Source organism: Zootoca vivipara, chromosome 8 (assembly GCF_965207765.1).
Source record: "Zootoca vivipara chromosome 8, rZooViv2.hap1.1, whole genome shotgun sequence".
Taxonomy (NCBI): domain Eukaryota; kingdom Metazoa; phylum Chordata; class Lepidosauria; order Squamata; family Lacertidae; genus Zootoca; species Zootoca vivipara.
In genome coordinates, this window is record NC_142591.1 from 77,772,791 (window position 1) to 77,994,429 (window position 221,639).

The 221,639-nt window shown below is 44.5% G+C and overlaps 3 protein-coding genes across 6 annotated transcripts; 1 reads left to right on the forward strand and 2 right to left on the reverse strand.

Annotated features, from left to right (window-relative positions):
• Positions 1-35,059: 35,059 nt before the first annotated feature.
• EFR3A (EFR3 homolog A) lies at positions 35,060-128,878 on the forward strand. Of its 3 annotated transcripts, none has more exons than XM_060277610.2 (25): positions 35,060-35,210; positions 55,073-55,162; positions 59,747-59,823; positions 62,728-62,855; positions 63,949-64,099; positions 66,041-66,162; positions 76,268-76,417; positions 79,325-79,462; positions 81,294-81,372; positions 83,845-83,980; positions 90,593-90,757; positions 91,658-91,772; positions 103,030-103,081; positions 104,472-104,644; positions 107,387-107,462; positions 109,668-109,829; positions 112,100-112,231; positions 112,581-112,648; positions 114,292-114,419; positions 116,545-116,636; positions 116,999-117,047; positions 117,302-117,405; positions 119,563-119,612; positions 123,927-124,060; positions 124,162-128,878. In XM_060277610.2, the coding sequence occupies exons 2-24, from the start codon at positions 55,150-55,152 to the stop codon at positions 124,030-124,032; spliced, it is 2,466 nt and encodes an 821-aa protein (XP_060133593.1). In that variant the 5' UTR covers positions 35,060-35,210; positions 55,073-55,149; the 3' UTR covers positions 124,033-124,060; positions 124,162-128,878. The 3 variants fall into 3 exon arrangements, with proteins under 3 accessions (XP_060133593.1, XP_060133591.1, XP_088532026.1); XM_060277608.2 differs by having other exon boundaries at positions 123,927-124,021; positions 124,162-124,328; XM_088675900.1 differs by lacking the exon at positions 35,060-35,210 and adding an exon at positions 49,235-49,322 and having other exon boundaries at positions 123,927-124,021; positions 124,162-124,328.
• A 1,879-nt stretch (positions 128,879-130,757) lies between these two features.
• Positions 130,758-158,844, reverse strand: OC90 (otoconin 90). The gene is made up of 18 exons (XM_088674995.1): positions 158,796-158,844; positions 156,695-156,760; positions 154,867-154,926; positions 153,138-153,312; positions 152,090-152,202; positions 148,484-148,612; positions 147,679-147,720; positions 147,452-147,508; positions 144,865-144,915; positions 144,677-144,727; positions 143,695-143,745; positions 142,704-142,754; positions 141,894-141,938; positions 141,316-141,435; positions 139,267-139,359; positions 134,260-134,434; positions 133,146-133,252; positions 130,758-131,237 (listed from the first exon to the last, which is right to left on the reverse strand). The coding sequence occupies exons 1-18, from the start codon at positions 158,842-158,844 to the stop codon at positions 130,918-130,920; spliced, it is 1,755 nt and encodes a 584-aa protein (XP_088531121.1). The 3' UTR covers positions 130,758-130,917.
• Positions 158,845-165,402: 6,558 nt separating this feature from the next.
• On the reverse strand, positions 165,403-199,894 carry HHLA1 (HHLA1 neighbor of OC90). Of its 2 annotated transcripts, XM_088674996.1 has the most exons (17): positions 199,819-199,894; positions 198,914-198,964; positions 197,150-197,230; positions 196,856-196,939; positions 196,385-196,468; positions 195,867-195,950; positions 193,359-193,415; positions 192,659-192,745; positions 191,892-191,984; positions 190,771-191,076; positions 188,731-188,970; positions 186,099-186,176; positions 184,243-184,314; positions 178,859-178,933; positions 168,691-168,841; positions 168,145-168,227; positions 165,403-165,796 (listed from the first exon to the last, which is right to left on the reverse strand). In XM_088674996.1, the coding sequence occupies exons 1-17, from the start codon at positions 199,892-199,894 to the stop codon at positions 165,753-165,755; spliced, it is 1,746 nt and encodes a 581-aa protein (XP_088531122.1). In that variant the 3' UTR covers positions 165,403-165,752. The 2 variants fall into 2 exon arrangements, with proteins under 2 accessions (XP_088531122.1, XP_088531123.1); XM_088674997.1 differs by lacking the exon at positions 188,731-188,970 and having other exon boundaries at positions 168,145-168,233; positions 178,859-178,927.
• Between the last annotated feature and the right edge of the window lie 21,745 nt (positions 199,895-221,639).

The window sequence follows — 221,639 nt, forward strand, 5'->3', positions numbered from 1 at the left end:
GTGGCTGAGTCTGGTACTAGGTTTGAAAGAAAAGGTTAAGAGAAGGGGCCAATGCTGGCTGCTGTCTCCTGCATTGATTGGTCTGTGGCTAAGCTATTTTCAGTATCTTAATCACTGTCTCTCAGCTGGTCTACTCAGTGTGTAGAGCATCTTCTTTGGATGCAAACTGTCCCAGGCTCAATCCCCAGTATCTCCAAGTAAGGATAGCTGCGTCCGTGTCTGATGTCAGTCACTGTGGACAACACAGAGGTAGCCTAACTTTGTATATGGCAGCACCTTATGTTCTTACACTTCAAAATCAACTGATTTTTTACAAAGATATATTTAGTTCCGAATAGTCCCTGCTCCAAAGGAAAGGGCATCTTCAAAAGATGGCCTCCTGACCTGTCTATCACTCAGGCAATTGAGTAAAACAAACAAACAAAAAATGCTCATTCCAATATCTCAATCAATCCATGCTTTGGTTCTTGAAAGAAAAGTACCCCCATATTTATTATTTGGCTATAGATACAGGTATAACTACCATTTTCATCCCTAAGAAATTAATCCAAGGTAGATAGTAGCATAGTTTACTTTGGTGAAGACTGTCACAGAAGACTTTGGTGAAGACTGATAGTTAAATACGATGCACAGACCTGCAAAATTTATGTTATGTTGTCAAGCTTCTTTCTACTTTCCCTCAAAGTCCTACAGATGTTTACGTGAAGAAAGATCTCCCAATTTGCTTTGAGTGAAATCCAGTAACAACTTATTATTATCTTCCAGTGAAACATCTCATTTAAATGTTCTGGGTTTGCCTTGAAGTTCCTTAGATCTTTTGCCTGAGGTGGGCAATGTTTAGCTTCGGGCAATTTTTTTTTTAATGGCAACTCAGTAGACGGTGCTTCAAAACCAAGAGAGCCAGATCCCCTTCTAAAGCCTTTACAGCCTACTCAAAGAAATGCATGCAGGTTAATGTGAAAGGAAGAAGCAAAAAGAAGCCCAGAAGGAAAGAGAAGAAAGAAGCAAGTGAAAGTAGAAAGAGATGCATCAGTCTCAAGTGTATCTGTTTGATCATATCCTGTGTGACAGAAACTCAAACTTAGTCCCAGCAAATCAAAGAACCTGATCGCTGAAAGATGTGCCTGTCTTCCATTATGAGATGCAGCCACAGAGAAGTATTTTGCAAAGGTGGTGCCAGGAAGAAAGGATGGCTGGATGACCTTTGAATTCCCCTCCATCGTCTATGATTCTGTGCCCCTATGGTCTTCTGCATCACACCAATTTCCCACAGCAGATGTCTAGGGCAGGAGTAGAGGACCACAGGTCTGGGTACCAAATATGGCCCTCCAAGCTTCTCTGTCAGGCCCTCAGGGATACCCCAAGCCATGCCCCTCACCAGACCTGCTTCACTCTCCTTGAGTGTCTTTGTCTTTGCTCGAATACATTCTTGAACTCTGATAATGCCTCTCGCTCACCTGGATGGAGGACGGAGAGGTATGTCTGAGTATGTGTAGAAACTGAAGAGCAAAATTGACAATAGTTGTTCCACCACTTTTGCTTGAGGCCCTCCCCACCACTGGAATGTGACCATTCTCCAGAAGGGAATGCATCTCTCAGGCTGAAAAACGGTTCTGCACTCCTTGTTTAGGGGCTCTTTGGCAGAAGAATCCATATGGAACATGTTCTCTTAAGATAGATTCTTCAAAGGAAGAAACAGCGGATTATGCAGTTTGTGCCCACAAGAAGATTTGCATTTAGCAACAACAGGACAGAAGCAATTATGTAGCCTGGAAGGTTTCCTGGTCCTTTAAGAAACTGGGAATTTAAATCAGTCTCATTTGCTACTGATTCTGGAAAGTAGGTTAGAGTCCTCACTGAAGTAAATTTCCTGGGTTTTGCTACAAAACAATGCACAGCTGGGCTTTCTGACAAATATGGAAGATCAGGAAAGAGAAGGGCTTCTTTGTGTTGATGAGGAAATGAGAGATTGTTTGTATCAGATTGGACCTAATATAAATGAGATTACCTGGCAAAAGCAAGCTCACGCATTTAGTTTTTATACATACTTATGGTACATATGTAAGATGCTCATTTATAATTATATTTATAATTATATTTGGGGGGTGATTCCTGCTCCTGTGTAGCAGCATTTGTTATGTTTTCTGGATATCCCATGATCATATTATAAAGCAGTTGTGTTCCATGTTATAAACCAGGCATCCCCAAACTGCGGCCCTCCAGATGTTTTGGCCTACAACTCCCATGATCCCTAGCTAACAGGACCAGTGGTCGGGGAAGATAGGAATTGTAGTCCAAAACATCTGGAGGGCCGAAGTTTGGGGATGCCTGTTATAAACCAAGCAGTGCTAGGAGTTGTTTCTTTTTGTTTTCCAATGTATTTCTTATCAATACAAAATTCAGTGTGGTGCAAGCATATTTTTATTCTGAAAGTGTGGCCCAGAGAAAAAAGTTTGAGAACCACTGCACTAGAGGCAAACTGTTTAGGACTGAGCATACTGTTATGTAGGATCATATGGTTTTTATTTATGGGAGGGAGCTCCCTTCTGTCTTCCAAAATATCCAGTTCAACACACACACATTGGTTCCTAACTTTCAATGTTAAACAAAATGCTAAGCAATGTGCACCATGTGTACAATTAGGGAAAGGGGAATAATATTTGCATGATTTTGTCTTAACTTGCATAATAGGCCACATTAGCATCGCATATGATTTGAAGTTCCTTGGCAGAGAATTAGGGCTTTCATTTTAACAAAGCTACCCAAAGCATCGGATCCAGCTTTGAAAAAACCGATGTGGTTGTTTTTACATATACTGGGCAGGAGGCCCAGACTTGTGTGCAATTTCCCATTGAAATTAGATACTTCCCTTTTTTTAAAAAAAGAACAAGAATGTTTTTTTAATACAAAAAATTGCTGATCGCTTGACTTCAACAGGAGACAACAGGTAAGTAGGTTGCCATAACATTTTTACCAAAGATGACTTCAGGGAACAACCAGAGTGGACAATTTTATTTGCCAAGGCATACAGAGAGTATGTTTAACAGGTTAAAAAAAAGATTAGGCACAAAATAACTATCGACAGTCAGTAATTTGAAACTGGCATTGGCACTAGACCATAGAGTTGTTCTGCCAGCACTCCTGTTCCATAAATGGAAGTTTCTGCCATAGCAACTCACATATCAATTGTATTTGTTCACACCAGGCTTAGGCCCTGAGCTCTAAGTTTCTAGCTTTGTGAAATCTCAGGCAACTTCCATAACACATAAAGGCTCTCTCTCTCTCTCTCTCTCTCTCTCTCTCTCTCTCTCTCTCTCTCTCTCTCTCTCATAGAAAGGGGCTGTGTTACCAGAAGGGGGGATCCAGTTCAGCTCCAGATTTGGGGTGATGCAGGCATTTCTCACACACAGAGCACCAAATCGAGGGGACACAACATGGAGAAGACCCATAACTAAGAAGATCCCTTGGGGGGGGGGGTGTGCCAAACTTGGGGCTCGCACAGAGCGCCATATTATAAAAGGTTACCCAAGTGAGGAGAGGAAAGGTTTTCATGCTACATTTCTTCCTTTGGGGGTTAATGTGCCAGGCACTGCATGCTGGGTGTGGGTGGCTCCTGAGACAGTGATTGGCAGGGTCAGCATCAAATCATCCATTCGTTCTGTGTGTGAGAGGGGGGGGAGACTGCCCTCCTCCCAATTCAGAAATTGCATTGGACACTACAGACTACTTTCCGAAGCAAACCAAGCAGACATTTGCCATGTTGGCTGGGACTGATGGGAGATGGAGTCTGTATAATTTCCGAATCTATTACAAAATAAAAGAGACAAAACAGCGGCTTATTGCACAAGATGCTTCACAGTTAAGTCAGTTTTAACAGAATGGAGTCCAATAGCTTGTTAATTTGAGCAATAGCATAGCACCTCAAAATCTGGGGGACTTTTGGTGAAGAAAAATGTAACTGAGCACCAGTTGTGCAATAGCACATTGAAAGAGGAGAGGTGTGCATTCAACTTAGGACGCTCCTTGTATGTAATCATTTAGAAAACCTTTTCATGTAAAACAAAACATATCCATCCTGCAAATGAAACCCATGTACATGCAGAATTGCTTTTCAGTGGAAGCAAATGTATCCACTGAAGTAATATGGAAGGCTTTGCTCATCCCTAATGTCCTTTTTGTCCATAGAATCAAAGAAGTTGGAAGGGACCCAAAGGTCACCCAACCTCTAGCCACCCAAAGGAAGAAGAGCCTGCCGCATCTCATGAGAGCCTGTTCCACTGTTGAACTGCTCTTACTGTCAGAAAGTTCTTCCTGGGACAACATTTGCCTGAGTCCAGTCAGCAAGGACCTCACCTGTTCTCCAAGAATTATCCAAGATTATACACAGAGGCTCCTTTCGTACCCTTGGGTGCAGCTCATCAAGCCCTGGAGATTTGAATTCATTTAAAGTAGCTAGGTGTTCCCTTACTACCTCTTTTCCTATATTGAGCTGCAGCTCCCTCCTTGGGCACTGATTTCTTTTTGGGTGAAAAGAGAGGCAAAGCAGGGGTTGAGCAGTTCTGCCTTCTCTCTGTCTCCCAATAGCATTTCTTCATCCTTTCCACAAAGAGGACTTACTATGTGCTTGTTCCTCCTCTTGCTTTGAACACAGCCAAAGAAATCTTTATTACTATTTTTAATGTTTCTTGCCACCCTGAGATCATCCTGAACTTTGGCCGGCCTTATCTTCTCCCCTGCAACTCAAATATACCCTTCCTTCATGATTTCTCCTTTCTCCATTTCTTATGCATTCCCTTCCTACATCTCAGCTCATCTGTGAGCTCCTTAGAGACGGACTCCTGTTTTGCATCTCAGAAGCAACATTTTCTTCCGTTCACTTTGCCGAGGAATCAGAGCAAAGGAATAATGAATCACCCAATGTGTCCTGTTCTGGGTGGGGTGTCTGGGTGTGATAGCAACACTGTCACCATCATTCACATGTGTCAAGGCGCTAAGCAACATTTCTTGCACATCCCACTATTTATAGTCCTTCGTTCACACCCTCCAAGAGCCCAAGGTGGTGGCAGCTGCATTTTTTAAAAGCTGCTAATAAATGAACTTCATCTCCTTGTGATTTTTATTTATTAAGTGCATAGGCAAATGCCTTTATTACCCTACAGAAGGGCTATTTGAAATGCCAGAGATGGTCACCATCCTGTATAACTTGAGTTGGGCCAGCCTGATTATTGTGAGTGGTGCTAGACAAAAGAATGTTTTTAATAAGGTAAAAGGTAGGATAAAGGACCCCTGGATGGTTAAGTCCAGTCAAAGGCGACTATAGGGTTGCAGCACTCGTCTCGCTTCCAGGCCGAGGGAGCTGGCTTTTGTCCAGAGACATTTTTCCAGCTCATGTGGCCAGCATGACTAAACCGCTTCTGGTGCAATGGAACACTGTGATGGAAACCAGAGTGCATGGAAATGTCGTTTACCTTCCCGCCGCAGCAGTACCTATTTATCTGCCTGCACTGGTGTGCTTTTGAACTGCTAGATTGGCAGGAGCTGGGACAGAGCAATGGAAGCTCACCCCGTCATGGGGATTCGAACCACTGACCTTCTGATCAGCAAGCCCAAGAGGCTCAGTGGTTTAGGCCACAGTGCCACCCGCATCCCCCTCCCCCATTTTTAATAATGTCTCTTGATGGTTTCCTGATTCAGGTAGGTAGCCGTGTTAGTCTGACGCTGTAGAAATATATTTAAATTTATTTTTTTTAAAAAAATGTCTAGTAGCAACTTAGAAACCAACTAAGTTTGTTCTTGGTATGAGTTTTCGTGTGCATGCACACATCTTCAGGTGGTTTCCTGAATGTGCAATTCATCTGCAGAATTTGGGAATCTGACAAAGGATCTGCAGAATGCATGGGAAAGGGAAATAGGGCACTCTGGTGTTTGAACTTAGACAAGTAGAATCTGTGGCATAATGTAAAACTGACATTCAATATTCCCTAGCTACTCAGCATGTTCATTCTTTATTGGGATGCAGGCATGGCCACACACAGCTGGGCTAGTAAGCCTGGCCTGGACGAAAGCTAGAATCGCATTTGCGATGAGGGAGGAGCCAACAGCAGGAAGTGATGGAGGGTTGGGATGAACATGAGAACATAACACAAGCCCTTACTGGATCCAGACAATGGCTCATCTAGTCCAGCATCCAGCCAGGTACTTATGGGAAAGTCACATGCTGGACCTGAGCACAAGAGCACTCTCTCTTCCTGTGGTTTCCAGAAGCTGATATTCAGAAGCATTACTGCCTCCAGCTGTGGAGGCAGCGCATGACCATTATGGAAACACGGGAGGTGCATGGGTTTATGGCAATGGGGTTTATTGGCACAGGCATCATCTCAGGCTGAGGACCTTCCAACCTTATATCAGCCAAGACTTGCCAGCGCTTCCAAGGGAAGACTTCAGCACCACAAACAGCTCCTCTGCTAAGTTTTGCATTCTCTAGATGTTTTTGCAAAAAGGTAATTAGTAGTTAAGATGAACAACCGGCAGATGTTTTAATAAAAGTCTAATTACCTTTTATGAATGATTACAGAGTCTGGCATTCAAATGAGTTTTGCTAATCTCTTTTTATTATCACCGCCATGGATTTTCATCTATAACACCTGTGAGTAATTTACAGGGAACTATCTCTAACCCCAAGGTTTCATTTCATTGGTATCTATGTATTATTAACAAATCCTTTAGGAGGTACATGTAAAACAAAAACAGTAGCAACAACTCTAAAGTGTGGCTCACATTTGTTTGAAATCAAATCAAGCTAGCAGAATAACTGGGGTGTAGATTATGAGTATGGGATAATCTACGCCCCAGTTATAAAGGCCACCCCAGGTTTTGCTCCCTGGTGGCTCTCCAGAACTAACTATTGGGGCTCCTAGTTCATATGTAGATGTAATCAGAGACCCTTCTCCATGAGCTTCATCCAAAGGAGGACAAAGGGTGGCAACATGAGAGCAGCTTTTTTCAGTGATGGCTCCCCATTTGTAAAATACTTTACCTGATGCCATCAGTGCCAACTTTTAGGCACCAGGTTAGGAAAACTCCTGCTTTCTCAAGCTTCTGGTTCTTAGTTTGGAACATAGCCTGGTATGATTCTGGCATCTTCAAGGTGCTCTTCCTTTCATGTGGGGTAGGAATTGTCCTTCTTATTGTATTGTTGAATGGGCATTTTAGGAATTCTATTTATTGCATTCTGTTTTCTCTTTGCATTTGGTGGCTAACTGGTTCTTTTTTTACACTCTCTTGCATTTTACAGATTTGTAGGCTGTTTTGAGACATACTTCTGTAGAAAGTGGTGGAGAAATATTACACTTAAATATATAATATGCCTACAGTATGTAACATCTCTGAGCCCTCCAGCCCCATCATAGAATAGAATCATAGAATCACAGAACCATAGAGTTGGAAGAGACCACAAGGGCCATCCAGTCCAACCCCCTGCCAAGCACTCTCAGGCAGCCTGAAGGATTCAAACTGGGGCCACTGGGAATCAGTCACTGTGCTCTTACTTGATTGCACCAGCAAACCAAGGGATCAGGGCAAGAGAACTTCAAGCCAGCAGGCAGGTCCTCTGAGTAGAACATCCCCAGCCAAGGAACCAAATAATAATCTCCCACCAATTTATTTAGGTGTTTAATATTGACTTGTTCATCTTTATTGTACCTGCAAAGAGAGGATTGCATAGCCCAGGGCTGGCACTGCCACTTGACACCCTTGGTTCACCTGCAGATGGACCTGGCACAGTCTCTACTGCCAGTAAGGGATAATCCTGCAAATTCTCAAATAACAATACAATAATCCTCCCATTCAAAGTGCAGCTTCACACTTCAGCCCATTCCATTATTTGAACCTTCAGAAGACTTTATGTCTAGCCAGAACACGACTGCTACACTGGTAAGTGGGCAGCCCAACGGGAACGTTCGCCATCTGTCCTAAAAGCACTGCACTGACTGACAGTAAGTTACCAGGACCAATTCAAGTTGCTAGTACTACCATATAAAACCCTGAGCGGCTTGGGATTCAAGTACCTAGAAGAGCACCTTCCCCAATAGCAACCAGCATGGTGTACTGGTTAAGAGCAGTGGACTCGTAATCTGGTGAACCGGGTTCAATTCCCCGCTCCTCCACATGCAGCTGCTGGGTGACCTTGGGCTAGTCACACTTCTCTGAAGTCTCTCAGCCCCACTCACCTCACAGAGTGTTTGTTGTGGGGGAGGAAGGGAAAGGAGAATGTTAGCCGCTTTGAGACTGCTTAAGGGGAGTGAAAGGCGGGATATCAAGTCCAAACACAAACTCTTCTTCTTCCTTCCCTCCTCCTCCTTCCCTCCTCCTCCTTCCCTCCTCCTCCTCTTCCTCCTCTTCCTCCTCTTCCTCCTCTTCAACCACCTTGGACTCGACAATCAGCAGGTGGGGGTCCGTTGGTGGTGTCACCATTGGGGGGGTTGCTCAATTGCTGTTGGCCCCAACAGGGCCTTTTCTTGGGCCCAGTCTTATTCAACATCTTTATCAATGACTTGGATGATGGGCTTGAGGGCATCCTGAGCAAGTTTGCAGATGATACCAAATTGGGAGGGGTGGCTAATACCCCCAGAGGACAGGATCACACTTCAAAATGACCTTAACAGATTACACAGCTGAGCCAAAGCAAACAATATGAATTTTAACAGGGAGAAATGTAAAGTACTACACTTGGGCCCAAAAACAAAATGAAAGGCACAAATACAGGATGGGAGACATCTGGCTTGAGAGCAGTACATGTGAAAAGGATCTAGGAGTCTTGGTAGACCACAAACTTGACATGAGTCAACAGTGTGATGCAGCAGCTAAAAAAGCCAATGCAATAGGAGTATAGCATCTAGATCAAGGGAAGTAATAGTACCACTGTATTCCGCTCTGGTCAGACCTCACCTGGAATACTGTGTCCAGTTCTGGGCACCACAGTTCAAGAAGGATACCGACAAGCTGGAATGTGTCCAGAGGAGGGCAACCAAGATGGTCAAAGGCCTGGAAAGAATGCCTTATGGGGAACGGCTTAGGGAGCTGGGTATGTTTAGCCTGGAGACGAGAAGGTTAAGGGGTGATATGATAGCCATGTTCAAATATATAAAAGGATGTCATATAGAAGAGGGTGAAAGGTTGTTTTCTGCTGCTCCAGAGAAGCGGACACAGAGCAATGGATTCAAACTATAAGAAAGAAGATTTCACCTAAACATTAGGAAGAACTTCCTGACAGTAAGAGCTGTTTGACAGTGGAATTTGCTGCCAAGGAGTGTGGTGGAGTCTCCTTCTTTGGAGGTCTTTAAGCAGAGGCTTGACAGCCATATGTCAAGAATGCTTTGATGGTGTTTCCTGCTTGGCAGGGGGTTGGACTGGATGGCCCTTGTGGTCCCTTCCAACTCTATGATTCTAGTTCTTTATTTGAAGAATGCTCACCTTGGTGAGGTGTGTTTGCCTCCCTCAGTGTTGCCTTCCAGGAGAAATTTTTAAGAACAACCCCATTTACCCAGGTATGAAAGACCCTGTTCCTCAGAATCCCGAGATTACTGGTGTAGACAACGTTTTTAAACTGTTGTATCACTGCCATGTTTGCCACCCTGGGCTCCTTTGGGAGCAAGAGTGGGATATAAAAAAACCCAAATAATAAGGCCAGGAATTTTTTGGTTCCATGCTGACTAGCAAAAGCACACCAGCATGGTGCCTCCTTCTCTGTTGAATATGAATCCGCACAGATGCACCCCGAGTAATGGAAATATTTGTAGATGCAATCATTAAAATTACTTTCAGCAGTGAAAATATAGATTTCTACACAGCGAAGATGAAAATGAGCTTCAGATTATCCTATTCAGTTAATTGTACTCAGATCAAAGCACTGGGGCTTATTCCATTATGAAAACGCATGAAGAAGCAACACTTAAAGAAATCGGCTAATTGCAGAAAGCAAATGTCAGGTACAGCAAGTGCCATGAAACAGGGCATTGATGGATGGAAAAAGAGGTCTGTTTTCTCTGCAGTATCTGTGTAAAATTAGTAAGCTTTCCCCAAGGAACTGGGGGAGGGGTGCCAACCAGAAGGAACATGGACCCGTAGGTACGTTAAAATGGCTTTGGCTTGCAGCATTCCAACCACGCGCCACAGAATTCAGTGGGAGATTGGTCCACCGAAGCGTTTCAAGCTGGATTGCTCCTTCTGGAGGAAACTAGACACCCACCCATATGGAACCATATAAGCACTGTAAATCCTCTTGTATTTCTCTCCTGGTGGCTGTACTGCTGCTGATTTTGTCAGCAGGAGGGCCCTCTCGTGGATCCAAAGTCCACAGTGGGAACTCTCATTTCTAGGCATCCCCAAACTTCGGCCCTCCAGATGTTTTGGAACTACAATCCCCATCATCCCTGACCACTGGTCCTGCTAGCTAGGGATCATGGGAGTTGTAGGACAACAACATCTGGAGGGCCGAGTTTGCCTATGCCAGGCACCCCCAAACTGCGGCCCTCCAGATGTTTTGGCCTACAACTCCCATGATCCCTAGCTAACAGGACCAGTGGTCAGGGATGATGGGAGTTGTAGTCCAAAACATCTGGAGGGCTGAAGTTTGGGGGTGCCTGGCCTATGCCTGCTCTATCCCCCCCCCCCCGAAAAAGCATGCTTTAAAGGCACACAAATCTCTCTCTGGGGTTTCAGGCAGGAGTCTCTTTCAGGGTGACCTGGAGATGCTGGGGGTTGAAATTGGGACTTTCTACATGCAAGATTGATGCTCTATCACTGAGCTAAAGACCCTCCCCTAAAGCCTAGAGGGTACAGGACTTCTGCTCTGTCCTCCAGCACCTTCTCAATACCTTGTGGTGGTGTTGAATCTGCTTCTTTCTTTGTTTCCAAGTTGTTTAAATGAGCTTCTCTCTCTCTCTCTCCAGCTACTATCTTGCCACGACCTTGTAGATCCAAGGATGGGGTGCTGAAACAAGAACCATTGCACCAAGAAAACAGTGCCGTGGTAGAAGGTTAAAGGCTCCCTCCCCCCACCATTCTGGAAACTGCAACTTGATGTCTCTGTTTGGATTTCAGCTCATTTCTTTCTCTCTCTCTTTCCCAATGTATAAGCTTCTCAGCAAATATTTGATTTGGCTGTAATTTAGAAAGGAGGCTGAGCCGTTGGCTCCATTGGGAGAAGGAAAAGAAAGATCAGCTGGAGAAGAGAGAACAAAACCACTGAGTGCAAAACCAGAGCAACCCAGTTCTGAAAATCAGGTGCCCTTCAGGGCTTGCGGTACCTAGATCCAGAACAGCATAGGAAGCCGAGCAGCGATTCGAATTCCCGTGACAGAGTGAGCTCCCATTGCCCTGTCCCAGCTCCTGCCAACCTAGCAGTTTGAAAGCACACCAGTGCAAGCAGATAAATAGGTACTGCCATGGCAGGAAGGTAAACGGCATTTCTGTGCACTCTGGTTTCTGTCACAGTATTCCATTGCACCAGAAGCAGTTTAGTCATGCTGGCCACATGAGCTGGAAAACTGTCTGCAGACAAACGCTGGCTCCCTCAGCCTGAAAGCGAGATGAGCACCGCAACCCCATAGTCGCCTTTGACTGGACTTAACCATCCAGGTGTCCTTTATCTTTTTTACCGTTTACCTAGATCCAGAACAGCACAGGAAGCCAAGCAGGAAAATATGACACTGAGTTCACAACTGATGGCAGGCAGCTCCATAAATATTCATCTGAGCATCCAGGGTGTTCTTTGGGGGGGTGGATATTGGCCATTGATGATGATGATCCCATTATTTATCCAATTTACTGTATATCCCACACTCTTCATTACAAAGGAGCCCAGAACAGCTGGGATTCAGAGCCTAGCCTAATAGCCATTGATAGCCTTACCTTACAGGAATTTGTCCAATCCTCAGGGGATGCAGGGCTACCAGGGTGCCAAGCACCACTCTGCCCTCCAACACCTCAAGTGTTACAAATTACTTGGATGAAGAAACTTCATCAAATTTTCAGGTGACTCGAAACTGGAAGGGATAGCTAATGCTTCAGAAGACAGGCTCAGGATTCAATATGACTTTGCAATTCTGGGCTGCATCAATAGGAGTATAGCATCTAGATCAAGGGAAGTAATAGTACCACTGTATTCTGCTCTGGTCAGACCTCACCTGGAGTACTGTGTCCAGTTCTGGGCACCACAGTTCAAGAAGGATACTGACTAGCTGGAACGTGTCCAGAAGAGGGCAACCAAAATGGTCAAAGGCCTGGAAACGATGCCTTATGAGGAACGGCTTAGGGAGCTGGGTATATTTAGCCTGGAGAAGAGAAGGTTAAGGGGTGATATGATAGCCATGTTCAAATATATAAAAGGATGTCATATAGAGGGGGGAGAAAGGTTGTTTTCTGCTGCTCCAGAGAAGCGGACATGGAGCAATGGATTCAAGCTACAAGAAAGAAGATTCCACCTAAACATTAGGAAGAACTTCCTGACAGTAAGAGCTGTTCGGCAGTGGAATTTGCTACCAAGGAGTGTGGTGGAGTCTCCTTCTTTGGAGGTCTTTAAGCAGAGGCTTGATGGCCATATGTCAGGAATGCTTTGATGGTGTTTCCTGCTTGGCAGGGGGTTGGACTGGATGGCCCTTGTGGTCTCTTCCAACTCTATGATTCTATGACTTTAACAGATTGGAGAACTGTGCCCAAACTAACAAAATAAATTTCAATGGGAATAAAATGTCAAGTTCTGCACTTAGACTGGATTAACCAACTGCAGAAATATAAGGTGTTGGACACCTGGCTTGCCAGTAGTACATATGATGAAAAGGTTCTAGGGGGCTTTGAAGACTCAAGTGTAACATGAGTCAACAGTGTGATGAAGCAGCAGCAGCAAAAAAAGGTGAATGCTATTCTGTGCTGCATCAGTAAAAGTATAGTGTCCAGATCAAGGAAAGTAATAGTCCCATTCTATTCTTCCTTGCTCAGACCACACCTGGAGTACTGTGTCCGGTTCTGGGTGCCACAATTTAAGAAGGAGATTGACAAGCTGGAACGTGTTCAGAGGAGGGTGACCAAGATGATCAAGGGACTGGGAACCAAGCCTTATGAGGAACAGTTGAGGGAGCTGGGTATGTTCAGCCTGGAAAATAGGAAACTAAGAGGAGATATGACAGCCATCTTCAAATATCTAAAGGGCTGTCACATTGAAGATGGAGCAAGCTTGTTTGCTCCTGCTTCAGAGGCTGGGAACCAAGCCATTGGATTCAATATACATACAAGAAAGGAGATTCTGACTAAACATCAGGAAGACGTCCTAAGTGCTGCTCTTCCCCTCCCAGAATCTGCTGCCTGAGGCAACTACCTCCCTCTGTCTAATGGTAGGTCCAGTTTTGCTTGCATTTGTTTCATAATCCACCAAATTCAGCTGAGTTTTCCATTTCCTCCAAAATTCATGCACACTCCTGAACCCAAGGAACCTTCTCTCCCAACCCCAGCCACCCACTCAAGACTGGTCCTGATAAGAGACAGAGACTGGCAGCAGTTATCTCTTGGCACTGAAGCCGAGGGGCAGAGAATAATAATACTAATAATCCTAACATTGCCCAGATCTCTTGCCCCTGACTTCCTGCTTCCCTTCATTATGCATGGAACACTAGTTCTGTCCTGGCTGCATCATAATGACCATGAAAGAGCAGTGCGTGGGAAGGTCTTAACTTCGCAATAGCCAGTAAAGTAGTAAACCGTCGGAAGAGAGAACACCATTAGCCTGATAAAATATTTAGCCTCCAATAAAAGTGTTCCATTAGCAGATCCCAACTTCCTTTGTGAGGGCATGTGTGTGATTTATTTTGTGGGTCTGAGAGACAGGGAGAGACAGAGGGGGGGGGTGTGGCTCTTTCTAGCATGCTGTCTAGAAAGGCCAGGTATGTGTCAAATTAGGAACATCTGAGAATCACCAACTTGTTTGTGGGCAGAGGAGAGTCTGGGAAGCCAACACAGTCACTCAATGATGTGCTGCTCCACAGAGGGAAGCTTTGGCAGAAGCACCATGCAGGGCTCCCAGCCAAAGACCACTGAGACTTATAGAACAGAAGAGTTGGAAGGGACCAGAAGGGTCATCTAGTCCAACCCACTGCAATGCAGGAATCTTTTCTCCAAGGTGGGTCTTGAAGCCATGACCTAGAGATTAAGAATCTCATGCTGTAGTGACAGAGCTATCCCAGCTCTGTAGCGCCACTGATCTCTGTGGGACCAGCTGTGGGACCAGCTGTAAAGTGATGGTCAACTGATTCGTACTAACAGCAAGCCCACTCTGGGAAGGGACTGGCTCCACTGTTGTTGCTGTTTAGTCGTTTAGTCGTGTCCGACTCTTCGTGACCCCATGGACCATAGCACGCCAGGCACTCCTGTCTTGCACTGCCTCCCGCAGTTTGGTCAGACTCATGTTCATAGCTTCAAGAACACTGTCCAACCATCTCGTCCTCTGTCGTCCCCTTCTCCTAGTGCCCTCCATCTTTCCCAACATCAGGGTCTTTTCCAGGGAGTCTTCTCTTCTCATGAGGTGGCCAAAGTATTGAAGCCTCAGCTTCACGATCTGTCCTTCCAGTGAGCACTCAGGGCTGATTTCCTTCAGAATGGATAGGTTTGATCTTCTTGCAGTCCATGGGACTCTCAAGAGTCTCCTCCAGCACCATAATTGAAAAGCATCAATTCTTCGGCGATCAGCCTTCTTTATGGTCCAGCTCTCACTTCCATACATCCCTACTGGGAAAACCATAGCTTTAACTATAAGGACCATTGTCGGCAAGGTGATGTCTCTGCTTTTTAAGATGCTGTCTAGGTTTGTCATTGCTTTTCTCCCAAGAAGCAGGCGTCTTTTAATTTCGTGACTGCTGTCACCATCTGCAGTGATCAAGGAGCCCAAGAAAGTAAAATCTCTCACTGCCTCCATTTCTTCCCCTTTTATTTGCCAGGAGGTGATGGGACCAGTGGCCATGAGCTTGGTTTTTTTTAATGTTGAGCTTCAGACCATATTTTGCGCTCTCCTCTTTCACCCTCGTTAAAAGGTTCTTGAGAACTCAATAGTGCAGTTGATCCCAGCAGGGCTTGCTGTCAGCTGCTCAATGCTGACAGCAAGCCTTGCTTACCAAGGAACAACTGAGAGTTCACTCTAGGGCTCCTGATTGTTCCTTTGCACATGCATCTTTATCTGCCTCAGACCTGTCATCACAAATAATGAGCCACTACTGTTCAAGTACTCATGAGCTCTTGGTACGTATATTTCAAATATTTCCCTTAAAATCCAGTAAAAGAATTGCTGGCCAAGATGAAATGAAAGTTAGCAGGGAAACCAGTTCCATCTTTCTTGGCTGCAGCAACACATCAGCACACTTAAGGTCCCCAATGCAGCTAACAAGAAAGTTTAAAACCATGGCACACACGACAAATGAAATCAGTACAACTACTAATAAAGCACAGTTTTGGTTTTTGGATTTTTTTTTTTTAAAAAAAAACATGCTACAGAATCAATAAACACATTGGCAGTGGAAATTTGTTGAAGTCAACAAGCAGCGTATCCCCAAAGCTGGCAAGGACTGGCAGGATGCTGATGAGAGAGCACTGGGGGAAGCTGGGCTAGAATATGACTCGGGAGAGAGGGGCAGTGATTTGCGAGAACTGTTCTGGCCAGGAGGCAAGAATCAGAGGCAAGGGAAACTTTAGACCTAGAGGAAGAGGAGGAAGAGCCAGGGCAGGGAAAAGAAAGGCCAGGTGCTTCCCCACCTTCTCCTGCACCACTGCCTAGATCAGAACCAGGAGGGGATTGAAAAGTGATGAGCACAGGAAGTTTTCATGCAGGCATAGTCTCTAGCTGCATGCACGTAGCCTGTTGGTGGAAGGTACATATAGTGGAGGGAGAGGAAGGCCCTGTTGCTGCAACTGCTCCATAGGGCGCAGACCGTAGGGAATAGCTGCCTGGACATTTGATTGGTGTGCCTAGATATTCAGAGCTGTGGAAGCGACTGTAAGCGTTATGTTTGACAATAATGAGTTAACTATCTGCTGTCTGCATTCCTTTGGCCTGGAAGTGCCCTTGACAAAAGTTGCCCAAAAGACAGTCGCCACTGCCAGTTGCCCCAAGGCCAATCACGATGGAAGAAGGTGAGCTCCCTGACAACATTTGTGGGATGGAATACTGGGGCAGACAAGTAACAACAGTTCCTAGAGTGTCCACTAAGAGGAACTCACCTGGAGGAACACCTGACTAAGTTCAGTTCCTGTTCCTCCAGACATGCAGATGAAATGGATTAGCTGGCAGATAAAAGCCCCTAGCCAGCAGCCATTCTCTCTCTTAGTCATCTCTTCTTCAATGGGAACACATCTCCAGAGAATCTCCAGTTAGGATGGTTCTCCCTCTCGGCCTGTTGCCAAGAGAGAGACCAGATGGAGCCTTACTCTACTAAGTAGACTCCAGATGTACATATTTGTAACTTTTCTACGTAAGCCTGCCTTTCTGAGATTACGCTGTTAACTCAGGATGCCATGTGAGTAAACTCTATCTTATTTTAGTACTATTGTGTCGTGTATTTCTTTTAAGAGGGAAAAAGGGGATTTGCCAGGAAGTATAATGTTGTAGAGGTTTTAACAAACCTGAACGCACACTTTTGCTGCGCACAAAAGGGGAATGTCACTCTGCTGATATTTGAAGCTTGATAACACAAGCTTGGATAGGATCTATCTAATAATATATCCTAATCCACATCCCTAACATTCCCACAACATTGGCCCCGCTTTTGAAAAGGCTTTCCTCTACGTGACGTCCGCCATTCGTCAGGAGCTGGGAGCACATGGTTTGGGGCCATCGAGGACGCTTCCTTCTGACCCATTAGCTTAGATTCTTCAGCAGAACAGCGTCCAGCTGACAGATTCATTCATAAAAGGGTTCCTCCGCAGTGTGAAGATTTAATAAGGCTAAAGTGAAAAGTGTCCAGCAGTGCTAACAGCTTCTATGAACGTCAAAGAACAGATGTATTGATGAATAAAAGGGAGTAGAGGAGAAAGGGAATGATCCAGTTTGAAATGGAAACCTACAGAGCTCCCTCTGCTTACAAGGCAAGCAATCTCTGAGATTATATAATGGCTGTAAATTTAGCATGAACCCTATTCATGGCTGAGAGTCTATTGACGGGGGCAGTGCCTTTCACAAGCCATCAGCTCTCGAGGCCAGAGTGGTGTTGTTTATCTTCCGACTGCAGACGCCAGGCCCCAGGCACGATCGCCGCTGTTAGCATTGTGTTACAAACCACGGCAAAACGGAACTTGGCATTGCGCTAAGTTAAAGGTGCAACTTTAACCTTTATTCACTGTCGCTTTGCACGCTCCATTTAGTTTTCCAGGGGCTTCAGTCAGCACAAACATGCCATGGCAGTAATGCACGCAGAGCTTTCCGTTTGGATTTTGAGCGGGTTTCTGGGAATCTCAGGTGTCAGGACTGGCTTTTACATTTTCCGTAGCCCTCTATCCTTGCCTTGGGTTTTGCTACAGGGGATCACCCTGAATTATCAGGCACTGGGGGGCTTGAACTGCAACCCTGAGGTTCTCCGTTGCTCCCTGTGAGCAATGCTAAGGGGAAGGCACTCTGGTTCGAACGACGATGGAAACTACAGCAGAAGCAAGAAGCAGATCCTACTCTAGGCAGAGATCCAAGGGCCAGCAAAGAGGCATGGGGGAGGGGGCCCCTATTCAGGTCTCCTGCCGGTATAAACAAATACCTCCAAAAACCCAGATGCCAACTTTGCTGCCACATACACCTGGACAACACCATTACTGGCCCCAACAACATCCAACATACCATCTCAGGACTATTTAATTGCTCATCTTCTAACATCGTGTATGCCATCAAAAGCCAACAGTGCCCTTCAGCTCTCTATATTGGACAAACAGGCCAAACCCTACGCCAAAGGATAAATAGACATAAATCTGACATCAGGAACCACAAGACAGAGAAACCAGTAGGAGAATCTCCCAGGACATTCTATACAAGATCTCAAAGCAGCTGTTTTATTACAGAAAAATTTCAGAAACAGACAGGAAAGAAAAATTGCTGAATTGGGACTCATTACCAAGCTTAAAACCACGGAGCCACCTGGGATGAATAAAGACATTGGATTCTTATCTCATTATGCATGATCAAGCTTTCTTTAGCCTCAGCCCTTGCTTCCCCCCCCAGGACCTATTGCCGTCATCAACAGTCGTTAACAGCCATCAACAGGTTTACCACTCCTATCAGCCCATCACCCATTCCCCCCACCCCCTGAATATATATAAGGGTCTGGTTGCTTCTGTTTCAAGTGTATCTGACGAAGTGTGCATGCACACGAAAGCTCATACCTATGACAAACTTAGTTGGTCTTTAAGGTGCTACTGAAGGATTTTTTTTTATTTTGTTCCAAAATAAGAACCACACATGTGTGTGGCGTATGGGGAGAATGAACCCTGTGGTGTGGTAAGGATTTTGTCTTCATGGCAGCTAAAGAGGCACCTCTTATCCCAGGTCTTTGGGGAACAGAGATGAGTGTTGGGCAGTTGCATCTTTCAACCACTGCTGATGTGTTTTCCTTTTCCTTTGAATCTTGTATTTTGATTGTTTCGTGCTGTTTTCTTTACCTTCAAGGTTAAGCTTGATTGCGAAGTTCCCCCCGGGACTTTCAGATGAAGGGCAGAGTACAAATAAAGTTATTGCCATTATTTGCCATTGTTCAAAAGACAGTATTTACCCCACAGTTGCTTACAGCACTGAAAACAATGCAAAAGTGTATGCACAACAAAATCACAGCCATGGCAACAGCGGTTCTGTTATGTACTGAGCTGAATCCTAGAACAATAGGATTCAGAATCAGCGGGAGCTACCCAATCCAACTCCAGGTGGAAGTGAATCCGCAACCTGATTGGCCTGCTGGAGCAGCCAATCAGGCGGCTGGCAGAAGTGAATCTGCTACCTGATTGGCCTGTAGGAGCAGCCAATCAGGCTGCAGGCAGAAGTCAATCCACAATATAATTGGCCCACAGGTGTAGCCCTGAAGTAGCCAATCACGCAAGGCCCATTGTGTAAATAATGTATATAAGCAGATGGTTTGGGGAAAAGAGCCATTCGTCTTCTCTTCTCCTCCTTGATGACTATGAGCTGAATAAAGAGCATGAAATTCACTCTTGACTCCGAGTATATTTCAGGTTCCATACATTTCAAGCCAATGTATCGCAGCAAGCTTTACCACTATAAGGGCATACCACACCTCCTTTTTGAAATAAATTTAAAAAATTGTCCAGTAGCACCTGCATGCACACAAAAGCTTATACCCAGAACAAACTTAGTTGATCTCTAAGGTGCTACTGGACATTTAAAATTTTTATTTATTTATTTCGACTGGATCAGACCAACACGGCTACCTACCTGAATCTAGAATCACACCTTCTATTGTTCTTCTGCTTTCCCCTGGGGAAAACTGCTCTTTAGCACTCAATTGGAGCAAACAGCAACCAGTGTTTTCTGCGGATTGTCTTTTGTTCCGATTTAGAGCTAAAGAGCAGGTTTTCCCACGAAAGGAGTGGGGGGGGGGAGGACAACCACTCAAACTCATGCCTAGAAAGTCAAGCGGAAAAGCTCTCTGCTCCATGCTTTCTGGCCGTGGGAAAAACCGATATGTGGGCAAACTCTCTGAATAAAAACAGATGGTTCTGCCTACTAAACCCCACCCCCAACACAGACATACATTAAAAGCAATCCTTAAGACTTAGAATCATAGAATTGTAGAGTTGGAAGGGACCCCAAGGGTCCTCTAGTCCAACCCCCTGCAATGCAGGAATCTCAACTAAAGCATACTGGACAGATGACCATCCAACCTCTGCTTAAAAACATCCAAGGAAGGAGAGCCCACAACCTTCAGAGGGAGTCCGTTCCACTGATGAACAGCTCTTATTGTCAGAAAGTTCTTCCTGATGTTTAGTCGGAATCTCCTTTGTTGTAACTTGAATCCATTGTTTCGAGTCCTACACTCCAGAGCAAGGAGAAAACAAGCTTGTTCCCACTTCCATGTGACAGCCCTTACGATATTTGAAAATGGCTATCATATCTCCTCTCAGTCTCCTCTTTTCCAGGAAAAACATATCCAGCTCCTTCAACTGTTCCTCATAAGGCTTAGTTTCCAGACCCTTGATCATCTTGGCTGCCCTCCTCTGCACACATTCAAGCTTGTCAACATCCTTCTTAAATTGTGATGCCCAGAATTGGACACATTATTCCAGGTGTGGTTTGACCAAGGCAGAACTTTTACTTCTCATGATCTGGACAGTAGACTTCTGTGGATGCAACCTAGAAAAGCATTAGGTTTTCCACCTGCTGCAGCACACTGTGGACTCATGCTAAGCTCATGGTTCACGAAACACTACTAAGGAGAGGACTGATCATTCATCTTAGGGGAGGGAGATTCAAATCTGTGGAGCCAATGCAAAGAAGGCCTTGTACCCGCCAGCCTGACCACCCTTCTCGACAGGTCCAGGACATTAATTTGTTTGTTTGCTTGCTTGCTTATTGTTCAAAGTATACCGTGACCTTCCTCCCAAAGGAGCACAGGATATTGTTTCTGAAGACAAGTAGAGCTATTAGAGGATGAGTGAAAGGCCACATTCATGCCCTACCTTCAGAGCACTATGATAACGCTTTAAACCGCTTACTCCCCAAAGAATGCTGGGAACTGTAGTTTGTTAAGGATGCTGTGAGTTGTTAGGAGGCTGCTGTTCCCCTCACAGAACTACAGTTCCCAGAGTTCACTGGGAAGAAGGGTCAGCTGTTAAACCATGCAGAAATGTAGCACTACGAGGGGAATGGAGGGTATCTGAAGGACTCTCAGCACCTTTAGCAAACTACAGCTCCCAAGATTCTTTGGGGGTCACCATGAGTATTTAAAGTGGCACCATAGTGGTTTAAACGTATGGTATGGCTTACGTGTGTGCAATGAGCACAAAGAGGTGAACATGTTCACAAGGAGCCCCAAGCACAGGTGTTCTTTTGGACACTGGTAAAAAAAAATGACACCTCCCAAAAATTGTCCATGGTTTTGGCTCATACGTAGCTGATCTTCTGTCAACATGTCACTGCCAGATCCTATTAGACACAGCTGGTTGTGTGCTTTGTGCACAGAGGGGTGGGTACAGATCAGACAATTGCCAATTGGCACCTCTATTCCTGATTCTTATGGGCATCCAATCCAATTATGCATATTGAGGCTTCTTTTCAGCATCTTTTGACTGAGTCTATTTTTAGATTGTGGTGTGATCTCAGATCAGATGTTTCATGCTTAATTCATCATCGGTTATCCGTGGAAAGATCATACTCTGGAACATTTGGAAACTATAACAGAGTGACTTGGGACCAAGAAATGCCCTGTTTTCCCCCCTCATAGTTTACTGAGACAAACATAATGCTTTTTTTTTCTTCCCTGCAATGATTTCTGATCTCTGCTCACTGTTTGATGATCAGTTACCAATCCATAAGAAGAACCATCTTCTTCTCATCTCATGGTGGCTTAAATTTATATTCAGGGGCAAACAAGGCTCTCACATCCATATCCATGTGCCCATTTTACTCTGAAAATTCCCCCCAAAAGAGGTTAGATTGGCTCCTATTCAGACAAGCGTTTGAAAACTAAGGTGCAGATGATGCTGTCACAGCAAACTGCATCTTAATTGCTGGTTCTAAATTTGTTTTAATGTCTTTCAGCTATTGTTTTTTTACTTAAAAATAAAAATAGTCCAGCAGCATCTTAGAGACCAACTAAGTTTGTTCTAGGTATAAGCTTTTGTGTGCATGTATACTTCTTCTTGGGATGAATCCCAAGCCAGATTGCCGGAAGAAATATCAACAACCTCAGATATGCAGATGACACAACCTTGATGGCAGAAAGTGAGGAGGAATTAAAGAACCTTTTAATGAGGGTGAAAGAGGAAAGCGCAAAATATGGTCTCACGCTCGACATAAAAAAAACTAAGATCATGGCCACTGGTCCCATCACCTCCTGGCAAATAGAAGGGGAAGAAATGGAGGCAGTGAGAGATTTTACTTTCTTGGGTTCCATGATCACTGCAGATGGTGACAGCAGTCACAAAATTAAAAGACGCCTGCTTCTTGGGAGAAAAGCAATGATAAACCTAGACAGCATCTTAAAAAGCAGAGACATTACCTTGCCGACAAAGGTCCGTATAGTTAAAGCTATGGTTTTCCCAGTAGTGATGTATGGAAGTGAGAGCTGGACCATCAAGAAGGCTGATCGCCAAAGAATTGATGCTTTTGAATTATGGTGAGCTGGAGGAGACTCTTGAGAGTCCCATGGACTGCGAGAAGATCAAACCTATCCATTCTGAAGGAAATCAGCCCTGAGTGCTCACTGGAAGAACCAGATGCTTGCAGGTGCATAGAGAAGGTCACAAGATCGTTCTCCAGCACCTTCAAGGAATGTCTCCTCTCTGAAATCCTGGAAAGCTGCTGCCAATAAGTGTGGACAATAGGTGAAGGGAATGTTTGGGCCTTCATATGTTGTTGGACTCTCAGCACCCATCATCCCAGGCTATCGGCCATGCTTGCTGGGGCTGATGGGAGTTGTAGTTGCAGCTGGAGGCCCAAGACTTTCCCACACCTGGTGTAGACCACTCTGAACTAGAGGAACCAAGAGGCTGAGTCAGTATAAGGCAGCTTCCTTTGCAAATACTGTTCTACATCCTGCAAAGCATGTAGTTCATCCCCCTAGGCTTTGCTCTTCCCTGTCATCCTTGGGTTTATTTCAAGCCTTTTATTTTTGCTTTTAAATCTACACCTGAAGAAGGTGTTCCTAGTATTCCCCCTCCCCCTTAAACACGTCAATAACTGTGCCTTATTATTTCCAGTTTGAAATTGTTCGCTGGGATCATTCTGTGGGGATTATTTTTGTTCTCTTTTTCTTCAGAGCTGAAGATCACACCTTGGAGAGCATTTTGAAAGGTACTCTGTAAAAACTGGTGCTGTTAAGCTGACTTTTAAAAGTCACGTTAATATCAATGTTGCCAACCTATTAGTAGTGGCATGCCCACGTGGCATTTTATCTCTCGCTTTAGGGAATTTCAGAAATGATATAGGATAATGAGTCACCATCATGACTCAAAATCCAGTCAAGGGAGGCTGTGTATCCTCTGCAGGGCTAGGCTTAATTGGGGAAATATCAAGCAGGCATTGTTTATTTCCTCATTTTTGTAAAAGTCTCATTAATGAGAATTTTAAAAGAGCCCCTTCAAAGTCGCACAGATTCTCATACCACCTTATTTCCATGCATACTATGTGCTGCAAAATTATATTTCACTTCGGCTTTTCCTTGGGACCAAAAGAGATAGATGCTGAATTTGTGGATGTATTTAACATGTCTGTTTGTCCCTATCCCCCTTGCACTGTGGTTCTGCCAGAAATTCACCCCCTTTCCCAAACTGCCATTTTCCCATTTATTGATTGCATCGGTCCTCTACAGCAGGGTTGGGGAGTATTTTTTTTTAGTCCAGGGGCCACATTCACTTCTTGGTAACCTTTTGAGGGCCAGAGACAAAAATGGGTGGGGTGACAAATGTAAAATTTACCCTTGTGTGCACATCTCTGTGTGTCTTCCATTTAGATGAAGGCGTCCAACCAAATTGCGGGAGGCAGTGCAGGACAGGAGTGCCTGGCGTGCTGTGGTCCATGGGGTCGCGAAGAGTCGGACACGACTAAACGACTAAACAACAACAACAATGTACTATTAGAGGACCTCCTAACAACTCTCGGCACCCTTAACAAACTACAGCTCCCAGATTTCTCTGCGGGAAGCCATGATGTATGGTGTGAATGTGGCTGCCCAGAAAGCAACGCAGACTGAAAAAGTTTCCCCACCCTCCTCCAAGTGTTAGTCACCTCGAGCATCCTTTGGACTCTATCCTTCTTTCATTCTTCCATGCCTGATTTCAATTGCCTTGTCTGTTTCAAGCCTCTAATACGGAATGTAATGAAGAAGCCATTTCCGCCCCTGTCCTATGTCCCTTGCAATGCTTCTGTTCCACTGCAGTCTGGCTTCCCCTAGAGTCTACCTTGCTTGTCTTTCTATCTGCTGAAACAAATGTAGCCAGTTATGTAACCAGTTACATAATCAATGTCAATGAAGCAAAGCCTTAAAAACAATTCGGGAAACAAGGCAATTGCTTACATGAAGCTCGTGGACTAAAACATGAAAATAATAGTAAATACCACCTGTGTTCAATTTCCCTTCTTGACCCTCGATGAACTTGTGAATTGCTGCAATTTCTACTCTCCTTTCTGATGGAAATCCCCAACCTCCTCAGTTTCTAATGCCTCTAACCCGGACCTCCATTGCTTGCAGGCAGGCCCCCAATGCTAATTTCCTTTCTCCTCATATTTTTTTTTATGTTGGATTCTCTCCCCCCCCCCGCACCTGTGCTGCTCAGCCTTCGTTCCGCCCCTTCCCCCACCAAATGTCGTCTTTGTTATTTTCTACTCACGTTGGAAAGAGCGAGATGAAATCTGCACCTTCCAACATTACCAACTGTGTCAGACCATCTGTTTCGAAAATTAGAAGAGGAATGTTCTGTCTCACTTAATGGGCTGAAATGGCTCTATTTTGCTTTGGGAGTTTTCTTCGCAGGCTCTGTTTTCCTCTCTGCCCCGCTGATGACTCTCACAATTCCCCCCCCCCCCCGGCACAGCAATTTAAATGTCGTTACGATCAGCGCATTGCTGAGCAGTGGTGGATTCGTTTTGTTTATTGCTCTTCAGATCTGTTTGATATTTACTGCGCTTTTCCGCTTTTGACAACTTTCCCAATTTCGGCAGTATCCCGAGCTTGACAATTTTGGTGTTCAAGCTATCCATAAATTACTAAGAAATAAGATAAAGTGAGTATATTTTCAAAGTTATTGTAAACAAATCAAGACGTTCGCAGGGTTAATGTAAACAATGTGCAGTAAGGAACAACAACAACAACAACAACAACAACAACAACAACAACAACAACAACATTTTCCCCATTAGCTAAAGTGGTACCTCAGGTTAAGAACGGTTTCAGATTAAGAAAAAGACCCTGGAAAAAGACTCCCTGGAAAAGAGCCTGATGTTGGGAAAGATTGAGGGCACAAGGAGAAGGGGACGACAGAGGATGAGATGGTTGGACAGTGTTCTCAAAGCTACGAACATGAGTTGGACCAAACTGCGGGAGGCAGTGGAAGACAGGAGTGCCTGGCGTGCTCTGGTCCATGGGGTCATGAAGAGTCAGACACGACTAAACGACTAAACAACAACAACAGGTTAAGAACAGACCTCTGGAACTCCTAAATTCCCAGTTTATTTTGAAAGGTTCCTTTAGGTAGCAGGAGGCGCTGTGGGTTAAACCACAGAGCCTAGAGCTTGCCAATCAGAAGGTCGGCGGTTCGAATCCCTGTGACAGGGTGAGCTCTCGTTGCTCGGTCCCAGCTCCTGCCAACCTAGCAGTTTGAAAGCACGTCAAAGTGCAAGTAGATAAATAGGTACCGCTATAGCGGGAAGGTAAACGGCGTTTCCGTGTGCTGCTCTGGTTCGCCAGAAGCGGCTTTGTCATGCTGGCCACATGACCTGGAAGCTGTACGCTGGCTCCCTCGGCCAATAATGCGAGATGAGCACCGCAACTCCAGAGTCGATCACAACTGGACCTAATGGTCAGGGGTCCCTTTACCTTTACCTTTAGGTGATCTATTTATTAAGCATTCATTCTTATTTGCATGAATGGAAGTTATATCCGATCTTTATTGAGCATTTGTTCCCATTTCTTTGCAAGAATTTTACAGGACAACAAGCACCTGTCCTGATATTATTTCAGCATGTCCGTATGTTTTCCTGTTCATTCCACCCCTCCCAATGCATTTCCCTGTTACTTTCTTAACTGCAAAAGTGTTGGCGTTTCATTCCTCCCATTGCAAGAATCGCCTGGTCTTTGTTTTACCCTCATGTTATGAGAAAGGAGGGGGTGGAAGCTACTCTTTGGTTCTTCCGTCTCTTGCCTGAAAGGTTTTCACTCTTATCTATGTACAGATAAGATGGCAGCATGGGGAACTGCTCTTCTCATGTATGTCTGTAGTGTTTTGTAGTAACTGTTAGAAATAAAATTAGGTATGCTTCAAAACCTCCACAGCTTTGCTTCCGTTACTCTGCTGAGTTTGAGGTGCTCACAATGAGCAGATGTGAGTCCATTGCACCAGGACCTGTTCTCTGGGAATGCTGTGTCTCCGTTCCTGTGATCGGAAGGTCGGTGAAGGTGCTCCAGTCGCCCAGCCCATGCACGCACTTAAGACGTGGGCTGAACAGGGCGTACTGACATTCCTTTTTAAAAAGTGGATTTGCTGTCGTACTGGAAAAGAGCACTTTAATTCCATGAACCTCAATTTCCCCAGAATGCACTTGAATTTCAGCCATAGCTGCCAAGTTTTCACTTTTCTCGCGAGGAAGCCTATTCAGCATAAGGGAAAATCCCTGTAAAAAAGGGATAACTTGGCAGCTATGATTTCACCCATAAACTGCAAAAGATCTGGAGGGGTCCTTAAGATTTTCTGTTCCATTAAATGAGGTTTTGTATTTCCAATTACAGTCATACCTCGGTTTAAGTACGCTTCAGTTTGAGTACTTTCAGTTTAAGTACTCTGCGGACCCATGTGGAACAGATTAATCCACTTTCCATTACTTTCTATGGGAAAGTTCGCTTCAGGTTAAGTACGCTTCAGGTTAAGTACGGACTTCCAGAACCAATTACACTCATACTTCGGGTTAAGTACGCTTCCGGTTCAGTTTAAGTACTCCACGGACCGCCTGGAATGGATTAATCCACATTCCATTACTTTCAATGGGAAAGTTCGCTTCAGGTTAAGTACACTTGAGTTTACGTACTCCACGGACCGCCTGGAAGGGAATAATCCACTTTCCATTACTTTCAATGGGAAAGTTCGCTTCAGGTTAAGTAAGCTTCAGGTTAAGTACAGACTTCTGGAACCAATTGTGTACTTAAACCAAGGTACCACTGTACTTCTTCATGTTGTGCATAGTTTAAACTGTGGAACTCACACTGACAGGAGGTAGGGATGACCACCAATGTGGGTGGCTTTAAAAGAGGATTGGACAAATTCCTGGAGGAGAAGGAGAGGCTTGTCAACGGCTACAAGCCGGGATGGCTAAGCGCTGCTTCCACAATCAGAGGAAGTAATGCTTCTGAATTCCAGTTGCTGCCAACCACAGGTCGGGAGGTTGTTGTTGTGTTCAGATCCTGTTTGTGGGCCTCCGCTGGCATCTGGCTGGCCATTGTGAGAACAGAATTCTGGACAAGATGGGCCATTGGCATGATTTAGCAGGCTCTTCCCATGTTCTTATACTCAGATACAAGAGTACACAGAGATAGAAAATGTCTAGAACATTATGATGTGCCCCTGCCTGGATTCCAGGCCATTCTGCAAGAAGAGGCAGGCTTGAGTGGGGCTATACCAAGTCAATACTCACGGGTGGGCAAGCTTCCTTCTCAAATAACACTCTGCCTAAGGATGCTGCAACATTAAGGGGCTCGTTATTGCCAGCGATAGACGTGACAAGTAATGGTAGGCTAGGCTACATAAAGGGTAAAGGTAAAGGTAAAGGGACCCCTGACCATTAGGTCCAGTCATGACTGACTCTGGGGTTGCGGCACTCATCTCGCATTATTGGCCGAGGGAGCCGGCATACAGCTTCCAGGTCATATGGCCAGCGTGACAAAGACGCTTCTGGCGAACCAGAGCAGCACACGGAAACGCCGTTTACCTTCCCGCCGGAGTGGTACCTATTTATCTACTTGCACTTTGACGTGCTTTCGAACTGCTAGGTAGGCAAGAGCTGGGACTGAGCAACTGGAGTTCACCCCGTTGCGGGGATTCAACGGCCGACCTTCTGATCGGCAAGGCCTAGGCCAGGCATGTCAAACATGCGGCCCTCCAGATGTTTTGGCCTACAACTCCCATGATCCCTAGCTAGCAGGACCAGTGGTTGGGGAAGATGGGAATTGTAGTCCAAAACATCTGGAGGGCCGCAGGTTTGACATGCCTGGCCTAGGCTCTGTGGTTTAACCCACAGCACCACCCGTGCTCATGTTTAGGGAAGTTTTTAATGTGTGACATTTTAATGTATTTCAATCTTTGTTGGAAGCCGCCCAGAGTGGCTGGGGAAACCCAGCTGGATGGGTGGGGTACAAATAAATTATTATTATTATTATTATTATTATTATTATTATTATTATTATTTATCATCATGGTCCCCTTCATGGATCAATGCCTTGTCGTGGCGAAGGGGCTTGAATAACTCAGAGAAGCTATGAGCTATGCCATGCAGGGCCACCCAAGATGGACAGGTCATAGTGGAGAGTTTTGACTAAACGTGATCCACCTGGAGAAGGAACTGGCAAGCCACTCCAGTAACCCTGCCAAGAAAACTCCATGGACAAAGACAACAGGCATATAAAAGTTATGACGCTGGAAGATGAGCCCCTCAGGTCGGAAGGCGTCCAACATGCTACTGAGGAAGAGCGGAGGACAAGTACAAGTAGATTCAGAGCTGATGAAGCGGCTGGGCCAAAGCCGAAAGGACGCTCAGTTGCGGATATGCCTGGAAGCGAAAGGAAAGTCCGATGCTGTAAAGAAAAATATTGCATAGGAACCTGGAATGTAAGAACCATGAATGGAGGTAAGCTGGATGTGGTCAAAAATGAGATGACAAGAATAAATATCGACATCCTGGGCATCAGTGAACTAAAATGGAAGGGAATGGGCGAATTCAGTTCGGATGACTATCATATCTACTACTGTGGGCAAGAATCCCGTAGTAGAAATGGAGTGGCCCTCATAGTCAACAAAAGAGTGGCAAAAGCTGTAATGGGATGCAATCTCAAAAATGACAGAATGATCTCGATACGAATCCAAGGCAGACCTTTTAACATCACAGTAATCCAAGTTTATGCACCAACTACCGGTGCTGAAGAAAGTGAAATTGACCAATTCTATGAAGACCTACAACACCTTCTAGAAATGACACCAAAGAAGGATGTTCTTCTCATTACAGGGGATTGGAATGCTAAAGTAGGGAATCAAGAGATAAAAGGAACAACTGGCAAGTTTGGCCTTGGAGTTCAAAATGAAGCAGGGCAAAGGCTAATAGAGTTCTGTCAAGAGAACAAGCTGGTCATCACAAACACTCTCTTCCAACAACACAAGAGACGACTCTACACATGGATATCACCAAATGGGCAGCATCGAAATCAGATTGATTATATTCTCTGCAGCCAAAGATGGAGAAGCTCTATACAGTCAGCAAAAACAAGACCTGGAGCTGACTGTAACTCAGATCATCAGCTTCTTATAGCAAAATTCCAGCTTAAACTGAAGAAAGTAGGAAAAACCACTGGGCCAGTAAGATACAATCTGAATCAAATCCCTTATGAATACACAGTGGAAGTGAGGAACAGGTTTAAGGATTTAGATTTGGTGGACAGAGTGCCTGAAGAACTATGGATGGAGGCTTGTAACATTATACAGGAGGCAGCAACGAAAACCATCCCAAGGAAAAGGAAATGCAAGAAAGCAAAATGGCTGTCCAACGAGGCCTTACAAATAGCGGAGGAGAGGAGGCAAGCAAAATGCAAGGGAGATAGGGAATGATACAGGAAACTGAATGCAGATTTCCAAAAAACAGCAAGGAGAGACAAGAGGGTCTTCTTAAATGAGCAATGCAAAGAAATAGAGGAAAACAATAGAATGGGGAAAACCAGAGATCTGTTCAATAAAATTGGAGATATGAAAGGAACATTTCGTACAAAGATTACCATAATCAAGGACAAAAGTGGTAAGGACCTAACAGAAGCAGAAGACATCAAGAAGAGGTGGCAAGAATACACAGAGGAATTATACCAGAAAGATATGGAGGTCCCGTACACCCCAGGTAGTGTGGTTGCTGACCTTGAGCCAGACATCTTGGAGAGTGAAGTCAAATGGGCCTTAGAAAGCACTGCTAATAACAAGGCCAGTGGAAGTGATGATATTCCAGCTGAACTATTTAAAATTTTAAAAGATGATGCTGTTAAGGTGCTACACCCAATATGCCAGCAAGTTTGGAAAACTCAGCAATGGCCAGAGGATTGGAGAAGATCAGTCTATATCCCAATTCCAAAGAAGGGCAGTGCCAAAGAATGCTCCAACTACCGCACAATTGCGCTCATTTCACACGCTAGCAAGGTTATGCTTAAAATTCTACAAGGCAGGCTTAGGCAGTATGTGGACCGAGAACTCCCAGAAGTGCAAGCTGGATTTCGAAAGGGCAGAGGAACCAGAGACCAAATAGCAAACATGCGCTGGATTATGGAGAAAGCTAGAGAGTTCCAGAAAAACGTCTACTTCTGCTTCATTGACTATGCAAAAGCCTTTGACTGTGTCGACCACAGCAAACTATGGCAAGTTCTTAAAGAAATGGGAGTGCCTGATCACCTCATCTGTCTCCTGAGAAATCTCTATGTGGGACAAGAAGCTACAGTTAGAACTGGATATGGAACAACTGAGTGGTTCAAAATTGGGAAAGGAGTACGACAAGGTTGTATATTGTCTCCCTGCTTATTTAACTTATATGCAGAATTCATCATGCGAAAGGCTGGACTAGGTGAATCCCAAGCCGGAATTAAGATTGCCGGAAGAAATATCAACAACCTCAGATATGCAGATGACACAACCTTGATGGCAGAAAGCGAGGAGGAATTAAAGAACCTTTTAATGAGGGTGAAAGAGGAGAGCGCAAAATATGGTCTGAAGCTCAACATCAAAAAAACCAAGATCATGGCCACTGGTCCCATCACCTCCTGGCAAATAGAAGGGGAAGAAATGGAGGCAGTGAGAGATTTGACTTTCTTGGGCTCCTTGATCACTGCAGATGGTGACAGCAGTCACGAAATTAAAAGACGCCTGCTTCTTGGGAGAAAAGCAATGACAAACCTAGACAGCATCTTAAAAAGCAGAGACATCACCTTGCCGACAAAGGTCCGTATAGTTAAAGCTATGGTTTTCCCAGTAGTGATGTATGGAAGTGAGAGCTGGACCATAAAGAAGGCTGATCGCCGAAGAATTGATGCTTTTGAATTATGGTGCTGGAGGAGACTCTTGAGAGTCCCATGGACTGCTAGAAGATCAAACCTATCCATTCTTAAGGAAATCAGCCCTGAGTGCTCCCTGGAAGGACAGATCGTGAAGCTGAGGCTCCAATACTTTGGCCACCTCATGAGAAGAGAAGACTCCCTGGAAAAGACCCTGATGTTGGGAAAGATTGAGGGCACTAGGAGAAGGGGACGACAGAGGACAAGATGGTTGGACAGTGTTCTCGAAGCTACGAACATGAGTTTGACCAAACTGCGGGAGGCAGTGCAAGACAGGAGTGCCTGGCGTGCTCTGGTCCATGGGGTCACGAAGAGTCGGACACGACTGAACGACTAAACAACAACAACAACAACAATCATCATGGTGCTCTTCAGATAATTTGACTCCTATCAGCTCCACTCAGAATGGCTAATGGTCTAGGGATGTTGAGAATTGCAGTCTGGAGGGCACCATGTTGGCTATCCCAGGAATAGGGCATAAAGCAGAGATTTGTGGGAAAGCTGGTCAGGTGAGGCTTACGAGAAGACAATAGGTCCATACAAAAACTATAGCCAAGAAATAGAAATCTGTGAATGATTACTCAGGAAAAAGCAAATACTTCTAAGTTCCCTCCAAGATCTGGGTAGATTCAGTGAGGGGCATAGACCCAAAAGAATCCATGCTACCTTGTTTGTGGGCAGAGAAACTGTGTCTGTTAACCATTTAAGTAAATTTCTCTGGTAATGAGAAATCAACCAGAAGGTTTTGAGGGGTTGGACTCAGAATTGGCAGTAGCGCAGCTTCCTTCTCTTCCCATCAGAAGTCTAGTGGCCTCCTGCCCACTATGTTCCACCTTCCACAAAGCTCCAAGCCATTCCAGGTCTTGATATTGCAGGGGGTTGGACTAGATGACCCTTTGGGTCCTTTCCACCTCTACAATTCTATGATTCTGTGGTATGGTATGTGGACATCTGGATCCTGACCACTAAAGCAAGGGTGCGTATTGGGCAACACTTGGCCTAATTTTATGTGGATTGCAAGGAAGGGGAGAACAGAGTGAAAAGGAGGGAGAGAGAGAGAGAGAGAAGGAATGATTTTATTTTTATTTTTTATTTTTTATTCATTAAAGGTTTTCTTGGTTTACAAAGATATGTGCAATGTCTCTCATAACATTTTTACTGTCTCGGGAGCTGCCAACACCCAGCAAGCAGTGCCTGACACATTAACCCCTGAAGGAAGAAATGCAGAATGAAAAACTTTCCTCTCCTCATTTGGGTAACCTTTTATAATACAGTGGTGCCTCGCTTAACGAATGCCCTGCTTAACGAAATTTCCGCTTAACGAAAGGATTTTTCGAGCGGAGGTTGCCTCGCTAGACGAATTCGTTTTATGAAAAATTCGTCTAGCGAATCGCAGTTTCCCATAGGAATGCATTGAAATTCAATTAATGCGTTCCTATGGGCAAAAAAAATTCAAAAAAAATTCAATGCATTCCTATGGCATTCGCTGGATGAATTTTTCGTTATAAGAAAAGACCCGTGGAACGAATTAAATTTGTCTAGCGAGGCACCACTATGGTGGTCTGTGTGAGCCCTAAATTTTGCACCCCCAAGGGATCTTCTTAGTTATGGATTTTCTCAATGTTGTCCCCCCTCGACTTGGTGCCCTGTGTATGAGAAATGCCTGCATCACCCCAAATCTGGAGCTGATCTGGATCCTCTCTTCTGCTAACACAGCACCTTTCTGTTCTCGCCACCCACCTCATTGGGTCAACAGCCTCCACAACAGACAGCAGTGGGTGAAGTTTTAAATATTTTCTCCCTCCAGGATGAATTATTCATGGCTGATATGAGCAAGTCACGCACAAACAGGAGGTTATGCAAACCCCAATTTTTCACACCCGTCCTAGACCATGTTCCTAGAACTGCTTTCTGCATATTAATCTACTGTCGTAACAGACCCCAAAATCTTAAAATCAAATTAAGCTCCATGATCCTTAATAGCCTGCAGGCTCTTTTCTTAATAGAAAATGGTCCCCATTTAAACAAGGCATTCTTCTGAGTTGACAATTAGCGCTGTGTGCTCGCTCCAGACTACTGAAGTAATTTGGATTATAAATCAAGCTAAACTTCCACTTACTGTGGAGCCGAGCTGTGAGAGGGAAAATAAGTTGCTGTTTTGTGTTGTGTTTTATGAAAACAGAATGTTTCTGCTATTGCATACGCATAAAGGAAATATTCCAGTGTGGTGGTGCATGAGCAAAAAAATGTGTGGAATTAAGCATTCACAGGGCTACTTATGGGTAGTAGTGCCAGGGTCACCATCTATGTGGTACCCATGGCGCCATCTGAGCATTTGCATCTTATAGGGATCTCAAACTGCAGGTAAGTCTGGGAAAAACATTACGTCATTGCCAGAGTCTGGGGAAAAACATTACGACGTCACTGTCAGTCTGGGTAGACAGTGCTGAGCTGCATGGATGGACTGGCCCAATAGAAGACAACACCACATGCTCATGGATGGATGGATGCTAGCATGTTACATGCGAGAGAAGTGGCTGCATTTTTAAGGTGGAACACGTAAGCTGAGAGCATTATCTTTTCAGTTAGAATAATAGAATCATAGAGTTGGAAGAGACCACAAGGGCCATCCAGTCCAACCCCCTGCCAAGCAGGAAACACCATCAAAGCATTCTTGACATATGCCTGTCAAGCCTCTGCTTAAAGACCTCCAAAGAAGGAGACTCCATCACACTCCTTGGTAGCAAATTCCACTGCCGAACAGCTCTTACTGTCAGGAAGTTCTTCCTAATGTTTAGGTGGAATCTTCTTTCTTGAAGTTTGAATCCATTGCTCCGTGTCTGCTTCTCTGTAGCAGCAGAAAACAATCTTTCTCCCTCCTCTATATGACATCCTTCCATATATTTGAACATGGCTGTCATATCACCCCTTAACCTTCTCTTCTCCAGGCTAAACATACCCAGCTCCCTAAGCCGTTCCTCATAAGGCATCATTTCCAGGCCTTTGACCATTTTGGTTGCCCTCTTCTGGACACGTTCCAGCTTGTTCCAGTTGAGACGTCTCAGAAAGGAAGGCCCCCACAGAATATGTTCAAAAGCTCTCCGTTACCAGGACTTTCCCTGCAACCAAACACGAACTCTCTTCTCTAGGACAGACACTCTGAATGTGCTCAGAGGCTCCTTTCCTTCACTTAAAGCACTCTGTGTTATTTGGAAATTGGCCACACTGTGTGCTGTGTAAGTTGGCAAGACAGTTTGGAAGACAGGAGTGCCTGGGGTGCTCTGGTCCATGGGGTCACGAAGAGTCGAACACGACTAAACAACTAAACAACAAGAAGAAAATAATAACCTTGTTCTGTTTTGATCACAACTTTTCTCTTTAATTTTTTTTTAAAAAAAATGCATTGAAACAATAGAATAAATGACAGCATACAATCACATAAAAAGATCATACTTTTCTCTCCCACTCTCTAAACAAACGTTTTCATCCTTGGGGAAGGTGCTCTCTGCACATGCTCCGAGGCACCTCAAAGTAGCCGACAACATTTTTTTATTGAACCGAAATATAAATATATTATGCAAAGCTGGTTAAGGCTGCCTAAACGTTCAAGGATGTAAGTGCTGAGCCGGCCCTGGCTTACAAATATGTGCTGTTCTTCGCCCCGCCTTGCCTCTGCTTTCGCTCCTCTGCGGGCGCAGAGGATGCAGTTGCGGCGACGCTCCGTTGCGCTGCAGCAGCCCCTGCGCATCTTTGTCTGCCGCGCAACAGGGGCGGGAGGAGGAGGAGGAGGAGGAGGAGGAGGAGGAGGAGGAGGAGGAGGAGGAGGAGGAGGAGGAGGAGAGAGAAGGACGGAAACTACAGCCCCCATCATGCAGAGCGCCTCGGCGAAGCCTTTAATAGGGTAGGGCTGGGAGCAAGATGGCAGCGGCGGCGGCTCCGGCTGCAAAGGGAAAGGGAGCGGCGCAGGTGAGTGCGTGCGCTGCCCGCCGCGGATGTGCGGGCATCTATCTCAGGCGCGGGTATCGCTTTTTAGAGGAGGATGCGTATAGGCTCCCATTTGCAAGGCCAGGGAGACAGCAGCAGCAGCGACAGAGTCCTTCCTCCCTGCCTCATTTTTCCTCTCTCCTCCCTTGGCTTGAGCACAGTCGACTGAGGTGCATTGCATTGCATTGCATTTTTTTTTTGCATGTTGCATTCTTAACATTTTATATGCCGCCTTTCCTCCCAAGAGCTCAAGGCGGCGTACATGGTCCTCTTCCTCCCCGTTTTTATCCACCCAACAGCCCTGCGAGGTAGGTTAGGCTGAGAGCTGGTGGCTGGACCCAAGGTCACCCAGTGAGCGTCATGGTTTTTATCTGGGCGGTTTCCCTTCCCCTTTTACCCCATTTTCCTTCCATGCTTCCTCTCCCTCTCCTGTTTCACCCCAACAACAACCTTGCAAGGTAGGCTAGCCTGGAAACAGGTGGTCACCCAAATCAGCTCCTTTGCCTGAGAGGAGATTTGAACCATGGTCACAGCCTTATGCTCTAGTCTAGCCTAGTATTTCCCAAACTTGGGACTCCAGCTGTTTTTGGACTACAACTCCCATCACCCCAAGCTAGCAAGACCAGAGGTCAGGGGTGATGGGAAATGTAGTCTGGAGAAACAATTGGAGACCCAAGTTTGGGAGACAGTGCTCTAGCCACTTCAACACACTACCTAATTCACAAAAGGGTAGAGCTTCATTTGCTTATTGAACCCTGCATTGTTGGCTGCATCATTATAATTATATCTGGGGTTTTCTGTCACCCTCCCCCCTTTTCTTTATGCAGTCTGGAGAGGAAAGTATCTTTCAAATTTAGCGGGACCAGATGAAAAAATGAGTTAGGAGAGGTCTCTTGCTTGCCCCTTTAACAGCTGTGTAGACTTTCAGTTAAGCTACACCTGCTGAAATCTAGTCTGCACAGCTATTAAAGGTGTAGGAACCTTTTCCTCCTTTGCATCTGCCCCCCCCCCCACATATGCAAAGCATGCCGTCTTCAAATGCCCCCTCCCCAAACCCTCTTGCAGTGTGTTAAGCGTGTGCTCATAGCTGTCAGAAAGATTTGACAACCCCTGTTGCTCCTCCATTTGCAGTCAGAGCCTGTGGCTGGGAAGGTGGGAAATCCTTGCTGATCAGCTTATAGCTGCTAATCTGTTTGTCATCCCCGCACACACCTGCTTTCCTAAGTCCCCTGCCCCTACAGATAAGGCAACTATATCATGTCAGTTCTGATGCCAAGGAGGAAGAGATTCTTCTCTGTGATGAAAAGAAGCGCTCATCAAATCCCCGAGTCTGGATTTGGAGTGGGGGTGGGGTGGGGTGAGAATGCAGCTGAAATGCCAAGGTAACCCTTGTTTGTGTCCCTGTTTCCTCTCCTCCCAGGTGAGGAACCTGGGAAGCAGCCTTTTACAAAGCTTTGACCCATTTAGCTTAGTATTGTCTACACTGGCTGGCAGCAGCTCCCAGGGTTTCAGGCAAGGGACATTTACAGCCCTACCTGCAGATTGAACCTGGAACATTCTGCATGCTAAGTAGGTGCTCTAACATTGAGCCCTTGATTTGTCGGTCTGCTCAAAGCAATCTCTTTTCCCCGTCCCCAAGGTGTTGGTGTATTGGGGTAGGAGACATCCAGGCATGTCAAACCTGCGGCCCTCCAGATGTTTTGGACTACAATTCCCATCTTCCCCAACCACTGGTCCTGCTAGCTAGGGATCATGGGAGTTGTAGGCCAAAACATCTGGAGGGCCGCAGGTTTGACATGCCTGGCGATGGGCTGTAGCTCAGCAGGAGGGCATCTCTGTTCTGCATGCAGAAGGTTCCTGATTTAGGTAGTGCAATTGTAGTTGTTTGGGAGGTTTGGTGCAACAAACCCACTTCCCCCAAAGCTCTGACTTGTTGCTGTAAATAAAGTGATGAGGAAACTTAGCCAGAAATGGTTTAAGACAACATCATCTCCCTTCAACCATGTAAACAAATCAGGATGAATGTTCAATGAACAGGTCATCTGGAAGCTCCCTAAGGGAGATGAAAGGAGGCATCTGTAGGGCACTGATAAGTGCAGTTTATCTGACCCACATTTCCCTCCAATTCCCTATTGTGGCCAACCAGGTGGTCCTCTTTAGTTGTTTGCTCCACAGCAAACTTATAGTACTGCTCCTGAATATGGAAGCTCCATTTGGATATCATGCTTCTGCTGTTGTTAATTTGTTTTATCAACCTTCTGAAAAACCGTCTAAAGCAGGCTTCCTCAAACTTCGGCCCTCCAGATGTTTTGAGACTACAATTCCCATCATCCCTGACCACTGGTCCTGCTAGCTCGGGATCATGGGAGTTGTAGGCTAAAAACATCTGGAGAGCTGAGTTTGGGGATGCCTGGTCTAAAGTAAGGATGGGGAAGCTGTGGCCTTCCAAATATTGCTGGACTACAACTCCCATCATTCCTGGCCATTGCCTGCGCTGGCTGGGACGGATGGAAACTGTATCCCACAGCATCTGGCTGCCTCTGATCTGTAGTCACAGATCAGGGTCACTGCTCTAAAGCCAATATCAATCATTACATTGTGTGGCTGCACACTCTGCAATTGCCCTTCATGTGATGATGGCTTGGTTTTATTGTCCTGAATCTGCCGTCAATCAATTTTATTGGATTTCTGGTTCTAGGAAACAGGAAGACAGGAAGTTAATAACCTCTGTCTCTGCTCCTCGCTTTCCCTACAACAGGCATAGGCAAACCCGGCCCTCCAGGTGTTTTGGGACTACAACTCCCATCATCCCTGACCACTGGTCCTATTAGCTAGGGATGATGGGAGTTGTAGTCCCAAAACATCTGGAGGGCCGAGTTTGCCTATGCCTGCCCTACAACATTTAAGACTTCTACCCAATCACCCTGGTTATCTTTTTATTTCTCAAAAGTCCTGCTTCTGAATCTTTTGCATTTTCCCCCCATTAAGAAGTCCACCCCCCAACCCATTCATCATTAGGGCTGTCCTATACTGCTTATTTTCTAATTCTGTGCTCTTCACTTGAGAAAATGTTCACTGGCTTTATTTGATTTGGAAACATAGATAAAACACTTAAACAGATGTTGCCATTTTGGAGAATTAAGGGATGGTATTCAGCTAAGTTTTACTCAGAGCAAACCAACATAAATTAATGAACATGGCAAATTAATTTCAAGGGGTTTACTCTGAGTAAAACGTAAGTTGGCTACTACTCATGGTTGTTTAATGTTTAACTCTACATACCCAGCAGTTGCAGAGTTGGTTTGACAGCAGAAGATGGCAATGAATAATAATACAAATGTTGGATTTATTGACTCATAGACGTGTACATGACCCCCCTCCCCCGGCAGATCATCTAGTTCTAGTCCAATCTCCTGCAATGCGGAAATCACAACTGAAGTACAAGACTCATTAGAGATGTTTAGAACATTCATTGTTCTGTTGTGCTGAATGAATCAAATTCCCTGCTACTGGCAGTGGATTCTGGCTTGTTATAGTAGACTGTTGTTATTGTTATTGTTGTTGTTGTTTAGTCGTGTCCGACTCTTTGTGACCCCATGGACCAGAGCACGCCAGGCACTCCTGTCTTCCACTGCCTCCCACAGTTTGGTCAAACTCATGTCTGTAGGTTCAAGAACACTGTCCAACCATCTCATCCTCTGTCGTCCCCTTCTCCTTATGCCCTCAATCTTTCCCAACATCAGGGTTTTTTCCAGGGAGTCTTCTCTTCTCATAAGGTGGCCAAAGTATTGGAGCCTCAGCTTCAGGATCTGTCCTTCCAATGAGCACTCAGGGCTGATTTCCTTCAGAATGGATAGGTTTGATCTTCTTGCAGTCCATGGGACTCTCAAGAGTCTCCTCCAGCACCATAATTCAAAAGCATCAGTTCTTCGGGTGTCAAATGGAATTGTGTCCCGGTTATTATTTTTGTTTGTGTGGTCGCAGTTTTTCCAATAGCAGATTCCAGACTGCTGCTATTTTGGGGGGTGGGGTGGGGTGGGGGGTGGGAGTCAACCTGGGCTATTCAGGTTGCATAATTATAGTTGATGGGGAGATCTTTGATCCGATCGCGCTGGGAGCTGGGGCGAAAGAGGCTGGGTTCCCGCCTCCAGCTAGTTTAAAAGAGGGGTAGCCCCGCCTCCCGGCTGACCCGATTGCCCAGCCCAGGTATGACGGAGGCAGGAACCCCCCCCCTCGTGAGGGGGCTGAGCTCTCAGCCCCCATCGCGAGAGTTCAGACGGGCCAAGCCCACAACACCACCTCCGTGGGATGCGGAAGTGGTTTTGTGCAACAAACCTGTTTCCCTGGAAGATCAGACTTTTTTGCAGTAAGGAAAGTGACAGGAAAATGCAAGACAAAAAGTGTAAGCTAACACTTGCTTTGATGCAGCTTCACCTAACCTCCCCACAAAGGCTCATTAAATAGCCGGCACCATCTAATCTCATTGCAAACAGATCAGGATCTATACTGAACAAAACAGGTCAGCTGGAACTGCCCTCATTTCAGAGGAGGTGGACAGTTTTCAGAAAGATGCAACAACAAAATGGGATGCATGGTAACTGTAAGCTATGTGTAAATAAAACCCAGTACTGTATACTTTTACAAAATATAATAGAGCCTGGCATTTACATGGATCTACAGGGGATGCAATCTGCTTCTGAGTGCACCAGTTTTTGCTGTGAAAATGGCAAACCAGGAATAAGGCTGCTGATTGCAAGGCAGCTCATGCTGTGATTATAGTAGAATCCCCACCCTGAGCATATACCGAGATTTTATTTGTCTCTTTAGCTTCTTATTGGCTGTGGTTCTCTAAGGAAATCAGGCAGAGATCTTTCTCAGTCAGGCACCCCGTGGTCCCTTTAACTGACATTCCAAGGGGATGGAATTGGGAGCACTTTCAGAAGGATGCACACCAGGAATGGGAAACCGGGTGACACCAGGAAGGCTGCAGGTCTCTTGCTTCTGTCAGCCCCAGGCAGCTCAGCCAGTGGTCAGAGGTGATGGGTAATTGCTGTCTTAAAATGTATAGAATCATAGAATTGCAGAGTTGGAAAAGACCACGAGGGTCATCTAGTCCAACCCCCTGCAATGCAGGAATCTTTCGCCCAGGGTGGGGCCTGAACCCATGAAATTAAGAGTCTCATGCTCTACTGACTGAAGGAGGACCACAGATTCCCCATTCAACATCTAGTCAACTATGAGTGGTTTCAGAGGAGGGTATAAAAGATAGTTGGTAGAGCACAAGATTCTTAATCTCAGGGGTGTGGGGTTTGAGCCCCACTTTGGGCAAAAGATTCCTACATTTCAGATGGTTGACCCAGAGATGACCCTCTTGGTCTCATCCAGCTCTACAATTCTATGAGTCTTAAGTTCTATGCGGGGAGGATGAAGAAATTATATACCCAGGAATATCCCTTACATACATAATAGATCTCTGTGGTCTGTGAGAAAGTTCCATGGATCTCAGAAGCCCATTCCATAGTAAGGCGCCATCTCTACTATACATTTAAAGGACATGTTAGCTATTCTGCCACTGGTCCATTTAGCTGCATATTGTCTACACTGGCTGGCAGCAGCTCTCCAGAGTTTTAAGCAGGGCTCCCTCCCAGCCCTTCCTGGAGATGCTTGGGGATTCAACCTGAGCTACAGCCTTTCCCTTCATCATTGCCATCGGTGGATTATATAGACGCAATGAATGTGGGTGAAAGCACATGTTTAAGTCTGAGCCATGGCGCCTCTCTTGTGTTCTCCATTAAATGAGGCAACTCTGGAAAGCGATGCTGCTGTCCGAACACTTGTGATACCCGCAGCATTGGTGCAAAGAAATTATTGCGATGAAGATGAGCACCGAGGCTCTTGAAATGTTAATGTTGTGCCCGTGTGTCGACACTCCTCTAACGACGCTTCCCAAATGAGGCAAAGTAGTTGAGTGTTGTGGGCGGCTTTGCACTTGACATTTTCAGTGTGGGTATAAATACCCAGAGTGCGAAATAGGCAGGCTCCCCGTCAGTTGTCATAGGCACGTGCGGGGAATGGTGACCGCTCCCCGTAAAACGCGCAGGAGCAAGCACCAGATTCCTGGCTGCCCCTTCTGCGATAAAGCGTCTATTTATACATGCACCCTCTGTTCACACTGGGTGAGGGATGTGTGCGTATACGTGTATATATAAAACACCAGATTTTGTTTGAATCTTTAAAAATAGTGGGTTTGAGGTACATGTGGGGAGCTGTATTAGGTTGACACAAATCAACCTAATGGTTGTCAGTTGGGGGGTGGGGGGGCAATTCTATGGCAAGATCTGTCAGGACAAGCAGTTTACGATGCGCCAGATCTCTGGCTCAGCCAGCTGATTCCCCTTGTCAGGAGTATGGGCAGGAGTCAGGCTCTGGGGCCTGTAGTGCTTTGCAGGACTGGGGCCTGCCTCAACTTGTGCTGGTGAAGCAAGGAGTGGCCACTCAGGTGAGGCCTCAGCTTGTGCTGGAGAGGCAAGGGGTGGCCAATCAGGTGAGGCCACTTGATACCTCACTGCACCTGGTGGCAGGAGCTGGGAGGGATAAAAAGCTCAGCATTTCCCTTCAGCTCTTTGCCACAGCAACGCTATCCCTGCCTGGTTGCTTCTGGCCTCTTGCTCCTTGGACCCTTGCCTTGCCAACGCCTTGCTCCTTCGACCCTCGCCTTGCTGACGCCTTGCTCCTTGACCCTTTGCCTTGCTTGACCCTTTGCCTTGCTGACGCCTTGCTTCTTGACTCCCAGACCTTCACCTGTGCCTTGCTCCTTGACCCTTGACCCTGTGACGGCCTGCTGCTGGACCCTCAGCCCTGCACCTGTTCCTGCTTCTACATCACCATCTTGCCTGCCGACCGGACCGTGACACCCCTCTCGGCTGGAGTCAAATTCACAACCCTGGCTCAGCCCATGATATGCTGGTGTAACTTGCCCACCCTGGCTTAGCCGCTGAGCCAAAGCTGCTGTACGTCTGCCGCGGGGGGGGGGGGGGTCCTAAACCTGTACACCTGGCAGGGCCCCCCAACTCCTAGGGGCCCAGCTCTTTTGCTCATGTTCTGAATAGGGTTGCCAGACTCAATAGTCACAGTGGACAGGACTTCTGTGCCTTTAATTGCCCTGCTCTCTTTTGAGTCTGGAAACCTTAAAGAGAAACCAGCAGGCACTTTGTTTAATTTCCAAGGAAAGGGTCTGCTGGTTTCTCTTTAAGGTTTCCAGACTCAAAAAGAGAGCAGGGCAATTAAAGGCACAGAAGTCCTGTCCACTACTGAGTCTGGCAACCCTAGTTCTGAATGATAAGGGGGAGGGGGAGGCCGAGTGTGGAACTGAGTGTGTCATGGCTTCAATGACTGGCTCCTCCTCCTGCCACAGAGGCAAAAGAGGAGGAAGCAGCCCCTGACTGGTGGTGGCAGGGGGAGAGGGAGGGGGAGGCTGATTGTTGAGCCTGCGGCTCCTCCCTCCGCCACTTAAGGAAAAGATGGGGGAAGCAGTTCCCGGCTGGTGGTGGCTGCGGCACGAGGTGGTGGAGGCCGAGCAGGAGAGAGGAGGAGCCACTGGCCATTGAAGTCGCACTGCCACCATGTTCAGCTCCACCCCCTGGCTCCTCCCGATGTCCTGACATCACGATATCGCACACGCGACATCCTGATGTCGTGCGCACATCATCACCCCTCCAATCCTTGACGCAAGTTGGCGCCTTTGTCACCTGGTAATGCACGGGTGGCGCTGTGGGTTAAACCACAGAGCCTAGGGCTTGCCGATCAGAAGGTCGGCGGTTTGAATCCCCCTGACGGGTGAGCTCCTGTTACTCGGTTGCGGCTCCTGTCCCCCTAGCAGTTCAAAAGAACGTCAAAGTGCAAGTAGATAAATAGGAACCGGTACAGCGGGAAGGTAAACGGCGTTTCCATGTGCTGCTCTGGTTCGCCAGAAGCGGCTTTGTCATGCTGGCCACATGACCTGGAAGCTGTACACTGGCTCCCTCGGCCAATAAAGCGAGATGAGCGCCGCAACCCCAGAGTTGTCCATGACTGGACCTAATGGTCAGGGGTCCCTTTACCTTTTAATGTGGCTACTCAGCATAGAACACAGTTTTAAAGGCATGTTTTCCCTCTGCCAGGCTTAGGCAGAGCGCCAGAACCAGTCCCACTTCTGAATAGGGCTTGGGTCTGGTGCAACTGTACTCCAGCTTAATTTTTTTTTTTTTTTAAAGATTTTTATTGAAGTACGAGAATTTTTACATACATTATATTCTCTCCTTCCAATGTTTAATTTCCCGTACCATTTTTTCTTTCCCTTCCCACCCCCTCCCTCACCCATAATCCATTGGAAGGGTTCAAACAGTTGTCCTCAGCCACGGGCACAATGTCTTTAATTTCCACTGAATGTCTTCTGGTCCAGTAGTTGTTATCCATTGAAGATAGGGGTTCCATCTGGTCCTTATCGCAGTAGACTTGGCCTTCCATGTCATATCCTGTGACGTTACTGCCACGATGTCTGACTGAATAAATTCAAACAGATAATTAGTCCAGACCTCTACTGTCCATTTTTCTCTATCTTTCCAACCTAGAGCTATTGTTGCCTTTCCTGCTAGTATCATTGCTTTGAAGGTATGCTGGTCACCTTTCTCTATGGCCGTGTTTCCTAGTATACCCATTGTCATAAGATTGAAGTCTATAGGTAGCTTCACTTTAAAAACTTCATTAATAACCTTAAGGATTTTATTCCAAAATCCCCCTACCTCTGGGCATTCCCAATACATATGGGAGAACCATCCCTTGGCTTGTTCACAGTGCCAGCAGTTAGGGTTCAATCCTGGTATCATATTAGCTAGCTGGGCTGGAGTTCTATACCATTTTAGAAAGAATTTTAGTTCGAGCTCCCTAAATTTGCTTACTTTAATCTCATCTATTCCTTTCATTATCCTTTCGACCTTTGATTCGCTAATTTGTTCTTCTTTACTCCACATCTTTTGAATAAGTTGGGTTGTCAGTTCTTTATTTGTAATCATCCTCTTATAGATTTTACCTGTCATTCCTTGTTTAGCTTTTTCCATTTGTTTATATAGTTCCTCTATTGGCTCTTCTAATCTCATATTTCCTATCTCTTGAGCTTTAAGAATTTTATTATATAGCCCTCCAATTTTTAGCCAGTATTGGTTACCTATGTTCTCTGTTACTTCCTGCAATGACTTTAAGGACTCTCCTCTATACATATCTTGGACTATGTGATATCCCTTAGCACTAAGAATTTTCCACCATTTGGGGTCGTCTATTGCCTCGTATATGCTTTCTAAGGGTGCCCACAGGGAGATCCTTTTTAACCATATAGGTTGCCATCTCTTCCATATGCCTAATGCCAATTTCCTGGGTCCTATTGCAGATTTCAGATCTTCCTTAACATTATTTGTGAAGATTCCAAATCTTCCTGCACCATTGTTGGCCTCGTCCTCAAATCTGATCCACTTTTGTTTATTTTTTGCTCCAATTTCTAGTAAAGTTTTTAATTGGACGGCTTCATAGTAATTATAAATGTTGGGGAGGCCCCACCCTAATTCTGATTTGTGGTTATACACAAACCTCTTTTGTGTCCTTGATTTTTTACTTCCGAATATCCATTGTCTTATCTCACCATTCCATTGTTCCAATTGCTGTTTTTTTATCTCTAGTGGGATGGCTTGGAAAAGATAACTTAGCTTGGGGACCCAGAACATTTTGGTAGCCTTGACTCTAGCTGTAATGCTTAAAGTTTTGTTTCTCCATCTTTTCATATCCTTTAGTATTTTATTCCATGTCTTCTTATAGTTGAATTCTGCGGTCTTGTTAATATTCCTATAGAGTTCAATACCCAGGTATTTTATTCTTTTAGAACCCAGGCCCATACCTGTTATGCTATTTATTTCTTTTTTTTCAGGTAGGTTTACATTAAAGTACATTATTTCTGATTTTGTTATATTTGCCCCTAATCCGGAGTATTCCTCGAAATCTTCTAATATTATCTTTATTTCTTTTATCCCTTCCTTGGGATTTGTTATGATTACAATAATATCATCTGCAAACAAGTTAATTTTCATCTCCTCTTTCCCGATCTTATAACCCTCTATCCTTCCACAGTTTCTTATTCTTTCCGCTAGTTGTTCTATAGCCATTATAAATAGGAATGGCGAGAGAGGGCACCCCTGCCGAACACCTCTGCGTATTGGAAAGGGTTGGGAATGTTCTCCATTGACTCTTACCACTGCTGTTCCATCTTTATATAGTTCTTGTATTGCAAACCGATAAGCCTCTCCTATTCCATATTTAGTCATTATTTCCCATAAGAATTCCTGTGAGAGTGTATCGAATGCTTTAAAGACGTCTAATTTCAATAACCCAAGCTTTTTTGATTGTCCATGATGTAATACATTAATAATATTTCTAATCGGGTGGGCAATATTTCTACCCTTAACAAATCCATATTGGTCTTCTTTTATAATTTTGGGGATGGCATTTTTTAACCTGTTTGCCATGATTTTGGCGAAGATTTTATAATCTTGGTTTAATAGACTAATGGGTCTATATGAACCTACTTCTTTGGGGTCTCTGTTTGGTTTTAGGATTACCGTTATTTCTGCCTTTCTCCATGTTTCTGGGGCTTTTTTTCCTTCTAGTATACCATTAAAAAGTTGTTGTAATTCAGGGGCCAGAATTTCTACCATTTCCTTGTAGAATTCAGCCGTAAAGCCATCTAGTCCTGGTGATTTGCCATTTTTTAATTCCTTGATTACGTCCTTTATTTCTTTTATTGTAATTTTGCTATCTAGTTTACTTTTCTCAGTCTGATCCAGTGTTAAATTTATATTCTCCTGAAAATTAGCTACCTCCCTTTTTTTATATAGATTTTTATAAAAGCTTGCAAAGGCCTCTTTAATCTCCTTTGGGTCTTGCATTTTGATACCGTTTATTTTTATACTTTTAACTTTTTGTTTCTCTTTCCTTATTTTAAGATAATTTGCAAGTCTTTTTACTGATTTTATATTGTTCCTCTGAAAATCATTTCTGACCATTACTTCCTTCTTCCACAGCAAAGTCAGATCTAATTCCTCTAATTGTTTTTTAATCTCCTTGATTTGGTTTTGGGTTTTGGAACAGTGTCTAATAATTTGTTTGTTCTGTAATATTTCTAGTTCCTGAATTTTTAATTGTCTTTTAGAGTACCATTCTTTTTTTATTAATTTTTCTTTCATTATACAGTGCCCCCTCAAAACACATTTTGCTGCATCCCAGAGAATATCTGGAGTTACTGATCCTTTATTATCTTGGAAAAATAACCTGATCTGATCTTCCATATAATCTCTGTCCTGAACTTTGGCCATTATTAAATTATTATATCTCCAGGGTCTCTTGTCCTTACTCATTCTTAGTTCTAACTCAATACTTAAAGGGGCATGATCTGATATTATTATTGGGTGTGTTGTAATTCCTTTCACTATCCAATTACTAGCCTTTCCCAGGATAAAAAAGTCTATGCAGGATACTGTTTTGTGTCTGCTAGAGATATGGGTGAATTTGGGTTTTAAACCTAGAGTTTCATGTGCTTCTTGCAATCCCCATTTACTCAATAGAATTGTTTTATTTTTTGTGATATCCATATTCAAATCACCTGCTATAATAATTTCGCCCTCTGAGAACTGGTGGATTTTTTTTAGTATTTTAGTTAGGAATTTATTCTGCCTTTTGTTTGGAGCATATATGTTTACAATTGTTAGCACTTTGTTTTCCATTTTAGCTTTAACCAGCATAAATCTACCTTCCCTGTCTAGCACCATCTCTGTTATCTTAATGTCTATTCTTCTATTTACCAGGACTGCCACCCCTCTTGCTCTCGCTTTACTCCTTGCTTCTGCTAATACCTCCCAGGCTGGGTCATTAAGTAGTGGCTTTTTGTCTTTTTTTGGTTTGTGGGTTTCTTGAAGACACATTATATCGGCTCTTTGTTCTCTGGCAAACCTAGATAACCTATAGCGTTTTAGGTTGGATGAAAGACCATTGACATTCAGTGAGATAATTTTAATTGAGTTAACCATATTCTTTGTTGTTTTGATTTTTGTGACCGTTTAGCTGAGGAATTTTTTGCTTACTACTCTTTAACCCCCTCCCTCTCCCTCCCCCCCCTGTGGAAGAGAAAATATATTGGGGAAGAAAATTCATCCCCTCTCTCCACTTCCGAGAATGCACACATCCCCTCCCTCCCCTTAACCATAACGTTTCAATGATACACTTAGTTAAATGGCCTTTTTACTTTCCTTTAGGGTGTATCATCCTGCGGGTGTGTTCTTGGTCTTTTCTCTGGTCGTGTTGGAGCTTCTCCTGAGGGTCCTTCTCCTGGGTCGACATCTTCCATCTCCTCCTCCATTTCCTGGATCAGCAACTCATCCACTTCGATTCCCAGCTGAGTCAGCAAAGCCCCAGCCTCTGTTGGGTTCTTAGCGATAAGCCTCTTTCCATCTTTAAAAATAAGTATAGAGGCAGGGTATACCCAGGAAAACTTTATATTGTTATTATGCAGTTTTTGTGCATAAGGTTTCATTTGGCTTTTTTGCCTTAAAGTAGCCTGGCAGAAGTCTCGCTTCACCCATACTCTTTTTCCTTGGAAACTCAACTCTTTAATTTTCTTCAAGGTCTGGAAGGCCTGTTGTTGCAACTTCTCTCTTGAAAATTTGATTATTACATCCCTGGGGGATTTTCTCCCCTTGGGCCCTCGCAAACGATGAGCTCGTTCCACATCTTCTGGCTTCAAACTAACTCCTTGGGTGCCTAACCAGGTTCTCAATGTTTCTTCTAATTCTTTAGCCAGTATTTCCTCTGGGATTCCACAAAGAATCATATTAGCTCTTCTCTGGCGATCTGACAATTCTGCCACCTGTCTGGTTAGAGTAGTTACTTTTTTTTCATTTTCCTGGGCTAGCTCTTTAGCTTGAATTGCTAATTGCTTCACTCCCTTGATTTCGACTGCTATCTGTAGGACATCCTCCTTCACCGACTTAATATCGTCTCTAATGTTGTTTTGGGAGGTAAGCATTAAGTCCTGGAAAGTTGCTAGCTGAGCAGACAAATCTTTCATTGATTTAGCCATCTTTGGACTGTTGAGTAAGGCCGTAGGTAGGAGGAAGCTGCTGGGCGTCCGTTAAGCTTAAAGCTAATTTAGTGACTTGCTTACCAGGTTTGCAGCGTTGAATTTGGCACCCCCGGATTCTCTAAGGCTTCACACGCTTTCTTTTATCTTTGTTTTCTTTTTTCGGTTTATCTTACATTCCTTTAGGCCATAAATTGTTTAGCGTGGCAGGGGAGTTCCGAGGCAGACGACCGGCTCGAGCTAGAGCATGCGCACAACCTCGTGTTAAAAGCTAATTGTACTCCAGCTTAATTTACACCTTCCTGCTATACGCCAGCTTCTTGTGCATGGAATTGCTCTCCTGATGGAACTACCAGCCTTCTTTTATTTAACTGATAAGACTATCATCGCCATGCCCCTTGTTGGCCAGAGTTATGGCTCTGATTTCTCCCACGGCTGTTTGTGTGTTCTGTGATTCTGCAAAACCAAAGGCAGAATTCTTCCTGACAACCTCGGTTTTCATTTAGGGGAAAAAAAATACAAAACCCTCAAGTTTCTTGTCCCCGTGGCTGCAATGCTATTGTAGAATCATAGAATTGTAGAGTCGGAAGGGACCCCAATGGTCATCGGAAGGGACCCCAATGGTCATCGGAAGGGACCCCAATGGTCATCTGGTCCAACCCCCTGCAATCCATGAATCTCAGCTGTTATGCAGAGACAAATGGAAACCCTGAAATTTGTTCAACACATTTAATTTATGCAACTCAGGGTTTTTCAGCACATTGTTTGGATTTCCTTGGTACAGGCTTTCATGCGTTTACTTAATCCCACTTGCCCCTCACTTCAACAGTTTTTGACTCTGTTTTAAAACTCCAGGTTCTAAAAGACCCGTCGGCCAGTATTTCCATATCTTGTCCTCAGCTGCCGTGTGCCTCGGCCCTGTGAAAATCCATATTTTTGAGGTAATTAAAATGTTTGGGCAGCTCTTTGATTCTCCTCCCACCCTTTAAACCACGAAACCTCAGTAACAGAATTTCTTATTTAGTGTGGGGTGGGATGCAAAGGCTGGTGGGCGACATCTGTTCGACACACTCCTTAGTGAGTCCAATGGTACATTTTAGGAGAGAAAAGGGGGGGGAGGGAGAAACTTTGGTTTCTTTTCCCCCCTTCCCAAAAACCTTAGGACATTTTTTTATGTAACTGGGGAAAGTCGCACACAGCATATTGACAATCTGTCAGTGCTGCTGACAATTGATTTTTGTTTGGGCGTTGCTCCTCACTGCTGTTTCTTCATTATAAAATCCTGCTGATGGATGGCAATCTGCAAGGGGTGGGAGGATGAAAATGCGTCAAGGTGGGGATGGCCCATTCAAGTTGTCTGTTGGAAGTAGCAAACTGGTGGGAAGAAATCAGAAAGGGGAAGGGTGCTGGTTGAGAACACCAAACGCCAATTTGGGCTGTAGCCAAAGGTTCGTAGAATCATAGAGTTGGAAGAGACCACAAGGGCCATCCAGTCCAACCCCCTGCCAAGCAGGAAACACCATGAAAGCATTCCTGACATATGGCTGTCAAGCCTCCGCTTAAAGACCTCCAAAGAAGGAGACTCCACCACACTCCTTGCCAGCAAATTCCACTGCCGAACAGCTCTTACTTTCAGGAAGTTCTTCCTAATGTTGAGGTGGAATCTTCTTTCTTGTGGTTTGAATCCATTGCTCCGTGTCCGCTTCTCTGGAGCAGCAGAAAACAGTCTTTCTCCCTCCTCTATATGACATCCTTTTATATATTTGAACATGACTAGCATATCACCCCTTAACCTTCTCTTCTCCAGGCTAAACATACCCAGCTCCCTAAGCCGTTCCTCATAAGGCATCGTTTCCAGGCCTTTGACCATTTTGGTTGCCCTCTTCTGGACACGTTCCAGCTTGTCAATATCCTTCTTGAACTATGGTGCCCAGAACTGGACACAGTACTCCAGGTGAGGTCTGACCAGAGCAGAATACAGTGGTACTATTACTTCCCTTGATCTAGATGCTATACTCCTATTGATCTAGATGCTATACTCCTATTCACTAGAGACAGAGGCCCTGGAGTTGACTGGAGATGGTATGAGCAACTACCGGTAATTCCGCCCTCTTCCAGCCTTGCTGGCTCTCAATCCTAGGTTGGCCCCTTCCCATTGCATGCTGTTGCGTCCTACATTTTGGGTACCCATTTATGCACAGTGCTCAATTCATCCGCCTATAAAATGTTCATTTTGCATGGAACCTCTATGCACACCACAAAGCACTTCGATGCCACTTTAAACAGCCATGGATACCCCCCCCCCAAAAAAACCCCCAATAATTCTGGGAACTGTGGTTTATTAAGTGTGTTGAGAGTTGTTAGGAGTCCCCTTTTCCTTTCGCAGAGCTGCAGTTCCCAGAATTCCCTATGAAGAGGGTTTGATTGTTGAGCCATGCTGTAGCAAATCCCATGCCCCACCCCTGTGTGCGCGCGCACACACACACACACACACAGAGAGAGAGAGAGAGACTGGAGATTTTCAGACCTGCCAAACCTCTGAACCTTTGAAGGAGAAGGTGCTGGGCAGATATTTAAAAGGGAAGCGGGTCTCTGTTGCTGGTAAACAATTATTTCCCCCCAGCTTCTACCAGTTTTACTTGTCCGCATCCACTACTGTACATTGTGCTACTGGAACATCACTTTATAAAAAAAGTATCAAGCAAAGAGCCTGTTTTTCGGGTTTGATTCCACGGTGATATCCAGAAACTAAACTTGTGGTGGCTGTCATGGCAACAGTGTCATAATACTTGCTATTAATATTACACACTGAGAGCATGTTTTGAGGCTTGCCAATTATATCTATATCTATATATATGATGCTCACACACACACACACACACACACGTCATATGCCTAAATATTTTCGAGCGGAATGTTACGGAGAAAATGCAGTGGACCTTCCCGCCTCTACAAATTTTTCACAGGCTCTATCAGTGGTATTTCTCATGACCTATTTGATGCATATTACTGGTTTTCCAGCTAAAGGATGTGTGGGTTTCAGGGTGCCTTGCTGCACCCTTCATCTCTGGTCAAATCTGGTCAAACCCAAACTGTGGCCCTCCAGATGTTTTGGCCTACAACTCCCATGATCCCTAGCTAACAGGACCAGTGGCCGGGGAAGATGGGAATTGTAGTCCAAAACATCTGGAGGGCCGAAGTTTGGGGATGCCTGATCTAATGTCTCCATCCACTGCTGTTTTCACTGACTCACCCTCTTCTATATATGGTCCCTTTAAGCACATCTACATTTCACTGGATGCCAGGATTGGACTCCTCATACTGAACTTAAAGGCACAGTTATGTAGCTAACATAATGCGTGGCTGGGCAGCAGGGAATGGTTATCTGGTTAGATAGATAATTTATTATGGCCGGAGACCAGCATATAAAACACACTTGGGGGTACAATCCCAAAAGGAACACAAACATTCAAAACATTGAACAACAGTAAATTTAAAATTTATAAATGCGATAAGCGTATTGACCAGCCCACTGAGCAGTTTTTAAGCAGTGCCTGGAGACAGCCCTAACCCACTCTTTGCTATTATGGGCTGGCAGAAGTCCTGGATTTGTTCTGTAGCTTTCATGTGTATGTTCTGTCTTCTAAACCCAGAGTTGAGTGCTTTTTAGATGGTCCTATATTGAAATGGCCTGGACCTACATTGGCTCCCAGTATGTTTCCAAGCACAATTCAAAGTATTGGTGCTGACCTTTAAAGCCCTAAACGGCCTTGACGCTGTATACCTGAAGGAGCGTCTCCACCCCCATTGTTCAGCCCGGACACTGAGATCCAGCTCCGAGGGCCTTCTGGTGGTTCCCTCCCTGCGAGAAGTGAAGTTACAGGAAACCAGGGCCTTCTCGTTAGTGGCACCCGCCCTGTGGAACGCCCTCCCATCAGATGTCAAGGAGATAAACAACAGCCCTGTCTAAGGAAGTTTTTAATGTTTGATATTTTATTGTATTTTTTAATATTTTGTTGGAAGCCTCCCAGAGTGGCTGGGGAAATCCAGCCAGATGGGTGGGGTAATAATAATAATAATAATAATGATAATAATATTGCCACTTAAAAATATGGCGTCTTGGCTTTGAGGATGGTCGTTTGAAAGACTTGAAGTGGACAGTTCCATTACACGCCCATTACACAAATGTGCATACAGTCTGCATGCAATTACTCTGAGCTACAGGATGGGCCTTGTACAAATTAGCATGGTGAGTGACTGACCTCTAAGCAAAGGGAATCAATGTCTTTTTTGTTTGTTTAGAAGGAAATGGATAGGAGATCTAAGGATCAGTGCAAAAGGATTTCCCCCACCTTAACACCACCTAGTTTTTCAGGACGTACCCTCGGTTTTCTCTCGCTGTTATTGGACATTGGGCAGGGAATAAAAATTCTCTAAGGCAACCCCCACCATAGGTGCGTCTGCAGAAGCCTATGCAACAGAAACACTCTTTCAACTTGACAGAGAACTGGTCTGTACAAATAGGAAATGTCATTGCCTGATCAGTGTTGTTTTAGTTCTGTGTGTGTGTGTGTGTTTTAACATGCTGAAAAGGTTGCTCTTTTCAACTGTCTGGCCTTCTAATTTAGCTTTAGTTCTAAAAGTCAAACTGATACCTTCTTAACCTGTGCATAATTGGTATTAAGAGCTAAGAATACTTCTCTTGGCCTCTTTCTTTTGCACCTCTTCCATGCTCACTAACGCTAGCTGCTGATTGTTAATGATAATGGTTGGGAGAAGAGCGAGCCTACTTTTCAGCTCTGATTTGGAAGAACTTGCAGTGAGCAAAACATTAATTCTGTGTATAATTAAGCAAACTTGTGACCTGAGTGGCTCTCCTGCTATACCGAGAGCTGTGCCAGGTGTAGCAATCAGTGCTGTGGGGATTTCAGGGTTTATTTCCTGGAGGTTTTCCCTATGCATAGTGGGGTTGTTTGCATTGTGAACTTTTGTGTTTGCATCAGAAAAAAATCTGGTGCCCTAGAAAAGAGTGGTCTCATTTAGCATGCTCGCTTCCCTTGTGTTTAGTATGCAAAGCTAAAACCTTTGAAACTCACAAGCGCGCCTAATGTTGTTTTTGCAGTTGGCGTCTATTCTTTGCGACTAACGGGCTTATAAAAACGGGGGAGGGGAAATCCATGGAAAAATAAAGCACTGGAAATTTGATCGTGGGGAATTTTCTGCCCCACATATCTGGTGACAATAGGAGGGGAAGGGTAGACAGTGAGTTGAATTGACCTGTGCTCACCTATCATGTCTAAATGCAAACTTTTGCACCTCCACTGGGGAGATGTGTACGTGCTTTGAGGAGCCAGAGTGCTATTCTTTCCCTGTGACATCTGGCTCGGACCAAAGGATACTACTATTTATATACAGTGTGAAATTGGTGATCAATTCAGATTGATCCACATGACGAAGCATGTTGATCTTTCATTGTGGCATTCCAGCTCATAATATTAAGTTCTTGAGATGGCGACAGGAACTATGAATGCTCTCTCTAGCATTTATACTGTGGTGAGGCAGAGGTGTGCTTTTCACTGCTAGCACTGGTGTTGTGGGATGTAAGGACCCCTGACCATTAGGTCCAGTCGTGACCGACTCTGGGGTTGCGGCGCTCATCTCGCGTTATTGGCCGAGGGAGTCGGCGTACAGCTTCCAGGTCATGTGGCCAGCATGACAAAGCCGCTTCTGGCAAACCAGAGCAGCACACGGAAACGCTGTTTACCTTCCCACTTGGAGTGGTACCTATTTATCTACTTGCACTTTGATGTGCTTTCGAACTGCTAGGTGGGCAGGAGCTGGGACCGAGCAACGGGAGCTCACCCCATCGCAGGGATTCGAACCGCCGACCTTCTGATCAGCAAGCCCTAGGCTCTGTGGTTTAACCCACAGCGTCACCTGGGTCCCAATCACCCATTCCCACCACCCTTCTGAGTAATACAGCCCCTACCCCTCCCCACCCTCTGACTATACATAAGGGTCTGCTGACTTCTGTTTCAGTGTATCTGAAGAAGTGTGCATGCACATGAAAGTTCATACCTATGACAAACTTAGTCGGTTTCTAAGGTGCTACTGGAAGGATTTTTATTTTTATTTTTTTACCTGGGTCCCTGTTATGGAATGTACTCCCTCCTGAAATAAGGGGGACCCCATCAGTCCTGGCATCCTGACGGCTTTTGAAAATTCACTTCTTTATATGAGGCATTTCCTGGATCTCTTGACTTGAGCCTCCTGTTTTAATAGCTGTGCAGTTTTAATAGAATAAAAAAAAATCCTTCAGTAGCACCTTAAAGACCAACTAAGTTTTTATTTTGGTATGAGCTTTCGTGTGCATGCACACTTCATCAGATAAAAGCTCATACCAAATAAAAACTTAGTTGGTCTTTAGGGTGCTACTGAAGGAATTTTTTTATTTTGTTTCGACTCAGACCAACACGGCTACCTACCTGTAACTGTTTTAATAGGATTGCTTTATTGCATATTTTGATTCTGGATGTTTAAATTTTGATGCTTGTGTCCTGCTTCTGGAGTGACACTCCCAATTATGAAAAACAAATGCTGTAGTTTTGGATTCCAGGGTACAAAATAGACTTTATGTAACTTATCTTTCTCTTGAAACCCTTCTCCTTTCTTTTATTCATTTTTTCCCCAGGTAAGGCTTTCCATCCAGGTTTCACGCTGGTTTTCAATTAAGTTTCATGTGTAGCATTTGCAGCTGGTCTACACGTCATGGTTCGGAAAGGTGAGTGGGTAATTCATGCAGTGCATGTCTGGCTTATAGAACTGATATAGATAAGTTTCATGCGTATGGATATTTGCATTTTTGTCAGGTTGTCAGTGTATGAGAGACTTTTTCGTTGAGTAAGCACCAGCTTCTTACCAATTAACTGATTAATTGACAGCCTGTGTATAATTTTGCATAGTATCTTAATCTCAGTACAGGCACCATTTTTTAGGCCTTGAAGGAAGCAGAAATGTAACAAGGAGCCAAGAAAAGCCATGTCGTCTCCTTTTCCTTTTTCATATTGGGAAAAGGGCATCATTATTTCTTGTTACACTTTTCCAGTGCATTGGAATGCCCTCAAGTTATAAATGTGCTGTTTATTTGCAGCCCAGTCGATGAAAAATCAGGCTTGATTAAATCACTTAAACCAGGGGTAGTCAACATGGTGCCCTCCAGATGGTTTTTTTGGAGTCCAACTTCCATGATCTCAGAATAAAGGCTATACAAGCTGAGGGTGAACCAGAATTGTAGTCCAACAGCAACATTTGAAGGTCACTACACGGGCAAGCCCTGAATCAAAACACATAAGCCTGCCATTTTGTATATTCATTCTGTTGTGCAGAGGTGTCTATGTGGAGTTCAAGGGTTACACTGTTTATTACAGGGTTAACAGCAACCTCGCACAACAGCAAGCAGGGTTAGAAGGTGTCCTGTAAAGATGCAAAAGTTCTTTGGGGACCATGGTAATCATTATTCAGTATACAAAGCAGCCACAGGCAGCCATGTAGGAGAAGTCTATCAATAGTCATGATGGCTGTTAAGTCTCACAACATTGCATAGGACAGGGATGGGGACGCTGTGGCTCTCCAAGTGTTAGATGCTGACTCTAATCCGCCTCAGCCAATGTGAGCAGTAGCCAGGGATGATTCCTGCATTGCAGGGGGTTGGACTAGATGACCCTCAGTGTCCCTTCTAACTCTATGATTCTGTGATGGGTCTTGTTATTCAACAGCATCTGGAGGGCCACATGGGGTCCTTATCCCTAGTGTAGGGTTAGGTATGATGGTAGGTGTTCAAACCTTTTAAGCAGGGGTTTCACTGTCAAAATAACAACAACAACAACAACAACAACAACAACAACAACAACAACAAAACAACAACAACAACAACAACAACAACAACAACAACAACATTTTTATCCTGGCCATCCGGCTGGGTTTCCGCAGTCACTTTGGCCGTCTCCCAACAGAATATTAAAAACATGATAAAACATCAAACATTAAAAACTTCCCTAAACAGGGCTGCCTTCAGATGTCTCCTAAAAGTCAGGTAGCTGTTTCTTTCCTTGACATCTGGTGGGAGGGCATTCCACAGGGCAGGCGCCACCACCAAAAAGGCCCCCTGTAACCTCCCTTCTCGCAGAGAGGGAACCCCCAGAAGGCCCTCAGAGCTGGACCTCAGTGTCTGGGCTGAACGATGGGGGGTGGAGACGCTCCTTCAGGGATACTGGGCTGAAGCCGTTTAGGGCTTTCAAGGTCAGCACCAACACTTTGAATTGTGCTCGGAAACATACTGGGAGCCAATGTAGGTCTTTCAGGACCGGTGTTATGTGGTCTCAGCGGCCGCTCCCAGTCACCAGTCTAGCTGCTGCATTCTGGATTAGTTGTAGTTGCCAGATCACCTTCAAAGGTAGCCCCACGTAGAGCTCATTGCAGTAGTCCATCTCATTCCCTCTACCCCTGTGCCTCAATGCCTTCCAAATATCGACCAGAAGTGGTTCACTGGGTGGGGCAGAGGGGTTGTTGTTGCATACCAGGAGGGGGAGGAGCTATGCAGTGGGGCGGTCAGCGCTGTGCAAGCGCTTCTATCAAAGTCTTCTTCTGCAGTGGTTTCACCCCTTTTGGTGGTACATTCTACTGGCGGTTTATTAGGTTTATGGAATACTGTTCAAAGCTGTGAGACAGATAGAAGTGGGCATAAGCATGGGCCTTTTGGAGCATTCTTCCTTTAGCCCCTGGCAAAGTTCAGCGCAGAGATACACAGCTTGCTTCTGTGGATGTTGCCTTCATTTGTACAAGTGGGAGAGAACATTCAAAGAAAAGAGAAGCAGAACGACTAGAGAGATAATGGACGTATTACACCAAACATGACATTTGTAGATGTGACCTGCACTCTCGTTCCATTAACCTACAGAGGTGAGCTCGGAAGCCTGTTAAATACATCTTTCTCGAGCAGAACTGCTATTTGCTTGGGTGAAACTCCCAACAATGTTTGACACATTATAAGCAATGCCGCTGGAGTATAATTAATAATAATTATATAATGACTGAAATGCTAGGCCTGTGTTCCTTTTGTGTCATCTCCATTTTTCTTTCAGGAGAACAGAATTGAAATGTCTGTCAAAATATTCTTAGTCAAAATGTCTTGCTTGCTTGAAGGCAGTAAGATGGCAGAGATTTTGTTTCAGTGTCCTTTATTTCACCCCGTCCCATGTGTGTGCTGTGACTTTGGCCGGGGGGGGGGCAAGATTCCACTGCAGCATTATTTAAATGCTGCTTGAAACCTCTCCTACACTGAGATTGGTGACCTGTGCCAACTATGGGTGAAAGGGTAAAATTTTGCAACTTAGGAAATTAGACTTCAGCCTCTCAGATCGCTAACTACGATCTCACTTAAAACTGTTGTGTCACCTTCCTTGCTTTACATTCTCTCTCTCTCTCTCTTTCAAAAAAACAAAAACAGGAGTCTTCACACTCCAAAGCAAGAGCTTGAATTTTCTTTCTAAATATACAAAACACTTCCAGTTCAGTGAGTCATTTGGTCATAGGGAAATGAGGTGCTAATTACCAAAATGATAAAAATAGATGGTTTTTTTAATAACAAAAACCCAAAACACTACAGTAGTTAAGAAGAAAACATTCCATCTTCTAAATCTATGCATTTTTACAAGTTAATGCAGCAGAACGAGTTTTTGCATGGAAAGTTTCAGACATATATGGTAGTGATTGCTATGCTTCAGCTCTGGGGCATGATGAGATATTTCTGGTGGATGGACATTGCAACGGCCCTGTAATATTCTACTGCTTGAGCCAGTAAACTTGATATAACCTTGCTCAGAGCCCTGGCACTCTTTAATATCTCCCTCGTGTATAGCTTATGAAATCTCGTTGTTTCATTAACTGCCAGAGAGGATCATTTCGTCTCTTGGTGTGAATTCTTTTCATTATTGGCATAATCTAAGGCTGGTTTCTACTTTAAAATGAAAAGCACAGATTGCAGGTTGGGGGAGGAATCAGCCAGATGTCCAGGATCAGGTGCTCTTCAGACATGTCAGTGGGATGCTTATCAGTGATTAGGGGAGCATTTGAATGATCCAATCATGTGAGATTGAGATGAAGATGAGATTGAGATGAGGTGAGATTGAGATGGAGATGAAGAATAAGGATGTGAGTGATATATACAGTGGTACCTTGGTTTATGAACACAATTGGTTCCGGAAGTCAGTTCATAAACTGAAGCATTCATAAACTGAAGCCAACTTTCCCATTGAAAGTAATGGAAAGTGGATTAATCCGTTCTAGACGGGTCCGCGGAGTATTCAACCTGAAGCGTACTTAACCCGAAGCATGGGTGTAATTGGTTCTGGAAGTCTGTTCATAAACTGAAGTGTTCATAAACTGAAGTAAACTTTCCCATTGAAAGCAATGGAAAGTGGATTAATCTGTTCCAGACAGTCCGTGGAGTACTTAAACTGAAGCGAACTTTCCCATTGAAAGTAATGGAAAGTGGATTAATCCGTTCCAGACGGGTCCGCGGAGTGCTCAACCTGAAGCGTACTTAACCCGAAGCATGGGTGTAATTGGTTCTGGAAGTCTGTTCATAAACTGAAGCGTTCATAAACTGAAGCGAACTTTCCCATTAAAAGTAATGGAAAGTGAATTAATCCGTTCCAGATGGGTCCGCGGCATTCATGAACCGAAAATTAATAAACCGAGGTGTTCATAAACCGAGGTTCCACTGTATTGAGTTCAGTTTGCACTTAAAGCCACACCTAACTAATCTGCATTTTCTGAAACAATGCACCAACTGAAACAGAGCCGTTGTTAATAATATGCACTTCTCTGAATTTTTCAACACGGTTCTCCAATCAAGTAATTTGTACAAAAAATGCACACAGTATATCGAGGTAAAGTGGTGCATTAAAAATGCACACGTTAGTGAAAATGACATAGAAAGTGTGCATTATGCTAGGGAAAATTGCTTTGCAAAAGTCCATGCAAACATGTATAAATGCTATTGAATTTTCACAACGGCTTCCTCTTAAAAGTAAATGCATTGCAAACTGATGTGGAAATGGGAAGAATTGAATAATGGAAAAATGAGGGGGGGGGATGAGAGTCACCCGTTCCTACTCAAGAGTAGCTCCAAGAAAAAAAAAAGGCAGCAGCCCTAAATAAATCTTCATTTATTCTTTCACTGAGCAATTTTGCAAATTATTATTTTGGAGGAGGCAGCATTATTATTGAAGTAGCAAAATCCTTATTGCTACATTCTACATTTCTCCTCATTGCTCATCTGTCTGCCTGGGCCATGTTTTTCCAGGTGTTTGCTGCTGCTGTACTGCTTTGCGCCCTCGCTACAAACGCCTGGTGGATAACATCTTCCCTGAAGACCCAAAAGTAAGTAAAGAAAACATCAAGCCATGAGGCTCGATTTGTTCCTGTGCTCAGGACCTGCCTGTCAGTTTCCCGCAGGCGTCTGGTTGGCTACCGTGAGAACAGGATGCTTGGCCTGATCCAGCAGACTCTTCTTCATGCTCTTATGTGATCATGCCTTGCATGTGAAAGGTTCCAAGTTCAGTTCTGGGAAACTTCAGGCTGTTGGCATCCATCTGTCTCGAGAGACCATGGAGCGCACCTCCAGGGAAGAATTCAAACCACTGGAGAGTCACAGCACTTGCTGTGGCAGCAGAGACTGGTAACTCGTAACTGCTGCCTCCCACATTATTTTTTGCTATGTTAGCAGTACCAAAGTGACTTCTCCAGGGCTGTATGGAGGTCCTGTGTTGATCAGATGACAAGACCCCCCCTCTTGGCCTCGTTGACATGGTGCAAAGGAAAGCAGAGCAACACCTTTGGCACCTGCTTGGCTGCAGGAGTTACCAGAAGGAGGCATACCAGACTCCACCCAACCCTCTCAGATCTGTGCAGGGTTAGTCTTTTCCTCTCCCAAAGATGACCCACCAAACAGCAGAGGATCAGAGTTTTTCTTCTCCTAGATGGGCCACCTTCCCAGGTTGACCAGCCCCATCTGCCCTTCACTTTCCTCTACAGCTCGTGTAGAAAGCACCTCCTTGACCATATGACCCACCTTGGGTCTTCTCAGTCCACTGGAGCCTGTCTTCGCATGCAGGGGAAATCACTAACTCGCTGAGGGTTTGAAACCCATTGACTACCCTCACCAGGGCACTCTCCAGGATTTCCAAACATGTCTCCTCTCCGAATCCTACCTGGAGATATTGGGGAGTGAACCAGGGACCTTCTGTATGCAAAAGTTGGGTGCTCTACCACTGAGCTGTGGGAACCAGTTCCAAATAAGATGCAGCCATTCGAGTGTCCAACACTACAAGCTATTATCTCTCTGAATTTAAATATTGCCTCCAGCTAATGGATCAGCAACATTCCAGTACATTTAGGTTCAGTCCTGTGGGATATTGTAATTCTAATTATTTTTTCCTTGTCTTGCTAATAACTCATTCATTTTTTTTAAATCAAGTGAAGTGTGCTGATAATTTGCATACCTTGCCTTTCCACAATTTAATTTTGCCCTGTGGGAATCATTTCAAGATTATTATTATTTTTTAAAAAATAAAATAAATGAGTACTTCGTTTGACTCAAATTCTTAATTCTCCGTGAAAGAATTTGAAATGCTCTGCCAAACATAATTTGCAAAAAGAAAAGAAGCACTATCCTTTCTGAAGTATTTATTTATATCCAAGTAGCTCAAGATGGAAGGGACGCGGGTGGCGCTGTGGGTTAAACCACAGAGCCTAGGGCTTGCCGATCAGAAGGTCGGCAGTTCGAATCCCTGTGACGGGGTGAGCTCCTGTTGCTTGGTCCCAGCTCCTGCCAACCTAGCAGTTTGAAAGCACGGCAAAGTGCAAGTAGATAAATAGGTACCGCTCCAGCGGGAAGGTAAACGGCATTTCCATGTGCTGCTCTGGTTCACCAGAAGCGGCTTTGTCATGCTGGCCACATGACCTGGAAGCTGTACGCCGGCTCCCTCGGCCAATTGAGAAAGATGAGCGCTGCAACCCCAAAGTCGGTCACAACTGGACCTAATGATCAGGGGTCCCTTTACCTTTAGCTCAAGATGGTGCACTTTTGTCCTTCCCATCCCCAGCTTTTCCTCACAACAACCCTGTGAGGTAGCATAAGTGGAAAGGTGGTAACTGGCCCAAGCTCAGCCAGTGGGGGTGAGGTGTGCAGCCTGAAACTGGCTCTACTCAGTCCTGACACTCTAGCCATGATGCCACAACTGGTCCACTAGTAGATGTTTGGTGGAGGGTTGAGAGCCAGAATTTACCAGTCCCCTTCCTAGAATATTCTAGAAGGCAGGCATTCAGTGGCCAGTGTCTATACCAGTGCTTCCCAAACTTGGGTCGCCAGCATTTTGTGGACTACAACTCCCATCATTCCTAGCTAGCAGAACCAGTGGTCAGGGATGATGGGAATTATGGTCCAAAAACAGCCAGAGACCCAAGTTTTGGGAAACACTGGTTCATACTATTTATTTAACTCTTTTATTTTCTGAAATTCATATCCTTCCTTTCTTCCATCATGAAACCTAAGATGGCATGTACAGCCATACCTTGGATCTCGAACGCCTTGCCACTCAAACATTTTGGCTCCCGAACACCGCAAACCTGAAAGTGAGTGTTCCGGTTTGCGAACGTTCTTTGGAACCCGAACGTCCTGCAGCCAATCGGAAGCCGCGCCTTGGTTTCTGAACGTTTTAGAAGTCGAACGGACTTCTGGAATGGACCCTGTTTGACTTTTGAGGTACCACTGTATATAGTTCCCAGATGGTCACCCATCCAAACACTCACCAGATCTGGACCTGCTTAGCTTCAACAATATATTTAATAATATATTGGTTTCACCTTTTAACAAACTTAAAAGGTGAAACCAATATATTAGATAGATGCATGGCATGCAAAGCAATATATGTCAAGCCTTTATTTATTGTAATTGTAATTATTTGTCTTTAGGCGGGTCAATTAAAACTGGAATGTAATTAATGAAATGTCATAGCGGTGTTTTTGCATTATTGTAGCTATTTGTTTTATTACTGTGGAATTTCCAAAAGAAGGCATTTGTAAAAATTAAAAGAAAAAGAAAAAATAATAAGTTGCATTACTGAAATAAATGCACTTTTCGACGATATTCTAATTTCCCGAGTTTCACCTGTATTTTCATCACGTCAGTATCTGGCCATAGTATCCAAAGTGCAAATCATAAGTGATTTCTGCTACTGAGGAAAAAAAGAAAAAACATTGACTGGTGATTCTTCTTGTGATTAGGATGGACTTGTCAAAGCTGATATGGAGAAGCTGACTTTTTACGCTGTTTCTGCACCTGAGAAGCTCGATCGAATTGGTGCTTACTTAGCAGAGCGACTGAGCCGGGATGTTGTCAGACACCGTTACGGGTAAGCATCTTACTCGTTGATGCTGATGTTATCTTCCCACCAGTGATTCTTTCAATTCCCCCCCCCCCCCGCAATCTGGGCTAGAACCATGGATGTTAGATGGTGGAGAGGGCAGGGCCGGCTCTTCGTAGACCCCTGGTGGCGCAGTGCACCATGGCGCGGGGCTGGTAAGCTGGGCGCCGGCCTGGCAAGGAGGGCGCTGCGCGGAAACCAATTGCGCCCTGCGAGGGCGGGGTGGGCGGCGGAGCGATCTCCGCCCCTCAGCACCAGGGCGCGCGATCTGCTCAAGATGGCCCTGGGAGAAGGTGCCTGTGACTCAGGTTGAGCAGCAGTTAAAACCAGTGGGAACTTTTTGCAGGAACTAAGCTGATGTCAGAAGCATGTCCTCAGAGGAACAGAAGCTTTGTAGGGCTAGAAGTTTTCATTTTCCTTTGTCTTGGGCCAAACCTATACACATTGGGTGCCCAGCTGTCATTTCAGCATGGCAAAACTCACTATGTTCCACTTGACACGGCGATCACGCATCTAAGAATCTGAACTGGGCAGCGTTCAAAACTTGGATGTGGTCAGGGAGAAAATGAGATGGTTTCATTTCGCATTAGGCCAGGCTTGAAATTAGCTTGTGGTCCATTCACCCTCTTTATAACTGTTCAGCAATGTGCTCCCGATCTTGAATGATTGCATTCGCACTTAGATGTAATTGTGAGCCGTTATCAGTTGTTACTGTGAAAAGGACAGTGTTTTCTGTAAGTGACCTCAAGAACATATTACTCCTGAAGTGAGGTGGAGTTGAGTTGGTGCCATCCCACCTCTTTTGCCACAAGGTGCACTTCTTATGGGCCTGATTCCTAGCCTTGTCCAGGATAGAGCTATTTGTGGAGCTATTCCAAACCAGGTTTCCTTCTCCCTCCTCCCCTGGAGCTTAAAACACAGCTAGAACGGGGGTGCTAGGAATGCAACTAAGCCTAGCGTGGGAGGAGGCCCCATGGAACGCTTCCTTTCAAATAAATATGCATAGGAACAGACAAATATAGCTTATTTGTTTTCCTGAGTGCATGCGCTGCCCGACATCTGTGGATCTCTGTTCTCTCAGGTACGTTTTAATCGCCATGGAAGCCCTGGACCAGCTTCTGATGGCCTGCCGCTCTCAGAGCATCAAACCATTTGTCGAGAGCTTCCTTCATATGGTAGCTAAGCTGCTGGAGTCTGGAGAGCCAAAGCTGCAAGTTCTGGGGACCAATTCGGTGAGTAAACCGGAAGTTCAGCTGAGTAGGGACCGCAGGAGCAGCGTAAACACTTTCAGTTCCTCTTTTGATGGCTGTAACAAAAAGGGGAAGCATCCTTGCAGTTGTGATATCCCCTAGGAGGCAGGCGGAGATGACTAAGGACGATGGAGAATTCCAATGGAGTTCACATTTAAAGGTGAACTTGCCTCATTTCAAAACAGTACATGAACTGAAACCCAGCCCTCCTCTGAAATTTCCACTTCTCTGAATTTTGCGGCGCTTAAGTAATGTGTGCAAAAATGCATATGCACGGGTGTGCATATAAATGAATATATTGCTGAAGATAACATATGTATTACATTAAGGGAAATTGCTTTGTATATCAGGTGAAATTTCACACAAATAAGCGTCTATTAGGAGAATATAAGATGAGCCAGTGGCCCATCTATTCCAGCATCCTGCTCCATGAATTTGCCCAATCATCTTTTAAAGCCATCCAAGTTGGTGGCTTTCCTTACCTCTTGTGGGAGGGAGTTCCACAGTTTAACTATGCATTGCACAAATAAGTAATTTCTTTTATCTGTCTTTAATCCTCCCAACATTCACCTTTATTGGATGGCCACAAGATCTAGTGTTTTGAGAGAGGGAGAATAACTTTTCTCTCTCCAATTATGCCATACATAATTTTATACATCTCTTGTCATGTCACCTCTTACTCTTGTTTCCTCTAAACTTTAAATAGTCCTTAGTAACTGCAGCCTTATCTTACAGGGGAATTGCTCCATCTCCTTAATAATTTTGGTTGCCTTTTTTTCTGAGAAATTAGCACTGAAAACCTGGTGAATTTCCATGAGAACTGAACTTAAGAATTAAAAAAAATGAGTACCTGAGAGAAGCCAAATTTGCCCGTCCCTATTTTCAGGTGAACTTTTGTACAATGAATGAGCAAGAGGGAAGAAATGTCTGTACCTCAAATATGTTGGATTTAATACGTGCATTTAACACATCATAGTACCTCCCTAACTCTAGCAAATGTTGAAAATGGATGTATTTTGAGTTTCATTCTCCTCAGGTGATGTGATGTAGTTCTAAAATCTGTGCAAGCCTTTTCCATAGCAACACAAAAGCTTCTACAGCCATAAGGAGGATAGAGCTATTCTGAGCAATCATAAACTATTTTCAAATCCTACCTTTTCAGGTGAATCAGGTTTCAAATTGGCCTTGTGCCTTCTGTAAATGTAGTTTTTTGCTATAGCAGAAGGTACATTCACTGGAAATAAAGTAAACTTTATTTCATCTAAGAATGTGCGCAGAGATAATTTGCTCCCTGAAAGTAGAACCTTGCCTGGATATTTATGGAAAGGCTGAATTTAACGTGGTGACTTTCAAAGCGAAGTTTTCACGTCTTAACTTCAAGATTTTAGGGAGCTGATAAAACAAAGTTCTTTCACACAAATCTGGCTGTGTTAGGCCTGTAACAAAGTTAAGAAAAAGAAGTTCCTTAGCTGCCTCTGATTAAGCGCATATCGAAGTTGATCTTGGTCAGGCATAGGCAAATTCGGCCTTCCAGATGTTTTGAGACTACAACTCCCATCATCCCTGACCACTGGTCCTGTTAGCTAGGGATGATGGGAGTTGTAGTCCCAAAACATCTGGAGGGCCGAGTTTGGGGATGCCTGATCTTGGTCTTTCAGTGTAACACCACAAGGGACGTACACTTTATGCCAGGAAAGTAGGCAATATACCAGGCATCCCCAAACTTCAGCCCTCCAGATGTTTTAGACTACAATTCCCATCTTTCCCGACCACTGGTCCTGTTAGCTAGGGATTGTGGGAGTTGTAGGCAAAAACATCTGGAGGGCTGCAGTTTGAGGATGCATGCGATATACTGTTACCCCTTTCAAGTATTATCTCTGACCATAAACCAATCTTGTATTCTCTTCCTTCCCATTTCCCTAGTTTGTTAAATTTGCAAACATTGAGGAAGATACTCCTTCATACCATAGGCGCTATGACTTCTTTGTTTCCCAGTTCAGTGCCATGTGTCATTCTTACCACGAGGATCCAGAAGTACAAAATGAGTAAGTAACCAGATGTGCATATAGGGTCGGATTTAGGTTTGATGAGGCCTTAAGCTACTGAAGGCTATGGGTCCCTTTATATGTCCAGCTGTCCTTTCTCAACAACAAATTGTCACTGTTTTTTGTGTTGAATATATGTTATATGGTAATTTATGGACCTTGTTGTTGTTGTGTTGTTGTTTAGTTGTTTAGTCGTGTCCGACTCTTCGTGACCCCATGGACCAGAGCACGCCAGGCACTCCTGTCTTGCACTGCCTCCCGCAGTTTGGTCAAACTCATGTTCGTAGCTTCAAGAACACTGTCCAACCATCTCGTCCTCTGTCGTCCCCTTCTCCTAGTGCCCTCAATCTTTCCCAACATCAGGGTCTTTTCCAAGGATTCTTCTCTTCTCATGAGGTGGCCAAAGTATTGGAGCCTCAGCTTCATGATCTGTCCTTCCAGTGAGCACTCAGGACCTAATATGGACCTAATAGATATCTAAAGCCATTTTCACATGCAGAATGTAGGCACCCTGTATATAGAAATGAGCAAACCAGGGATATTTTACGGAGCAGGCTAGCAGCATAGCTGCCAAGTTATCCCTTTTTTACAGGGATTTTCCCTTATGCTGAATAGGCTTCCTCACGAGAAAAGGGAAAACTTGGCAGCTATGGCTAGCAGGCGGGGCCCATTACTTACAACATAGGAGCCTACACAACACAAAACACTGTTGCTGTATGTAGGTTTTATTTTATTTTATTTTTATCTTATATTTTGGAAATGTACATCCAGGCTTTTTTCCTTTAATTTTTTGGGGGGTCCACAAGAGAGTGGGCCCCTAAGCTATAGCTTGTTTAGCTTATACGTAAATCCGGCACTGTGTGTGTATTTGCTTCAAGTCCTCTTCCCTGGGCCAATTCTGGCATCCTGGCTTGTTCACTTCAGCCCACTCATAGGGAGGTCTAAAATGAACGTCTATTTGCAGGATTGTAAACAGCTTTGCAGCCGAAAGCTAATAAAATGGTGTGCAACGAGATACAACAGATTACTGACTCGGTAAACTAAAAGCAATAAATTCGCTGCTGCAATGGTACAATTACTCCATAAGATGATTGGGCTACATACCCCCCCCCAAAAAAGCCCTTCTCAAAGAAGCTGCCTAAATATCAGGATGCTAAATTCCTGCCTAATTTCAGCTGTCAACTAATTCAAGAGGGCTGGAACTGCAAGACAAAAAGGCCAATTCACTGGTAATACTCAGCCATCGTCTGGGATACGCAATGACTCTTGTCAATGCCCCATCTGAGGAGCGAAGTTTTCTGGCAGGGAAATATGGGGCAAGGCAGTGCCTTAAAATTCTCAGATATTTTTCTTGGAAGCTCTAGACTTGCCAGAAGTATGTTTCTTAATTAAGATTGTATCCTTGTCAAAATGGCTGGTCTACTGTTGTATTTGCTTCTCCTTAGAGGAGAGGAGTCAGAAGCTAAATTGCCTTGAAAATTTCCATGAACTGCTGTCATTTGAAGCCTCTACTTGAAATCAACTGAGGGCTTGTCAGAGGAGAAGGGGGAGCCCAGGTTTCTGTGCTCCTGCCCCACAGGAAATGAGTCACCAGCCTGCCCCGCAATGTCCCTTGTTGTCAGTCTGATTCACATGACCTCAGTTCATCCCTAAATGTTTTTCATGTTGCAGTCAAAGTTGGCATTGCCCTGACAGAGCAGATGCTCTCAAAAATGGCCACCTGATAGCCTGGTTCCCCCCACTTTTGCCTCTCTAGTATGTTATGATTATTACTTTTTTGTGACACCAGAAAATGTATATATGTGTATATATATATAGTGAAGTTGTAGTTGTCTGTCCCTGTTCAAAATGGTTACCCCATAGTTTGAAACGATACTATCCACTCTCTGTAGTCACCTCAGCATTCTCACCATTTAATTCTGCAGTGTCAGGCTGGCAAGATTATAATAGGAGGAGGGGGAAATTTCAAACCTATGTTTCGCTACCATTGCACCAGCCTTAAATGGGTCTATCACCAAGCCGATAAACCCCACTTTTGCCTCTCTAGTATGTTATGATTATTACTTTTTTGTGACACCAGAAAATGTATATATGTGTATATATATATAGTGAAGTTGTAGTTGTCTGTCCCTGTTCAAAATGGTTACCCCATAGTTTGAAACGATACTATCCACTCTCCGTAGTCACCTCAGCATTCTCACCATTTAATTCTGCAGTGTCAGGCTGGCAAGATTATAATAGGAGGAGGGGGAAATTTCAAACCTATGTTTCGCTACCATTGCACCAGCCTTAAATGGGTCTATCACCAAGCCGATAAACCTTTTTACAGACCCTCACAAGTGTCCCTATTTTCCAGGGACAGTCCTGGATTTACAAAAGCTGTCCCGGTTTCTGATTTGATCCCAGAATATCCCACTTTTCCTTGGGACATCCCTGTTTTCATCAGAGAAATGTTGGAGGGTGTGGAGTTATGCGACCCCCAAGCCAAGAAGATAACCTTTAGAAGACATGTGAAGGCTTTTTAATCAAGGCTTTTAAATCAAGGGTAGGCAAACTAAGGCCCAGGGGCCGGATCCAACCCAATCGCCTTCTAAATCCGGCCCACGGACAGTCTGGGAATCAGCATGTTTTTATATGAGTAGAATGTGTCCTTTTATTTAAAATGCATCTCTGGGTTATTTGTGGGGCATGCCTGGTGTTTTTACAAGAGTAGAATGTGTGCTTCTATTTAAAATGCATCTCTGGGTTATTTGTGGGGCATAGGAATTCATTCATCTCCCCCCCCCCCAATAGTCTCCCCCCCACAAGGTCTGAGGGACAGTGGACCGGCCCCCTGCTGAATTTTTTACTGCTGACCCCTGCTTTTAATGTTTAATGTTTTGTTATGTTTTTGTATGATGGAATTTGCCCTGAGTGGCTGGGGCAACCCAATCAGATGGGCAGGGTGTAAATATTATTATTTTTATTATCATTATTATTATGGAATAGGATGTACCTCTTTTCACCGGAGAAATGTTGGAGGATATGTTTTTATCACAAATAATTTGTTTCTTGAAGGAAGCAATCCATGTAAGCATATTGCATTCTGCCTCAGTCCTGTTTTTCCGATCTCACGTCCGAGATGGCTAGAGCTGCAGCACAGATTATTCCAGAAAGTTCTGGCAGATTTTCAGGTGCTCCCCACCCTCCTGCCAGCTGCAGGGGCCTAGGCGTCCTCACTCAATTCATTTCTGATTCGAATTGTCTCCAGTGTCAGCCTTCCATCTGAAACACTGTTTCTATTCATAAACATTCATCTTATGGCAATCTCTTTTCCTAAAATAAACTGCTGTAGGTCATGTGTCGGCGTTTTTAATCTCCGGAGCTAGAATTCTGAATGTAGCTTTAAGGGTACATGCAGTTACAAAATACTTCAAACAGCAGTGTACTGACTTACCGCTGAGGAAATTCACAAATGAATAAAATAAGATTGATATGTTTCACCCCGCAGTTTGCTCGCATGCTTTTAACGTCTTGCATAAAAATAATTATTGCACCTCGATTTTAAGATAATGTATCATGTGAAAACCTCAAACAGCAAAGAGTCTTATGGCACCTTTAAAGATCAAGGCTTGCAGCCAACTAAGTCCTACACAGAGTAGAACAATTGATATTAAAGGAATTCTTCCTGTTTGTTAATTTCAGTCTATCTACCCTGAGGCTACCGTGTTAACAAACGAATGGGACCTGGTCTTTAAAATGCCACAATGCTTCTGCTGCAGTGGGAAATGAGCTCAGCTAGAAGGACTATTTTGGATTTATTTGAATGGATTATTTACCGTCCTATTTATTTTATACCTTAAATGTGTATCTGTGAAATGGATCCTGTGCAAATGAACTAATGCAAAATTATGTAGCTATGGACAATTGTTAGAAGACAAAACTGAAATATTGTTTGTGTGCCTGTACAATGAAGTTGTTACTCTGATCGTTAGCTCCCTCTAGTGAAAATATGGGTGGTTTTTTTTGTTTGGTTCCACAAAAGAAAGGTAAAAAAGATCTTGCTGAGGCCTTGTTTATCTAAGTTCAGTAGCTCACATGAATTGCACTGAGGCAGGCCTACTTGCCAATTTTTGCTTCTTATTAAATTTATGTCTCACCACCCTTAGCGCAAATTCTGTCACACCGAAAAATGGCTTGGAATAACATGACTCAAACAATCGCTTTCCCTTCATACGCATACCCAAACCTTACGATTCTCTTCAGAGGCCATAATTCAAATGTCCCTGACTAATGAACTGAACTCAGTCAGGACAGAGAACCTTTTCAGTGGTAGCTCCCTGGCTGTGGGGCTAATCTCATCAAGCAGTTTTCTTCTCACCTTTCTGGGGGGACCTTTTTAAGCTTTTTAAATAAATTGTGCTCTTTTAACCTCATCTCTAAATCTTAACCATTGCCACACTGCCCCTAATAACCGCCCGTACCCATCAGAACCACAACGCAGAGAATCAAAACCCTCCATCGGTCAGAACATGCCAGCAGAGACTCAAATAGTGAACACCAGTACAGTCATACCTGGGTTTAAGTACGCCTTGGTTTGAGTATTTTCAGTTTAAGTACTCCGCGGACCTGTCTGGAACGGATTAATCCACTTTCCATTACTTTCAATGGGAAAGTTCGCTTCAGGTTAAGTACGCTTCAGGTTAAGTACAGACTTCCGGAACCAATTGTGTTTGTAAACCGAAGTACCACTGTAGAATGTGTAAATTACGTTAAAACGGTGTTAAAATGGCATTTTAAAGCCTGGGAGAATAAAGGCCTCACACAAATGTGGGCACCTTATTGAGGCAAGGATTCCACAGCTGGATGCTGGAGGCCATTTTCCTGTTGCCACTTTCCAAATTTTATCATAGAGCAGGGCCTCCGTAAGTGATTGTAGGGCTCAGGTATGTATTTATGGGAAGAGACAGTCCTTTAGCTGTTGGGCTGCCAATCTGTACAGCACTTCTTAGTTCAAAACCAATACAGTGGTATACCTTGGTTTCCGAACTTAATCCGTTCCAGAAGTCTGTTCTTAAACCAAAGCGTTCCTAAACCAAGGCGTGCTTTCCCATAGCAGTAGGGGACTCCATTTACAAATGGAACACACTCAACAGGAAGCGAAACAATGTTCTGCTTCCAAGGCAAAGTTCACAAACCAAAACACCTACTTCCGGGTTTGCAGCGTTCTTAATGCAAGTTGTTCATAAACTAAGCTGTTCTTAAAGCAAGGTACCACTGTAATTTGGATTGGGCCCAGAAATGTATCAGGAGTCAGTGAAGGCTCCAAAGAGGCAGTGGGATATGTTCGTACCACATAATGTTCATACCACATAAGCCAAATGCTACCATAAAAAGAGGAGAGGTGAGGGCTCTATAACTAGCCTGGCAGATCTTCCAGAGAGACAGAACCTAACACACTTCTCAGCCTATATAAGGTTTCATTGGGCTCAAAAATCCTTCCTGAAGAAACATCTCAGGTAGCTTCCTCAGCAGGGCCAAGTGGAGTTGTCCATAGTCCTGAATGCTTTCTGCTTGACATAGACTTTTGATTTCTTTTTGCTTCCTCAGCAAGGTTTATATTCCCACAGAACTTCCCCCAATGACTATGACAACATTGTCTCATACGGAATGTGAACAAACTGTGAAAAAAGACTCTTAAGATAAGATAAGATAAGATATAAGATAAGATATCTTTATTGTCATTGTCCCCTTGCGGGAACAACAAAATTACTTGGTTGCTACATCCACTCAGATAAAGCATTCCGCATAATCCAAAATTACAAAACCTAATTAAAAACAGTAAATATAATACAAATAACAAGTAAAGTAAGATGACTTCAAAGTCCAGGCTTTCCATTTAAGGCCAAAATCGCTCTAGAGAAGGAACTATTCCTGAGACGGCTTGTTCTTGCCTGCATAGTTCTATATCTCCGTCCCGATGGCAGGAGCTGAAACAAATGGTGACCAGGGTGCGTTGGATCTCTTGATATGTTTAATGCTTTTCTATGGCATCTGGTGGTATAGATTTGTTCTAAGGTGGAGAGTGGGCAGCCAATAATTCTCTCTGCTGTTTTAATAATTCTACACAGCCCTGCTCTGTCCTGAGAAGTACAGCTTCCGTACCACACACATAAACCATACGTGAGCACGCTCTGTATGGCACAGTGATAGAAGGCAAGCAGCAGCTTTTGTGGAAGATGGTTTTTCCTTAAAATTCTCAAAAAATACAGTCTCTGCTGCGCCTTCTTCACAAGCCCCCTTGTATTAACACTCCAGGACAGATCCTCCTGTAACTCAATGCCTAGAAATCTAAAAGACTCTTATGAATTGAAAGGGGAGACGCTGTATGTACTTTCCCTCGTTTATTTGTATACTTAATAAAAAATTAATTTAAAAAAGAAATAAAGAACAGGACCTGGTATAAGGTCACTCCCTGCGTTCCTACTGTACTAGCGTGAGGGAACTTGCAGAAGTTTATATTCAGGTTGCAGATAAAGTGAAAATGAATCCTAAGGTAATGAATCCAGTAGACTGAAAAGCCACTAATAAAACACTTTTTTTAAAAAGTGTGGGGAGTGTGCTCGTGGACTTAGCTGAAGTGGAAGTAGCTGTGGAAGAGCAAATCCTTATAATTATTTGCAGCCGACCATAAAATTGTCAATGTGTAGCTTTCGTTGCTAACTCAGAATGATAGCTCTTGTTTGGATCACACAGCATCTATAAAACAAGGCTTGAACAAAGTCTTTATAAATCCTCCTTTTCTTCACCGAGCGGAATTGCAACTGACAAGAAAGTTTCTCCTGGAGAATTTCAAGTAGGCAGCTGAGTCCAACAAGCACCGTATGTTCTCTTGCCTTTTAAATTACAATTTAAACTGACATTAAAGGTCTTCACTGGCTGATAATTCCACCCTGCTCTCCACCCCACCCCACCCCACCTGCAGAGTCCAATTACACCGAACTTTCTCACCTGTCAGTATGTGGTAGATTTATCTCCTTTTCTAGAATCACTTGACTCTGAATTACCAAAGAACGGGCTTGTCATTTGCAACATGAGTTCTCATATTTCTTCAGGTGAAAATATGATTTTTTGCACACATGACCCTTCCAGATCAGGTGGTATTTTGCGAAGTTTGTTCTCAGCAAGGGGCATGGGACTGTTACCCCTGCAGAGGTTGTTGGGACTCCCATCACCTGTGACCATTGGGCCACGCTGCCTGGGGCAGATGGTAGTTTGAGTCCATCAGCACCCAGAGGGTTCTCCATCCCTGTCCCTAATAGCACCTTACTTTAGTGCTACTTCTGATACCCAAGCCTTCCTTGTAGATATGAGCAGGTATTTAGCTCCCTGTTCCTTTATCCTTTTGTGGTTTCTTTTCTGAATTCCAGTTTAACAAATGGAATTCCTAAAATTAATTCTGCGTCATTCGCCATGGCCTTCTTGCTCCTTCTGGTCAGTTACATCTTTGCCTTCCCTGTAAATTGCTAATGTGCATCTAAACCAGGCATCCCCAAACTTCGGCCCTCCAGATGTTTTGGACTACAATTCCCATCTTCCCTGACCACTGGTCCTGTTAGCTGGGGATCATGGGAGTTGTAGGCCAAAACATCTGGAGGGCCACAGTTTGGGGATGCCTGATCTAAACCAAAGCAACAAAGCAGTCTGGATGTGCATTGTTTAACTAGTATACCTGCAGTCTTAGTCATTGCTGAAGTTACACACTAAAATAGGTTTCATAGAACTGTTCGTATGATCCCATCAGTGTTACTCCTCTCCCCCTGCTTTATCAATGCACTTGTTTGTTTGTTTGTTTGTTTGTTTGTTTGTTTCTATAGTTTATTTTTGGCCTCCTATCCTGCCCATCATCTCAATATTGTCCCCACTCCAGGGCAGGTAGCAGGGGATAGAATACAAATATTTAAAAAACCCAATTCCAATAACAATGTAACTGTCAGGGAATGAGGCTGTACTAAAAGACATGTCTTCTTCTGGTTCCTAAAACAGCATCATCTTGGCATCAGCTAACATGTTATGCAATAAATGTGCACAATGTGTTACTGTACTCTCTTGGCCACATTGTGCTGCAAGCTGGATGCATTCAGAGGATTACATAGAATCACAGAATTGTCGATTCGGAAGGAACCTCAAGGGTCATCTAGTCCAGCCCCCTAACAATGCAAGAATCACAGCTTTAAAACCCCTCACAGATGGCCATCCAACCTCTGTTTAAAAACCTCCAGTGAAGGAGAGTTCACCGCCTTCTGCGGGAGTCCATTCCACTGTGAAACAGCTCTTAACTATCAAGAAGGTCTTCCTAATCTTTAGTTGGAATCTCTTTTCCTGTACTTTGAATCCACTGGTTCAGGTCCTGCCTTCCGGAGCAGCAGAAAACAAGCTTGCTCCCTTGTACGAAACAGTCCTTCAGATATTTGAAGATGGCTATCATATCACCTCTTGGTGTTTTCCAGGCTAAACATACCCAACTGTCTCAACCATTCATCATCAGGCTTGGTTTCCAGACCCTTGGATCATCTTGCTTGCCCTCCTCTGCACACGTTCCAGCTTGTCAATATCCTTCTTAAACTGTTGTTGTTGTTTAGTCGTGTCTGACTCTTCGTGAGCCCATGGACCAGAGCACGCCAGTCTTCCACTGCCTCCCGCAGTTTGGTCAGACTCATGTAGCTTTGAGAACACTGTCCAACCATCTCGTCCTCTGTCGTCCCCTTCTCCTTGTGCCCTCCATCTTTCCCAACATCAGGGTCTTTCCCAGGGAGTCTTCTCTTCTCATGATGTGGCCAAAATATTGGAGCCTCAGCTTCAGGATATGTCCTTCCATTGAGCACTCAGGGCTGATTTCCTTCAGACTTGATAGGTTTGATCTTCTTGCAGTCCATGGGACTCTCAAGAGTCTCCTCCAGCACCATAATTCAAAAGCATCAATTCTTATTCAAAACCATAAATTCTTTCTTAAACTGTAGCACCTGGAAATGGACACAGTATTCTGATGAAGGCAGAATAGAGTGGGACTGTTCCTTTGGTTTAGACCAGGCATCCCCAAACTGCGGCCCTGCAGATGTTTTGGCCTACAACTCCCATGATCCCTAGCTAACAGGACCAGTGGTCGGGGAAGATGGGAATTATAGTCCAAAACATCTGGAGGGCTGAAGTTTGGGGATGCCTGGATTAGACACTATACTTCTGTTGATGTGAGGGGAGAGACTTCATCAGGCAAGGCCTCTTTCTACCTACCTTGCCCCACCCTCTTGTCTCTGCTTCTCAATTTGTATTGTATTATTTCATGTACTGTGGCTTGCCATTGTTTTATTGATTATAGTTTAGAAATTAATTATTGTAACTGTTGAGTGGATTTCTTTTTAACTTTTATATGTTATTATTATTTAATACTATTCTAATGATTGTTGAATGTTACTTTTTTGATGTAGGTTGCCTATTTTAAAGTTAAGTTTTATTATCACATTTTTGTATTGCATTAGATTGTTATAAGGTGTGCATTATTTGTTTCTTCAGCTTGTAAACCTCCTTGAGCATTGTAAGATAGAAAGTCTGTATACAAATTAAAAATGATGATGATGATGAAGATGATGAAGAAGATGCAGCCCACAGTTGCATTAGTTCCCCCCCCCTTTCACCATCACACTGTTTACTTACATTAAGCTTTGTGTATATTATCAGGAGGTCCATTCTGCAAACTGTAGGGACGGGGCCTTCCATGTGGTGGCGCCTACTCTTTTGATTTCCCAGTACCTGGATGCAAGACAGGCAGTATCTCTGCTGACTTTTTGTGCTTACTTGTGACCTTCCTCTTCCAAGAAACCTTTTAAGTTATTATCTTTCCCAGTGTGCATTTGTATTGTAATTTTAGAAAAGGCGTTTCTATTGTTTTATTACTTATTTGCTGCCCTGGGGTCTTTCTAAAAAAAAGAGAGGGGGGAAAGCTGAACACCTTTATGGGTGCCAGGAATTTTACTTTTTGGAAGTACGGCAACCCTAGTAATAAATTCAATGCATAAGTGAATGAATGAGCGGATCTTATCTTCAGCCTTGCATTGCTGTCTTCCTCTAGGATCCGAATTGCTGGAATCAGGGGCATCCAGGGTGTGGTTCGCAAGACTGTTACTGACGAGCTTCAGGCAACCATATGGGAGCCTCAGAACATGGACAAGATAGTGCCCTCCCTGCTGTTTAATATGCACAAGATTGAAGATGTCGACAGGTGTGTACATGCATGCTCGTTAAATCCTACTTAATTTATTTGCAAAAATAAAATAAAATTGTATATACCACCAAATATAATGGTGGCAGGGCCACATTTAGGACCTAAGCTACTGAATTAATGGGGCCCTTTATATGTCCAGCTGTCCTTCGTCAACAACAAATTTCTCTGTGTTGAATATATACTATATGGACCTAATAGGTATCTAAAGCCATTTGCACATGTTGCCATGCAGCCAGTCCATGCAGAATGTAGGCACCCTATATATAAAAGGTAAAGGTACCCCTGACCGTTAGGTCCAGTCGCGAACGACTCTGGGGTTGCGTGCTCATCTCGCTCTATAGGCCAAGGGAGCCGGCGTTTGTCCGCAGACAGCTCCCGGGTCATGTGGCCAACATGACTAAGCCGCTTCTGGTGAACCAGAGCAGAAAACCAGTGATATTTGAGAGAGCAGACTAGCAGGCGAGGCCCATTACTTACATCATAGGAGCCTACAGAACACAAAACACCGTTGCTGTATGTAGGTTTTGTTTTATTTATTTTTTATCATATATTTTGGAAATGTACATCCAGGTTTTTTCCCTTTAAAATTTTTTGGGGGCCCCCAGGAGAGTGGGGCCCTAAGCTATAGCTTGTTTAGCTTATACGTAAATCCGACACTGCGTGGTGGTGAACAACATAGGAGAAACAATAAAAAAATTCATTAATAATACAAGTGTGAAATTCTGCTCTGTGCTAGGCTTTTTATGGTAAGGACCTTTTGTAAAATGCTTTGCGAGCCCCCCCCCCCCCCAGCAGGGAAGCACCATAATGCAGTTCATTCCAGCCATTCTTCTGTAAGCGCTGATATCATGTGTGAGAGCAGGTAGGCGTGGTTTGGGGGAAAGGGCCTTGCAGGCAAAAATTGCACCTGTGCCAGAGGTTTTTCCCTCTATTGCTGATGGTGGGTTGTCCCAAACGTGAAACTGCAGCTGTTGTTGGACTACAATGTCCATCATCCCTTGGACTGGTAGTCAGGGATGATGGGAACTGTAGTCGAAAAACAGCTGGAGACTCAAGTTTGGGAAAGCCTGATCTAAGATATAGCAGGTGGCAAACAGTGAAATGGCTTCTTTGGTGATGGTGCCAGGCATGTAAATGGGACCCACATTTTTATCTTTACCTGGCCATGTAAAGTTGATTTTTCTTCTTCTTATTATTATTATTCTCCTGTACTCTTAAGTTATTAATTGCTTTTAGCTCTGCAAGCGTTGTCTAAATTTTTCTGGGTTTGCATTTTTATTGGTGAGTGCCTCTAAGGTAATCTGCCCTAGAAGCATGGACGAACTGCTGCTCATACACTTCTAAAATAAAATAATTAAAGTTAAATGGTTCTCGGTCTCAGCTTTTCAGTTCCAAGGACAATCGTGGGTCTAGCTAGAGTTGGAGCCAGGGGATTTTTTTGCACCTCGCTGCCCAAAGTGTGGTTGTCATTGCTCGGTACTGAAAATCAAGAGAGGAACTCTATTTAGTACAGAAGATTTAATGGTGGGGATGAGTTGTGGCAGAGTGTTGGTTAATGTTGAATTGGATGTTGGGTTGCTTTTACCCACAGGGTGGCGAAAGATAAATTCAGCCTGTTTAAAAGCCCATTTCAGGTGATGGTTAATTGCATGTATGGAAGGGTTGTGGCTGTGTTGACCTGGGTAAGTGCATTCAGACAAATATAGTTACAACCCTTCCTGTAATTGGGAAGCCCATTCACATGCATGCATCCTCTAAAAACTACAAATATTCCTATGCAAATGTGTGGATATTTAATTAGCTAATTGATTGAAATCCAGGCAGTGGATCAACTAAAGCTTTCAAAATTGGTAATAAAAAGAAAAATACGTGAGTTAAATTTTAACACAACCGCTTTGAAATCTTTGTTTGGACATTGAGAATACTCCACCCAAAAAGGCTAATTTCACACAATCGACCCTCTGGATGCACATATATTAAAGAGCTTGAAAACAGTGTTTATGGATTGTTGAACTGTTGGCCTCATACAGTGCAAGCAATAAGTTTCTTGTCTCATTTTCCTTTTGGATATTATGACTCTTTGCCTACGGAGGCATTGCAGAGAGAAGCATCTTGAAGAGTGGGAGGAATAAGCAGATGGTGGAGGCAGATGGCCATGTGTAGGAGAAAATAGTATCTGCAGCCCCGTAGCGGAGGGATGGAAACACTTTCTCCACTTAAGGAAGAAGAAAACTTTAGGGTTGCTGTTTTCTTTCTTTCTTTTGGCAGCAATGCGATGCTGTGTGTCTTCTTAAAAAACAGCCACTCACAACAGTGGATACCCTGGTTTGATGAATTGCATTAATCATAAGCATATCGTGGAATCACAGAATCATAGACATAGCTGCCAAGTCTCCCGTTTTCCCCGGGAAATTCCCGTTTTTCCAGCTGTTCCTAGCTGAAAAAATGGATTTTTTTTGTTTTTTCCCGGTTTATTCTGGCGTGGCGGCCATTTTGGAACTGGGCGGAGCATGCTCAGAAGCGGCTTTTGATGCTGCTCTTCCCAGTTCCAAAATGGCTGCAGTGCGACTTCTGGAGCAGCGGCCATTTTGGAACTGGGCAAAGCAGCATCAAAAGTCACTTCTGAGCATGCTCCGCCCAGTTCCAAAATGGCGGCAGCGCTACTTCCGGTCTGCTATTTCCGGCCCGGTCCCTTATTTCTCTGACAGCAACTTGGCAGGTATGATCATAGAATTGCAGGGTTGGAAGGGACTCCTTCTGCTAGGCCATGCTGGTCTGGCCTGCACAGCAGTGTTGGAAGCTGTGTGTGACACGCACCACTCAGGTGTGTGTATGTGTGTCCACAACCATGCATGCATACGTGTGAATTTAAACTAACTTACAGGACATATGGTTTTGTTTCAGTCGGATCTGCCCCTCTTCGTCAGCCTCGGGAGGGGAGAAAGAGGAAAACCCCTCTGCGCTGTCTGAGAATTGTTTCAGAGAACTGCTCGGCCGAGCAACATACGGCAACATGAACCATGCTGTCAGGCCAGTTTTTTCGTGAGTAGGAGATCTGGTGTGTGTGTGGGGGGGTGGGTGGGTGGGTGTGGGTGTGCAAAAAAGAAAAAAAAATGGCACCTGCAGTCTCACATTTGGAACTGCACAAAAAGAAGCTGATGTGCAGAATCCGAAGGGTCACAGCTGTTCTCTTGGGGGACACTGAGGGTAGACCACTCCTCCCCCAAAAGAAACCACAATATAGAAGTTCAGTTGTCCTCTTGAATCAGAGCCAGAAGCTTACACCCAGTTATGTGAGTAGCTGCCCCAGTTTGGAATGGGGGAGAAATTCCAACCAGTTTGCATTTCAATGTGTATCTATTCAAATTGCGCTTCTTGAAATACAGTGATGCCTCGCTTAACGAATGCCCTGCTTAACGAAATTTCTGCTTAACGAAAGGTTTTCTCTAGCGGAGGTTGCCTCGCTAGACGAATTCGTTTTATGAAAAATTCTTCTAGCGAATCGCGGTTTCCCATAGGAATGCATTGAAATTCAATTAATGCGTTCCTATGGGCAAAAAAAAATTCAAAAAAATTTCAATGCATTCCTATGGGATTCGCTAGACGAATTTTTCGTTATAAGAAAAGACCCGTGGAACGAATTACATTCGTCTAGCGAGGCACTACTGTAATACCTGTGTGAACCGAACCACATCTACCTTTCTAAACGTGCTCTTCTCCAATTTCTGCAATGCTGTTCCAACCAAATTATGTGACTGTAAAAATACATAATGACAGAGAATGACTTGCCAAAAAGTGCAATATATTAACTTAATGATTTCAAAAATGGGTACGTTAGGCAGAATTGCAAACAAAACCTGCGTTTTAGGAGAAATGTGCTCTTGATTTTTTTTTTATGAGGCCTTAAAAAGAAGAAGTAAAATTGCAAACTGATGCAAAAATGTAGAGGAGTGAATTTAAGATTAGAAAAACAAGAAAGGGATAGACTGAAATTGGCATACGCATTCCACCCACAGTCACAGCACAGTGGTTTGTAGGACTGGGTCATAAGCTGTGTTCACTGCTCACATTTAGGAAAAACTTGACAATGATTAGGTCCTGTTTGCTCTGAGCACAATGCAAAACAACGTTTGGGTTAGGGGGTGGTTTGGTTTTATTAATTTTATTATACCGTATTATACTTCATCTATGCGGCTGGGACCCTCGTACCTACGGGACCGCCTCTCCTGATATGCCCCGCGGAGGACCTTAAGGTCCACAAACAACAATATTCTGGAGATCCCGAGCCATAAGGTGGCTAGATTGGCCTCAACTAGGGTCAGGGCCTTTTCAGTATTGGCCCCAACTTGGTGGAACGCTCTTTCACAGGAGACCAGGGCCCTGCGGGGATTTGTCATCTTTCTGCAGGGCCTGCAAGACAGAGCTGTTCCGCCTGGCCTTTGGGTTGGATTCAGTCTGACCCCTGTGTTTTCCTCCCTGGATCTATGGACTACTTAAAATGAGGCTGCATTTTAAATTTTAATACAGTAATACCTCGGGTTACGAACGCGATCCGTTCCGGATCGCAGTTCGTAACCCGAATAGTTCGCAAACCGAACGCGATGGGCGCCGCCATTTTGCGCATGCGCAAATTGCGCGATCGCGCGCGCGGCGAAAACTCTTCCGGGTTTGCGCAGTTCGTAACCCGAACTGTTCGCAAACCGAGGTGGTCGTAACCCGAGGTACGACTGTATTGTATTTTAATCTGTATTTTAATTAATTGTTTTCTTTTTTTATGTCTTATTGTAATTTTATTGGTGTTAGCCACCCTGAGCCCGGTTTTGACTGGGGAGGGCGGGGTATAAATAAAAATTTATTATTATTATCTCATTAGACATTTAGACCACCACAGACTGTGGGATCCCAACGAATTTGCTGTCGCCATTTTCAAAATCATCATGTACTCAATACAGGTAAGGTTTAGTTCTCTAACTCTGTGACTTAAAGCAAAATCCAAGGAGGCAGATGTTCTTTGATAACAATCACTCATTGTTTAAATAACAGAAGGCCCCAAAAGGATACCAAATCCCTTCTCCTTCTGAGAAAATATCAGGCACTTACACATTAACTTGGTACTCCAGAGATAGTTGCTACGTTCCCCCCGCCGCCGCCCCCAACTGAAACATTTGTCTCCCAAGAAAGGCAGCTATGTTCGTCATCCTAAGTGGGAAATTTAAGCAGATACTTGACATCTGTGTCGAAATCTCTTTCAGACACTTGACTTTCTTCTCCAACCCGAATCCCAAGTAGGTTAAGTAAAAAAAATTTGCACAGCTGTACAATGCACGAGCAACTGGAATAATAGAATAATAGGATCCCCAAGGGTCGTCTAGTCCAGGCCCCTGCAATGCAAGAATCTCAACATACAACCAGTGCTTAAGAACTCTGTGTCGCAGTGAGTCAGTGCATCTGGCTGTTAACCAGAAGGTTGGAGCTTTGAGCCCACCCAGGGATGGCTGTGGGCAGATTGCGGCATTGGATTGGACTAGATTCCCCGCCCCCCAAGGGTCCTTTCCAGCTCTATAATCCCATGATTCTAAGTGTATGGATCTTCAAAATGTAAAGAGATTATCTCCTAACTGGGATGGAATGCTGCAAGCAGATAGAACTGCTCCTGAAGGATTTGTACTCAAAGGCCTACCTATGGGTTGGCGAAACCAGCTGCTGTAGGCCCCGGGGACACCCACACCCACACACCCAACCCACGGTGGTGCACCACTCCTGTCACAGTGAGATCTAATGTGGGTGAAGCTTCTGCTCCTTCATGCACCGCAACACAAAGGTGTGTGGTAAAGTTTTTTTTCCTGTCCCCCCCCCCCCGGGAGGTGGGATGCTGATACAGTTATTTGACAAGGGCACAAGGGACCCTGTGCACGATGGATACCATTCAGTTTCGTGGCACAAATAAATGGTTTTTGTTTCAATATTTAAAGCCCTAACCGTCCAGCTCTGAAGGCCTTCTGGCGGTTCCCTCACTGCGAGAAGTGAGGTTGCAGGGAACCAGGCAGAGGGCCTTCTCGGTAGTGGCGCCCACCCTCTGGAATGTCCTCCCATCTATCTGAATTTTAGAAGACATCTGAAGGAAGCCCTGTTTAGGGAAGTTTTTAATGTTTAATGTTTTATCGTGTTTTTAATATTCTGTTGGGAGCCAGAGGAAACCCAGCCAGATGAGTGGAGTTGTTGTTGTTGTTGTTGTTGTTGTTGTTGTTACTACTACTGTTGTTGTTTAGTCATTTAGTCGTGTCCGACTCTTCGTGACCCCATGGACCATAGCACGCCAGGCACTCCTGTCTTGCACTGCCTCCCGCAGTTTGGTCAAACTCATGTTCGTAGCTTTGAGAACACTGTCCAACCATCTCGTCCTCTGTCGTCCTCTTCTCCTAGTGCCCTCAATCTTTCCCAACATCAGGGTCTTTTCCAAGGATTCTTCTCTTCTCATGAGGTGGCCAGAGTATTGGAGCCTCAGCTTCAGGATCTGTCCTTCCAGTGAGCACTCAGGGCTGATTTCCTTCAGAATGGATAGGTTTGATCTTCTTGCAGTCCATGGGACTCTCAAGAGTCTCCTACTACTACTACTACAGTATTATTATTAGACCAGAGTCCATAATTCTTTATTGGCTGCATCTTTCCACATGATCCCATCCCCTTTGGTGGGTTAACATCACATTTTGAGGAATATCAGGGACTGCCTTTTACAGAGTGAGACCACTGGACCATTAGCTCAATATTGTCTACACTGGCTCTGCAGGGTTTTTCCTCAGCCCTACCTGGAGATGCTAAGAATTGAACCTGGGACCTTCTGCATGCAAAGCAGATGCTCCACCGCTGAGCTATGGTCCTCCCCCAAGATCTTGCTCTGGTATCAACTCCTCTTCAACCCAGTTTTGCTGAAGCCCATCATATAATTATGTTGCACAAATGACTGACTTCGGTGATCCGGGTAATATGGTTCCTTGTGTGAGGATAAAATTTGGCGCTCTCAAGTGGCTCTCCTCAATTATGGATCTTCTGAATTTTGCACCTCTGGAGATCCATGCCTTTTGTGGGGGAACAGCCTGCACCATCCTAAATCTGGCACTGGTTGCACATTTTCATCTGCTTGCTGCACCCTTTATATTTAATTAATAGGGGGGGGGGAATGATACTCATCTTAGAGAATGCTACATAAGCCCTAACGAGAGCATTTTTTTTAAAAAAAAGAAATTTTGGGAGTGGGGCAAGGGAGTAGAGATCTTTGTGCACAGCAGGTAAAAACGTTGTCAACACCAGTTTAGTGTTTCCTCAGGCAGTTTGCATGAGAAAGAGCAATTGGAATTAAAGATCGCAGGAAGCAGCTTTTAATTTGCAATTGAAACCGACAAGTATTTTTTTATTATTATTTCTAGGCGCAGTACTCTCATCACGTGATACAAGAAATTCTGGCACACCTGGATTCTCGCAGGAGAGATTTCCCCCGAGTCCGAGCGGGTATCATCCAGGCCCTTTTGCAAGCTGTGGCCATTGCTGCAAAAGGTTCCATAGGTAAGTGCCATGCTATAAGCATATCTGGCCGGGATTGGACACTAATTCTCCATCATGTTGAGAGGGGCAAGTCTGCACCTGCTCAATGGCACCTCTCCTATCCATGTGGAAATATGATGTGTGCTGTGATTGTGGTGAAGTAGAGATTCTCTCCCCTACACTGGAGAAATCAGCTACCCGATTTTGGTCTGTGTCTACTGACTTTTATGTACGTAGGTTTTACTTGTACGTTCCTTCGCCAAATGGACATGTAAGGACATTGGAGGTGGGTTAGGATACCAGGCTAATTGTAAGGGGGAGGGCTTATAGAGAACAGCCCCCCCCATCAGAAGCAGCCCATCTCTAAGCAGTCATGAAAGCGAAGGGGCGGATGAGGAAAGTCAGGAGACGGAAAGGGAGTGCCAGACCTCTGGCAACATCCAGGAGCCCCTGCTCCACAGGCAGGAAGAGAGGGAGAGGGAAAGAGAGGAGAGGACACAGGCAGAACGCAGACCCTTCCCCCTGACACCAGAATTGAGAAGGAGGAGAAAGGGGAGGAGATTCACTGTCCCGAGGCTCTTATGTTGGTCCAAATCACGGAAGGGGGCAGTGCCGGATTCTGACAAGACATGCAACCAGCAGCTCACTTCACTGTAAATAATGTGCACTAATAAAAACTTCTGAAAGACAAGCATGAGGAGGGTCGTTACTCAAGAGTAGTCGCAACAACCCTGACACTAATGAAAAGAGCAATTACATATTTCTTCCCTGCCATGTCATGAGCCGGATCAGGAAAGAAATATTGTCTTCCTTCCTCACTGAAATGTCTGGTTTTATATGTTTGTTAGATTTCTGTCCTGGCTTTGCTCCCAAAGAAGTCCAGGGCTCCTTGAAACAGATGCAAATGGTTGCAAATGATTTAATAATCTAATAAGTAAAAACAGTCCCATGACTTTTAGTCTAGACTTGAATTACTTTATTTTATTATAATTGTTTTGATACTATTCATATTTTTTCTCTGCCTGTGCACTAATGACAAAATCCCCTTAAATTCTTGATTTACGTTATGAAGTGTTTGTTTTATTATTTTTTAATATTTAAAAGGATGCCATCTTTTTTTTTAGTCCCAAAGAAAACATTTTTATATTTGCTGTTGCAGATCAAACAACAGGTTGTGGAAGCATTGTCAGATGTGTGGAAGGGGAAAAAAAATAAAAGACTGAACCAGTGACTCATTTCAAAGTCACACTAATTATGGTGCAATCGAGCCAATTGCCTCATCTGTGTATTTTCATTTGGGAACATGCACAAATTGCTCCCAGTTGGAAGCCCTGACCGGCTAACAATGAACAGTAGTCTGGCACAATGTGTGTGTACTAGCTCATCAGCACTTTGGGGAACAGCAAACAATAGTATAAATTGCAAATCCCAAAAATGATGGTGAGCGCGTGTTGGCAGCTTTCAGAAAGGCGTAAATAGCCGCGGCTGGAGGGGAGGAGTATGTAAATTAGGGGAACACCCCCTAATTTAAAGTTGCAGCAGAATGATGATTTGGGCAACATTTCCAGAGCGCTTAAGACTGATTTGGTTTAACTCCAGGAATTCTGGAGGTGGCAGTGGGAGGGGCGGGTGATAAATGTGTCTGGTTATAAAGCCAGGAGAGAGTTGGCAGTGAAAAGCCAATCCTTGGGGTGGGAGTGGCACACTGAACTTTGGTTTCGGACTTAATTTGATTTATTGTATTTCAATGCATCTTTCCATTTAAACAAATCCCAAAGTGTTTTACAAACAGTAAATAACAGTAACATTATTGAGCACCACAAGTACAGCATAAATCATGTAATATAATTAACAGATCGCCAGTAAAAACAATTGCAATCTATAAAACGCCATTGACAAACCGGTAACTAACAAATAAGCGTCACAACTGCAGCATAAGTCATATTATATGGTAGGATTAGAAGAGGATTAGGCAAATTCTTGGAGGGGAGGGCTATCGACAGCCACTAGCCATGATGGCTACCTTCCACCCCCACAGTTGGAGGCAGCAATGCTGTTCCAAATACCAGTTGCTGGAAACAACAGATAAGGAGGGGGCTGTTGTGCTGGAATCCTGCTTGCTGCTTTCCCATAGGCATCTTCCTGGCCACTGTGAGACCAGGATGCTGGACTAGATGGGCCATTGTCATGATCCAGCAGCTTCGTCTTATGTTCTCAATAAGGCATGAATAATCTATAAAGCAAGATTAACAAAATAGCAATTAAAAAATAAGCTAAACGCTGTTCGCACACACACACTTTCCCCTCACCAATGACTCAGAATCCTGCAGTCTGTTCAATTCATTAAAATACACACACACACACACACACACACACACACACACACACCCCAATTATGCAGGTGTTGGAGAAATTTAAAAGGGGTTCCTAGAATGGAGCTCTCCCTTCCAGAAACCCAAAAGGAGAGGATGCAGGCTCCAAATGAAAAGTTGGGCCTTTATTGAAACACAAATGCACACAGGGACAGTGTCAAAAGTAAGGAGGAGGCACACACACATACCCCACTCACACACAAAAACAAGTATCACTACAGCCACCCAACAGGGCCCTCTTAAGCATGTTGGGCGCCCTACCGCCGTGGTGCGGAGATCACTCTGGCGCCCCCCGCCCCGTTTCTCGCCATGTCTGGTGGGTGGGCGCGGCGCGGCGCCCCCCTGGCACCCCTGCGCCCTGGTGCCCTGCACCACCCAGCCTTCCCTTAGAGCCGGCCCTGCCAATCAAGGGCAACCAACCACGCCTTAGGCCACCCCATCCTCTCGCACCACCAAGGAAATACAACAAGCAAATAGTAAGAGAACCCACACAAGTGACACTGGCACAAAACCCCACACATACACTAAGTAGAAGAATAGAAGCATTGCCACCCCACCCCACCCCACTCGCCATTCCCCCCCCTGCCCCTATTTTCTTCCTAACTTAACACTGTATGTAGCACTAATGTCTCACAACAAATGAAACTGATCTGTAGAAAACGCAACCTGAAAAAAGAGACAATGCATGTATTTTTATAAACTAATACATTTCAAATAAAAATATATTTTTAAAAAGTAAGGAGGAGGCTGCAAAGAACCACATCCAAAACAATGTTTCTGAAACACTTCCAGACTGCACACGTGATTTCAGTTCTCTAATCAAAGGGTCACAGCAGTCTTAACAATTGCAGCCCAATGCCATCAGCCTGAACCAATCGAAACCATTTGGCTCTTCAAATCAGCCCTGATCATAATATCCTGTGATTACATATAATCATTTTTCAATGTCTTTCTTTATTAAGACTAATTTTCCTATTCATTAAATGTCTCCCAATATCCTCTTTCATCTGTCTACAAAACAATTCAAGATTAATCACAATTGCCATGCCTAGCTGATTCTCTGTTCATGCATACAATGGCCACCAAAGATTCTATCAGGTTATTCTTTCCAGTGTTCTGGAATGGGGGATTTACTACACACACAACCTAAAAGCAGCTAGTTCTGTACTGTAAAAGGCACGCACAACCCTCTTCAGTTTAGCTAGGCCATAGGCTCAAAAGAAAACGGAATCATCAAAATGATACAGTTTTATGAAATTGTCATTTTCTCCATCACAGGAGGACCCTGTTCTGATAGACATACCTATAACAGAGCTATTTTTAAACTTATAAGTTATTAAGTTAAACCTGTGAACCGTCAATTACAAAAAAATGCAACCATCTCAATGTCCTTGGGTTTATTCAGCTGCTTCCCTTTGGGCCTCTGCTGCTATAGCCAATGCTGCTTCATATTGTGTGTGTGTGTGTGTGTGTGTGTGTGTGAGTGACGGTTTTACGCTGTTTGTTATAGCTTTATCAACCTGACCCATCAAGGGTTCAAATCAAAATCAAAGCTTTATTACGGTCATATGCCAGCTATTAAAACTAAAAATGCTTTACAAAGCTATGGGAGTTGTCACTCGGGGTGGATATAAGAGTCTATGAGTTTGAAGGGGCTATGTTTCCAGAGGGCGGGTCCAGCTGGCCTTTCCCCACCAAGGGTTAACTCAGACTCCGTGTCGACTGACTGGACATTCCATGAGGGGAGGGGAATGGTTGAATGTTGAAAGAGAAGGAACAGCCATTTGGTCAGTTGAGAGGGTGCTGGGGGAGCGGGAGTGTGAGGGTGGTTGTACAGTGGTACCTCGGTTTATGAACACAATTGGTTCTGGAAGTCTGTTCATAAACCGAAGCGTTCATAAACCGAAGCAAACTTTCCCATTGAAAGTAATGGAAAGTGGATTAATCTGTTCTAGAGGATGAAAAAAAACCCTAAAGCAGCAATTTAACGGAGCGCTTCCGTGGCTGCAGCCCAGTCACGGAAGCGCTCGCCAGCCTCTGGGAGGCATCGGAACGAAGGCCCAGCCTCCCCGAAGGTATCGGACGCTCCGGTGTCTTCAGGGAGGTTTGGCCTTCGCTCCAATGTCTTCGGGGAGGCCGGGCCTTCGCTCCGGGCCTCCAGGAGCCATCAGAGCGAAGGCCCGGCCTCCCCAAAGGCATCGGACGCTCAGTAGGCCTCGGGCACCTTGGTTTACGAACTTCCGGGTTAGGAGTGTTTGTAAACCGAAAATTCGTAAACCGAGGTGTTCGTAAACCACTGTAAAGAAGATCTAGGAGAGTAGGTTTAGGTTAGGTAGTTGTTAGGTTATCTAGTACATGAGTAACAAGGATATTACCATTAAAACTAAGCTTGTACAACAGGAATATCTTAAAGCAACCATTACGTTCTTGAGAAATAAAATTTCCAGTGTTAAAGTGCCAATCAGAAAATCGTCTGTGTTATTTCCCAGCCAAGGTACATGAAACTCATTCATGAGGACACCCATTAAAAGGACAACATTTCCTTCAAGAGTGGAACTGTTAGTTTGTATCTTTGGGGGTGCACCAAGAGGGCGAGCCAGGCAGACAGACCCAGGGTGTCATAAAGTGACCTCAGGGAAGGGGCAAGCTTTTACAGAAAGGGATTCTTAGAGGCAGAACTCCCTATACTGTGGACACAAGGGATAGTCTCAGATACAGCCCTGAACTTTAATAGGTACCTGGCCACGGTTGTGCTGGAAGAGGACTCTCTTTTGTATAAAAGAAGAGGAAATAGAATAAAACCCTCGAGTGCATGAGGGAATACAGAAAGGCTAAGGGGAGCAATGGGGGGGGGGGAGGCTCGATTTACCCCAGACCATCCCTGTTAGTTCTTTTAATAAGTGAGAGGTAGAATAAATAAGGTGGCAACAAGGGTCTTTCATCGCAGTGGGCATGACAGCTTGGACTTGATGTTCTGGGTCTGCACTGAGCGACTTGCTGCTGGCAGAACAAGCAAGGAGACTCCAGGACTCTGAGCCAACTCCAAGTTGCAGATGCCCCATAGGGAATGGGCCCAAACCTGAGCCCCAGTTACCACCATGATCAACAAGAAGATGGTAACTTTGGCTTTGTTGAGACTTTAGCCATTGTTGCAGACCCCCATGCCCTTTGTCCAGGCAATACAGATCCACACACAGAGTCACAATAACAACAAGGCCTTCTGCCTGTCCTGGGACTTTATTGGGACCCCCTCTTGAGGCAGCAATAGATGCCCATAGCTCAGCCTGGTCCCAGTGTGCTTGGTGGATTCAGGCTAAGGGGTCACTTGCTTCTGAGCCCTTTGACTCCCCAGTTGCTGTAGACTGTGGGGTTTGGGGAGGGACAGTTCTAGTGGTCCTCTGGGTAGCAATTTTAGGACCTTCAAAGGTCACAGCCAATGAGCTAATTCCCCAGTTATACCTTTGGAGGTAGAAAGCAAATAAAAAGTGGAGAATGGGTTCTCCATTAATGGTCCATGACTCTCAGCACATTTAGCTGAAGACTACACCTGTGGAGAATTTTTTCACTTTTTTGTGTTTAAGAAAGCTGAAGTAAGATCAGGCCCGGTGCATCCATTTAGGCCTAGTCCATTGCCTAGGGCGCGAAAATGGAGGGGGCGCTGCCGAGCCTGCCCCGCAAAAACCCCGCGCCACCGCCGCCCTCCCAAGGCGCACACTCGCGCTCCTTCCGCCTATGGAGGGGACGCCGAGAGCTCCCCAGCGGCGGCGGTAGTGGCTTTCAGCAATGGGCGCTGCTGCTGCCGCTCGCACGCTGCAGCCGCCGCCGCTGAAGAGCTCAAAGCGTCCCCTCCACAGGCAGGAGGGCGCCAATGGAGGGGATGCAGGGGCATCAGTGGCGTGCGTGCGTGCGTCATGACGCATGCACCCGGGGGGCGCCAGAAGCTGTTTTGCTTAGGGCGCAAAAAGCCCTAGCACCGCGCCTGAGTAAGATGCTTCCATTCCATTCTTGACACTGTCCACTTGAAATAGAGAATCCAACATGAGAAGAGCCAAAGGCCCACCTCGTCTAGCATCTGTTGCTCACAGTGGCCAACCAGATGCCCAAGGGGAGCCCCCATGTAGCACCTGAGTGCAACATCACACTCGCTGCCGGTGATTCAAAGCCACTGGTATTCAAAGACATACTTCTCCAAAATTTGGGTCCCAGTGATCCACCCTTTCCTTCCCAAAGGTTGAAGCCGTTGGTTTTCGTCTCTCCACAGGCCCAACTGTCTTAGAAGTGTTTAACACCTTACTGAAGCATCTGCGTTTCAGCGTCGATTTCGAATTAAGTGACAGGCGTAGCTCAGTGAGCAGTGCCAGCTTCAATGCAAGTGCCAAGGAAAATGACGAGAGAATTGTCCAGAATGCTATCATTCAAACAATTGGTGAGTAATTTTAAATAGTTTTAAGGTTTTACCCGTGGGGTGGAGACAAAAGCAGTCCTCCGAACCACCCTGAGATCTGCGGGTACAGGGCGGTATACAGCTGTAAAATAAATAAAAGGAGCTGTGATAATGATAAAAAAATATCATCATCATTATTAAGGTAGGACATGGGAGTGAAGAGCATGTAATATTATTATTAGTAGTAGTTTTACCATTATTTTGTTGTCTCCAATGCTAGTCCTACTGGGAGACACATTTGGCTAACTTAGGTCCATTAATTTATATGAGTCTACTCCTGAGAAAAACTTAGCTGGATGTTTTTATTTATTGCATTTGCTAGCAACTTTATGCAAAAAATAAAAGGTCTCAAAGCAACTTAAGCTGAAAGACAACGTACTAAAAACTAGGAAAACCAGAAAACGCCAAAAGTGCTCATCCAGTGACATAACAATGGCAAATAATAAAATAAGGACTTTTCAAAATTGCACAGTCTCTAGTCCTGATTTAGGAGTAATCCACATACAGTAACCCCTTCGGATGCTGTTTGACTAAAACTCCCATCAGCCTCAGTCAGTAAGGCTGATGGTTGGGAATGATGGGAATTGTAGTCCATTTGGAGAGCACCACATTGGCCACCAAATGCATGTTAACTGGAATATTTTGGGTTTCTTTTTCTTCTTAAAATCTAAAAAAGTCATAACAGGAGAGGGAATTTTTTACATGTAAACCAAGGAAAACAGCAAAAAAAGAAGAACTAAAATCATATGCATGATAAAATCCAGCATGGGGAGACAAAACAATTACCAATTGCTGGTTTTCATTCGGGGCAGAAGAAAATCCATTGTTGTCTGTTAATATTTCTTTCTGGATTTTTTTTTAAAAAAATCTTTTTGCACCTAGGTTTCTTTGGAAGCAACCTGCCAGACTACCACCGGTCTGAGATTATGTTGTTCATTATGGGAAAAGTTCCTGTTCTGGGAGCAACTTCGCACACACTGGACACAAGCCAGTTTGGGTTTGTTCAGATTGCTACATTTTTGGGGCTTCCAGTGGTAAATTTGTTTATCCTAAAAGAGGCAGAAATAAAGGATGACAGGCTTTGCATACAGGCTTGGATCCTGAATACTATGTGCAGATGGAAGCATATAGAGAAGGGGTTTTTCCTCTTTGTCCTTCCTCCTTGCGACTTCTTGCTTCTCCCTGCCAAAAAAAATTCTCTGGAGAATCAGGAACACACACACACACACACACACACACACACACACACACACACACACACACACACCAGGTTGGGATGGGTCAAGGAGGAATCACTCAAAATGGTGTGGAGGGACTTTGCGTGAGGACAACCCAACTCTTAAACTTGCCCTATTCTTTTTAATCTAATTTCCGTAGAGAAAAGTAGCCATAGGCGGTTTCCAATTTTGTCTGTAAAGCGAATAACAACTGGAGAGAAATAGAATTGCATTGCATATGCTGGAATATGCTGCACCAAAGCATAAGTATGTAAGAACATAAGCTCTGCTGAATTGATGCAGCAGCTAAAAAAGCCAATGCAATTCTGGGCTGCATCAATAGGAGTATAGCATCTAGATCAAGGGAAGTAATAGTACCACTGTATTCTGCTCTGGTCAGACCTCACCTGGAGTACTGTGTCCAGTTCTGGGCACCACAGTTCGAGAAGGATACTGACAAGCTGGAACATATCCAGAGGAGGGCAACCAAAATGGCCAAAGGCCTGGAAACGATGCCTTATGCGGAACGGCTTAGGGAGCTGGGTATGTTTAGCCTGGAGAAGAGAAGGTTAAGGATAAAAGCCATGTTCAAATATATAAAAGGATGTCATATAGAGGAGGGAGAAAGGTTGTTTTCTGCTGCTCCAGAGAAGCGTACACGGAGCAATGGATTCAAACTACAAGAAAGAAGATTCCACCTAAACATTAGGAAGAACTTCCTGACTGTAAGAGCTGTTCGGCAGTGGAATTTGCTACCAAGGATTGTGGTGGAGTCTCCTTCTTTGGAGGTCTTTAAGCAGAGGCTTGACAGGCATATGTCAAGAATGCTTTGATGGTGTTTCCTGCTTGGCAGGGGGTTGGACTGGATGGCCCTTGTGGTCTCTTCCAACTTTATGATTCTATGAATCAGAACAAGGGCCCATGTAGCCCAGCATCCTGTTCTCACAGTGCCCAACCAGATCCCCGTGGGAAGCCCGCAAACAGAACCAGAGCGCAAGAGCCCCTTCCCCACCTGCAGTTCCCAGGAACTGGTATTGTGAGGCATACTGCCTCCATCTGTACAGGTAGAACCTAGCCAACATGGTTAGTGTAGCCTTATCTTCCAAGAATTTGTCTAATCCTCTTTTGAAGCCATCCAAGTCGGTGGTCATCACTACCTCCTGTGAGAGTGAATTCCACAGTTCAACTGTGTGCCATGTAAAGAAGTACTTCCTTTTATCTGTCCTGAATCTTCCAACATTCAACTTCATTGGATGTTTCTGAGTTCTGGTATAATGAAAGAAGGAACAAAACATTTCTCTATCTAGTTTCTCCTCTTGCAGGCTCTTACAGGTTGTAAACCTTATCTAGTCACTTACGGCTGATGAGAATCTCTTTCTTGGTTGTTTTATTTTTTTCCCTTTTATGCCACAACTAGCTGACATAGATAGGTACATACGGATTTGCAGGCTTCTAAGACTATTCAAGACCTAATAGCGTCTGTAGATTTCTTTGCAAGATTCTAATAAAACAACCATTATTTCCAGCATCCACCTTTTGCATCTCGCCAGTCTCATTGGTGTTTGCCATCAGCTGTTTAAAATAAGTGTCACAGTGGCCAGAGCAGGCTACTTCAGAGTAACGACGCTACGCAGCTCTGCATTTTATTCTTTTATTGGTGCTGCGTATTTACAGTGCTGAAATCATTGCTATTTACACGGATCGATGTGGTCATTCGGTTTCAGAACCTCCGAATGGCTTTTGGCGCGTCTTTCTCCAACACAAAAGCTTTGGCAGACCCATCCTCTTTCCCCTCCTCTTTCTGCGTAATTCCGGAGTTGGGGGGATGGGTCTCCCCCCCTTATTCGCCCCTTCCTGTCCCACCTGGGACCCTGGCTCCGCTACCTTGCCTGAGCCTCGGACACGACTTCCTGCTTCCCCACTGGAATCGGAGCTCCCTCTGCTTTCCCCTGTGCTCGGGGATGGGCTTGAACTCAGGAGGGGAGGGACTTCGCGATATCCCTTGTCCCTCACATCCACCCCCCTCCCAAGCTCTCCTTCACCCCTCCCCAGGTCCCCCCCAGGTGTCGGTGACGACTGGAAGCCTAAGAACTCAGTACTTTCCGAGCCCGTTGGTGTGAACACCTCCCCCCAGTCCTGCGAGCCCCCCCTTCCGCCTGTGAGGACGGGAATCCCAAAAAGTCCGTGGCGTCAGAGCTGGTGGGGGTAAAAATGTTCTGCCAATCTGCTCCTTCCTCTGACTGGGTGGATCTCGGTGACACCCATACCTCGTCCTCTGGTTCCTCAAACTCCGCTTCCCAGCGCCATGGTGAACTGCTCTCCCGTGCTTCCTCCCCCTCCCCCTCCCTTTCCATGTGCCAGGGCTTGGGTCTATGGGGAAAGAGGGCGTGAAATTCTTCCACCAAGAATTCCTCCTGTATCTGAGTGGCTGGGACCCATTCATTATGGGACGGTGGAGCATCCTCCCATGCCATGAGGTACTCTAGGCCCCCCACCCCCCTCCTTGAATCCAGGATGGCCGTGGCCTCATTGAGTTGCTCCCTGCCTTCCCTCTCCCCCCCTCCCTCGGGGGTTTGTTCGCTGCCTCTGAGCCTGCTGCTTTCCCTGTACGGCGACAGCAGCGATCTATGAAACACTGGGTGCACCCTCATGTCCTCTGGCAGTGCCAGTCTGAAGGCCACCGGGTTGACCTGTTGCGTGACCGTGAAGGGGCCCAACCTTCTGGGCGCCAGCTTTTTGCACCTCCCTCTGATGGGAAGGCCCTCCGAGGACAACCAAACCTTGTCCCCCACCCTGATGACCTCCCCTTGTCGCCTGTGGCGATCTGCCCCCTTCTTGTACGCTTCCTTGGCTCTCTCCAAGTGTTCTCTGAGCTGCTGGTGCACCGTCTCCAGTTCCTCTGCCCAATCCTCAGCCTGCGGGCCCTCCTCCTCCTCCTCCCCCTCCCTCTCTGGGAAAGATCTGAGGTCGCGCCCATAATTGGCCTTAAAGGGCGACACCCCTGTGGAGACGTGCACTGCATTATTGTAGGCAAATTCTGCCAGGGGCAGGCGATCCACCCAGTCTGTTTGCCTCTGGCTGACGTAGCATCTGAGGTACTGCTGCAGGATGGCGTTGACCCTCTCCGCCTGTCCATTAGTCTGCAGGTGTCTAGCCGTCGACAAGCTGACTTCCACCTGCAGGAGGTTCATGAGTCGCCGCCAGAACCTGGAAACAAATTGGCGGCCACGATCCGAAATAACTCTTAAAGGCAATCCATGCAGTCTGAAGACGTGGTCAACAAACAGTTTGGCTGTTTCTTCTGCGGAGACCGCCCTGGCACACGGTATAAAATGGCACATCTTGGACATAAGGTCCACCATCACCAACACTGCTGTCTTGCCTCTGGAAGAAGGCAGATCTGTGATGAAGTCCATGGACACCACTTCCCACGGCCTGTGTGGTGTGGCTAAGGGCTCCAGCAATCCTGCTGGCGGTGCTCTGACCACCTTTGCCCGCTGGCAGGTGTCACAGCCCCGTACATAGTCTCGAACATCTTCCCGCACCCCTGGCCACCAGAAGTGTCTCATGACCAGGTGAGCGGTTTTGTCCCTTCCAAAATGACCCGCCATTGGGTTGTCGTGCATCTGCTTGAGGACCTTACGTCTAAGCTGGGTGGTGGGCAGGTACAGTGCACCCTTGTAGAAAAGCAGCCCACTGCGTTCTGCAAAGTCTATCGCCTGCTCCCTCCCCCCTCTCAGTTCTCTGAAGATGCGGTTGGCAAATTCATCCGCTGCTGTCAGTGCTGTGAGTTCTGTCTCACTCACCACTGCTGCTCCGCAGGACCATGCTGACGGGGGGAAAATGTGCCTGGGTGCCGGTGGCGCCTCCTCCTCCATGTACTCCGGTTTGCGGGAGAGGGCATCCGCCCTGACATTCTGCTCCCCCGGGATGTAGTGGATGGAGAAGTTGAAGTTCGAGAAGAACTCTGCCCACCGTATCTGCCGCTGGTTGAGCACCCTGGCAGTTCTCCAGAACTCCAGGTTCTTGTGGTCTGTGCACACCTGGATGGGGTGCTTGGCGCCCACCAGGAAGTGTCTCCAATGCTGGAACGCAGCGTGGATCGCAAGAAGTTCCCTATCAAACACCGTGTAGTTGCGCTCTGGCTGGGTCAGCTTCCTGGAGAAGAAGGCACAAGGTCTCCACTCTCTGTTGGCGTCCAGTTGCAACAAAATGGCGCCCAGAGCTCTATCAGAAGCATCGGTCTCCACGCGAAGGGGCGCGTCCTGAACCACGTGGAACAGGTTCTGGTCTGAGGCGAACACCCTCTTGAGACTTTCGAACGCTGCTTGCGCCTCTGGTGTCCATCTGAACTTCTGCTTGCCTCTCAGGCAGTCAGTGATGGGAGCCGTAACGCGAGAAAAGTTCTTGATGAACTTCCTGTAGAAGTTGGCGAAGCCTAGTAGTCGTTGGGCATCCTTGCGCGTCCTGGGGCTGTGCCAGTCCAGGATGGCCTGCACCTTGTCCTTGTCCATCGCTAACCCCTTGTCTGACAGCTTGTAGCCCAGGAAGTCCACCTCTTTGGTGTGAAACTTGCACTTCTCCAGCTTCACATACAGGTGGTTCTCCTTCAGGCGCTGCAACACCTCCCTGACGTCATTCACATGCTGCACTGGGTCATTGGAATAGATAAGGATGTCATCTAGGAAGACCAAGCAGGTCTTGAACAGGAGGGACCCCAGGACGTGGTGCATGAAGGCCTGGAAGCATGCTGAGCCCCCTTGCAACCCGAAGGGCATCACCAGATATTCAAAAGAGCCCAGAGGCGTGAACATCGTGGTTTTCCATTCATCGCCTTCCCGGATCCTGATCAAGTTGTACGCCCCCCTCAGGTCTAGCTTGGTGAAAATCTTGCCCCTGCGTGCCGCTGTCAGGAGATCATCCACTCTGGGCATGGGGAAAGCCACTGGCTCTGTCACAGAATTCAGCCGTCTAAAATCCACCACAAGACGGCGCTGTTGCGTGTCTTTCTTGTCCACCCAGAAGACCGGGCTGCCCCCTGCTGCCTTGCTTTCTCTGATGAACCCCCGCTTGAGGTTCTTGTCGATGAAAGCGCGCAGATCCTCCAGTTCTTGGTCTGACATGGCGTACAGCTTGGCTGGGGGTATAGTTGCCCCTGGCACCAGGTTGATCTGGCAGTCAAAAGGCCTGTGTGGGGGTAGGTGGTCGGACTCCGCTTCGCTGAAGACCTCCTGCAGGTCCCAGTACGGCTTGGGTATCGCCTCACCCCCTTTGACGTGCATGGTGGCCACCGTGGCTATTGGAGGCCCCTCCCCTGGTTGGTGCTGCATGCAATGTTCCAGACAAAAGTCCGACCCAAACGTGATGCATCTCTGGTGCCAACTGATGGAGGGGTCGTGGCGCGCCAGCCAGCTCATGCCCAAGACGATGGGGGGGGTCTGAGATGGTGGTGACGTTGAATGCCAGTGTCTCTGAGTGCCTTCCCACCGTCATTCTCATGGGGGGGGGTTTGATGAGTGATGGCCCCTCCCAGCAACTCTCTGCCGTCAATGGTTGCCACGTGCAGAGGAAAATCCAGCTGCAGAAGCTGGATCTGGTGCTGTTCTGCAAAGTTCCTCGAGAAGAAGTTCGCTGACGCCCCACTGTCAATTAGGGCGAGGACCGTCAGGGGATAGCCATTTGGGAGCGTTAGCGTCACTTCTAGAACCACTCCTGCTCTGGGAGGGGTGGGCTGGCTCTGCTCCTCTCTGTGCGGGTGGGCGGGCTGGGGCTGTTGTCTGCTGACTGTGCCTGGCTGCTGCCCCTTGTCTCCTGCAGCCAGGCTTTCCCGTTTCCCTGCTGTGGTGCTGCATCAGTGGGGGAGGGCATAACCGTTCCCGCCTTTCCTTGCCACTCCCTGCGATGTGGGCAGTCTCTGACGAGATGCTGGGGGGAGTTGCAGAGAAAGCAATTCCCGCCTCTTCCCTCCCTGCGTCTTGTCGCCGCTGGGGTTTGAAAAGCCCGCGCGCGCGCGCTATCAATTTGCATGGGTTCCTGGTCCTGGCTGGCCCCAGGCGTGGCTTGAAAGGGTTGTTGGGGGAGTGGCTTCTCCTGCGACCGTGGGAACCAAGCCCGCTTTGCGCGCGTTGCTTGCTTGTCGCTCCACCGGGATTCCTGTCTCACCCCCACCGCCAGAGCCGCTTTGCTCAGCTGATCCATAGTACTGGGCTTTGGACCTCTCGAGAGCTCATCCTTCACCTCCTCATGCAAACCCAAGTAGAACGCCGCTTGCATTGGGGCTGACTCTAGTTCCCACCCCAGTCTGTGCACCAGCATGGTGAATTTCGCCCAATATGCGCGAACTGTCATATTTCCTTGGCGTAAATTATGAAGTTCCTCCTTAGTCTGGTCCATATGACTATCGGACGAATACATCGTTTTCAGACCTTCTAGAAATAGTTTGACATTCTTCATGCAAGGATTCTTTGTTGCGATTAACGGTCTTAGCCACTCCCTGGCTGCCCCGGTAAGGTGCTCCACAATAAACGCTACCCTGTGCTCATCATCAGGGAACTCATCATGGTGCAGCTCAAGAGCATACACAATCTCAGTCTCAAAGCCATGATATTCCCTCGGGTCTCCATTGAACTTGCTTACTAGGGTCCCGGCTCTCCTTCCTGGCAGCACTTGGACTTGGGGTGCCCCTCCCGCCTTGTCTTTCTCTGCATCCAGCTTGTTTTGGAGGTCTACCGCCACCGCCCTTAATTGCTGCTCTCTTTCCTGGAGCGCTCTCACCTGTTCCGCAAGTTGTAGCCGGTCGTCCTGGACCTTCTTGGTTTCTTCTTTAGCTGCCTTTAATTCCCCCTGCGCCTGCTGCGCCAGCTGCTGCAGGTCTTGCTGGGCTTTCTCCGCGATCTGCCGCCATTTCTCCGCCTCTGACACACTCATCCCGGCAACTCCAAAGTAGCCCAAAAAAAGATTCGGAGGTTGCTGTCACAGTGGCCAGAGCAGGCTACTTCAGAGTAACGACGCTACGCAGCTCTGCATTTTATTCTTTTATTGGTGCTGCGTATTTACAGTGCTGAAATCATTGCTATTTACACGGATCGATGTGGTCATTCGGTTTCAGAACCTCCGAATGGCTTTTGGCGCGTCTTTCTCCAACACAAAAGCTTTGGCAGACCCATCCTCTTTCCCCTCCTCTTTCTGCGTAATTCCGGAGTTGGGGGGATGGGTCTCCCCCCCTTATTCGCCCCTTCCTGTCCCACCTGGGACCCTGGCTCCGCTACCTTGCCTGAGCCTCGGACACGACTTCCTGCTTCCCCACTGGAATCGGAGCTCCCTCTGCTTTCCCCTGTGCTCGGGGATGGGCTTGAACTCAGGAGGGGAGGGACTTCGCGATATCCCTTGTCCCTCACAATAAGTTTGCAAGTGTATTTTGAGAGATGTTTTTATTATTGAACAATAATACTTTGTTTTGTTTTACAGCATGATTGGGGGGACGACGACATTTTTTTTCCTTGTTTTACACTTGAATTTATTTGCTCACTGGGCCCTTTCCAGTCCTGTGTTGCTATATTGAGCCTTCTGATCACCTAACAAATTAATTTCCCTCTCCAATAATTCATGAGGGACCCGTCCAGCCTTATAGAATGTGGTTAACTGGAAACACCTTCGGCTTTCTATAAAGCTAAAAGTTCTGACCAATGTGGCAGAAGGCTGCCTATTTTGGTCTCGATTGATTCTTTAGGCTTCTGAGAAATGCTTTCCAGAGGAGAATTGTGCTGATAAATGGGCTTCTGTTGGAAATGAATAATTCAGAATCATTCGACTTCATTCTCTGCTCATCGATTTTTAGACGGGGAGTCACGAAGCAGCGAACTTAAGCCACTCGGGATGATTCCTGTTGTGATGGGGATTTTATTCCTCCGTAAATTCAAATCATCAATACATAGTTATATTTTATTCATTGCTTTTCTAAGGAAACCACAAGACTCCCATGGCTTTTTATTTTTCAGTTTAAATTAGGCATATCAACCTCTAGAACTCTTTATCGGTCTGGTTATTTTCTGTGCTGCATACAAAGGAGCAGACCTCTCAGCCCTCTTGGTAATATTTTTCTTGGAATGAGGCTAGCAAATGATGCATAATATTTTATGCATAATATACTAGTGTGCATAATATTTTATGCATAATATACTAGTGTGCAACTGAGGACTGTCCAGACAGCAGTTGCTCTCCCCAACCCTCTACCACATAGTTTCATGCTGCAGAGAGAAGCAATTAAGTGTTCCGAAGCAAATTGTGCTCCGCTGTCCACTACTTCTGATTCTGCAGTCCCATTCTAATTTTGCTAATCCATCTCAGGTCTGAGAGTTCATCATCGGAATCATTAGTGTTCTCCTTTTGCTTCAGGGTGTCACCCACTTTGAACTAACGTGATGCCCCCCACCCCCCCCACCCCCCAAAATAATACCGTTCTTTTGGATGTGCCCTAAATAGACCATCAAACATTTCAAAGGACATGTGGGTATTTTGAGCATTCAAAGGGTCCAAGTCCCTCTGTTGTCTTCTACTTCAACTTTTAAGGAAGGAGGTCTCAGCAGCAGAAGGTCTCTTCAAAGCCAGAAAAGTCTGACGGGTTTCTCTTCCTTACTGGTGGCCAAAATTAATTGTCAACATACTGACACCACTGGTCTCTTTTTCCACTTGGAAACATGAGGCATATCTAAGATGAATCCCAACTTGGGAGATAGGTGGGATATAAAGACATCAAATGAATGAATTGTTGGATCAATCCATCAACATCCGATGGATGATTACGAAGGATTGGGTTAGCATCCATACTCTGCAGAGTTACACCTCAACGCAGCTCCTTCCTTGGAAGCATCTTGTTGAAGGTACACACAGTAGGAAATAAACGCTCATGGACACCGTAAAGATTCAGTCAAGTGTAGAGGTTTACTTGACAGGCATGAAAGCATATTGGTAGCAAATGTATTCAGTGGTACCTCGGGTTCCAAACACCTCGGGTTACAAACACCTCGGGTTACAGACTCTGCTAACCTGGAAGTAGTACCTCGGCTTAAGAACTTTACCTCAGGATGAGAACAGAAATCACGCGCCAGCGGCGCAGCAGCAGTGGGAGGCCCCATTAGCTAAAGCGGTGCTTCAGGTTAAGAACAGACCTCCGGAATGAATTAAGTTTGCAACCAGAGGTACAGACATTCACCACTGCCATGGTCGAGGCATGCTTAAGAGTCCAGCAAGAGTCCAAGACTCTCTGCTTCTCTCACCTCAACATTTCCACAGCTATTCCAGACTGTTACTTTAGAATTGCTAGATTCCCTGCCATACCGCCACTTTCTGGCGAGGCATACGTGGAAACACAGAACACTGTCTTTCCATCTCTGTTCCACTGGTTGGTGCGTTGGCTGGGAAACGAACCCAGGTCAACTGCTTGGAAGGCAGTTATGCTCAGCACTTCGGCCTCCAGAGTTCTCGTTTGAATATGAACAAGCTAGGTATCACTTCTGCTAGCCAGTGAAGGCGGTGAAGGTCCTGTGTGAGTGCCTGGAGGCGGTTGGAGGATGGATGGCGGTTAATGGATGGAGGTTGAATCCTGACAAGACAGAAGTACTGTTTGTGGGGGACAGGAGGCGAGCAGGTGTGGAGGACTCCCTGGTCCTGAATGGGGTAAATGTCCCCCTGAAAGACCAGGTGCATAGCCTGGGAGTCATTTTGGACTCACAACTGTCCATGGAGGTGCGGGTTAATTCTGTATCCAGGGCAGCTGTCTACCAGCTCCATCTGGTACGCAGGCTGAGACCCTACCTGCCTGCGGACTGTCTCGCCAGAGTGGTGCATGCTCTGGTTATCTCCCGCTTGGATTACTGCAATGCACTCTACGTGGGGCTACCTTTGAAGGTGACCCGGAAACTGCAAATAATCCAGAATGCGGCAGCTAGACTGGTGACTGGGAGCGGCCGGCGAGATCACATAACACTGGTCCTGAGAGATCTACAACTGGCTCCCAGTACGTTTCCGACCACAATTCAAAGAGTCGGTCTTGACCTTTAAAGCCCTAAACGGCCTCGGTCCTGTATACCTGAAGGAGCATCTCCACCCCCCACCTTTCAGCCCGGCCCTCTGGTGGTAATAATAATAATAATAATAATAATAATAATGGAGCATTATTATTTATACCCCGCCGATCTGGGGTATTACACTCTGGGCGGCTTCCAACTGAATATTAAAAACAGTAGAGTATCAAACATTAAAAACTTCCCTAAACAGGGCCACCTTCAATTGTCTTTTAAATATAAAATAGTTGTTTATTGCCTTGACATCTGATGGGAAGGCGTTCCACAGGGCGGGTGCCACTACCAAGAAGGCCCTCTGTCTGGTTCCCTGTAACCTCACTTCTCACAATGAGGGAACTGCCAGAAGGCCCTCGGTGCTGGATCTCAGTGTCCAGGCTGAACACTCATTCCCTCATTGCGAGAAGTGAGGTTACAGGGAACCAGACAGAGGGCCTTCTTGGTAGTGGCACCCGCCCTGTGGAATGCCCTCCCATCAGATGTCAAGGAAATAAGCAGCTATCCTAATTTTAAAAGACATCTGAAGGCAGCCCTGTTTAGGGAAGCTTTTAATATTTAATGCTGTATTGTTTTAATATTTGATTGGGAGCTGCCCAGAGTGGATGGGGAGACTCAGCCAGATCGGCGGGGTATAAATAATAAATTATTATTATATTATTATTAGTGGGGATTTTAACTAAAATCCAACAATTTACAGCATTTTGTTGCTTGGGCCACATGGATCCTTCCAGCTTTTGCTTCTGTTCTGAGGCTTACTATTCCAGTTTGCCATTTTATCTTGACATTTTATCGTTTTCTGCATCCCAGCGCCATCAACTATGGAAGTTGTTATTGTTTATCTTTTTAAGAGAGAGAGAGAGAGAGAGAGAGAGAGAGAGAGAGAGAGAGAGAGAGAGAGAGAGAGAGAGAGAAGTGTTGATTCAAATTAACTTGGGTTTTTTCCCTCCATTTCCTTTAGGGATTTGGGAACCAGGCGAATTCAAATTATGCTGCTGAGATCGTTATTGATGGTAAGTAATGGAGGAAATTGACATGATGGCTTTTATATCCTTGTTTTAAAAGATCCATTTTACAGTGTGGCTAAGCAGGCAGTATGGCCACTTCTTTAAACTCGAAGCAAAAGTAAAGGAGAGTGGTGTTTTCCATAGGACTAGTCTATATTTGCAAATAATTACTTGTCTGGTTGTCTGTGAGACTGAGAAATGCTGAAAGTTGAGTAGGCAGGGCGGTTGTTGTGAATTGGTTCTTTCTTTCTCTTTTCGTTTCCACTGATGTTCTACTAGAGCAGGCACCCCCAAACTTCGGCCCTCCAGATGTTTTGGCCTATAACTCCCATGATCCCTAGCTAACAGGACCAGTGGTCGGGGAAGATGGGAATTGTAGTCCAAAACATCTGGAGGGCCGAAGTTTGGGGATGCCTGTACTAGAGATTACATCAATGTTTACTCCTTGTAAACCTTTCTGCCAACCATTGGTTTATGCTCTTACAAGGAGTCATTGCAAGGGCACCCAAAATGGCCGCTTCGACAGGAAGCTCACTTTGGGTGACTTTGGGTCAGTCGCCATCGCTCAGCCTAATCTACCTCACAAAAAAACCCTGTGAGAATAAAAATGAACCGAGAGAGAACCATGTACCCTGGAGTACTGTGTCCAGTTCTGGGCACCACAGTTCAAGAAGGATACTGACAAGCTTGAACGTGTCCAGAAGAGGGCAACCAAAATGGTCAAAGGCCTGGAAACGATGCCTTATGAGGAACGACTTAGGGAGCTGGGTATGTTTAGCCTGGAGAAGAGAAGGTTAAGGGGTGATATGATAGCCATGTTCAAATATATGAAAGGATGTCATATGGAGGAGGGAGAAAGATTGTTTGCTGCTGCTCCAGAGAAGCGGACATGGAGCAATGGATTCAAACTTCAAGAAAGAAGATTCCACCTAAACATTAGGAAGAACTTCCTGACAGTAAGAGCTGTTTAGCAGTGGAATTTGCCGCCAAGGAGTGTGGTGGAGTCTCCTTCTTTGGAAGTCTTTAAGCAGAGGCTTGACAGGCATATGTCAAGAATGCTTTGATGGTGTTTCCTGCTTGGCAGGGGGTTGGACTGGATGGCCCTTGTGGTCTCTTCCAACTCTATGATTCTATGATTCTATGTATACAACCCTGAGCCCCTTGGAGGAAAAGCATGAAAAAAATCTACTTAAAACAAAGGAACTACATCGATTTTTGGTGGGTTTCTTTTTGTGCAGTTGAATGGGCTCTGCTTTCCCTTGTGCAGTCTGTGCAGCTGAATGAACACAGCTCTTTCCTGCACAGTTTGTTCAGTTAAATGGGCACAGCTTTTGTACCCAGCTTTTGGCTCATTCCTTTGGTGACTTGTGCTTACCTTCTCTTTGATGCCAACCAGGTCACAACAGGATACAGTGCCAAGACCATTTCTGCTGCCCTGCCTGCTCCCTTTCTGGATCCTTTGCTCTCTCCTTCACTCATGGATGACTCTGAACTCAGACAGCTGGTCCTGGAAATACTGCACAACGTTATTGATCGGCACGACAACCGAGTGAAGCTCAGAGGGATAAGGTTAATGCTCTGACAGGGTCTCAGTTGAGTCCCTATGCAACAGAAGCTCATGCCAGTGTACCATGGGAATCTCGGATGTAGATGCTTAAATTGATGGCATGCACAACGGGATTAATCCGTCTCTGCCAATACTCCCATTAACTATGTTCCTTCTGCAGTTTGTGCACATAAAGCCCCACTCTTATAAAGCAGTGGGGAAGACGTTTGTTTGGTCTACCTTTTGATGCAAACCTAATTTGCAGTTCTCATATCAGGAAGTGAACCAAAACACAACTGTCACTCGAAATTTCCACTTCTCCAAACAGTTATGGTGCAACTCCTCCAACCAAGATGTGTGCACGCGCTAGTGTAAATTACATACAAAACTCCTATATTATTTTGGGCAAAATTCCTGGGTATCTGTACCTGAATTTTTGTGTGGGATATTTAAAGGAAGGGGAATCACAAATGAATGCAGAAATGGGGCAAAGTGACTTAAGATTGGGGAAAATAAGAAACAGAGATTGGCAGGTGCATCCATCCCTACCCTAACATAGGTAGGGCTTTAGAGCATGGTACTGTGGGTCAAAGTCCACCCATCCTGCTATAAATCTGCTGCCCATCCTGCCTCACTTTTGCTCCTCTTGTCGTCTTCTTCCAAAGAAAGGAGTAAAAGTTGGAGAGGGACCAAACATTTTCCTTGTCAGATTGTGAGGTGGGTGGTCTGGCCCAAAACAGATAAACATTAATGTTTATCAGGTCCTTGGAGGCCTCTAGGCCTGGTGCATGGCATTTATGACATTTCTGTGGTCTTGGGACCCAGTCCAGTCCAGATTAATTATCTGGGTGTCCAGAAGACAATTACTATGGATTGTTTCCAAAGTATGTTGAGAGAGTGGTGGCTGATTTCCAGGAATGCCAGCAGAGCTGCACCTAGCTGAGCCCCAGGAATACAACCCATCACACTTGCCACCATTTGCCTTGTCCTGAAAGACCTACATTGGCTCCCAGTACTTTTCCGAGCACAATTCGAAGTGTTGGTGCTCACCTTTGAAGCCCTAAACGGCTTCGGCCCAGTATACCTGAAGGAGCGTCTTCACCACCATCATTCAGCCCAGACACTGAGGTCCAGCTCTGAGGGTCTTCTGGCAGTTCCTTCACTGCGAGAAGCCAAGTTAGAGGGAACCAGGCAGAGGGCCTTCTCGGTAGTGGCACCCGCCCCGTGGAATGCCCTCCCATCAGGTCATCAGGTGTCAAGGAAATAAACAACTTTCTGACTTTTAGAAGACATCTGAAGGCAGCCCTGTTTAGGAAGTTTTTTAATGTTTGATATTGTATTGCTTTATTATTACCAATATTATTATTATTATTATTATTATTATTATTATTATTATTATTATTCTGTTGGGAGCCGCCCAGAGTGGCTGGGGTAACCCAGCCAGATGGGCAGGGTATAAATTATTATTATTATTATCATCACCATCATCTCGTGGGGAGATGCTCAGCTGTATCTAAGGGTGCACTTCCGTATGTGGAGCGCCAAAGCTAAAAGTGATTGCAGCCCTCACCCTCTTCTCTTTCTCCTTGGAGACAGACCCATTCAGACGAATGGACATAAATATGTCATGCCCATTGATGTTGATGGGACCTCTCTGTATATGACTTATTTGAATCCAGCCCCCTTTCTGCTCTCTCCTTTGCCCTTGTTTTTTCCTTGTGGTCATCCACATGTAATCGAGCCCAGGGCCCCAGTTTGGCCTGTCCATGCATTAAAGACTGTACAGATTAAATGAGACCAAGTCCATAGATATTCTCCCACTTGTGTCACCTCTTATGCAAGCAGAAGCCCAAGAACTGCTCTAGAACCCTGCAGGTATTCTAGTGCAAATTCGTGTTACAGTTCGTGTTGCAGTTTTGTTTCTGTTCATGATGGTTCTTTGGATTCATTCTTCTAGCAATGGATGTGGCTATTTAGTAGAGCTCTGGTTTCCACATCTAACCTCCTGAAGGCAGGCAATTACTAATGCACTACCAGCCTTGAACTTAGAATTGTTTGGGTACTTTAAGAAACCAAGGAAATCAGTTCAGTTTTGAAGGGTTCGGTCCGCCATCTTGATTGAAAATGGTGTCTGGTTGTATCCTGTCTTCGATGAAAACCTGCTCCTTGATCTCAGGAACCATCATGCAAAATTTGGTCACAATATCTTAAGAGGTGTCCAGCTTTGTAAGTGATCAAGTTTTCAAAATATATAGCAGATAAGAGAAAACTATGGTAACAAATTGTTTTCTAACTGTGCAATAGATGCCATTCATTGCACACATTTTCTTCTGTTTTCCATGTTTCATTTTGTCAGTGGAGAGAGGAAAAGTGCAGGAATGTAACAGCTAGATGTTTTTGATGTAGCAATTGATGATTTTGTTTTCTAGGTGCCCTGCCCTGAATGTTAAGTAGCTCTTCCAAATTGCTCCTGGTTTAATTAAGCTTGTAATTATATTTTTTGTTTTATACAAAACATAAAATGGACTATTCCTGTACTCAGTCATAATTACTTATGATCCCCCCCTTTTTTTAATAGGAAATCTATTGTCATTGCAAAATGTGGGTGTAATTAAAATAGAGATGACTTCGAGAATGCCTGGATAAATTAAATACTTTTCACAGCATGATGCCGAGTGTCCCCATCGCTGAGAAGTAATTTGCTTGCAAATTATAATTATGAATGCTGTTTGGAGAAAGTAACAAACTGTTTTGTTTCTGCGCAGAATAATACCTGATGTTTCAGATCTAAAGATAAAACGGGACAAAATTTCAAGGCAAGATGCGAATTTCATCAAAAAGGTAATAATATCATTAAAGATCAAACCAATTATTAGAAGAAAGAAATGTTGCATACTGTTAGGTAAGGGGTATAGGGACTCTGTGGGTAGAACCTGTGATTTGAATGTAGAAGGGCCCAGTATTTATTTTTGGCATCTCCTCTAAATGCGAAGTCTAGTAACAGAGCTGTGCTGCTGCCAGGCAAAGTTAACAATTACTGTATGGGCTAGATGAAGATAACATGAGCCCTGCTGGGTCAGACCAAAGGCTCAACTGGTTAGCATCCTGTTCTCTTGGTGGTCTACCATGAGAAGCTGCCTTGAGTCCCAGTCTGGGGGAAAGGCAGAATAGAAATAAATGTAACATTATTTTTAAACCACTGAGCCTAGGGCTTGCTGATCAGAAGGTCGGCGGTCCGAATCCCTGTGGCGGGGTGAGCTCCCGTTGCTTGGTCCCAGCTCCTGCCAACCTAGCAGTTCGAAAGCACGTCAAAGTGCAAGTAGATAAATAGGTACCGCTACAGCGGGAAGGGAAACGGCATTTCCGTGCGCTGCCCTGGTTAGCCAGAAGCGGCTTTGTCATCCTGGCCACATGACCTGGAAGCTATACGCCGGCTCCCTCGGCCAATAATGCGAGATGAGCGCGCAACCCCAGAGTCGGTCACGACTGGACCTAATGGTTAGGGGTCCCTTTACCTTACAACTCCTGTGGCAAGCGTATCCAGGGAAAGGATTTTTAGCCTTTTTTATAATGTGCCTTATTCATAGCATTGTGCCTTGATAGAAAATCATGCTTCCTGTGTCTCTTGCTTTTTGCTTGCAATGTATTTTGGCTGTTTTCAGTTTGCCATCTGTTAGACGGAATGTTCTGAGCATCAAGGTCACAAGACCAGTTAAGATGTTCATACAACAGTGGGTCAGGATGTTCTGTTTGACGGCCGGCAGGATGCCTGATAAGAAAGGGGATTTTTGTCTTGTATTAAATACAAACCACAGCTCTTAGGAAGTGCCTTATATGGGCATGCATTAGAAATGCTAAGAAAGAGGAGAAGTAATCTTATAAGGAAAGAGGAAGGGCTGCGATCACGCTTATTGGTTAATAATTTGCTGCAATATATGAATATGTAATGCTGTATGCTACCTAGAAAAGGTATATAAACCCAGGGGCACTGTTGCTCTGGGATCAGTCTTTGAGGAATTATCCCACTGTGCCTATTGCTGTCAGCAATAAAACTTACTTTCTATTTCTCCACGATTGCGTCTGTGATCCTTGAGAAACCCCTGAACTGATGTTCCCAGGTTCCACGCTACACTCCCACCTCCATCGCTCTGCCCGGACACTGAGATTCAGCACCGAGGGCCTTCTGGCGGTTCCCTTGCTGTGAGAAGCCAAGTTACAGGGAACCAGGCAGAGGGCCTTCTCGGTAGTGGCACCCACCCTGTCAAAAAGAAAAATAACTACCGGTACCAGACTTTTAGAGGACATCTGAAGCTTTAGGGAAGCTTTTAATCTTTAAGAAATTAGTGTATTCTAATATTTCTGTTGGAAGCCGCCCAGAGTGGCTGGGGAAACCCAGCCAGATGGGTGGGGTATAAATAATAAATTATTATTATTATTATTATTATTATTATTATTATTATTATTATTATTATTATTTAACCTTGACATTTGGCTTTGCTGGCTGGGTCCGATGGGAGTTGCGTTCCAAAATATCTGGAGGGCCACTTGATTGAAGAGGTTGCTCTGGCTTTGGTAAAAGTCAATACTTGTATTGTGAATGTGCGCCAAGCATTATCTCAGTGGCTCCAAAAAACCTGACATAAACATACGAACATAAGGAGAGCCTTCTGGGTCAGGTCAATGGCCCATCTGGTCCAGCATGCTGTTCTTACAGGGGCCAGACAGATGCCTGCGGGAAATCAACAAGCAGAACCCGAGCACAAGTGCCCTCTCCCCTCTCATGGTTTCCAGCAACTGGTATTTAGAAGGCAGAGCATAGCCATCATGGCTAGCAGCCATTGATAGCCGCCTCCTCCATGAATTAGTCAATTCTCTTTCAAAGCCATCCAACTTGGTGGCCATCACAGCCTCCTGGAGGAGCAAGTTCCATAGGTTGACTATGCGTGAAGAAGTTGTTTCTTTTATCCTAAATCTTCCAACGATAACCTTAATCCAGTTCCCTCACAAATTCAAGGCATAAAAAAGACTCCTCTCTGCTCTCTCTAGCACGGGCAGCAACTGTATAGGCATGTCTACTTAGGATGTAAGGAAGAGGACAATGTCCAGAAGAACTTTGAGCTTCTCTACACAACGCTGGCTCTCATGACAATTGAACTAGCCAATGAAGAAGTGGTTATTGACCTCATCAGAGTGGCTATTGCGTTGCAGGTAGGGCTTTCGAAGTGCATCTGGATGGCTTTGTTGATATCATGTCAACAGATTGGAATCCGTATTTCTGATCAAGAACGGTGCACTTATCTATCTATCTATCTATCTATCTATCTATCTATCTATCTATCTATATATATTGTTTTTCTCTTTTTCTCATCACAAATATACTTATATCCATGATATACAATTTGCATAACCTCTCCCCCTCCCTCCCTTTGGACTTCCATCAGCTTCCATTTCTGGTTTATTATCCTTGTTATTGTATTCTGCTGTTTTGTTGTTGTTTTTTACAATATGTCATATCGTCCCCGTATTACATTATTTATTCCCTATCCATGAAATTGTGAATGTTTATTTAAATCCTGCCATTGAGTCGATGCTCTTTCTATGTTTCTGCAAATATAATATAAAAGGTTCCTACTCTTTTTTCAAAGCCACTATTGTCCTTTTCCCGAAATCTATCCGTCAGCTTTGCCAACTCCGCATAGTTCATCCATTTTTCTTGCCATTGCTCTTTTGTTGGAATTTCTACAGTTCTGTGCTATCAGTATTCTCGTCCTTTTCTCTTTTGGCAGAGCCCAACAGGAAGGCTTTGGGCTGCTTAACAAATGTTATTTTAAACATTTTTTTCAATTCATTGTATATCATTTCCCAATATGTTTAGACACTTTTACAATCCCACCACATATGGTAAAAAGTTCCTTCAACCTCTTTGCACCTCCAACACTCCCTCTGTTCATTTTTATATATTTTTGCCGATTTAACCGGTGAAATATACCATCTATACATCATCTTCATATAGTTTTCTTTTAGCAATACAGTGGTGCATCGCTAGACGAATTTAATTCGTTCCTCGGATCTTTTCTTATAATGAAAAATTTGTCTAGCGAATCCCATAGGAATGAATTGAATTGGGGGGGGGGGTTTGTTTGTTTGTTTTTGCCCATAGGAACGCATTAATTGAATTTCAATGCATTCCTATGGGAAACCGCGATTCGCTAGACGAATTTTTCATAAAACAAATTCGTCTAGCGAGGCAACCTCCGCTCGAAAAATCCTTTCGTTAAGCGGAAATTTTGTTAAGCAGGGCATTTGTTAAGCGAGGCACCACTGTATACAATCCGCGGTGCACTTATTTTGTACGCTTTGGATTTACCTGCTGCATCATTTTGCACCTTGAGAATCTCACCTTCTTTTTGTACACGTTGCAGTTTCAAAATAAAGCTTAGTTGATGTGTAGAGCAGGCTCAGAAATGAGAAGTACAGTGTTCCCAGTGTTCCTGGGATGGGTGGGGGTGGGCTTTTCTGACACCTGCCCATCCCTGTTCAGCCATTGCTAGCACTACCTGTGGCCACTGGCTGACTTCACCACTGTCACAGCGTTACCAACTTCCCTGTCACTTAGCCCCTCTTCCTCTCAGTTACTGGCAGCAATTTCCATGTTGGGAAGCCAGGAGAACAACACCTCTCCACCCTCCTGGCCCCTACTTCCTGGGGGCTCTCTTCTCAGTGGTAACAAGTGGTGTATTTGGTAATTTTATTCTTATGGTAGATCTTGCTTTTTTTATAAAAAAATGTCATCCTAGGTGAGTGTGGAATGAATTACTTGACTGTTTTGCATACAGTTAAAAACAACAACACTGAAAGCTGTTAATTTAAGGTGATCCTGAATGTGCTTAAACTGTGAATTCTCTAACCTGGGGTTTTTGTTTTGTTTTTTCAAAAAAATAAATGAATAAATCCCACAGGCCACTTGAAAATTGTTGAGGATATTGGCAGACTCCTTCATACGTATTTCCCCCTTGTTTGTTGTAGCAATTGCAGTGTGCTATGTGCTGCGTGGTTTTTGTTTTTATTGCTTCTTTTCTTTCTAATGTTGTATTCTGTTGCTGGTGTTTTTCACTGACTACCCCACCCTACCCCCGGCCACCTGAACAAAGCTCCTGGATAACTGAGGGTCCATAGACCGCAGTTTGAGAACCCTTGCCTCCAACACACTGTCAGATCATAACTACCCATGCCCTGAAAAACTGTTTTAAGATGCGTTGTGCACTGCGCAAGCTATTTAGACTAGTTTGTCTTTCAAAATAAATAAATAAAACTTGAACTGACTTCTCCACTCAAAAGACTTAACAGTGACCTGGGATGGGGGACGGGGGGACGGACTGTTTTACCTTCCTGGCTCTTAGTCTTTTCACCCATATGAAAAAGAATATGACCAATGCCAGTCTTGAATGAGGTTCCGCCTTCCCTTCCTTTCATTGTAGGACATTGCAATCCTTAACGAAGACAACTTGCCCATGTTCCATCGCTGTAGCGTGATGGCAGTGGTAGCCGCATACCTCAACTTCCTGAGCCAGATGATCGCTGTTCCTGCTTTTTGCCAACATGTTACTAAGGTGCTGTATCGCTTCTGATTTTTGAGAGTGTGCCTTGCATTGATACAATAGGAGAACTGCCCTTCCAGCTTGGCTAAATAAAGAGCCCAAAGCAAATTTGGGTTGGGGGTTACTTGTGGCAATTATATGTATGGACTGCAAAGACAGACCACTGTGAATGACAGCAGGCATGGGCTGGGGATTAAAGGAAACAGGCTCATCCCTCAAACATGTCCACACTAGCAATGCATATTTATTTATTTATTTATTTACTTACTTACTTACTTATTTGCAAACATATACATTTTAACATAGAATGCAAACTGAGAAAATTGTCAAACACTGTCTTGTTTTTCTGCTTGTGTTGCAGGTCATTGAAACCAGACATGTAGAAGCACCCTATTTTTTACCTGAAACAATTTTCCGAGAGAAGTGCAAGTATGTGAAATTTTAACAACTCGTAAAGCGTGAGAACCAGTAATGTTTTTGACTTAAGGACTGTGAAAGACCATGCCAGGTTGCTGGCATGTCTAGTTAAAAGGCAATGTCTAGTTAAAAGGCAATCTTCTGCCCAAGACCCTGGAGAGCCTCTGAAACTCAGAATAGACAGTACTGGGCTGGGTGGACAAATAGAATAATAGAACTGTAGAGTTGGAAAGGACTGTGAGTAAAGGTAAAGGGACCCCTGACCATTAGGTCCAGTCATGACGGACTCTGGGGTTGCAGCGCTCATCTCGCATTATTGGCCGAGGGAGCCAGCGTACAGCTTCCAGGTCATGTGGCCAGCATGACTAAGCTGCTGCTGGTGAACCAGAGCAGCACACAGAAACGCTGTTTACCTTCCCGCCAGAGCGGTACCTATTTATCTACTTGCACTTTGACGTGCTTTCAAACTGCTAGGTTGGCAGGAGCTGGGACTGAGCAACGGGAGCTCACCCCATCGCAGGGATTCGAACCGCCGACCTTCTGATCGACAAGCCCAAGAGGCTTAGTGGTTTAACCCACAGCGCCACCCGCGTCCCTTCAGAATCATAGAACTGTAGAGTTGGAAAGGACTGTGAGGGCCATCTAGTCCAACCTCCAGCAATGCATGAATCTTTTGCCCAATGTGGGGCTCGAACCCATGACCCTGAGATTAAGAGCCTCATGCTCTACCAACTGAGCTATCATGAGTACATGATCTGCCTTGTTCTTCAGGTTCCTGTGTTCCCCAGGTTTTAATGCAAGAGTGGGGGAGCTTTCTCAGTTCAAGGGCTATGCTCTCTTCTGAGCAATCTCTTGGAGCCAGATTCCAGCGCCGGGCAGAACAAGAGGCAAAAGTGCACAGAACAATGAATGCAAATTTTACCTTTGTGCAGTAGTTTAGTTCTGACACGCACCCTGCACTGCTCTGTATCCTCCATTCAGACAAGCAAGAGGCATTGTCAGAGTTCAAGGATACATTCCAGCCAGGTACAAACACTCCAGGTGTGAAGCAGGGCCAGTGAGGGGTGTGGCCTGTGGAGAAGGGGTGTGGCTTGGTAGAAAGACCTTGAAGGCACACCCCTGGTCTAGTAGGTAAAGGTAAAGGGACCCCTGACCGCTAGGTCCAGTCGTGAACGACTCTGGGGTTGCGGCGCTCATCTCGCTTCATTGGCCGAGGGAGCCAAAACAGCTTCCGGGTCATGTGGCCAGCATGATTAAGCCGCTTCTGGTGAACCAGAGAAGTGCACGGAAACACTGTTTACCTTCCTGCCAGAGCGGTACCTATTTATCTACTTGCACTGGCATGCTTTCGAAATGCTAGGTTGGGAGGAGCTGGGACCGAGCAACGGGAGCTCACCCCGTCGTGGGGATTTGAACCGCCGACCTTCTGATCGGCAAGCCCTAGGCTCTGTAGTTTAGACCACAGCGCCACCCGCGTCCCACGGTCTAGTTGGTACTGAATACTATTTAAGAATAAGATCTAGGATGGCAGTATTCACCTTTGGTTAATTCGCTCTAACCTACATTCTGAATGAACCATGCCTCTCTCTTTTTTTCATTCTTTGCTTCTTTTATGTAATGGTTTGAAATCCACAATTGCAAATTATGGTTTAAAGCCTGCCCAAGTCCCTGGAGAAGGACGAAACAAGCTTGTTCTTCCTGACCAACCAAATGGCAGAATCGCTGGGTGGCAGCGGCTACTGCGTGGAGAGACTGTCTGTGCCATATGTACCACTTGTGACAGGTAAGCCGTTGATGGCTCACGCATCCTCTTCACCTGTAGTCATTGACCAACATTTATCATAGCTGCTTTTTTAAGGGAGGAGGAGCACCTTTGGTGCTTTCCAGCAGTCCAACAACACTGGAAGTGTAACCAGGCTCCCCATCCTTGGTGTAGGACAATCCCAAAGACTCCTAATATTATCTGAGTGAAATGCATATGCATACATTTTTAGAAGCATATCATACTGACTTTCTTGATTGCAGCTATTTATTATACCTATCGTGGAGGCCCTTTGAGGATGAATAAACTCTGTGATACATTTCACTGCTAGTGAACAACAGAGTCTTCTTGGATCAGGCATGCTCAGTGGTCTTATTGATTCTGTGTCTCTTTATACAGAGCAAGACATGCACACATACATGTTTGGCTCTGGGGGGGTGGGACAGGCTCCTTCTCTATCACTAACATATTAAATGCAGTTCAGAGCATTGCAAAGGAGTTGAGACCCAGAGCCTTTCTCGGGTAGCCCAGTTCTTTAGATTCTGACCCAAACGTTGATGACTTTTCTGCTGCCCCATTTTTTTTTCTAATTTTCTGTATGGTATGTCATCCTAAAGCTTCTATTTCCATTCTTATGCATCTTTGGAAATGTAGCTCTATTCCCATCTGGCAAAAAGCCTCATAAAAGCAGGCGCAAGTCGAAAGGTAAATTGGAGCTGCCACTGCTTGTTCCTGTTATAGCTTCATGGTGTTAGGATCCAGAGACAGCCAAATAAGCTCCTTATGCTCATAGGTAGAAAATCCCAGTGTTGTGCGATTTTCCTTTATTTTCCCTGCTCCTAGTAGCTGTGACCCACAAAACTGTAGACATTTGGGCTGCCATACAGGGTGTCCTGGTTTTTACTTTTTGAAATACGGCAACCAGGGTCGGATTTAGGTTTGATGAGGCCCTAAGCTACTGAAGTAATTGGGACCTTTATATGTCCCGCTGTCCTTTGTCAACAACAAATTGTCACTTTTTTGTGTTGAATATATGCTAGATGGTAATTGATGGACCTAATAGGTATCTAAAGCCATTTGCCCATGTTGCCATACAACCAGTCCATGCAGAATGTAGGCCCCCTATATATAGAAATGAGCAAACCAGTGATATTTGAGGGAGCAGGCTAGCAGGCGGGGCCCATTACTTACATCATAGGAGCCTACACAACACAAAACACTGTTGCTGTATGTAGGTTTTATTTTATTTGTTTTTTCTTATATTTTGGAAATGTACACCAGACTTTTTTCCTTTAATGTTTTTTGGGGGCCCCAAGAGAGTGGGGCTCTAAGCTATAGCTTTTTTAGCTTATATGTAAATCCGGCACTGATGGCAACCCTAGTAGATGTAGCATATTCGTATGCATCTCATAGGTATTTTTTCCAAATGTTTTTTTTAATCTATCTTTGCATTTATATCCCACCTTTCCTCCAAGGGCTCTCCTCTCCTCCATGTGATCCTCACAGCACCCCTGCAAAGTAGAGGTAGTAATTGCCCAAAGTCACCCAGTAATCTTCATGGCCACACGGGGATTTGAACCCCCGTCTCCCAGATTGCAGCCTAGCACTCTAACCGCAGCCCCACTCTGGCTCTTCACAGACTTCCAGTCTGCTTCTGCGGACAATTCAAGTTGCTGGTATTCTCTTGCAAAGCCCTTGATGGTTCATGGCCAAGGAATTGGAGGCACCAGCTATGAACTTGTCTGCTTTCTGGCACCTTTATGCTTTCCTGCAAGTGGCCTATCTTAATTTTAGAAGACAACTGGAGAGAGGGCCTTTTCATTGATGGTGACCAAGTCACAGGACATTTCTCCCAGAGATACTTAGTTGACGCTGACAGTTTGGGGTCAGTTTTGCCTCCACCCATGCAAGCAAGAGGGCTTATAGGAGTTTCAGGATGAATTCCTGCCAGGCAAAAGCACTCAAAGAGGGTGTGAAGCAGGCAGGTGAGGGGTGTGGCCTGGAGACAAGGGGTGTGGCTAGACAGAGTCCATAGGGGCCTGGGAGGGGCCACTGAAATTTGGATTGACTCGCTTCAGTTTGGGACAAAGAAAACAGGAATATACAATGATGTATTGACGAGATAGGCATTTCTCTTTTTGTTCAGATGAGGACAGGATGTCCAGGAGGAAGAGTATCGTGGACACATTGTCAATTCAGGTAGACATTCTGCCTGGCTGCAGCAGCCTGGATGAAAAGGTATGTAACAGTTCTCCCTTTTTTAAAAATGGAAATTCCCTTATGCTGAATAGGTTTCCTCGCAAGAAAAGGGAAAACTTGACAGCTATGGATAATGCATCTCCCCCCACCAAACATTCTTCAGTGCTTTCACTCTATCTATATACCACAAGCTATGGTAGTCAGGGTTGTGATTTGCATATGCAGATCCACGGTACTGCATGAAATTTTTAAAGTAAAAATGTCACCAGGGAAAAAAAGCATACACGTGATTCAAAGGGCTGTTTATGGGGTGGAAAAAAATATTTGAGACACTTAAGATGAATTGTGGCTGACCTTTTACTACTATTGACATATTACCCTAAACACTATTGTTTCTTTAGGCAAATAGCACTGAAGAAATCACCTTTGAGACGCTGAAGCAGGCAATAGGTAAGAAGGTTTTGCATTTCTATATTCACTAGTAAAAATAATATGCTCCCATAATAATTCACTTCAAGGGTGAATTATTTCACTTCAGCCTTTGTTTAATACGTTGCCCCTAAATTGGGATGAGGATGAATAATATCCCTGGTGTTTCCCTTCCCTTTGCTCCCACCTTTCTGGTTACTCTGTTGATGCTGTTAGCAGCTTATAGTCCTTGGCTTAAAGTTGGTTGGTTTCCCCTCTCCCCATCTCTCCAAAAGACAACAATGGGCTTGAGGAGCAAGAGAAAGAAAGGAGGCGCCTTGTGATCGAAAGATTCCAGAAGGCTCCTTTTGAAGAAATTGCTGCACAGTGTGAGACCAAGGTAAGTCCCTACCTTGATCTACCTACTCGATACTGCTAAGGGCCTAAACAGATGCACCAGGTACGTTGGACCTCATTAGCGACGAATGTCAGAGAGAAAGTGCCAAGGCTCTCCTGTCTCTGGACTAGGGACAGCCAACATGACACCCACCAGATGCTAGGGACTGCAGCTCCCATAATCCTCGACCATTCACCGTTCTGGCTAGGGCTGATGGGAGTTGGAGTCCCAAACATCCCTCTATACTTAGATGCCTCCTCCTCCCCCACGCATACAGATACCCTTTGGCAAGCATATTACAAAGGAATCTTCTAGGGCAGGCTTCCTCAACCTCGGCCCTCCAGATGTTTTGAGACTACAGTTCCCATCATCCCTGACCACTGGTCCTGCTAGCAAGGCATCATGGGAGTTGTAAGCCAAAGACATCTGGAGCGCCGAGGTTGAGGAAGCCTGTTCTAGGGAATAGGTGAGGCTGCAGAAGAGGTAACAGGTAGAGATGTGGGACTCGAGGTGGGCAAAGCCACCTGAGAATGAATGTGGACAGCTAAGACATTCTTGTATGGGAAGCCTTGTTTTCGACTCCAGTGAGTGTTCTCTGTGCATAGATGCTGGGATGCTGGTATCTGTGCAGCTGATATCCATACAGAACTTTCATAATATTGGACTACTGCAATGTGCTGTACGTGGGGCTACCTTTGAAGGTGACTCGGAAACGACAACTAATCCAGAATGCAGCAGCTAGACTGGTGACAGGGAGCAGCCGCCGGGACCATAGGTCTTAAAGGATCTGCATTGGCTCCCAGTACATTTCCGAGCACAATTCAAAGTGTTGGTGCTGACCTTTAAAGCCCTAAACGGCTTTGGCCCTGTATACCTGAAGGTACGTCTCCACCACCATCATTCATCCTGGACACTGAGATCGAGCACTGAGGGCCTTTTGACAGTTCCCTCACTATGAGAAGTGAGGTTGCAGGGAGCCAGGCAGAGCACCTTCTCGGTGGTTGCACCCACCCTGTGGAATGCCCTCCCAACAGATGTCAAGGAGATAAACAGCTATCTGACTTTTAGAAGACATGTGAAGGCAACCTTGTTAAGGGAAGTTTTTAATATTTGATGTTTTATCGTGTTTTTAATATTCTTTTGGGAGCCATCCAGTGTGTAATCCAGTCAGATAGGGGTGGCAAACAAATATTATTATTATTACTACTACTACTACTAATCATCATAATCATTATCATTATAGTAATCCCTGGGACAGGGCTGGTTAACCCACATTGTCCCACTGCAACCTACGTCCACCCTCCCCACCAAAAAACCATTTTTGGTTATTTTTTACTTCTGTTATAAAAAGCAAGCTTTAGATTGTTATTTTTAGTTATTGTCTGCTCTGATGGGTCCCATGCTGTGATATGATGCCATTCTGGCCCCTCAAAATTCCTCTCCTCGCCCAACCACTCCTATGGGTCTCTCTGTGATGCTAAAAGCTTTGTGTGGAACCCCTCCCCTATGAGAGACCCTAAAATTTGCATCTTTTTTTAAATAAAAAAATCCTTTCCCCATTTTGGCAAGTTGACCATTCCTGCTTTTGTGTGTCAGCAGCTTTGACCTGTGGCCCTTGAAGGGTTGACAAAGGTTCAAGGTGGCCCTTGACCCCCAAAATGATTAGCCACCCCTGCCCTAAGAGTTTACATTTACCATTTGTGCCTTACAGACACACGTTTTGGTGTGGGCAAGCTTCATTGAAATGGTTATACCCTTTTGCAAGGGTATAATCCTGGCTGTGTACTCCTCCCCCAGCACATCAGTTGTGTGAATCACTGGCAGTCCCCGGGAAAGGGACTGCATATCTGGGTGTGTCCCCAGTGTCAGACATGCTGCCCCCCCCCAAAAAAATACATTCATGTGTTCCCGCAGGCCAAATGCATAAGGAGCTGCTCATGCACAAGCTTCCATGTGATTGGATAATCCCAGCTGTGCGGGTACCCACAACCACCATGTCCAATCCCAGTAACTTCATGGTACCCTAGGTTACCAGTGGATTCTGATACAAGATCAGTGCTGGTATTGCTGGCTCTGTTTTTCCAGACCAATTTGTCAGAAGGTTGCAGTGGTTACCCAGCACCCCACTCCCTAAAATATCCAATCTATTCTCCCTTGCAGGCAAACTTGCTCCACGACAGGCTGACACAGATATTGGAACGCACCATTCGGTAAGAGTTCGTGGAAGTTGTTTTGCGTTTGTGAAGAATAGGTGTTGGCTGCACTCCCATCCATGCTTACTAGGGTCCCATTAACATCTATAGCACTTCCTTCTAAGACAGGGGTCGGCAACATTTTTTGAGGCCGGTCCGGTCCACTCCCCGGCAGACCTCTTGGTGGGCCAGAGCATGCGCACCCGCGCTCAAGCTATTTCTGACGCTCTTCCGGGGTGGAAGAATGCAGGAAATAGCGTGCGCGCGTGCGCTACAGGCACTCCTCTCTCCCGGAAGTGCGCTGGAAATAGCGTATATGCATGCGTACAGGCACACCTCCGGGTGAGGAGCATGTACGCGAACGTGCGCACACGCTATTTCCAGCACACTTCCGACCCGGAAGTCCGTCCCCACGGCAAGAAAAAAAATGGCGCCGTGGGAAAAAAAGCATTGAATCCCCATGCCAATCCACGGAACGGCCATGGGCTGGTTCCAGGAAGCTCATGGGCCGGAAGCAGCCCATGGGCTTTAGGTTGTCGACCTCTGTTTTGAGGGATTAGACTGTTAGTCTAATAGATTTAAACTGATTTTCTCAAAGAGCATCTCTGCGCTACAGAGTTAGAATGGTTTAGCAGGTATTCCCTCTCATCAGGAAACCCTGGTCACTGAAGTTCTGTGAGGGGTGGTGGTAACAATCTCTGTAACAGGCTTCATCGCATCTTTCCCACAGTATATTTCCTATGATTCTTCGGAATAGTTTTGTCATTGGAATTCTACTCAAGATTGATCCAGAGTAGATTCCAGCATATAGTTAGCAGAGTAACAACTTAAACACGTTGCAGAATTCCCCCAAAATAGACCAGAGGCAATTGTATTTCATCCAGCGGAGCTTTACTGCTACTTGAAGGCAAATGAGCAGAACGGTCAAAAATCTAATACATTCAGGATTGACACTGTCCATGAAAAATCCACTTGCAGCAGTCTTAACTGAAACTTACAGTAACTTATAATAAGACTAAACCTTAACACTAAGCATACAGAACACCACACCAAATGGATAATAGATAGAAAAAGTAAGTGAAACTCAGGCTCCTTCTGGCCTTACTTTTATAGTCAGCATGACTTTGACAGAGGAGATAACAGAACCAGTTTAAACCAGCTGTACTCGGCTTCTCTGAAGGAATAACCCAAACATCATGAAGCTTCTTTCACACAGAGAAGGTTCCAGAACCCTCTTGAATTAAATTAGAGTAGGAAAGATCTCTACACATCAGATCAATACTTTCTGTACTAAGAAATGCAAACTGACAAGTTTAACTAGCATAAAACAACCTGGGCAAGGTTTTCTAGGGTCAGTGGCGACTAGAATCATAGAATCATAGAGTTGGAAGAGACCACAAGGGCCATCCAGTCCAACCCCCTGCCAAGCAGGAAACACCATCAAAGCATTCCTGACAGATGGCTGTCAAGCCTCTGCTTAAAGACCTCCAAAGAAGGAGACTCCACCACACTCCTTGGCAGCAAATTCCACTGCCGAACAGCTCTTACTGTCAGGAAGTTCTTCCTAATGTTTAGGTGGAATTTTCTTTCTTGTAGTTTGAATCTGTTGCTCCGTGTCCGCTTCTCTGGAGCAGCAGAAAACAACCTTTCTCCCTCCTCTATATGACATCCTTTTATATATTTGAACATGGTTATCATATCACCCCTTAACCTTCTCTTCTCCAGGCTAAACATACCCAGCTCCCTAAGCCGTTCCTCATAAGGCATCGTTTCCAGGCCTTTGACCATTTTGGTTGCCCTCTTCTGGACACGTTCCAGCTTATCAGTATCCTTCTTGAACTGTGGTGCCCAGAACTGGACACAGTACTCCAGGTGAGGTCTGACCAGAGCAGAATACAGTGGTACTATTACTTCCCTTGATCTAGATGCTATACTCCTATTGATGCAGCCCAGAATTGCATTGGCTTTTTTAGCTGCTGCATCACACTGCTGACTCATGTCAAGTTTGTGGTCTACCAAGACTCCTAGATCCTTTTCACATGTACTGCTCTCAAGCCAGGTGTCTCCCATCCTGTATTTGTGCCTTTCATTTTTTTTGCCCAAGTGTAGTACTTTACATTTCTCCTTGTTAAAATTCATCTTGTTTGCTTTGGCCCAGTTGTCTAATCTGTTAAGGTCATTCTGAAGTGTGATCCTGTCCTCTGGGGTGTTAGCCACCCCTCCCAATTTGGTGTCATCTGCAAACTTGCTCAGGATGCCCTCAAGCCCATCATCCAAGTCATTGATAAAGATGTTGAACAAGACTGGGCCCAAGACAGAACCCTGTGGCACCCCACTAGTCACTACTCTCCAGGATGAGGAGGAGCCATTGATGAGCACCCTTTGGGTTCGGTCAGTAAGCCAGTTACAAATCCACTGAATGGTAGCATTGTCTAGCCCACATTTTACCAGCTTCTTTACAAGAATATCATGGGGCACCTTGTCAAAGGCCTTGCTGACATGACTTATTTTTCAGGAACCCATGCTGACTTTTAGTGATCACAGAGTTTCTTTCTAGGTGCTCACAGACTGTTTGCTTAATGATCTGCTCTAGAATCTTTCCTGGTATTGATGTCAGGCTGACTGGGCGGTAATTGTTTGGGTCCTCTCTTTTCCCCTTTTTGAAAATAGGGACAACATTTGCCCTCCTCCAGTCTGCTGGAACTTCGCCTGTTCTCCAGGAATTTTCAAAGATTATTGCCAGTGGTTCTGAAATCACCTCTGCCAGTTCTTTTAATACTCTTGGATGTAGTTCATCTGGCCCTGGAATACATCTAAACTAGCCAAGTATTCTTGTACTACCTCCTTACTTATTCTGGGCTGTGTTTCCCCTGCTGAATCATCTGCTCCATATTCTTCAGGTCGGGCGTTGTTTTCTTTCTTGGAGAAGACTGAGGCAAAGAAGGCATTGAGGAGTTCTGCCCTTTCTCTGTCCCCTGTTTGCATTTCACCATCTTCTCCTCTGAGTGACCCCACTGTTTCCTTGTTTTTCCTTTTGCTACGGACATACCCATAAAAGCCCTTTTTGTTGCTTTTAACCTCTCTAGCGAGCCTGAGTTCATTCTGTGCTTTAGCTTTTCTGACTTTGTCTCTACACGTGCTGGCTATATGTTTGAATTCCTCTCTGGAGATTTCCCCCCTTTTCCATTTTTTGTACATATCCCTTTTAAATCTTAACTCAGTCAAAAGTTCTTTAGATAGCCAGCCTGGCTTCTTTAGGCACCTTCCATGTTTCCGTCTCATTGGTATTGCCTGAAGTTGTGCTTTTAATATCTCCCTTTTAACAAACTCCCAACCATCATAAACTCCCTTCCCTTTTAGTATTACTGTCCATGGGATTTCACCCAGCGTTTCCCTAAGTTTTCTGAAGTTGGCTTTCTTAAAGTCTAGAATTTGGACCTTAGTATGCTTGGTTGCTCCTTTCCGCTGGATAATAAACTCCAAAAGAGCATGGTCACTCCCACCTAATGATCCTGCCACTTCTACCCCACTAACCAAGTCATCACTATTGGTTAGGACCAGATCTAAAATGGCTGATCCTCTTGTTGCTTCTCCCACTTTCTGGACAATGAAGTTGTCTGCAAGGCCAGTGAGGAATCTGTCTAGTGGACCCTGGACTTGGTAGGGCAACTAGGTGAATCCTAGTCTACCTGGTAGGGCAACTAGGTGAATCCTAGTCTACCTGACATTTTGCATCTCTGTATACAAACCTGTCTGGTTGCTAAGAAAGGTCACCTTCTCTTGGCCCCATTGATCTCAAAGGCACAGTTAGTGGTGACAGAAGGGGAGCGTTTTCTGTGGCTGTTCCCATATTGTGGAATCCCCTCCCCAAAGAGGTTAGACCAGCTCCCTCTCTGTTATCCTTCCACCAGCAGGAAGGATTGAAAGATACAGCCATATTTATGCTTTAAGCATTCCTAAACAACAGCTATTCTGTCCAGCTATGACTTAGCTGGACAGAATAGCTGTTGTTTAGATGCTTAAAGCATAAATATGGCTGTATCTTTCAATCTGCTCGGCACTTTCTTCCCTTCCCAAGTGACCCCACCCTAAAGTGGTGTCCATTTCAATGCTGAATAAATTCCTGTTCATTGATCTGACCGACGTCTGGTATGGATAGGGTTGTCCAGGCAAACCCTTTATCACCCCAGTATTTTTCCTAACAGTACCCCAGGCAGGAGACAACCTGAAAGGAGTGCCTTATCACAAGCACTTAAAAGCAAGAGAAATAAAATTGTGAGCATGCAGCAAAGCCTAAAAACGATGCCTTGATTTGTTCTCCATCTTCTCCAGGCCTCCTCCGAGCCCTTCTGGAACGGTGGCGATTAACACTGGACACAACCATTACCGGTCCATCCCAGTCTACGAGATGAAGTTTCCTGATCTTTGTGTGTATTGAGTGTCCTCTGAATTCGTCAAAAAGACAGGTTTTTGGCTTCTCAGAAAATTGTTTCATCGAGTTTAATGGGGTGTCTGCCCAGAGCAGATCACGTTATATTTTGAATATGTTTTTGTTTTGTTTTTATAGGTGAATTCTCCAACACTTCTGCTGCGTCCCAGTAATAGTGCATTAGCGATAGATCTATACCGGACTTTCCACACAATTAGTTACTTTATTAGTAGTTCTGTCATGTTTTCCCCAGTGTTAACTGCACTATTGCCAGCTGGAGGGGCACTCCTGCGCTATTGTGCAACATGAACAGGACAAGAGAAAGGAAGAGAACATTTGTGGCATGAAATGTTTCAGGATTTCAGCAGGGAAGCCGTGGGACATGCACCGATTGGAAACAAAGAAGTATTTCCACCCAGAACCTTTGCAGGCACAAGCAGTATTGAAAGCAGGATTGCTCGTGAGCACAAATCTTTATAATGAAATAAGGAGGGGTCCTTATTCATCTCAACTGAATTCAAGACATTTTTTTAAAAAAAACTATTACAAATTGGAAGGAAAACCTTTCTTTCATCCCACCCCCTCTGATTTGTTTATTATATCTTAGCATTTTGTAATTTTTAGACTACAGTTTCAAGTGTAGTATTGGATGGGCTCCTTTCTCTTTTTTTTAACCATGAGTTTTTGTAACCTGTTTTGACATACGTGTTTTTGGCAAGACTGATATATTTACAGCGCTGGGTAGCTCTTTAATGGCATAGAATTTACAGTTCCCAGGAAGGAACTATGAGAGTTATAAACAGGCTTGAAAGACGTTTGAATTTTTGCAAGTTGTTGAAATGAGGAAGATAATCCATGCATGGAGAGGAAGTTGTGTACACACAGTGGTCATGTTAGATCAGTGGTCATGTTAGATCAGGGGTCCCCAAACTATGGCCCGGGGGCCGGATGCGGCCCAATTGGGCTGCCAATCCGGCCCGCGACGACGCACGACGACGCCACCTGCTCTTACGGCGCGCAGCGCGGCAGCGCTCTTCCGGGTCGGGAAAAAAGCACCGAAAATCCTTTGACCCGGAAGAGGTCATTTCTGGTGCACTTCCGGGTCGGGGGAGGCCCATACGCATGCGCACAACGGATCTTTGGCGCTTTTTCCACCCTGGAAGTGTGCCACCGCGCCAGTAAGCGCCCGTGCACATGCGCACGGGCGCGCACTCCCCCGCCCGCCGGCCCGCCGTGCGATCGGCGCGGTGGGAACCGGCCCAAACGCCAGTAAGTCTGGGGACCCCTGTGTTAGATCCTAGAGACAATATTGCAGCTGCATCACACCTCCCAAGTCATTTTACTTCTGCACTGCATGGAGCTAAGCTATGGTTTGGCTTAATTCACATGGTCAAAACCCAGGCTGCAGACAAACCACAAGCAGTAATGAAGGTTTGTCCTAGGGCAGGGATGTCCAAAGTCCGTTTCTGGGGCCAATTCTGGGCCACCGGTCAGTTTAATCCGACCCCTATGGCAGTTAATTTCCTGGTGTAAAATCCTAAAGAAACCTCAACAACCTCAATCCAATAAAAAGCTAAACTGCTTGAATTCTTTAAAAAGCTCAATAACTTTGGGGTAAAATCGTAAAAAAGCTGCACAACTTCAATCCTTAAAAAAAAAAGGTCAACAACTTTGGTCGGCCCTCACGCATGTTCACTTCATCAAATCTGGCCCTCTTTGAAAAAAGTTTGGGCTTACAACCTGCAGTTTGCCTGGAGAAAGCTAAGCCTGGGTTCAGACAAAATGCGTAGCCAAACCATGCCTTAGCTCAGGCATCCCCAACCTGCGGCCCTCCAGATGTTTTGGCCTACAACTCCCATGATCCCTAGCTAACAGGAGCAGTGGTCAGGGATGATGAGAATTGTATTCCAACACATCTGGAGGGCCGAAGTTTGGGGATGCCTGCCTTAGCTCTTCATGATGCAGCAGCAAAACAGCCAGTCAGTGTGAAGCAATTGCAGTATCCTTTCTGGGAGCCTAGCCACTAAAATCCCAGCCCAGGAACTAAAGCTGCATACGAGTAGCATTTGTTGCTACCAATTATCTGTTTGTGGAGTCTGGTATTCACCCCACCCCGAGTGATTGGCAGCAACTTGACTTGCACATTTCTTCTTAGATTGGACTTTCAGCCTGGGAAAACTCACGCATGGTTCCCTGTGTCACATGTGTGCTTCGTCCTGTTGGATCGGCACCCTGGTGCAGGCCATAATAGTGTGTGTTCCTTTCAGTGGCAGTGCTCCATATCGGACGCAGGTGGCACCATGGTCTAAACCACTGAGCCTCTTGGGCTTGCTGATCAGAAGGTTGGCAGTTCGAATCCCCGCAACGGGGTGAGCTCCCGTTGCTGTGACCCAGCTCCTGCCAACCTAGCAGTTCGAAAGCACGCCAGTGCAAGTAGATAAATAGGTACCACTGCGACGGGAAGGTAAATTGCATTTCTGTGCGCTCTGGTTTCCGGCACGGTGTTCCATTGCGCCAGAAGCGGTATAGTCACGCTGGCCGCATGACCCGGAAAGCTCTATATAATGTTTTGGAGCCTTAAACACTTGTTGTGATAGGAATGTGCTGTGCATCCTGCCAAAGGCTATAATGTGGAGACCCGTGCATGCATGAGGCTCCTAGTGCTGACTGTCCCATATGGGGCACCCCCTTCCACCCACTGCTGGCAGTTGGAGGATTTGCCCCATGTTTGTGGGGCTGCATCACCGACCCACGGTCAGGGCGTCTTGCTTCAAAGGCAAGAAGCTTTGTGTTGGGGTCTCTGGAATTGCACTATCCCCCCCTCCCCTTCTAAAGGAATATAATTTTTTTACAAATTGTGGTTTTGAAATGCAGAGTATTTTGTTAATGAGAACTTCGGAGCAATTAAAGGGAAAGCAAGTTATATATTTGATATGGCAAGGGATATGGTAAAGGAATTTTGAAGAAGATAAGTATTTCATAATGTGCCGAACTGTGAAATGGGCGTGAAGTATTTCTCTCTCTCCCTCTTCCTCTCTTTCTCTCTCTCCTCTCTCTCTCTCTCTCTCTCTCCCCCTCTCCCTGTGTATGTGTGTTTAGCAAATCTTTGTAGTTGACGAAACTTGTATAAGTTTAGAATGTTGTTGTCCAGCGATAGCACACAGTGGTACCTCTCGTTGCGGACACGATCCGTTCTGGGGTGCCGTTTGCACCCTGAAAAGTCCAAAATTCTGCGCATATGCGAAGCTCACAGAACGCTTCTGCACCTGCGCGGCGAAACCTGGAAGTAAACACTTCCAGGTTTGTCGCGTTCGCAAGCCGAAAGGACGCAACATGAACCTAACGCAACATGAGGTATGACTGTGCTTTACTTCTATGTGCTTTACTTTTGTATGTGCTTTACTGGATATAATGGTTGCATTAAATTTTGTAGGCCCATGTGTTTGGTACCAACACATTGCCTGTGCAAGGTTAGAGTGTAATATTCTGTTGAAGCTGAACTGCAACATGTTGTGTAAAGAATGTGATAATAATCAGCAGGGCTGTTGCCCTTCCCTGTTGTTCTGTAGATAACATGGAGTATTGAGTGTTGTGCCAAAGATTTATCCTGCTTCCCCCCCCCCACCTCCCCAACTATTCTCCATCAATTTATGAGGGGGGGAAAACAGCATTCAGAAAACAGAAGGGGGGGAATTTGTGCGAAATTCTCGTGAGCCAGGAACACTTGTTGCACTTACCGTAGCTTTCCCCCCACAAAACCTAAATTCGGAGTGAAACAGCAATCCCCCCCCCAGAACCACACCTTGAGCCCTACAGATGTGATTTCCCTTTTGCTTCAGTGGTGTGTGTGAACGAAGCACCACCAAAGTGTCTAAAAAACTCCCCTTTGCTTGCACACTTCCAGTATTGCATTGTATGTAATAAATATATATTTTAAAGACTTGTAGCAGCCAATAGTTTTGGAGGGGGGGTTGTGCACCGGGACCTAGCATTCATAGTATGTTAAAGCTGACTTTATTATTCTTCTCGGTATCTGTAAGGGGGAGGGCTTATAGAGAACCCCCCCCTTCATCCGAAGCAGCCCGTCTCCCAGCAGTCATGAGAGCGAAGGGTCTGATGGAGGGAGTCAGGGAACGGAGAGGGAGAGCCAGGGCTCTGGCAGCATCCAAGAGCCCCTGCTCCATAGGCAGGAAGAAAGGGAGGCGGATAGAGAGGACAGGAATCGGTCAGACAGAAGACCCGTCCCCCTGACGCTGGAATTGAGGAGGAGGAAAGGGCGCTTCTCAGTTCCGAGGCTTTTATGTTGGTCCAGAACGCGGAGGGGGGCAGTGCAGGAATCTGACTCGAGCGGGTAGACATGGAATCAGTAGTTCGTTACACTGTAAATAATGTGCACCAATAAAAATGTCTGAAAGACAAGCATGTGGAAGGTTGTTACTCAAGAGTAGTCACTACATCCCTGACAGTATCCATTTGAAGTATGTCACTTTATCCAACCAACACAAACCCCTGTGTGGGAAATGTCGCCTGGTACAGATCTCTACAGACCAGTTGGGATTCAAGTGTGAACACTCAAACTCCTTTCCTGGGATCCACACAGCCCAGAACTTTGTTTTCATTTCTTTCTCTAGCTTCCTAACTCTCTGGGGGGAAAAACACTGCTAAACCTAAAAAGCGCAGATTCACACGCTTCAGATTTGCAAATTGTCCAGAGTGAAAATATGGCTAGTTTATTCCTTTCACCGCTCATGTTTCCCTGACTTTTACCTAATGAAAAGCTTTTGTGAAATGTAGGACACACTTTCTGTAATCTTCTATACAGCATTTAAGCAAATAAAGGGAAAAGTGAAAATAAGCCACATTGTTTGCGCATGTCTTCCTGAAATCACATGGTATATTATGCTTGCCTTAGGCTTTTAATGGCCTCATGATGTGCTGAGCCAAGGATAGGGAAATCTCTGGTCTGTGGGCCAAATTTGGCCCCCCAGTCTGTTTTAATGAAACTACACCCAGATGCCCCACACCAATGGATTATTTTACAGGGTTTTTTCTCATTAAAAATAATAACAGGGAAAATTTGGACTCCCACTTGTCTTTCTCATGATTAAAATAACTTCCCTTCCAAACTTAATTTTTGCTTCAGGGAGGAAAAATTACAGGTAACCATATCTGTAGGTTTTTGCTGTGGTGCAAAGAGCTTAGGGAGGGCCTTAAATTGCTTTCCCCTTAACAACTGTTTATAATGTGTTAAAATCCACAGGAAATCCAGAGAACATAACTACATATCTTCTGCACTGTATACTGATATACTTTGATACAGGATACAGTGGTGCCTCGCAAGACGAAGAGTCAATTCGTCTTGTGAAAAATTCGTCTTGCGAATCACGGTTTCCCATAGGAATGCATTGAAATGTCTTTTTTTTTTTGCCCATAGGGACACATTAATTAAGTTCCAATGCATTCCTATGGGAAACTGCGATTCGCAAGATGAATTTTTCGCAAAACGAATTCGTCTTGCGAGTCACCATCAGATCGCAAGACGCATTCGTCTTGTGAAAAAATTCGTCTTGCAGGGCATTCGTCTTGTGAGGTACCACTGTATCACTTTGGTTTCCTGTCTCATCAGAAGTAAATCTCAGTGAATTCAGTGAGGCTTACTCCCAAGTAATTGGGGTTAATCTTTGTATTGTGAATTTTAAATATCAAAGAAATGCATCACCCATTATTTTTATCTCATGGGCAGAAGTGATCTCTCCTATGGATTTTATCTAGGCTCCTCTGTTAAAGTCGCAGCCTCTTTGTCAAAGTCGAAAGAACCATCTGGATTTGACTGCCCAATTTTGGCCACTCTATATTTGAATTTTAAAGCTAAAATTAAATTTTAAATCCCAGTTCTCTCCCCGCCCCCCATCCCACTCCGGTTTTCTTGATTTTTAACTAAATTATCCCTTCTTGGTGCCTGAGTGAGGTTAAACAAGATAGAATGACAACTGGAGGAGACTCTTAAGAGTCCCATGGACTGCAAGAAGATCAAACCTATCCATTCTGAAGGAAATCAGCCCTGAGTGCTCACCATAGCTGCCAAGTTTTCCCTTTTCTCACGAGGAAGCCTATTCAGCATAAGGGAAAATCCCTTAAAATAAGGGATAACTTGGCAGCTATGGTGCTCACTGGAAGGACAAATCCTGAAGCTGAGGCTCCAATACTTTGGCCACCTCACGAGAAGAGAAGACTCCCTGGAAAAGACCCTGATGTTGTGAAAGATTGAGGGCACTAGGAGAAGGGGACGACAGAGGACGAGATGGTTGGACAGTGTTCTCAAAGCTACGAACATGAGTTTGACCAAACTGCGGGAGGCAGTGGAAGACAGGAGTGCCTGGCGTGCTCTGGTCCATGGGTCACAAAGAGTTGGACAGGGCAAACAACAACATACTGAATTGTGAAATCAAAGTAGTGAGTTATGTCAAATGAACTGGCTAACATTGCTTACCTGAGAGTAAGCTCCCGGAAGCCAATGGGACTTACTTCTGAATATACATGGTTAGATTTTCAGCCATAGCTGGCCACTTTATTAAATTTGTCTTTAAGGTGTCACAAGCGGGGGGGTTTTCGTCATCGTTGCTGCAAAAGACTATGAGGGCTACCCCTCAAGAAATTCTTTAACTTTGAAAGGGATCATGCAGGGAAGGCTACGGATTTGTAAATATACTGTGACTCAATATAATGGAGCCATAGCAAACAGCAGGAGGGATAGCAATGTATCCGGCAGGAGCCGAGCAGCAGAGGAATGAAACCAGCTCGCTTTAATGTCACATAAAGGGCAGAACAGACAGTACTAATTTCATACATTCCCTACTCCTTGTAGCTTCCTAACTGGTGCAAGAGAAACGTCGATTATCTTCTTTGCAGCCGTACAGCTCTGGAGATTCCCCGGGCAAGGCGTGCTGACCTCTTCCTTCTTCCCAAAGGGCTCTTTGCCGGATCGGCCTCCTCGCTGCTCCTCTCTTCCTCACTGGAAGCTCTGGAGCTGGTCCCAGCGCCGCTCAAGGGCCTTTCAGGCCCTCCCCTGCGGCAGAACAATTTAACGTCTGGCTCCGGACAGGCTTGTCTGTTTGGAGACCCCATGCTTTCGTTGAAAGAGGCGGCCGCCATGCACTCGGCTGCCGCCTTGTCGCAGGAACACTGAAGCTTTTCACACATCGTCCATCCGATACCTAAGAAAAAGATGGTTCATGTTAGTTTGTCAAAATCGGACTAGATAACAATCAGGGCCAGCCCTACCATGAGGCAAAGTGAGGCAGCTGCCTCAAATGAATCGGGAGACAGCAGAGGTAGCTCCTCTGGCTGTCCCTTTTGAGCCCCCCATCCTAGGTTTCTTGTTGACATGCCTCTACCCTTAATACCCTGTCCTGGGCCTGTAGGACAACTAAAGGGGGCTTTCCACCAGCAATGATTGTACATTGTGTGGGAATTTGTGGGGTTTTCAAAGCAGTCAATGCCCCCCGCCGCCGCCGCCGCCATCCCAACTGTGTCTCAAATCAAATCAACTGTGGAATTCATTCTCCCTGGAGGAATGAATGGCTGCATCCATAACAGTCTCCTGTTGCCTACTCAGAATGGCTCTGTGTACCCTGGTTTGTGGTGAATTGGCAAAAGCCAAACTCTAGATGAGAGCTTTCCAAACTAGGAAAGCTGAATTACTGTATCTCAGAATGATGTATGTCTAAAAAGTGTGTCACCAGTAGTGGGTTGTCTTTTTTCAGGGGGTACACGGTTTAGGGAGGCTTTTAATGTTTAATCCATTATTGTATTGTATTTTTCTGTTGGAAGCTGCCCAGAGTGGCTGGGGAAACCCAGCCAAATGGGCGGGGTATAAATAATAATAATAATAATAATAATAATAATAATAATAATAATAATAAACCAGCAATTTTTTTAAAAAAAATCAAAAAGTGGCATTTACTGTAACAACTTCACGGCGAGTACCAGAACATATTTTTCCAGGTGGGGGCGGGGAGTGCTGCTTGTCGAAAAGTTTGGAGATCTCTGCTCTAGATCAAACAATGTTACATTGGAAATGTGGTATTGCTACGTTGATTTTATGCCATTTTATTTCCTTATTCATGTATGCCAATTTAAGTGGTTTTACTGACTGCCTTAAAAACTGCAATTACTGACTGCAAAAAAAGAGTATATAAATGTTGGAAATACATTTTTCCCCCTTTGACTAGAGGTGTGATGGGGAATATGCAAGCCTCCAGATGTTGTTGGACTGTAATTCACACCATCCCTGACCACTGGTCATGTTGTCTGGGACTGATGGGAGCTGGAGTGCCCATAACATTTGGAGTTCAACCCTGTTGCTGTTAGAGGACAGAACTATATGTGGAAGATAGTGTGCCCTGCATCCCAGGAAGATCTCTCATCACTAGCACTGAAACAACATTCAGCTTAGCTGGCTGAGTTTGGTACATGGATGCCATATTGCCCTCTGCCTCAGGCGGCTAAATGTCATGAGCCAGTTCTGACAGTAAAACTAGGATTGCTTGAAGACTTTTGAAAGATCTGGCTGGGTTCCCCCAGACACTCTGGGCAGCTCCCAAAATAATATTAAAGACACCATAAAACATCAGACATTAAAAACTTCCTTAAACAGGGTTGCCTTCAGATGTCTTCTAAAAGTCAGATAGTTGTTTATTTCCTTGACATCTGATGGGAGGGCATTCCACAGGGCAGGCGCCACTACCAAGAAGGCCCTCAGTAGTCCAAATGGGAGATAACCAGAGCATGCATCGCTCTGGTGAGACAGTCTGCGGGCAGGTAGAAACTCTGGCCCAGGGGCGTAGGAAGATAGGGGCGGTGTATGTCCCGCCCCTGCGCATGGCACACCCCACCCCCAAAACGCGTGCCTGCTCTCCGCCCACCATCATAAGAACATAAGAATAGCCAGTGGCCCATCTAGTCCAGCAAATGGCCAACACAATGCCCATGGGGAGCCTGAAAGCAGGACCTGGGCACAGCATCACTCTCTCCTCTTGAAGTCTCCAGCAACTGGTACTGATGTTTATGTTGTCTTTTATTGTAACAGGGAAGAAGGGAATCATCTTTCATCCCAAACTTACACTTTGGCGTGCGATCAAAGCACACAACCTCAGATCGCGAATTTCTTTCTGGACGGCATCCAAGTTTCTTGACTTGCTCCAGGCAGCAGTGATGAGAGAAGCAGCACCTGTAGTTAGGCAAAAAGCGCCAAAGTGTTAAGTCTTCTGCAGAACTGCATTCTTTGTATTGCTTTGAATGTCTAGATCCCATAAAAATTTGTCAGTTTTTCTAGGTCACTTTCGTCAAATGCCTTGGAATTATCCAAACGCTGGTTCTTGGTCATGACAAGGCATGCTTGTGGAACCATTAGAAACAGAAACAGTGGTTTATTACTCAAAGCACTACATTTCCCAGCACCCTTAACAAACTATAACTCCCAGTGTGGTGTAGTGGTTAAGAGTGGTAGACTCATAATCTGGGGAACCGGGTTCGTGTCTCCGTTCCTCCACATGCAGCTGCTGGGTGACCTTGGGCTAGCCACACTTCTTTGAAGTCTCTCAGCCTCACTCACCTCACAGAGTGTTTGTTGTGGGAGAGGAAGGGAAAGGAGAATGTTAGCCGCTTTGAGACTCCTTAGGGTAGTGATAAAGCGGGATATCAAATCCAAACTCTTCTTCTCTCCTTCTCTAAAGTTGTGTGCTTTGAATGTTTGGTGTGCACACAGACTCTGGACTCAGCTATACAGCTGCAAATATAATGTTTTAAGCGTGTTTTAAGTGCATTATACAAATGCAACACTAGATGGCGAGGGTGAGCTTACAGCAAATTCAATATATTTTTAAAACCTTTTTTGTGTCTGGATTCCACTTCTGTCTCTCTGAAATTCTATTTGCTGCATTTCATTGGATTTCATTCATTTTATCAATAACCAGTGCATTTGGGAGGGTGTTAAAAAAATATGAACTGTCTGAACAAATATCTTGAAAAGTGCCAATGCAAAATGGCTGCCATGGGTTGACTATATATATTTTTTATTATATTGCAAGCCATCCTAGGCCACTTTTGGGGCATAAACGGCGAGATACCAATTTTTAAAACATTACATGTATTTTACTGCAGAAATATGTGCTGGTACTGCTGGGGTTATTGTTTGCTTGCTGCTATTTTGTGTCAAAAGTGTTTGGCAGAAGCAACCTGTCCAGTTCGTCTGTTGGGTGTCCTCTTCCTTCCTGCCCACAGTAACATCCGTATAACTCAAAGTCTTCTGGGCATCGGTCGGTTAAGCAATACAGCATCTCCCCCAACTGTGGGAGCACTTGCTTGACTCTTCCGTTGTCTCTCAATTGCAGGAACGTAAACCGGTCACAAACTATAAAAAGAAGTAGAAATCCGAGTCATACAATTTGATTCTATCTTTGGGCACCTTCTTGTTGTTATGGTCCTCCCTAGCATTCTTTATGAGAAGAGAAGACTCCCTGGAAAAGACCCTGATGTTGGGGGAAATGGAGGGCAAAAGGAGAAGGGGGCGACAGAAGACAAGATGGTTGGACAGTGTTCTGGAAGCTACGAACATGACTTTGACCAAACTGCGGGAGACAGTGGAAGACAGGAGTGCCTGGCGTGCTCTGGTCCATGGGGTCATGAAGAGTTGGACACGACTAAACGATTAAACAATACTGTAACAACAAAGCGTTCTTTATGCCAGGGTAGGCAGAAAATAGGTTGGGATCTCCTTGTGATTTGTAGGAAACCTATCCCCTGTCAGGCTTTGGAGAACGTCTTACCGGTTAGAAACTTTAATAATCACAGCGAAAGAACAAAGAACACAGCTCTCAATTAAGGATCACACCCCCTTCCATCCCTATTAATCTACATTACTTCTACATCTTGTGATCTGAGCTTGCACCTTCTGTGCTGCCACTTCATGAGCTCTCCGTGACTTTGGAGAATGACTGAATCTGTTAACCCTCTATCTCCTAGTGTTTCTTCTCCTAGCTGTTCCCCATCCAGTATTTCCCAGCCTCTGCCTACTGAACTATGTCCCTCTGCAAACCACTGTTCCGAATCTATACTGTCCTCCTGCTCCTGGGAAGATTCAGGAGCAGTGCTCCTCATTGCAGCCCTCCTCAGCACAGTCCCCCCCCCCAACTGTCTGATCATAGAATCAGAACTGCAGAGTTGGAAGGTGCCACGAGGGTCATCTAATCCAACCCCCTGCAATGCAGAATTTTTTTTTGCCCCACATGGGGCTCAAACCCATGATCCAGAGTTTAGGAGTCCCATGTTCTACTGGTTGAGCTATGTTGCAGCTTCATAACTGCAACAACTAAAAAGATTCCCACCTATCCCCACCTGCTTTAAATTAGGATGCTGAAAAAGGATGTTGGGAGGAAACCAGGAGTGGATTTCATGTGCGAAAGGATTTGTGAGGTCAGTTCTGATAGTAGTCGCAAATTCCTGAGCTGAGCAGACACACCCTGTTTAATTTTTAGTGGGTGGGTGGTATCCTGTGAAGGCGCTCCCTTAGTGCAAGGACTTCTGGCTGTGAAATGGAACTTCCCCTCAATCTCCACACCCCTCTCACTTCCGGGTTTCCCCCTAACCCTCTGGAACAGATTGGGGTATAATCAGGGTTTGGAGAGGGAGGGGAAATTCTGCTGCACAAACTGAAATCCTTGAGCATAACGGAACTACTTCACTTAATGCCTCCCTGTGTGTGTGTCAATCTGATCCACTATTTTGCTTCTAGTTTTTTAAAAAGTAGATTTTACAAGCCTGAAGTCTGCTTATTAATTAAATTGATAATTAAATTAAATTAATTAAATTGATAATTAAATTAAATTAATTAAATTGATAATTAAATTAAATTAATTAAATTGATAATTAAATTAAATTAATTAAATTGATAATTAAATTAAATTAATTAAATTGATAATTAAATTAAATTAATTAAATTGATAATTAAATTAAATTAATTAAATTGATAATTAAATTAAATTAATTAAATTGATAATTAAATTAAATTAATTAAATTGATAATTAAATTAAATTAATTAAATCGATAATTAAATTAAATTAATTAAATTAAATTGATAATTATTATTTATTAACCAAATTATAATGGGTTATTTGTTTTAAAATGTTTCATTTACCAGCCACCCATATAAAATATCAAGATGTTGTACAAAAAATATATACAAATATAAGACACATGAAAGACACATAGGCACACAAATATTCCAAAGCCTCTCAGAAATTTGTGCATGTGGCAGTGGGGACACATTCTCTCTGAAGTATTCCTAGACTGACTTCTGGCGTTTTAAAGGCCGGAGCCTGATATGGTTTGAATTTCATGTTATTGTTAGGGAATCATTCTGCCAGAAACAAGTAGAATCATAGAATCATAGAGTTGGAAGAGACCACAAGGGCCATCCAGTCCAACCCCCTGCCAAGCAGGAAACACCATCAAAGCATTCGTGACATATGCCTGTCAAGCCTCTGCTTAAAGACCTCCAAAGAAGGAGACTCCACCACACTCCTTGGCAGCAAATTCCACTGCCGAACAGCTCTTACTGTCAGGAAGTTCTTCCTAATGTTTAGGTGGAATCTTCTTTCTTGAAGTTTGAATCCATTGCTCCGTGTCCGCTTCTCTGGAGCAGCAGAAAACAACCTTTCTCCCTCCTCTATATGACATCCTTTTATATATTTGAACATGGTTATCATATCACCCCTTAACCTTCTCTTCTCCAGGCTAAACATACCCAGCTCCCTAAGCCGTTCCTCATAAGGCATCGTTTCCAGGCCTTTGACCATTTTGGTTGCCCTCTTCTGGACACGTTCCAGCTTATCAGTATCCTTCTTGAACTGTGGTGCCCAGAACTGGACACAGTACTCCAGGTGAGGTCTGACCAGAGCAGAATACAGTGGTACTATTACTTCCCTTGATCTAGATGCTATACTCCTATTGATGCAGCCCAGAATTGCATTGGCTTTTTTAGCTGCTGCATCACACTGCTGACTCATGTCAAGTTTGTGGTCTACCAAGACTCCTAGATCCTTTTCACATGTACTGCTCTCAAGCCAGGTGTCTCCCATCCTGTATTTGTGCCTTTCATTTTAGAGATTGTCTAGAACAGTGATGGGCAACCTTTTGAGCTTGGTGTGTCAAAATTCGCCAAAAAACTAAGCATAACTCGGGTGGTGTGTCACTTCGAGAGAAAAAAACCACAATTTTCTATATTTATAGTTTAAATAATAAAAATGTATAATTGTGATATATAACTGTATTTAATAAACCAAAAACTAATTATTTAACCAAACCAAACTAAAAACCCCTTATTTATCCCAAAGTGACCAGAGTTATTGAGCTTTTTGGGGGGAGTTGCTGACCAAAGTTTTGGAGGTTTTTTTTGGGGGGTGCAAAAGTTGCTTTGCTTTTTTTGGGGGGGGGAGAACAGAAATAAATGACAAATAATACCTTCGCTGGAACTAACACGCAGCACCGACATAGTCTGCCAAAGTGCCAAAAAACCAGCACAGAACAGGTTAAAAAACGAATGCTGTTACACCCAATCATAGTCTGCCAAACCGCCAGAAAAAACAGCACAGAAAGGGTTAAAAAACCAATCTCTGGCTACCAGCAACAACAACAAAAAAAGAGGATCTGGGTTTTAACAGCAGAGACAAACAGCGGAGACAAGCTGTAGGAGGAGCGGGAGAACAAATGGGGGGGCAACAACAACAGTGTGAATGGGTCAATGGGGTGCATGCCAGCAGTGTCATAGGTTCGCCATCACTCTAGAAGGTTCCAGAGTTTTCTTTTATGTATGTATAGGAGTGAAACTCTGAGCTTAACTAACTCTGAGCTTATTGGAAGTGTCAATAAGAAGAAGACCACTCAGCTTCGTTTTGCAGATGCCTTATGGCAGACGTCTGTCCGAAGAGAGTTGCCTGTAAAATCTGCTGAAGGACGGTTCCAGTAATTTACAATGTGCTGCAGATAGGACTTTTGTTTGAAAGTGCACTGTTAATTGCTGTTTATGTTAACAGTCAAAAATATTCTTTGCTAATCAAAACAAAATAAAAAAATCCTTCCAGTAGCACCTTAGAGACCAACTACGTTTGTCATAGGTATGAGCTTTCGTGTGCATGCACACTTCTTCAGATACACTGAAACAGAAGTCACCAGACCCTTATGTATAGTCAGAGGGTGGGGAGGGGTATTACTCAGAAGGTTGGTGGGAATGGGTGATTGGGTGATAGGAGTGGTAAACCTGTTGATGACTGTTAATGACTGCTGCAATTGGTCTTGCAGGAAAAAGCAAGGGCTAAGGTGCTAAAGAAAGCTTGATCATGTATAATGAGATAAGAATCCAGTGTCCTTATTTAGACCAGGTCTCTCCGTGGTTTTAAGCTTGGTAATGAGTTGCAATTCAGCAACTTCTCTTTCCAGTCTGTTTCTGATTTTTTTCTGTAATAAAACAGCTACTTTGAGATCTTGTATAGAATGTTCTTTGCTTATGTAATGCTTGTACCTGGTCTGGGAATGAAATCTCTTGACCAAGACTTCACAGTTTGGTGAGTAAAAAATATATTTAAAAACAAAACAAAACAATAACTTGGCCATTACAGGTACTGTAGGTAGCCGTGTTGGTCTGACATAGTCGAAACAAAATAAAAAAATTCCTTCCAGTAGGACCTTAAAGACCAACTAAGTTTGTCATTGGTATGAGCTTTCGTGTGCATGCACACTTCTTCAGATACACTGAAACAAAAGTCGCCAGACCCTTATATATCCCCACCCTCTGACTATACATAAGGGTCTGGTGACTTTTGTTTCAGTGTATCTGAAGAAGTGTGCATGCACACGAAAGCTCATACCTATGACAAACTTAGTTGGTCTCTAAGGTGCTACTGGAAGGATTTTTTAAATTTTGTTTCGACTTGGTCATTGTTCACCACTTCCGCGAGAAAAAGAAGTTAAACTCTGCTAAACAGTTTAGAAAAGGGTTTTACCTAAATACCAGTATCTGCGCAGCAAAAGTGTGTGGACGGTAACCTCTAATAGTTATTTCATTAGATGAAATGGACAAATTATTCACACTGTGCTATGATACATATTTCCCTATCTTCAGGGTTTTCCAACTGTCTCCTTCCTGTGGATTTCTGGCTATAGTAAAAGTGGGAACATCCCCTTCTCACCTTCTCCAAAAGTTTCATCGGGATCTGCCGTCTCTTCTGGAGATATTGTAGAAAAAGTTCTACCTTCTTCTTCAGCTATCTTGAAATGATTCCCTGTAGATCAGATAAAATGAATTGTGTGTGGTTTTTTTAGGATCACAAGCTTTAAATAAACCTAACTGGGGTTTAAAAAAAACCCACAAAATGACACAAAGAACTCCAGACACTCTTAAAACGAACAGTTTATTGTGGTATAAACTTGCATGGGTTAGATGTCCATCAAATCAATTGCATCAAGTGGTCAGCTAAAATGGTAAGGATAGATAGATAGATAGATAGATAGATAGATAGATAGATAGATAGATAGATAGATGATAGATAGATAGATAGATAGATAGATATAGATAGATAGATAGATAGAGAGATAGACACCCTGAGTCCTGTCGGGAGAGGGAGTTCAAAATGAGACCCATTGCCAGATTTACAGTGCTATAGCTTAGGGCCCCAGATTTTTGGGGTCCCCCCAAGAAAAATTAAAGGGAAAAAAACTGGATGTACATTTCCAAAATATAAGATAAAGAACAAATAAAATAAAACCTACATACAGCAACAGTGTTTCGTGTTGTGTAGGCTCGTATGATGTAAGTAAGGGGCACTGCCTGCTAGCCTGCTCCCTAAAATATCACTGGTTTGCCATTATTATTTCATGTTATAGCGAGTTTCTAGAGACTAGATAATGAGTCTTTGTAAATTGTGTTTCTAAATGAAGTTTTGTTATTGCCAAATGCCAATGTGTTTGCATTAGTAAGTGTGTTATGAATAAAAAATCATTTTAAGTTAGAGCTTTAAAAATATTTCACTATTAATGTACTTCTTCTTAATTGTATTTCAGTTCAACAATTACTTTGATAAAATACATATTTTGTTACGTGCAAATGGCTTTAGATACCTATTAGGTCCATAAATTACCATATACAGTAGCATATATTCAACACAAAAAACAGTGACAATTTGTTGTTGACAAGGAACAGCTGGACATATAAAGGGCCCCATTACCTTCAGTAGCTTAGGGCCTCATCAACCCTAAATCCGGCCCTGATGAGACCAGACAGTCAAGCAGGGAAGATCAGCATTGTACAATCTTGAATAGGAATGTTACACTCCCTAGTAGAGACCATTGGTGATGAATTGTATAGCAAATAGTATAAATAATCACCTAAACAGAAACAATCACATGTCTATGGACCTCTATAGACACTTTACTTTACTTTTTTTCATCAGATGGATACCTGAGTCTTGAGACTCAGCAATTCAGCTGCAAAAATCCAGCCGCTTGGACTACTGCAATGCGCTCTATGTAGGGCTACCTTTGAAGGTGACCCGGAAACTGCAATTAATCCAGAATGTGGCAGCTAGACTAGGGACTGGGAGTGGCCGCCGGGACCACATAACACCAGTCCTGAGAGATCTACATTGGCTCCCAGTACGTTTCCGAGCACAATTCAAAGTGTTGGTACTGACCTTTAAAGCCCTAAACGGCCTCAGTCCTGTATACCTGAAGGAGCGTCTCCACCCCCACCATTCAGCCCGGACACTGAGATCCAGCACCGAGGGCCTTCTGGCAGTTCCCTCATTGCGAGAAGTGAGGTTACAGGGAACCAGACAGAGGGCCTTCTCGGTAGTGGCACCCGCCCTGGGAACGCCCTCCCAGCAGATGTCAAGGCAATAAGCAACTATTTTACTTTTAGAAGACAACTGTTTAGGGAAGTTTTTTAATGTTTGATGCTGTACTGTTTTTAATATTCGGTTGAAAGCTGCCCAGAGTGACTGGGGAAACCCAGCCAGATGGGCGGGGTAGAAATAATAAATTATATTATTATTATTATTATTATTATTATTATTAACATGTTTTAAGTGTGTTGTAAAGTGCAATATGTGCAAAGTGCAAAGTGACGCTAGATGGAGAGCTATGGCAAATTCAATGTATTTTTCAAAATGCGGTTGCTGTTGTTTTTTTAAAAAGCATTTTCACAGCGTTATTTATATGTATATAGATTCCACCTTACTTACCATTGTCTGTTGATCTCCCAAGAGAATCAGAAGTTGAAACCGACTCAGGCTCTGTTGAACTAATAATAGCAGGTGGAGCAGCACTGGTTTCTTCTGTGTTGAAAGCTTTCACTGACAACCCTGAAAGCACATTCATTATTAAATCACTTGCCTACTAAACAGTAAATATGATTTATATCATTGGTCTTTATTGGCATAGGTTTAAACAGTAAAACCATACAAAGTCAGCCAAATCCAATTAATAATCCAATCACATATAATATATAAAAAAACTAGGAAGCCACCATTGAGTAAATCAGGCAACTTTAGCTTTAGCTTTAAAAATCTTGGCTAAATACCCTGAAACAACCTTGGCCATTCCACAGATGTGGAGGCACCACTAAAAAGTCCCTGGCCTGAAAAGTGGCAGGGTGTAGAGGCCTCATTCCTGCTTTAAGTTAAGATATTGAAGACAGGGATGTCTCTTGACCCCTGTGAAGTAGTTTTTCTGTCCTCTTGATCCATCTTGTCAACATCTGGAATAAGGAAGAAGGTTCCAGATCACATGGGATATAAACCACAAGGAAATGTTGACTTACCTCTTGGCATGGAGTTTCCAAAAGGACCAGCAAGGCTTTCCTGTGCTATAGTCATGAATAAAGCAGAAAGTATATGTTAGCAAACCAGACAATGCGTTGTACACTTTGCACTGTATTTCTTGAGGTTTTCCTATCCCAACTCCCCACCCTAAAGCAAGGGTCAGGTCAGCAAACTTTTTCAGCAGGGAGCCGGTCCACTGTCGCTCAAACCTTGTGGGGGGCCGGACTATATTTTGAAGGGGGGGGGGGAATGAATCAATTCCTATGCCCCACAAATAACCCAGAGATGCATTTTAAATAAAAGGATACAGTGGTGCCTCGCTAGACGAATTTAATTCGTTCCACGGGTCTTTTCTTATAACGAAAAATTCGTCTAGCGAATCCCATAGGAATGCATTGAATTTTTTTTTGAATTTTTTTTTGCCATAGGAACGCATTAATTGAATTTCAATGCATTCCTATGGGAAACCGCGATTCGCTAGACGAATTTTTCATAAAATGAATTCGTCTAGCAAGGCAACCTCCGCTCGAAAAATCCTTAAATTTCGTTAAGCAGGGCATTCGTTAAGCGAGGCACCACTGTACATTCTACTCATGTAAAAACACGCTGATTACCGGACCGTCCGCAAACTGGATTTAGAAGGCTATTGGGCCGAATCTGGCCGCTGGGCCTTAGTTTGCCTACTCATGCGCTAAAGCAAAGGCCAAAAAGAATGAGGACTGATTAAAAGGTTTAAACTTTTTGCACTGAACGCCAGTGATTTTTATGAGGGCATTTTCAGCAGAGTGCAGGAACCGGAAACCACATACCTCCATCTCTGAGGGTTTCGAGGCCTCCGCCGCTCTCCATGTCTGGATTAACTGTTTTGAAAGAAAAGCATCCGGTGCAGAAATAATACTTTGCTCAGAAAAGCCATTCATTCTCCTATCCATATAAATTCAAGCAGAGAATAACTTGCAAAAGATTCACTACGAAGAGTGTTTGTGTGGCAAGTCCCCTCACCACTGAAGGAAATCTCAGAGTGGGCCTTCACATGTCATCAACTGCTATTATGGACCCAAATATTTGGTGGAGCATTCACTGTGTCGTGGGCTTTGGTCTACCATGGTCTTTCAAGAGCCTCTATCATGGACTTCTTCTCATCAGTCCTACCACTTTTCTGCTCTCCGCACATGACCCATGAGCTACAAATATAGGGAGATGTTGTTGGATTATGGTTGGATAGTTGTTCCTCGGTTTCTTTTCTTCTGATAAATGGGGGTGTAAGTTATATACTTTGCAAAACATCTAGCAGCATCACTGTGGTGTAATGCAGAAGTAGAAAACCTGTAGCCCTCCAAATGTTGCCACAGCTACCAAGACCCCTGACCATTGGGCATGCTGACTGGGGCTGGTGGGAGTTGGAGTCCCAGCAACATGTGGTGGTCTAGTGGTTACCCCATCCCTGATGTTAGTGGTTCGAGCAGGACAAGCCAGCGTGGTGCCTTCCAAATGTTGATGGAATACAACTCCCATCATGTCCAACCATTGATCATGATGGATGGGCTGGTGGGAGTTGGAGTCTGAGGACATCACATGGGCTACCCCTGGGTCAGAGTGTTGGACTGGGCTTGAAGAGACCTAAGTTCAAATCCACCACTCAACCACATGGCATTCACTGAGTAAACACAACAAACTGGAATTTCTGTTTAAAAAAAGATTATGAATCAATGGTGACTTTGTTTATTGTGCTGTGCTGTGAGAAGAGGCTGGGGAGGAAGAGTGAGAAGACAGTGATGTTAACCCGTGAGATGTACTTACCACCTTCTTCTGGGTTTCTCAGCAAGAGGCCACTGGACTCAGGAGAAATGTCTGTCAAAGGAAAAACAAGAAAGCTCAACATTCTTTAGTTTATTCAAACCATTATAAATCAAAGATTTGGCAACTTCTATGATGTATCTCTGGCTGAGCTGATGAAGGAGTTAATCCGGTACAGTCAAGAGCAGTGTTTCTCAACCTTTTTTGGGCCACGGCACACTTGTTCTGTGAAAAAAATCACGAGGCACACCACCATTAAAAAAGTTAAAAAATTTAACTCTGTGCCGCCCTATATTATAATTATGACTGTAAGAAACACTTGCCAAATATTGCTTTCCGGCGGGTCAGTGGTACATATTGGCGGCCGCCAGGCTCGTTTGCACTGAGCTTTGGGAAAGAGGAGGAGAAATATTGCTTTCCGGTGGGTCAGAGTTGTATTTTGGCGGCCGCCAGGCTCGTTTGCACTGAGCTTTGGGAAAGAGGAGGAGAAATATTGCTTTCCGGTGGGGCAGTGTTCATTATTGGCGGCCGCCAGGCACGTGACAATGCAAATTGCCCTTCTCGTCGCCGCACGTTGCGGCACACCAGCCAGCATCTCGCGGCACACTAGTGTGCCGCGGAACAGCGGTTGAGAAACACTGGTCAAGAGATCCACTGGATCCTAACCTGCTCACTCTGGAAGATCTTGCTATGGCATTGTTCCCAAAGTTAGTTATATCATAGAATTGTAGAGTTGGGATCCAAAGGACAATTGATGGCAGATGGCCAACCAACCTCTGCTTAAAAACCTCAAATGAAGGAGATTAAAACATATTAGTTTTAATGATCAATTGATTCTATCTTTTTTTTAATGACGACGACTTTAAGCATATTTGATTTAACTGGCTTATGGATCCAGCCATGTTTTATCTGTAAGTTCATCTGCATACCGCAGTTTATAAGTTTTCTAATCAAGTCTTCTAAAAGCCCTAAAGTCATCACACACCTCCTTCTCTGTGGGCTTCGAGGCCTCCATCACTCGTCGCATCTGAAGCAACTGTTTAAAAGAAAATAAACCAGCATGGGAGTGATGCTGTGGTCAGGAAAATCAAGCATGCTTTGGAAAAGCAACAGAAGAAATTAATCATATCAAGGAGACAAAGAATAACATCATGCCTGCGAATAACGACTTACGGTCTGCTCCAGAACCCTGTACAACCATCCCATCTGTGGTCTGTAGGATAACTGAAAGATACACAATATTGATATAAGCCTATGAGAGTCTGCAAGCTTCATCATCGCATACCATAATCAGCGTAACATCTGCTGTGCTATATTTTGTTTTCGATTCAGAGGACAGTAAGAAGAGACTGAACTTCTGCAAGAGGGGACACATCTGAAAAACTAGGCCCAAATTCTCTCCCAAGGTAAGTCATGATATAATAAGATTCGAGGGGGGTGGTGTCTTGTGAGCCATTCAGTGGAACCCGCTTCAAGTTACAGGACATCCAGAGATCTAGACCAGGCATCCCCAAACTTCAGCCCTTCAGATGTTTTGGACTATGATTCCCGTCTTCCCTGACCACTGGTCCTGTTAGCTAGGGATCATGGGAGTTGTAGGCCAAAACATCTGGAGGGCCGCAGTTTTGGGATGCCTGATCTAGAGCATCAAATGGCTGCCCAACCCCTGCTTGAAGACCTTCAGCAAATATCAGCCCACTCAACGCACTAACTAGTTCCATTGTCAATCTGCCCTTAGTCATAATAATAATAATTTTTGTATTTATATCCCGCCATCTGGCTGGGTTCCCTTGATGTCAAGACTTTATTGTGAAAGTTCAGCAGCAATCTACCCTCTTGCAACTTAATCCCATTTGATCCGTTCCTGCTCTCTGGGGCAGCAGAGAATATGCCTTTGTTGTCTGCTACCTGGCAGACCTTCAGGTATATGAAAAGTTCTATCATGCCCCCCACGCCTTGCTCATCTTTTCTACAGGAAAAATAGACCTATTTCCTCAAAGCTTTCCTCTGGCTATTGTTCTTGCCGTCTTGTGATCCAGTTCCAGTTTGTCCCGGCAGTTTCCCCGAAGAGGCTAACCTGAGCAAGCAGAGGCATCTGTCCTTTCGAACGGATGAATCGCTGCCCCACAAACCTCTGCTGGCCCTTAGTTGGCCCCCACCTGCTTGCCTTCTTACAAACAGTCCAAGGGGTGGGACGGCCTGCCAGCTTCCTTCTCCCTAGTGTTCTCTCTTGTAGAACTCAGCAAGAAGGAGGATGGAGACAATCAGGGCCAGATTTAGGTTTGATGGGGCCCTAAGCTACTGAAGGTAATGGGGCCCTTTATATGTCCAGCTGTTCTTTGTCAGCAACAAATTGACACTGTTTTTTTTGTTGAATATATGCTATATGGCATGGGTAGGCAAACTAAGGCCCGGGGGCTGGATCTGGCTCAATCGCCTTCTAAATCCGGCCCGCGGACGGTCCAGGAATCAGCACGTTTTTACATGAGTAGAATGTGTCCTTTTATTTTAAATGCCTCTCTGGGTTATTTGTGGGACATAAGAATTCATTCATTTTCTTCTTCTTCAAAATATAGTGCAGCCCCCCCACAAGGTCTGAGGGACAGTGGACCGGCCCCCTGCTGAAAAAGTTTGCTGACCCCTGCTATATGGTAATTTATGGACTTATTTGTATCTAAAGCCATTTGTGCATAATTGTTGAAATGAAATCCAATTAAGAAGTACCGGTATATTAATAATAAAGTACAATTAAGAACTGGGACCCAGGTGGCGCTGTGGTTAAACCACTGAGCCTAGGGCTTGCTGATCAGAAGGTCGGCAGTTCGAATCCCTGTGACGGGGTGAGCTCCCGTTACTCCGTCCCAGCTCCTGCCAACCTAGCAGTTCGAAAGCACGTCAAAATGCAAGTAGATAAATAGGAACCGCTACAGCGGGAAGGTAAACGGCGTTTCCATGTGCTGCTCTGGTTTGCCAGCAGCAGCTTAGTCATGCTGGCCACATGACCTGGAAGCTATACGCCGGCTCCCTCGGCCAATAATGTGAGATGAGCGCGCAACCCCAGAGTCGGTCACGACTGGACCTAATGGTCAGGGGTCCCTTTACCTTTACCTTTACAATTAAGAAGTATATTAATAGTGAAATAATTATTAAGCTCTAACTTAAAATGATTTTTATTCATAACAAACTTAATAATGCAAATTGGCATTTGGCAAGAACTGAAGTTCCTTTAGAAACACAATTTAAAAAACACTCTTGCTGTATGTAGGTCTTATTTTATTTGTTTTTTTATCTTATATTTTGGAAATGTACATCCAGGTGTGTTTTTTTCCCCTTTACATTTTTGGGGCCCCCAAGAGAGTGGGGTCCTAAGCTATAGCTTGTTTAGCTTATATGTAAATCCGGCACTGGAGACAATAGAGTGCATTGGCTTTCCCTGCCATTGGCTCTAGCTCCACCTACTGTTGGTCCTCCTTGCCTTCCACCTTACCAATCCCAATGGTCATCACTATATCTAAGCAAAGAGAAGAGGCATGCAGCCTAGCAGAATGGGAAGATATAATGTGTGGATCAATGTCAACCACTAGCATTTTATGCTGCATTCATACTCTTCTGTGGGAGCAGGAGAAATTAGTTAAAATGTGTCAGAATCACCAAAAAAACCCCACCCACCATATGTTCCTTTTGCAAAATTCACCCTACCTTGGTGCAAAGGTTCAGTTTTGATCTCAGCTACACTAAACAAGAACACTGGCAAACCTACCCTCTGCAACAGATGTATCTGTCAGTTGAGTATCTTCAGCCCTCTGGTTCTGAAACTCTATGGAAAGAAAGAAAAATAGCATTTTACTAGAAGGGATGAACATACCGGTAATTGCATAGTCACCATCTGGGCCTATTCACCTGGGAAAGTCTGTTTTCTGTTACCTGTCGCTTGTAGACTCCTGCCCCACTTTGGGCTGTGGGAGAGACAGTGTGGGAGAGACATACCTGCAGCATGAAGCGTTGTCTGACTTCTCTCGCTGACTGTTTCTGTAAAGAAGAGGGAGCAGGTGTTCCATGATTCATTTTTGTAAAAAAAATAATAGAAATAAATAAAAATGTCCAGGCATATGAAAAATGGACAGTGCACGTGCTAAAGGGGAAAGGAGGGGTGGAAAGGAAGGGCGAGCAGCTCTTCTCAATGCATGAAGTACATCGATAAATTTGTTCTGCTTTTTAAACTTGGTAAATGGAAATGATTGACAATCCAGTCCAGAGCCCCACATATATCCTGACACACAAAGCACACATGCTAGAGATGGAGTTTGCTGTTCTGCATCTGTTTGTCTTTTGATTGTATTATTGTAGCTCAAACCCAGTCTATTGCAGTGTGCATTTCATTAAACTTGTAGGATCTCTGCCCAATTTGGTGGCTTGCAAAAACAACTTTATTGTTTTCTATCCTCCTGACAGTATTGCAAGCATCCACCAGTGTTGTGGACAGTAACACAGAAGATTGGGCATGAGAGGCAAACTGGTCTTCTTTGGCGTGCTTGTCCACCTCTAGCGATCTTCTCACTGAGGAACCTTTGATGAGCCTAAGTCCCTGGAAAGCAGTCTTAAAACCATTGGCTTGTATTTTTCACTCACTGAGACCCAGACACACACACAAAAATTTCGCTGACATGCGACATAATAGCAGTAGCAACAAATTAACTTTGCAAGAATACAGTTCATCAAAATTCAAATCAGGGAACAGGGGCGTCTACAGCCAAGGAAACAAGAACTCAGAGTTTCTCTTTTTTATTCTCACCTGTAACCAGAGAGGGACAAAGTGAAACATCCATGCTGTTCAAGGAAGAGTTAATGTGGGAATGCAGAAAGCATTCAATAGCTGCCTTGTCACAGTTGCAGAGAAGGCGTTCACAGGCATCGTCAGACTCTGGAGACGAAAGAAAACCGAAATTGAGGGGGGTTGGAGAGATCAACTTACAAAGTACTATTGAGATATCTGTTTCCACAATCTGCCTTCTCTCTATAAGGTTTTGACCTGGAGAAGTGCATTTCGTTTTGTGGCTGAGAGTGTATATTGTGCCTCCCACACTATTCAACCAGCATGGAACGAGTTCAAGACCGAGAACAGTTCACAATGAGAGATGGTTCTAATGCACTGGAAAACTCATGCTGATATGAAATTCTCTTCTTTCCAATTACTGATTTGGACAAGCTTCCCTTCAGGAAACGATACATGCAATAATCACTTGCACCTCTGAAAATATTTTAATCTGCCAAAAGATAAAACCAGTGATGGGCAACCTTTTGAGCTTGGTGTGTCAAAATTCGCCAAAAAACCAAGCATAACTCGGGTGGTGTGTCACTTTGAGAGAGAAAAACCACAATTTTGCGATATTTATAGTTTAAATAACAAAAATGTATAATTGTGATATATAACTGTATTTAATAAACCAAAAACTAATTATTTAACCAAACCAAACTAAAAACCGCTTATTTATCACAAACTGACCAGAGTTGTTGAGCTTTTGGGGGGGAGCTGCTGACCAAAGTTTTGGAGGTTTTTTTGGGGGGTGCAAAAGTTGCTTTGCTTTTGGGGGGGGGGAGAGAACAGAAATAAATGACAAATAATACCTTCGCTGGAACTAACAAGCAGCACCGACATAGTCTGCCAAAGTGCCAAAAAACCAGCACAGAACAGGTTAAAAAAACGAATGCTGTTACACCCAATCATAGTCTGCCAAACCGCCAGAAAAAACAGCACAGAAAGGGTTAAAAAACCAATCTCTGGCTACCAGCAACAACAACAACAACAAAAGGATCCAGGTTTTAACAGCGGAGACAAGCTGTAGCAGAGACAAGCTGTAGGAGGAGCGGGGGAACAAATGGGGGGGACAACAACAACAGCGTGAATGGGCCAATAGGGCACATGCCAGCAGTGAGGGCTCTGCGTGTCACGTCTGACATGCGTGTCATAGGTTCGCCATCACTGGATAAAACCAAAATGCCACCTGGAAATGGAATAAGCAACATTTAAAAAAATAAGAAGAATCTGAATCTAAACTAAAACACGAAAGCTCATACCAGGAACAAACTTAGTTGGTCTCTAAGCTGCTACTGGACAATTTTTGTAAAAAAAATAAATTTATATATATTTCTCATGTAGTATTTTCTCATGTAGAGAAAAACAACTACCAGACTTTTAGGAGACATCTGAAGGCAGCCCTGTTTAGGGTATAAATAAATAAATAAATTATTATTATTATTATTATTATTATTATTATTATTATTATTATTATTATTATGAAAGCCCCAAAAGGAATACAAAACATTCACACAAGACCACAGGGATTTGATGTGATCTCATAGGAAGGGCATGCAAAAAGATTACAGACGAGTTCTCAGAAACGCAGTCACACGCTGAAAGCTCACAAGGATTTCTTGGGGGGGGGGAGGGGCGTGTTTCAACAAAATCCCCCAATGTTGTGCAATTTGACCACAGCAGCTTATCAATTACCAGACCTTTAGAAGGCATCTCAAGGCAGCCCTGTTTAGGGAAGCTTTTCAATGTTTGATGGATTTCTGTATTTTAGTATTTTGTTGGAAGCTGCTCAGAGTGGCTGGGGGAACCCGGCCAGATGGGCGGGGTATAAATAATATATTATTATTATTATTATTATTATTATTATTATTATTATTAGCCTACCACATTCAGTGCATGTTGGAAAGGAGCCTCTATGAACAATCATGCAAAGCACATGACTCTTCCACGCATAAGGGAATGATGGGCCAATGATTGTGTGGAGGAGACCTAAGTACACCCTTGTGCAAATTGATTGAAACAAAGCATGTTTTCTGTGCCACATCAATCAGTCTGTCAAGCACCCACAAAAGAAGAGGCTTCAGTTTTTACGGTGTCAGAAGCCTGCAGCCAATAGAAGGAATGATGCTCTCGCCACAATATACTGAGGTTCTACGAAAGAGAGCTGGAAAAGAGGTATCCTGACAGTACTGGGATATTGCAGCAGGACCTAGCCCACTGTCACACATCGAAAGTGGTGAAGAAATTCATGACAGAGCAGCAAATGCAGGTATTTGATTGGCCAGGGAATTCCCCAGACGTAAATCCCATGGAGAATTTGTGGGCTATATGCAAAAGTCGCCTCCATGACAGCTGTTAGGATCGTCCTACTCATGTGAAGGACCGTGGTAGAGACACATGCCTGACTGGCATGTTCTCTCCCTCCTGGTTGATTCAAAAGCTTTCTCCAGCCTGAACATCACAGCGACTGATACCAAAAAGCACCAGCACACTTACGATCCTGCAGAGTATTTGCAGTTTGCGTAGCATAACTCAGTAGCACAGCATTTTGGCTAATCTACTTTATTTACATATAATACACTCGGAGCATTCTGACTTAGCTCCTTCCTCTTTCTCATCAGACAGAGAAAGAAACAAAGGACAATAGTCCTACATTCCAGAACACAGTAGTACAAAACATCCTGTCTCCGTCACTTTTCACCGTCATGTGATAGACAACAATCTCATGACTGCAAACACGGAGCAGGAATCCTGCAAATCCCTCATGGGTGCTTTTAACATGGATCTGGTGCTGGGGACGGGGGGGACGGGACATGTGAAGCAATAGGAAGGAGCCAATAACAGAACCGCAACGAGAAGAGATGAGGCTGTGCAGAAACTTCTGCAGAATAAATTGTCAAAGGCATTGTGCTTCTGAATACCAGCTGCTGTGAAATCACAAGTGGGGAGAGCACTTCTCATGTCCAGCTTACAGGAAACTGGTTGGCCACGGTGATAGCTGGATGCTGAACCAGACAGGCCTTTGGCTGTTTATCAGATTCTGAACTAGTCACCTGCCAGGTATTTTTACTAATTCAAAAGCGGACCATCCATTTCCCCCTACGTTCAAAGTGGCAAGTCCATACAGCAAGCTTTGAAACAGAATAAAATACTAAAAAAACAGTATAAAACATGATGGAGAGAGAGAGAGAGAGAGTAAGCCGGCAACTTACACACATTTAACTTGTGTGCGCATTTAGCTTTATGCATGTGGCTAATAATAATAATAATTAGAAATAATATTCCAGGACAAATACTTTGGCAATCTCACTCACCATTGAACCAATGGGTTTGGACTACCGTAGATGTGATTTTGGCTTTAGGCGCAATCCCCAAAATGTAGCCACTGTGTAAGTTGCAGGCTTACTGTCGTGCTGAACAGTTCTTAGAATTTGCCCAGCACTGCATCTAGCCCACCAAATAAAAAACAAGCCAGAATAGGTCTGTCTTAGAAGCCTATTCATTTGAAGGCAAATGAACCTTTGAGGAGGAGGGGGAACGAGTATGAAGCATTCATAGCATTTATTACAAAGCCCTCAATCTTACCGCAGGTGATGTTTTTGGTGAGGCAACTGACATCCGTCGAAATCTTCGCAGGATCCCACACACATTCCTCTTCTGTTGCTTCTTCGTAACACTTGCGGTGCTCAAAACAGCAGCTTGATTGGCATGCAGGTGGGGGGGGAGTAACAATCAAATAATTAATATAAGGCTATTTAGAATGTAATTCTTGGCTTAGCCCCTTAATCTGTTTAGTTTGCATTTTAATACCTAATTTTCACTTCCCCCAAAAAAGACGTGAACTGTAACACTTCAACATTCACACTTATCTGAATTTCATGGTGTGACTCTCTGGTCACCCCCCCCCCAAGTGTACTAAAATACTAGTTTTATTCATTTGTTTTGAACATTCTTATTACATTCATGTCCCACCTTTCCTCAAATGATCTCAAGGTGGCACATACGGTTCGCCTCTCCCCCAGTTTATCCTAATAAAATAACCCTGTGAGGTAGTCCAGCCCAAGGGATTGTGACTAGCCCGATGTAACTCAATGAGCTTCATTGGTGGGAGGGAATTTGAACCTTGGTCTTGAGGGACCTAGTCCTACAAGGTGCCCAACTCCACTTCATGGGCTGCTAGGGGAAAGTGTGCCTATAGATCTATAGTCCAGGAACCATTTCAGCCCAAATTCGGACCTCTGTTGGACCTAAGCCTTTGGGCTGAAGGTTATTCACCCTAGATTTAAGGTGACGTGTGAACCAGGCTATAAAGCATGGCAGCCTCTTGTTTTTACAGTCCCAGGCAGTCAACAAAGTCAGAATTAGTGTGTTCTTACTAGACAGTCTCCCTCAAGAGGTGGTGGACTCTCCTTCCTTGGAGGTTTTTAAGCAGAGGTTGGATGGCCACCTGTCATGGATGCTTTAGTTGAGATTCCTGCATTGCAGTGGGTTGGACTGGATGACCCTCGAGATCCCTTCCAACTCTATAATTCTATGACTCCGTAGTCTTACAGGCCATGTTACAGACACGGACAGGCGTCACTCACAAAACCTCTGCAAAATGGGAATGCCACCATGAATATTCCAGACTCACCCATCAAATTCATCTGCGGGGAGACCCTCCATTTCAAATCGGCAGGTGCAGCCGTAGTCTTCGAAATCTCTCGGGCAAATGCCGGTCACACACCTCATTTTGCTCACAAAGTTGAGCAGTGCAGGGAAGCTGGTAAAGATGGACTGGAGCCAGGTGAACTGAGAACCCAAACAGTCTGCAGGGACAACCATAAGGTGAATGCAGAGTCTGAAGGTAAACCATTGTTTGTAGTGAGTCAACTGGGCTCATCTCATAAATTGTTATTTTGGAGGTTTTTCAGAGAATGCTCAGAAAACACACACACACACACACACACACACACACATACACACACACAGCTCTCAAGGAGACCAGCCCTTCAGAGAAAAGGCCGTAGAGCATCTGCTGGGAGACAGCCCTGCTTGAAACCCTGGAGAGCTACCACCAATTGGTGTAGACAGCACAAAGCTAGACGAACCAGTGGTCTGATTCTGTATCATGCAGATTCCTATGTTCTCCTGACCCCCATGCCAGTTCCCCAAGTGAAGGTTAACCATTGTAAAGTAGGGAGAGAGATGTGAGAGGTCATGCATACCCCGGTCTAATGGCCTGCATCTTCCCAAGCATATTGAGGGACACATTTTCTGCTGGGATCCATGCGGGTTTGCAGTTTCCCAGTGCCTCCCAAATGAGTAACTTGGATCACGCCGATTCAGTGAATTGGACAGGGAGGCAGAGGAAACTCTAAATCCCGTGCCTCCCAGCAGGAGATGATACTCCTCAGCATTGCACAGGAGCACACAACCCTAATGATCAGACCTTTACAGACTCATTCATTCCCAGCAGGCCCTCTCCAGCATGAATTCTCTCCAAGTTTGTTTGGGAAAGTGGGAGACTGGCAAGTGGGGAGGTTTGCTCTAGTCAAGCTGAGATAGAAGAATCAATGGCCTGATTGTGTTCTTCCCAGAGAGGACTTCCTGACTCATACAGGAAGGACTAAAGTGCTTAATTAACAGTGTAATGCTACACACGTCTTACTCAGAAGTAAGTCCCATTGCATTCAATGGAGCTTACTCACAGGAAACTGCATATAATTTTGCAGCTAGGAACTTCTGGTACATGATCCAAACTACTTCTCCTCACTGGAGGTTTCCTCGTGTGTTTCTGTATGATTCACTGTTCCTGGCTTGTTTCTTTCTAATTGGCCTGAGCATAGGACATTGTTCTCCATCTCTTCATGTGATGGAATCAAAGTGTTTCTGAAAAATCCCTCCCGTCTCCGGGCTGTGAGTGGCATTGCTTCAGTAGACAAAGCTCTACCACCCATACAGAAGAGGGAGATATCAGCATGCTGGGGGGGGGGGGTAGAAAAAAAAACTTTAGAAAAATCTCTTAAGGGTGAGGGATAAAAACAGCCCAGTGATGATGGAAAGGGGTCAGTGGGCATGGAATGCCGACTGTTGTGTGGGGAAGTAGGAAAATGCGGAGGGGTGAGGGAATGGAAGACTGGAATTCTGAAACGCAGCCTCTCGCGCTGCAGCATTCCATCGCAGTTCTCTCTTGTACATTCCTGATACACAGCACCACTTTTTTTGTTCTGGATTCTGCACATAGGCACATTCAGATATGTCCACAGTTCAAAGCAATGCACACAAACCAAAAATGCAGACATGCAAGTGTCAGGAAGTGGTCTCCCCATAAAACGAGCCTGATTATTATTATTTTTTAAAAAAGAACAATGTTCACTTACCAAAAAACAGTGCAACACCTTCCACGTTTGCAAAGACCCCGTTGAAGAATGTAATGTTATCTGAATGTGAATAGTTTTAAGATGTTGAAGGTTATACATGCCCATCTCTCATCTATTTCATTTCATCCACAAACTAAATTGTGGGATAATCACACACAAAAATGAACCGCTTCCCAACATTCTGTCCCACTCTCCCAGTATTCTGTCACTCTTTAGAGTGACCAGCAGACCCAACCCAAGGCAGTGGCGCTGTACAGTTAGAAGCTGGTTTGGCTCTTAATGGGTGGGACTGGCACAGGAAGGAAATTCAGAAAATATTTATTATGACAAAGGCAGCTAACATCTGATGGACTTCTGGGAAACCTCTGCCACCCAACCCTTGCTCAGGCTATGATTATTGTTCTTTATCTCTCACTACATCTGTAGTGTGGATATGCAACATCGATGAGTTTAACAGCCACCATTTGGGAATGATGCATTTTTGCAGCAGATCTGAAAAGCATCAGAGCCCATAACATTGTTCATTGGACCCACCTAGCTGATCTAGAATCAATTGGCACAGAATAATCACAGCAGATGTCTTTTTCTAGACTGCCCACTCTGCCAGTGTGAGGATCACATGTTTAATTACTCTTGTCATGAAACATAAGCTCCTTGCATGCAGAAACCAAGAGTGTCAGGGAGAAGGCTACCCTGGATAATGTAGGCATGCAATGCCCTCCACTGCAATATGAAACAGTGCACTTCAGCAAGAGCAAAGTCTGCATAAGTTCTACTAAATCCCCATCCCTTGGAAACTGCTAAAGGCAATTCTCACTGGGACAAACTGGTTGTCTGAATCCATTCTTAAACTCTGCCTCTTGTAGGCAAAGTTCGACAGTAAGAGCTGTTCGACAGTGGAATTTGCTGCAAAGGGGTGTGGTGGAGTCTCCTTCATTGGAGGTCTTTAAGCGGAGGCTTGACAGCCATCTGTCAGGAATGCTTTGATGGTGTTTCCTGCTTGGCAGGGGGTTGGACTGGATGGCCCTTGTGGTCTCTTCCAACTCTATGATTCTATGAATTCAGCCCTTTCAGGTAAGGAGCAATAGTTTAGTGACAGCGCATACTTTGCATGCTGATGGTCCAGGAAGTTCAGTCTTATGCCTGCGGTATCCCCAGTCTTACATCTCCGGGATCTCCGGTTAATAAGATCCCAGCAGGCAGCAGAGCTGGAAACACAGCAGGCCCATGGCCCATGACACTCAGGCGGCAGAAATGCAAGAGGCAGCACTCTACCCGCCTGACCCCTTGCGTCCATCGCTGAGAGGGAGGCGTTCCAGCATGCAACATTGCCGCTCGCCTTCCCTGCCCCTGGAGGAGAAGCCAAGCAAGCAGCAACACTTTGAGGAGCTCCCTGGCTCCTGTTAAGTTCAGTGAGAGCTAGGGAACAGCAGCAGCAGCAGAAGTGGAGGCACCAATTCCCATTTTGCCCCAGGTGGTGAAATGGACTGGGCCACCTTTGGTTGGGAGAAACCCCTGCCTGCAGTGGAACTTGGTCCATTAGGGGGAAATGGGGCACTGCCCCAGCAACCTCAGTCTGCCCCCAGCTGGTCCATGCCTACCTGCTTACTTGCATACAGCCAATACAAAGGGTGTCTCTGCCTGTCATCGGCGCCACCTGCTGTTGGTCTCCCGGGCATCTGCCCTACCCAATGGACACCAGCCATTACAGCCTGCCTGAGACCTGGAGGAGCTATTGCCAGTGGAGGCAGCAATACTTGGCCAAGATGGACATGCAATGCCCCATATTCAGAGGTTATGTTGCAGATACAGAAGAAGAGCTTCTTACTTAGGTCTCTTTCTGCTGCGTGCGGAAGATCCATTGGAATTGCTGGTGTCTCTGATCCTTGACCTCCTGTCTCACCAGTTCCGTTCAGAAGGATCACAAATTGAAACAGAAAGATTAATCAACAGAGTGCCTGAAGCCGTCGACTCATTTGTTGGTCTCCATTGCAATATCCAAAGTGCATCTCTTGCTTGCTCTCCTCTCCTCTATATCTCTGGGTTGACTTCATGCATTTACCTTTGCTATTTATATATTAAACGTTCACCGAAATGAAATTCAAGATGAACTTAAAATGTGTAACTGTGTTGCACCCAGCACCAGGTTGCATATGAGGATCTGAAGTCATATGTATCCGACAGATAATAATGACCCCAGCCATCTGTTGCGGAGACTTCAAAGTTGGTTCTTTCTGAAATCGGTGGGAATTATCTGCACATCAGTGACACTAAGATCAAATTTCCAGGTTCAATTTTCTCCTTACTCCAACCACCTTCACTGAAATGTGAGGGGGGGGGGAATAAGTCTGCAAAACATCACCTCACCCAGAAATTTGGGTCGGTGTGAGAAAGTACAGGGAGGAAGGATCTTGTCAGAGGAAGAATTATTTACAATGTGATAAACATTCACAAAAATATTTGATTGGACTTTAAGGGGGGGATTACACTTGTGTTTTTGTAGGATTTTAGAACATTTTGTGTAGACTTTCAACTTGGTTTAGCAGCTCCGTATAGCTGTGAGAAATTTCCCATTCACTGTAATGATGGGATGCTCCACTGAACCCTCCACTGAAGTGAATAGAGACTCCTTCTCTTACACAACTTCTGTATAGCAGAAAATACATAGGGTCATTGGAATACATAGGGCTATTCCCAAAAGTTAAAAGGAACTGATTCATCTCTCAGCAGCCAATGCATTGATCGGATAATTAAAAAAAAATCTAATTATGTTTAATACACAATTATTTTGTTTTACTGTTTGGCTGACAGCTTGATCTTTGCGTTCAACACAGATAGAGGTGGGTTTTATTGAATTCATCTAGGCCTACTTCTGGATAAGTCTGCAGAGGATTGCAACGTTGTCATGTGATTCATCACTAAAACTGATTGGGACTCAAGGGGGGTTAAGGGGTGATATGATAGCCATGTTGAAATATATAAAAGGATGTCATATAGAGGAGGGTGAAAGGTTGTTTTCTGCTGCTCCAGAGAAGCGGACACGGAACAATGGATTCAAACTACAAGAAAGAAGATTCCACCTAAACATTGGGAATAACTTCCTGACAGTAAAAGCTGTTCGGCAGTGGAATTTGCTACCAAGGAGTGTGGTGGAGTCTCCTTCTTTGGAGGTCTTTAAGCAGAGGCTTGACAGACATATGTCAGGAATGCTTTGATGGTGTTTCCTGCTTGGCAGGGGGTTGGACTGCATGGCCCTTGTGGTCTCTTCCAACTCTATGATTCTATGATTTATCGCCTGTTTGCATCCACCTGTCTCAAGAGACAACGGAGCAAGCCTCCAGGGGTGAAGTCAAAGCAGTACTGAAGGGACCTCCCCGGGGTGCAAGCCTGGGCAGTGTGTCTGGAGGTCCTGGGCTGCCCAGATGACATTGATGTGGTCCAAAGGAAAGCAGAGCAAGATGTTTGGCACCAGCTTGGCTGCAGGAGTTGCCGGAAGGAGACATATAAGGCACCATCTAACCATCTTAGGGACTCTGCTCTGGATTTGTTTAGAGTTTAGTCCTTAGCTTTTTCTTCTCCCAAAGATGTCCCACAAGTTAGTGGAGATTTAGGATCAGAGTTGTATGTACCTATATGTGTTTTATCATCATCATCATCATCATCATCATCAGTTCTTACTATAGAGCAGCCTTCCCTCACCTTGGGTCCCCACATGTTGTAATGGTATTCCAAATGTTCCAGCTCCCATAATCCCCATTAAGCATGGCCAATGTCCATGGATAAAGGAATGTGTAACCTGACAAAAATCTGCGGATACAAGGCTGGGATGTTCTGCTGTAAGAGCCTATAGGGTAAGCATGCTTGACGCAAAACACCCATACAAAATGATGAGCGGAGCTTGAGAAACAGTAACATCGTTTTCCACTTACCACCACTATGCAATACCATCAACATATTCACCAGGAGAATAACCATCATTGTTTTTCAGGAATCTTGCCTGGTGAATTAAGTAAAATGTTAGACCGGGCGTGCGTAATTTCCTTCGAAGGTAATGCAACATAGCTGCCCCATTAGAAAGCCATCAGATTATTTATGTCTCCTCAGTTCATTCCACTATTCAACGACAAAAGAGAATATTACTCCCTGAAAGCGTATCAGCGTAGGAGCCTAAGAGCTGGCAATGGTGATGCAACAGTCAGCTTGTCTGTGGAAGGAATTGCTCACACAGGGAGAGAATAAAAGCACTTAGAGCTTTTCTGTTCATGAAAAGGGGAAAAAAAGACTATAAAGATTTTAGTGTGGAATAGTGTGGAAAAAGATAGTGGGTGGGACTGGGACACACAGGGGCAGACTTTCAAATTTCAGCAGACCTCTTGAGATCAACCAATCTCTTATCTGCAATTGCTACCGCAAGAACCTCCAAGGTAGGGTTGCTATATGTCCGGAATTTCCCAGAAATAGACGGGATACAGCAGTAAGAAGAAATGTCCAGGAAGAAATACGTAGCTCAAAAGCTCAACAACTTTGCCAGAAAGGATTTTTCACTTTCTGAAATATGGCAACCCTACTCCAAGGGCCCACCTGATTCAAAAAACCCCAAACAGTTTTGTGACTACATCAACCAGCTTCTTCCACATCAATCCTTGCTTGGATCCCTGACCCTGCTCCTGAGTTCTCATCACACATAGGAGGATCATGCTGCACACATGCTTAGAATCTAAATCACACCTTCTGCCTCAAAGGTAAAGGCAAATCAGGGATGGAGGAGAAATTCGCATTGAAAGGCAAGCCAAGCTAACTGGCACCTTACGAATTAATACACGAACTGAAACACAACCACCCCTTTGAAATTCTCACTTCTCCAAATGCTGTTCTCCAGCCAAATAAATGCAAAAGCAAAGTGCATACATTAGAGAAAATACTATGCCAAATGCATGATATGAGGGGAAATTGCCTTACAAAAATGTGCAAATTACGGTAGAAGAGTTTTGTACTAAAATGCTGGTGATTTCCATGAAAATGTGGAGAACTAGCAACTGGAAACATGAGAAACTGAAATCAAGAGATCTGACAATCCCTTAAGGGCAATCCTGCACATGATTCTCGGGAAGAAGTTATCTCACTAGGTTCAACTGGACTAATTCAAGTCCGCATGCTGAGGATGGCTGCCTCGTCCCCTTACGGCCACTGGAGTTTTCACCCTTCCAAGTCAACCGCTTTAAGATCAGGGTGCCAGTTCAGATCCACTCATCATCACGTACGTTCCCCTTCCAACCAAAAGCGCACGACTTACCTTGAGGGATATTGCTCTAAAGGAGATGGGAAGGAGGAAATGGCCTTTAAAGAAGGTTAGGGCTTAGTGATTTATACTTGCTTGGCTATCCCCCCTCGCCCATGTGACCACTTTCTTCGTCAACCCCACTTTAAGCTTTCTCAATCGGCCCTTTCATGAGGTTTGTGCAGGTCACAACGCTCGCCGTGGCAAGGTTTAACATTATAGATCATTTATATACCTGGGGCTATATTAAATAGGCCTTCTCTCCAGGGGACTGCGAGTTGCCGGAATAATACAGGCCCTGTTGTAATTAAACAACAATTGCCCCTCTGTTATCCCTCTCCTGCCAAGTCACGTGACGGTGGCGGTAAGAACTTAATAAGAGACAACGTTCCATGTTGAGAGACAGGTGAAAATCTAGACTGATTTGGAGCCCCTGGTTTCCCCAGGTGTTGAAAAGAACAGGGAATGTTGGGGAAAAGACATTAAAGGGTCTTTAGGCAGTGCGGGTCAGGGACAGGCATAGATAGATAGATAGATGATAGATAGATAGATAGATAGATAGATAGATAGATAGATAGATAGATGATAGATAGATTGAGATACATGCACACACATACACAAAATTGAAAAAATCGTCCCAATTTGTTTAGAACAGGAAATCAAAGTGGATTGCAGCATTTTTTTTAAAAGAAAAAATAAATGATAATCCAAAGGGCATAAACGGAATGCAATAAATAAAAGTCAAAAAGCTTTCTTGAAGAGCCAGGTCTTTGTCAAATGCTAGGAGGCAAGGGAAGGGGGTGGGGAGAGAGAGCAGGCATCTCTGGAGAAAGTGTGCCAAAGAGCCACAACCAAAAAGGCCTAGCAATTCATCTCCACCGACCTGCAGCACACCTCTCTTTTTTTAAAAAAACCTCATCTTTCCAACAACGGCAGGGAGTATAGAGCTTCTGGGCTGCTGCAGCAGGTGCCACAACTATGAAGTCCAAGGGGAGGCAAGAGGGGTTGGGGGAAGATTTTTGTGTCGCACAGGGCACCACTTAAATTTGAGACGCCACGGTCTGCCACTGTTTCCACTCCCATTCCACCCCTGCGCTGTGAGATTCGCTGTACCAGCAAAAGAGAGACCTTGGTTGGAAGCCCCTTGTTGGAGGCCTTCCTGAGCATTGCTAGTTATGCAGAGCAGGGTCTTTTTGGTTGCGGCACCGAAACTGTGGAGCTCCCTCTCCTGGGAGGCTCACTTTCCTGCTGTGCTTCTGCCGTTTGACTACTAGAGCACAGGAGGGGGACCAGAAGCCCTGCACATGTTTGCTGAACGACAAGTTCCATCACCTCCGACCATTGGCTACGCTGCTTGGGACTGATGGGAGTTGGAGGCCAGCATCATCGGGAAGGCCTGGAAATGCTATTTCACCAGGATTGGCATATTGTTATTTGCTAATTTAAATCCTACTTTCCTGCTCATAGATCACTTTTTAAACTGCTTTGAAACATTTTGCTGCATTCACCTTTGTGGCTAATATATCCCATCTCTTTCTATGTGTTCTTCATTGCATTTGATTGTGGTTTGTTGTATTGTAATTAACCGTTATTAACTACTTTGTGCATTCTCAGAATGGAAAAGCGGGATATGTGTTTTAAATAAACAGGCAGAAATATTCCAGGAGCACTCGGAGCTCCTGGGTGGGAAGATGTAATTGCACAGGAGCAGGGGGAAATAATGTTCAATTGATCTCCTTAGCAGACTAATCTTGACTCTCTCGCAAGCTGGAAACTGAGCAGATAGGTCATATCCACACCATACCTTTGAAGGACTTCTAAAGTATATGTAAATCAGAAATCAGGAAGATCAAGACTTCAATAAGGGATGGGGGGGAATTATAATTTATGGGATTGGAATAACACTTGTAATGCAACAATGAATCATAGAATCATGGAATCATAGAGTTGGAAGAGACCACAAGGGCCATCCAGTCCAACCCCCTGCCAAGCAGGAAAGACGCAGTCTAAGGCACTGGATTTAGGCTCCAGTCTCTCCAGAGTCGTGGGTTTGAATCCAATGGGATACGATGGGATATCAGCTCCACCCAAGGCATGACGGATAACAGCAACAACCGGGGGAAAGAAACACATAACATCTTACAAGGACTGGAAGAAACACCACGGACAGAATAATCGCCACACCCAGGAAGAACAAGGATATAGTTTGAGTGCCTCACTTGTAACTTTATAAATCATTTAATGTGTCAACATGGATAGACGTTATTAATACTGCAGTTGTTGTATAAGGGATTATTATTACTATGACTGGAATGTAATGGAAATCAATAAGATTTTGGAACGCAGAAATTAAGCAAATAATCAATTCATCCAATCTAGCATGCCGGGGTGGCACTTTATCTAAATTATATAATTCGGTATTTGTGTAATTGAAAACTAATAAAAAATATTATTAAAAAAAGAATCCAAACTTCTGCCAAGTGCCCTACTGGCTCAGCCAGTAGAGCATGAGACTTTTAATCTTGGGGTCATTGGCTCATGCCCCACGTTGGGCAAAAGGGGCTGGACTAAATGATCCTCCTCCAACTCTATGATTCTATGATCTATGATCTAGACCATCCTTGAAAACCTGTGACCCTCTTCTTGTTCCGGACTGCATCTCCCACCATCCCTGACCACCAGTCATGCTGGCTGGGTCTGATGGAAATTATAGTCCCAAACTTCTTGAGATCATTATGTTGAAGAAAGCTGCTCGAGACATCTACACGTTAACAAGGTCGACTGCAAGTCCATCGGACAAGGGTGGTGCACTTTTATCATCTTGAGGGCCGTATTTCCTTCCGGGCAACCTTCCAGGGACCAGTGGTGGGCAGAACCAGAGGCAAGAGTAGGTAGAGCAACAAATGCAAATGTCACCTTTGCACAATAGGGGTGCTTCTGCACACAAACACATGCATATGCACATCTCTGTTCTCTGTTCCGGCAAGGAAGCAGAGTTGATTCCAAGGACATATTCCAGCCAGGCAAAAACACTCAGGGTGTGGTAGCAGCTGCTTGTGCATGGCCTTCTCGACTTTGCAGATGGCCACACTAACACATGGATATCTGGAGGCAGGGCCAAGAGTGTGGCCCCACAAACCCAGGAATCAGGGGATGCCTCCCCCCATCAGAATTTAGACTTCTCAGAATGTTGCAATGCAGTGTGCAAGTATGTATATATATCAGGGGAGGAAGTGCGCCTTGAAATGCACAGATCCATAAAAACAGCATGGAAAGATGGGACTTGTGAAGCAGCAGAAAATTGCTTGCAGAAATGTCTGTTTTAGTTCCTCTTAGGATGAAGCGAAGGAGCTGTGGGTGAAATGAGAGGCCACAGCAGCCAAGCAACTCTCAGATTCATCTCCTCCTGTCAGCTCTACATAGCCATGGGGAAAGTCTGCTCAGGTGGTCGGCCTCCTTTTTCCTATGCAGCAGCGCATGAAGTGATGCCCTAGGAATGAGCTCAACAACTTAGGTTCTTTGGGTACATGGGTGGGAGAGGCATGGCAACCATAACATAAACTTGCTTAGGAAACAGGTTTCCAACCAAGCGGATATCTTGCCCAGTATTAAATGAGAAGCCACCGATGCCCACCCCCAATCCCACGCTCTGTGGCCTGTGAAGATCTACATTCCTCCTTTCTCCATTGTAGAGTTGGCACAGAGCCTTAACTCCGGCCCCTAGCTCAAAACAATTGGGCCTGCTTGTCTAGCACCACCTAGAGGCACAGTGGTGTGTCTGCTACAGTGGAACCTCGGTTTATGAACACCTCGGTTTACGAATTTTCGGTTTACGAACGCCGCGGACCCATCTGGAACGGATTAATTCACTTTCCATTACTTTCAATGGGAAAGTTCACTTCAGTTTATGAACGCTTCAGTTTATGAACAGACTTCTGGAACCAATTACACCCATGCTTTGGGTTAAGTACGCTTCAGGTTGAGTACTCCGCGGACCCGTCTGGAACGGATTAATCCACTTTCCATTACTTTCAATGGGAAAGTTCGCTTCAGTTTATGAACACTTCAGTTTATGAAGAGACTTCCAGAACCAATTGTGTTCATAAACCGAGGTACCACTGTAATGCCATCTGTGGGTTAAACCACAGAGCCTAGGGCTTGCCAATCGGAAGGTTGGCGGTTCAAATCCGCGCTATGGAGTGAGCTCCCGTTGCTCGGTCCCTGCTCCTGTCAACCTAGCAGTTTGAAAGCATGCGGTACAAGTAGATAAATACAGTGGTACCTCTACTTACGAATAACTCTACTTATGAATGTTTCTACTTACAAACGGAGCTCCGTCCGCCATTTTGGGTGCGGTTTAGATAGGATTTTTTTTCTACTTACGAATTTTTAGATAGGGTTGCTATGACTTACAAATTTTTTCTCCCAATGCATTCCTATGGGATTCGACTTACAATTTTTTTCGACTTACGAATGTGCGTACGGAATGCGTTTAATTCGTAAGTAGAGGTACCACTGTATTATTATTCTGTAATAAAGACTCCTTGGTGAAATATGGGACCCAGGTGGTGCTGTGGTTAAACCACTGAGCCTAGGGCTTGCCGATCAGAAGGTCGGCGGTTCGAATCCCTGTGACGGGGTGAGCTCCCGTTGCTCAGTCCCAGCTCCTGCCAACCTAGCAGTTCGAAAGCATGTCAAAGTGCAAGTAGATAAATAGGAACCGCTCCAGCGGGAAGGTAAACGGTGTTTCCACGCGCTGCTCTGGTTCGCCAGAAGCGGCTTTGTCATGCTGGTCACATGACCCGGAAGCTGTATGCCGACTCCCTTGGCCAATAAAGCGAGATGAACACCGCAACCCCAGAGTCATCCGCGACTGGACCTAATGGTCAGGGGTCCCTTTACCCTTTACCTTAAGTTTTATCTGCAATTGTCCATTCACACCACAAGTCACATTTAAATCTCACAGTCCCAGGGAGGGTCATAACTCAGTGGCAGAACATGAAATGGTCCCAGATTCAATCCCTGGCATCTCCAGGCAGGTCTGAGGAAATCCCCTGTCTGAAACCCTTGAGAGCTCACTGGACCAATGGTCTGCTCATTGTTAAAGCAGGTTCTTCGTATACTGAACATGCACGAGCTGTGAAACAGCAATAGGCTTCATATCAATTCAGTTAAATATATGCCATTTCATAATAAAAAAAGTTCTCCAAGATTTTATCACAATAAAATCTTGCACGTATTTTTATTCAGAGCTGGTTTACCATAGTTAACAATCCTCAACATGCACCCGTAACAATACTAATGATTACACTTTATGAAGTACAAGGTACAAAAAAAATCATTTAAGTTGAGTTTCTTGCTTGAGTTCCACCTCCTACTATTACAGTTCGTTTAATCAGTGCTTGGAATGGAAAATATTCTACCCTACTACAGGGGGAAACTCATTCTCCTCCCTTCTTCTTCTTCTTCTTCTTCTTCTTCTTCTTCTTCTTCTTCTTCTTCTTCTTCTTCTTCTTCATACCTGGCAGTGGTTTCTTGCACTGGTTAATAGGATGAAGTCTAAGTCTTTGTGTGAGTCTTCTTCTTAGCAATGACTCCTCTTCAGGCTTTAAATAGCTTTGCAAATGCTTGCAAGGCATTTTTGCTTTAAAGCTGAAAAAGCAAAAGGGGAAAGAGGAAACTCTTAACTATCTTAGAGTCATAAAATTGTACAGTTCATCTGGTCCAGCCCCCCTGCGATGCTGGAATCACAGCTGAAGAATTCTTTGAGAAATCCAACCTCTGCTTCAAAACCTCCAAAGAAGAAGACTCCATCACCTTTTGTGGGAGTCTGTTCCACAGTTGAATGGCTCCTACTGTTAGAAAGTTCTTCCTAATGTTTAGTCGGAATCTCCTTTCTTGCAACTTGAATCCATTGGTTTGAGTCCTACCCTCTGGAGCAGCAGAAAGCCAGCTTGCTCCATCTTCCTTGTGACAGCCCTTCAGATAGTGGAAGATGGCTCTCATATCACCTCTCAGTCATCTCTTGTTTGCACATATGTAATATATAGCAATGGTTCACACTCCCAAAATTGTGGCTTCGATGGCAGCCTTAAAAATAATCCTCTGCTTCCACCCACTACCCTCCTTTGGTCCTACCTCCTGAGTGCCTTGAGCACGTACAAAGTGCAATATTCCATATGGCAGGGCTCTACCACTCATAAGCAATCACTTAGTAAGGTGAGGAGCTAAAAGAGCTTGTCTGTGCTTCCTCTTGCACCCCTCCTTCCTTCCATCCTTCCACCCAGAGGTTAGGGACAGCAAGCTGGGCAGGAGGAAGAGAAGCTTGGGAACTGGAAGATGGGAAAGGCCATAGCTCTGTGATACAGCATCTGCTTTGTAGGCAGAATGCCCCAGGTTCATTTCCCAGAATCCCCAGGAAGGTCTGCAAGAAAGCCCTCCCTCAAACCCCGAAGAACCACTACCAGTATACAATGCTGAGCTAGATGGTCTGACTCTGTGCAAGGCAGCTTCATATGTCCCTGTGAGCAATAGTCCCCTGCTTCAAGGGTGGAGCGATGGACGGTCAAGGCTGCAGATAAAGTTACCTAGGTAAAGTCAACTGGGAGCAAGCCACTCTGAAAACATTCTGTGCAAAAGCGCAAAGTATTGTATTGTATTATTGTTGTCATCCGTTTCTGAATAGCCTTTCGAATCAGTCTCAAGGCTATTTACAAACAGACCATAACAACAATTAAAAGCAATTTTAAAACAATCCCCCAAAAGGGACAAATATAGGTTTTTTTCAACAATACAAAATGAATGCCTAATGCAGTAGCTGGGGAAACCTAGCCAGATGGGCAGGCTATAAATAATAAAATTATTATTATTATTATTAATTACTATTATTATTATTATTACACCAAGATGGAAAAACCTGTTGAAATAAAAAATGTCTTCAGTAGTTTCCAGAAAGTACAGGTAGTGAACACCTGTATGATCTCAACAGAGATGCTGTTCCACAAAACAAGGCAAGTCACAGTGAAAGTCCTGTTTTGAGTTGCTGTGGACCAGGCTTCTGGTGTTTTAGGGACTTCAAGGAGTGAAGTATAAAACCTACTGGGTCTATGATGGTTTCTTAAGGAACCTGGAGCTGTAAAGGGCCTTGTATGTTAATACCAAAACATTGAACTTGGCCTGGTAGCAGATTAGCAGCCAGTGCAGATCCCACAGACAAGGCGTTATTATTTGCTGGTAGTAGTTGGTGGGACAGGTAGGCTAGCCAGCATGTTCTACTCTAGCTGCAGTCTCTGGACCAACTTCAAGGGAAGTCCCACTTAGTGTGCATTGTAGTAATCCAGACTTGAGGTTACCAGTGCATTGACAGCTGTGGTCAAGCTATCCTGTCCTGTAATCACAGAAGGGCATAGCTGCCAAGTTCTCCCTTTTTTTAAGGGAAATTCCCTTATGTTGAATAGGCTTCCTCGTGAGAAAAGGGAAAACTTGGCAGCTATGCAGAAGTGTAGTAGGAAAGGAGATAGATTTTGTCTTAGGGAAAGGGAGGCAAGCCTAGGCAATTCAAGTTTTGAGTGCCTGTAAGCTCTCCTTCAATCTTGTGTTAAAGGAGGAAATCTGGGTTCAATTTGCAGCTGGGAAAAGAGCTGAACACCAGGCCTACTTGTCTGTTGAAATCTAATGTCTGCTGCCTAGTCCAAGGTCTACCCATGGCTACTAGCCGGTAGACCCATTGGGATGGACCTGGATTACCGGCAAGTTGGTCTCACTGATGTCCCACTGAAGGTCATTGTGGAAAAAGTAGCCATGGCTAACCACATCCTGTTGACTTCAGTGGGTACTAAATGAAATTAATTTAGTATTAATATTTTCCATTGTCCATTTCAAGGTTAGGCTCCAGCACAGCTGAAGGCCACACCCCCAAAATTCTGAGAACCAGATGAGAATTTGTCCCATTATATTTGAGAAAGAAAACATTATGAAACCATTGGGGAACATCTACTCACTCCTTGAATGGGCAGTCCTCTTGACTTTTTCACAGATGTATGTTGCATTTTTCAAGAACCAGGAATAGTTTTCAATACAGTACCTAAAAAATTTAAGCAGAATTGATTAGAATAAGATGTGATCATCTAGTCATTCCACAATCACACAAGAACCACCATACAAACTCATGGCAGGATCATAAGAACAAAGGCAGCAGCAACCACAACATTGGAAATTCACTCCATGACTTTTCAGTCATAAAATGTGAGTTTGGTATTTCCAGTCAGTGAGTGGCAAGACGTGAATCTTGGGGCAATCCAGTACTTGGAAAAACCTGGACTGTATCATCTTTTATAGCTAACCTTGGCTATGGGACATTACAGCCCAAGGTTAGAGCTCTTGAAGAAGGGGGCAGAGAGACCTCTATATCCAACAGAATCCAGCATTCTCTTTGATATAATTGTATAGGTCTGAACTTCCCCATGCAAACTCAATGTTCTCAGTTATCCTTCCCTGTCCCCCATATTTAGGATAAAAACCAAGGTGAGACCAGTTCTACTTTTTACCTCATAGCTTCATCTCTTGAGTAGCTTCTGTCCCTTGCACAGAGGCACTGGTGGAAAAATTTGCACAGCTCCATCACACAAGGGTTTATCTTCTGAGCCGTGATGTACGGTGTAGTCATGGAGGTGCCTTTCTTCATTGTCTGTGGACATCCTAAAAGGGAGAAGATAATCTCCAAGTAGACCTTGACCGTAGCTCCATATGTCTGACATTTCAGAGGCACAGGAATAAGACACTTGCTAAAGTCCTGAACAGGGCAGCCAAAAGGATCAAGGCACTGGAATAATTCTCTACAGTGGGAAAGTTGCAATGTTTGGGGCTTTTTAGGTTAGAAGGAAAAAGATGAGCAAGACTGTGGGGCATGAGAGAGGTGTATAAAATTAGGAAGGGTTTGGAGAAACTGGATAAGGAAAGTTTCCCTCCTGCTCTCACCCTGTGAGAACCTGGGATCATCCAATGAAGCCAAAAGGTTGGGAAACGCTTCGCACAGCTCATAGTGAAAATTTGTTCCCACTAGAGGTGATGATGGTCACTAACTTGGAGGGCTTCCCACAAGGATGCAGGAGAAGACTATCAGTGGCTACCAGCTGTGATGGCTACCTGCAGCCTCCACTGTCAGAGATGGTATGGTTCTGAATAGCAAGAAACCTAGCAAGAAACTATTGCATTCATGTCTGCTTCTGGGCTTTCTGTAGGGATCTGATTGGCCACAGTGGGGACAGAATGTCGAACTAGGCGTAGAGGCATCAACAAAGCTCTTTAGGCCCTCCAATAATTTTCTTTGCTCCCCCCATCCATGTTTTAAAAAGCAGGGGGTGGAGGAGGCCAGGTGCAGAGCCAAGTGTAGCATGGCTTCAGGGGTCAGCTGCTTCTCCCCATCCTCCTGCTACTACATCTTCCAGGCAGTGGTGAGGTCAGAGGATTCTGATGAAAATGGAAAAGGAAGCCAGAATTGCTGAAGTTCACACGTTCATCGGAGATTTAGAACAGAAACCAGCCAAGCATTATCAATACAGTGGAACCTCAGTTTTTGAACATAATCCATTCTGGAAGACAATTAGACTTCTGGAACGTTCAAAAGCCGAGGATCAATGGGCGGTCGACAAAATCCATTGAAAAAATGGAAACACACACAGCGGAAGCCTTTCAGCTTCCAAGGCGCGTTCAAAAATGGAAGCAATTACTTCCGGGTTTTCGGCATTCGGGTTCCAAATCGTTCGCCAACAGAGACATTCGAGAACCGAGGTTCCACTGTATTCATTCACGACGTTGCTGTTTTTAAGCCTACAGGTGAAACTTTATTTTCTTTTTCAACAGTGTTTTGGCATTTCCTTTACAGTGAAATGTGTGTAAGCTACGCAACTTACATTAAATAATGGAAGGTGAGGCAAATGGCATAGTATTTTGCAGAAACCAAACTGCGGCAAAATGGAAACAGTGCTGACTGCGTTGAATACAAGTAGAACAGAAATCGCTGCCTTTTCTCTTTTTTAGCTGACGCTGCCTGTTTATCAGTCCAAAGGGGATCACTTACCAGTGCTTCATGATTTTCAGGGGGCACAAGCAAGTCCTGCTAACCCAATGCAGAAAAATAGCCATGCTTTATATACTTGTGTTTGTCCAAAGCCTGGTGCAGCCAATCCTATAGGGAGTCCTGTGCTTATTGGAGCTGCCTTGGCCAGGCATTTGAAATCAAGGCTCAGCTGTACATCATTTTTGCAAGCTCTCTTAGCTGTAATCTCTTTGGACAAGGTAATTGAATCTCTCCCCACCCACCCAATGCCTTGCATTCCTTATGGCTTTGGTTGTGTTACACGATAGGAGAGGTTATGGAGGTTACCCTTAGAGTAATGAAGCTCTGTTGACATACACCTGAGTTGTCGGAGCCCGCCGTGAATTTAATAAAAAGTGGCATTCGCTGATGGCAGAGAAATAAAGCTGCTGTCGTCTTCAAAGAGACAGGCACGAAACTACCTTAAGAGCTGGATGAGCTAGCGAGCAAAATGGATTCCCATCTTTTTAAAATCACCCTGGCCTCGAACTCAACTCATTTTCCTGCTCACCCGCCCCAAACTCAGCCAAAAAGTACAGCGTGTGGTCTTGCAACAGTCATCATCTCGTTTCCATAGAATCATAGAGTTGGAAGAGACCACAAGGGCCATCCAGTCCAACCCCCTGCCAAGCAGGAAACACCATCAAAGCATTCCTGACATATGGCTGTCAAGCCTCTGCTTAAAGACCTCCAAAGAAGGAGACTCCACCACACTCCTTGGCAGCAAATTCCACTGTCGAACAGCTCTTACTGTCAGGAAGTTCTTCCTAATGTTTAGGTGGAATCTTCTTTCTTGTAGTTTGAATCCATTGCTCCGCTTCTCCAAACCTACCTCATAGGTTTGTCACAAAGATCTAATGAGAGACAGGGCGAACTGAGCTCCTTGGAGCAGAAATGGGATAGGGGAGGAATGGTGATCCAAAAGGCTTGATAACCCAGTAGCAGAGATTAGTGCTGCTGCCTTGACCCCACGATCGAGGGGGCCCGAGGCCATGTGATGTCAGCACGGCCTGCAGCTGTGGCAGGAACCATGCCTTCAGAACCGTTTGTCCAATTGTATGGAACTCCCTTCCACAATCATCATCATCCTTTTATTTGTATGCCGCCTTTCCATAGTTAAAATAATGCTCAAGGCGGCTTACAACTTGACAAGATTTACATAATTACCAACATAACAAAAGTCATAAACAATAAATAAAGCACATCAAAAGGTACACCACCAAATGGAAAACAATTTCCACATAAAACATAAAATCTAAAACTAAAAATACAACGTTAATATCAGTAACAATTTAAAATGACATAGATAAAAAATAAAAACAATATTAAAGGAGCCTTCTCTGTCGAGCAGCAGCAGCAGCAGTCCTTAATGGAGCCTGTCAGGCCCCGCTCCAAGCCAGGTGGAGAGGGGCAGGGCAGGGCCCTCCAAGCTCCCAGCAGGAAGTCCTTCCAGCTGAGGACAGACAGACCCCCTCACTGTTGAACTTCCAGCACCTACTGAAGACTGACTGTTCCAGCAGGTGTTTTAATTGAAGTCCGGTTTTATAGTTGGGACTGTTTATTGGGGGGGGGGTTGTTACCTCTTCTGTATTGCGTTTCTTATACAGTCATACCTCGGGTTAAGTATGCTTCAGGTTGAGTACTTTCAGGTTAAGTACTCCGTGGACCCGGAAGTGTTCACTTCCAGGTTCCTCCGCGCGCGCATGCACAGAAGTGATTTGCGTGCTTCGCGCATGCACAGAAGCGCTCTATCGGCACTTCGCGCACGTGCGCTATCGCCGCTCGGGTTTAGTACTTTTTGAGGTGCGAATGGCACCCCGGAACTAATTAAGTACTTAACCCAAGAGACCACTGTACAGTAAGTGTTAATTTTTTCATCTACAATACTGTCTTTTTTATTTTATAGTACAGTACATTGATTATCCATTTTATGGATCAATGGTCTCGTTAGACAGTAAAATTCGTGTTAAATTGCTGTTTTAGGGGGTGTTTTCATCGTCTGGAATGGATTAATCCACTTTTCATTACAGTGGTGCCTCGACTTACGAATTTAATCCGTTCCAAAGGCACCTTCGTAGGTCGAAAAATCCGTAAGTCGAAAAGCGCCGTTGGAAACGCAATTTCCCCTAGGAATGCATTGGAAACGGAAAAATTCGTAAGTCGAAGCAACCCCATCTAAAAATTAGTAAGTCGAAAAAACCCTACCTAAAACCGCCACGGTTTCCGTTCGGATGTCGAGAAATTCGTAAGCGTGCGGCCATTTGCCCCACTCGTAAGCCGAAAAAAATTGGTTGTCAAGTCATTCGTAAGTCGAGGTACCACTGTACTTTCAATGGGAAAGTTCGCTTCACGTTAAGTACGCTTCAGGTTAAGTACGGACTTCTGGAACCAATTAAGTACTTAACCTGTGGTACCACTGTACACTGTTTAGAGATGATCATAGTTAAAGCCGGATATAAATGGCTTAAATAAATAAAACATTCAAGAGCAACATACAAGAACAGTTTTATTGAGTTTCTTAGACTGAAAGTGATTTGCCCATAACTTGCAAACTGCCTAGGGGCCATCTTGGTAATTGGGTGGCATTCATGGGCAAGTGACAGAATTCAGAATATAACATATTGGTTCATTTTCTTACATATATATCCCACTTTCCATCCACCATGGAGCCCAAGCAGCATACATGTGGTTCCCAGGTGGTCTGCCACCTGGGCACTGACCAGACCGAGATCTTCAGCAAACGGGTGGTCCATTGTGTCTTCCAACCATACCTTGGGACCCTAGAGGCCATTCTCAATAGTCCCAGTCTCTATCCACATAGGACAAAAATGACTGGTTCAATTTTATTATAATATGAATGAATAGAAGGAATATGATGTATGCAATCTCATTATCTCCTTCTGTAAAATGATTCCTTTGGGATGATGGCTTGGGAGGTGAGGCTTTATTCAGTCTTCATCAGTAATCTGAAGCCCAGAGAGCCTTTTCATTTTCATTTATTTACTCAAGAGTGTTAGCTTTCTTTAAAAACTTTAGAAGCATCTCCATTGGCAAAGGGAGGAGACTTGCAGCTTCATCACATGGCAGGTACCAACTCTGTCCCACCATCTCATTATGTACCTGTAGAGAAACCAGAGATAATGGATCATTTTTTCAGGAGGAAAAAAACAACAACTTTAAGGTGAAAAGGATGTTCTTCAAAGCTGAGAATGTTAACATACACATTTACCTTCTTCCAGGGACAACAGCCCCATTCTTCTCAAAGCTATCCGCCCCCTCGTCACCTGTCTGGAAGAAATAGCCGTGTCCCAGTGAACAAAATATATGCTTTAAGTGGACGAAAGCCAAAAGGAGCAAGGAAAAAGTAGAGAAGACAATGGATTACCTTGCTATCATTTCCAGACATGAAGGGGAAAGTCTTTTCAATCCATGCTTTCATTCCCCACAAGACTTAAGACCGACGTTCTGCTTAGAACAGAAGTTGCAAAGATGGCACGTTGACAGCCTGCAAAGGTAACTCACTCTGGATTCCTGTTATCCCATTGTTTTGTGTTGGTGGTATGTTTTTGTTTTTGTTGTTGTTGTTTTTTTGCATTTCTATATTGTAAACCACCCTGCAATCCTTGGATGAAGGACAGTATAGAAATTTAATGAGTAAAACAAATTTACATGTTCCTGTCGGCAGCCATTTTGTTTTCGGCAGCCTACGGCGAACTGCTTTTCACAACTAACGTTTGCTGTCCTCGTTTCAAAATGATAAGGAGTGGCTCCACATCAGCAAGTGTGCCACGGGGCATAAAAAGCAGCTTTAACCAGGGCAGGGACCATGCTTCAGTCCAAGGACCACCTTCCTTTGTGGGAAACCTTCCAGAAACCACACACCTGTGGTGGGCAGGGCCAAAGGCAAAAGTGTGTGGTGCAATGGGTGCCACTCTTACTTTTATTCAATTGTTTTATTTTATTACTTTTATTCAATTATTCAATTAAGAGTGCCAGGCAAAAGTACTTGCGGTTGGGCACAGAACAAGGCAAATGTACTTGAGTGGGGCACAGAACAAGGCCGGCGAAAGCTGTGCCCTGAGGAGAATTTTTTAGAGGCCCAGAGGCCTACATTTGGCCCACCCTCGCATGCCTTCCAACTGCCCCCAAAATACTGGGATCATCACAAAAACCATTATGCCGTCACGGCTTTTCACCTTTCCACACAGAGTCCCGAATGCCCCAGGGGCCTTCCCTTCAGTACAGAGTTTCAATGTGTTACTAGAAGTCTAGATCTGTGTGTCAGAAGGACACACACTTCTCCCTTCCCACCGCTCACTCAATATGGCGCCACTTCCTCTTCTTATGAAAACAAGATCTGCGGCAGACGAACACCCCTAAGAAAGTTTTTCACTGTTTTCCTCAGTTGGTCAGTTTCCCATAAAGAAAGCGGTGCGTAGGGGAGCAAAGGGGCAGGGCCTGTCCATGAGGCTGGTGCCATGGCTCCAAGGCCATTACATTCATTTGGCTCTGGCTTTTTTTCATTCAGCCGCTGTGTCTGTGTTCCTGCCACAGCCTCTAAGGAAGAGGTATGCAGGGGGACGGCAACAGTGATGTCAAATGTCTCTTTATTTTCATCTGAGGAATGTTGGAGGGCATGCCCTTACTTTATATCAAGGGAAAGAAAGCACAGCTTCATCCATCTAGCCCAGGAGTTTCTTCTCTGACTGATAATGACGCTGCAGAGCAGGGGTAGCCAAGTTGACTGCAATTCCCATCATACCTGACCATTGGCCATGCTGGCGGCGCCTGACAGGAGTTGGAGTCCAACAATATCCAGAGGGTACCACATTGGCTACCCCTGCTCCAGGGTGTCAAGCAGGAAGGTGTTTGCCCAATCCTGCTATATGGAAGTCCTTATGAATGGAGATGCTTGGGATTGAACCTGGAACCTTCTGCATGCCAAGCATGCACCCTGCCACCAAGCTACAATTTGATGAAGTGACCTGTACCTTTGGTGTTGCTGGGTTTTTTTTTTTACCAGCCGTCTATTCAGCTGAAAAGCAGACTGCAGAGAAACACGAGAGAAGCAAACCTGGCGATACGCTTGACCCCTCTGCCCCTGCTTCTTTCTGCTCATGCCCCCAAACCCCTGCAGTCCAAGACACGAGTCCCATGCCACAGTTTAACAACCCACGGGCTCAGTACTCAAATAATAATGTACAGTAATTGCATTTCAAAAAAACTAAGATCATGGCCACTGGTCCCATCACCTCCTTGCAAATAGAAGGGGAAGAAATGGAGGCAGTGAGAGATTTTACTTTCTTGGGTTCCATGATCACTGCAGATGGTGACAGCAGTCACAAAATTAAAAGACGCCTGCTTCTTGGGAGAAAAGCAATGACAAACCTTGACAGCATCTTAAAAAGCAGAGACATCACCTTGCCGACAAAGGTCCGTATTGTAAAAGCTATGGTTTTCCCAGTAGTGATGTATGGAAGTGAGAGCTGGACCATAAAGAAGGCTGATCGCTGAAGAAATGATGCTTTTGAATTATGGTGCTGGAGGAGACTCTTGAGAGTCCCATGGACTGCAAGAAGATCAAACCTATCCATTCTGAAGGAAATCAGCCCTCACTGGAAGGACAGATCCTGAAGCTGAGGCTCCAATACTTTGGCCACCTCATGAGAAGAGAAGACTCCCTGGAAAAGACCCTGATGTTGGGAAAGATGGAGGGCACAAGGAGAAGGGGACGACAGAGGACGAGATGGTTGGACAGTGTTCTCGAAGCTACGAACATGAGTTTGACCAAGCTGCGGGGGGCAGTGGAAGACAGGAGTGCCTGGCGTGCTATGGTCCATGGGGTCACAAAGAGTTGGACATGACTAAACGACTAAACATCAACAAATTGCATTTCTAACATTCAATCATCCTTTAAAAAAAATATGCAGGCACAACCAAGCCAAATCCAGCATTCTGAAGAACCACATATTCCAGTGGGAAGTTTAAAACACATGCTTCCTTTCTTCCCATTCAACTCCATGAGGTTGCTCTTGCAATCCTATACCCAACCTTCCTGACACTTAGAGGGGCTTCCACACAGCAGTTTATTGCGGACGCGATGCTAGTCGATCCTGCAGATTTTTTTTGTGCAGCATCCAGAAGATGTCGTCCTCACCAAAAATGGTGCCCCACACAATTGCCTTATTTAATCTGGGTTTACTGTTTCCACAGCATGCAACTCACAGATGGTCTCGGAGGTACCCCAGTCTTCATTCACTGATATAGGTGTCAACAGCCTATGGACCACCCTGAAGGACTCTGCTGGGCTATAACTCAAGGAAAGATTAAGACTAAGACTAAGAATTTTAAATGATGATGATGATGATGTTTGGGCCCATTTGAGTGGACATTTCAAGATTGCTCCATTAATAGTTCTAGCCAAAGTTTAGGATATTGCCAATGTTTTAAAGCCAGTAACTCCAGTTTTAGCAATTTCAGTTGGGTAGCCTCTACATGGGATACATCAGCCTCGCCGGTTGAATTTCTGCTTGCTCTGCAGGCATTAATGTCAAAGGAGGGTGCCCAGCGTGGAGGATGTGTGTAGAGACAGCTCTTCAGAGATGGATCAAGTTAAAGTTCATGCAATGGCTTGAAATAGAATCTCCTTCCTTAATGATTTCAGCTTGTGCACAACACTGCATCCCATTGTGACAAAAAGATGGCCCAGAGGGAAGATGCGGCCAAAGGGGACACCTCCGGGATACCTTCACTGGGGAATTTGAGCTTCAGAGTTCAGCTGATGCAAGAATGCAGTTGGAGAAGCTCCTCTCCTTTTTCAAGCAAGGGAACTCAGCCCACAGATTTAATTGAAGCAAAGTTCCCCAGATGCTTTTGCCAGTCAGCTTCCCCTGTCTTTCCTGAACAGATCTTGCCAGATATAGAGCAATAGTGGCTTGCTGCCAACACAGCCACTACACATGCTGGTGGTGTGTGGCGGCAGAGGCAAAAGGGGGTGGAACAAATGTAAATTTTACCTGTGTGGTGGGCTAGGTTCTCCACACCCCCACCTCTACCTTCCAACCATGCAAGCAATCACCAGCAAGGTGTGTGTAGGGTTGCCATATGTCCTAGAATTCCTGGACATGTCCTCTTTTGGGAGTCCTGCATGCCCACCCAGAGGGGATTTTACATCTCAAAGCAAATCTCCTGGATTTGGGGTTATTTTGTGTGTGCAGGCAGCTCTGGCTCTGGCTATCAAGTGATTGTCCCCAAAAAAAGCTCAACAACTTTTTGTGTCCAGGTTTTTACCTCTTGAAATATGGCAACTCTAGGTGTGTGGCCAGCAGAGAGTGTCAAGGGCCAGGCAGAGGGACTTGGACGGCCCCTTCAGCTTCAGGCCAAAGATTCCCCACCCCTGCCCTGCACATTCATCTTAATCCACACTGAGAGCCTAAGTGCTGCTAATGGGTTGTGTGGAAGATGCCCACACAAGTATAGCTTGTCTGCCATGGATGCCAGGGTTGCAGCCAAAATGCCCTCGGGTGCCCCCCTCCAAAATTTGTGAGCTTCGGGGTCCTTATTTTGAAGCTTGCAAGCTGAATGCATAGCTTTATTATTATTAGTTACAGGTAGGTAGCCGTGTTGGTCTGAGTTGAAGCAAAATAAAAAAATTCCTTCAGTAGCACCTTAAAGACCAACTACCGTAAGTTTTTATTTTGGTATGAGCTTTCGTGTGCATGCTTTTCGTGTGTCATCAGCAGTCGTTAACAGCCATCTACAGGTTTACCACTCCCATCCGCCCATCACCCATTCCCACCCACCCACCCCCACCCTCTGTATATACATAAGGGTCTGACTCTTCTGTTTCAAGTGTATCTGAAGAAGTGTGCATACACCCGAAAGCTCATACCAAAATAAAAACTTAGTTGGTCTTTATTATTATTATTATTATTATTATTATTATTATTATTATTATTAAAATTAAAGACCCTCTCATCCACCTTGAGATTCAAGCTCTTTCCCTGCCACCTGGAGTCAGGACAGGCAAACCAGGAGAATTCATGTCAGCCCTGGAACTCTGGCATCTCTATTACATATTGCATTTTAGTAGGGTGGTGTTAAACATGCTTTTAACCTCCTCCCCCCCCCCCCTCAAACCCTAAAAGCTCAGCTTATGAAGCAAAACTTGGAGGTTATTTTTTTGCAGCTAAAGGGCAGTTCCTGGACCCCAAATTGGCCCCAACCCCATTTCCCTGTCAAATCCATGGCAGATGGAAAGTCTTGAGCAATGGTGCTTTGGTTTTCCTTCTGCAGCTGAAAAACCCTGAAACAAGCCAACTTTTTCCAGCCTGAGGCAAATTCACTGGCACAGATGAATTAGCTGCAGGATGAGACACTTGGTGCATTTGTAAAAAATTCCAAACACAAATGAATATGGGGCATTTGCGAAGTTGGGTATCTTTGATGTTGGGATAATACGTGTAGGATCTACAGTAAAGCTATAGGAAATCATTAAAAAGAAAGAAAAAGATTTGCGTGCATGGCAGTAAATAAGCTTAGCCTGGTAGCAGTTAGCGATATAGGTATTTTTCAGGTCTACGTTTTATAGCAAATTTGCGCAAGACATAGGTACTTACTGGAGGGCACCTTTAGTAAAATGCCAGGCCTCTGTTGTGGCATAGATGTTGCAGGAAGAGGCATGTTTTCTGCCACTGAAATGAGGAACAGGACATAAAAGATCAGCTAGGCTGGATTGTATGTGCTCCTGTATATGCTTAAGTGTAAGAGTCAAACAGAATTGCTGCTGTAGTCTTACGTGTCTAAGCAGGTCAGTCGTCTTCCCTGTACTGCTGTCCTTTAAATTTAGGCACCACTCAATAGTCTTATTTCATATGATAAAACAGCAAAAGCCACACTCCCTCCCAGTTTGGGAGGACAGGTTTCAAATCCTGGTAGACCTATGGCATAGCAATCTCTACAAGCAGTGCTTTTTTCTGGGGGGGGGGGAAGGTGAGGGAACTCACCGCGAAGTTGGTTGGTTAATTTGTTTATTGTGGGCTAAGTTGCAGTGCCACACACACACACACACAGTGTGGCTAAATGTAAGATGTGATTAATAAACTCAATCGGAGAATGATCTGGATTAGAAATGGCCACAATTTTATCAATTACAGATGTAGGTGGATTTTTGGCTCAGGCATTGGGTGTAAATAAGAATAAGAATATAATAATAATAATTTTATTATTTATACCCCGCCCATCTGACTGGGTTTTGCCAGCCACTCTGGGCGGCTCCCAACAGAATATTAAAAACATGATTTTTTTTTTAAAAAAATCAAACATTAAAAACCTCCCTAAACAGGGCTGCCTTCAGATGTCTTCTAAAAGTCAGATAGTTGTTTATCTCCTTGACATCTGATGGGAGGGCATTCCACAGGGCGGGTGCCACTACTGAGAAGGCCCTCTGCCTGGTTCCCTGTAACCTCACTTCTCACAGTGAGGGAACCACCAGAAGGCCCTCAGAGCTGGACCTCAGTGTCTGGGCTGAACGATGGGGGTGGAGATGCTCCTTCAGGTATATCTGTTCCAGCGCTTCCTGACCCAAAAAAGAATTGTTTAATTTAAAAAAGGTAAGGGAACTCAGTTCCCCTGAATTCCTGCTTTTAAAAAAAGCAACACCTGTCTACATGTAGGATTAGCAAGGCGGGAGGTACACACCAATATGGTGACTTCTTTGTGTGCAGAGACAGAGACAGATAGAATGTGGCATATACAATATTTTAAAGGAATACAGGCCTCAAGCTATGAAGTCAGCATACAGACACCGAAAACAGTGGGGAGTCTATGGTCCTCCTTATGTTGTTGGACTACTACTCCCACCACCCCTTCTCATTTGCCATGCCAGAAGGGGCTGATGGGAGCTGGAGTCCAACAACCAATATCTGGAGGGCCACAGGTCCCCCTAGAGGACCATTCACACAATCACTTCAAATTCATTTTTGACGCACACAACCTCTATGAGATAGCCAACTTTGAACTTTCTTTTCCAACGTTTCTCTAAACTTATCGTGCTGCAGTAATTGTGTAATTACAAATCACCTGCCCTGTCCAAGAGGGGCCTATGCATCCTTGTGGGACCGGTCTTTTCTGTGACCTGATCCTGCAGAATGCAGATAACCACTCATCCAACCATGTGGGTTGGGGAGATTGCGTGGATCTTTGCAGAAGGTGCTGAACCATGTGTAACTTTTCCAGGCAATCAGCACCTTCTGCAAAGACTCATGGGCCCATCCAGAGTCTTCAGATACAGCCTCTGGGTGCCTTAGGGCTTGTTGAAGGAATTTGATTCCCCATGGATTTGCATGTGCATTCCTAAGATCCAGGAAAGGAAAGTGGTCCAAGGCAATTAGAAGTGTATTGTTGTTGAGCAAAAACCTCTGGATCCCAGCCTCCTCATACATGCAAATAGGGACAGATGGACCCAGCGGCGGAGTTTCATGCTCCGCCACCGGGGGCAGAGAGCAGGTGCGCTGCCCCCAGTGATGTGGCACGTGTTCTGGGGGCGGGGCATGCGTTTGGGGGCGGGGCACGCCGTGCACAATGATGTTTCACACGTTTTGGGGCGGGGCACGCCCTGTGCAGTGACGGGGCACGTTTTGGGGTAGGGCGTGCCGCATGCAGGGCAGGGCATGCGTTTTGGTGGCGGGGCGGGCAGCGACGATGGCGCCCCTGGGATCATGTCGCTTGGGGCGCACTGGCCCCACCGCCCCTATCTTCCTACGCCCCTGGATGGACCTGTCAAACTTGGCTGCTTTTTCCCCAATCTTAAATTCAATTTCCCACATTTGAATTGTTTAAAACAATACGTAAAATTTAAAATCCAATTGGAATTCCCGCTCACCCCCTCCCAACAGGTGGGCAGAGTTTGCGACCCCACACGGGGCCACCTGGCCGGGTGCCACCCACCAGGTAACTGAGTGCTTGGCCCCTGCCTGGCAGGCCAATGGGCTGCTGGCAGGGTGTGGCCTGGTATAGGCACAGGGACCAATCCCCAGCCCAGGGATGGAGGAAGCCCCTCCGGCATCCGGAGCGGCACCCAGGTGGTGCACACGGGGGCAGGGCGGGGCGTTGCCATGCAGTGTGCATGTGTGACGTCACCACGCACGACACATGCATGCTACACACATGCACGCTGTGCAGCGGCGCCACCGGCAAACCGCTCCAGCACTGCACGGGGACGATGCAGGGACTTCTGGTCACGGCTACAGCCGCGAGCAGGACCTCGGGACCATCCCTGCATGGTGCTTGAGCGGTTGGCGGCACGTGAGGGTGGTGGTGGTGGAGGAGACCATTTTCAAACTGCAGCCCCTATGATGCCTTGCGTGCAGCGCCTGCGCACAGGACCTCGGCACCATCCCCGCATGGTGCTGGAGCGGCTTGCAGATGGCAAACCACTCCAGCGCCGCGCGGGGACAACGCCAGGACCCTCCGGTCATGGTGGCAACCACGAGCACAGGACCTTGCCACCATCCCCGCACGGCACTGAAGCGGCGCCGCTCAGCTTGGGAGTCGCGGAGTGCGCGCCGAGTGTCACCCCCCACCAGGGTGGCACCCGAGATGGCCCGCCCCCTTGCCCCCCTTGCTACGCCATTCGCCCAGCCAACTCTCACTCGTCTTCTTTTCAAGGCCAAGGCCAAGTTGCCTACATCTGAATTCAATAAAGTTGTGGCCAATTTGAACACATACCTTGTTGTCTGGTCTGTTTCTTGTGGGGGGGGGCAAGGACAGAGTTTAGCGTGTGGGCTTGCAAATTTCTAACTATTCTACTGAGAATTTGTCACCGTTTGGACAAATATACATATTTTTGCAACCATTTCCACTAATATATGCAGAAAGGCTGGAGCTTGGGCATGGCCTCCATCATCAATAAATTCGCAAGATACGAAGACTTCCGGTCTGCCGCCAGCTCCGATCAGCAGGATTTGTCTCGGCTCCCGAGACAGCCCGACTCCGCGAGGGGGGGGGGAAGCCGCGGGGGCGACGCGGCTCCCATAGAACCCCAAATTGGGCTTTTGGGGGGCAAAAGCTCAGCAGCGCTCCGATCGCAGGCCCCTTCACTGCCCGGTAAGCTCGGAAAGAGCCCCGTAGAAAGTGGAGACAGGCGCCGCGGGAGCCATTTTGAGTGTCATCTTACCCTTGCGGGGGGAAGCCCTGATTCCGACGGAGGAGAGCGGCAGATTCTTTTAAAGTAAGAACCCAATCATCGGATTTATATAAACCTTTGGCATTTAATTGGATCTGAATTGGCAATACGGGGTAATTTAAAAAGGAAGTCGATTACCCCTCCTTTGAGAGACAGTGAGACAGTAAATCAGCCCTTGGCTGTCATAAAAGTTCAGCTTTAATTTACCAGGAAGCGGACTTAGTAACTCCCCAGCTGCAGGCGCAGGGGAGAGAATTGACGCTAACAGGATTGCCTGCAAATTGGGATTAATTTCAAAGAAAGTCCCTCTGAAAACTGGACCCGGGTCCCCGGACAGGTCAGTGAACGGACCTTGAGAATAATAAATCAATTAAGAAAATTGGATTATAAATATTTGATTTGGAATTGAGTAACTGATGATATTTAAAAAGTGTCGTTGAAACGTGGATAATGATTATAAGAGATATTTGATGACAATGGAGTTTTATAAAGAAGATGGAATATACTCAATCCAATAAAAAATGGCGAGGAGAAAGTTGGAACTTGATCCCTGCCTTTACCCGGATGCACATGAAAGAGCCACATGAAATTCGAGATGCCTGAGAACGACCCAGTCATAACAACATCACAAGACTTTGCTTGGCAAAAGATTTTCTCTGTGGTATCGGACATTAAACAGGTGTTAAAGCAAGACAATGAACAACTGCAGGAGCTCAACAAATCATGGAGAGACAGAGACAGCGTAAAAGACTTACAACCACAAATTTTAGAAGAAGAGGAACATGAACAACACAGTGCTCCACAAGTGGGAGATGTGGGGCAAGATATAGATTCTTCACAAGGAGTCCTCAAAAATGAAACAGTGGACACCGCTGAACTCCTAGTGAGAGAAGGAGTTCAGGGTAAAAGCTGGGAACTGGAAGGAAAAAGGAGGAAAAAAGAGATAGATGTGGAGATCGACAATGTAAAGATTTGGCTCCAAGATGTAGAGGGGGAAAAGAACGCAAAGGAAGAGGAGAGGGATTGGGCAACAGGTTTTGATGGGAAGGGGGGGCAGAAGATGGGGAGAGAACATTGGGGGTGGGTCTGGGAAAGGGTGGGAATAGGATGAATAAGTGATAAATATTTTTAATGGACTGATATGTATGGCATGATCTGGGTATGATAAATGGAATTCATTGAAATGTCTAAGGGATTCGGTTACAGTAGTAGGGGGGATGTGATAAATTGATTAGTGAGAAGGAAAGAGGTTAGATTTTGATAATTTGAAAAAAAAATATTCTTGGTAAAAAACAATAAGTTAAGGGAAGAATTAAAAGTTTGAAGAATTGAAATAGAGTTGAAATAAGTTTGGAAATTGGAAATATAAAATTGAAAGTATAGATTTATAAATATGAGTATTATGTGTAAAGCAGGAAAGTTAATTTGGATTATTATGAAGGGGTGAATTATTATTGTGAAAACTGTCCAATTGATAATTAACAAGGAATTCAGAGTGGGGGAAGTCGGGGATGTCTAGATGGTTATGAAATGATTTGAATTAAGAAGTTTAATTTCTATTTTTGTGTTTTGTTTTGTTTTTTTCTTCCTCTTTTTTTCACCTTTTTTCTTATTTTTCTTATTTTTTTTGGCCTTCTTTTTCGTAGGCCTTCTTTTGTCTTTTTTGTTTTTGTTTTTTGGTTCTATGAAGGAAATTGGAATTAGGATGTATTTACAGTGATGTGGTTAATGGAAAATAATAAAAATTATTTGAAGAAAAAAAAATTCGCAAGATACACTGAGGTGTTGTGGATTCCTTCCCCTGCAAAATAAGCTCACCTGTCTGCATTGGGGGAGGCGCTTTGGTCCGTTTCAAAGAAGCTGGTCGCGTCCAGAACGTAAGGGCTTCAGCTGAAGAAGCAAAAGCAGAAACATGTATGCTCTTAACTTAATTGCAATGGCAAGAAGGATTGCTCTTGTAGCATTGGGGGTTTCACAGCAATTATGTTACAGCAGTTCCTCAAACAAGTTAGGAGAGGTGCAGGAGATTCTCCCATGAATCCAAAGGATGTGCACATGACCCCATTCCCTGATGATGAGCCTAGTGAAACTTGTCAGCATTTTTATGTGTATTTATTTACCCTAGTATTTCTGTGGACATTGTCTGGCCACAGAACTGCATTGAGGGGAAAACTAAAAGAATATGATGAAATAAAAAAATACCTTTCAGATTGACTTCAATTTTTCCAAATTAATCAGAGATTTCATGAAGATAAAAAATTGGGAATTGCCAAAGAAACATCCAAATTTGAAAAAGCATTGATAAATAAGGATGGAAAACACATTTCACGTATATATGACCTGTTGCTGGAGTGGGAACTCATTGAAGAGCAAACCAAATCAGTAATGGTGAAGTGGGCCCAAGATTTTGGATATAATGTCCTCATGGAGCAGTGGGAAAGGCTCTGGAGAGTGGATTTAAAATTGACCGCCTGTTATAATTTGATGGAAAACATCTTTAAAATGATGTACATGTGGTACCAAGCACCAGATAAACTAGCCAAAATGTACAAAAATCAATCATCTAGGTGCTGGAGGTGTGAGGCGGAAATAGGATCACAAATACATATGTGGTGGAAATGTCCAAAGATGTGTAAATACTGGAGTGAGATCTATGAAGAATTAAAGAAAATGACAAATACTACATTTAAAAAGAAACCGGAAATGTTTCTTTTAAACATAATTCCAGAGGAAATTAAAAGTGCCAATAGAACGCTGTTAATGTATGGAATAGTAGCAGCAAGAGTACTAGTCACGAGAAATTGGAAAAGCAGTAACACACCCAGCATACTAGAGTGGCAAATTTTAATGAAAGAATACTCACAGCTAGCAAAATTCACTGGAAGAATCAGAGGGCAGACAAAACAAAAAATAAAAAAGGAATGGAGGATTTTTGACGAATATATATTAAATAATAAGGTATCCATAATCCAACCGGCAGAACATAATTGAACCCAAATTAAGCTAAGGAATAGATAACAATGTAATTAGGTAAGAATTGTGCGATATGGCAAGATTAAAGTCTGCAAATTACAGAGAGGTAAATTGGAAGTCAAAATAGAAGAGATGTAAATGATGTTCAATTAATGATTTTTTTGTTTTTTGTTTTGTTTTTTTCTTTTGTTTTTTCTTTATTCTTTTTTTCTGTAAATCATTTCTGTGTATGAAGAATATTCGTATTTGTAAATATGTTGTGTGTTAATGTTTTTAAGAAAGAAACCAATGAAAACCTATTCATAGCTGCCAATTTTTCCCTTTTCTCGCGAGGAAGCCTATTCAGCATAAGGGAAAATCCCTTTAAAAAAGGGATAACTTGGCAGCTATGCCTATTTTTTATTTTTAAAAAAGAACTGCATTGAGGGGAAAATAGAGGAGAATGAGGTGTGTTTCAGTTTGCATACTGCTTCGGCAAGCATAAATTCAGTGAGATCAGCTTTAAATGCAAACTGAACTGAATTTCCCAGCATCCCTTGTTACTCATGCTGAGATACCACAGGACTTCATCAGAAAAATCAGGCTCTTTTAATTTTTTTAATGACACACAAACTTTGGGTTGGTTTTGCTGCAAGAGAGTAACCCATGCAGGATCTTTCCAGTAGATTATTCAGACATTTTCATAGACAATCTCTACTCACAGGGAGGAGGGTGGGTCTTCAATGCATCCTGTACTTTCTCTATGGAAGGAGAAGCCAGCGGTAAAGGAATTCCTGTTGCTGAAAGGGTTGAATGTTAAAATTAGTGCCCCTACACAAGGAAGAAGACTCCGTTAAAGAAGGCGAAGAAGATTGGCAAACTCAGCTATTGAACTATACAGGATAAACTAGTTATGTAGGACCCAAGACTGAAAGAGGACTTTGAATAATAAAAAAGGGGGTACAGGATTAATGCTCATCTCTTAAGCTTTGTGTATAGATTTTTATGTTAGTATAACTTTTAAAAACTCACTTGTATAAAGATGAACAAGGTCTAAAAATGGATTATAAGGTTATAAGGATGTGGGTGAACAAGCATTTAACAATGAAACCAAAAGGGGAGGGGAGGGAACTCAAGCAAAAATTATGGTTTAAAAATATTGATTATGATGGGGGGTTTTGTTTTTTGTTTTTGTTTTTATATATTGTTGTTTTTATGTTTATTTTTAATGTTATCTTTTTGGAAAATGAATAAATTGTTATAAAAAATGTTAAAATTAGTTGCCTCTGATTTGAACTGAATTTAAACATTGCATGGTTTATATCTATGAGAGATAAATATGGACTAAATCTGATGTGGGGTTCTTAAACTGAAGCATCTTGGTAAATTTTCAGATCTGCTTAAAAATAGAGAGCTGATCTCAATTCTTAGGAAGTTTACTGTGTACATACATTTTCTTAAGTACTGGAAACTTTGCTTTAAAAATCATAATCATCATCATCATCAGATCATTTGGCTGAAATGGGATTTTCTCCCACCTTCTGTTTAGATTGGGATAGTCAATGTGGTACCCTCCATTTGGCATTATTGGGTTACATCTCACATCTTCCCTGACTGTTGCCTATGCTAGTAGGGTCTTATGGAAGATGGAGGTCCATAACATTTAGAAGGCAATACAGTACATTGACTGGTCCTGTTTTAGATTATGTTGGGCTTTTTGGGGGGGGAGGACCCCCAAATAATATCAAGATAGCTGGAGCTGGAAATACGATCATGCTTTAAAACAAAGTCATAAAGGTTCCCAAACTGTTGGATTTTAATCTCATACAAATAGAGATTCAAACTGCAAGGACACCCAGGAATAAAAGGGTGCAATCTTGTGTACAAGGTATAAGAATCCTTCAACAAACTGATTTTTTTTCCCATAAGGATCTCTACACTGAATTTATACCCACAGAGCTTCCCAGTTCATACACCCATTTAGCTATGCATGCATATCACATGATTGCAGAAGATGATCCACCAATTAATGGGTGAATTAACTCCAACAAAATATTTTGCATCTGAGGCAATATGAAGGTTGCATCTGTGATGCTAGACTCATCCTGCCTCCTTCATAGACATGACTCATTCCTTCCTGCTGCTGTCACCAAATGATTAACACGAAGGTTGGTTGAAACAAACAAACAAAAAATTCCTTCCAGTATCACCTTAGAGACCAACTAAGTTTGTCATTGGTATGAGCTTTCGTGTGCATGCACACTTCTTCAGATACACTGAAACAGAAGTCACCAGACCCTTATATATAGTGAGAGGGTGGGGAGGGGTATTACTCAGAAGGGTGGTGGGAATGGGTGATTGGCTGATAGGTGTGGTAAACCTGTTGATGACTGTTAACGACTGCAATTGGTCTTACAGAAAAAAGCAAGGGGTGAGATGGCTAGAGATAGCTTTATCATGTATAATGAGATAAGAATCCAATGTCTCTATTCATGTGACTTCTGTTTCAGTATATCTGAAGAAGTGTGCATGTACACTAAAGCTCATACCAATGACAAACTTAAAGGTAAAGGAACCCGACTCTGGGGTTGCGGCGCTCATCTCGCGTTATTGGCCGAGGAAGCCGGCGTACAGCTTCCAGGTCATGTGACCAGCATGACAAAACCGCTTCAGGCGAACCAGAGCAGCACATGGAAATGCCGTTTACCTTCCTACTGCAGTGGTACCTATTTATCTACTTGCACTTTGACGTGCTTTCGAACTGCTAGGTTGGCAGGAGCTGGGACCAAGCAACAGGAGCTCACCCCGTCGTGGGGATTCGAACCACCGACCTAGGCTCTGTGGTTTCACCCACAGCGCTACCCACATACCTATGACAAATTAGTTGGTCTCTAAGGTGCTACTGGAAGGAATTTTTTAATTTTGTTTCGACTATGTCAGACCATGAAGGTTGGTGGTTCAAGCACACCCAGGGACAGTCTTTGGGAGGATTCCTGCATTGCCGGGGTTTGGACTAGATGACCCTCAGGGTACCTTCCAACTCTGTAATTCTATTATTCAAAGCAGTTTCATATAACACCACCAGCTGAGTCCCTGTTGAACTGGGATGGGGAACATATCCTGACATATCTCTGGCGGAGCCAAGGATGAGGGAGCTAAGCTGTTCCGGGAAACTCCCAAGTTCAGCCAGAGATCTGCTGGATCCTAACCTGCTCATCCTGGTGGATCTGGCTATAGGATTCCTCCCAAAGTGTTTCTAAAGCTAAGTACAGTACCCTGTATACAAAGCAAGGTTTGCTTATATTCACAGTCGGCATCTATCATCGCCCTGCTTCCCACACTCTGAATGCTCACTTGGCACTGGCTGCGTCCCAGGCAGAATGCCATAGCTCAACGGAGGCAAGGAAGAAGCCATCGCAGTGGGCAAGACTGCCCATTCTTTCGCAGCATCCGTCTGCAGCCTCGAGGACTCTTGGAAAGACGAAACCTCAGCACCTTTCAAGCCAGGAGTCTGTTGCCACATGGTGAAAGGCAGTGAGGATGCCTCAACACCTTTTGCAGCAACGGTCCACGGTTGTGCAGGGATCCCTGGAGCTGAAAAATTAAGACGCATAACAGATAGGGTTGTCATATCTTGAAGAGCAAAGAAGAGGGCAGCCCGAGCCACTGCCAGCCCTAGCTGGGGAAAGAGGCATGAGGGGCCGCCGTTGCCCTCGTGCACCTTTTCCCATGGCTCAGGCTGGCAGCAGCCATGGCATAAAGAGCAGCCCAAGGCATTGCTAGTCCAAGTGGAGGCAAGACCCCAGCTCCTAGCTGATCTTGGCTGCAAAGGCCTCAATCTGCTGTGCCGCTTCTGCTTCCAGGTCACAGCACCCTCCTGAGCAGGTGTGTGCCCCCAAGCCCCTACAACCCAAATTTAAACAAAAAAACGCCCAGACATTTCCTTTAAAATTTAAAAATCTACCCTGATGGGCATGTTGGCCCCCCAAAAGAGGACATGTCCAGGTTTTCCTGGACGTATGGCAACCCTAATAACAGATACTGCAATGCACTCTACCCGGAAACTGCAATTAATCTAGAATGTGGCAGCTAGACTGGTGACTGGGAGTGGTCACTGGGACCACATAACACCGGTCCTGAGAGATCTACATTGGCTCCCAGTACGTTTCCGAGCACAATTCAAAGTGTTGGTGTTGACCTTTAAAGCCCTAAACAGCCTTGGTCCTGTATACCTGAAGGAGCGTCTCCATCCCCATCATTCAGCCCAGACACTGAGATCCAGCGCCGAGGGCCTTCTGGCGGTTTCCTCATTGCGAAAGTGAGGTTAACAGGAAACCAGACAGAGGGCCTTCTCGGTAGTGGCACCCGCCCTGTGGAACTCCCTTCCAACAGATGTCAAGGAAATAAGCAGCTATCCTATTTTTAAAAGACATCTGAAGGCAGCCCTGTTTAGGGAAGTTTTTTAATACTTAATGCTGTATTGTTTTAATATTCGATTGGAAGCCACCCTGAGTGGCTGGGGAGACTCAGCCAGTTGGGCGGGGTAAAAATAAATTGTTGTTGTTGTTGTTGTTGTTGTTGTTGTTGTTGTTGATATCCTGAGGGCTCGCTGAGAAGCCTGTCCAAGAGGCCTGTGGACAAACATTGGTCTTTTCATTGCCTGTGGTGGAAATGCAAGGGCAACAATCCTGTGCACAGTTATTTGGGAATATGTCCTATTCCCATGAGCCAGGAGTGTGAACTGCCCAAGCCCTGAAAAATGGGCATTCCAGGGGAGAGGCGAGGGACTGAGCAAGCAAGGGGTACTTACTCTGAATCTTAACTCTGTCCAGCTCAGTCACATGAAATGGCAACCTGGGGGGACTTATGGTGGAACTCAAATGCTATTTTAAAGGCTTGTCTTCCTTTGCCAGGCTTAGGTTGGCTCACTGCTGAACGTAGTTTGAATCTGGCATACGTTACGCTCACTTAATTTAAATTACCCTAGCTTTCCATACTTTAGGGAATGAAAAAAAAAGATTTGAAAACGGATTGTGTAGAATGAGGGAAGGAAAGGCTATGGTAGTCTCCTTTTCTTAGCTATTGGTCTTTGATATGAAGATGGATTCACTGTAGATGTTGGGATTTCTTTTCATGCTTAATGCAGTTTTAGGCGTTTCTGTTGCAACTGCCAATATTCAAGGCGTTTTTAATGTTATCTGTGCAGAGTACGATTGTTTGAAATGAAACGGAGCTGGTTTTAAAAGCGTTCGCAAGGGAAGCAATGAAATCTATTAAAATAAATGTGACACCTAGAAAGCGGCTGTTTGAGTGACACATTGAAGTTGCCTGCTTTATGTTCACACTCCACCCAGATATGGACTGTGCACCCTGTTCTGAATCTTCAGAACTCACTGAGGGTCGCTGGAGTTTCTGATGGACTGCCATAGCTTCCCAGAGGAGTTGGAGGAGGCTCTGCTGAAGGTGTTGTAGTCGATGAAACCTCATACGCTTTTGAAGCCTCAGTCTGCAGCCATAAGGAAACCTCTGATGATGATGATGTTGATGTTGATGTTGATGGTGATGTTGGTGATGGTGATGGTGATGGTGATGCTTCGAAGCCTGTTGGACTAACACTCGTTAGTATTGTGGGATCTTGCGTGAAACGCATCTCTTTTCCTTTCCAGTCACCAGTCTGTGGCCACATAGGTATCTTTGTAGCTGAAATATGTTTAGGAAATAGAAAGATAATATATAGATTAGATATAGATATTATGTAATTATCCTTTGCAGATTTATAAACTGCTTCACTGCCCCAAATTACCAAACTGGCATAGCCTACAGCAATAAAAAATGAGTTTGAATACAAAAAAAGAACCCAAAAAAGTTCTGAAAAACAACAAAAGCATTTCTACGGTTGTACAAATAGTACTGCAAAAAAAATGACTGGGTCACACTTTAGGGAAGGTCTTCTGAAGGAAAAGGTCTTCAGTAACCACCTAAATCTCAAGCCCCATCTCATTTCAGCTGGCAATTGATTCCAGAGGGCTGGAGCTACAACTCTAAAAGCCTGGTTTTGCAGTACAAATTAAGTGCCCCTCTGGGGCATATGGTACCCTCAGTGGTGCCCCGTCTGAGGATAAATATATATGTGCATAAACACACCACTGTCTCCACCAGTACACACATTGATTTTGTGCTTCCAACACTACTTGGCTAAAAGCCATCACAGTCAGGTACAGTCATGGTTTCCTCCAAAGTAGCCTGGGAACTGTGATACAGAAAACAGAGAATGCAACATTTTTTGGAGATGTGGAATGGAGAAGATCAGAGACAGAGCACATTTCCTTCCCCCATCAAAATGATATCATTGCCTGTACAATAAGGTAAGTGAGGGCATTTTGTACTTCTAAAAGCATTAAGAACATCTAAAAACAACCATGCCCATTGAAAGACAAAGGATTAGTCAGAGGATTGACTGACAACCCCTTTAAACCAAAGATTGCCTTTTCAAACACAGAGGGATACTTGCGCACTTTTAAATGTCCATGTGTGTTTTGCAGCATCACCCATGACCTTGTCAGCATCTTCCCATAAAGGAACCAGGCCTGGGAGAATCAAATCTAAATCTTTGAGGGAGGGAGAGAAGAAGAAAAAGGAAAGCTATTGCAGCAGAGAAAATGCAATGGCCATCACCACCAAACATTGGAAAACACCACCACAGGAAACAGGCAATAACTGATTGAGAAGCACCTCATCGCTAATCCGCCTGCCCCATGGTCATGCTGAACAGGAACCAATAACAGAGGCAGTATCTGCAACGCAGAATCTTATGACGAACACTGCAGATGAGCTTTCACAAATAGCTGGAATGGGGATCTTTCCCCCCCCAACTTGAGGGCCACGCTCACTTGCAGGCAGCCTTCGAAGGGCCACATGCCTGCAATGCAGAGAGATTGAACGTGATGACTCTTGTGGTTCCTCCCAAGTCTACAATTTCTTTGATTATTGGCCTCTGGGCCTGAGATTCCCTGCTCATATTGAATGGGATTTGCAAGGGTAACAAAAGCTAAAGGAGGAATTGGGCCCCGGGGAAGGACATTGGTGGATAGGATTGAGCTACATTAAGTACCACCATTTTGCTTGTGTGCCCAGCTGATAAGTAATGCCTCAGCAGCACTAAAGGGTCTTAGGACAGAAGCAAGCTTAGCTTCCAAAGCCTGGCCATTTCATGCAACTCAAACATGCTTCTTGTTCCTTCACAGCTCAGCTTCCCTCCATGTTACATTCAAGATACACTTACCCAGAAGGTCAGACACATTTCCTGAAAAAGTGTAGTTAATAAACGGTGACTTTTCAATGGCTTCCCACAAATCGGACAGATTTCTGCCTGTTGGGAAAACATGGATTCAGGATGCTTCAATAAAAACCTGGTTCCTTTCAGTCAATTGACTGGTGTGACAAGGGGCGAGAGAATGACCTGGGATAGCAGTAGGCAAGCAGTCTAGTGCTTGTCCCAGAATCATGGGAAGGGCTGCAGCTCAGGTCCAAGTGTTGGCTGGTGGAAAGCACGGAGGCCAACAGTAGGTGGCACTAGAGTCAATAACTGGCACAGCCAACTAAATTCTAGCTTCATCTCCATTGTCCTTCCTGTTGAGTTCATCAAAGGCAACACAGGGACCATGAAGGTAGATGTTTTCAGTTAGTGCCACACCCTGGACAGGTTATAAATACCTTCAGCCAGCATGAGGTTGGGGAGGCAGTGCCCCATTCCCCCTTAAGGATTGGCCTCCATCACTACAACCCTTCCTCTTGGCATGTTAGGTTAGCTTGGGCAGAGATTCTGCCCTGAAACACCCCCAACCAAAGCAATGAAGCTCTGAACACCCCCTGCTGAAGTGGTACGGTCCAAGGTGGGCTTTTGTGCACAGGATTCTTCTGAATACAGAGTTCAGACTTCTAAGCAACATATTTGGAGAAGAGAAGAGCAATTACATGGTTACCTGTGCGGCCTGACATGACACAAATATAGATGCAGTCCGTGTCATTTCCTTGGCTCACTGAAAGACAGATGCTGCCTTAATTAAAACCCATTGAAGAGGAACAACAACCAAAAAAAAAATTTCAGTTTTCCCATTCACATCACAAAGTCTGTGACAGAAATATCCAAAAATTATCCCGAAAGTTGTAGTGCCAAGATCTTTCAAGTTGGAATTTCAAGGGGCAACAGCAGGGAACAATGCCCTCCTTATAATTTCCTCACTGGACCTTCTTTGTAGCATGCATTAAACACACACACACACACACACACACACACACACGACAGCATCTGAGGAAATCGAGCCTAAATCTGATTCCCTCCTGAATTTGTGTAGTGGATAAGGGAGCAATCCTATAGAAAGATCCACCAGGAAGACCAGGATGGGATCCACCAGATCCTTGGCTGAAACAGGAGGATCTCAGCTCAGCCAGGCTACGCCAGCTTAACTTCCTCCATAGCTCAGTCGGTAGAGCACGAGTCTCCTAATCTCAAGGTTATGGGTTCCAGCTCCACATTGTAAGGGGTTAGACTAGATCAGCGTTTCTCAACCGCTGTTCCGCGGCACACTAGTGTGCCGCGAGACGCTGGCTGGTGTGCTGCGATGTGCGGCGACGAGAAGGGCGATTTGCATTGTCACGTGCCTGGCGGCCGCCAATATTCAACACTAACCCGCCAGAAAGCAATATTTCTCCTCCTCTTTCCCAAAGCTCAGTGCAAACGAGCCTGGCAGCCGACAATACACAACACTGACCTGCCGGAAAGCAATATTTGGCAAGTGTTTCTTACAGTCATAATTATAATATAGGCCGGCACAGAGTTAAATTTTTTAACTTTTTTAATGGTGGTGTGCCTCGTGATTTTTTTCACGGAACAAGTGTGCCGTGGCCCAAAAAAGGTTGAGAAACACTGGACTAGATGACCCTCATAGTCCCTTCCAAATCTACATTTCTATGAGCATCAACTGAATTGGGATCCAGCTGACTGAGCCAAACACTGTGGGTCTTAAGCTACTGTAAGTCCTGAAAAAGGGGTACTCCCAGTGCATGGCATGGGCAGCAGTGCTGTAGCGCGGGTTGCCAGTTCCCAGGGCATGGCAAGTATTGCACCCCCTAAGGCAGGTATTGTGCCTCCTAACCCACACCTCCAATGCTGCTGCCAGACGGAGCTGTGGAGCATCAGCAGGACATGTGTGCATGGCTCCTTGGGCTGGGGCACTGCCACGAGTCTGGCCATCTGCCCGCCTCCCCCACCAGTGGGAGACGCTCCATAACTGAGGACTGCAAGCATCCATCCTCTCTCAGCAAAGAGGTGGAGGCTGGATGCAGCGCCTCCCAGCTCAGCTGGCTGCTTCGTGCCACAGTGGCCACGTCAGACAGAGGCTCTGGGCATGGCGCTGCGTCGGCACGGCATGGTGGAGGCGGGCGAGGGTGGCGAGCTGATGCCGGGAGGCGCCACGTCCAGCCTCTACCTCTTCCCTGGCACCCTCCAGAACTTGGCACCCTGGCGCCCCACGCCATTAGCCTCTATGGGTAAGACGGCCCTGGGTGGGGAGCCCCTCTGGTCAGGGCAAAACAACATTGCTTTGGGTTACATGAAAATATATTCAATAACCACATGATGAGACGTCACCGGCTGCACTCTTGTAAAATAAAGTATACTATTCACTGTATCGTATACCAGTAATATATTTCAACAGAAATGGGTCATAAAATTCAATGGAAAAAGCAGAAGATCCAGTGGATCAGTTCATACTCTAATCAGTTCATGGATCAGGTCTAGACATTTGTACGTTCTGTTCCACGTACGTCAGTTCATAAAGTCCCAGCAATCCACATGACAAGAAGTTTCAGTTCCACAGAATCCTATTCCAAAAGAGAAGGATTTCCGGAATATTAACCTTGTTTCGCCATCCTGGGCTTCATCGGTAGTACAGGTTCTGGCTGATGCAAATAAATGCAATGTTGTGATGTCACACATTTTTACAGAAAGAATAATATAAATACCATTAAAAAACCGTACACACCGAAAGTGATGTAACAAGACAGTAGATCTGTGCCATAGTAGAAGCTGCGATAAACATCGACTTTTACAATATGGGATTATATGGACATATATTGAAATATATTATATGATACAGTGAATAGTATGCTTTATTTTGCAAGAGTGCAGCCGGTTACGTCTCATGTGGTTATTGAACCTCTGGTCAGGGCGGCAGATGGGGCCCATGGCCCGGCACCCACATTCCCTGTACAGTGGTACCTCGGTTTAAGTACACAATTGTTTCCGGAAGTCTGTACTTAACCTGAAATGTACTTAACCTGAAGCGAACTATCCCACTGAAAGTAATGGAAAGTGGATTAAGCCATTCCAGATGGTCCGCGGAGTACTTAAACCGAGGTATGACTGTACCTGCCCTGCGATTGTCAAGCTTAATGGACTTGGCATCAAATTTGCCAGCAATGACTCTTACCTGACACAATAGAGGTAGACTTGAAAATTTCTTTAAGGGAATCGGTGGAGTTGCCAACGATATCAACTAGCAAAGCAGTAAAATCTGGAGAGAGAGAACCCAGCCAAATAAATAAAGCACTTTTCTAGTCCAGGACCTCCCCCAAGTCCATCTCTTTACTACCAAAAGTGGAATGATGGAACAGTAAGAGCCAAACTACACATTTTGACAGGGATGGTGGAATCTGCAGTCTACCTGTTGGACTACAAATCCCAACATGCCTGAGAACTGGCCATCCTGGTTTACAATAATCTGTAGGGCTGCCATGTTCTCCATCCCTGGTTTACAATCATCACATCCTCCACCCAAAAAAGTGTGTTTAAATTGCCCATTTTTATTCTGAAGTATTGGCACCCAACTCCTGTGCAACGGCATATTGTTTACATGCGAGTAAAGACTGACATGTTGGGTGTATCCCTCAGATACTTTGGCAATGCCCCCCTGGTGGCAATAGCAAATATCTTTCACGCACCACTCACCTGTTAAGTCATTTGTCCTGTTGTTCAAGCAATAGCAGTACCTCATGGGGAATTTGGTGGGGTCGATATTCTTCAGGTTGGATACTGTGAAGAAAGGAGGGGGACAAAGCAACAAGACATACACTGCAGAGGCATTTAAGACATGGGCAATGTCCAATAAATTACCTGGACCAGTTGCTGTGTCTCAACCTAACCTACCTCGCAGGGTTGTTGTGAGGATAAAGGGGCGAACCTTGAGCTCCTTGGAGGAGGAAGTGGTAGATAAATTCTATTAATATTTATTTAATTGTTTGTTTCTAAATCAAGAGCTTTCATCCTCCTTTTTAGGAAAATCTCATCAAAGAAAGCAAAAAAAAAAAAGCATGGCATAATTGTCATTGAGAAACCACAATTTTTTTTAAAAAAAACCCATTAATATATATTTATTTGATTTATAACCCACCCTTCCTCCCTGAAGGAAAATTAGCTTACTGTTGTAGATGACTATGGAAACTTTATGGAAGGCATACGAGCTGTAAGATGTGATGCTCAGCAATGAGAAGAACTTTTTGCTGCCTGTGGAGATATAGACAAAACTTGCCCATCAATTATACACACATGCAAATGCATATTCGGGGAAGGGACCAAGCTCACAGGTAGAGCATTTGCTTTTCTCCTGCCCCTGCCCCTAACATCACATACCTCCTGTCTCCATTCTCAAGTGGGCATGCATTGAATGTAGTTAATCAATATGCAGGAAATAATAGAAGGGGGAGGAACAGATACCTTTGAGGGCTGTGTTTAGCATCCCATTTACCAATTCAGTCAGGTTAATCGCTGCCAGATCAACCGATTTAGCAGGCAACTCTGGAAAAGAAGAAACCATTTCTTATTAGTGCCGACATTCCGTGTTGCAATTATGCCCAAACCAAACACTTCAAAGTGCATAGTTCAGCAACAGTTTTGCGCTTGTGATTGCATATGCAACGGCTATAATGAGGTCACATAAGCCATGCCACATCCAAGACAGTGATGCGCAATATGGTTGGTACAATGCCTGTACTACTTCTCTGGGTCTCACCTCACTAGACTTCTTCCTCTTTGCATAATTGGCAGAGGTGCTTTGTGAGAATCAGTAACACCTGAAAAGTTCTCTGGTTTTGACTTGGTTTGGAAGCAGGCAATAGCACACAGAAAACAACGATAACGTAAACAGCCAAGGAGCAAATTCATACGGCTGTTTCCAGCATAAAGTGACTTCTGGTCAGTCAACTTCATGCATGTGGAATCTGTTCTCATGTGTGAGTTAACTGCACATCCTGCTGTTCTTACATTTCTGGAAAGCTTTGAGGCAGTAAGTTCTGAAGTGCTCTGGTTTGGTTGAGGAACTGCATTGCGAAATTCGGATATCAGCGAATTGTGAAGACTAGCTGTGTACAGTGGTAGCTTGGTTCTCGAATGGCTCAGTTGTCAAACGAATCTGCTCCTGAATGCCGAAAACGCAGAAATAAGTGTTCCGGTTTTTGAATGCTTTTCGGAAGCCAAACATCCAACACAGCTTCTGCTTGAGTGCAGGAAGCTCCTGCAGCCAAGCGGAAGCTGCACCTTGGTTTTTGAATGGTTTCAGGAGACGAACGGACTTCCGGAACGGATTAAGTTTGAGAACCAAGGTACCACTGTATTGGTTTGTGTATTGGTTTGAGAAGCGCAAATCAGATGGGTTTCATACATTGGTTCTAATTGGGTCGACAGTCACAATGATGATGGGAAGAAGCTGATTTAGAGACCCATAGTGGTTAGCGCAATCACACCATTGTCTCAAGCAAAATATTGCATTAGCCGGCATTAGCCAGCCCCTTTTTTGGTGGGTGGAGCGCAAAGGGGAAAGTGGAGTGGAGTGCAAAGGGGAAAGTATCAATTTATTCATTCGAAACAAAATAAAAAAATTCCTTCCAGCAGCACCTTAAGAGACCAACTAAGTTTGTCATAGGTATGAGCTTTCGTGTGCATGCACACTTCTTCAGATAACATCATTTGAAACATTCATCCTTCACCCTTCCTGCAGTTCTGATTTTGGGTAGTGTGCAAGACTATATATCTTATGAGGAACGGCTTAGGGAGCTGGGTATGTTTAGCCTGGAGAAGAGAAGGTTAAGGGGTGATATGATAACCATGTTCAAATATATAAAAGGATGTCATATAGAGGAGGGAGAAAGGTTGTTTTCTGCTGCTCCAGAGAAGCGGACACGGAGCAATGGATTCAAACTACAAGAAAGAAAATTCCACCTAAACATTAGGAAGAACTTCCTGACAGTAAGAGCTGTTCGGCAGTGGAATTTGCTGCCAAGGAGTGTGGTGGAGTCTCCTTCTTTGGAGGTCTTTAAGCAGAGGCTTGACAGCCATCTGTCAGGAATGCTTTGATGGTGTTTCCTGCTTGGCAGGGGGTTGGACTGGATGGCCCTTGTGGTCTCTTCCAACTCTATGATTCTATGATTCTATATCAACACACTCCCTTATTTATAACCCTTGAGTTTCCACAGAAAGACTTACCCGCAGTTGCCAGCACCGCCACTTTGTTGCTCTCTCCTTTCACGCTTTCGGCTGCAAAAGATATTTAAGAGGCTTCTATGCTTCATGCCACAATCTATCAAAACAAAACTTACTTGAAGAGTGTTTTGTTTGAAAATGGTGAAGTGCTTCTTGGAGATCTTCTGCATCAGTAATGGTGGGATACAGGGAATGGAAAAGCTTTGAGTCGGAAACCTTTTGGGTGCCCTTGATGAATTGGGATCTGATTCAGAAAGTCTGGTTTATATTTAGTAAATGGAACTTTTAAAAAAATAAAAAGCAGATGCTTTCATTGAAGCCTAGAAACAACTTCAATAATTTTTCAAGCAGTCAAAGGTAGTTACACTGAAAAATCAGGGTTGTTTTTTTCTAGGACCCTGGCAGTCAAATCTTGCACATATCTATTCGGAAGAAAAGTCCCATTTGTCCAGTGGGGCTTGCTCCCAGGTAATTGAACACAGGTTTGCAGCCTGAACGGCAGCTTCGAGTTCCAGCTTCTCATTTCATAAATTGGTTTGACTCTGAAAGTCTGCAAGCTAATATGAAATGGGTATTTTGTTACCTGCTAAAAGCCTGCTCCTTTGCTGATAGCAAGACCCAGAGATGGTCCGAGATGTTTTGCTGCTTGAGGTGAAGCACAAAACAGAGCCCCTTCCCTAACTATACTGGTCGTACCCTGATGATAGGATAGGATCCCCCCTTCCTTCACCTAAGAGCACCGGGCTAGTTTACGAGATAGCGGGCAGCCTGTGGGTCACCCAAAGCACCAGCATCTCGTTGATGCTCCCAACCTCCCAGCACCGTGCTGCCAGAGGCAGCTGCCTCCTTCTGCCTGACAGAGCTGGCCCTGTGAAGATTTGCATATGCACATACTGTATGTTACTTACCCAAGCTGGAAGCAAACAGGAGGCAAAGGAACCCGAGGGATATATTAACAGCACCATGCAGAGGGAACCATGACATTTTGGAATCTGACTTCCAGTTATGTAAATTGCCTGGAGTGTGAGAAAAGAGAGAGAGATGGGTGACTCGGTACCTCTGGTGGAAAGGTAAGGTAGTCTACTTGGTTGTGATTAACTTAAATTTTTTTAAAAAATTCCTTCAGTAGCACCTTAAAGACCAATAAGTTTTTATTTTGGTATGAGCTTTCGTGTGCATGCAAAATAAAAACCTAGTTGGTCTTTAAGGTGCTACTGAAGGAGTTTTTTTATTTTGTTTCGACTCAGACCAACACAGCTACCTACCTGTAACTTTTTTTAAAAATATATTATTATTGGATTTTTTTTTTAAGTCACAAGTGTAAACTTCAAACAAAACCAAAGGTTATAATGCCCTGCCCTGCCTCTCTCCACCTGGCTTGGGGTGGGGCCTGGAGAGCTCCATAAAGGACTGCTGCTTCTGCTGCTCAACAGAGATGGCTCCTTTTTAAAGTTGTTTCATTTTTTTATCTATGTCATTTTAAATTGTTATTGATATTAATGTATTTTTTAGTTTTAGATTTTATGATTCATGTGGAAATTGTTACCCATTTGGTTGTGTACCTTTTGATGTGCTTTATTTATTGTTTATGGCTTTTGTTATGTTGGCAATTACGTTAATTGTGTCATGTTGTAAGCTGCCATGGGCATTGTTTTAACTATGGAAAGGCGGCATACCAATAACATGATGGTGATGATGAACTTTCCTCATTGCTAGAACGCCATAAAATGATTAATGCATTAATTATACTCTGCTGCCATGTTGGCTCACAAAGTACCGTAATTTTTCGCTCCATAAGACGCACTCCCCCCCCTCCTAAAAACGAAGGGGAAATGTCTGTGGGCGGGCGGAGGGATGCCTTTGCCGCCCGAGCCATGGCTCCCAGCGGTGGCGGAGGGACGAGCAGCCCAAAATATCACTGCTCCCCCCTCCTTCACTGCCGCCACCAGAGCAGCAGGGGAGGAAGGAGCAGCCCGCTTTGGGGCTGTTCGTTCCTCCCCTGCCCCTTTGCCGCAGCCGCCGACAACGGCAAAGGGGCGGTGGCGGGACCAGCAGCCCAATAAGGCTCCTTTTGGGCTGCTGGTCCCTCTGCTGCCTCTGCCGCTCGCAAGAGCCGGCATTGGAGGCACGGTTGGGAAAGGCGCAGTGCAGTGCCTCTCCCAACCGCGCCTCCTGTCCCAGTGAGAGGCGGCGGCTCCTTTCAGGCCGCTTGTCCCCCTGCCGCCTCTGCTGCTTACAGGCTGTGTGCGGCTACCACTCAAGCAAAGCAGGAGCCGCGCACAGCCTGTAAGCAGCTCCCACTCTGCTTGCTTGTCAGCAAGCCAGGAGGAGGGACGGATGGGAGCCCTGTCCGTCCCTCCTCCTGGCTTGCTGAAAAGCGAGAGCCGCTTACACTCTCTGTGCGGCTCTCGCTGGCAGCCTCCCCTTTCTCCTGAAGCCCCGGGGAAGGTTTGGGAGCGGTGGGCTGGCTGTTCGCCATTGCCTCGCTCTGAGAATATATTTTTTTCTTGTTTTCCTGCTCTAAAAACTAGGTGTGTCTTATGGTTGGGTGCGTCTTACGGAGCGAAAAATGTGGCATTTCCCATCAATATCTAACATTGGCTCCTTAAATATTTTCAGTTGATGGCATCAAAATTGTGCCAAATGTATCTTTTTTTGGAAATGCCTTTTTGAGGGGGCACAAAGCAAGAGCCCCCAGCCCAGCCCAATGCTCACCTCCTGGCATCAGGGGAAACAACGTTCGCAGAGAGGAATGATCGGCTCCCACCCCGGGCACCATGAACTCCCGCAATGCCGCTGGCCCACATTTCTTATGGTAAATTAGAAGTTCTCTTCATGAAGGCTCCCCCCCCCTTCCTAAACTAAACAGCCACACCCAATGGCTGAGCTGCTCTTGACTTTTCCAGGAGGCCAAAATGGTGTCAGAAGATCACATGGCTGGGCCAAATTAAAAAACCCCACATTGGGATGGCTTTGTGTCATATCTGCAAAATAGCCTCCCTGTTTGGGCGGACAATTACCCGAGCCTCTGCATTATTGCAACATTTTGGAATGGAGGAAGGATGAAAGCAAGACAAATGCCTTTGATGTCTATTAATATTGCACGGAAGAATGAACCGGTCTGTCAGCTGGCCGGCCGTCGTTACCAGTTTGGTTCAACACATGGTCACGGATAAAAGGAAGCGTTTCTCATATGTCCAAGCAATTTTCCAACCCAAACTGGTGGGGAGCAGTACTGAGCAACACAGAAAGAAAAGAGAAAGGAGCTCTTTGAATATATTAAGATTATTCAAATGGAGCTTGTGGGTATTCCGTGACAAGATACCAGTTCCCATGAGATTCATTACAGCTTCTCAAGTTATTCCCATGTGTTGCATCTGTCCTTATTTACCAGGGACAATTCCCAGTTTCATTGTCACAATTTTTGCTTTGGGGGTACGGCTTTTGAATGTTTTGTTGGAGTATGAATTGTCTTTTCTTTGGGCTTTTCTCCTCCCCCACCCAAGATCCCTAGAGCAGGAGTGGGCAGAAGGGAAAGATTTGCAGTAGATCGGCAAGGGTGGCTGAACCCCACCCCACCCCCACTCTAGTACAGAAATCATGGGGGGTAATTAAGAATGGACTATTCTGTAGGAGGGCTGCGAGCTCATCTCAGTTCTAGTTCTCAGAACTTGGTAGCTGTGCAAAGCCTGGATAGCCCATTTGCTTAGAGCATGGTGCTGATAATGCCAAGGTTACAGGTTCGATCCCTACATGGGACAGTTACATATTTCTGCATTGCAGGGGGGTTGGACTAGATGATCCTCAGGGTCCCACCGAAATGAATGAAAATGCCTAAGGCAGAGCTTTCCAAACTGTGTGTCACAATACGTTAGTGTGTCGGCTGCAGTGTGTAGGTGTGTCGTGCGAATGCTCCCTGCACTGCTCCCGGGACTTGAAAAGGGGTTAGTTTAACCCCCGGTTTGCTAATAAAACTGAATGACTGCTTCGCAAAATGATGCATGTCTAAAAAGCGTGTCGCCAACCTGAACAGTTTGGAAAGCTCTGGACTAAGGTCTACTCTGTTTTTACTAACCTTGGATAAAACCCATTTTTGTTATTTATTAGAAAACATTTCAAATTTATTATTATTATTATTATTATTATTATTATTATTATTATTATTATTATTCTACATACATAGAAGTCCCAGTGGTCTCCCATCCAGTTTAAAGACTACTTTTGTCCCTGCCTAACCCTACTGAAGATATTTTCATTCTGGCCAGCTGTTTGCACAATAGGACAAGCTATTTTAGATATAGTTTTACTGATACTATTTGCTGATGAATTGTTACTGTTACGACTTCGCAGTTTAACTGAAAGCGGCATTTTGTATAATTATCCATCTATTAATTTTTATCCGCCCTGAGCTCCAGATCGCAGGAGGGGCAGGATGCAAGACTCTCTAATGAGCAAACGAATAAATACATAAAATAACTCGGCAATGATTGGCAAAAGACAATCCCTTGCATTTTGAAACCATTCAGTAGGCTCATCACTAATATTTTAAAACCTCTTCTGTAGCAGTTTTTACTGCTGAGCATCTAAGGAGAGTCACTGTTAATGATGACTTTTGAAGTCCAGCCCCACACCCACAATTTCATTCAGCTTTAAAAAATCAATATTAAATAATATGCAAATAGAACATTCAAGGAAGGTTTTCCATTTTGTTTTGCTACTATGTGTAGCATTTCTATGACATGCTATTATTTTGACGCCAAAGCTGAATTCAACAAAACATTTATTTTCTAACACATTTAAGGTTCACGATGGGGACTGGGCCATTAACTTCAGTAGGGAAAAGACAGCTTCATTCCAAATATATCAATTTATAACCTGTTTGATCATCCATAATCAGACCATTTAATCAGGATTAAGTGCCTTTTCATTGCTCCGACCCGAGTAACAAAAACATTAGCCATGGTTCACGTGTACCATTTAGCACAACAAGTAACTTACAGTGTTCTCCTTTTTGTGCATTGCCAGTAATGTCAAATTACGTATCAGGTGTCCCCCCTGCTTTTATCAGTAGCAATACACAAGGAATTACTGCGAATGCAAAGAACACAGAGAGATCTCTTGTTTTACAACTCTTCCTGTTTAAGCTCATTTCCAACAGGCAAAAGGCCTCTGTCTCAGATCTGAAGCTAACTTCAAATATTTATATATATATATATTGCAAATTAGAAATCATTTTCTTGATCACTAATCCCTATACTTAAAGTTAGCTTGTTACATTTATCATTCTGTCTGGTCCATTATTAGAGGAGGGGTTTGTGTTGTGGCTGTTTTAAAACTTTTCAAAAAGGGCTATATTTATGTTGAAACTATCCAGGGTCTGTCTCTCTGTCTCTCTCTCTCTCTCTCTCTCCATATCTATGTATCTTTTCGTTTCAACTCACCTGGCTTCTGTGGATGGTGTTGATAAAGCCCTGCAAGAGTATTCAGCCAAAACGGTTATCTCACTCCTTTTGATGAAAGGTGACTGAGCTGAGAATGGACAGGCTCGATAACCTTGTTTTTAAAAGATAAGCCGGTGGAAAAATAGAAATGTCAGTCTCCATGGGATGGAGTAAGTGAAAGGCAAGCAAAAAGTGCTTGTGGCACGAACTGGAGTGAATCCCTTAGTGGGATGACATAGCAAGGTGCGATGTGAAGCCACATTTGGCAGTAATTACATTCCCTGAAAAGTAGAATTGAGAGGATCGTTTCTCCAACATTTAAAGAGACAGGCCCTCTTAGTGTCACAAAGGAACATCCCTTCTGGAACAAAGAGAGGTTGACTTCAGAAAATGGCTCTCTCTGTGTTAGTGCTTTGCATTAGTTCTGAATCCTGACAAGACTGAAGTACTGTTTCTGGGGGACAGGGGGCAGGCAGGTGTGGAGGACTCCCTGGTCCTGAATGGGGTAACTGTGCCCCTGAAGGACCAGGTGCGCAGCCTGGGAGTCATTCTGGACTCACAGCTGTCCATGGAGGCGCAGGTCAATTCTGTGTCCAGGGCAGCTGTCTATCAGCTCCATCTGGTACGCAGGCTGAGACCCTACCTGCCTGCAAACTGTCTCGCCAGAGTGGTGCATGCTCTGGTTATCTCTCGCTTGGACTACTGCAACACACTCTATGTGGGGCTACCTTTGAAGGTGACCCGGAAACTACAACTAATCCAGAATGCGGCAGCTAGACTGGGAGTGGCTGCCAAGACCATATAACACCAGTCCTAAAAGACCTACATTGGCTCCCAGTACATTTCCGAGCACAATTCAAAGTGTTTGTGTCGACCTTTAAAGCCCTAAATGGCCTCGGTCCAGTATACCTGAAGGAGCGTCTCCACCCACATTGTTCTGCCCAGACACTAAGGTCCAGCGCTGAGGGCCTTCTGGCGGTTCCGTCACTGCGAGAAGTGAGGTTACAGGGAACCAGCCAGAGGGCCTTCTCGGTAGTGGCGCCTGCCTTGGGGAACGCCCGCCCATCCAATGTCAAGGAAATAAACAGCTATCTGATTTTTAGAAGACATATGAAGGCAACCATGTTTAGGGAAGTTTTTAATGTTTGATGTTTTATGGCATTTTAATATTCTGTTGGGAGCCACCCCAAGTGGCTGGGAAAACCCAGCCAGATGGGCGGGGTATATGTAATAAACTGTTGTTGTTGTTGTTGTTGTTGTTGTTGTTGTTATTGTTGTTGTTAATAATACTACTACTACTACTATTATTAGCCCACATGCCTCTCTGTATGTTGTTGTTAATTAAATTTATATACTAAATTTTATATTCCAAGGATCTCAAAGTGGTGTGCCTGGTTCTCCTCCTCCCCACAACCCTGTGAGGTAGGCTCGGCTAAGAGATGGTGACTGGTCACCCAGTTAGCTTCATGGCTGAGCAGGGATTTGAACCCTGGTCTCCTAGGTCCTAGCCCAGGCATCCCCAAACTTCGGCCCTCCAGCTGTTTTGGACTACAATTCCCATCTTCCCCGACCACTGGTCCTGTTAGCTAGGGATCATGGGAGTTGTAGGCCAAAACATCTGGAGGGCCACAGTTTGGGGATGCCTGTCCTAGCCCAACACTCTAACCATTAAGCTACACTGGCTCTTTTAACTGTCAGACTACACATGATGAGGGAGATCTGCCTACAGTGGGCTGGTCCCAGGAAGACAGGTGTTTTTAATGGTGGGTTCACCTCTGGCGTCCAGCATCCTATGCAAACAGAGGATTGCTTTGGGTTTGATGCCTATTCAGCTGCACAGGCTTGATCAGGTCTTGAATCCAGCCAGTTATGTGCTTAATTCTGCCCAATGTGAAGGCAGGGGCATAGGAAAAGGGGGGCAATGGGAACGCGGCACCCCCGGCAGCACAATCCCCTGCAGGCAGTGCACCATGCCCCAAAATGTGCACCAGCCCCGGCCCCGCCTGCTCTCCATCCCTGGTGCCAGATCATGAAGCTCCACCACTGTGTGAAGGGCTTGGTTTTGCCAGATCAGAAGATCTGTCAGACGTGAAGTGCATTTCTGCTGCTTATCGCTTTGGATCCATTCCAGGGGGCGGCCACACGGTGCCTTCAGATGTTAAAGGTAAAGGTAAAGGGGCCCCTGACCATCAGGTCCAGTCGTGTCCGACTCTGGGGTTGCGGCGCTCACCTCGCTCTATAGGCCGAGGGCGCCGGCGTTTGTCCGCAGACAGCTTCCGGGTCATGTGGCCAGCATGACAAAGCTGCTTCTGGCGAACCAGAGCAGCGCACGGAAACGCCGTTTACCTTCCCGCCGGAGCGGTCCCTATTTATCTACTTGCACTTTGATGTGCTTTCAAACTGCTAGGTGCATAGCTGCCAAGTTTTCCCTTTTCTCACGAGGAAGCCTATTCAGCATAAGGGAAAATCCCTTTAAAAAAGGGATAACTTGGCAGCTATGGCTAGGTGGGCAGGAACTGGGACCGAGCAACGGGAGCTCACCCCGTCGCAGGGATTCGAACCACCGACCTTCTGATCAGCAAGCCCTAGACTCTGTGGTTTAACCCACAACGCCACCTGGCTTGCCAAATCCCATTAGTCCCAGACAGCATGGTCAGAGGTCAAGGATTATGAGAGTTGTAGTCCAACAAAATCTGGAGGGCATCACATTGACTGCCCCAGTTCTAGACTGTAGGTTCAGTGAAGGTACTTGAAGAAATTAATTCCTCAGATTTCTGCTTTCTCCCCTGCTGGAGGTTTTGTTGTCATTGACCGCTGCTTAATATTTCATCAATCATGCTGGAATGAAAGGGCCTGGGAGAATGATCTATCACAAGACTCTCTAACTGAGAGATAAAGGTGTTCCCTGGGCCCCTATCCAAACCGTTTGATGTTTGGTTGCGGAGATAATTTGACTTTCAGCAGGACATACATCACACGGCCATTTCATTTTGGGGCAGTGCAATTTCAGATGTGCCTCTCTGCAAGGCGATGCTCAGCTAAATCATTGCATTGTTCTGCTCCGACCAGCATACAAAAAGCTTTATTTGGGGCAATAATACATTTTCTGTGAAAGCACAGCTCAGATGAATTATGCAAGGGACTTTCTCAGGGCTATAGTTTAACTTCCCAGCAGGAATGTTTTGACCAAGTGCTAAGGAAAGAAGCGAAAAAAAGAAGCCATAGATCCTCCATCTCTAGGGGCAGTATACCTCTTGCAGACAAACAACAGAAATATGTTATCTGCATCATGCCCTGCTTAGGAGCTTCGGAGAGGTATAAGTCTGCTGCAGGCAGACCATAGGTCTTATCTAGCAAGGTTGTTATATTATCGTGTGTGTGTGTGTGTGTGTGTGTGTGTGTGTGTGTGTGTGTGTGAGAGAGAGAGAGAGAGAGAGAGAGAGAGAGAGAGAGAGAGAGAGAGAGAGAGAGAGAGAGAGAGAGAGAGAGAGAGAGATTCACAGTAGTGAATGCAGGCATTTGGAGAAGGATAAACCCTCCATCTTCTGCTACAATATTCAAGGAGACCATCACTGCAGAAAAAAAACAAAATAATAGGAATTTAAAAAATTCCTTTCAGTAGCACCTTAGAGACCAACTAAGTTTGTCATAGGTATGAGCTTTCGTGTGCATGCACACTTCTTCAGATACACTGAAACAGAAGTCACCAGACCCTTATGTACAGTCAGAGGGTGGGGAGGGGTACTCAGAAGGGTGGTGGGAATGGGTGATTGGCTGATAGGAGTGGAAACCTATTGATGACTGTTAATGACTATTAACGACTGCAATCGGTCTTGCAGGAAAAAGCAATGGGTGAGGTGCTAAAGAAAGCTTGATCATGTATAATGAGATAATAATCCAGTGTCCTTATTCAGACCAGGTCTCTCCGTGGTTTTAAGCTTGGTAATAAGTTGCAGTTCAGCAACTTCTCTTTCCATTCTGTTTCTGATATTTTTCTGTAATAAAACAGCTACTTTGAGATCTTGTATTGAATGTCCTGGGAGATTGAAGTGTTCTACTGGTTTCTCTGTCTTGTGATTCCTGATGTCAGATTTATGTCCATTTATCCTTTGGCATATAGAGAGCTAAAGGGCACCGTTGGCATTTGATGGCATACACAATGTTAGAAGATGAGCAATTAAATAGTCCTGAGATGGTATGTTGGATGTTGTTGGGGCCAGTAGTGGTGTTGTCCGGGTATATGTGGCAGCAAAGTTGGCATCTGCGTTTATTGCAGGCTCTGGTACCAGTGTCCATGTTAAGTCTGGTGGTGGTATTATTGTGGTATTATTTTGTTTTGACTATGTCAGACCAACATGGCTACCTACCTGTAACCATCACTGCAGAAATTAGGCTTGATAAAAGCTAAACCCTCTTTGCCCCTGAGCTTAATAAGGAGGAGGGTGTATGTGCATCTAAGGGAGGGGGGAGGGGGGAGAGAATGAGTATACAGTACTAGATGCTTCACCTCACTTGGTCTGCTCATCAACCTCCCTGCCGTTCTGTCTCCCACATTAACCCCTATAAGTTCCCTTTCCCACTCCTTGCAAATAGTAAGCTCACCTTTCATAGAACCATAGAATTGTAGAGTTGAAAGGTGCTCTGTGAGTCATCTAGTTCACCTCCCTGAAATGCAGGAATCTCAACTAAACTATTCATGCCAGATGGCCATCCAACCTCTGCCTCAAAACTTCCAATGAAGGAAATTCCACCACTTCCCAAGGAAGACCATTCTGTTGCCGAACAGCTCTTACCATCAGAAAGTTGCCACCCCTCCAAGTAAGGGATAGCTCAGTCGGTAGAGCATGAGACTCATAATCTCAGGGTTGTGGGTTTGAGTCCCACGTTGGGCAAAAGAATCCCTGCATTGTAGGGGGTGGGACTGGATGACACTTGGGGTCCCTTTCAACTCTACAGCTCTATGATGGCTTATTGGCAAATAGGGGGCAATGCTGGTCTCCTCACACCAGGCATCCCCAAACTTCGGCCCTCCAGATGTTTTGGACTACAATTACCATCATCCCTGACCACTGGTCCTGTTAGCTAGGCATCATGGGAGTTGTAGGCCAAAACATCTGGAGGGCCGCAGTTTGGGGATGCCTGCCTCACACCCTCATTCCTAGATCTTCACTCACCTCTTCTTCTTTGGTGGAACCCTAACCCTAACCCTAACCCTGGTGTGCCAAAATGTCTTGAGCCATCCCTTCAAGAACTTAAAGAAATCTATTTCTTTTTTCTATTTTTTAAAAAAATATTTTTGCCGATAACACAGCCAATTACAATTTTTCTCCCTTTCCCCCCTCCCATCCCTCCCTCTCCCACCCTCTAAGGACTTCCCTCAGCTCCCCTTTCTGATTTGTTTGTACATATTGTTTTCTGCATATTATAAAATTGTACATATCATTGCCTTATCTATCATATGTTCTACTAATAAATTGTGGATGTTTATTCAAAAACTGCCAAGGAGTCCAAATCCTTTTGTTGTCTTTTGTTTAAATAGTTTGTAAAAAGTTCCAATTCTTCTTTGAAGTCACAGTTGTCCTTCTCATGTCATTTGTATGTCAACTTTGTCAACTCCACATAACTCATCGATTTTTCTTGCCATTGTTCTTTCATTGGGATTTCCTCATTCTTCCATCTTTGTGCTAACAAGACTCTTGCCGCTGTTGTAGCATACAGAAATAAGTTCTTTATTTTCCTTGGCAGGTCTTGTCCTAGAATCCCTAACAAAAATGCTTCTGATTTTTTTTACAAATGTCATTTTGAACATCTTTTAAAATTCATTATATATCATCTCCCAATTTTTTTTTTACTTCTCTACATTCCCACCACATATGATATAAAGTATCTTCTTTTTCTTTGCATTTCCAACATCTTTGACCCAGTTTTGTACATTTTAGCCATTTTTACTGGTGATACCATCTGTACATCATTTTCATGTAATTTTCCTTCAAAAGAGAACAATCTGTAAATTTCAAATCTACCTTCCACAATTTCCCCCAATCCTCAAATTGTATATTATGTATATTATGTGTATCTTGCACCCATTTAATCATAACCAATTTGACCTCCTCATATTTCGTCTCCCATTCTAGCAGAATGCTGTATTCTTTCTTCAGTAGTTTCACGTCATCTTCTATCACCTCCTTTTGGAATCTAGAAATTGTATAACTAAACCCTTTTTTAAAATCCTCCTTAAACATCTCATTTAATTGTCTGTAATGTAACCAGCTCTGAAAATGATCTTTGATTTCTTCATAGTCTTTTAATTTCCATTTTCCTTCTTGGTCTTTCAATAAATCTCTATATTTAGGTCACTTTCCCTTTTTGCCAAGCGGTTTGAGTAACGAAGCTTTTATTGGTGGTAGCCACCAGGGTGATTTTGTTCTAATAAATCCTTGTATCTTTCCCACACTATCATTAATGATTTCCTAATTATATGATTATAGAATCTTTTATGTACTTTCCCTTTCCCATACCATAAGTATGCATTCCATCTATTATCATGTCCTCCCAAATCTAATGCTTCTCCCTTTTCCAGTTTTATCCAGTCCCTGATCCAAACCAAACATGCAGCCTCATAATATAATTTAAGGTCTGGGAGGGTGAAGCCTCCTCTTTCTTTTGTATCTGCAAGTATCTTATGTTTAATCCTTGGCCTTCCCCTCCCCCCCCAGACAAATTTGGAAATATCATTTTGCCATATTTTGACCAATCATCCTTAACCATTACTGGGACCATTACTGGGACTGTCTGAAAAAGAAAGAGCCTTTTCAGCAGCACATTCATTTTTATTGCAGCAATTTTTCCTGCTAGGGAAAGGTTCATTCCACTCCAAATTTCTAGATTCCTTTTTATCTCACACCAAACTTTTTTCATAATTATCTTTATACACATTTATGTCTCTTCTTGTTAACCATATCCCTAGATATTTTACTTTTTTATGAATTTCTATCTCAATGCTTTGCACCAAATCTTTTTTCTCTTCTTCTTTTAGATTTTCGACTAATAATTTAGCTTTATTTCTATTTAATTTAAATCATGCCACTTCCCCAAATTCTGGAATTTTCTCAATCACCTTAGAGAGAGAGTTTTTTTTGATCTTCTACCATGATTACTAAATCATCAGCAAAGGCTTTCAATTTAAATTCATTCTTCCCAGTTTTTATCACTATAATCTCTTTTTTCTGCTCTTATGTTTCTTGCAAGTACTTCCAGAACCAAGATGAACAACCGCGGTGATAACGGACATGCTTACCTTGTTCCTTTTTGTATTTTACATTCCTTCATTATCACCTGATTTACAATTAATTTCACATTCTGTTCTAAATATATTGCCTGTATTCCTTTTAGGAATTTATCACCACAATTAATTTCTTCAAGCAGTTTTTTCATAAAATCCCAGGACACATTGTCAAAAGCTTTTTCGTCATCTATAAACATCATTGCCGCTCCCCCCCCCCCCAGTTTTTACATCCATTTTTTTTACCTCTATCACATTTAGAATATTTCTTATATTCTCCTTCATTTGTCTACCTGGAAGAAACCCTGCTTGGTCTTGATGTATATATTCACCTAATTTCCCCCCCCCCCATCCTATTAGCCAAAATGTTTGCAAATAATTTATAATGATTTTTAAATAATGAAATGGGTCTGTAATTTTTTATTTGCATTAGATCCGAATCTTGTTTTGGAATTACTGTTATGTATGCTTCCTCCCATGTTCCTGGGATTTCACCAGTCTTTAAAATCTCATTCATCACATCTTTCAATGGGTTCACTAATTGTTCACTTCATTTGTATTTTTTATATTTTCCTCTATTTTCAAAATGTTTTCATTTCCTTTTTTATACAGACCTGAGAAATATTTCACAAATGCATCTCTTATTTCCTTCATCTTATTTGTAATTTTCCCGTTTACATTAATTTTATTAATGAAATTTCTTTGTTCACTTTTTTTCAATTGCCATGCTAACAATTTTCCTGATTTATTGGCATGCTCAAAATATTTCTGCTTCACTCTTTTTATTTTCCAACTTATTTCTTCATTCACTATCATAGGGTTTGTAATATTTAAATTGCCTGCTTTACTGATTCTTTGTTAACTTTTTTTGACAGTTCCTTCTTTTCTGTTATTTCATCTAAAATTTCTTTTTTCCTTTTTCCTTTCAATTTCCTTTTAATCGAATTTTGTTGTATAAACAGTCTCCTCATCACTGCCTTACTTGCATCCCAGACCATTTGTAATTTAGTCTGACCCTGGAGGTTTGTTTCAAAATAATCCCCCAGGGCCCTCTTTACTTTTTCCATAAAATTTTGATCTTCCAATAAATTTTCATTCAATCTCCATCTAAATGTAGTTTGGCTTTCTTTCTGAATTTCCATTGTCATGGAATTATGATCTGACAATGTTCTGGGATTAATTTCTTTCTTTCTTTCTTTTTTACTTTAGGTTCCAATTCCTTGGAAATCCATAAGGCATCTATCCTTGAACTGCTGTCATGAACATGGGAATAAAAAGTGAACTATTTCTCAAACAAGTGTTTTACTCTCCAAATATCAATCAGATTTAAAGTTTGGACAAAGTAAAAAAAAAGTTTTTGGAAATCTGCCTTCTTTTGTATCCTTTTTCCTAGCTGATCTGTACTTTTCTAATGACGGAACTCCATTTAAGTCTCCCATTAACATGATCTTTTGATCTGCATATTCAAGAAGTATTATTGTTTCCAGTTTTTTTTTTTTTTAAACTGCTTTTTTCTCATTTGGGGTGTATAGTCCAACTAAAATTATCTTCTCTCCTTGAACTTTTATTTGTACTATTCAAATTCTTCCTTTCTCATCTTTGTAAATCAATTTGGGTTCTAGTGCAGGATTAATATAAAATACAACTCCTCTCTTTTTTGCATTTTCTGCTGAGATGAAATCCATTCCTAATTTTTTATTAATTAAAACTGCTTTATGCTTCTTTGCAATGTGTGTTTCCTGAAGGCAAATTATATCTAAGTTCTGTTTTAAAGTTACATGTCCAATTCTATTGCATTTAGCTTTGTCGTTCAAACCATTAACTTTCCAGCTTAATATTTTAAGATTGGCCATTGTCAGAGTCACTTACAATATCCACCCCCTGCCACTGCTCCTTCCAATGACAGCCTCTCCAAGGCAGCTCTTTGTTCTGCTAGTAGGTCTGTTTTCCTGTCATTTCCAGTGTCTAGGTCTCTTCTGTGTTTTTCAAAAAATTCTTTGGCCTGCATTTCTGTTGTCAGCCTGTGTCGCTTTTTCATGAATGTAAATGAGATCCCCTCTGGGTATTCCCATTTGTATCTTATGTCTTCTCTTCTCAGAGCTGCTGTCAAAAATCTATATTTCTGTCTTCTCATTCTGAGTCTAAACGGAATTTCCCTAAAAATGTCCACTTTCTGTCCAGCAACCACAAGACTGTCCTCAAAGTTTTTTTGAAGGATTGCATCCCTTGCTTTTCAAGGCTTTGCATGTTCTCTCAAATACTTAGAAAACTTTTCAAGGCTTTTGGAAGATGCAAATGCAACACTGTAAATGGCCTCGTTCATTTTCTGATCAAGGTAGCTCACTCCTCTCTGGACAGAATGCATTTTGAAATGAATTCTTTGCACACGACCAGTAATTGAAATTTCTATTCATTTATTAATAAGTGGTGCAGGTTGTATATTTTCTTTTTAAAGACAGAACATAAATTAAAAAAACAGGTAAGAAGTATTATTTGCATAATATATATATATTCATATATATATATAACACATTGAAATCAACATATTAAAGTTGTTCAAATGTTGGACAGTGCTGGAATATAAATTACACATAACCGTTTAAAAATTACATTAAATGATATTAGAAAGAGCTCTGAAGGCCACTTGTATAAAAGTTGTGTTTCCCTTGTCAGCCCGGATCTGAAGAGCATCTGTTGTAGCATGGAGAAATTATTTGAATGAGCAAGGCACAATTACAAGTTAGAAGAACAAGAGGCTCTAAACTAGAAAACAAAACGTGATTGATCATATAACTGGGCGGCACATTGGTGCAAGGGGAAGGTGGGTTTACAAAGTGCTTTTTAAAAAAAAAGAGAGAGAGAGAGAGGCTCCATCTCCAACAGTACATTTAAAGCATCATCATGCCACTTTAAACTGTCACGGCATCCCCTGGGAACTGTAGCTTGTTAGGGGTGCTGAGAGATGTTAGGAGACTCCCTATTCCCTTCACAGAGCTACAGCTCACAGAGTTCCCTGGCAAGAGGGATTGATTGTCCAACCGCCCTGGGAATTGTCGCTCTTTGCAAACTACAGTTCCCAAGATCCTTTGGAGTGGTACAATAGTGCTTCAAATGCATAGTACAGAGGTGGCCGGAGCCTCATTTGGAGTACCCAATCAGCAATTCATTTTGTTTGTATTTTGAATCAAGCAATGTCTGAAGGGACAGCAAATATTGATTCTAGTCCTATCACAAGCTGGCGCTGTGGCTTATTAACACACACATTGCACACCACCAATGTACAGTCGTACCTTGGTTTTCAAACAGAGTCCATTCGACTACCGAAATGTTCAGAAACCAAGGTGCGGCTTCTGATTGGCTGCAGGAGCATCCTGCAGCCAATCTGAAGCTGTGGAAGCCACACCGGAAGTTCGGCAAAGTTCACAAACTGGAACACCTACTTCCGGGTTTGCGGCGTTTGAGTTCCAAGTTGTTTGTGAACTAAGCTGTTCGGAAACCAAGGTACGACTATATATGCCAACACATTTTTATTGTAAACTTTGTTGTTAAGAGGAGGACTGTCCTTATTTCTTTCTATATTTATATTTATGGTACAGCTGGAGAGGCTAGTTAACCCCCCAGTTTGGCAACCTGATCTGCCCCCCGCCCCCCCCATCCTGCATGAAGGTGTTTTTTTGTTTTGTTTTTTTTGCTCCCCAAGATCTCATTGATTTTGACAACAGCACCAGGGAAAGGGAGATAAAAACAGCCAAGACTTAGTGCTGAGGTGGGCACTTTGATGGGGATACAAAATGCCCTCTCCCCAGTCATTAGATTGATCATTTGGCAAGAGGGGGCAGTGATATGCCACTCCTTAGCTGATCTCTGCAGTCCTAAGAGATGCTCCTTCCATCAATGGCATGCAGAAGAAGGTTGAATGCAGCCCATGTACCCAAAAGAGTTAGCCACCCTTGTTTGTACAGTGCCTACTGGCTTTGTGTGTTTTATCAATAAAATAACTGTAACAGCAGCATCAAGAAGTGCCCTGTGACAGAGTCCTTTGCCTGTCTATGGAGAGAAAGAATCTGGAGTGCTCAGAGATGGAGAGTCCTTGTATCAAACTTCCAGACCATCTGTTGCCTATCTCTAGACCAGCCTTCCCAAATATGGTACCCATCAGATGGCATGCTCTCCAGCTCCCATCATCCTCAGCCAACTTAGCCAAACAGCAATGGATCATGGGAGTTGTAGTCTGGGGACCCAAGGCTGAAGAACACTGCCTTGGACAGTAACCTTACAACGCGATCCTAATCTGGCCAGGATGAGAAAGAGATGTGTCACTAGCAGGTTGGTGGACAGAGGCCCCAGGTATGTTTAGAGCAGGCATCCCCAAACTGCGGCCCTCCAGATGTTTTGGCCTACAACTCCCATGATCCCTAGCTAACAGGACCAGTGGTCAGGGAAGATGGGAATTGTAGTCCAAAACATCTGGAGGGCCGAAGTTTGGGGATGCCTGGTTTAGAGGATTCTGCAGGCATAGATCCAAGGGCAACAGTGTTTCAGCCAGCAGTACATGGGACCTTCTGGGACAGATGTGGCCTTGGATCTACTGGACCTTCCCCCCCCCAAAAAAAGCTCTGAGAACTTCAAGGCCATTAGCCACCAGCTGGTGCGGGTAATTTTCACTCATTGTTTTCAATGGGGAGGGGACATTTAAAATTAAACGACAACAAGAGTCGCTGAGGCTGAAAGAAACACATTGCCCAACACCACCACTTTCTGCCTTCAGCAGAAAATGCTGGAAGATTTCCTTAAAGGCAGGTCCCAATGAGTTTAATGAACTTTACAGCCCTACTTGCAAGAATGTGGAGTTTATAACGTAGCAGTTGCTTAGGAGCCCAGCCAAATCCTAAGCATGTTTACTCAGAAGTATGCCCTGTCAAATTTGATGATAATGACTCCCATCCCTTAGAAGTGAGCATGGGCCAGATCTAGGAAGGTGTGTCCCATTTTGCCCATCAAGGTGAAGCAGGAAGTGATGCCTTGCAACTGCCTCACAGCTCCTGCTACTGCTGCCATACCTGTTCCTGTTGGCACCACTTATTCATCCATCCTGCTGCCTCAGCTACTGGCAAAGAAGCAATGCTGGAATCAGCACAAATTTCAAGTGAGATCTCACCCAGTTTAGATGAGATCTCACTGAAATCGCATGAGATCTTGCACACCACAATCTCACATAATTCAGGACACTGTTTCAGCTGATAGTGCTGCTGTTTTATCTGCCAGCGGCCTGAGTCTGCCTAATGGCAGAGCCGGCACTGGCTAGATTGCTAGATAACTTGGACCTGCTACACAAATGGTCCTGCCATAACAAAAGTTTTTAAAAGCTCCATTGAGATCAGTGCTAGAGACTTCCCTGAATTTTACCTAAATAAGAACTAAGAGGCTAACTTGCGGGGAGTGGGGGGCTTACCTGACCACGGTGGTCAGGTAAGCAAAGTAGAGACTGTTGGGAGGGATGTTGGAACAATTTTGCCACGTTGCCTTTGAAATTTGCCCAATCCAACTCTGTAGATCTAACAATGAACACACAAACAAATTATAAAATACAATGGACGAAATCTAGACTAAGCTTTGAAATCAATGGGACAAGTTTGTGGAAGAATGGAAGCCCTTTTTGGACTACTTACAGAAATATTGCACTATGATGAACTCACGAGCAGGATTTGAATTATGAGCAACAGAAGGAATTAGAGAATACAATGTTGATGTTATGGTATAAGAGAAAGAAAGTAGTGAGCAGCAGGGGGGTGGGATAAAAACATCATGGGAAATGGTGCGGGAAGTCAAAAGAAGATAGATCTATTATGTATTGAAGTATATATTATTATTATTTTGAAAACAATAAAATTTATTATAAAAATGTTTAGGAAATGTAAGAAAACATCAATATTTGTTTGACCCATGTATGTCAACTACAGCAATGTTTTCATTCCACTGCAGTTCAACCTCTTTATCTTATTGAATATTCTATGTTACTGTCCACTCTGATGGAGGTTCACATAATTACATAATGAAATCCATACCATTCATTTTGATGCAAAGAACATAAAAAAAGATGAGCCTCCTGGATCTGGCCAATGACCTATCTAGTCCAGCAATATGTTCTCCCAGTTGCCAACCAGATGCCTGTGAGAACCCTGCAAGCAGGGCATGAGTGGAATACTGTGTCCAGTTCTAGGTGCCACAATTTTAAGGATACTGTCAAGCTGGAACATGTGTAGAGGAGGGCAACCAAGATGATCAAGGGTCTGGAAACCAAGCCTGATGAGGAACGGTTGAAGGAGCTGGGCATGTTGAGCCTGGAAAAGAGGCGACTGGGAGGAGATAGGATAGCCATCTTCAAATATCTCAAGGGCTGTCACATGGAAGATGGAACAAGCTTGTTTTCTCCCGCTCTGGAGGAAAGGACTCGAAAGGAGATTCCGACTAAACATCAGGAAGAACTTTTTGACAGAAAGAGCTGTTTGACAGCGGAACAGTCACCCTTGCAGGTTTTGGACTCTCCTTCCATGGAGGTTTTTAAACAGAGGTCGAATGGCCATCTGTCCAGGATGCTTTAGCTGAGATTCCTGCATTGCAGGGGTTAGACTAGAGGACCTTTGAGATTCTTTCCAGCTCTACAATTCTATGAGTTAACACTGCTCTTGCAGATACACCTGGTTTCCAAAGTGGCAGTGCTATTTAGCTGATGTGCCACCATTTTGTTTTACAAAAAAAGCTCATTTTTTGTTTTCCTTTTTTTAAAGCCTGGTTGCACTTGTTCAGTTGCTGAATCCCTTGAGCTATTTTCTCAGCCAGTCACCTGAAGCAATTCAAAGCAGCTTCCTAGCAGCAACAATGCAAAACCTGCTCTCAGTTGACCCGTTAAAATCTATTTGCTCTGTTGTTGATTTTTTAAGTCACCATGGACAGGAAACAGATTGAATCAGCCACAACTCCTGGATGAAAAGAGGATAATAATCTTGCCAAACCTAGTGGGATAGGTAAGGAAAATATTACTGCAACCCAACAAGGACGACCATGGATAGAATCAGCCCTTCTGCCAACCTACAATGGATATACAGTAATATACTTTTGATAAAGTTTTTCTTTTTTGCATTCTCTCCCACTTGGTCTCAGTGCTGCTTGCAAGGTTAATCTAAGGCCATGTAGAGATGCCATATTTCATAGAATCATAGAGTTGGAAGAGACCACAAGGGCCATCCAGTCCAACCCCCTGCCAAGGAGGAAACACCATCAAAGCATTCTTGACATATGCCTGTCAAGCCTCTGCTTAAAGACATCCAAACAAGGAGACTCCACCACATTTTTCACACACAATAAAGTGATTGGATGGGAATTGGCACATAGCGACAGACTAGGGCTGCCATAGATTTGCCCCCATCTCCCAAATAGCTCAACAACTTTTGTATCTGGGTTTTCACTTTTTGAAATATTGCAACCCACAACAGGCACCCTGTTTTGAAAACCTGCTGGGCGCATTAATAAGAAACACTTGTCAGATTTTGATGGCCCGTTTTCTTCACGATGGGCTGTTCCTGTTCCACATGATCAAACATTAATTGCTTCGCACTCTTAGGAAATTCAACTACCACTCTTTTGTAGTGTGAGAGGTGTCATGTGCTCCCCCCCCCCCGGCAAAAAAAAAAATTAGAGAGAGATGGCATGCTAAGCTTCTCTATGGCCGAGATGGGACAAAGAAATGCCCTATTAAAACCCACCATGGGGGGAAAGGAATTCTGGTAACGGAAAGGAAATGGATGACATTTCTAAGCATGATCATTTAAAATGGTGGTTTCCCATGTGACCGTAAATTCAGCAAACACTCCACTTCCACCTTCGTATCACTTGTGAAAGGCAGCACCAGTATATAGAATCGTCCGAGTCTGAGTTGTTGTCATGATGATAACGGTAGCATATTGCCAACCTTAATTTCCGGAAACCCTGGCATGACCAATCCTCACCAGATGGTATAAGCATTTTTTCCCTTGCCATTATTGTGGTCCGTGGGAGAAGTTTTCTAATGAGTACTGGTGCAAAAGCCATCACATTCACGAATGGTTTGCCTGCCATGAGTCCTGCGAAAGAGGTTGCCTGCAGACAGTGATGCTCAGGTGACCTCATGATCTAGGCCTGCTTCAGACTTTTACAGCATTGACGATGACATCATCAGAGGAGCTGGCATGGGCCTGCCATATTCCTGCATTGCAGGGGTTTGAACTAGATGATCCTCAGGGTCCCTTCCAACTCTACAATTCTACAATTCTATGGTTCTATGTCCTTCGCCCATTTACAGAAATAAGGGATGGGGCCACAGAGCTCAGTGGCAGAGCACATGCTCTTCCTGCGGAGGTTGAAAATCCTGGCCATTTCCAGTTAAAGGAGTTAGGTAGCAGGTGAGATCCTGGAGAGCAGCTGCCGGTCAGAGTTGTCAATACTGAGTTAGATAGCCCTAGTATAAGGAAGCATTCTATGTTCCTAAAGGTGTTCCATGTAAAGGTCTGTTATATAGAATGACTTGATTCACATGACTTATCCCCTTAAAAGGTGTGTGGGGGGGGGAGTGCATGCAGTTACAATGCGCATGGGGTTCTGCAAAAAAAAAAACTCACTTTGCATGTTACATGATGAATGCAATGCAGGAACATCTGCCCTCATCGCACCAAATGTATCAGGCATCTGAAGCAAGCCTCACTCCTCTGCAAGACGGTAAATGAGTACCGTTCTCTTCCTACCAATGGTCCTGCGAATGTGCCCCTTAACATACACAGGTAGTAAAAGGGGGGATCTGCTTGGCAGATATGGACAAACTGAGCCTCACATAGTCCTCCGTGGCGAGGTATAATTAGCCCCATTTTACAGATGGGGAAACAGAAGCATGAGGCAACCAGGTCATTCATTGATGCACAGTGGCCTACCAAAAGAGTAAAAAAAAGAGAGGGGCCCTGGATATACCAAGGTGACTATTTTACTGGCGATGTGAAATTTCTGTGCCACTGAAACAGAGTGCCCTTTTTTTTTTTTTTTTGCTGATCTCTGGTGGATTAGGATACATCCTTGGCTGTGTTTCCGGGTTTTGTAATATTGGGAGGAGCAGAAAAGTAGGAGGAGCTCTACTCCAGTTTGTCAAGGGTACCAAGCCTTATCTCTCCTAAGGATTGGTAATGGATTGTTCGGTCTTCCCCATACAATTCCTAGATGAAGCTGGACAGTGTTCTATATGATTTCTCTAGGAGAAAAACTCTAAATTGCTTCCAGAATATTGTACTGTGCTCCTTTTTTGCACAATATATGCTTGCCCTGGACACTGATCATAAATGATGGAGATTCTGGATGCATTAAATTAACCTTTAAACCAATGGAATGTAAGATCCCTCTTAAGTGCTCCAATACCATAGAGCTCAATGGGATCCAGAGCTGGCCTGCACTCCGTATCTGGCTGCTGTATTGTGGTTTTCCCTACAAGGAGTGTTTAAAGGGGAGAAGCATATCTCTGAAACACAGAGCATGCTTCCCAGGGCATGCCCATGGTGTGTCCGCCTTGTGGTGTAGACTCACATTTCCTGTTGGTATGTGACCTGTTCCCTACAGAGCCAGTACTGGCATAAATGCAGCAAGCATGTATGCTACCATAAAGTAATGAAATGTGACAGTGGCTGCATTCACATGACAGCTTATCTCATTTTCATGTTTGCCTAACTGTTCATTTCTGCATTACAGGCATCTCCCCGTTTTCACACGTTCGAGGCATGCCCAACTGCGCATGTGCGCATTACCACGAACCCGGAAGTGGCACAAAAAGGAGCAAAAACGACCCTCAAAGAACATCCAGCAATCCCATGAGCCTTTGCAAGTGAAATCCCAGGAGCCCTTGCAACAAGCATACCCTCCAACATTTCTCCGATGAAATTAGGGACGTCCCATTCCCTAACGATAATTTTACTATTTATACCCCACACATCTT

What these genes read in the sequence shown, in the direction of transcription:
- HHLA1 (XM_088674996.1), bottom strand. Translation starts at nt 199,894, where the DNA reads ATGTCATGGTTCCCTCTGCATGGTGCTGTTAATATATCCCTCGGGTTC. An exon ending in TTCCATAGTCATCTACAACA is followed by an intron (nt 196,469 to 196,855) that starts GTAAGCTAATTT and finishes CTTTCTTCACAG; the next exon opens with TATCCAACCTGAAGAATATC. An exon ending in TGTCATGTCAGGCCGCACAG is followed by an intron (nt 192,746 to 193,358) that starts GTAACCATGTAA and finishes TTTTCCCAACAG; the next exon opens with GCAGAAATCTGTCCGATTTG.
- EFR3A (XM_060277608.2), top strand. An exon ending in TGCTATCATTCAAACAATTG is followed by an intron (nt 90,758 to 91,657) that starts GTGAGTAATTTT and finishes TTTTGCACCTAG; the next exon opens with GTTTCTTTGGAAGCAACCTG. An exon ending in TTTGCCAACATGTTACTAAG is followed by an intron (nt 112,232 to 112,580) that starts GTGCTGTATCGC and finishes CTTGTGTTGCAG; the next exon opens with GTCATTGAAACCAGACATGT.
- OC90 (XM_088674995.1), bottom strand. Translation starts at nt 158,844, where the DNA reads ATGATGGTTATTCTCCTGGTGAATATGTTGATGGTATTGCATAGTGGT. An exon ending in CACCAAAAACATCACCTGCG is followed by an intron (nt 148,613 to 152,089) that starts GTAAGATTGAGG and finishes TTTCGTCTCCAG; the next exon opens with AGTCTGACGATGCCTGTGAA. An exon ending in TGGGAGATCAACAGACAATG is followed by an intron (nt 139,360 to 141,315) that starts GTAAGTAAGGTG and finishes TCTGATCTACAG; the next exon opens with GGAATCATTTCAAGATAGCT.